This window comes from Uloborus diversus, chromosome 7, assembly GCF_026930045.1.
Source record: "Uloborus diversus isolate 005 chromosome 7, Udiv.v.3.1, whole genome shotgun sequence".
Classification (NCBI taxonomy): Eukaryota; Metazoa; Arthropoda; class Arachnida; order Araneae; family Uloboridae; genus Uloborus; species Uloborus diversus.
This window is the reverse complement of record NC_072737.1, coordinates 25859753-26148110: the sequence shown is the minus strand read 5'-3', so window position 1 is coordinate 26148110 and position 288358 is coordinate 25859753. Positions and strand designations below refer to the sequence as shown.

The following is a 288358-nucleotide window of genomic DNA, read 5'->3' as shown; positions in this document are numbered from 1 at the left end:
GTGTTTGTGTGTGTGGAGGCGGGGTATGCGTATGTGTATAGGCATATGTGTTTGTGTTTGTGTGCAGGCATGAATCTGTGGGTAGTTGTGTGTGTGTGTGTGTGTGTAGGATATTGACGCAACCTGGAGACGGCTTTCGCTATAGGAGCAGCATCGTGAGGAGCCGGTCGACGATGATGGTGCGGAGGGTGGCGGTGGGAAAAAAATGATAAGAATTCAAAACAATCAAATGAGAGCAATAAGCAATCGTGATTGCTTATAAAAAAAAAAATTTGAATTTGGACATTTGGAATTCAAATTATGTTTCTCGCAATCACGGGTGTGTGTGTGTATGTAGGCGCGTGTGTGTGTGGAGGGGGGAGGGGCACCTGTGTGTTGTGTGTGTGGTTGGCATGTGTATGTGTGTAGGCATATGTGTTTGTGTCTGTGTGTAGGCATGAATATGTGGGTAGTTGTGTGTTTGTGTGTGTGTGTGTGTGTGTGCGTGCGTGTGTGTGTAACTGTGTATGTATGCGCGTGTATGTAGGACATGGATGCAACCTGGGGATGGCTTTCGCTATAGGAGCAGCATCGGGAGGAGCCGGCCGGTCGATGGTGGTGCTGTAGAGGGAGGCGGGGGAAAATAAAATCATAGGAACATCAAATCAGTCAAGTGAGAACAATAAGCAATTGTGATTGCTCAAAAAAGAGAAATGAACAATTTGAGGTTACTGCTCATTACCTATCCACGGCAATATAGTGCTAAGAATTGTTGGTTGTGCCGTGAAGTAAGATGTTCCAATAAAATGACTCTCGATTCTTCCACTTCAAAAAATTGAGTTTAAAACTGCTTCAGAAGTCTGTAAACTACTGACGTAAGATGTTCCAATAAAGTGTCTCTAGTTTATTACAGTATTCAAAACTGCATTCACTGCCGTTTTAGAGGGCTGTGATTCTCGGATTTAGCCATGACGTAAGAAGTTCTAGTCAAATAGTCTCTCATTTTTTGCAGTGTTGAACATTGCTTGTACTGTACAGCTATTGTAGAGGGCTATGGACTCTAGTTTGCATTTTGACGAAAAATGTTTAAAAAAAAATTTCTTTAATTTATTCCGTTAATAAAATTTGCAATCGTAGCTGTTCTAAACGGTTAAAAACTGTTGACTGTGCTATGTAGATGTTCGAATAATATGACTGCCGTTTCTTCCACTTAAAACAGTTGCGTTCAAAATTGTTCCAGAGTACTTTGAACTGCTGACTGCTCTGATGCAATATGTTTCAGTCAAATGTCACTCATTTATTTCAGCACTAAAAATTGCATTTACCGCTGTTACATAGGGCTATAAATTGTTAGTCGATCTTTGACGTAAGATATCCCAATAAAAGGACTCAAGAAAAAAAATATTGAAGGCTCAAGAAAAAAAAAAAAAAAAAACGTTAGTGAATAGCGAAAAGAAAATACTGCAATTGTATTTTCAAAAACTCTATAAGAATAAAAGTGCATTCATGATTCACAATCCTGACCAACCACAAAAGTTACGTCGCTCGTTTTCGTTCGTTACTTTTAAGAAAAAACTCTTCAGTATCAAGCCAAAATCGGCAACTTTTGCGTTGTTTACGTCAGGGTACAGTCAACCAATTATAGGCGTCTGTATGAGCCATTTTTAATTATGTGATAAATGACAGCTAATCAGTAAGCAATTCACAGCAAGAGTGTGTGCTGATTTATAAGATATGTGAAACAAATGACTCTGCACAAGATCTGCGACAAGGATTTATATCTGTGTTGCAGTCGGTGTGAAACCACCAAGTTGTTCTGGAATTACCTGAAATCCGTTATTAAGTGGTTTTGTAATTGATAGCTATATGCTCAGGTATTGAAGGCAAATAAGTCATATGTTTGAGTTCGTTCTGTCCGCAAAGCATGGAGATCGGTTTCTTGTTTGATGTTTTTGCATTATCACCTAGGTTACTAAAATTTTATGGTTAACATTTGGTTGACTTTAGCTACCTTGGTTTTCATTTGTTATACTAAAATTTAAATACATTACAAATGATAAAATAAAATACATATCGATAATCTTTTTGCAATTCAAGATGTTTTCAGATGTTTTTTTTAATGAATTTATCGTAGAGTTACGGTACTTTCAGTCGTTGTTCATTTGTTTAGGACTACCCTTCTGATAATTAAAGCACGTTGATCAATTTTCTTAAAAGGTATTTTCGTACTTATGTTGACATTATGTAAGCAAAAATGCTCGACTTGACTAAGCAACTCTAGACTTTTTGTTTACGTCGTATGAAAGAAAAAATAATGCTTTTAAATCACTTAGCTAATTACAAATGCATCCTAATTGCTTTTTTACTTGCAATTTGGAAATTTACGAGCAAGTTTCAGCATTTAAACAGAACTATATGTTTTAGAACATTTTAACGAGGTTTGTTCAGTTAGTTCTTTTGTTTCTCATTGAACATGGCTCAACAAGAATTTAAATCTTGTTTAAAAGATTTTTTGCTCCACTAATGTAAGTTAAATCATTACATTTCTTAACACATATATGTGAGTAATGTTTAGACACGAAAAATTGAACACTACATATTTTTACGCAATCAATTTGAGGATTATTACAGCTTTTAGAACACTTTTAGAACACTTAAACATAAATTTGATTAATTTCTTATTTGCAACTTCAATTGCCGTATCACCTGTATTTTGTACGATCAAAAACCATGTTTCCCGCTAAAGTTTATCTTGAAAACACTGAAAATATTACGAACGTAAGTTTAACTTCTAAGGAAAAGAAAACGGAGAGGGAAACGCTGCCCGAGGCAGAAAAGCGTAAGAAACTTTCAGTAAACTAAGCGATATTACTGCTTGGGAATAGGAAGTGCTTTCCACAGATGTTGCTCTTCATAAATATATTATTTTCTAGACATGGTATGTTTTTTATTAGAAAAGAAAAAATCTGATTATTTCTAAAAATTAGGATTTATTCTTTTGTTGTGAATTATATCAAACACCTAATTGTATTCTTAAGTTATGTTTTCTATACTTTAATGGAAATGGACCTCTACTATAGGCAAGCCGAAATGCAGTAGGAGAAAAAAAACTGTACTTTAGAAACGGATATAAATCCGGGGCAGGGGGGGGGGCTGCCCCCGCACTTTTTTCATCATCAAAGATCGCCTAAAGGTTAATATTTTAGTTTCAAAACATTCCAGATGAGATCACCTGAACCCTAACATCAGCTAATATTGCTCAAAATTTCAGTTTTAAAACTTCAATTTAAAAATTTTTCTGGGGAAAATCCCCGTGCGCACTCCCTCCTTCCATTAGTGACCTAAATTTGCGTTATTAATTCTTCAGTATATAAAAAAAAAAAAAGCGTAAAACTGGTTTTTTTTTTTTCGGTCTCAAAAAAAAAAAAAAAAAAAAAAATCCGAAAGCCTTTCTCTGAAGTCTCAAAAGGAAGTTCAAGACTGATGTTATCAGTTCAGAAAAAAAAAACTTTAGAACCCTTTCGTTTATCTTTAAGTAAACAAAAGAGACGGCTGTAATAACGTTTTAAAAGACGTTTGAAAAATGTTTTGAACTTTGCAAAATTTCTGGAAGAGACCCCCGAACCCCTTGATTTAAGTTTTCTGCAGATGGCTTTAATTTGCGTTTTTAAGACACCAGTTTGAGATTTTTTTTTCAGGAATATCCTTCTTTACTCTTACATTACCAAAAATACTCCAAACTTCTTCGTATTATTATTTTTCAAAATTTTTTGTTAGACTTTATTTTGAATAAAATTACAGGGAGCAACCACCAAAACTGCTCTCCGTTCCACCAAACATTGATAGAACTGTACTAAAACGACGTTTTTAAAATTATAATTCCAAAACACTTACGCGAGAGAACAACAGAACACTCCCGACCCTCACTCAACCTCATAGTCACTCAAAATAGCCTTAAAATAGTCTTTAACTGCCAAAACAAATTAGCCCCCGCACTTGTAAGCGCCAGTCGTCTTCTGTTTTCCAGCTCAGTTCATAAATAGTTTAGTCATATTCAATTCTATATTGCTTCAAAAAAATTGATGTTCAATAAATATCAATGAAGCGTTTCTAAGAAACAATTTGAAATTATAATTCACTTTTAAGCTGATCATAAGAATTGTAATCGTATTTTTGAGAAAATTCAAGAAGGTAAAGGATAAAATAAACAAAATACGGAAATGTGTTTCACTTTGAGAATTTTTTTTGACGAAACTATTACAAAACTATAAATAAAACTAGAGGAAAGCTGTTACAAATGTATTGCACTGAAGCAAAAGGGAAAAATATATTATACGGGCTGTAGAAAAAATGAAAAAGCATATGAAGAAAGAGAAAATGTTCTCTCTTGGTCAAATTTGCTTTTTCCTGAACAAATGCGATTTTTCATAGCGCTTTTTTCCGGTTGGATGACTGTCGAAATTCAATAAAATCAATATTAGGTTACGAAGTGTTAGGTCTTTGTATTGTTCCCTGAAACCCATTGTATGGCAGGAATGAAATTTTTTTCGACGTAAGATGTAATGCTACAAAAAAGGTCAGAAAATAATAAGAAAATGGGGCTATTGGAAAAGGTAAATATCAGTGTTCATACTTTGAGGATACTTACTACTAAGCGGCTCGACCTTGAGGTTCGCGGATTTAGACAAAAACCTAGATATAGGTCAGTTCCCATTAGGTATGACCCCAGGTAAAGCGATTTGACTACATAGGCTCTAGTTCGGTTGCAAAGGGGGTTCAAAGTTGCTAATTTGGACCCAGAATTGCAATGGAGTTTCTTTTAGAATTTCCATTTTTACCCCTTTTCTGCTCTTGTATTGCAGTATGAGCCATTTGCATGCACTTACCTTTGAATTAATTACGTTGAATACTAATTTTTAATAAGTGGTTCTCAAATTGGACACTACTTTTAATTTCAATAACTTGAATGCCAAAGTAACATAGCTACAGGATATTTATCGTTTGCAAATGAAACTAATCATTTTCGTTTTATATTAGTTCTTTGGTAGTAAAAAATATTTATCGTTTGGTAATGAAAGTGTTTACTTCAACTGGATATTTGTGGTCTATTTATCGAGAAAAGCTCTAATTTATTGCAAATGGCACATTAAAAAAAAAAAAAAAAAATCGTTTCGACTTTTCAAGTAACTTAAATAATGGCCATAAATACGCAGGTGTTCTTTCTTTCACTCATACTAACAAAAGATGCCAAATGCGTTGGGACATCGAACATAGTGTCGAAGTCGGCCCTAAAATTCCAACAGAAACGCCATTGCATTTCTAGGACCGAACTACCAGCTTTGAAGTCTCCTTGCAGCCAAACTAGAGCCTATGCAGTCAAACCACTTTACCTGGGCTCATATCTAGTAGGAATGGATCTCTATCTAGAATTTCGTCCAAATCCGTGACCCTCAAGTTCGTGTCGTTTGGTCGTTAGTTATAAAAGTGTATTATTTCCTTTTAAGGATAATCTGTGAATCAAATGCAAACTTTTCAAGTTTAAACCTGAATAATTTTTATTTTCGCAAATCTTAGCATGTTAAATTTCCCGCCTATTATGAAAAAATTCCAAACTGGCTACGTGTGCCTGTGCGAAAGAAACAGAGAGAGAGAAAAAAGACTGAAATGTTTTGTCAACGGTCTAGACAAGAGCAATTTCTCGTCTGGAAAAAAAAAAAAAAATTCCGTTGTGATCATCCCTTCTAGGGGGGGGGGGGGCGGTGGTCTAAAAACCTTTATGTAAGTTCCTGAGCATTAAAGCATCTATGTTCCGAATCCGAAGTGAATTTATTTGTATGTATTAACAGTTCATTATTGTTGATATACTATGTTAAGAAATATGTTACTGATACGTCAATCATTTGGGTCTTTCTCTCATTTGCTCACTCTTCATTTGCTTATATTTGTTCCTAGTGTCTAGCGAAAAAATATTTCCTCATGATTTCTTACTTTTAATCTCTTTTTGTGAAGAAAAATAATTTTCTAAGTAAGTAAACATTAATTTAAACACAACATAGCAATTGTCATAGGTCAAGTCCAAAAACAAAGATGTTTTTTGTCAGTTACCAGGTCTTGGTTTCTACATCCAATTTGCAAGTTTTGCACTATGTCTTAATACATTGAAATAAATGGGAAATATATATTCCAAATCACCATTTATTTTTAGTTATTCTTACTTAAAATGACTGATTTTTTTTAATCATCCGCATTAAAATGTGATACATTAAATATTAGTTTCAAAAAGTTTTGACAGATATCGAAACTATTGCTACTTAAGTTACTTTCTGACAAAAAAAAGGAAACGAAAATTTTAAATTTATCTCGACTTATGCAAAATACTTGTTTCACCGTTTTGTGTTTAAAATAATCTTCAGTTAATTTATTATATTTTTCAAACGATGATCAGTTGAAAAAAAAAAAAGGAAAACAATAAACAACTTTAAGTTGAATTTGTTAATTAAGCACTTGATAACTTTTAATAACTTTCATTATCAATATTCTTTTTTTGATTTCGTAGAAATGTGTCAAAATATTTACTTCGCAAAAAAACATTCTTGCAGTTTTCAGAGACCATTTGCGTAATAAATGCAGATTACTCTCTGACACTACTACTTAAATTAAGGAGATCATTATTTTTGAAAGTACTAATGAACGTGTTAATTAAGGCAATGCGAAAAACGACATTTCTAACCCAGAGTTCTTTATCTTTCTATGACATCCACGGATTACAAATGGTACTTAATTATGCTTAGAGCTTGTATTTAACGTCAAATAAAAGAAAAGAGATGGTTCATCTGATTTTATCTTGTTTTTAGAGCACTTATATGATGATATTATGTAGAAAGAAATTTAGAAAAAAATTACGGTGCAAAATCTAATGTTTAACAAGTTAAAACACTAAAACTAGCTAGAGGGGTAGATTAGTGCCAGTTGGACCACTTTTTCACTTGTAATTAAAAAATGTTCGAAAGTTATGATTCTTTAAATAAAATTGTGGTATAACATTTTTACAACAAACGTAAACTTTTCAATTGTTTGAAAAACCACTGGTATTTCGGATTTTATTATAATTGGTTTAATGTGTTATACTGAACCCTATGTATACGTAAATCCGTTTCAACTTAAGAAAATTTGAAGCGTGGAATATTATTCGGAGGCATGAATTAGAGAACCTTCTTTCAAAATCAAAGTTTCAGAAACTGAATAATGCTAAAAATATTTTTATTCTTACCGCATGCATTATACATTTGCTTCGTATACATTTCCGGAAATCACTTTCGAGTTGCAAAAACAACTTTTCTTCTTCTTAGAAACATACTTCTTTTCCCTTCTTTCGAACAACCGAAAAAAATGGCCTAAAAGGTCTTAAAATGTTGTTTCTGTTTCATTTTTCTTATTGGAAAAGAAAAAGAAATGTATATTTCTGCGAATTTTCTTTTGTGATACAAATCAGTTTTAGAGTTTCGAATGAATGTATATTTTCAAGTTTATAAATTTATTCGTCTCAAGAAAGGAAGCTTTTGGAATTCAAATTATCGAAAATGAACCTAGACATATGTAACGTAAACAAAAGACTGAATATAATATGCGTCATGTTCAAATTGTTGTTACCCCTCCCCCTCGAAGTAAAACAATCTGATTGCACCGCTTTGCCTTTGAAGACAAAAGAGCAATAAAGATGCTTCAAGTAAGTGGTTAGAAAACGTAGTTTCATTTCAGTTTTTCATACAATAGCTTGTCTTTGCTTTATTGCAACAAAGCACTGTATAGATCAGTTAAAATATCTGGCGGACATAGGGATTGTATACTTAATAACCAATAATAGTGCTCACAATTATAAGTGCCAGATGCATTGATTGTTCCACTTATCTATTATTATTATTATTATTATTATTATTTGTGTGTGCTTACATTCGTTCCGAGCTTTATGTGTTGGTTTATCTATTGTTATTACCTTCTTCTACATATAATATGCAGAAACGAGCTGATGTGTGTATCACATGACTTCCTTTTACGCCAATTTAATGATAAAAGCGCCTTGAAGTAAGCAAGAAAACATAAAATATTTTCACCCCTGGTTTGTTGTGTGCCGAAGCAAAAATAAAAACGTTTTACACAGATTTATTTCCCCATTATTGACAATTTTAAATGTGATTCAGTGGTTAACTCTTGAAATATCACCAACATTGGACAAACAGAAACCAGACTTAAAAATTAAAAAAAAAAAAAAAAAAAAACGCCGAATTTTTCACCAAGTCGGTGACAAAATTTTGGGGACCAAAAGCTTGCGATATACTAACAAGTGTATGACAAATTATACCACCACTTGAGTTAGCATTGAAATTAACAATGATTTTCCCCAAAAAAGGTGTAAAAGACCCCCTCAGGAACATTCGAGTGCAACCAAAGGGAAAATGCACAACTAGACTCCACTAGGAGTCTACGTACCAAATTTCACCTTTCTAGGACATACCATTTGTGAATTATGAGAGATAAATACGTACATGCACACATACATATACGCACATACGGACGTCACGAGAAAACTCGTTGTAATTAACTCGGGGATCGTCAAAATGAATATTTCGGGTGTCTGTACGTCACTAGGCATATTATACGTGTTGTCGGGTCGAAAAAAATCTCAACATTCATTCGGGGGTGAGCAAAATGGAAATTAAGGCCGATTTTTGAGTGAAAATTTTTTCGCGAATACAATACTTCTTTTTTTTTGTAAAAGAAAGTAGTAAGTGAATTTTTGTAAAAAGTAATGGATTCGTGACAATTTTGGAATTTCTACGGTATTTGCCCCCTTTTTGAGGAGTGCTGAACTAAGTTTGAGAATCTTTGGAAAATGTCGATTTCTGCATCTGTGTATGTATGTACGTTACCAGATTTTCGCTCCCGCTCTTGTGCAAAACATGTTGCAAAAAATTGAACGTGTGAATTGGTACAAATTAAATTTTATTACCAATTCTTCAAAGGTGAAGTGATCAACCGACCATCTTCTTTGTTATGAGCGACAGCTAGAGCTCAGGGAGTAACGAACGGATTTAAACAAAAATTGGTCCAAAAGACTCAGAGGGAACAGAAGGCGCCATTTTCTCCAAGGGAGGGGAGGGGGGAGGGTTCAATCACACATTGAGTCCCTTTAAGTGCGACTAATATACAAAGTGTGAGATAACAATAAACGAAATGTAGTAAAGTATTTCCTTCCTTTTTTAAAATTCTTCTCCTAACGCCAAAAAACTTTTATCTAATTTTGCTATTATATTAATTTTTTAATGAAACTAAGCATTTACTATAAAAATTTTATTCTTGTTGCTTGCTATTTCAAGCACGCTCTTTTTTTGTATGTTTGCTTAAGATAGTAAAATGTATTTTAAAATTTTGTTTCAAATTGTAATTATATTTAGATAGTTATTTTCTCTTAACATAAAAGTCTGAGTTTTTAAGCCAGTCACGCCGCGGCGGCTTACAAAAATAGCTGATATGTGCTTGCCGACGATCAAATATTTATTTGAAAAGGAAAAATATTAGCGGCAGAGAGTTTCCGCCAGAAAAATTTAGCTGGTTGTAAATTAGGACTTACACATTGCGAGCTAAGTCCTTTACTCATTTATTACTCATTAAATAGATTTGACATGCATCTATACATCTTGGTTTTAATTACCTACAGTTGTTCACAGCATTACTTCCACATAACACAAAATCATCACGCTTCAACTTATCTTTGTTTCAAATCACTGCAACATTAGTTCCGTATGGCACAAATTTGTCACAAATGATCCGCAATAGATACTTTTAACTTTGCGGCGTAATTCATTTCAAATTTTTTCAATTTCCTTTTCTTTAACAATCAGGTAGAATTTTTTAAAAATGTTGAATAATAAAAATGTACTATTAGTTTTTAAGTCATATCAAAAGTAAAATAGCATATAGTTTTCCGTGTAATTTTGCATTGATGCGTAACTCAAAAAAGCATTTAAAAAGCTCAAAAATACTTTATATTTATTACTCTATTATCCGAAAAAATTTAGGAATTAAGATCTGTGTGATTTTACTTTCACCACGTATGTGTCACCTTGAATTGGTGCCGTTGGTAAATTTTAAACAAAAAAAAAAAAAAAACAGTAAAACGAATAATTCAAGTGGTATATGGGTGAGTCTCCAAAATCCTAACAATATCCCAGGAGTCTAATACAAACATTGTTTGACCTAGGTTTTTTTTAAATACTTATAAATAACTATTCCGATGTTAATCCATTCTTATTAAAACAATAACATTTATTTTTTTTCTAGAAATATTTTTGAATAACCAGAAAGTGACTCTTTTGACATGTCCCTATTCGTTTCTCAAAGATAATTATATATATATTTTTTTAAATTTTACATCAGCATTCCACAAATTTATATTGTAGCACTAAATTACGCATACTGCGCGCAATTTAGTACCACAATACGCATACTCATACACCGTAAAATGACATTCTTGAAATAAACGTAATTATGTATTTAAATAATCAAGGCACATCATTTTAAAGTTTGTCCCTCGGTTTCATGTCATTCTCCTCTCTTAGGAATGAGTTCAATTATTGCAGATTAAAAAAAGGAATGTTTGATTTTCTGTGCTACAACAATGTTTATTATCACCATTTTGTTAAACTCCTTGAGTATTAGGTTAATATAAGTTGTTTGCTGTTCTTACTAAAACTTTGAAGTTCAAAAATGGGTGTGTAACATTTTCGCTGTCATTCTCCTGGACAAAATTTCCGTGTTAAATAAAAGAAAAATAATAATTCTACTCACAGTGTGTTGTTGAATTAAGGGGTCGGCTTACGCACAACAGGCAAATTACAAGGAAAATGGTATTCTCCTGTCCCAAAAAATGTCATACTCCTGGCGCAAAAAAAAAAGTCTCCCAGCATTATTTTTAGCGCAATACATTTAGTAAAATAGAATTTATTTCCAAAACTTTATTTAGAAAACAAGATTATGATTTTAAAAAAAAGCTGAATTTGGCAAATGATAAATAAAAGATGGAGCAGTAGAGAAATTCTATTTATTTAATCTTTTTTTCTTTTCTTTTTTCGTGCTCAGACGAATCTTTCAAAAAGAAATTTCTTGCTTATTCATTTTTTTTTCAAAATTTTAACTTTGCTTGAATAGGTAAATGAAGTTGCTTTAAATTTCTGACTTAAATAAATTAAAGCTGTATTTTTTCTAGAATTAGGTAAATACTTTTCTGAAATGGAGAATTGGAAATAACAAAAACTAGAACTTAATGGGAAAATTGTTATTTATTTGCTGTTTTAGAATTTTAGGCAGTTGAAAAAACAAAAAAAATGTTAAAGTAACTGTTCATATTATTCGGAGTGTAAGATATTCAGAGCTAATAATATGGAAAAACGTATATAAAAGGAGCGGGACTAGAAGAAAGGTTCGTTATTAGGGAGTGTCCGTTAAGATAAGTTTTACGTAGATTGAGTTTTGTCATGCAATAATTTACTTTTTGGTTTGGGTTACAGTTATTTCTCTATTATAACTTATTTTTGATAACCTGCAATGAAACTTACTGCTTGTTACTCTCCTTTCCCGAACCCTCATTACGGGTAGGACAGCACCTACCGTATTGATCTTCCACTTTGGATTTGCTCTGAAAATATTGTAATTAGTCACTCCTATATTTTTTTTCCGTTCTTATTTATCCATCATTTCATATCGTCAAAACTTCCTTCACATGTGCATGTAAATATGTAAATACACAAGTGGCCCTGAAACGATTCTTTTTTATATATATTTCTTCCACCTCCCTCACACCCATAATTATGTGTTCCATCGATGACTTAATCCGCTAGAGATAAGACGGGCTCGGGCTCTAGGACCGAAAATAGGTTGAGGCGGACTGGAACTCAAGCTAAGGTATCCAATCGTCAATCGTCAAACAAATTCAAAGCAAATAAACATTTTCCTACTGTGAGAAAATGAAAGGAACATTTAAATCAGTTCAATCAATAAGAAAATCAGAAAAAAAAAAAAACAGAAAGTAAATTAACGTATGTTTATAATATGTTTTTTTGTGATTACTATTGCAATATGTCATACAGTAATGCATTTGAAGTGGAGCATTTTGTAAAAATTTAGAAATTTCTGCTAATGAAGAACATTTGACTTAACATTTTTCATTAACAGAGAGATCATGTCAGACTGTAGAAGGCTCGGTTTTTGATACAAGAAAGTTTCCTTCGGGTCCGGGACGGGCTCGGATTCTGGTCTGTGACAATATCACTCGAGCTCGTGCGGGCTCACTTACAAATTTTCGGGCTCGGGCGGGCTCGGGCTCTCAAAAATGAGCCCAAACTCATGTCTTATCAATCCCCTCACATTCGGCAAAAGAGCTTAAGCTCTCCACCGAATTAACATCCTGATCCTTATCCGTATTCAATTACGGCACGCCCAGGTAAGCTAAACAGCGAATAAGTCACTGGTTAGCTGCAGCTTGCTTTGCAAGGCAATAATTGCAGGCAAAGTTCATGCTTGGTTCTTATTTGCAATTCGTCATTAGCATTGGCAAAGATTGCATTGATGTTACTAGAGTTGAGTTTTCTTAGTAATTAAGGAAGGTTCTAATCAATGACGTGATACGTACCTAATTTCCTTCGCAGGTTTTGGACTTATTTTAACAGGGAATATTTTCAAATTCTTCTGAAAGATTCCGAGATAATTTAATTAAGGTTACTAGTTTTTAGCGGAAAATGTTACTGGGTTATGCAAGACATGTTACTGGCTATTTTCCGGGAACGTTTCTGAATTGTTTTTACAGTTACCCGTTAGGAGTATGTGTCGAGTTTTTTAGGCATTAGATTACGCCTAAGCATTTAAATCCTGTACCTCAGAGTCAGAGGAACGTACGTCACATTATGATAATTTTACAGTATAAAGTAAAAACATTTTTCTGGCCCATGCAAAGGATGGGGCGCACGCTTTTTAAACTCTGGTATAAAATTGAAAACGATTTTTTAAGGAAACAAGTTAACATGGCTCGATTTGGAATAAGCTTCTGCATACAATGCAGTAATAAACGGAAAATCGCAATTTTTGGACTTACGTCAGTCTGACTCTGAGGTACAGATAACCCTTCAGAAACATCTGTCGAATATTGTATTGCCATGGGCAGGTAAAGAGCAGAAAATGTATTTTTATTTTTTGGATTTGTGTCATCTATTGTACGTTAGCTTTATTGAATAAATTTGCTTATTTGGTTTCCGCTGAAAAAAAAGAGCAAAAAAAAACCCCGTCGAATTCCAACATTTCTCTATTGTTAGTTTAGAATCCAAAACGCTTTTTGTCAAATATTTCGAATCCTTTTTTCTGCAGATACTGCCGTTTACCTGCTCATTGCAGTATATTTATCACTAGCCATTTAAATATGAATTATTAACCCATTAGAAATGTGTGTCGAGCTTTGTAGGCATCCGTTTTATGCCTATAGGCATTTAAATCTGAATTATTAACGTTGTTGTTGTCGTTGTCGGGAGCCAGCTAGGAGCAGCAATTTGGGGCAGGCCATATTAACCTTAACCCATTAGAAACATATGTCATGTTTTTCCGGCATCTGTTTTATAGCTAGGCTTTTAAACCCCGACTACTGTGGGTTAAAATACGTCGGTTCAAGGCAGTTATAAGACTTAAAACTTGAAAATGGCTATTGCTATATTTATCATGTTACAATACGAGGGGGACCCAAAAGAAACCGGACTAATGGTGCGCTGCCAATCCTAGATGTACTAGAGTGTTCTCCAGTTAGATGGCTCAATTAGATACCTTCACAAACCAGCTGTGCAAGTGACGTCAGTGTAGTTGATAACGTCTGATCGTAGTGTTGGTTTTCTCAGGTGTTATTTCTTTCCCCCTGCGAACTCATTATTGCACATTTAAAAGATCAAAGTGTAAGCTTTAAATTTTGCTTCCCGCTTGAAAAGTCAGCAACGGAATAGCTTAACAAATGCTTCAACAAGCTTTCAAGAACGATGCTAAGAGCTGTATACAAGTTTTCGAGTGGTTTGGGCGCTTTAAACAGCGCATGAGAGGTAGCATGAGTGCTAAAGGTCATGCTCGTTCTGAGCGCCCTTCAACGTCTCGAAATGATGAAAACGTTGAAAAAATCCGCCAAAAAATCATTGGAAGTCATCGTTTTACGAATGACGAAATTTCAGAAGAAACAGAAGTGAGTTGGAGCTCGCGCAGGCGATGGGGAAAATTAAGGCCCCTATATATACGAGCCGGCGCATCAGCTTAAGATCAGCCTTTTTGGATCGGAGCTCGTGTTTGAGTGGTTGTCTTTTCTGGCGAGTATTTGCGTTTAGTGATTGTTCACTGCGAGCGATTATTAGTGGCACGTGAATTTTTTATTAAATAAAGTATTATTTTCGGCAAATTTGGCGAAATGCGAAACATTACTGTGGTAACCCAACCAGCGCAACAATGAAAAATCCGATCCAAAAAGGCTAAACTTAAGCTGATGCGTCGGCCTGTCTATACAGCGGCTCTAGGGAAAATGGTTCCTTCACCATAACGCTCGCGCACACTCAGCCTTCACTATTAAGCGCTACTTGGCCTCTCAGGGGTGGCTAGTCGTTTTTCACCCCTCGTATTCGCCAAACCTAGCCCCCTGTGACTTTATTCTGTTTCCGAAGATGAAAAAAAAACATTAAAAATAAGCTTTTTGATGATGTAGAGTCTGTAAAAACTACTTCGCAACGGGTGCTGGACATGGTCAAAGTTAAAGAGTTCCAGGTAAGCTTCTAATAGTGGAAAAAATAATTAAAAGGTGTATTGCATCTAAATTGAATGCAATACACCTGTTATGATCTTATAGCCCTAGATGATCGAATGGTGAATACTTTGAAGGAGACAAAAGAAATTTTGTGAATAAACTGATTTATAGATATTTTAGAACAATCTCGATTCCGAGTCACAACTGACTACAACTCTATTTATGTCGAGGACTGCCTACTAAGTGCCTTACCTCCATTATTTTTTATACCGATAGATGGCAACACAATCACCGGATCGAACAGTTAATGATAATTTTAGAACTAGACGAGGAGCTAATAGCTACCTGGTGCTACCAGAGGTATCGTTTCACTTGGAGGACATTGAGACCACGAGCATATTTAACGTCACCCAGTCCCCTTTAATGACGACGATGGATCTTCGACCATCGAGATTCGAACTCAGGACCCTCCGGCCCCGAATCCGACACTCTACCGATCGGGCTACCACGGCCCTATTTAGGAACAAAAAATAAAAAAAAACGATTATTTTTGGGTCCCCCCTCGTACACTAAATATGGAAAAAGAAGGAACGCATGAAATCGAACTGCAGTGTTAAGAGATGTACCGGCTCAAGTCTTATACTGATGATGAAAATTCGAAAGAAAAAAAAAAAAAAAACTGCTACAGATTTTAAAAATATTTATTTTTATTTTGATCCTAATCTGAAAAAGTTCTTTTTACATCTTTTGTATTCACTTACGTGTGCACTTTTCGTGGTTCAGCGAACATTTAGACTCGTTTTCTATTCTGCGCCAGTCACTATCGCAGCCACAATGTACCTTCGAGGCAGGCGAAGGGTTCGGTCATACGAATCCCCATATGGATATAAATTGCCATATTATCATTCACAATATGTTTTAAAACCAGAGGTTGTAGGAGTTGACCTTCAAATCTCCCAAGTTGCGCCGAAGGGTATTTTTTCCTTTCATAGATGCCATTGTTGGTTTTTGGCGTAACGCCACCTACATAACTTAAGCTAATATTTTACCATTGGAGAAAAAACTTGACAAAATGGGGATAAAGAGAAAAAAATAACTATGTAATCAAAAGTTTTTTTTTTGAGCAATCACGATTGCTTATTGTTCTCACTTGACTATTTTTGACGTTCCTTTGATTTTTCCCACCTCCACCCTCCGCACCATCACCGTCGACGGGCTCCTCACGATGCTGCACCTCTAGCGAAAGCCGTCTCCAGGTTGCATCCATGTCCTACACACACGCGCATACATACACGACTACACGCACGCACACACACATACACACACATACACATACAAACACATACACACATACAAACACATACACACGCATACACACAGACACCCACACATACACACACAAAAACATACACACACACATACACACAACTACCCACACATTCATGCCTGCACACAGACACAAACACATATGCCTACACACACATACACATACCCCCCCCCCCCACAGACACGAACACACATGCCTACACACACATACACATAACCCGTACACACATACACATAACCCGTGCACACATACACATAACCCGTACACACATACACATAACCCGTACACACAAACACATACCCCCACACACAAATACACACGCCTACATACACACACTCGTGATTGCGAGAAACATAATTTGAATTTAAGATGTCAAAATTCAAATTAATTTTAAATTAAAGTCTCTATAAGGGTACTAGATTTTATAAACACACTGTAAATCGATACTTTACCCATCTCATGCTAAAAAGTTTCTCCAAAGAATAGTTCAGAGAGAAAGTGTAATTAGTTCTGACATAAACTTCAAAAGAGAAGTCTAGACTAATAATCTATTGTGTCATATTTTTTTCATGAAATAAAATAACTTGGGATGGCCTTAAGTATCTGTTTTATATAAAAGATATGTGTCACACATATTTTCAAATCTTGTTTCGTAGGCAAATGATTTGAGCAATAAAATACATATCTGACGTAAATGTTTCTAAAACTTTATATTTTATAACTTTTCTATTGAGAACGTGTGTAACATAACTGTATGTTTAACCCAATAAATAAAGTTTTGAAATTAAGATATTGCCAGTGTAGTTAAAATAAAAGTAGAAATAGAAGCAAAAAGGGAAAAAAGACTTTTTATTTGGGGGCTGCAACCATCCAGTTGGTGAGTTACTTTTATTCTTTTTAATGCACTTGTGTATTTTATTGTTAGATAAAATTTATAAGATCGCCTTTTCACTGATGTACAACCAAGGTTTAAATTTTCAGGGTCAAAATGAAGTAAGAAAAACAACGTTTAAAAAAAAAAAAAAAGCAGAACTTTGGCTGTTACAGCAGACACGTGTTTCGGCGTTACAGGGAACGCCTTTTTCAATGCAAAAAGTAATGAGCTTATACATAAAAAGACATCCGACCCAGAAACTCATTATTTTTTGCATTGAAAAAGGCGTTCCCTGTAATGCCGAAACACGTGTCTGCTGTAACTGGCAAATTTGTGCTTTTTACTTCCTTTTACAAAAAAGAAAGTATTGTATTCGCGAAAAAATTTTCACTCAAAAATCGGCCTTAATTTCCATTTTGCTAGCCCACAATTGAATATTGATTCTTTTTTTACTTCCTTTTACAAAAAAGGAAGTATTGTATTCGCGAAAAAATTTTCACTCAAAAATCGCCCTTAATTTCCATTTTGCTCACCCCCAAATGAATGTTGATTTTTTTTTCGATTCGACCACATGCGGAAAAGTGCCTAAGAATGTATAGACACGCGAAATATCCATTTTGACCATCACCGAGGTAATTACAACGACTTTTCTCGTGACGTCTGTATGTATGTGTGTATGTGCGTATGTATCTCGCATAACTCAAAAATGGTATGTCCTAGAAAGTTCAAATTTGGTACATAGACTCGTAGTGGGGTCTAGTTGTGCACCTCCCCTTTTGGTTGCTTTCGGATGTTCCTAAGGGGGTCTTTTGCACCTTTTTGGGGGGAAATCATTGTTAATATCAATGCAAACTTAAGTGGTGTTATAATTTGGTAAACACTTGGTGAAGTATCGCCAAGCTTTTGGTCGCCAAGTTTTTTCGCCAACTTGGCGACGATTTTTTTTTTCTTCTAAGAGCGAACATCCGGATCTGATTAGCTATTTGGCCTATAAAACTCTCCTTAGGGCCCTCTAGTTTCTGGGGCCCTCGAAAATATTAGACTATGTAGAGAATTATACCAAAATATGACTTCGTTTTTTTTTACTTCCTTTTACAAAAAAGGAAGTATTGTATTCGCGACAAAATTTTTACTCAAAAATCGACCTTAATTTCCATTTTACTCACTCTTGAATGAATATTGAGATTTTAGTTAAAACGAGTTTTCTCGTGACGTCTGTATGTACGTTAGTATGTATGTGCGTATTTATGTCGCATAACTCAAGAACGGTATGTCCTAGAAAGTTGAAATTTGGTACGGAGACTCCTAGTGGAGTCTAGTTGTGCACCTCACTTTTTGGTTGCATTCGGGTGTTTCTAAAGGGATCTTTTGACCCTTTTGGGGGGGGGGGGGAATCATTGCTAATTTCGGTGTAAACTCATGCGGTGTTATAATTTGGTGGACATTTGGCGATATATCGCCTGTCTTCTTCGCCAAAAAACTTGGCGATTTCTTTTTTAATTTTTCTATTTGGCCACTGTTGGTGAAAGAGAGGGTAAACAATTGAATCACATTAAAATTGCCAGTAATGGGGAAATGACATTAAATTGGAGTAAAAGGAAGTCATGTGATTCACACATCAGCTCGTTCAACCCGACAAGACGTGGATACATGCCTAAGAACGTATAGACACCTGAAGAATCCATTTTGACGATCCCCCGAGCTATTTTCTCATTTTTTGTGTCAAATCAATCTGAAATTCATTTCAGGCCATGTCGTGATTGATATTGTCTAAAAGATTACAAAGTGACAACATAGTTTGAACATACATTCGCACATTAAGGGGTATTCTAGTCTAGAAATTAAAAAAAAAAAGTAGATTTTTTTTTTCTCTTTGTATTTTCAAAGTTCAGACCTTTAAAAAAAAAAGCCTCTAAGAGGATTAATGGAAATTCGAATTATATTCCGAGTTATAGTTAATTTTGTTAAGATAATGAAAAAGCCAGCAAACGAGATCAACAGCGTGACAAACGCTCCAAGGTACGAGCTTCCGAAGCTTCAAAAAAAAGGCAGAACTGCTGCTCTTATGGCTGAAAGATCTGCCAAAAAAGTAGCTTTTGAGGTAAAGTGAGAAACAATGTATAAGGCAGGGATGACTGTTGAAACAAATATAGGTATAACCCCCCATACCCTTAAACCACTCTGACTTCCCGAAATGAGACTGCAAACTTTAAACGCGTTTTCTGAGCAATCACGATAGCTTATTGCTTTCATTTGACTGTTTTTGGCGTTCTATCATTTTACTTTCCCAGCGCCACCCTCCGCACCATCACCGTCGACCGGCTCCTCACGATGCTGCTCCTATAGCGAAAGCCGTCTCCAGGTTGCACCCATTTCCTACACTCACACGCATACATACACATATCTGCACACACATACATACACACATCTGCACACACATACATACACACACCTGCACACACATACATACACACACCTGCACATACATGCACACACCTGCACATACATACATACACACACCTGCACACACACACCTGCACATACATACACACACCTGCACACACATACATACACACATACACCTACACAAACACACACACATACACACAACTACCCACACATTCATGCCTGCACACAGACACAAACACATATGCCTACACACACATATACAACCCAACCCCCACACACACATTCATACACACAACTACCCACACACTTATGCCAGCACACTGACACAAACACCCATGCCTACACACACATACACATACCCCCTACACACAAACACACATACTCCCAAGTTTAAAAAAGGAGCCAAAAATGACCTTTTTTTTCAAGAAGACGCCATTTTGTTCAAAAATTTTTTTTCGCGAATTGGCTACGTCTAGACAATTTACATCCTTGTTTAAAAAGAATCAACTTTAGTTTCATGTTTCAGATTACCAGGAGGATTGGAATCTTGTCAACCACTTCATTTTCCCCCACTTTGCCGGGCTCTACTGATTTCAATTTTGAATTTTCCCTCCACTATTATACATTTTTATACTTCTCAGGTATCAATGAAAAAAATGATGAAAAATTGATAGAAAAAAAAATTTTGAAAAAAAAAAAAAAATAGAACCGACTTCAAATTTGCTCTAAAAAGTGAAAAATAATTTTATTCTTTAAACACCATCGATAATGCTTTTAAACATAATTTTTGAAGTTGGCACAAAAACAAAACGTAAAATACAGTGCAACCATGCTTCGTTCATATTTTTTTTTCAGAAAAGCATCCAAAGTTACGAACGAAACATTTATATCGTTATTCAAATATGCTGTCATCAATGCATACTTTATGTGATAGTAAAGAAACTGGGCCTGGTTAAATGTATAGTTGTAGTTGAGTTATGGCTGTGAATGATTTTGACTATCGTTTTTGCGCCAACTTCAAAAATTATGTTTAAAAGCATTATCGATGGTGTTTAAAGAAAAATTATTTTTCACTTTTTAGAGCAAATTTGAAGTCGGTTCTATTTTTTTTTCAAATTTTTTTTATTTCATTCTTTTTAGTGTAAATGTAGGTATTTCAGAAATAGTAAGAAGTTACCATCACGAAACTTTACCTTATTTTTTTCATAAAAATGCTCCATACTAAAAAAAATATATATATATATATAAACACGCGTTTTAAGCTATTGGCACTAAAAACTTATCTTTGTTCCTCTTTGGAATTAATGTGTAGTTAATTTAATTATAACCATTTAAGTATTACGTTTTTCCTAACTAATTTACATTTCACAGCATTTAAGTTGCTCATGATGCAAGTCTGTATTTTCTTACTTAGCCCCCCATCATTTGTTATTGGCATAGATGATAACGAAAAAAAATACTACTGTAGTTGAGGCAAACCTAATGGCAGCATTGTGAAAGCTAAGCAGATCCTAATCACTGCATCACCTCGTTTCCAGGTTAAGTTTACTCTCACTATAGCACTGAAGAAGGGAAGATTTCGATAATTCACGTATTGTTAATATTTACGCCAAAAATGAGACGACAGCGCCAGATTCCCGATTATTATCGAAATATCCCCCTGAAGAAACTTGATGCTTGCTTCAGAAAAGCCTTCATTCAAAATTATCATCACAATTACTATTAATGTTACTGTCGTATGGCACCAAACTTTCATAACAATGGGTTTTAAATTTAATCATTTAATAGGGAAATTGCATGAAATTTATGTTTTTTTGCCCATAACTTTTTTTCTAAAGGACAAATATGGTCAAACAAAGTAATAGGACCTAAGTTGAGCCATCCCCTATCCATTAAAAAAATAATCATCAAAATCGGTTCACTAGGTGAGACGATGTGAGTGGACAAAAAAAAAAAAAAAAAGCATACATACGGTATGAACTGATAACCGCCTCCTTTTTGAAGTCGGTTAAAAATGGTTACAGTTTTTTTTATTACTCCCGCAAAATCGCCTCAAAATCGAAGCTCTAGACTAGAATACTCCCTTATCACTAGTTATTTAATTGTTATATCCAAAAAAACTTTAACAGTGAAACATTTATGATTTTAAGCGCAAGTGAAAATCAAGTTTTACTGAATGAAAAAAGAGGGAGGGTGCAGAAATAGATTGAAGGAAACGGGAAAGGAAAAAAAAAGAAAAGAAATTAAAAAAATATATTAATTTGAATTTTTGGCATCTTGAATTCAAATTATGTTTTTCGCACTCATGAGCGTGTGCATGCGCGTGTGTGTTTGTGTAGGCGCATGTGTGTGGGTGTGTGTGAGTGTATGTATGCATGTGAGGGAGTGATTGTTGTGTACGCGCGTGTGCGTGTAGGCGTTCGAGTGTGTGTGTGTGTGTGTAGGCGTTCGTGTGTGGGAGTATGTAGGCAAGTGTGTTTGTGTATGTGTGTATGCAGGAGTGTGTGTGTGTGTAGGCGTTCGTGTGTGTGTATGTAGGCATGTGTGTTTGTGTCTGTGTGCAGGCATGAGTGTGTGTATGTGTAGGAGTGTGTGTATGTAGGAGTGTGTGTGTATGTGTAGGTGTGTGCGTGTGTAGGTGTGTGTATGTATGGGTGTGTGTGTAGGATATGGTTGCAACCTGGACACTGTTTTCGCAAGAGGAGCAGCATCGTGAGGATCCGGTCGACGGTGGTGCTGCAGAGGGTGCTGGCGGGGAAAATAAAATCAGCGTAACATCAAAAACTGTCAAATGAGAACAATAAGCAATCGTGATTGCTCAATAAAGGAAAAACCAAATAAATTGACCTAAGCGAGTTTTAAGTAAAAATAAATTTATTCTCTAAAAAGAAATAAAGCTAGTTTTAAATTTCACTCAGATTAACAGTAGCCATTAAAGTTATAAAGCACTTTATTTTTCATTCTCAAATGCAGTCTTTTATCATCAATATACGAATAAATAGGATTTTATAATGTAAATTGTCAGAATACTATTTAGTCATACTTTAGTACGCGATCGAAAAACATTATTGTTGCATATTTAAGTGTAGTAAAAATACATACCCAAAGTAAACATTCAAACATATTTCCTACATGACTCAAGGCAAGCACAGAGTAAAATGAAAGCAAAGATGTCAAGAAATGTAAATTAAGCTAGAGAAATATTTTCTGAACATATGTATTTTAGAAAATACAAAATCGTATTTAAAGAGCTTTACTTCTATTTCTGACTTCAGCTTGTACTTTTTGGATTAAATTTGTTTCAGTATACTATTTCATTTTTACTTAAGATTATTTTAGATACAAAATCAGTACTTTTGTTCAGCAAAGCAGGAAGTTTGGAAAGTAAAAAGGACCTGTAAGTGACAGGTTACATAAACTGACTAGTTGAAGACAATGCATATAAATTAAATTTAAAATGCAAAAGCTTTCACTATCTTATATCTAGCTGGATGAAATTGATTTTGTACCGTGCATTGCAAATGAAGGGAAAATGATTTTTTTTGTTAAAAGTCTACATCTATTTAAAATTTTACAGAGTGTGGTAACGTATAACTTGCTGAATTTAAAGACAATTAAAACCTTTTTTATAAATCAAAACGGTTTATTTATTCTTAAAAAAATATTTCATATACATATCTAAAGTTTTCTTTCATTTAGTTTAAAAAAAAAAATTAGGTAGGTGATGCCATGTACTGCACATACATGCCAAATTTTGCCTCCCTCCCCCCTCCCACTTTTTGACGAATTTGACTAAGAGGACATTTGGTTCCACAACAATATTGAGAACAATTCACACTTCAAGAAATTTTAAGGCGGCCTTAAGGGAACACTTTCCGAAGCACCTTTGCTCAATAAGGAGAAACTTGGTGTGCTTTGTCCGCTCTCCCGATTTGGCACCTTGCGATTTTTTGTGAGGTTTTTCAGTTCACAGCAATTGTGACACCAGTTCAAGCACCCAACAAGATCTGAAGTTCAACATCTAGGAGAGAAAATGCCAAAACACAAATTGTTCTTATAATTTGTAGAATATAAAGTTTTGTGTAGTAACTACAAATTTTGGGCGTGAACTTATTTGGACTTAAACTTATTTTTTTGCAATAAGTTATACTAATCAGGTTCCATTTCCTATTGTACTACGTGTCTTAACCACACATGGTAGGGGAGCATGATCACTTGTCAGTTTTCAAAGGGAGACATAAATGCTGAAAGGTTGAGAACCACTGTAAAGGAAGAAAATTACGCATCTTGGTCAGTTTTGTTTGTATCTGAAACCACCATGTCTTCTAGTTCCTTCATTTCTGAAAATGGTTGCAGCATTTCTTGGTAATATTTATTTATGTATTTGCTGTTGGCAACAGCAGATAAAACATTTACTTTGCATTGATAGCAAAGCCTACCGTGGACTGATTTTCCAATTAAATAATGGAGAACTTCATATTAGTATTTTATTATCATTATTTTACTTTTAATCATTTCTTGTTTACCCAATTATAAACTCTACAGGCAATTAAAACATAATCTTAGTAACAACTTCTTTATCAATGTAATGCATTGTTTGCAGTTTAATATCTTAAATAAATTTCTTAAACCTCATTTTACTAATATACTACTATCAACAAGAGATATTCAAACAGATCGAAGTACATTATGGGTATCTGCTAAGGTGCAATTTATTGTTTTTTTTAACTGCAACAAGGCTAATTAGAAAGATTTTACTATGCGAAGGAACGTTAGACTACTTCAGCAGTAAAAAGATTCCAACTGTTTTTAGTACTTAGTCGCTGAATAAAAAATTTACCGAGTAGGTACATATGAATTGCAACTTTTGAAAAGGATTCGTCTCGAGGTTTTTTCAAAATTTAATTTTCCATTTTTTTAACGCATTGCTTGTAGTTCCATTGTTTTGAGCGAGAAGGAGAAAAATGAATACATTTTGTATAGTTTACAAAGCAAGGAGCGAGATACCGTGCCTGTTTATAATACCTTAAATTTAAACTGAATATATTTTTATTGTTAATTAATGGTTTGATACATTTATTTGGTGAATTATTTTACAATTTTATAGCGATTTGGTTTTATTTAGTTGGTGGAATATTTCAATCCAACATTTTGCTTTATTATGGGTATCTTTTAAGGTTCAATTTATTGTTTTTTTAACTGCAACAAGGCTAATTAGAAAGATTGTATTATGTAAGGGAACGTTAGACTACTTCCGGGGTAAAAAGATTCCAACTATTTTTAGTATTTAGCCGCTGAATAAAAACTTAACCGAGTAGGTACATATGAATTGCAACTTTTGAAAAGGATTCGTCTCGAGGTTTTTTCAAAATTTAATTTTCCATTTTTTTAACGCATTGCTTGTAGTTCCATTGTTTTGAGCGAGAAGGAGAAAAATGAATACATTTTGTATAGTTTACAAAGCAAGGAGCGAGATACCGTGCCTGTTTATAATACCTTAAATTTAGACTTAATATATTTTTATTGTTAATTAATGGTTTGATACATTTATTTGGTGAATTATTTTACAATTTTATAGCGATGTGGTTTTATTTAGTTGGTGGAATATTTCAATCCAACATTTTGCTACTTATACTGATTTTCTTTTTTTGCTTTTTGTTATATATAAAGCAAAATACATAATACTAAAAATACATGAAAGTTGGTTCACTTTTTTCCAGTAAAAAATAATTTCCATCACAGTTGAAATTTTAATAAAATGGTTTGGATTTCCCCTCCGCAGTTCCTAACCTTTAATTTATTTTTCAACTTTAAAATTATACACAAAATTGTTTCATATAAAAAAAGGCAGACAGAAAAAAAGAAACTTTTTAATTTTTTTGTTTAAGATTTTGTTGATTAAACATACTTTTGTTCAATACTAAATTCTTTTTTTTTTAACTTCAAACATATGTTAACTTTATTTTTCTTCTCAAACTTACTCTCTCTTACTTACTTTTTAAAGTAAAATTAAGAAACAAATTTTCATTTAGCTCTGTGATGTACTTTCTGTCGAAGAGATTTATTATAACTGCCTAAACGTGCACAAAACTTTTACTTAAACAAACTTATTAAGTTGTTTTGACTCATGCTATAGCCAGGTTAAAGGTAATCATTTTCAACATTATGTTTATCCACTGTTGCAAAAATAGTTCACCATGTTCTACAAGATAAAATTCATTTCGTTGCGTGTCTGGTATTATCTGCTCGAGCAATTTAATTGAATTTGTGAATTACAGGAAGCAAACAAAGGTTAAATATAGCAAACTTGATTACAGATAATATCTCGTTGAATGGTAAAATGTCACTCATTCATGACAGAATACGTAAATAGGATGAAATGCATGTATTTTCAGATGAAGGGTTGTCACTCAAATATTTTGTTGGGTTTAAAATTTGCGTGCTGAGTTCATTTTTAAGTCATAGCATTTTTATTGAAGCAGATTCTGTATGTGTAAAAAGATAATCACTTTCCGTTATGTATTATATTTGTAGTGTTGTTTATTGTTCAGTGTTTTTACCATTATACTCGCAGGTACTTGATAGGCTGTCTTCAACTTTCCTACTTTTCGTCGACACGAAATCCCCCCCCCCCGTTTTTCAGTACTTTATGATATATTTAAGACGAGAGGAAACCTTAAATGCCAGCGAAAAGTAGGGTAAGCTCTTGATATAAATACAACGATCGTTTTTAATGCTGCTTGGCGTTATTTCCCGTTCATGAATTGATAAAAACATAAAAAACAAAAATAAATTTAAAAAAAAAAGAGAGGGGGGGGGATACACATGCTTGTTTAGATTGCCTTAAATTTAGGCTTAATACAGTTTTTATTCATAATTAATGAATTGATACATTTATTAGGCGGATAATTTTATAATTTAAAACAGATGTGATTTATTTAGTTGGCGAAATATTTCAATCCAACTTTTTGTTACTTGCTGATTTTCTTTCTTTTTTTAAAAATATTTTTGGCGGATTATTTTAAATTTTTCATGTCGTAGTTTAATTATTATTTTTTTCTTGATAGAACTTTTAGTTGTACTTAATGGCTTCTCGTGTAAAAAAACCAACTGAAAAGGAAACGAATGAATGGTATCACCAAAATTTGTTTGTATGCTACTGTAAAATAGCATGGCGGCAATAAAATAAAATGAAAAATAGTCGCTAAGATTGCAAATGTTTCAAATTAATGAGAGAAAATTATCCTAGTGTATACAAAAGAGTGTTCGGTTAAATTAAAAAAAAAAAAAACTGACTTTTTATCCTCCTTTAAAAAAAAATAAAAATGTCTCCCATTTAGATTTTTTAACATTAGTTATCATAGGCTCTTAATCATTACAATAATTTTTCCTATCATTTGATAAGTTAAACATATAATTTATGTAAAACGACCCCCAAGGAAGTATTGACAAAAACTATGAAAGTAATTTTTATTAGACATTATGTTTTAGAAAATTATCCCTACCGAACTTTTTGGTGACACAAAGTGTGACATTTAAAATGAGTATTTCAGTACGGCAGATTACGATTGTAAAAAAAAATAAAATTCTGAGCAAATCTTGGACGAAGATACGGTTATTCTAAAATTTTTAGCTTGAATTGCCAAAAAATAATTAAGAAAATGTTTTACAGAATAATTTATTTTTACTTGATTTAAAGTTATAAATAATAGAGTTACATTAAATGTTTTGGGAAAAATTATAAAATGTTATTCTTTTTAACTATTGCTAAATTGAGGTTCAATACTGGTTTTCGCAAGAAAGTCTTTGATTCAAACCAAGAGCAAAAAATTGTCAAAATGAAAAAATAATAATGATAAAAACATCAAAACCCAATTTTTGAAAAGCTGGAGCATTAAAATTGACAGTTTTTTTTTTTAAATCTAGTATTTGATTATGGTAAATTATAATTGGTTGGTAGTAACGGTGGATAGTTTTTTACTTCCCCTTAGTATGGTGATGTTGTTGCTAATGACACTTGGAAGACTTTAGCTTATTTCGCCTGGCGAAGAAGGAATCAATGCAGAAGGTATTGACGCCTCAAAATGTTAGGCACCCATTTGGAGAGGAATTCGACTTTGTCTCGATAGATGGCAGCACGATCAGTACAATATTCGCTTAGTTCTGAACGGAAGGTGGAACTTTGCACACATGATAGCTGTAAAGACCGACCGAAGGACTTTCGTTAAACGAATTTAATGAGCACTTACTCAGAGGATTTGACTACAAACCAGGAATATTTTGCTTCCAAACGACGGCGCTTTATTCACTACTCAACACCCAGCCTTCTGCTAGGTATTTAAAAAGTGTTATACATGAATCAAACGACATTTGTCTTATAAACTACAGCAGAATTAAGGTTTTGAAATTGAGTTTGATTGGGCAAATAATAGCTTCTAAAAATCCCTTTTAACGGTAATTAATGTGTTGCGAGTTAAAATACTCTGAGTATTATTGTTTGATTCAAGACTCTAAGGAAAATAACCTTCCACAATATCGTGTATTTCAAATAATAGACTAGCACCAAGACAGAGAAAAGATTCTTTTAGCTCAAATTTCAAAAGAAAATGGAGGAACAAAAGGAAAGAACCCGGCTGCAAATGTATTTTAAGATCTTTTGAGCAGGAGGAAATCCTTGTTATCCGAGAAATGTACTTCCGATTTCAATATGTAAGTGGACGAAATTTTTTTGACATAACGTGTTTGGAGGACAAATGTAGAACCTATTTTATTACCCTGCTGGCCTGTTTTATTTTTCACGTTCTTTTTATATACTTTTACCTTAATCTTTCAATGCCTCGTAAAGAAAATTCGTTTTATTTTATTTATTTATTTTTTATTTTTTATTATTTTTTTTGCGTATATAGATTGAAACATTTTCAGAATGGGATTTACAATCCATAGTTTTACAAATCTCTGTTCATTCTATTTTTAATGAAAAAAGAATGGGGGGGGGGGACCAAAAGCTAATTTTATAAGAAGGGAATGAGCTGAAAATTACCATTGACACCAGAGAATATTTTATAGCTAAATAACAACTTTTTTTTACCCACACATGTCGTCGTGTTTAAAACTTGGATAGCATTGAAAGGACATCTGTTTTTGAAGCAAGTTTTCACAAAAAATCACCTATTTACGATACACGATGTTATTGTAATTACCCACTTCTATTTTTGTGGAAACTGCGGCTGGTTGTGACATTTTTTTTAATCAAATTGTTCCATTTTTTGTTGATTGATTGATTTGCGTAAGCATTGGTTTGTTTAAAAAAAAACAATTCCGATTTTTAATTAAACAATAATATTTGGTACCAACATGTTAAAAAATGCGTACACAAATGATCTCTGGTAAAAGAGCTGTGTAACTTTTAGCTCCACTCTAATGGTTGTTTGTTACAAGACCGGAGCAAACTGTGACAATAAAAAACAAACTGTGTAAAACACTTTTTATTAGCAAAAATCACATCCTTAAACATTTTCTAATGCAGATGCAAAGCAAGGTATTTAAATCTTTACATTTTTATAAGACAATATTATGCCTAATTAAAACAAAATTTTTTTAACTTTTAACCTAAACCAAAACTAAGATCTTTAACCAAACATAGACTTAAGTGACCTCTTTCTATTGTTCTTGTTCATTGCAAAAAATTAAAATACTTAATTTCTAAACTTGAAGATGATTATAGAATTTTAATTTCTTACCAAAAGCCTCATAAAAATTCATAAAGCATTAGTTATGCCTTATCAATGAAACATCAAATGTGCTTAATTCTTGGACCGAAAAAATTTGAGTATAAAACAAAACTAAACACGCCACTAAGCCAATTAATTTATAATAATTTGAGGCGTTCGGAAGATACATTTGCTTTAGCACATCGCCACAAAACAGCATGCAAAATCTCCCTGATATCCCCCTCCCCTCTGTAAACAGTTCACAACGTATCGACCAAAAAAATTATCATTTTCTACGCTTTCTCCATCTAAGTTATGTAGCACCTTCCTCTTTAACCCCGTATTCTTAGCTGGTTTACTTCCCATACTTTTATTTTCTAGTTTTGTGACATTTCTTGGCTCACTTTCTTTTCTTGCCTAGTGACCTTTCCTTCAATAGTTGCATCTTCCTCCCCCTAATTGCATTTTACTGTTTCTTACATTGTTCCTTGTTCCTATGAAACCAAAAAAACGTATCATCTTCTAAGCTTTCTCCACCTGAATCATGTAACACCTTCCTCTTTGACCCCGTATTCTTGGCTGGTTTACCTCCCTTACTTTTATTTTCAAGTTTTGTGATATTTCTTGGCTCACTTTCTCTTCTTGCTTAGCGATCTTTCCTTCAATAGTTGCATCTCCCTCCCCCTAATTGCATTTTACTGTTTCTTACAGTGTTCCTTGTTCCCGTGAAACCAAAAAAACCAGGGTTGGCCGGATTGGACCCAATTGGGTTGGACCCAATAGGTTTTTTTGAAAAAACCCAGTTGAAAAAACCCATTATTTAGCCCACTTTTGGGTTTTTTAAAATTTTCTGAGAAGTTTTTTAAAAAATTGATTAATTTAAATACTTTTACAATTTAAACTTATTTTTTATTTGTTCTTTACCACAGACAATGGACATAAAAAATGAATTTTAAACTTTAATAGTATTTCTTAACTCTTGACGGCATTAAAAAAATACTTCAAAGATTTTAAATAAATGTATTGAACTTTTTTCTTTGACTGGTCAATAAATAACTCGAATTATCTTGACTAAGTCCTGTCACGTCCTGTTTTCTCAATATTTGTAGATTGTACAGAGGAAACTACTCAGCTAAAACGCTTTCATGTGAATTATTTTCTGTAAACCAACACGTCACAAATCTCAAATAAACAAGGTGTATTTTTTTAAAAATTAACAGGTTTCTCAAACGGTCAGACAGAAAACAGAATAGGATGTACAGTATTTTCATTATCTAATGGAAAAGTTTAATATTTCTTACTCTCTACACAAAAATAGAAAAACAGGTAACATAAAGTTCAAAGAAATGTCTTGATTAAGCTGGAATTCAGTAAAAAGAGATTTAAACTACTTGAGGTTCTACAGTAGTTTTGCATAACAAAATGAAATACAATAAAGTAAAATGCAAAAAAAAAAAAAAATGTAATAATTAAAAACGAACAATAGATTTTATTACTCGAGAAGTAACTTTGCCTTAACTGTTGGTAATCATTTAAACTAAAAAATCTGAAACTTCACCATTCTTGGGTTTTGTCGTCTTTTATACTTTTCTTCAGAAACCGCTGAATTTTAACTAGTTTTCCAGCTTTTTTTACCCCAAGACAATTTTTGCACTTTGTCCATATACTTACGCTACAATATGCTACAAGTACCCCACATTTTCCCTAAAAAAAGACAAAAAAACCCACATGTCTTTTAAAAAACCCAGCTTTAGTTGGGTTTTTTTGGGTTTTATTTAAAAAAAAACCCAAAAAACAGTGGGTCCATGGGCTTTTTTAAAAAAACCCGGGTTTTTGCCAACCCTGAAAAAAAGTATCATCTTCTAAGCTTTCTCCACCTAAATCATGTAACACCTTCCTCTTTGACCCCGTATTCTTAGCTGGTTTACCTCCCTTACTTTTATTTTCTAGTTTTGTGATATTTCTTGGCTCACTTTCTCTTCTTGCCCAGTGACCTTTCCTTCAATAGTTGCATCTCCCTCCCCCTAATTGCATTTTACTGTTTCTTACATTGTTTCTTGTTCCTATGAAACCAAAAAAACGTATCATCTTTTAAGCTTTCTCCACCTAAATCATGTAATACTTTCCTCTTTGACCCCGTATTCTTATCTGGTTTACCTCCCTTACTTTTATTTTCTAGTTTTGTGATATTTCTTGGCTCACTTTCTTTTCTTGCCTAGTGACCTTTCCTTCAATAGTTGCATCTTCCTCCCCCTAATTGCATTTTACTGTTTCTTACATTGTTTCTTGTTCCTATGAAACCAAAAAAACGTATCTTCTAAGCTTTCGCCACCTAAATCATGTAACACCTTCCTCTTTGACCCCGTATTCTTAGCTGGTTTACCTCCCTTACTTTTATTTTCTAGTTTTGTGACATTTCATGGCTCATTTTCTCTTCTTACTTAGTGACCTTTCCTTCAATAGTTGCATCTCCCTCCCCCTAATTGCATTTTAATGTTTCTTACATTGTTCCTTGCTCCTGTGAAACCAAAAAAGAGTATCATCTCCTAAGCTTTCTCCACCTAAATCATGTAACACCTTCCTCTTTAACCCCGTATTCTTAGTTGGTTTACTTCCCTAACTTTTATTTTCTAGTTTTGTGACATTTCATGGCTCATTTTCTCTTCTTACTTAGTGACCTTTCCTTCAATAGTTGCATCTCCCTCCCCCTAATTGCATTTTACTGTTTCTTACATTGTTCCTTGTTCCAGTGCAATAAAAAAATCGTAACATCTTCTAAGCTTTTCCCACCTGAGTCATGTAACACCTTCCTCTTTAACCCCTAGTTCTTAGCTGGTTTACTTCCTTTACTTTTATTTTCTAGTTTAGTGACATTTCTTGGATCATTTTCTCTTCTTACTTAATGACCTTTCCTTCAATAGTTGCCTCTCCCTGCCCCTAATTGCATTTTACTGTTTCTTACATTGTTTCTTGTTCCAGTGCCAATACAGTTTTCTCTGAATTGCGAGATAAAATTCCTAATTTGCGAGTTTTACACGTGATCTTGTTCTACTCGTAGCAGCTTTTGGGTAAGGCCAAATAGTATGCAAACAATTTGCAGGATAAAGTCTGTTCTGAGCTGCCGTTCTGAAGCCTAATGGTGTTTGCGTATTTTTCAGTTCTGATGCTTTTTATGGGACCATTCCATGTGACAGAACGGGGCATTTGGAGTAGTTTTGTCACCAGATTTTTGTTTCATAAATACAAATAATGCAAGCTAGAAATTTTATTTTTGATACCAACATAACGATTTGTCATAAAATCTAGGTAGAACATCAAATGTTAATCAATTTGAAGAAAATAACTGAACGACATGTAATAAAATGACAGTGACGGAACGGGACACATACGAGTCCCATTCCGAAAATCATTTTATTGAAACGGAAAAGAAATAATTTTGTTGCATATTCTTCAATCATTGTTTTTAAAAACGATAACTGTTAATGCTGTACCTAATTCTTATGATAAATCCTTATTGTTGCTATCAAAAATAAAATTTCTAGCTTGTTTTATTTTTATTTTTAAAACAAAATGGACTGACAGAACTACTCCAAATGTCCCGTTTTATCACATTGAAGGGCCCTATAGTGCTACAGTAATCCCATTGCTTCCTTCCCATACTCAGAAAATTATAACTTTATAAAATAAAATAGCTTCTGTGTTAACGTTGAATATGTGTTTTTTCAAAATGTTTTCGATTTCGAGTACCATTAATGCTGCGATTAAGAGTGAAAATCATTTTGGAGAAGCGCGAAATATGGAACGGGGAATATTTTCAAGCAAAATACGCATCACGTTTCTTTTTCTTCAGAAAAGGCAGATTCGAGAAGTGAACGTAATGCTGAAAAGTGCACTGTGTGTGTTCGTTGGGGCAAGTTCATCTTCAAATGATGAGAAGGTGAGCTGTAGTTTTGTTTTTGAAAATGTCTCAAATTGACTTATGTAGACTCGCTTGTAATCCGAAAAAAAAAATGTTTGTTTGAAGTGAATGTGGTTGATATATGAAACACAAAAATTTGTTTTCCAACGTTATCTCAACAGTACTCCATAATTAGAGCTATCCCGTGTAAACAAGTCTTTTTCGGATATATTTTAATACCAAAACTCATAGCTATTTTTTTTCAAGCTTTTAAACTAATATGAATATAATACCAGCAGGGTTTGCAGATATATATATATATATATATATATATATATATATATATATATATATATATATATATATATATATATATATATATATATATATATATCAGTCGAGATATATCATGATGTATATCACGATATATATCCGATATTTAATTTGAAAACATCATGATATTTTGATATTTTCGATATTTATTTTTTCAACTACGTTGTTTTCAATATAAAATTATATTTATCATAGTAATATTGTTCATTCATTATTAAAAATGTACTCCGTTTTAATGATGTATAATACATCATTAATATAACAAAGTAACATAATATTCCTTTTTCACTTGTATTTTTTATATTCATAAAATTATTAGTAATGCAACAATTCAATTCATATTAAATGTGCCTAATTAATTGTTAAACATCGCTCAGAAAAATGAAAATGTCTAATGACTGAGCACTGACTAATGAAAATTATCTATTTCTGAGTCATATAACTAAAAGTATCCAGCAGAAAAAAAAAAAAAATGAGTGAAACAGCTAATGCTAAATGAACTCCATTAAAATAGATAGAAATGGAAAATGAATTTTTAGATAAAATTAAAAATTCTATTATTATTTATAAGTCTACGTATTGAGTTATGATATAACAAAATAAAGAGTGATTTGAGGATGCATTTACTATTTTGAAGACTTAAGTTTGTGCAGACTGAAAATATCGGATAGATTAGATATCAAAATATCCGATATATATCAAAATATCGGATATTTTCGAAAATATCATATTTTCGAACCCTGAATACCAGCGTACTGAATATTTTAATATTCGCTCAACTTTTTTTTATATTTTTTCCTTCATGCCCGTTGTAGGTGACAAAAACAAAAGGTATTCCATATTCGATGTTTTACCCTGCATTCATTGTGGATTTGATTTTCTCTTCAAAATTGTACTTAAAAAAAAATCATTTATATGTTTTTCTTCAAATTGCAAGCAACCTTAATTATGTACACGAAATGTTGATTTTGATGTTACTGTATTTTGTCAAAATTTTAATCAAGTCAGCTGCAGTTCCGGGTTTTGTAGTTGGATGGCGTTGGAAAGTCACTTCACATCTCCCACCAAAACCGAGAAGGTCTTGTTACAATTCGGGGGAAAAGTGGAGGAGTTGTCTTCAGTTGTCATTGTGGATTAGATTTTTGCTTGAGCCAATGACTAGTACAGTATAAGTTAAGAGTTAAGCTCAGAGAGACCAGGCCCGATTGGAGCAATTCAGCAAGAAGAATTACGCGGAAGGTAGAGTCATTTTTCTTGTCCTTAGAAATGTCACTTATAGCTCAAACACCAAAATAGATAGTTCAAGGTGTTGTAGGGAAAGAAACAACCGAGAACACTGAACAAACGTGCACGTTAAGAAACATTCTTTTTTTGACTTTCAGGGTTTTCCAGTTTTTTTTTTTTCACTTACCAGTAAAAGCGTGGTTTTATTTTCAAAGCCAAAGTGTAAATGCATGCATATATCTACAATAGTTTGCTCGGCAAGTATTTTTGTTTAGTGATTTCGGTTGAAAGTAATTCTGGATAAATTGTTTACCAGCACTGCGTTGACATTGACGTAAATCGAAGAGAAGGCTTCTTCTTAGGAATATAAATTTGAAGTAAATTTAATAAATTATTGTTTTTTTTTTTAACAATCGATACTTTAAAACTTTTATGATCACTTGTGATTTGTAAAATGGACATTTTCTGGCAAGAAAGAAACAAATTGTAACAGTAGTAAGTTTATAAGTGAGTATTGAAACTTTTCACATGGAATCAAAAAAAAAAAAAAAAAAAGAAAGAAAATTGTGATGCATACTGAAAATGGTTTTATGTTTTTCCTCTCCCAAATCTTCATATCAAATTGGAGGATATGAATTAAATCTAAACAATTTTTTTTATGTTAGTGATTTTCTTAAGGCTCTTATTCTGACTACCAACAACACCCTTAAAGTATTTTTCTAATGCTTAATTAGTTATTATTTAAACAATTGATTCCAACTACAATAAAAAATGGCGGCTAAAAATATTGTTTAATCCAACGCTGGAAAACTATTTTCCAAATATAAGACATAAGAATGCGAGAAAAGTGATAAACTAACAAAGATCTAGCAGTGAACCTGAAGGAGGTGCAGAAAAAGGACATATTAGAAGACTTGAAATTTAATTTTTAATATTTTGAATTTAAAATAAATTGCAAAATACAACAGAATACAACAACATTTTATCGATTATGATTCTTACTAACGGTTAAAAAAGAGAAAAAAATATTTCTCAAGGAAGCGTTATTGCATTTCTAGAGTCAAAATAACAAGTTTTGGCTTTCTGGAGAAAAAAAGAAAAGTCGTTCAGTACTGAACTTCAGTAAAGAACTTCATTCATTGTAGAAACTTTTCTGGCAACCACACACGACCAGTGGTTCGTATAGTAACCCTAGACAAAAGAAACCCAAATATTTTGATATAACTATGATCTTTAAAAATAGATCATTAGTTCTTCAACGACTCGTTATCAGAATGATATGTTTGTGTCCCATTCGATGATTACATGTTGCATGCATGTTATTTGTTCCCTTCAATGTCGAAACAATTTTCAACAATAGAAGTAGTAATTTCGAAGTTTATAAACGCTATGCGACTCAGTGTAATTTAATTACCACACACATACAAAAGCACCAAATTACATGAATTACAATGTTCCTTTTCATAAAAATCAATTCTGAGACAAGAAATGTGTCTTGCCAGTACCGCCCACCGAACTGGAGGTAAAAACCTTTATAATAGTGGTTTTCAATGGAAAGGTACTGATTACAAAAGGTACCAATTATTGATTCGTTCTAGGAAATTACATATAACACATACTCTCAACGACTGGTCTTATGGACCCTCAATGTTCCGTGAACAAATTAGGTCAATTCACGAATAGACTCTCACTAAAAAAAGTTCTCTTTTCATAGTTCTTTGTAGGATACATTTTTATGGTGTAGTATTTTATACGATTAATAATATTTTATACTCCTTGTTAATGTTAGTTTTGTGATAATTTTATGTAATTTTTTTACGATTTTTGTTAAAGAAATACTAATGTATAAAAATTATAAGAATGACTTATCTCTTAATGTTTAATTATTATTGAAAGTAAATCAGTACAAAAAAAGATGCACGCAATAAAAATATTGATTGCTTTATTGCCTTCTAAAATGATTGTTTTAGAACAATTACGAATTTCTCATCGTTCTCACTAGACCAGAGCCCTATCCTTTTTTTTCTCTTGCGAATACATTTCTTCTTGCGCTTTGGCTGAAATAAATTTTGCGACAAAGGAAACCCAAACGCTCAATAATCAGTGTAAAAAATCCTTAATTAATGCTGGATGAGAAATTAATCGTCAATTTAGTATGTGTTTTCCAAGTTGCGATAATTCCCCCCAAACGTTGTTTTAAAATGCAAAAAAAAAAAAAAAAAAAAAAAAAAAAAAAAACGGCCGAAAAGTAAATTTGGTCGTATAGAAGAAATTCATTTATATAACTTGGATTAAGAATATCCATCATTTGCCATCGATCATTTTTGCGTACATTATTTTTACTTCCTTTTACAAAATAAAATAATAGTTTAAAAAACTAAAAAAGCACTCTTTCGTAGCAAAATGAACTAAAAAGGGAAAAATAATCTTTGGATGATAGTAGTTGACCAATCACTTAATTTTAATGTAATACAAAAAAGCATGGGGTGCTGTCTATTTACATTTTTGCTTGCACAACAAGTGGAAGAAATTCAAGACAGCTGATAAGAAGCTCCCCACGCTTTTTTATATTAAATTAAAATTAAGTGATTGGTCAACTACTATCATCCAAAGATTATTTTCCCCTTTTTAGTTCATTTTGCTACGAAAGCGTGCTTTTTTAGTTTTTTAAACTATTATTTTATTTTTCTGTTTTTTAGTCTTATGTTGGAGAATTATCAAAGTTTTTTTTTTGTGTGCGGTATATGAAAATCTGAATCAGATTGGGACTTAATTGACGAAATTATTTATGAAACGAGTGCGAGGTAATATCTTAAAGTTAAGACAAGGGCACCCCGATGGGAAGCTACTGTAAGTCATCGATGTATGTTTGCGGAAATCATATTTATATTACTTTGAAAATTAGAGATGCATTTGAATAAAAGTTTTGTTCAACAATGGTCTGATCAGCAATGAATTACCAATTGAAAGCTCACCTAAATTTTGGCATGAAATTACTTAAAAACAATTATATTTCATGTTCTAATTACCTTGGAACATTGGAACAAATTTTGTCTGATGCAGAAAAATTAAAGGTTTTTGTAGATATTTTTAAATAATTTTTGCGAGCATTTTTTAATGTATTTTTTTAAATTTTTCCTTTTTCTCATTGTTGGATTTATGCCAAAATATTGATTAAAATTGGAGGAAACTAACAATTAAAAGAGTTAATTAATTTGATTATAGAATATTGCATTGTCATCGGGTCTGATGTAGCGTGCCAAATTTCAAAAGAATCCGATCACGGGAAGTGGGCGAAATTTGAGCTGCAAGATTCCGTTACAAGATACATACATACATACATACAGGTGAAGCTAATAAAAGCGTGTTAAAAAAAGGAAGTATTGCATCCGCGAAAAAAATTTCACTCAAAAATCGGCCTTAATTTCCATTTTACTCACCCCCGAATGACTGAGTTTTTTTTTCAACCCGACCACACGTAGATATATGCCTAGGAACGTTCAGACACCGAAAATATCCATTTTGACGACCCCCGAGTTAATTACAACGAGTTTTCTTGTGACGTCTGTCTGTAGGTATGTATGTGTGTATGTATGTCGCATAACTCGAGAACGAAATGAACTAGAAAGTTGAAATTTGGTACGTGGACTCCTAGTGGGGTCTAGTTGTGCACCTTTCTTTTTGGTTGCATTCGGATGTTCCAAAGGGGGTCTTTTGCCCCTTTTTGGGGGGAAATCATTTTTAATTTCGATGTAAACTCAAGTGGTGTTATAATTTGGCGATCTATCGCCAGTCTTTTGATCGCCAAGTTTTGCAGCCAACTTGGCAACAAATTTGGCGATTTTAATTTTTTTTCAGATTTGGTTTCAATTTGGCTATTGTTATTGATATTTAGAGAGTAAACTATTGAATCCCATTTAAACTGCTAATAATGAGAAAATGACATTAAATTGGAGTAAAAGGAAGTCATGTGATGCACACATCAGCTCATTTTTTCAAATAGATCAAAACTACTAATAAACTTTAACAACAAACGATACTACAAAAAAAAGTTGCCATTAAAAAGTTTTTACGAATGTAAGTTTCTTTATTCTTTTGTGAAGTAAAAACTGACCCTTCAATGGTTTACAAAATATTTTTAGTGCGTTGTAAACATGTTTGGCATTTAATGTATAAAACGACATATCAACCCTCATATTTGAAAAAATCCATGAGGAGAAAAGCATAATAATAAAGCTAATTATATAAGAACAGCCGTGTTTCGAAGTTTGAAAATTAGGAAAAGATGGATCCTTGGCTTCCTATAAAAACATTGTGATTGAACTCTGGGGTGATTAAAAAAACAATAGTATTGTTATGAATTTGGAAAAGCAGTTTTTAAGATAAAGTTAAACTTTAAGCTACAACTTCTTAAAATTTAATCATTTGAAGATAATTATAAATATGAAAATCTTACTCAAAGGTGATAAATTGGTTTTACTAAACTTTTGAGAAAAAAAAAAAAAAAAAACTGAACTATAGAAAACAACGTTGTACAAAAACAAGACAGAAAGAAGAACAATTGCCAAAATACACTTTTTCAAGTAATAATTATTTTTTAAACAAAGAATGCCGTCTTACTACACGAAGAAGTAAGAAAGTCAGCTTTAAATTTTAAACCCTTTTTTTCGTATAAAAGTATCTGTTACGATTTTCTTTTGTCATATCACAAATGTATTTTAGTTGTCACTTAATGTTATGGTTTTTAAAACAAATCAGGTTTTTTATTTTAAAATATAAAGTAAATGTTTATAAAACAGAAGAACACTTAACTTTTGTGCCGTGTCATTTGTACTTAAGCATGACAAAATTCGAATCTTCTTTTTAAATTTTGTTGTATTTATAATTAAATGTCCATAACATGCTTTTCAAAAATATTTTTCGAAGCACTACCAAAGCACACTAATTATTAAAGTAACTGATAAAGTGTACTGGAACCTGGAATACTACTTAAATATATCGAGAAAGACAAAATATTTGAAATTATTCAATGGCTATGATTGAGGTCAAACCTCACCTGGTAGCTTTGTGAAGCTGCACAGAATCTAATCACAGCATTACCTAGCTGCCAGGATAGATTTGCTCCTATATAGGTAATTTATTTTAAGAACAATTATTAGCTCAATAAGTCATCAAAATGATCTATTTCGAATAGGCTTTCAAGTAGTATGATTTAGGAAACTGGTTACTTAATTCTTACGACTTGCTCTCTACATCGACCAGCCTGAAAAATGACAAGGAGTAATGAATGAACGAAATAAAAGATAGTAGTTGATCCGAAGTTTAGTGTCACATGACATGACACCCAAGGTCCTCCGCGCCTACCGCTTTCACGGTTCATCAGTTTAGTGTCACAGTAAGAAAAGGTAGCAACCTCTGTCATAAGAGGATTATGAGCTTATTGAGTATTAATGGAACATTGGTATGCTGAGGGCTATGGAATCGGAGGGAAAGAGACATACTTCAGAAATTTCCTAGCCTCAGAAACTCCAAAATCAGTCCTAATCTGCCTCTGCAAACACTGCAAGTTGCGTACTTTATGTGACTCCCGCTTCTGGATTTTTTAATCTTTGACTCCCGACTCCAGCTATTTTACCCCAAAATCAGTCCGACTCAGACTCCGAAATCCTGATTATTCACACGGTAAAGCCTAAGTAGCTTTTAATTTTACCAGGAAACCATACAAATAATGTAAAAATGAAATTTTTAAAATTAAATATCTGTTCAGCAGAATCAAGCATTTTGTTTTACGCATACATTATTTGCATTCGTTCCCCCGTTATGAAAGCATACAGTTTTACAGTCAAGCGAAAATTTAAGAAAGAAAAGTCGCCAAAATTGGAGACTTTTTCCAAATAACTCCCGAGTTTAAGTACTTATATTTCGATAACGGGGAGATGCGGCCAAATGATTGATGTGTCAAAAAAAAAAAAAAAAAAAATTTTGAGATTTGGAATTCAAATGTTTTTCGCAATCACGTGTGTGTGTGTGCAGGCATGTGTGTGTGGGTATGCCTGTGTGTGTTTGTGTCTGTGTGCAGGCATGCGGGTGTGTGTGGCTGTGTGCAGGCATGCGGGTGCGTGTGTCTGTGTGCAGGCATGCGGGTGCGTGTGTCTGTGTGCAGGCATGCGGGTGTGTGTGTCTGTGTGCATGCATGCGGATGTGTGTCTGTGTGCAGGCATGCGGGTGTGTGTGTTTGTGTCTGTGTGCAGACATGTGTGTGTGTGTATGCCTGTGTGTGTTTACGTCTGTGTGCAGGCATATGTATGGGTATACCTGTGTGTGTTTACGTCTGTGTGCAGGCATGCGGGTGTGTGTGTTTGTGTCTGTGTGCAGGCATGTGTGTGTGGGTATGCCTGTGTGTGTTTACGTCTGTGTGCAGGCATGCGGGTGTGTGTTTGTGTCTGTGTGCAGGTATGTGTGTGTATGTATGTATGTGTGTGTGTATAGGTGTGTATGTATGTGTGTGTGTGTAGGTAATTGACGCAACCTGGAGACGGTTTTCGCTAGAGGAGCAGCATCGTGAAGCCGGTCGACGGTGGTGCTGCAGCGGGTGGCGGGGGGGGGGGGATAAAATCATAGGAATTCAAAACAGTCAAATGAGAACAATAAGCATTGAGATTGCTCAAAAAAAAAGTTTGACTATGTTTTTTCAATTGCTGTTCTTTTAAACATTATCATTATTACTCTATAGTATGAATTCCTGGCTAAAACTAACTTAAAAGTTAGTGCAGAAAGATGAAACTGCAATTGCATCCAATATTTTACATACACATACTAAGTTTTAATCACGGTGTGCTTACTGCAGGCTGATTAAACATTCTTTTTTTCGATTAAAGCCCTCACAACAGTTCAGAATCCATGATCGACCCATCAAATATGCCTACAATCGCGTTATTGGTACAGACTAAAACCATTGTTTCCGTTATAATTCAAGCTGACATCATATCCTGTCGTCCCGGTGCAGTTAAGGAGTCCATATGAGATAAAATTAAGGATACTAGCGGCGTTTTGAACTCGTCGTTAATTCTATATTTTCAACTAAGAGTTATCTATCAAAGAACAAAGTAAAATACAACAAAATTTAGTTAACAATTGCTTAATGCAACTTTTTTAAATATTTCTACTTTATGTTTGCCTCGAATAAGGATTTAGCAAAAAACAAACTTACTACCTTATTACAATAAGACAAAAACTACATAAAATACTTGCAATGCCAATGTACTTAAATCATAACAAAAGGCGCATGCGCAGTGACGTGAATTTCCTGCACTTCTCTTTACGTGCTAAAATAATCTCTAAATTTTAGCTTGTGAAATTCAAATTTCAACGTTTTATATAAAACAGACGCCTTTCGATTTGGAAAAGGCAAAGTTATGGCAACTTATTTTATATTTTCTACTTTCTTGCTTATTATTATATTTTAATCTTTTTATGCGATTTTAGTTTTTCATTTTTGAGTTTTTATTTTTTATTCATTTGCTATATTACAGTATTCTTGATTTTCCTTGGAAATAGTTTGAAGTCTTCAAACTACTTTAAAACAAAACCACCAGAATGCAAGACGTTTAAAGTAAAGAAAAATCAACCGATGGTTGCGAATTCTAAAGAATCTTTGATTTGTGCTTCAATAGAGGGATTTTTTTCCCCATCAACAACGAACTTTATCCTCAAAAGAGAACAGCTTGAAATCATTGAAAGATCTTTTCAGTCAGTTCTTTATAAGAAAGATGAGACTGCAAAAGATAGAACTGGAAGCAGGTGATTTTTTTTTCTTTTTTCTTTCAATTTTCAACTTTTATTTGCACAGATTTAAAGAAAAGTGCATAGATTATTAAAATGTAAAGTGTTCATTTTTTGATTGAAGCAGAATATGTTTCTTTCCGAGTTATTAATTTTATATCTTATTTGAAATTTAAAATACTTTTTCTATTACATCATATGGTATGTAACTTGCATTTAACTTCCATTTCTTTTTATATGACGTATGTAAAACAATATTTCCCGAAAAAAGAAAATGTATTTAAAACGAAGAAACAATTTACCTCAGGTTATAATAATAATTATTATTATTACTAATTTAGTTTTTCTTGTTATGTACAGTCGAACCCGCTTATTGGAATATCGGTTAAAAGAATATATCGCTTAATGTAATAAATTTTCAGTGTAACCAAACCAACGTAGTTTGTTATTTTGATCCCGAATAGTAGAATATCCCTCCTATCGGAATATTGTTTACGGAGAATTGGCTATTCTATAAAGTTGGCTCGACTGTACTAAAATTGAAGAGAGGTAAGGTTGTAAAGTAAGGCCATTTAAGGTTCTTGGCCTAATATCTCTCTCACTTACGATTCACTTACTGCCTGACGAAGCAGCAAACTGTGTAGATACAGAATTAGTTTATAACATTTCTTTTGAGCATCAGCACATAATGGAAGAAAACTTGTTCCTGAAAACAATACATCTCAATTCTATAATATAGTCTATTCTATATAATATAATCTGTCTATTCTAGAATATCCACTTCCCTATTTATTGTATGGGTCGAGTTCCGGAACGGAAGGATAAGTACACATCTTTATCTTTGCTAATAATAAAGCTGAAAGTCTCTCTGTCTGGATGTCCGGAGGATGTCTGGATGTATGTAGGATTTCTATGACGCGCATAGCGTCTAGACCGTTCTGCCGAATATCATGAAATTTGGCACTAAGTTAGTTTGTAGCATGGGGGTGTGCACATTGGAGCGATTTTTCAAAAATTCGACGTGGTTCTTTTTCTATTCCAATTTTAAGAACAAAATTATCATAAGATGGACGAGTAAATTACGAAATTATCATAACGTGGAACCGTATTATGGGCCCAAGCCAATTGGCGATATACGAAATTATCATAACGTGGAACTGTAACATGGGTACAAGCCAATTGGCGAGAAAATTCACCAAACATTATTTGTAATTATACAAGCGAACCGAAAGACCTTTTAATTTTTCTATTACGAGCAAAGCCGTGCGGATACCACTAGTTCGTTAATAAAGGTAATTATTATTGCACACCATTGATTACACTATACAATAATAAAATAAACAATAATTACAGTGTCTTAGTACAGATAAAGGGAAAGGGCTCTGAAATATGTTATTGCCATATCCATTACTCGAGCAGTCTACCTCTTAATGGATTATGGGTGTTACCAACAGCAACTTCAAAATGATTTCAATTCGTGACTGACTTTCGCTCATGGAAATAGGTGGCACTTCATAGAAAAGTTAAAAGGGCATCTTCTGTTGCTTTTATGATTTAAACCAATACTGTTAGGGGCTGTCAACATATGATTTCACGATTTAAGGAGGGGTAGGAGAAACCGAGGAAACAATTTTTGCTAACATTTTTTGTTGTTTATTAATTTATTTTTAAGGAAAATAAAACTAATTTTACATGAGCTGTTAGAATGGTCCTTTGTAGTATAAAATATATTACCATTTAATTTTTGGAATAAAATAAATGAAGGATATTTTTATTTTTTTTCATAGCCTTAACAAATCGTCATCTTGCCCCAGTACTGGGGCAAGATGACAACGCTTAAAAAGGTTGAACATATTTTATCTTTTAAATCTATACATATAATAAAATAAGATGTTTGTGTGCGTGTGTGTGGCGCGCATCCCGGGAAAACGGTAAGGCCTAGAAAGATGAAATTTGGTATACAGGTGCAGTTTTTGCCGAGGATGTGCACCTCAGGCTTCGATTTTTGATATTTTAATTAGAAAAAAAGTTATTTAATGTTTTCTGTGTTTTTTTTTCACATTTTAGTACTTTTTACCTCACAAACCCAGAACCAATCGCACCATACAAATATTTTTTTTACTATAGTGTAGAAAATTTAATTTTAAATATGATGAATGAAAAAATTTTGAAGATTGAGCAATATTTATATTTTTTGTGAATTTTTGAAAAAACCTTTAATTTGCGTTTTTTCCAGGGTTTTATTTTTTTCTAATATCATCCTGCGAGAAGAATCAAAGCCTCATTTCTAACTTTCAAGCTGGTAATAGTAAAAACATTTCGCCCTCTTCAGAAAAAAAAAGTTCTTAAAACTATGGAATAGTTTTTTTTTACAATTTTTTAAATGCTGAACACATCATGTCTTTTCACGCATCGGTCGAAAAAAGCGTTCTTCAATCTTTTATACTTGTGACGTCACTACTTGGATTTCGATTCGATATTTATATTTACGATGGAATCTTAATCGCAAGCTATGTCAATCTTTTTTTTTTTTTACTGTGTAGCTTTCTTCTACATTTTATTACATGATGACCACGTGTTTTTCCGGCAGCGCTTGCTTTTTTTCTTTCTTTTTTTTTTGTTTTATTTAGGGATTGCATTTATTTCTTTTTGTATTCCCCCCCCCCAAGCTGGACCTTTTGCTGCATCTATATTACGTTACATTTCATGGTTGTGCGAATTTATTTCAATAAAAACAGCGATATTTTTTATGTTTGTCAAACACTACTTTTTGCACACTACGGGGAATTTGAGATTTTTTTTTCTTTTGCTTTACTTAAATTAAAAAATCTGTTTTTTGAAAGATCTTTGTTTTTATTAGGAAATGGGCGGGAAGGTTAAAATAAATAGCGATGGATAACAAAATTTAGAGATAGATCGTAAAGTTAAATAGCCGCCGAAGGCGGCAATCTTGGCGTAAAAATGTGAATGGCACAAAAAAAAAGAGATGGATTGATTGATACTGCTGCCAAATTTATTTAAACGGCCGCCGAAGGCGGCAAACTTGAAGAAAAAGGTGAATGACAAGTTCACAAAACAGCCGCCGTAGGTAGCTGCTTGCACAGAAAGGCGAATTGCGTAAGAAGGCGAACCAGCTGGTCGCCGCAGGCGGCTAGTATATCATAATTTAACAAATACTAACTGTGTTTTTACATCTTACAAAGTATCAAATTATGTGTAATACATTGTAACGTAATGTTGAAGTGTTTAGTTGTGCAGTTAACAATAGTTACAAATAAAAATGTCATTTTCATAATTGGAACATTTCTCATGCCACTACTCTTGGCATTGCAGCATTTGATCCATTTTTCTCTTGGAGAGTTACAATATTCATCTTTACAAGCAAAACTCGTTAAGAGAAGTCTTGTCATTTTGCCACGTGTTTCAGGTCGCCATCTTGCCCCGGACTGTCTGTTTGATAGGATTCGCCTTCCTTGCCATAAAGGAAGGCGATTAATTAACTTTTATACATGGTAGTAGGCAGTATAGTATTAACTAAGTTACTCATAAATACTAAAGTGAAACGATCTATCATGCCTGTATCTGTAGCAGAGTTTTTTTACACATGCATAAAAGTTATAACGTGGAATCGGTAAACAATCAGAGCTTCAGAACTAACAAAAAAAAAAAAGGCTACTTCAGCTTCTTTATATTACTGCTGAACGACCAGCCGATAGGAAAGCCAGTAGTATGCAGTTGGTCCTGCGTCCTAGTGGAAAACGGAAAAATTAAGACATTCGTCATCTTGCCTCGGTCTCCCCTACATGAAGTTATGACAGTTTGGGACAAGGGGAGGGCGGGATCAACAAGAAGTGTGACATTACGCATTTTTTAGAATAATATGTTTAGGAAGAATAGCGTGAAGTGTGAAAAAAAGGGGGAGAGAGCAAAGTGATGCTTGTCACTTCGAAATAGTTTAAGGGAAAGAAGTTTTTTTGCTCCCTCGAGCCTCCGCCCCTACATTTTTTTGCACCCTGAAACTTGTTTGATTCTGTTGGTTTTTTTTTGGGGGGGGGGGGAAAGGGAGGGGGGACATGGGTTTTTCACGCCCTTGAGCGTTTTTTTTTTCTTTTTTTTGCGCCTTTAACTTAAAACCTTTGTTTTCTTTCTTTTTTTTATTGCATCCTCTAACACGAGCAACTTTGTTCTTTTCCCGCTCTAATTTGAGTGCCTTAAGTTTTTCTTTTGCGCCTTCGAGCCTTTGCGCCTTCGGTTTTTTTTTTTTTCGCCTTCGAACTTAGACACCCTTGTTTTTTTTTTTTCTTCTTAAAACCTCTGTACCTTTTGGTTTTATTGCGCCCTCAAACCTGAGTGCCTTTGGTTTCTCTTTTTTTTTTTTTTTTTTGGTCTCCAACCTTCGCTTTTATCTCTCTCTCTTTCTTTTGTTTTTAAATATTTAAAGCTATATCACTTTCTCGGGTCTGCTTAAACCACCAACCTTTCGCTTAACAGCCAAATGCGCTAACCGATTACGACACTAATGCTTCGCTGTATTTGAATTCTGAACGTCTGAATTCCAACGTCTGATAAGAAGAATAGCTTCCAAAAGCAAAGCTCTTCAGAGAAAACTTAATCCGATGTAAATCTTGTTCTAAACCGCGGATATTCTTTGAAGAAACTTTATAAAAAAATAGTTTTTGATGCAAAGTAAGCATAAAATAGGATGTTTTTACAAAATCTTTTGCGAGCATTGCTTTTAACGTAAAACACGTACAGTTTTTTGATTTCCTACCTTTTTGGAGAAATGTGAAAAAGTATAACTTTTTATTGATAGTTATAAATTACTAAAGTGTTATTTCTAGCTATTTATTTCTATTGAACATTGAGTGGCAATGCTCTGTGGTAATATAAATTTTCAATACTAGATGAATTTATAAGATAAATGTAATATGTTAAGTAACAAATCGCTAACTTTCAAAAAGTGGTGACAATAGACGTGAAAAAATGTCAATATACAGCTTACAAAAATGTTTTTCTTTTTATACTTTAATACAATAAATCTAAAAGCAAAAGGTATACATTCTTAAAAGAAAATAAATCAAGAGCTACGACGGAAAATATTTGGATCAATTGGTTTTTGAAAGTTTTTTTTCAGTTAACATATTTTGTTGAGAAACTTGATTACAGTAATATATTTCAATCTTTTTTCTGAAGGAAACCCTTTTACTGACTCAAGGGTTAGTTATGTTTGTTTTAGATTTGATTAATTTTATCTCTTTCATGTGGTTAATTTTTCAAGCTGAAGTATCAATTATGCATTCTGTAATTAACTCACTGACGTTGAAAGCGTGTTAGTTTTCACTGTCAGTTTTTTTGCAACATTAAACGAGAATTTTTTTTCATTAATAACGATAACTTAACAGATAAGAAAGGCGATCTTGTTGTTCTAGATTGTTCCACTGCCAAAAACAGTATCAAAACTCATTCACAAAATGATGACATTGGATGATACTACATTTCTAATATCAAAGGTCATGAAATTAGGATATCTTAATTTATTATAGGATAGTCATGTTAATCAAAGCGCATTGTTTAGGATAACGAATAATTTATGAAACGTATGAAAGAAGTACTAGAAAGGCTGCAGGGAAAATGGATATTGGTGAACGAATGAATATTTTGGTTTAATTGATACACAATGCAGTAATCAAACTTTGTTTTAAGGATTCTATTTTTTTGCCGAACTTAAATAGGATTTAATTTTTTTACATGCATTTGCACAATTTCTGTGAAATTCAAATTAATGTCTTACTAGGATGAAGAATCAAACTACCACAAAATAGGTTCCACATAAACTACAAGTATTGCAGACCAACTGCTGTAACATGACCTAACAGATGGGCACTGTGAATTTAAAATAAAAACTTTCCGTTCTTAGAAGCCCGTAGAATTTCTAGCGTGTGGGGGCCAAAGAAAGGAAAAAAAAAACTTCCCATGGAAATTTTTTCTTTTTTCTGTGTTATTACTAGTATAATTTATCATAAATAATTGCATGCGTAGCTAAAAAAATATCTTTTTTTTTTAAACAGTGAACTAATAGTACTCCGCTGAGTATGATATTTTATGCAGACAGAGATGAAGACGATAAGGGTGAGTTGGATTACTTCATTATTCAACTTTAATGATACCTATATTAAATTGAAAATTATGTGTAATAAACCGATGTTTCACTTAGTGGGAAATGATGCTTAAAATATCTTGTAGATACTTTGTTGTCAAGTGGAATTGGGCACGACCTTACATAGAAAAATTACTATAATAGTTTTAAAATAAACTATGCTATTTTTTAAAAGAAATTGTCTAATTTATGTACTCATTTTGCTGAAATTATAAAGTTAATATGTCCGAAAAACTATCAAAACAGTTTATATGTATTGTGGATTTCATGTTTATGAGATATTATTTGTTGCACTTGACCATAGTAATCAGTCTAAGATCCTGAGCCCTTTCTTACAGTTTCTTCAGCATCTAACATTTTGTTTTTATCGTGAATCAATTCCTCCTCCAATTGTGGAATCATTAAATTTTCTGCAGGTTAGCTTTTGTGTGAAGATATCCATACTAAAGACTACATAGCTAAAATATTATATTTATTTTTCACAAAACGTATTTTTGATTAGTGACAAGAGTTAAGTCTTTAGCCTCTGCACGGGTTTTATCTCTTTTCTTGAACAGCAGAAGTGAAAATCGTGTAATGCCGTGCATGTGACCAATTTATGCCGTATAACGCGTAGTCAAGAACTATATCAAACTATAATTTTTAACAATATTTATTTTAATATTGCCTTGAATTTAAAATCCTTAAAATATCAAAATAATATTAGCAAAAAGCATAGATTATGAGTAAGATCCGCCTGTAAAGTCATATCTCCTCTGTTTTAAGTCACCGATCAAGTATTTACCAAGTAAGCAAAGAGAAGCCTAGAATCTAATTTTCTTCGAATCTAATGTTACAGCATAGGTTCATCAAAGTGTAAAATCGTACTTGGTACATAGTACATATTGTATTTTGGGTAAAAAGTTGAAGGGAAGTTTTTCAAAAGGTACCTAATCTTTTCCTTTAACTTAAACCGGATTAAACTGTATGATTGCTTCACAATTATGAACACTTTGATTAAAAGTGGATTGAAATATTTTTTTTTTTTGCAATGCAATCATATCTTTCGCGCTAATGACACATGACGTCAATTTTAAATGTGAGGAGTCAAAAATTTGTATATGCCTGCTCTATAAAAATGAATTTTCCTTTGCTTTTAACTGTGTATGAATTTTAACAAGTAATGTTTCATTTACAAAAAGAGGTAAGTAAAAATCTCATACATTGGATACTTTCTTGAGAATTTTTTGAAACCAATTATCTAAGATTTTAAAAGAAAAAAAGAAGCTATTTGATAAATAATCTGAAACTTTTCTTTTGCTTCACTGAAAATTTGAATGTTAACATTCTATAGTTTTTGAATTTTTTACATATTTCGTAAGTTTTGAAGTATTTTTGGTTCAAGCATAAATGAGAAAAAATCTTTCCTTAAGATGATTTTTTTTTCAAAAAGGCTAGCTTGAAATTGGGAGAGAATCCTTGAACAAAATGCATTCTTATCCCAAACTGAAGTTGGGAAAATACGTCGAAAAGCATTTTCGGATGAATATATATTTTAATATTTTTGCTAAAGAAAGGAAATCTTATGCAGCATGGAAATTTCAGGTATTACGTAAGGTTTTTTTGATCAACCGTATCTAAGAGTATATTTTAATACAGGTCAATTTAACATTGCGTTTGTGATATTTTCATTAAAAAATAAGCATGATGAAAAAATTTGGAAAAAAGAACATTTTTTAAAACATAAAATTTAAAAATGCATACTACAGCAGACTAATTACGTTTTATTAAGCTTTACTATTGCGGAATATAGCAAAACAATTAAATTAGCATTGGGAAATATAAACATATAATGATTGTGTAGCAGAAGTCAAAATAATTATTTTTCTACGCATTATTTATTTTGCTGATTTTAATCCGAATATAATTATGTCCTTTCGATATTTCATTAAACTTTTCTGAAATTATTTTAAGAATACAACAATTTGTCTCATTATAGAAATGTATGCATATTGCCAACTTTTGGTTTGTTTTCGAGAAAATCATTAAGCAGGATGTTGTATTTTTTACTGCAATTGCCATCGGCAGTATAACTCAAAAACGTATGGCCGACAGCATTTTTTTGAATAAATTCAATATTCGATTTACTTTACGTAAATATGAGAATATTTTTAAATTTTAAAAACAAAAACAAAAAAATGTTAAAAGATATGTTTTAAACAAATAATAATGATAATAATAATACGTAATAAAAATATGGGTGCGACAAAACTAACACGGGAGTATTGTTAAGGCTACAAAGAACAATACCACACCATTATTACACTGCCAGGTTAAGTGTGTTCCAACTATACGTACTAAAAAATGCTAAGTTACTGATAGCACATTATTTAAATACGAAAACAAGTGATTAATGCCATTATTATAAATTAACAAACCTCCGATTAAAAATCGGGATTTTAAAAAACTAAATACAGAAACCAGTCCTGTCTAAAAGAAGAGAAATTATTGATGCAGAACAAGTGAAAGATGTACATACCCTCAAGTTTTAATAATCATTATAAAGACGAGGATGTCTTTTCGGATTATCTTAATATTACGGCATTAATGAAAAGCGATATGAGAAATATAAATATCGTACAGTGTTACTAATCTTAAAAACAAGATTATGGATTATCATAATAATTACGGCACTAATATAAAACGATATGTAATAATGTGAATACCTTGTATTACTAATCTTAAAAAACAAATTGTATAATATCCTAACAATTATGGCATTGATGTAAAACGGTATGGTGCAAGTGTGAATACCTTGTAGTGTTACTAATCTTCAAAGACAAGATTGTGGATTGTCCTATCATTGTGGCATTAATGTAAAACGATATGGAACATAATGGTATTAACATTATTTTTATGTATCAGAACATTTTTCCTGACCTGTGCCAGTCTATCAACATCACGGCATCAGTGGTTGAGAAAACCTTATATCTATCACACAGGGCAACAGTCATTTTGGTGCACGGGTCTTTGGAGCTGATTTCGTACGAATTTGATTCACTGAGTTCAAATATCACATCAGTTTTTGCATAGGAGCTCAAATTTCCCAGATATTAAACTTGAAATGTACGTGACATAGGTTTAAGTTACACCCATAGATCAAATAAAAAACTAAGCATGGAATTTTTATTCCTATTGTATGATACAAATAAACCAGAGCTCAATTACCAAACAGACCAATTACGCTGTTGGCCATGGATCCCTGATTTTTAAGGGCCCCAAAAAGAATAAAATTGTAATAGTAAATTATTTAAGAAAATGAAAAAAATCAAAGTATTCTTCTTGATTTGTTTACATTGTTTTAGATGTACAAGTGTATAATGCTCTGCCCAAACAACAAGTATTTTGAATGAGTGGTTCGACACATCTATATCCCTGAAACCACCACCCCTGATTCTCCATTAATGTTTATGTTTTTTTAGGTTTGACTGCAGAGGTCCCCCCAAAAATGTTTGATTAGGGTTACCCTACATAATAATCGAACCCTGAAAATACTATGTACAAAGATCCAACTCGTCACACATCACACGAAGCAAATATATGCAAAGCAAGAATTTACAAGTTGACCTTAGTTCGTTAAGGCATTGTTACTTAACTTGCCAGATATTTACTTCATGTAGTGAATTTTCCTGAGCGTAACTGAACTGCAGAATGACAATAGGACAAATATGCTAGAAGTAAACCTTGTTTTAGAAGCGTATATTAGCTTTAGAAGTGTGCAAAATGGAGTTAAAACTGCATATTTTGTATAAAACAGCCGTACTTATCTGAAAAGGTAGAGCTGCTAGAGAAAAACTAATTTAATATTTCGATTCAGAGCCCCAAACATATCTAAAATCAGTTTGCAAGCTCTGGGCACCAAAGAAAAAATATTTTTTTGTTCCTCTGTGTTATACAGTGAAACCTTTATAAGTTGACCACTGGCGGTGCACTACTTTAGCGGTCAACTTAAACTGGTGGTCAACTAACAGAGGTTGATTTAAATGATAAGGGCTAATTCCGTGCCTGAAAAAAGCGGTCAACTTAGACTGGTGATCAACTTACAAGGGTGGTCAACATCACAGTTTTTACTGCATTAGGATGTGCAGATAAATATAGATATATAAGTGAAGAAGAGGAAAAAAAGTTTTCGTGCTGTTTTCAAACATTTTGCAGGTTAAACCTATATTAACTAATTGAAAATATTTTATTAGCATATTTTCAATATCATGATTGACATAAAATGTAATTATTTTGAAAAGTTGGCTTCAAAATTAAAAAAAAAAAAACGATAATTTTATTTAAAACTGATGTGTGAAAAGGACTACATTAAATGAAAAAAAAGAGGTAACGAAAGGTCTGAACTAAAGTAATGGAAATGTAAGCAATTTAAGAATTATGGGATATTGTTTGGAATATTTTAAAGACTCACAAGACGTGCAAACAAATGCTTGGCATTTACTTCGTGTACGTTTTTTCTACCTGCTTGAAAAAAATGTTAACGTGAGAGAGATCGTTCACCTAGCAGTAACAAAAGAGATTGCGCGGGGTGACTGAGTTACCCCAATTAGTTTCATCTAAAATTTTCTATAAATCATAATTTTCTATCTTTTCATAATCTGCAAGTTTACATTCGCTCGCCAGTATTCAGAACACAAATCAATATAAATTGCAAAAAAAGAGCTAGAGAACGCAGAACTACTCTGCTTAGAAAGAGAAATTTCGAAGCAATAACAGTCGCGTGGGGAGAGTGAGTTACATCATTAAACACACTAGAATTACGGCGATCTTTTATACCTAGAAATACGGTGGGGGTCATTTTGACCCCCGAGGAGAAATCTGCATAGTTTCCTACATAATGTTAAATATTTTTAAAAATTTGTTTAAAATAAACATACAGTGAAGTGCCGTTCATACGTTTCTCTTTTATACGTTTTTATCAATTATACGTTTTTTAAATTGGTAACTGCAGATTCTAATACATATTAACCTATACCTATTATACGTTTTTTCATTTGTGCGCTTTTTTCATATAGTCCCTTCAAAAACGTATAAACGGTGTTTCAGTGCAGTTATCATAAATGCAGTTTATTACAGACAGAATACAGTTAAGAATACAGAGATTTTCAGGGTACATAATAAAATATTTTTTAAAAAGTTTAAAATGCTTTTCAAAAAACCAGCGCTGTTTCAGTTGCATTTCAGAAGCTAGCGGCTAATGATTCCTTTTATGTACAAAAACATTATAAATGCTTCAGGTTCTTAAAATGATATGTTCTAAGAGACATTTTTGAGTTTATGCTCTGTTTCAGCATCAGTAAATGTATTTGCAGTTCTTTTTTTTTTCTCAAAAGGGTCAAAATGACACCTACCCAGAATTTTAGTTGTAACACTTAAGTTTGGGTTTAAAAGAATTACAATTTTCATGAAAACTTTTTTTATTACCCAGCAAGATTATTTAGGAAAAGTCAAGGAAGTATTAAGCTTTTTACGAAAATACAGAGGAGTAGTTAGCAAAAAAAAGTTTGATTGGGGTCAAAATGACTCCTCCCGTAATTCTAGTGTTAGCACGCGAGTTTCAAGAAGTGATTGCTTCACTCGCAGAAAGAAAAGAAACGTAAAAATAACACTTCACCTACCAAGGACACTGTTAGATAGGAGGATACTGAAAGGGTGATTGACTACAGATAAATATTTTTCCTGCGACAGGAGTTTGGATAAGAATGGGGGTGAATGTGACCCCCCCCCACCCCGCGCGATCTCTCTCGGGTTAAATATATATTTCAAAACAAATTACGATGCAGCAATTAATGTTGAAATTGTTTTGCTAACAGAACTGAAAGAAATATGGTTCATTGAATAATCAAATATAAGAAAAATTAAAATAAATTCAACGTGTGAAAGTAAATAAAATGCAATGAATGAAACACAATAGTAAACCTTTCAGTAGTATAACTGAACAAATGGAGTTTTGTATTTTTTTCTAACAAAGTGTCTTACAAAGTGTTATCTTACATATAATTTTCAACGAAATTATAGAAACAGAGCAAGGCATCGTTCAAAAAACGGAAGCAAGGGGGGTAATTTAGGCTTAAAAAAATACGAAGATTAGGCTTTAAATTCTGCATTTAAAAGTTTTATTTTATGACTCAGTTTTGTTTTATGACTCAAATCGTTGTTAGTCTTTCTCTGAATGAATGCGGTAAAACGGCTGTTTAATCATTTAACTTGATGAAATTCGGCGCTTACGAAGTTTTCAAATTGGTTTCATTCTAAATAATGACTTTTTGACAGTGTTAAAAATACCGCGTTCCTCAATCAAGTCTGTCACTTAACTCTTTAGCAGCATAATTATTGATTTTACATTATGTGCTACACTCTTGTACCGATAAATCAATATTGAAAAGCAATTTCTGGTCTCAGCGAAACCTTCCAATAAGTTAGATTAAGAATTTTACAGCAAAAAGAAAGTTTCATTTCTAAACTTAAGTTCGGTGAAGTTTTGCATCTAATTTCGCCTGGGAAACTGATAACAATCTTTTGCTTGCATAAACATCCTTAGGACTAAAAAGCATTTCAGTTGCATTATTGAATATTAGTTCACCGATTTGCGTGGTTCACTCATGTTTTAAATTAAATAAAATGCAATTCAATACTTTTTCTTTTTTTAAAAATAAAGACTCAGTGGATCATGTGAAAACATCCTGAGAAAGTTAATACAATCTTGCAAATATTAGTGTAGTTTGATGCTTGTATAGTTGCAGTTTGACTGTGTAGTATATTAAAATGGCGGAATCAAGATCTTTGTAGCATTCAAAATACTGCTAAGTTAGCTTTGCTTTAACTGTAGGTATAGTCCGACCGCTAACAAATAACCCTTATCAATCATTTGAGAAAACGAGTCCACTGCTTAAAGTAAGAAGAAGATGAAGAAAGGATTACTTCCGAGTCCATATTTCCGAGTATAGCGGTTTTAGTAGATATGTGTTTTTATTTCTGATTAGCTCATCTTTGGTATATTTTTGTAATCATATATGCGTTTCCAGTTCAATCGCAGAGAAATACATGTCTCACAATTTTCTCCCACATTAAAAATATTCCACTTAATTTGAATTTATGTTATTCATAAAATTTAAAATAAAGCTAAATAATTTTATGGTTTACATTGTTATTTATGGTGCAGTTTCTTTTTCAAGTTTATTTTATCGACTGAATAAATTTACCGAAATTTGCCTTTGTCAATTTAATCGTCTCAGTCATTGTCTAATCGAAGTATGTAAAATCAAATGAAGCATTTCAATACTAGAAAGCAGAAAAAATTAATGAAATAAAAACGTTTTAAAGTACTATGTTTTTAAAATGAACTAATAATCATAAAATAATTTTTCTAAGCTTCATGTAGATTCAAAGCCCTATACAATTTCAGAATTTCTTGCAGATTTTCTGGAAATTTTGTGATTGTGTGCTTTTAGTAGCTATCAAAACACTCTTAAGCTTTAAAAGGAAAACATTGAGCGCATGTGCAAAATACAAGTGTAAATAAAACGTTATCAATGATAAAACTTACACCTTAGTTTATACTGTATGCAGATCGATAAAACTGTAAGTTAATGTACAAATACATCAATTGTTTGTTGCATGCTTCGTATCTTTTTCCTTTTAAAGCTCACAAGTATTTTGATAGCTATTAACCAGGAAGAACGCGCGCTTCCCGGCTGAACTTTAGGACGCGCATGGGTCATTGAATGACCCCAGATCAAAATTCAGTCGTACGCTAATAAAAACATCATTTATTGACTTGTTTACTGTTAAAACCATAACGTATTATAATTTTCAACATGAGTATTGAGTTTAGACTTAAGTACGACTTATAAATGAGCTTTACATCGCACTTACAATGAAAGCATTTCTACATTTGTTCTTTAAATCAAGTTCAGACACACAGCGAATAAAAACGCTTTATGTGAGTTTTAGGAACTTTCTAACAACTATAATGCTGTTATTGGTATTTTCGGATGCAAGAACTTGTAGAGTTAATGTTAAAAATGTTTGACTTTTTATAAAAACTAAAAGATAGAAAAATCCGTTAGATTCAAGGCAATCTCGTCTCACTTAACTCCACTCTACATCATATTTTGCAATTAAAAAATCACAGTTATTCGCTTTACTGAAAGTATTTCCATTCTTTTTAAAATCTGTATCATATTCGCTAAAATTTTCATTATCAAAGAGTTTCTATCTTTTAAAAAAATTTTTAGCTCCATATTCTTCATTGATGAAACAATTATTTGATTCAATTTCAGCAAAAAGTGTTTAGAAAAGACCTATTTCTTTTTCGTATGGTATTGGCATTACTATTTACATGAAATAACTTCAGTATTGAAGGTATATAAACAGGATAACCGTATTGACCATTCGAAATAGTTGGTCCGTGAAACAAACGGCAGGACGCGTGGTGTCATTTTACGACTCCAGTAAGTGACTAAACGTGTTTTAGTGGAGTACAAATGCACAAAATGCATTCAAATTGCTACCAAAAGGTAGATGGCGGGACCAAACTCAGCTACTGAGAAAAAAAATGGCGGCTAGTTTTGTAGCAATTACTATTTGCAGGAGGCTTGGGTCCACCCGGATTAAAAACTCAGTATCACAAACTTTTCAAACAATCTGTAAGAAACCCTGAAATAGTATAGGGCTTTGAATCTATATGAAGCTTAGAGAAATTAGTTTATGATATTTAGTTCATTTTGAAAGCATGGTCCTTTAAAACTTTTTTTTTCATTATTTATATCCCTTTGTTTCAGTTCCCTTCCGGCGCCAACGTGCGAAGACAATCATAGTTTCAAAAATACGAGCCAGTAGATGTAAAGGCAAACAAAAATGCCCAAAAAAGTTTTTTCTCGGATTGATCGATTCGTATATAGTTTCATAAAGAAACGTAAAATTGCAATAAATGTTTGTTTACTTTGAAAAAATCTTTTTATTAGCTCGCACTAAAAAAACAAGACAAATGTCTTTTTATGAAATATTGTTTTGTTGAAACAAAGTTAGTTTCACAGCATGTCAAAACAGTAGCAATCTGTCGTAATATTTTTCAACTCTTTTCCTGCATCCGTTATCGACCAACAATAAATCAAACTAGAAGGGTCACAACAAAACATGTCTTTGTTGAAGATAGAATGTTTTACAGTTTCTGGAAAGAAGAAGTAATGTTAAAAAAAATTTACACGAAGTTAATGCAGCAGAAATGTTCTCTTGAGATGGTTTGTTTTCAAGCATTTGCGTATATAAATGGGGATTTGAAAAAGTTTCTGCAACTGTTATGCAAAAAACTATTTTTAGTAACTGAAACTTTAGGAAATAAGTTGTTTTATCATTACTGGTATGTTTTTGAAGAAATCATTAACTGGTAATGATAAGAAACACAATGAAACTGGCTCTTAAAAAGTTCTATACTTAGCTCTTGTGTTAAATTAAAACAAACATTGAATTATTTTCAATAAAATTTAATTTTCTTCACAAAAATAATGGCTTGCAATAAATAGTTCATGATAATTAATTCAAAACACAACTGTTAACGGTTTTTTGAAAGAGTTGAAGCATTACGTTTTATATTTATCTGCAATTGCATTATAAAATTTTCTACAATTGCAAAAAATAATTGTTCATTTTTATTAAAACATGTTTCTGAATCAACAGAAATGTTCTGTCAAATAAAAATGCCATTGCATCTGAATTTTCATAAAAGCTTGAAAAATATTATATTGCTACAGTTGCAGATTTCTATGACTTATATTAAACCTAATGCCAGCTTCTGACTTTAGCTATTCGAATCAAAAAGAAGAAAAAGAACTCACCAGCAAATGCAAAATTTTTCCCAACAGTAAAATATTGTTATTTTGATAATTCTTTAGAGCCAATAACTAAATTGATTTTTTTGTTGCTTATCATCTAATTTATTACGAAATTGGAATAAAAGTTCTTTTTTTTTGCTACATTCAAAGCCCATACACGTATAAAAGAAGGAACTAAGAAAGAAACATTTTTGCGAAGCAATTAAAAAACAGAATTCCAAACTTCTGAAACCATTATCAAAGAATAGTTAAGTTAAGAATTCTTCACCAAAGCCTTATGCCATAGAAAAGATAATGCTTTAAACTTTTGAGTAAACACGTTTTTCTTCCGTCTAAAATTACAGAACTTCTGAAAAACACTTAAAGATAGTGGTTCTATTTTCTAGAAACTTATTTTAAAATGGCTTCGAAAAAAAAAAAAATACTGAGTCATTATAAAATGAAATTCCACTCTAATAGTTATTTTTAGGATTGTTTCTTCATTTACCGCATAACTTTTTGTGTGCGTGTATTTTTTTTTTTTTATACGTCTACGGAAACTTTCCAAAAAAATGGCAATTTTCAACCAAGAAGCCATACATAACTTTTTTACTCCCATTTTCTAGCCATTATTTGTCATCCGTCAAGAAATCTGGATTTGCCTGTTTTGCTAAAAAGAAAGGCAGCTAAATATTTTATGATTGATATTTATTTTCTTAACTAAGTTCTACATATATTACGCTGCGCGGTGGATCTGCGTGTGCTCAAGTTTCGTAATCATCATTATCATTGGCTCAACAACCCATTGTGGGTTCTGGCTTTTTCCATAAGTTTCTTCCAGTTGGGTCTTTTTTTTTTTTTTTTTTTTTTGCCTGACTTCTCCCAGTGTTTGAATTTGATGGTTTTGAGTCAAGTTCCAAACAATCCAGCCGTCTAACCTTTGGTCTTCCTCTCGGACGTTTGCCAGTTGGTCTTGCATTTAGAGTCTTTAGTGGCATGAACTCAGGAGACATGCAGATAACATGTCCTGCCCACCTCGTTCTTTGCAATTTTATGTATTTTGTTGCGTCCATATCTTGTTAGCATCTGTACAGTTTAAAGTTATACTTTTTTCCCTATTCCATTTATATCTCATAGAGTTATTCTTTCAAAAATTGACAAAATAGATCTGTTGGTTCATTGTCCAATGCCAATGTCTCTTACCCATAAGTCAAAATTGATCTAATGATGGTTTTATAAAGCAAAGTTCTTTTGTTTCATCCTAGTAAGTTTAGATTTAAAGACATTGTTTTGTACTTGCTCGGTTTGCAGCTTAAGTTTCACCAAAGTATTTTGCTCTGCAAATTTTTGTCTTTTAGTTTAAGTAATTTGCATCACGGTAGCGTCTTTTTTTTTTGGGGGGGGGGATTAAATATTTCGAAATTTATGACCTTACGATTTTTTTTGCGTCATGCTTTTGCGACTAATGCAAATGACACCTATACTGCAATCGAACGATACCACTTCTGCCACTTTATTCCATACATCACTCATAAAGCGTCCGCTCCTTTTCCTTTTGAGAATCATGTAACAAGCATTTTCCACTTATGATAATACAAAAATTGCACATAAAAAATGTGTGTAAAGTTACGTTATACGGATACTGGAGTGTGTAGTATCACTGTTTATAAAACTCAAATCGTTGGAGGAACCTCGCACTATGGTTTGCGTTAAGTCCCGAAAATTAAAGTGCATGCGGCGCAGAGCTGGTAAACTCTAATTAGCGAAGCGGAAACCGGCCTTTGTGGCGGAACGATAAAAACTCTTGCATTGCGACCTGTTTGTAAGACTCGCGTTGATTGTTCGGCCTGCACTCAGATGTCTTGGGTGTTATTTCTACTCTTAGTTCAAAAAACTATCTTGTTTGTACATTAAAATAAATAAATAATTGGTATATATTGGTCGGTGAAAAATTATGAACTTGATAAATATTATTGAATAAACGAATAATTAAAAGCAAAAGATGATTTTTGATTTGATGATTTTTTTACTGTTACAGCGAAATTTTAAGCCTTGTAAACTACTACTTTACTTTCTAGTTTCAATTTAAAACATACAGAATTTTTTTTTTTGATCATTTAATGTATCTGGATAATTTAAACCATTAAATATTTAACTTGAAATATTGGTCTACTTGCAATTAAAAATGAGTACCCATTCAAGAAAGGAAGATGAAAGCTTACTTTTTGTTATTGTGTATCCTTTCAAGCAAATGCTCTGTAAGCATAAAGAAAATTCTGGTGCAACCTTACGCAGTAATGAGTGAGGCGTTACACTAAAGTTACACCACCATAGTGTAACCTTTCACAAGCGATGTGTAACTTTGCACCATTTATACCATTTAAGTTACTTCAGAGAAGTGGAGGCAGCTATGCTGCCACCGATTTTATGGAGTAAGGTTACACTTTTTTTTCGCAATGTAATAAAATCAATGAATGTTTTTACTTCGTTTTATACTGACAAAGTTTTGTATGTTTTCTTAAAATTCTAGCCTAAATTTTTATTGTAATCACTACTGAATGAATTCGATCTGCTTTTCTGGAAGGTCTATACGTTTATCTATATCAGAGGGTCCTAAACCTTTTGGTGTGATTGATCCTTTGCCGATTTTTTCTGTTTTTGTAGACCGCCATTCGTTTGGGTAGTCCTGAATTAGTTAGGCAGTAAATATTAAGATTTCAGTGTCTCAAAGCTAAGTGAAACAGATGTTGTTCAATTTCCTCGAAGGTATTCTAAATTCATCATTTAAAAACAATGCATGATAACGTCACGGGACAAATTGGAACAAATAAAGGAAATTCGTACCTAATTTGGGGTCCCACACACAGTGTGGAAGCCTAGAAGCAGGTTTTTGAAATGCTCGTTTAATATTGAATGTTTAAGCAACAATATCAATTATATTTTTGATAGATGGCCACGAGACACAGTTTGATAATGATTTATTGGGAATGGACTAATTAAATAGAAAAAAAAAAACCGTAAAATTTCGTTCCCTTTTATTGATTAAACTGGCACAGAATGTAAATTGTTAATATTACTGCATTGAGCTGTAAGAATTTGATGCTTTGACAGCACATTTTCCATATTTGCTTTCAATTTGTCAGGCTTAAAGAGTCGATTAACCTCAGAAATTTTTCTTTTAAGCTTGAAATGAATGAATAAGTTTTCGAGTATTTTGTAAACGCTTATATTGCAATTAATAATGCGCTTTCAAACAGTAAAAACATCCTCCAATTTCTCGTCGGCACTATTGCTTAAAATTCTGGATGGTTCATCAAATACTTCAAAAACAATCTAATCTAAAAACCTTTATCGACCTCGTCTCAGTTTGGTTTCTCTTCTGAAGTATCCTGAAGTAAGCTTTTTCCGACAACGCTTATTCCAAGTAAATCCAGCTGTTAGGTAAGAGAAATAGGATTCAGATTTCCCTTTAGATAATAGATTTTTTTGTGTTGTTCAAAGCTAACCAAACATTGCTTTTATATATATATATATATATATATATATATATATATATATATATATATATATATATATATATATATATATATATAAATAAAGAAAAAAGGGATCCCCGTTACTTTGCTTGAATTTCATTATAACGAAAGTTCCGTTACAACGAACAAAATTTGCGGTTCCTTTGAAGTTGGTTATAACGGGATTCAACTGTATTGTTATTTGTCTGTTTTTAAACATTAAGTCTTCTTTTATACTTTTTTAAAGAACTTGAGCATTTGACTGAAAAATAAATGCATTGGAATCCCGTTACAAAGAACTTCAAGGGATCACAAATTTTGTTCGTTGTAACGAAATGTTGTTGCAATGGAGTTTAAGCAATGCGATGAGAATTAAGTCCTGATTCAAACTTTATTTCGTTGATACATATAGAGTCAATTCATGATAAATCGAAGTTCAAGAACTCAAATATTACTATAACTCGAAGTTTTTATCAAGTCTTGATCTTTTTTTTCTTTAGTTCCATGCTTATTATTCTCAATATCTCGAAGGTAACTTCCTTTAACTCGAAAATTTTTCAAAGATGACGCGAAATTTATTGCGGAAGAACAAGAAAAAAAAAAAAAGAAAAAAAGAGAATCAAGTGACTATGAGAGAAAAATTAATTCACGTCCACTTGCAATTCCTGCACAATAGATCTCAAAAGGAAGAAGAGCACCTGCTGAGTCAATATGCGATAAAGGAGTTACACGTGCGGAAATGAGTTAGCTTGTTTTCTTTTGCTGTACTGTACTATTTACAGCTTGACATGTCGCTGGGCTACGAATTTGCTTTTAAGCTGTCAAGTCAGCTAGCTGAATGTACCTTTATTCAAAGGCCGACATGAGTTAAGTTGCGTTCCCCTTCATTCTTATATCATCTCTTTTAGATCAATTGCTGATAAAAGTTCCTGAGGGCAGAGTGAGTTTACTTTACTATTAAAGGTGTCTAAGCAAATTCTATGTCAATGATATTAAAAAAAAATAGTGAAACTAAGCGGTAGAATTCATGATTTCGAATTTGAAACGAATCAAGATGTGCACCTTTCCTGATGAAGGAGCAGCTCTATTCAAGTGGTCCCACCAGTATCGAAATCAAAACTATGCTTTTGATTTTTCTCTCAATATTTTTGATTAAACTGTGCATATTTTTCTTAAACTTTTACGTTCTGTAATTTTTTCTGTTATATGTTCATACTAATTAAAATATTTGATGGTTTTTAATATTAAAATGCCGGAACTCGCTGCAAGTCGAAATTCCGATAAGCCGAATTTTTCCGTCGATCCCTTAAGATTCGAGTTATCAAGAATTGACTGTATTTCATTGTATTGGTATTCGTTGTAACGGGTTTTCACTGTGTTGTAACGAAACATTAAACCATTTCGGCGCTTTCCTAAGAAACTTAAACGGATAAGTTGGCTGAAAAATAAATACAGTGGAAGTCCGTTACAACGAACTTCAAAGAACCGCAAATTTTATTCGTTGTAACGTTAATTTTGTTGTAATAGAATTCAAGCAATGCAAAGGAAACTAAATCGGATCTCAGTTTATTTCGTTGAAACTGAGTTTTCGTTGTATTGGTATTCGTTGTAATGGGTTTTCACTGTGTTTTAACGATACATTAAGCTGTTTTTATGCTTTTCTAATGAACTTAAATGGATAAGTTGGATGAAAAATAAATACAGTGGAATATCCCTTACAATTAACTTCAAGGGACCGCAAATTTAGTTCAAGGTAACGGAAATTTTGTTCTAAATTTAAGCAATGTATGGGGAATTAAATCGGGACTCAAGGTTTATTTTGTTGAAACGGATATATCGTTGTATTGGTATTCTTTGCGACTGGATTTCACTGTGTTTTAACGATATATTAAGCTATTTTTGTGCTTTTTTTAAGAAACCTAACGGATAAGTTGGTTAAAAAATAAATACAGTAGAATACCCGTCACAACGAACTTCAACGGACCACAAATTTGGTTGCTGTAACGGATGTTTTTTTGTAATAGATTTCAGGGAATTAAATCGGGACTGAAAATTTCTTTCGTTGAAATGTTGTCTGTATTTTTCTGCGTTTTTAGAGAAATAAATTCAAGTTTTTATCCTGAGAGCTGAAAGAAACAAACGAAGAAAAAATATTTTTTTGAGTGTGAAGAATAAAAGCACTTCGTTTTATTTCTTTCAACTGAACTAATGGTGTGTACTTTGATGACAAGTACATGTCTTGTTTTCACGAATATTTTTTTGTTTCTTCTCCTCACCGAAGCTTCACGTCATTTATCAAACGAAAACATCTATATCGAAATCCTGTGTGAGAAAAATAAAAAAATTGACAGTAGCTTGGCTAGGGAAATGGCGCGAAGGTTATGTGAAATGATGCACTGAATATGTCATAAATAAGCAATTTATCACGTGGGAGCAGGAACATTGGGAGAAATATTTATCAAGAAGAATGCATTGTTCTTGGATTATTTGAAGAAATAACATGCAAAGTTATTGCATCTGTATTTTTTTATAAATATGTAGAGTTATGATTTTGGTAAATCAAAATATATTGTTTCTCACATCCATTCTGACATATTTCATTTATATTACTCACGCAGAAGTGTTTTTTCTGCGTATGAAGTCAAAAAACTGAATTAACGGATTTGGAAGCATTATTTCCCTTTATGTTTTTACTTCCTTTTACAAAAAAGGAAGTATTGTATTCGCGAAAAAATTTTCACTCAAAATTCGTACTTAATTTCCATTTTGCTAACCCCCGTATGAATGTTGAGTTTTTTTTTTCAACCCGACCACACGCGGAAAAGTGCCTAAGAACGTATAGACACCCAAAGTATCCATTTTGACATTCCCCGAGTTAACTACAACGACTTTTCTCGTGACATCTGTCTGTCTGTATGTATGTATGTATGTCGCATAGCTCAAGAACGGTATGTCCTTGAAAGTTGAAATTTGGTACGCACACTCCTAGTGGGGTCTAATTGTGCACCTCCGTTTTTGGTTGCATTCGGATGTTCCAAAGGGGGTGTTTCACCTTTTGGGGGAAATCATTGTTAATTTTGATGCAAACTCAAGTGGTGTTATAATTTGGCGGACACTTGGCGATATATCGCCAGTCTTTTGGTCGCCAAGTTTTGTCGCCAACTTGGCGACAAGTTTGACTATTTTTTATTTATTTATTTATTTATTTTAATCTGGTTTCAAATTGGCCACTGTTAGTGATATTTAGAGTTAACTATTGAATCACATTAAATTTTCCAATAATGGGGAAATGACATTAAATTGGTGTAAAAGAAAGTCATGTGATGCACACATCAGTTCGTTTTTACAAAGATCAAGATGGGGAAAGTTTTCTGGTTACTTGTCATGAGTAAAAGAAAATATATCAGTCGCCATTCGTTTTTACTAGTTGCCACTTTTTGTTTGTAAAAACCGAAAAAAAAAAGAGCAACAAACTTGCTTTTCAGTTGTTACTGAAACGTAAAATTTTCAGTTTGAATAATGGTTAATGCAACTAATTAATCGTATTCCACAATTTCACTATGTCGCGACCCTAACGGTGGGTGCCACTTGACTTAGTCTTTAGACGTGCGTATCCACTGGTGGGTCAACTGCTATGAAAAATTGCATTGCTGCTGAAAGTGTGTATGTACTGGAGGCACTTTATATCGTAATTGGGGCAACATGTGCAATGTATCTAAGCAGTAGTAACATGTTTGTTGACATGATTGCTAATTTTAAGATAAGCTGCGCGAAGATAAAAAACAATAAACAACAAACTTAATGTAAGACTTAATATAAATACTAAAACGTATGGGGAAAAAATATTGAGGTTTTAAAAATGCGTAAAAACAATATTAAAAAAAAATATCGTCATTTGAAGTGAAGTGAAGCAATAAATCCTATGTTGTCGCTAAAGTGCTAGAGTTAACTGATAGCACTGTTAGATTTGGAGTAAGTGATGATTTTAAGGAGAAGGATGCTAACAGCTTTCGTTTCCACAATCGCCAAGTGAGAGTGAACTCCTAAATTGATCTTTACTACTAATATATCTATAAATACCTCATGTTCTGAGTATGAGATACTATTTTTTCTAACTTTTTACTTCCTTTTACAAAAAAGGAAGTATTGTATTCGCGAAAAAAAAATCACTCAAAAATCGACGTTTCTTTCCATTTCGCTCACCAACGAATGAATGTTGAGGTTTTTTTCGACCCGACCACAGGTGCATATATACCTAAGAACGTATAGAGGCCCAAAACATCTATTTTGACGATTCCCGAGTTAATTACAACGAGTTTTCCTGTGACGTCTGTATCTACGTATGCATGTGTGTACGTGAGAATGTATGTCGCAACTCAAGACCGATATGTCCTAGGAAGTTGAAATTTGATACATAGACTAATTGTGGGGTCTAGTTTCGCACCTTTCCTATTGGTTTCATTCGAGTGTTTCTAAAGCGAACTTTTGCACTTTTTTTCTTGGGGGGGGGGGGGGTCATTGCGAATTTTAATGCAAGCTCAAGTGGTGTTATAATTTGGCGGACACTTGGCGATACATCGCTAGTCATTTGGTCACCAATTTTGTCGTCAACTTGGCGACAAATTTGGCGATTTTTTTATATTTTAAAATCTGGTTTCAATTTGGCCACTGTTGGTGATATTTAGAGAGTTAACAATTGAATCACATTAAAATTGCCAATAATGGAGAAATAACAATAAATTGGTGTAAAAGGAAGTCATGTGATGCACACATCAGTTGGTTTTTTTCAAGCAATAACATCGCTATTATGCATTAATGACTGAAAAAAAAAATCTATTTTTTTTCCTGAATACTCCAACCGGCTCGGTTGCATTTGGTACAGCGCAAAACATATTTCATTTATTATTATTTCTTCTGAACCAACAAAATCTAAAAATTGCTTTTCTTTGACTTTACAATATAAAGTTTGTCCAGACCTAAAGGAGCCTCCTCCATCGTGTGTCAACAACCGTTTTTAAACACCAGCAAAACTCTTCCTCACTCGGCTTAGGCTGCAGATTATTTCAAAGAGACTTCTTCAATATTTTAATTGTCTTTCTGAGGAAACACGCATCTTTATTGTGATAAAATAAATCTTGATTAATATGAAAAAAATATCAAATTCAGTTTAAATTTTTAGGCGTTATGTGTCTGTAAATTAAAAGTATTAATGACATTTTTATTAGGTTCATTTAGGTTCCATTAGTTATAGAGAAAGGAGAACTTTTAAAGTTAAGATGTTCAGAGAGAAATTTCTTTATTTGGTTCATTACAAATATTTTGTGTTCCAAACTATTTTATTACTAAAACTACAGCAAAAAAGGCTTTTAAATTTATGTAAGGCAGATTAGAGTGAGAAACCGTGTTGTACAAGATGCCGTGTCGCGTGGTTTACCCACAATCATATGAACTTACCGGTCAGTTGGAGTGAAGGCACGAGCACATTAAGCATAGAAAAATAGTTTTTGTTGATTAATCATTTTTAAGTGGTTAAAAAACATTTTGTCATCCAGATTGCTCTGGTAGGTGTCTGAAATGATGTAACGACAGGATCGGATACCGTGAAAGGGTCGTTTGGGTCATGAGTCCCGCACCCCTTTTAACTGTTGACGCCATTATGCATTGCATTCAAACAATTTATAAATAAAATATGAACGATAGCAGTCATATTTTTAGTTCATTTTAAAAAAATTAGGCATTTGAAATACTACAATTTTTCATTGTTTATTACATTATTTGTAAGTTGTTGTTTTGCTCTATTAGACGCATCACACCTGGTCGATTTGGTGCCTTTTATTGACATCCAAGTAGTTTTAGAAATTTTTGGTCCCGAACACCATAGGTTCGTTCGTTGGAGAGGAGGGGGTGGCTTCCTCAGCGTGGCCCTCCTAATATGGTAGTTTGTGTCCCCTTGCATAAGAACACACTTCAATTAGACAAAATAGCCGTGGTTTTGATAGAAAATAAATAACGATGTATTTCTTCAAAGTGAGTTTGAAATGCAGGCTTTCTATTAGTCACGTGGTAGAGCCCACCTGTCTCTGCTGCGTGGTAGTAGGCCGACCATCATCCTGTCAATGCTTTGGAAGTGGATGACGGACATTTTTTTTGGGAGGGGGGTGGTGGTAAGTAGCCGTAACTTTCGGAGACGCCTTAGAGAAGGAAAAGATCCCTTTTCAACCAAAGTTCGAAACAAACTTTCACCATAGCCATCTCACAGGAAAGGAAAATCAAACAAAATGCTCAAGAGCTGACATTCTTATAGATGTATGAAAAGAAAGGTCTTAGAAAAGAAGCAAACGAAGAAGAAAAAAAAAGACGCTAAGCAAAATGAAAAGCAGACAAACCCCAAATCAGCAAAACCAACTACTACTACTACAACTAAAGAAGAAATTGTTCAAACGCCTTAAACCTGAAAAGTTGAATCTTCGGCAGAAGAAGAAATGAACGTGATATTCCAGATCAAGAGCAGGCGGTGAGGCAAACGTAAATGAAAACTAATGTTTTGAGTGCCTAGAAGAATGGAATAAAACATCGAGAAAATGTAATTGGATAAAATGCACTGTTTGCAACAGTTAGCTCTCTGAGTAGTGTTCTTCATTTGGAAAAAAAAAAGTAGTATGCCGAGGGGGATAAAGTTTACTTAAAAAAGGGGGGGACGCTTTAAAATCATTAAAAAGCAATGTAATTTGAATGTACGGAAGAGGGAGTGTTCACATTTGAACTTTTTTTTCCCTTTCTTTATTTTTCCGAAAAAAAATTATCCATTTCTCAGAATAAAGATGTCTCGAGGATTGAATAATCTTTTCTTTGTGCCATGGAATTTTTTCAGCTTTTTAAAAAATATATATTTCTTTACTGTAGCGAGTTTTAAAAATATATTTTCAATTGTTCACATATGCCCCTATATGAGGAATATGTGAACATTAAAGACAATTATGTTGGGTGTGTGAAATTATGTTGTGTGCCCCTGTAGGGGGTTTTATGTGAATAAACTGAAGAACATATGAACACGATTGAAAAATGCAGGACAAGCATCATATTTAAACGAAAAACTTGTTAATATGAAACATATGCGCATAGACCAATTTTAAAGAAGGGTTTGTAACCTATATTGTGTCAGATTATTTTACAAAAAGCGTGTCATTACGAACATATTTTTTTCGGACTATTTTACTCTGATCACTGAAATTTTAGAGTTTCGTTGCATGTTCTGATCATTAGATAGACAAGAAAATAACTTATAATATGAATTTTGTTGTGTGAAGATTATTTATATATATTAAGCATAAGCTTCATACAGAAAGCGATGATGAATTTTAAAATTAATTTCAATTTTTAGTTAAATGGAAAGATTTCGTCTTTTTTTTTTTTTTGTAAGTGTTACATCATGCTTAACTCTTGGTCAACTATTAAGTTACAAATAAATATTAAAAAATAAAATAACAATAAAAAGAAATAAATATTTTATAATAATAATAATAATGATAGTAACTAACAATAAATTTGCAAACTGACTATGGAAAAATAATAATTATAACTTTTTAACTTTTATACCTCCTATAATAGGAGGTATAAAAGTTAAAAAGTTTTATAACTTTTTTACTTTTAAAAAGTTAAAACTAAACTTTAACGTTAACCTTAAAAGTTAACAACTTAAGTGTAAAGTTGTTAACTTTTACACTTAAAAGTTATAAAGTGTAATATAATAATTACACTTTATAACTTTTTACTCCTAATATTACAATAGTATTAATATTAGGAGAGGACATGGGAACAGTTCACATGTACTCCTATATGTTGTGTTTACAAATGCCCCATCGTCTACTAACCCACATGCAAAAATAAAAAATTCTTAATTAAATAAGTAAAAAAAAAAGAATTAATCCGTCATTTGTACTGTTCATCTGCAAATTTGTAATTTTGTCACTTACATCCCTTTCCTTCTCACTGCTTCATATATTGTTAATAAAATACATGATTTAAAAAAAAACTGGTATTTATGAAAAGTAAATTTAAAATCTACGGATTCTTCCCAAACCTACCCTATTAAAATATGTAAACTGCCAGAATGGAAATGTATATGAAGCAAATATACTACCATGTAATTACTATTAACATCCTTAATTATTTATATTACTATTTAACTATAAATATAGTTTGTTAATGTAAGGGGGAAAATCGTGTTTTGTTGCAGAGTTTAATGGTTTCATTTCATATTTTGAAGTTATTCCTTTTGGTACATAATGAACACATAGTTCGTTTTGCGATCTAAATTTTTAGAAAAGTGATGATAAAATACTTTACTCAAACTCAGTTGTATTTTTGTACACATTGTTATTCGAAGCAGCATCAGTATTATGCTGGAAGGATACAAGCTTGATCTTTTATGCTGTTCAAAAAATTAAAACCTTAAGAAAAAAAGTTTTTGGTTTGTGAACAAAATTTCAACTGTAATTTAAAATTTAGAGTGATGTTTAAATTATTATAGAAAATCCTCGCACTTAAATTACATTTTCTAGTACACCCATTTAAGTAACAAAATTACATTATGTTCTCTTTTCTTCTAATCAAATCGTTGTCTATGACATTTTAACGTGTAGAAATTTATTTTTTAAACTGATTTAGTTTATGTAGTCTTATTTTTACTTTGCATTTAAGGTATCAGAACTTCAAAATTTTCATTTGGCGAAACTTTTATTAGTTTCTTAAATTTCTTAGAATCTGAAAAACATTTTGAAAATTTTGATTAAAAAAATAATATTGAAGTCCATCAACGCTGAAACAGGTTTATTAAAAGATATATGATTATTTTTTGAAATTCGTTGCAAAATACAGAAGTATAAGAGCTTTAACGTCATTTCTTAAAATATCCTAGCCAAATGTTTTGTACATTTTAACCGAACATTGTTTAGAGTTTATTTATTAAACAATTTGTTTCAAGTCGCTTATGCTCTTCTTAATAAAGAAAAATATTTCGATGGAAATTCCCAAAATTTTGAGGTAATAAAACGAAAATAAAATGCGTTCCATGTTTTAACATTAGATGTCAGTCTTCACTAGTTTTTAATTTTACAAAAATAACATTTTTTTATTTTAAATTTTTAATCGTTTCCTTGCTAAGTTCTAGTTGATAATGAAAAAAATTGTGTGTGTGTGTGAGAAATAACATCGGGGAAAAGTTTTTATGTTCTTCAAATTAACTATCTATGACATTGAAATTGCGAAATATTTTTACATAGAAGTACGAGCAATTTTAATAATTTAATCATCTAGAAGTAAAGGGGTGTGAATGCCGAAAAAGGACGGAAGGGGGGGGGGAGGCAGGATTTTCTCCAGAACTGTGTTACGTTTTATTCGCAACTTGTATTTTTTCATTTGCGTCCCTTTGCTTCTTCGCTGTCACAATAATTTATTTATTTATTTTTTTATTTCAACGTTTTTTGGAATTTTTAATCTCCCAACATCAGCACATGCTGTGTGCACAAAATAGTATTAACTAAGCCATGAAGCTAAAGTGTTTAAGATTTAAGCCCCATTATTACAAATACTTATAACAGAGCTACAATGTGAAAAACTAAGACATGAGCAAAAATGACTCTTTGGTGCTAGTTCAAACGCCATACAAAAACGCAAAACAAAAAAGAAATAACGACTTCTTATCCTTGAGGTTGGATTTTAAATAGGATGTTCAATGAAGAGGGAAAATATTTCATTAATTGTATTTAATGATAATTTCAAAGTGGTGCTCAAACTTAATGTTTGATAGTTGTTTATCGGTTTCATCACATCGAAATTATTGAAAAACGATGCTCTAAAAAATAAAAACAATGTTTGAAAAAAGTCGTTTTTATACTATTTTTACAAACACACTGCATTATATTGTGAAGTATGTTCGCTTTAAGTCTTGATCTTATTAGTTTGAATGATTTCATACCAACTGCTGCGTTTTTCATTATTGGCCTTTGGACGCAACAATTATTTTAAAGATTAAAAAAAAAAAAAAAAAGACTTACATAAAGGTGCAACATTTTTTTTTTAAGTGTTACATGTGTCATTTTGATTCCATATCGTCGGTAGTGCTGAAATGAACATTATAATGAAAACTAGGTTTTGGCGGGACTACAAAATACTTGATTTATTAAAACATTTTTATTCAAAATATTGCATTTAAAAACTTAATCCACCACTATAGGCGATTACTTGCTCAAGGTCTTTTTGAGAATTCTTTTCGAATTCCCCCCTCTTCTATAGTATCTTACATTTAATATTAATCAATTTATCATCTTCTTAAATGTGTATATTTATTTGAGTTATTTAACGTAGTTATCGACTGCACTGGTTCTTTTTTTTTTTTTTTTTTTTTTTTTGTAATGACAAACACTGAAGAAATTTGATAGAATAGACGAAACATTTTGTTTGGATATGAATGTTGTTATTCTCATCCGTTGTCAGCGATTAATATTGCTTTATATTTTAAAGTCAATAATTGTTCCTATTTTTTTTTCTAATTTATTCAAAAATTTTCTCAACAAATATATTTGCAAAAGCTGATTAATGCTACTCGATTATACGGGGAAATTATTCGATTAAGCGGGGATCTTTAACATTGCGTCTATGGGGAAATATTAGATTCCGGGAGGTTTTATTCATATAAGCAGGGTATTCGTTTATCCGTTACCTGGGGCTGACAGTACCTTGAAATTCACGGATAGCTTGGTGTGGTTTTCTTCTGTTTGTATTTCATTTACGAACTAGCATTAGTCTAGCACTGTCTAGAATGTTATTAATGCTTCGCTAGTTAGTGTCAAGAAAATAAAAATGGGGTCACGTTACAAACGTCTAATATTGTCAAAAAAATAACAATTTTAACGAAGAAAAATCATTAGTTGAGGTTTAACTGTGATTTTATTTCCTGATTAAAAAGAATTTTCATAAAATCCTTATTAAGTCTGATCACCGTTCCTAAATTTTCTCACTAGAGAGAACAAGAACTAAAAGAATTCAGCAGTAACTACTAACATAATGGTTAAAATAAGGATTTAAGCCCTAAAGCTACAGGTTTAAAATAACAAAAGTTTCTATCGACCCGATTTAGAATGTAATTACATAAAAGTAACAAGAAGTTCCGTCCAGAACTAAACTAGCCTTCTTTCCCGAATACCAATATCGACTTTCTAGTATCTGATCGATATTTTAAAGATTAGTTAAAATCGCAAATTATTTCAAACGTAACTTTTTTACATTTTAACCTGATTTATAGAAATAAAATATGCCTTGCTTCTCTGAAGAAATATATGCGTAAAAAATAAATTAATGAACAAATAAAGTACTGTCCACCTTTAGCAAGTTGAGCTCCGCTGCCCGAACGATTCAACGATTTCATTAGTTGTAATAGGGGTAAGGAGAGGCGGCTTAAGAACTTGCGGACTTAGTTGGCAGCGTATTGCCCATTTAGTGAACAACATTACTATTCTGGTAAGAAACAGCAAGCGGAACTGCATTTTCTCGCCAATAAAAGGGTTGCAATTGCAGCCCAACTTTGTGCCTAACAATTCCTCTTCTTACTGATTGTTCTCCCATGAAAGAAATGGACACGTTCAAGGTTATAGCCAAACTTTTCGGAGGTGGACAGTAGTTGCACCTTTTCAACAAAGCAGCTAATATATTTTTTCCATCAAAAAATAAATAAATAAATAAAAAAATAAATAAAAATAAAATAAATAAAATAAAATAATAATAACATCTTTGCAGTTGTAAAATCTACAGACATTTGTGTTCACGAATGTTAACTCTTTTCCACGTCACCTCTGAGGTAAGAGTTCCGATGCGTTTTTGTTGAGGGGGAACGCCAGGAGCCCTAATTCCCCATCAAGACAGTGTTCATCTTAAACATATTTCTATTGCTTTGAGAAGTTAAGTCCTGTCTTAAAAGTTTTGTTTATGACGCAATCTATCGTAATATTTCGTTAAGGATATCTGATGATAAGATGAGATCTAATAATTATGTGAAGGGAAAATTATGGATCAATTCGACACATTTTATGACTGTTCAGATATAAATTCCTTTATAAACGTAATATATTTTCACTGATTTTGTAGTATCTATTTGTAGGTATCAAATCATATTATCAGTTTTTTGAAAACAAATTTGTTAAGCGAAAATTTGCTGATGTTCTGAGAAAATCTTGTACTTCATATTGCTTCCAATATTTTCAAATTTATCAATCTTCCTTCAGACCCTCCGTTAGAGATAACCCATAACTTCATTCAGTTTTTCCATAAGTTCCAGCAGTAACAGAATATCTTTAGGGTTTTGGAAGGAATGAATACATTTGCTTCACTTCGAAGGATCTTATATAGTTCAGATTTTTCTCAAATCACAACATTTCCAAATTTATTAAAATCATCCAATCAGCTGTTCTGTTTTAGTACTTTAGTCCATTTTTTCTTCTTTCTTCTCACGTTTTGCTCCTGAATTTAACAGTAATATGACTTACGTCAAAATAAAATGTTTCAGGGTTATGGAAGGTGTTACTGCATTGACTTCATTTCGTCAGACCTTATGTTTTTCAGAATAGTTTCAAATAAAATAGTTTTTTATCAAATGCTCTGTTTGAGTGCAGCAGTCAATCGGTTTTTTTCTTCCTCCACGTTTTGTTCATGAAATCAGCAACTCTATGACTTATTTCAAAATAATCTGCAACGTCCTTTAGTTTTATCACACATTCTATTAAATACAGTACGCACTTTAGAGTTTTTGAAGTTACAACTTCATTTGCTAGCACCCTATATTAATCAGTATAGTGTCAAATCACAGTATTTTCTATTTAACAAAATTTTCCTCCAGATACTGTTTTAAGTACTACAATCCATTTTTTTTCTTTTTTTTCATGTTTTTTTTTATATAGTCAGTAGTTTAATGAGTATTTTGAAAGTAATCCGTTACTTCATTGATATCACAACTTCAATCAACCACATGTTATACTTATTAGTTTTAAAGGTATGCCTGCATTTGCTTCACTTGGAGAAAATACAAACTCCTCTGACGATTTTTTTTTGTTTTTATAAAACCTTTATTCACTGTGTCACGCTACAGGTTATCAAAGTCGGGAATGTCATCTCTTTTTCAAAAGTCTTAGGCGAGTTAAGGAACACGGAACATCAGAACAGTTCTGCAGAGAACGAATACTTCTCGAAGAATCTGCCAAATCCAAATGTGGCAGTCAGAAGCAAAGAGATGTAAGTGGCAAAATTAAAAATTTGGAAATAACCAGTACACATGGTAGGTGAGCATCTCCTCTGTCTTGGGCAAGAGATGGTACTAGTAGATATGGTGAGTGCTGCTATGCAGCATGATTTAGAAAAAAAAATCAATGAAAGCCTAGCAAGGATGTTATCTTTGAACGCGTTCTACTCGAAATTTGAAAATGTCCACTTACTGTCCAATCACGGATGGCATGGAATTTTCAAACGTCCAGATAAGACGAATCTATGTGAATAAGCGGGAAAAGTTAAAATTTGATGCGCGTATTCCGCTCATTTGAATGAGACTCTGCTTCTGCAAAAGCTGACATCGGTAAAAAATAATAGATTCGTCCATATCCGGCTTAAAAACGGATATTTGTCTTTCCATACAATCCGTGGTCAGACAGTACATCCCTTTGCTTCTTACTGCTTCATATTGTTTTTAGAAGGTAATAATACACTTTTATAACTAAGTAGCCTCAAAGTATGAATACTGATATTTACCTCTCCCAATAGCCTCATTTTCTTATTATTTTTCTGACCTTTTCTGTAGCATTACATCTTACGTCGTAAAAAATTTCATTTCTGCCATAAAATGGTTTGCAGAGAACAATACAAAGACCTAGCACTTCGTAACCTAATATTGATTTTATTGAATTTCGACAGTCATCCAACCGGAAAAAAGCGCTATGAAAAATCGTATTTGTTCAGGAAAAAGTAGATTTGACCAAGAGAGAACATTTTCTCTTTCTTCATATGCTTTTTCATCTTTTCTATAGCAAGAATAATATATTTCTTCCCTTCAGCGTCAGTGCAATATATTTGTAATAGCTTTCCTCTAGTTTTGTTTACAGTTTCGTCGAAAAAAATTCTCAAAGTGAAACATATTTCCGTATTTTGTTTATATTATCATTGACCTTATTGAATATTCTCCAAAATACGATTACAGCTCTTATGATCAGCCTAAAAGTGAATTATAATTTCGTATTGTTTCTTAGAAACGCTTCATTGATATTTATTGAACATCAATGTGTTGTCTGTTGGGTGATGCAGCGTGGCCAATCATGATGAGGTAGAGTTTCTATTGATATTGATGAAGGTCGCTAGTGATGACAATAGTATTTTCAATGACTCTATTTGTTGATATTGTTCGCAGATCTCTATTTTTTTAGAAAGATTTCTTAAGAATGGACGAAAGGCATTGAATTAGGCCTTATATTGTTTTTGGAAGTTCCACCACGGGGGCCGGCCATGGTCGTAGGGGAAAATTAGTCGTTTTGGTTTTAACTGGCTGGGTTTTAGTTTACCTGCAGGTTATTTTCCTCTACTTTGTATTATGAAGGTGTCCCAATAAAGTTAAACAAAGAAAGATTCCATTTTCGCAGAAATACCCGAAGAGACACAAACGTGTTACGAAAAATAAATTAGTAGACAAAAAAAAAAAAAAAAAGCAGAGGTTTTCCAAATGTTTGTTCGTATTTTTCTGAAATCAAGCATAATATACCTAAGGCCGCATGATTTTTCATCATCTTATTTTACTCATCATTCTTATTAATTATCAATTAAGCTATCATACTTATTTTCAGGCAAAAAACCAGTATATTTATTTAGTGCGCGGAAGCAAAATGTTTTTAAAACGATTTTACAAATTTCGTAGTTTTAGTTTCGTCTTTCGTATTTAATGCCCCTACAATAATATTTGTCCGAATTTATTTAAAATTTCGTATTAATTTTTGTAATAAATTACATGAACCGTATTTTAATATAACTAACTTGAATTTATTTGGTCAGATGAAAATATTTATAACCAATTATTTTACTTTTCTTCTGACGTAGCAAGCATTTAATTATTTTGATTTATAATCAGTTTACCATGTAAATTTAATATAAAACCTGAATATCCAAATTATAATTAATTAAAATTATTCATTCGTAAAGAGAAAAAAGTCTTATAAAGGCATAATTTACAAATCTTCTTCATTGTATTTTATAATGAAAGGACATTTCTGCTTAACACTCTTTTCAAGATTGAGCAGCGGACTAACGTCATTGTATGTAAAACCATTCGATACTGTTACATTAAAATTTTTTTATTAAAAATTAAATACATTTTTAATAGTACAGTAAAACCTGTGAAGTTGACCACCCTTGTAAGTTGACCACCTCTCTCAGTTGACCGCTTTTCTTAGGCACAGAATTAGCCCTTATCGTATACATCAACCTCTGTAAATTGACCACCTGTTTAAGTTGACCACTAAAGTAGGGCACCTCATGTGATGAACTTACACAGGTTTCAATGTAACTATTTTCACCCACTTCTTAAGTTTTAAGTTTTTGAATTCATTTCTTAATCATATTGATTTTGGGTTTCATAGCTGGAATTTTTACGTAGTCGCCAAATTTGGACAATTATTCTTTTATTATGACAATATTTGAAAGGTCAAAATTTCATTTGGCAATGATGGAAAGTACTAAGCGGAAATCTCTGTTATAAACTTCTTCCCACTGTTTTTTTTTTTTTTTTTAAACATTTCCTGACTCTTAATTTCTATCAAAATTTGATCGTTATTAAGAACAAAATCTAGAAATTTGTAACTGTATTATGTTGTATCTAATACAAAGAGTTTTAAAAAAATGGATTTACTTATAATAATTGTTTTTTTTTAATTGGAAATATCGATGTTTTTGCGAGAACGAGTTTGAATTCCTGCTTACTAGATTCGCATCGACTCAAAAGTGACGAATGCTTAAAACGTTTGCCTTGTTGGGAGCAAGGGTATTGTTGCAATGGATAATTTCTGATTTCAATATTTTGTTTTTGCTGATTTCTTGAGCAACAAATCATGCAAATAATGTTTTGCTTTGTTGAATTTCAACAATATATTTAATGGACACGACTGACGGGATGTCAGTATTGTGTAAAGATACGAAAAAGTTGCAATTTTCGGTAGATTGAAACAAATTGGAAAATTTAGAGAATAGAGCGTTAACTGAAGGAAGTAATGAAATTTGAGGGCAAAAATCGACGCATTCCTTTTTCACGTTGGTAGAAAACTTTATAACAAAGCATATAATTTCTTAGAAATTATATTTGTCTTGTAAAAACAGTTATTTTTACAGTAAAAAGCAGTAGTGCAGCCAGATATACCTTCTGGAGGGATATTTTAAATCAAAAACCTCTTCTGGAGGTGTTTTTTGCTCAAAAACACCTACTGGAGGGTTTTTTTCGATCAGAAATACCTTATGGAGGTTTTTTTTTAAATCAAAAATTCTTTCTGAAGGAGTTTTTTTTTTGTCAAAAACTTTCTGAAGAGTGAGAAAATAAAATCTTTCATAACACTTTCATATGCATAAACTGTTGTATTAGACTTTGCATTTATGTTAAAACCAATGACTCTTGGGTGTGTTTTCACCCAGAACCCCCATCCCCTTCACTGCGCCACTGGTAAGAAGTGTTGTACAGAATACTCCGAAAGTGGTTGTATCTCCCCTTTTTTGGCATTATGTCAGCTTCACTTGAACATTGGTTATACATAGTTTCAGTAGAACTTCAATTATGCGAATCAATTGGGACCGGACTTCATTAGGATAATCAAATATTTGAACAATTTGATATTTCCCAAAAAGTGGTACATTTCAATTCATGCATGTTGAAAATATGCATGTTGAAAATAGGAGAAAAAATCTATTTTCAAAGAAAAAGTGCCTGAATTTAAAATACACTGCTCAAAGCATTTAAAGGATATCTAAGTCTTGGATAAAGGCTATTAAGTCTAAATTTGCACCTGGAGATTTTTTTACGTGATCGATACATTATTGACAGACGTAGTAAACTATGTGAAACAAAAATTATGCTTGTTTAGCAGAAAAAAAACAACTTTTTATTTAACCTTTGGGTACAAAAGGAAAAAAGCGCACTTTGTGCTTCTGAGAAAAATTAATACAACAAGAAGCTCCGTCAAGAATTAAACGAGCCTACTTTCCCGTATACCAGTATCGACTTTCTAGTATCTGATCAATATTCTCTTAAATTAGCTAAAATCGCAAATTATTTCAACGTAACTTTTTAACATTTTAACCTGATTTCTAGAAGTAAAATATGCCTTCCTCCTCTGAAGAATTACCTGATTAAAATAAATACATTATCTCAAAAAAAAGTTTGTTTTTCCCCTGTTGCCAAAACTTGTTTTCAAAAAATAAGTAAACGTACTTTTAAAATAAATTTAAAAAAACAACAAAATGACAGCTTAACAAAAATAATTTTCATTATAAAAAAAATCGTTTGCGCGTATCTTTATGTAGAAACATAAAGATCTCCGAATTTATCTGCTAAACACTTTAAAACTTTAGCGTGAAAATAAATCTTACAGACAATAATTATTTCAAAGTAGAAACCATGGCTGCAGAGTCGGAGTCGATCTCATTTTCGGGTAAAAGAGTCAGATTCGAGAGTCGAAGGTTTTTAAATCAAAGACTCGGAGTCGGAATCGGTCATTTTCCCTTAAAGTCCGCCACTCTGCCATTGTTAGTGGAGTCGGTGTCGGATTTTATTTATTTATTTTTTTTGATAAAGAAGTCGGAGTCGGATACTTTAAATTGCCAAAAGTAGAAGTCAGTAATTTCCCCTCCTAATCTACATTTTTGTCAAAGCTACAGAGTCAAAGTTGGAGTCGGAGTCGGACTGATTTTCGGGTGTAGGAGTCGGATTCGGAGTCGACTGCCTTAAAATTATAAGAGTCGGAGTCGGGAGTTCTTTATCAAGAACTATTTCAAACAAAATTTGTTTGAACTAAATTCGTCTTAAGTTCGGAATCTATATTGACTTTTAGTTTCGTCGTAGGTGCTAATGCAAAAGGTTTGAACTATACAAAATTAAATGGAAAATTGTTCAAATCAAAAAGTTATTTTCTATACATGCTCTTCTTCAAAAACTTTTTCCTACGGAGTTTTTTTGAAGCAAATTCGCCACTAAGTTCAGAATTTATATTTGCTTTGAATTTAACCCTAGCGGGTAATGTTAAGTTTTTTTAACTGTTCAAAATCGAACGAAAAGTTGTTCAAATCAAAAAGTGAAATTTTGGTGTTCTCGTTGACATCTTTTGAACAAAAATAAATAAATCTTAATATATAAAAATCTTTTGTGCGGACGTTTGTCACCATAAGGCTTTTAAACGGCTAGACCGATTTTGATCAAATTTTTTGTGTGTAATTAAGTTGTGGCAAGCATGGTTTCGAAACGCGATGGATCGGATCGGAAATGTTTTTGTTAATTAATCAATTAATTTAAACATTGGATGGTTATATCTCCCAAATGATTAATATTTCTTTAAACCTATTCTTGAGCGAGAACTTAAATAAAATTTAGCCCGTTGCCAAAGGACAATAAAAATGCCAGCTATGCTTTTTGTAATGAAATTTCCTACTGTGATATGTCAATTGAGAATAGATAAAACGTAGACAAAGAGAGAGTGAAGACTTCATTTCTTGAAAGCAACGATTTTAGGTCCAGTGATACATTTTAAAGTAAAGTACTGGAAGGTTCACACAAAACGTTTGTTCTGTCGTCGTAGTTGGACCATGTGACCGGATCGGTGCTTTGGGTTTTCCTAACCAAATGGTCAGAAAGTACCGTACCTAGAAACATTTGTTTCTCGGCTCAAATCCATCTGAGTTTTGGAACCAATGGCAAGAATACTTTAAGGATTATCAAACTAATCAGTACATTATTAAAGGAAAAGATGATGGAATTTAAAGACGAAACACATTTTATTTTTGTCAACTGGGTAGTTCTGTACACAAAATATCAGTACAGTGGAAGATCTTCATCTTTGGTGGAAGGAACAAATTAGGCAATATAAGAAGTATTAAAAGTTTTCGTTCAAAAGATCGGACTGCAACTCGGTAGGAGTTGGCTTCGCAAACTGACCGGCTGGATTACAGTAACGTGGTTGCTTTGAGACTGGCCATAAACAATAGAGCTGCGTGATTATTTGTTTACATTTTAAAGCTACTGTTAATGTAATTTATTGTATTTTTTGTTTATTTGGCGAAATATTTCAAATTGCAAAGAATTGCTTTTAGTTTTTAAAGAGTTTTTAGTCATTTCAGTTGAAGAATGTGTTTATTTTACGTCGGGAGGGGGGCTTCGCTAATTTAGAGAACTGTTTTTACCTTTATCATTTTTTTTAAACGACATCCTTTCGATTGTTTTGTTCGATCTTTTTCATATGGCGGACGTTGCAGCGGGATTTCCCGTTTGTTCTAGATGGGTAGTTAAATTTTTAAACTTAATATCTGAGGACGCTTTTTATCCTTTGAGTATGGCTGAAGGAACAAACCATCAAGTGCGGGTAAAAAATAGTTAATAAAACAACTGCTCTTTGGGCATTAGATAAATCAAGTTGTAATAAACTTACGCATTCTGACACCAAGCAGCTTAAAACATTTTCTTTTTACTTAATTCTTTCAATAAAACGGTTCAAACACTTGATAGTTTATTGAATTTTTTTTAATTTACAAAGTCTGAACAGAACAACGTCTGTCGGGTCCTCTAGTAATTAAATAAATGTTGGAATCGGAGTTTTCCCTCACTTTTCCTTTTTTTTGGGGGGGGGGGCACCGATCGACAGACCGACGGACATTTCCCCCCATTTGAATACACTACTTTCCAATTTTTAATTTTTAAATATTTATTTAATTATCTTATTTATTTTTGACTTTGTTTTCTGTTTTTGTTTTTCGCAATATTTTTAAGATGCATTAAGCCTTCGTTTATGCTTTTGTCTTCTTTTACTGACTTTTACAGGGAAAGTGGGCTGAATATCATTTGCGACAAATAACTACAACGTTGCAAAAGAGAAAAAAATAAAAGAAAACGCAGACGATAGTAGTTAATTATTGCCCGAGAGAGAGAAAAAAAAAGTAATTTATGTTTGAATTTAAATTTCTACGATGGAAATTTAGCTGTTGCATAAAATTAAATTTAACTGCTAAAATATGTGGTATAAATTTGCTACTTTTATAGTTTTTGATTAACATTTCCACAAATTAAAGCTTTGTGCAGAGGTACATCCTAACAAAATGACTTCCTAAATTGTTTAACTAATTTCTTTGTAGAAGTCTTAGCTCAAGACCCCCAGCTATTCAGAAAAGATATCCAGTTGCAAGTTACAAAGAAAGTGTTTGTTATCCGCTGTTAGTTAAATTATTATTATTCAACGTTTTAAAGCATAAAAAGGTGGAATGAATCCGCATAATCGTGTTTTAGGGCTAATTAGAACTCTTATATCAGTGCCAAAAGTTGTGAGCTTGTTATGTAAATATTCCGAAAACAATTGGGTGTTTTAAAGCATAAATAGGTGGAATGAATCCGTATAATCGTGTTTTAGGGCTTATCGGAACTCCTATATCAGTGCCAAAAGTTGTGAGCTTGGGATGTAAATGTTTCGAAAACAATTGGCTGTCTCACCCAGAATTCCTGTCTTTAAGCATCACCTTTATGACTCACATTTTGAAATCGAAAAACCACAAATACTTAGGGTACCAATCTTTTTATTCTAAGTATTTAAAAAGTATGCTAATGTGTCGCAAGCGAATCACGCACTATTTTAAATGAACTATTACAATTAAAAAAAAAATCACCGTAAGAAATCTACAAAATGCTCGTTTGAACCAAAATGACAAACCTTTTTTTTACATCTCTTTCATTAAATAATTGTTTATGGGAAAAAGACAAAAAAAAAAAACGCTTATTTTCTATCAGAATACACTGTTTTTATTACGGTTTACCATCATGAGAGGAAGTTCCGTTCTAAACTAGCAAGGAATGCAATAACGAACTCATAAAGTCTCCATTTTACTAACCATTTTAGTAAAAAGGATCATCTTTGTAAAGCGGAATATTTTATCTAATGTTTTGGGGAGAATTTAATATGAAGCATTTGTCACATTCTTTGCTTGCTGTTACGATGTTTTGTAATAAAAGGAATTTGCATTAATGTCGTTCTTTTGAGCCATTTAAGTTGAAATTGATGTTAACAATAATATAAATTTAAAAGTTCACCGCTTAATGATGTATGAGTACTTTGAGGCCGTTCAAAAATGATTTCGTTTTTAGAGAAGGGAAGGGGCGCGTAAAATTGGGACTTCTGGGACAAGGGGGAGGGGGGTAAAAGGAAGTGAAACATCACACTTTTTTAATAGCAATATGTTACTGAAAATTATCGAGACATGTGACAATGGGAGAGTATAGATGAAGTAAAGTGGGATACTTTGGGAAAAAAGGAGTAGGGAGTTGAAAATGTCGAAAAAAAAAATGTATTATCATTTATGAACAGTCCCTTAAGAAATTTAATACGATATTTCAGTAATTGCTTTAATATCTTGCCGTTTCAAAAATAAATTTAGTAGAAATAAATTTTTATTCCTTTTTCTTTGACTTATCAACAACATGTTATACAGTGGTGATAAAAAAAAAAAATTGCATCACCCGCGCCGCAAACAGAGGAATATCATCCCGACTGCATTCAACACACAGTCAAATGTCACGTATCCCAGATGATTTGGGAATGTATTTCTGATCAAGGAGTTGGTGGGCTTCACTTTGTGCAAGGAACAGCAAACGCTCTGGTGTATATTGACATTTTGGAGGCGAATTGTTTCCTACTATTCGGGATCACTTTACTTCAGTTCCAACGTTATTTTCCAGGATGATTCTGCTCCGTGCCATAGGGCAAACCTGGTAAGTAACAATTTGAAAACCTTTATTCTTCCATTAGACTTAAATTGACATGGGGTTAAGTAATTTTTTTCTCTAAACTCACACGCAGGTTCAGAAATGGAAAAATGAGCATGGGGTCAGCAGTTTGCCTTGGCCCGGAAACAGTACCGATCTACGTAAACAAATACTGGATTCCTGCTGTTAAATGTTTATTTCATAAGTTTTGCGGAATTTCACATACATTCATCTTTAATCGGTTGTTTAATACTTCTCACATAATCCCATTGTTGTGAAAACGCGAGGGTGATGCAGTTTTTTTACCAGCACTGTATTTGAAACGTTAACTTGAAATTGTTATATTATGTTTAACTATACACAATTGCATTTCTGAACATATTTCTTAAAAATGGATGCTATTATCCATTTAAAGGTTAAAAGCCCTTGTTTGTAAGTGCTAAAATTTTCTGAATTTAGCAAAAATTGAATAACTCTAACTGATTGAGATACCGCACTTAAACCTGCTTGTATGCTCATTGTTTGAATAATATTACTTGTTTCTGGATGTTTACGTGAAAGAATGAAAGCGTCCCTAGAGTACCCTTATGCGGTGAAAATTAACCCTTATGGCACTTTATCGCTTAAAGAGCAAACCAATTCAGAGGTAAAAATTGCATTCAAAAGGAATCTCTAGACAAAGAAATCTAGAAAATCCCCCCCCCCCCCAACCTCCATTAAATGAGTACTTTTCTTTTGGAGAAGATGGTCTTTGTGCCCCTAAAATATGTTTCCGTGAAAATATGAAAGCGTCCATAAGTCAAAGTTAACTCTTATGGCATTTTAATACTTAAAAAGCAAACCAGTTCAGAGGTACAAATTGTATTAAAAAGGAATCTCCGGATAAAGATATCTAGAAAAGTTGTCCCCCCCCCCCCCGATCCCCGTTGGCTGACTACTTTTCTTTTGGAAAAGATGGTCTTTGTGCCCGTAAAATACGTTTGTGTAATTTTCAGAACCGTTTTATGCTTCCATTGTTAAATTTTATTTTTAGTTTATCAGCACAAGCACACACAAACTCTATTATTTTTAAATAATCGCTTTTAGCAGCCAAAACCCAAGGTTAAGATAGATGTTTAAACTTTGTGGATTAAGTTAAGCCTTATTGTTTAATAGAAGTTTTTGAAGTTTCTTCAGCTTTTAAAACGCTAAATTTAAGGAAGCCAGGAAAGGCAAATTACGTGATCCGTAATATTAAGCACAAAAATTATGCATCATTTACCAGCAAGTTGATAAAAGCTTTCTATTTCCAACGTCCAAGTCCTTTGTTGGATGGATAAGAATATTAATTTTTGAAAGAACTTTCAGGTATTCACGTAGGCAGTTAAGCCGAGTTCTTCCAAGAATGCTAAAAGGCTCTTCTGCCATTACTTACGCTATATAGTTTTTTTTACGTTCGTCAAACATACTCCACATCATGTATTTTCAAGTTTGAGATAAGCAATGTTTTGTGCATTCATTTACATACAGCACCGACCATTATTTTAGCTTCAACAAAACAATCAGCTGGTTGGAAGATACAGAAAAGAATTTCTATCAGTCATAAAGCTGATCTCGTGACTTCCGAAATATATGTGTCCTTTCCGCTTGCAATAAAAGAACATAAATTGCGATAAACGAAATCATATCACTGCTGGATATGTTTCCTACCAACGTCAATTCCAGTTTCGGAACGATAAGGGAATGATTTATTATGACGCTGGATGCCTTTCAGGTCAAATGAGGAAAAGAAGCATTTCGTATTTATAATTGATAATTTTCTTACGCGGAGTACTTTGCAAAGAAAAGTGCATGTTGAGTTCACTAAGAACTAATTATTCTTAATTTCGGTATTTAGTATCAATAACATCTTGATTTATTTTCAGACGTTTAAAAAGATATTTAAAAAAAAAAAAAAGATAGAAGAAAGAAAGATTGTTACTGGCTGACTGAAGCTATGCTTTTATTGTTTAAAATAATATGAAAATGTTGAATTTAAATGTATTAAATGAAATGTAATTCAACCTGTTGTTTCAATATATCATCAACATTATAAGCCTATAATCTTCACTAATAATAAAGCTCAAAGTCTCTCTGTCTGGATGTCTGGATCTCTGTGACGCGCATAGCGCCTAGACTGTTCGGCCGATTTTCACGAAATTTGACACAGAATTAGTTTGTAGCATGGGGGTGTGCACCTCGAAGCGATTTTTCGAAAATTCGATTTTGTTCTTTTTCTATTCCAATTTTAAGAACATTTTACCAAGCAAATTATACTAACATGGACAAGTCAATTACCATAACGTAGACGAGCAAATTACCATAACATGGGCAAGCAAATTAACATAGCATATTGGCCAGAAATTCAGCATCCATTATTTGTAAATAGACAGGCAAACCAATTCCTCTTCTAATTTTCTACTACGTTTGTTTGAGGTGAAAGTCAAAACTTCTAGCTGGTTCCTTTGATGGATGCTGCTTTTTCAGTGATATTTGTGTGGAAGGAGGGAGAGAGAGTTGAAAAGGCACACAGATGAGAGCCCAATGTGATGGATTAATTTTAGTAATTTTGCAATCGAGCCAATGGGCCCCTATTTTTTACCCGGCAAATTATCATAACGTGGAATAGTAAATTACGAAATTATTATAACGTGGAACCGTAACATGGGCGAGAAAATAAACATTGCCAATTGGCAAGAATCATCCATTATCTGTAAATATACAGGCGAACCAAATGACCTTTTAATTTTCTACTACGGGCAAATAAACCGCGCGGGTTCCACTAGTATTAAATAAAAGCATTGTTTTGTCCGCTAATCCTGCGATCGTCGTGTCTTTAAAATCAAAAACATTTCACTCTCCGTAGTGGGCTTGAATCACCAACAATTCTGTTAACAGACGATAATTCTAGCAGATTGCGCTAGAGAGGTTTTGCTCTAGATGCATTTCTAAACTAGTTAATGTAAACAAAGCTCTGCTCATGCGCTTTGAAGGTAGCAGATGTACCACTTTTTATGTTTTTTTTTTTCCAGTTTATTCCTCCCGTAAACGTGCGATAAAAAACTTAGCTCCAAAATAAATAAATAAATAAAAAAAACCCGCTGTGGCCACTTCTTTTCAAAAAGATTATATTTTCGTTTCAATAACTCCAGGATTTTTCTTTCTTTTTAAATTTAGCAGCATTATTTGATAACTTCGTAAAACAATAATTTAGATTAGATGGTTTTAATTGCAACCTTTTTTAAAAATTTACTTTTCAAATTTCAATTACATCCTTTTGGTGTGTGTCTCGATATAATAATTTCAATACACATTCTTAAACACTGAATGTAGATAAAAAATGCATGAAAAGAGTAATTTATATGTTTTAAAAATTCTTAGTCTGAATGTCTGCATAATATTTTGAAATATTTAAATGTCTGCATAATGCTGGAAAACTTATTCTGCTAATACTGGAGTGCATCTCAGGTAATGACAAAACATAAATAAAAACAGGTTTTTATTGTAAAGCTTTATTCAATATCATACCAACAAGTAACGTTTAACGATGATATATTTTTTTGAATTTACCAAACAAAATTTACAGATCTCTTTCTTTAAATAATAACATTATTGAAAAAAAAATAGAACTACATTTAGTTTGACTTCAAAAATTAATACTGTCCTTGTAAAAATTTTCTTGTACATAAATAAAATATTTATATTCATCAGCTTGAAATAAGCTTAAATTACAGAAATGTCAAAAAAAAAGAAAGACAGAGTTTTCTTGTGGAAATACTTAAACATTGTTGACATTAGTTGTAAAATAAAATATTCATTTTGCTACTAAGGATTTATCAAAATGTAAGGCTATTACTGTCCAACCACGGATTGCATGGAATTTTCAAACGTCCAGATAGACGAATGTACGTGCATAAGGGGGAAAGTAAAAGTTTGCACGTATTCCGCTTATTTGAATGAGACTCTACTTCTGCAAAAGTTGACATAGGTAAAAAATAATAGATTCATCCATTTCCGACTGTAAAACGGATGTTTGTCTTTCCATACAATCCGTGGTCAGACAGTAGTTCAATTTTTTTGGTTTAGATTTTGCGAAGTCTATCAACCAGTGTAAAATACATTTATCCAACATTCCCGCTTCATTATTGTTATAGGTATAACTTTTCAGTATTAATTTTTATCTTTCTGCTGTCCGCAGTTTTTGTTATTTTGAGAAATACTATATTCAAATGTGTCATACATTATTTCCTTTAACGAAAGATTTATAAAATTATGAAATGTTTATTTCATAAATAGAACTTTACTAAATGCCAGGCTCCCTACATTAACTTAATCTTAGACATGAATAGTCTAAATGCCTTTTAATATGTAAACATTCCTAAAGAATCGTCAGGAATCACGCAGGTGCCTTTTGAATCCCTTTAAGGGGGTCCGGGACACATTTTGAAATTTTTTGCACTGATTCACCATTTATTTAATAAACAAAATCATAACATAAATGTGAAAAAAAGATATTTAAATTTAATTAGTTTTTTTTAAACAATGGGGTTGCTTTAAATTGCTATAACTCAAAATATTCTTGATCAATTTTGAATTTTTTAAAATAAATTACGCACAAATATCTAAGCTTTAATTTTTATTCGGCGATTTTAAAAATATTGATTCAATAAAAAATATTTGAAGAAAATTTTCAAAAAATTCGAAGATACTTAAAAAAAAAAAAAAATCATAATTTTTGCAGTAAACGGTTTTTTTTTAATTCGCCGAATAAAAATTAAACTGTTTGAAAAAGATATGCTCCAAGTTTCATTACTTTATCTTTATCGGTTCCTGGCTTATAAGAGTTGGAATGCAAAAAAGCGGGAAAAATTGCATCATGGAGAAAAACGCGTTTAAAGTTTTAAAAATAAGTACACATTAGTTAGGTGCATGCAACAAAAATAATTATATCTTTCATTCTATTTAAGATAGAAACAAGATTCAAACGTCCTTTTAAGCAGAAAAACCGGGGTAATTTTTCACATGATAAAAAACATTGCGAAATTTGACGATTTTTGTGTCCCGAACCCCTTTAAATTAATAAAATAATATCACGAGATTTTACTATTTATATTTAATTCACATTTGAAAGAAAGGTTGAGATTTTTTTTAAATTTAAAGATGCTTGTGTTTTGCATTGTTTTCTAGCTAAAACGCAGTACATCCCTTTAAGGATTTTTTTTCGTTTTAATTATTTCATTTTTGTGCCAACTGCACACTATTTAATGCTCAGGTGATTTTCAAATTTAACAACTTTTAGGATAACAAATATTCAATTAGTGTGAAGCAAGTTATTGGTAACCACGAGTTTTTTTTTTGCTTTGGACTGAGATTCTAGAAACTTACAAAAATGCATGTAATTGGGACATGATTTATTGCACAGTACCTTTGGTTTATACAACACCATAACAAAAGTGAGACTATTTGAGTAGAAATTAAAGGTATTAAAGTATTTTCGAAAATTTATTAGTAAAGCCTCTAATAAAAATTACTCTTATTGACAAAAAGAAAAGAAAAAAAAAAACACACACACACATCAGATAATGAACATTAGTGTGTATAATAATGCAAATTTAGCAGATATAATCAAGATATAAAAAACAAAGTATTATAAATATTCTCCTTTGTTGAATAATGTTACGTTACGCTATAGGGAAGAGCAAAGTATAACCTATTTCAGACATCAAGGGATATTTTCCCCTTCATTTTAGCAGGAGGTATTTCACTGAATTATCAGTCAGCTATCGGCTAACTAAAAAAAGATGTACACTGCGAAACTAGAAAAATGGCAGGAAAAAAATCTGAATATTACTCAAGCATGAAAAAAAAAAGTCGGAATGAAAAAAGGATTTTACTTGTTCGGTTATACACACATTTATAAACAGTAGTATTCATAAGAGAAAATATAATGAACGCCGGTTAATTGAATCAGTTGTTAATTAAATCAACCGCTTTTAAAGAATTAAATTGCCAAAGACGGAACAAAATCCAACTTTTTTGAATTAACCGCGTTATTGAATCAGCCATTTTACGAAATCAAAACTGCTCAGAACAAACGGGATTCATAGAAGTGGCGGCCACTGAACAAGTTTTTTTTTTTTTAAAGCGCTTTATACTGTTTAACAACATTTACTAAATTTGAAGAGGATTACAACAAGGGGAATTTCCTAATCATTCCATAAGAAAACTACGATTACTTAATATGATCTTCAATATTTACTTACATGTTCGTTAAGCATTGTATTTTATGAGTCGTGTTAGTTTGAGAAATCGGTGAAGTACAAAATGTAAGAGAGAGACTAATTGGACAGAATTTAAAGGAACAAATAAATGAGCGATTAACAATGAAATAAATAGCAAAATATCAAGTGAAAAAAAAAAACGTGCTCTGCTCAAAAACATTATGAACACACCCAGATATATATATTCAGTAAAACCTCGATTTTATGTGCTTCGAATCTACGCTTTCTCCGCATTTTATGTCCCCCCCCCCCAGGTCCCAGTTGTTTTATTACTAATGTTGTTAATTCGACCCGGATTCTAAGTTAGTTTTTTTTACGGAATTTCAAAAGCATTTTACTTTTTCCATAAAAATTTAAAAAAATAAAAAATCTTTTAATTAGCAATATTTTTGCTTCTGTGCTTTTCAAAAGCTAATCTGTTTTTGTCAGCTAATCTATAAAAAACAGAAAACGCATGTCACAGACACCTGTCTTTTGAAACTGGTTTTTTTTTCCGCATTGTTTGAGGACACATGTTTGGTTATTTTAAAATATTTTGCTTTGCTCAGGAAGTTGCAAAAATGCAAAAAGGTTTTCGTCTCACACTCACCTTTGGAAATAATGAAAGGGAAAAATGTAGATGTTTATTTTTTTTAATTTCATTTACCCGTATTTTGCGTTTTCTCCTGTTTTCTTTTTTTTTCAGCCCAGTCCCTTGAAAATGTTGAAGTGGGGTGTTACTGAATATGGGTATAGAACCTCGTATCAAAAAATGTCGTTTTTTTCTTTAATGAGCTGCACAATTTGATCATCTTCTATTTTAAAACAGAAATGCAATGGGTTCAAGTTCTCTTAAAATCATGCACGCTTTAAAATAAGGAAAAGTAGGGGATACATGTATTAATAGTGAACGAAAATCAAATAAACCAAAAATTATGGTTTAATTCCTAGACTACGGGAATCATCCACTTAGCGTAGTCACTGATGTAGTTGTACTTAGTAGGTGCTGTTAAGTTACTAATGATCTATAGGAATTCAATGAATATATTTGATTGGTTGGTTGATTAAATTTTAATGGCGCAAGAGCCCTTGAGGGCTATAGTGCGCCAAACGATTCTTTATTTTATACTTTTTCTTCCATTCAAGTTCGTAAAGGAAATGATAAAGGTAAATGTATTTTTAAGTTAAAGGCATAGAACTTCAAGTGGTTTAAAATATACAGTCGTTAAAATCATGTAAACATTTATAAAAAATAGAACTAAAACTTGACAAAAAACTTTGAAAAATACGAAAACGACAAAGTCACATAATGACAATATAAACACTAAATTAAAAGGGAGAAACCAATCTCCCGGAGGAAGGAGGGATATATTAGATTTGTAGTTTAACATTTATTTCAATTAAAAAAAAATAAGTTTTCAGGTCAATTTTCTAAAGGAAATTTTCGGTTCAACATATTAATACTAGTGTTTCTATAAACGCTAGAAAAACTACCCTATCTTATTAAAAAGAAGAATCCTTGGCAATTTCTTATGCATTTGTTCTACCACTTCTAATCGAGATTTGTTTTTCTAGAAACAATGGGCTATAACACAATAAGTGGAGACTCAAGTTGAAACATTTTGCAACAACTTATCTCTTGAAAATTATTCACGGCAGTGCACTTTCTTTACACGTCCTGCCTCATTTCTGTTTAAACCTTTCTTTCTAGCATTTTTTTTAGGTTTCTGTAGAAAATAATTAAACTAGTTTTATTTAAATAAACATGAGATGAAAAATAATAAATAATAATACCACAAATTCGTGAAGTTTTCTTTTACAAAATTTTACTTTCAAAAACGTTTTATCTGTTTACATTTTTCCAAACTTTAAGTAAGTTTGGTAGTAGGAGGTAATACGTGTTTGATGACGGGGCTATTCATATTTTAAAATGTCTGATTCCACAAAGCAATAAATTTGGAAATCTGAAGAAGAAAACGAGTTTGTTTTTGTCAATAATTGCGAATTACCGTTTAATTTTCTATAGCTACTTGTTAGAAGTTTACTTATAAGATATATTAATATAAATTCACATATTACTTTTAATTAAAGTATTTTTGGAGTTACATAAGGTATAATATTTAAAAATGAAGTCAATCTCGTTGATTTGTGGTTTGTGAAAGATTCATAAGCGTAATGCATTGAACCTGAATCAAGATCCTCGTTTTGCCGACCCTGTACTCAACTCCTTACTGGTATTTTGGAACTGAAAATTATATAGCGCACTTTAATTATAATTGAATAAGACAGCTAAAATGGAAATGGACCTAAGTTATAATTTTTAAATTGTCTATTGTCAAATTTTGGTCACAAAGCTATGACTTATCATAATTTGTGTAACAAACAATTGCTATTCATTATCGAAAGTGTTTTTAACTAACAATTAATTTAAATATGTTATCACATTTCGTAAAAGCATAATAAGGTTTGTATGCTTTGAATTAATTTTGATTTTTAACAGAACGTATACAGTAAACTTTAAAGTATATCTAATGAGGAGAGGTAATTTTAAGCACAAAACATCTATTAATACCAAAAAATACATACACATAATATTATAGAGATATCCATCATTATATGATATGCATAGTGGATCAACTTTTATATTTTTTAATTATATATTAACAATACAACATCAACAAAAATAACCTTTATTGGCACTGAAAACATTGCAACATTTTAGAGGCAACAATAACATTAATTTATGTGTACATCATATTATATTGAGCACATTTCTGAACATTTGAAAAACGATCAACAATAAGGAAGTAGGTAAAGAGTTTAGTGTATTAACATTGACATAAAAAATACAGTACTGAATTTGATATGGATTTATCATCTAAAAAAATATAAATAAAATTTTGTTTCCTCATAAAATAATACTTTATAAACACGACAGCATTATTTAAGAAGTTTTAAGGTTTTGCCTGTTAATAACAACAAATAACAATTTCATCTATTAGACTCCCCCATTTCTACAATTCATTTCTCCTAGGGCTGTATCTAACATGTATGTTTAGAGGAGATGTTCATAAATTTTGGTGAAAAAAAACAATTTAAGTTTTATTCAAAATGCTACTGGATTTTTCTTAAAATATCTAGATTTGTCGCATTCGATAATCATAATTAATAAAATTACATCAGTTAAAAAAAAACAATCTTAGAAAGTCTTTTAGCAAAAATAATAAAATTTAAAATATTTTTGCGATTAAGATCTGTATTAGCTTTAGTGTAGAAGTAAAGTTCGGGGGGGGGGGGGTAACCTGTCATGTACTCGCGAAGAAACATAACTAAACTTCAATTCAGTAGTTTCCAGGATAAATCCTGAAATTCTGGAAAATTAGAAATCGATAAAATTAAAGTTTTTTCGACTAGAAGGTTTATTTTCGGGGTATGCTAGGCCTATCGGGACAGTTATGTCTGTGGAGAAAACGAAAAAATAAGTTTAACTGGTACAATTTTAAGCGTTTTATCAAAAATTTACAATACATTTATTCTTTTAGAAATAATCAGTTTGTGAGCTATTTACTCTCCGATGTAAAAAATCGTTAAATTAATAACAAAATCAAGTTCTATTGTCACAATGATTTGCAGGTTAATTCTCTTAAGGAAGAATAATAAGGTAAGTAGCTGTACTTTCACTGATTCATTTATTGCTACAGCCCGAACTTTACCCATGTTTTCCAATTATATAGTAAAGTATTAAATGTCTTATAACAGGCAGCGCACATAGTTTCACATTTAAAAAAACATTGGTAAATTTTGATTTTGTTTAAATGCTATTAATACAATTCAGGCAGTGAGAAGCCAAGGGATGCAAGTGCCAAAATTAAAAATTAGCAGATAACCAGTAAGAATGGTAGGTGAATCTCTGCTCTGTCTTGGGGCAAGAGGTAGTACTAGTATTTGCACTTATTTTTGCACAACTCTTTTTGCACTTATGGTGCACAATTTAGTTTGCACTTACTGTGCACAATTCATTTTGCCCTTTTTGTACAAACATTTTCTAGCTGGGTTGCCTTGGTAAGGGCTGCTATACAGCATGATTTAGAAAAACTTTTCAATGAAAATATACCTAGGACCTTAACTTAAAACGCATTTTACTCAAAACTTGAAAGCGTCCTCTTACATCCCTTTGCTTCTCATCTCACTGCCTCAATTGGAAGCTTTAGATAACCATTGTAGAATATATGTAGCTACAGTTTAGACAACTCACAATGTGGCAATGCGTTTACTTGCAATCCTCGCATTTTCCTATTGATGATTGGCAACTAGCCTTTAACTGTAACATAACGTGTTTAAAAAAAAAACGCTTTATGACATGCAACGTATTTTTGATGGTGTTCTTAAAATTACACAATTAAAATACTTTTGTAATGCGTTTTAAATTTGGCAGCTGATGGGGATCAGCTCAGTAATACTTCAATTGACAGCAGTAGGAAAGTTATAATGATATGATACTTAAACCACTGTTTACGCTAGTTCTTTCGCTGAAACAATTACCATCCATTATCATAACAACAAACCTTAGTACATAGTTATTTATTTTAGTATATGCATTATTTTTTGACGCTTCCATAGGTTAACCGTAGTGAAAAGTCTTAATGTTATTTTATTCCCATATTCGTGTCATTTTATTTTTCGCTAATTGCCTTCCTAGATCACATGTCCTCATGAATAAGACAGCTTGATATCTTACAAAATTACCACAGAGATTGTATAACTTGTTCTATACAATAAAAAAAAATAATGCCACAGGAATGGTAAACATTCTTATTTCTTCAATTTTGTAAATAGCCTTACAGTTAATGTATAACTATTCAACTACATTCCATTTAACAACTCTTTTTTAGATGATATTATTGAGGTTGTCGTACATTTTTGTTATTATTATATTTGTATGATATAAAAGAAAAACGGGCTAGCGAAGGAACATGCATGAAGATGGCACTGTTATTGCACTTTCGATGAAAACTATAATTCTGGATCTGTCTGATTAGAATACACTCGTCCGTTTCGAAGAGATTTAGAACGCTCTAAATCATCTTTTTTTTTTAACTAAGCTACCTCCACGTTTCTTTACATAGTAAATAGAAAAAATATTCTGTTCAAACGCATAAAGTACGCGCAGAAAAATAACAGAAAGAAAAAAACACCGGTATTTTACAAGATTTAAATAACACAAAGTGAGCGATTCAAGAAATGCCTCCTCAGCACGTTAATCCAACTTAGATCAAATGTAACAATTCCTTCTTTTCCTACCGTGTTCTTGTGAAGAAATGAATTGTATATTTTATCAATTATCTTCTGTACGAAAATCTGTTATGCATCGCGGGTATTGTTGCTCTTCACACAAGTTATTTCTAAGATTTCTTCCAAATTTCATTGATGAATAATCAGCTAACCGCAACAAAATTACCAAATATTTTGTTTCAAATTATAACTCACAAAAATGTGACCGTTTACTTTAGTAATAAATACGAGTTAATATAAAATTCTATCAAATGTTTTTGAATGGTTGCTATTCTCATATTGTAGCACATGGTATGAATTATTTTGCTTGTTTTTCAAATCGCCAGTAATGTACCCTGCTTTTCAGCTATCAGAATCGTTGTAAATATAAATAAAGCTTATGTCGAAATTCATTAAAAATAGGAAGTTTAGATGTGTAACTTTTTATAATAGTACATTAAAAAAATGTACAACTGTGATGGCACTTTCATACCCAGATTTATGTATAGGTTATAATTTTCTGTGTTTATGACCACATGTTGATAAGTAATTGTAAATAAAGTAAATGTGTAATACATATGCAAAACATGAAGTTATTACAGTAAATGCATTATATCATATATTTAAATTAAAGGCGATTATTTTGTTCATAATTCGTTATTTATTAACGTTTTAGTTAAAGGTTGTTTCCACTAGCTAATATAACATCACACATATGCACATTAAAGACAGGATTATATAAAATACAATCATCTGCTTAAAGTCCTAGTTTTTTGAACTCAAATTGAACTGAAATTGAAGATATTGAGCGTTATTACAATTATACTTGCGGGATGAGCAGAATAAAACTTCACACATTTAAACATCACAGATTACGGAATATTTGAGCATTAGAGAGGAATGCTTGGTTGTTTAAAGATTAAAATAAGTTCCTATTATTCCCATAAAATAAATTAAATCTTGACTAAGAGTAACTGAACAAAAGTCTATAATTTGTTTTTTCGCAAAAACTTCAAAAAGCACCAATATACTTATATAGGTAATATTTCTTCACCAATTTGTTAATCAAAACTGACTGTCATTTTTAACTGAGAAAATAATTTACAATCGTTTTTCAGCTTCTGTAAGAATTGATTTTTTTTTTCAAGAAACAAAACACAAACACTCAGATGCAGTAAGTTCTTTCAGTACCACCAACAAATGCTTTATGACATGTTTGAAAAACTTGATTGATGTAAATAAGTACCTAAAAAAACTTGGCAATTAGAAAAGTCTTTAGAGTATCACAGAATCATTCATAATGTACGAACTTAGCTTCATACTGCAGTTACTTCCTTTTCGCTTTCGCTGACGCCATAACGAGTGTTCTATGCATCGTGGTAATTTTCACATATTCTGTGATACTTCGTGCGATGAGTTTTAAAGTATCACAGAATCAATCAAAATGTATACACGCAGATTCATACTGCACTTTCCTCCTTTTCCGTTTCTCTGACAGTATGAAGAGTGTTCTTCGCATGTGGCCTCGACTCCACATCAGGATGGTCAACGTTGTTGCAGAAAGTGTTCGTGAACCACTCTTTTAAAGACATCTTAGGCATGTCTAACTCATCAGCGGACCAAGATTTTTTCCACGATTGTTTCTTAAGATTCAAATTTCGGAAGTTCTCAACTTGTTTCTTTTCGATATTTATCAACGGTTTGGTCAAATCGTCGAAAATCGTTGTAACCGAGTTCATATCAACATCTTTCACGTTCGATCTACTACGTTCTATGTGTGGCGCAATGTCTTTTGTCTTGTCGTTATTTGATCCATCGTATGCAGCGTTCACCCCCCACTCGTTTCCGTCCCAGGGCTCTGCTTGGAAAGTGTCTCTGGTTTGAATTATAGTCTGTGAAGCACGTTTTGAAATACGTGGACTGTCTTGAGCCATTCGAAGGAACATTCCTCTTGAAGGAATGGAACCGTTTGGAAGACCTGTGGTATCGTCTACAGAACGATGTGGTTGTGTGATAGGATTCCGCCGTGGAAATTCTGTTTTGGGGCTTCTTCTCCTGTTCTCTGTCTCCCGGAGATTGAAGAGTGGTGGAGGAAGAATGATAGTTTTTAAAATGTGCCGTTTTTTCTCAGATATAATGTCATGACCTATTAACCAGTACGTCTTCATTTCACCTTTACCCTTAAATAGAAGAAAATCATTTTAGTTTTTCTGGTTATGCAACTGTTGTCTAAATACAAAGCAGAAATTCAAGAAGCTATTGATACATTGACATAAATGAAAAAAAAAAAAAAAAAAAAAAGCAGCTAAAACCGAAATTGCAGAATGTTTATGTTTGGAAGGTTTCTGATCATTTTTTTCTTTTAATTATTAAACACAAATTTTTCTAATTTATAATTTCAAGAAAACTATTATTGCTAAAACTAATAAAGGCAACAAAAATACAAACAAATCATTTTTTTACAAAAAAAAAATAAATAAAAAAAAATAGCATTAAACCTTAAGACTGCAACAAGAAGAATTGTAGTTTTATTTTATAGATATTTTCAACTACTTTAATTCAGGTAGTTCATCGGCTTTTACTTTGAAAAAAACGTAATGGGGTAAAAATTACCTTGCAGTTTAACGTTCTGGGCGAAAATATTACTACTACTACTACTTTTTTGTATGACTAGAATTGATTTAATGCCAGCATAAATTATGCATCTTCGTATACTGCGGATTTTAACTTGTTACATGTTCTTTTTCCCCCGTTAAAGTATTTTTTTCAAAAAATATATAATAATAATAATAATAACAATAATAATAAATAAATAAAATAATTATATCAAATATCTGTTGCAGGACTCATTTACCTCCATGATTTATAAAAAATATCATTTAGAAAGAAATTCTTAAGAATTTAATTACAAAAAGCTTATAAGCATTACTACTAATAAAAATAAAGGGCAAAAAAATTGCTTCCACTTAAAAAATAAATAAATAAACGGCTCAAACTTTTCGACTTTGTTGGCTTGTTAACCACAAATTATAATAATAGTTTTTGTGTTTTGTGTATGACTACTTCATTTGTGTTGTATCAAACAGTGGATAAACATTAGTTAAAAATAAACTTTATCGTTATTTGGTTTTATCGCAAACAGCGTTGAATTCTTGAAATTGCTGATTGATAAGTTTAGTAATCACTGACCATTCAACATTTCTTCCGCATACTTTTAGCGTGTTTTTTTTTTTTTTGTCATAATGTTTGATAACATTTGCTGCAATAAAATTCAAGTTAAGTAAAAATGAAGAATGAGTAAATAAAAATAACTTCCAGTTCCCCCTTAAACTAATGCTATTCAGTTTGCTCAAAGCTTGACAATAGCATTTACGTATTAGAATTAGTTATGTCTTGTTGAAATCAAATATGCTCACCTTGAAACATCTGCTGGATAACTTTTACGGGGGATGCAAATGGGGTCAGAGACCGAGCAATGTAGATTTAAGTAACTTATCGTCAGTGCTTTAATTTTTATGTTCAATTTGGTTGGTGAATAAGTTTTGTTTGGAAGGTTACTTTTAAGGGAACATAAGCTGGTTTTTATGGTTTTAGTATTAAAAATTGCTTCGTTTTAGTTTTAATTTTAAGTGTTATATTAAGTAAGGCAATGAGAAGCAAAGGTATGTATGTGAATCTTCTCAAGTTTTGAGTAAAGCGCGTTTAAAAATAAGGTCTTAGATAGTTTTTCATTAAAAAATGTTTCTAAATCATGCTGTATTATAGCACCTACCAGATTTATTAGTAGGGAAATGTGTGGTAAATGGAAATGATGAAATATTTACTCTGCTTTTAGCGCCATATATCTGGTAATATTTTAAGTAGCAATTGTAATCTATTCCAGTCAGAAGAAAAAATACCACCGAAGTTTAAAGTACATGATATGCAGGCAATTTTCAAAAATTAATACTCATATTGTAATATTTTGTTGCAAGCCAAAAATTTGTTTTGTTATTATCCAATGATAAAGTACTTCTTAGTAACATTTTAAACATTAAATGAGATATTCTAATAATCTGAAATATTTATTTAGTTAATATTAAACTTGTTTGTATTTAAATATTTTCTACAATCAGTCAAGTACATATGGGGAAAAGTGGATGAGGTCAAGTGAAAGAGTTTATTTTGTTTACTCGCTCTATCATTTATTAAAACACTTACGTATTCATTTATTAATTCATTCATTTAAATTTCTCCATTTAGATTTTCACTTTTTTTTTTGTTCATTCACTCACTTATTTTCTTCATTCACTCTTTTACTTTTTAATTTAGGTTTCTTCATACAGTAATTAATTTTTCTAATTTAGTTTTCAGTTTATTGTTTCAGTATCTTTTCATTTATTCATTAAACTTTTTATTTACTGATTCATTAGATCAAAAATTTTCGATTGAATAAAAAATATTTCATTAGAAAATTTTTTTAATTTTCACTTTTCCCCATGGAAAAAAAGTGGGAATTTTCCACTTTTTTTTGAAGGTGCAAATTCACTGGCAAAAATATAAAAAAAATCCGTTTCAATGCAAGTTTTATTATAAAATTAAATGCTTTATCTTCATGTACAGTAATTTTCAAAACAAATTTCCATTTTTTCACATTGAAAGAAACTCAGTCATGTTAAATATTTTACTTTGCTCCACATTACCCTACTATCTCTTGCACTAAAGCAGAGGAGAGGTTTACCAACCATTTGTACTGGTTATGTACAGATTTTTAATTTTGTTACACCCCTTTGCTTCTCACTGACTCAAATGTATAGTGGAATCCCATTTCATTGCAAAATATGTTTCATTAAATTCAAACATAAAAAAAGTTGCTTGCAATTAAAAAACGAGCTGATGTGTGCATCACATGACTTCCTTTTACACCAATTTAATGCTATTTCCCTATTATTGCAATTTTAATGGGATTCTCTCTCTAACTCTTTAAATATCACTAGCAATGGCCACATTGAAAGCAAATTTAAAAAAAAAAAAAAAAAATCGCCAAATTTTTCGCCATGTTGGCGACAAAACTTGGCAACCAAAAGACTGGCGATATATCGCCAAGTGACCGCCAAATTATAACACCACTTGAGTTTGCATCGAAATTAACAATGATTTCCCCCCAAAAAGGTGCAAAAGACCCCTTTAGAAACACCCGAATGCAACCAAAATAGGAGGTGCACAACTAGACCCCACTACGAGTCTATGTACCAAATTTCAACTTTCTAGGACATACCATTTTTGAGTTATGCGAGATACATACGCACATACGCACATACACACATACGCACATACATACAGACGTCACGAGAAAAGTCGTTGTAATTACCTCGGTGATGGTCAAAATGGATATTTCGCGTGTCTATACATTCTTAGGCACTTTTCCGCATGTGGTCGAATCGAAAAAAAAACTCAACATTCATTTGGGGGTGAGCAAAATGGAAATTAAGGGCGATTTTTGAGTGAAAATTTTTTCGCGAATACAATACTTCCTTTTTTGTAAAAGGAAGTAAAAAACGATATCGTCTAGCGGAAAAAAATGCCATAATAAGTTTTGTTCATGATGATTCAGATAAGCATTAAGGCAGAAGGCAAAAAATCCAAATGGACTTTAATTAATCACAAAATATTCTTAAATTTGCTATTAAATCATGAATATCATTTACTTTGTATCTACTTGAAGAGTTAATAGCAAAAGAAAAAAAAAAAAAGTCTCAGTTCATTAATAAAAATACTGGTCGCTATTAAAACAAAGATATCTTTATGAAAAAAGAAATCGTTCATGGTTGAATTAAAACAAGATAAGCATGAAAATTAACTTAACTTTAAATTCAAAACTTATTAAAGCGTGAGCTGTGCAATTTATATTTATATTTCTTCTTATTTTTTTTCACTTCTGTTGATTAATGCATTGCTTTATTTTCCTTGGTTAAATTATATATTTTAAAATAGCTAAAACAAGAATTTAAATCATGGTTGCATTTGCAACTGAAATTTAATTGCATTACTGAAGAAAATATATAAAGTGCAGTTTCGGCTGAAAACCTTTTACTTTTTTAAATCAATACAATAATTTAATAAGAAGAGAGATCCAAATAAGGTTTTGTAAATCAATAAGAGTAACCACCTATTTTCTGGGAAGCATTGCGAAAATTCGCTAGAACGTGATTTTTTACAAAAAGATTATCAACAAGAAGTTTATTATTAATACGCAAAAGTGTAGCAAAAGTTGTTGCTGACGAATCTTGTCGAAATTCCCTGCTCTAATTTTGCAGTAAATTTTGTATCATCATGGCTTATTGTAACTTACCTAGAGATGTAAAATAATATTGAAATTTTCAAGCGGTGGAAAATAAACTAGCTTTTTTCCATGGGGTTTCTGGAAAAATTTGAAAAAATAGAAAACTTGATTTTTCACCAATTAAAAGTGAAGTTCAGAAGTCATTTTTTATAACAAAACTTCAAAGGATCAAAATATTTTTAAATATATGCAGATTATTTCTTAGAAATATGCTTAAAGCATGTGCTATTACAAAAAGCTTTTCTTTTCTAACTACCAGTATAAATTTCTAAGTTCAAAGCACCAAAACTATTAAAAATAGTCCCATCACCATTCCACTGTTATGTTTCCATTGCGTGTATTTTTATAAATTGCTAAATCAGTTTCTGACAAATTTTTGTGTTGTCTTTCATTTTTTCGTTAAATAAAATTATGATATTTTAATGTGTAAACATTTAAATTTCATTTTAGTTAACTAATGTTAATGTTAAAATCCGTAATACGTATAGATCTACACTTTTAGTGAGAATTTAGGACATAATAGTTTGTTGCACATGGAAATTAAATTATCTTACAGCTTGTATTATCAAAATGAGTGTTTTCATACAGGATAATGACACAAAAAAATTGAAAGAAAAAAAATGAAATGTCAATATAATAAATTTTGGAATACATTATTTACTGCAGGAAATTTTTTAGTTTTTAAATTTTTCCTGAGCAGATAAAATTCCCCCCTCCCCACTTCCCCCCAAAAAAGTTTTATTTCCCCCGACCGCTCCCATTTTTTTTTAATAACCTAAAAGTTTACAAGCAAAAGTTGTTGTTTGTTCTAGATGACTTAATTGACAAATTGAAAAAAAAAATTGTCTTGTACTGTCTTTTTTCCTATGCTTTGATAACACCAGAAGAGCAAATTGCAATACAAAAGGCCATAATTAGTAATATAAGGACTTCGTTTTTTTTTTAAGCACCGAAGGATCGGATGGAGGATATGGTTTTTTTTTTGAGGCATATGCTGAACATATATGAACGAACAGTGCGCATGGTTTTTCAATTTATCAAATGTCGTTGAACGTATTTGTAAGATAGCCTTATTGACCTTATTGGGGTCAACCGTGTTCCCGTTATACCCGTATTTCTAAATATATCCCATTTGCAATTTTCTGTTCAACATCTGACAAACATAATACAAACATAAATTATCACATAGAATGATAGTTTTATTAATTTTTCTGAATTATTTCATCAATTTAAGAACATTTGAGTCAATTGAATCACAAACGATCAAGATAATATTCCCTGAACCTTAGGTTCTCCTTTAATTGGCGTACTTACCTTATACAAATCCGGAAACTATGAAAACAAATTTGTTTTATATTCTATGATAAATTTAAGAGGTAAAGATGTGCATATTTCACTTATAACTATGAAAATCAATTACAGGTTCGTGTATACTAACACCATTGGTTTTCTTTTGTCATTAAAAAAGGAACTAATTTTTAAGAAAATGCAAAAGACTAAACGTTTTTCAAAGAAAAAAAAAAAATTCCCCTCTCCTCTATTTTTTATAAGATATGATCCCGTATAGAATCGAAAAAACAATAATAATAAAAATAACAATAACAATAATAGAAAGAGAAAAAAACTTTGATAAATATATTTTAGTAGGTTAGTTCATCAACTAACCTTCATTTTAACCAATCCTCGTGGTTGTACTTCATAACCTCCAACTCGTTCCAGCACTTTCCAACATTGCTCGCTGATATGAATTTTCAAAGCTGTAACACGAAAAAAGAATTACATGCATACAATATATTTTCTTTACTCATAAAATACATAAAGCTCAAAGTCTCTTTGTCTGGATATCGGAGTTTCTGTCTGGATGTCTGTGACGCTCACAGCGCCTAAACCTTTCTGCCGATTTTTATTATATTCGACACAAAATTAATTTGTAGCATGGAAATGTGCACCTCCAAGCTATTTTTCGAAAATTCGATTTTTTTCTTTTTATATTTTAATTTTAAGAACATCTTACCGAAATAATTATCACTACGTGGACGAGTAAATTACCAAATCGTTATAACGTGGAAGCGAGCAAAAAGCCATAGCAAATTGGCGAGAAATTCATCATCCACTATTCGTAAATATACAGGCGAACCAAATGACCTTTTAATTTTCTACTACGGGCAAAGCCGTGCTGGAACCACAGGTTTTAAATAAACTGAAAAGTTATGGAAGTTCAAGAAAACGAAATATAGTTTTTTGAGACGAAAATGAGTAGAGAAGACTTTTAAAATGCAAAATTGCATGCGGTGCCCGAAAAGCAAATATTATCCACTTCATAACTGCATTTAAATATACTATCTATAAATAATGGTTACAACTGCGAGGTTAAATTTTTTAAAAAAAGAACGTAACTATATTTTGTGAAAATAACCCAAATGTGAAATTTTGAAGCATGAAGATGTGTGACCTATAGCGAATTAACTTAAAATATGACGGAGATGCCAAATGGAAAGTAATGCCCGATCAAGCCATCAAAAAGAAGAAAAAAAATGTAAAATTAAGGCCGAAAATGTTTGCTTAACAGAAACAATTAAGCCCACAACACACGATTACTTCTCTACGTAGTATAAAATGAAGTCTCCAAAAAGCGTCTGTGTGTTTGAACTCGCAAAACTCGAGAACTATCCGGTCGATTTCGCTGAAATTTTCACAATTTGTTTCTTTAAGTCCTGAGAAGGCTTGCAGACAAGTTCGAAAACAATTCGATGAATAGTTCTTTTATTATTCCAATTTAGGCCCAATTTTCACATAAATTCCCGAATATGGGGGTGAAAAATTACTCGCAATTAGTAATATTATATATCGTTGGAAAGGGAAGAATTTTCCGCGTTCTATGCAATTTGTCCCAACGCTCTAATTTAATTGCGGCGGGAGTTATTTACGTTTTTATTTTGAATTTGCTTTGGCTTAGCTGAAATTTAGGTACTACTTTCTTCATTAAATTTATCAATAAAAAGTGAAGGAATTGTCCTACAGTTTTCTTTTTGACACCAGTGAAAAGAGCTATCTTTTTTACTCCAGATCTAACTCGACCTATGGTCGGAAATTTAACCCTCTATCTCCATTAGTAAAAAAGTTACAAGCAAATTAAATGAAGTTCAAAAATCTGTTCTCTATTCAAGTTTTTAACCATTTTATTTTGCGTTTCCACGGTAACGCTTTTTGAATCCATTATTTCCATCTTTCTCATTTTCAATTCTGAAACTTATTTTAGTTCGTGTTTCTATGGTTACGCTTTTTAAATCCATCTTTCTCATTTTATTTTAATTTCTCAAAAGTATTTTAATATCTGTCGTCATTGCTTGGAGGGGAAATTTTGCATGATGATTTTTTTTCTTTTATTTATGCCTGATTGTTGAATATACGTCACTTGACACAATTTTTGTTTTCAAAATAGACCGAGCAAAGCCGGGCAACGCAGCTAGTTTGAAGATAAAACATTAAACATCATTATATATATATATATATATATATATATATATATATATATAATTTCAAAAATAAAAACCAAAGTACACAATGTAATTTCAAAACGAAAAGTATTCCACTTCGTTAAAGGTATTTTCATTATGCAAAAATACAAGTAATATGCATTGAGCTTAGAAATTATACGGTGTTGTATGAATAATTAAGAGGATGGGAAAGCATTTATGCCGAAGTTTTTTTGGGTAATCACAATACGTATTGTTCTCACTTGACGGTTTTGATGTTCCTGTGTGATTTTATTTCCTCCCGCCTCCCTCTACAGCACCACCGTCAACCGCCCCTCCCGATGCTGCTCTTCTAGCAAAAACCGTCTCCAGGTTGCGTCCATGTCCTACACGCACACGAACACACCTACACACACCCATCCACACACTCATGCCTGCACACAGTCACAAACACACACTCATACATACACGCACAGATACACACACATACCCACACACTCATGCATGCACACAGACACACACGCCTGCACACACACACTCGTGATTGCGAAATACGTAATTTGAATTCAAAATGCCAAAATTCAAATTATTATTTTTTAATCGAGATTTGTTTAGCTCAACAATTACACATTTTAAAACTACCTATTTCAAAGATGTCGTTTCATCCTTCAACAGGAAAGCAAATAATATAAATTCCACCCTTAAAGAACCGCAATTTTTCTCATTTACATAGTATCGATTGTTGTAGTTGAAACTTTGCAGATGCAAATTCTATGCCTGAGGAAGACACCCTACATTAAATGCTGTAGCTCTCAGATTATATTTTACGACACACAACGTCATTATTTTAGATTGTGTTTTACAAAAGTTCGCGTGCAGATCGTTGAGGCATGGCTCCATAACTCCCTTCGACGAATCCATCCAACATATCACCCTACATTTCATTTTAAGTTCCCACAGAACTAATCGTTCTTAGTTTTTGCCCTGCTCTTTTGTTACTAGTACAGTGAAACCCCGGTTTTACGTTTTCTGCCGAACCGGTGATAAAAAACGTAGCAAGGAGGAAAACTGAAAATCGAGGGTGGGTGTGAAATTATCACATATTGTTTAAATGTGTATTTTAACCAATGAGTTAAAGGACAAAATGTGTAATATTTCTTTGTTTTTGTTTTCATATACAATTTATTTTTAGTGAATTCCATACAAACATTTTTTGTAAATTTTTTCTTGGTTGACGTTTGCAAATATAAATTTTTTTTAACTTTTTTTTATACTTTGAATCCCAAGATAAGCCTTGGGAACATCATCCATTATTTTTCTTCGTATTTATCGCTATCATTAGAAGCGTGGATTAAATCTGATATTAAAGAAATCGCGACGTGATGAAATAATACATGCGTTATTAGCTTCTGGAAGATTTTCTAGAGGAATAGTTTTAGCAGCTGGGTCTTCCGTTGTTGGGAGCGAAGATGGAACTTACCCAGGACCCCGCTTACAGACAGAACATAAAAGATTTTCAGGGCGGTTTTTAAGAGCTATAAACTAAATTATCTTTAAAAAAATAATAAAAAAATAAAAAATAAATAAATTTAAAAAATAGTATGAGTATTGCAGATGAAAATTAATTTTAATTTGTTTATAGAAAAACTTACTAAACGTACTTTCTGAGAAAGGGTAACGAAAAATTAGAAATATTTTAAAATTATCAGTAAATTCTTTTTCAGGTACCAACAGAAAATGACGTCGGAAGAGGGTTAACGCATGAAACGGTTAAAGTAAATCGGGGTTTCACTGTATTTAACCACCGTTATTTTATTTCCTTTTCTAATTTTTTTTTAAATTAAAATTATTGACTTTCCGGGATAATTTCCACTCAGGTAAAATCTTAAAAGAAACGAGAACGCATAACTATCTTTTACGCCAATTTAAAGTTATTTCCCCATTATTGGCAATTTTAATCTGATTTAATAGTTCTAAATATCACTAACATTGGCCAAATTGAAAACAGATTTAAAAAAAATCGCCAAATTTGTTGCCTAGTTGGCGACAAAACTTGGTGACCAAAAGACTGGCGATATATCGCCAAGTGTCCGCCAAATTTAACATCAATTGAATTTGCATCGAAATGAACAGTGATCCCCCTCCCTAAAAAAGGTGCAAAAGACCCCTTTAGAAACACCCGAATGCAACCAAAAAGGGAGGTGCATAACTAGACCCTATTAGGAATCTACGTACCAAATTTCAATTTTCTAGAACATACCGTTCATGAGTTTTGCGACATACATACACACATACGCACGTCACGAGAAAACTCGTTGCAATTAACTCGGGAATCGTCAAAATGGATATTTCAGGCGTCTGTACGTTCTTCGGTGTATATGCACGTGTGGTCGGGTCAAAAAAAAAAAAAAAAAAAAAAAACACAACATTCATTTGGAGGTGAGCAAAATCGAAATAAGGTCGATTTTTGAGTGAAATTTTTTCGCGAATACAATACTTTCTTTTTTGTAAGAGGAAGTAAAAAACAAGTTTGGCTTTTAGTATCATCGTTTTCAGGTTACCTCATAATTAATCCAGAAAACCTGCTTAGAATAACAAAGATACTTACGCTCGCCATTTGATTCCATTCTAGAAGCTGTATTAACAGTATCTCCAAAAAGGCAATACCTTGGCATTGTCAAACCGACGACACCAGCGACGACAGGTCCTATAGGAACGATAAAAATGAGAAAAATTTTCGCAGCAATGTTTTCCAAATTACCTACTATCGTGAAATATACTAATTTAATTTTTTCAGTAAAACTAATGAACGTAACGTTGTTGAACTAGAAATGAACAGTAAGGTAGGTAAGCTCCTAAAAATGGAATTATTTACTTCTTTTTGTTGCAAAATGACGCTAGCTTTTTGAAAATAATCTATTTACTGGGTGTGTAACTGAATTTAATTACTTCGCATCCATTATATATGAGTGATTCTACTTTTAAGAACAAGTGACCGTAGTTTCCAAGCAAGGAGCTCTTTTAACTTTCTTATACTCAAATTGTAAATATTTTTGAGCAATAGACGCATTTTAGAAGCTTGGGCAACCCATTTGCAATAATGAGATTTTTTTTCTTATATATCTTTAGTTTATTTCCAGATTTTTAAATTTTTGCTTTTGACTTTTATACATTCGAATACAAAGATCAATTATGGATCATAATATGAAGTATCTACTTTTAAAAAAAATTATTGTATTAAAAACATTATGATTTATATGTATTGGGATCAGGCTTGACTGTGCACAAACCTTACAATTACCCTTCAAGTATAAAAATGTTTTTTATAAAGTTGTTGCAAGGTTGATCGTGCACAACCCTTACGATACAGTGCAACTTCGTTTATCTGGACAAACTGAAACCAAACGCAATCCGGATGATCGAAAATCCGGACAATCTGAATGGTATGGATAATGAGGAAAGCAAACTCTTAAGCAAGCAGCCTCCGACGTTTATTACGATTTAAAAAAAAAAAAAAAAAAAACAGACACACACATACAAATTTTATAACAAAACGACATTGAACTGTTTACAAGACATTAAAAAAGTTCAAAACAAAACCCCAAGAATTGGCCCACAGTCTTCTGATTCAAACTCTGACTTTATCATTAAGGATTTATTAAAAAAACAAAATCGAAAATTTTAACAGCATTTCTGCAAGAAATTTAATTAAAAAGATACATTTAATAAAAGTGTTACATTTTTTTTTCTTTGCTTAGTAGCGTCCTTGTAAGTGTAAACTTACACGAAATTATTAGTAATCGTAAACTTAACTGTAAGGAACAAGAGTAGTCGAAACTTGAATGTATATTTTTATAACTGTAAGTTTTCAAGTTTTGACAGTTTACCCTCTTGAATTTATTATATAGTTACAATGATTAAAGAAAAATATCTCTACTTGAAAAAAGGAAATGGTGCTGGTCACATTCATATTATACACTACAGTATACTCAACCCTTTAGTACATATCAGTGGTACATATTTCATCCATTTTTTTTTAAATATGATTTTAGTATTTTAGTAAAGTTTCTAACGAGGACCTAATATTTCTAGAATGTAAAACAGAAAAATTAGTACGATTATACTATATCAAGTTTTTTCATTATTCTTAGACTTACATACTATTATTCAATCTTAAATGTCTGATGTTTAAAAAAAAATGATCGAAGCTCTTTGACTTTCAAATCTTTCTCGCCTCATAGGTAAAATGGTATAAAAACTTGAAGTTTAATTACAGTAGGATCTATATTTAGAAAATTATTGGTCAACGTTGGGCTTTAAAAGAAAAAAAGAACAAATAACTTACTGTTATATAGTAAAAAACAGAGAAATATTGTAAAAAGAACCGAACGAAAACCGAACTATCAAAGTTATAAAATTCTAGTCATAAAATAACCAGAATGTCTCAAGTGTAGTAAACTTAAAAAAATAAAAATAAAAAAAAACACCTCACTGCATTTGCGAGTTCAAAAAAGATAAATAAATCTGTATTTTCCGTCAGATTGATACGGCTATTTATATTTTTATGATTGATTTAAAAGAATCTTCTGGGACAATTTTATTTGTTATTGGCAACAACAGAGTTTCATTTTTTTCTCAGCACTAAATTAGATATGTTGATGAACGGCAACACGTGGCATTTAGGGTTAATCATTTTCTTCGTGGGAACACTTTTAGAATACATAACATAAATTCACATAAATCTTTTCACCTAGTCCCGACTTACTGCTTCTGCGGTTTGATTTAGACAACCCAAAATTATCCTTCGATCGTAATTATGAAAATGTAATAATATCTTTATTTCAAATTTATCGACCGTCGTTAGTTTAGTGGTTCCCACTTAAAGAAAATCCTTTTTTTCCTCACCAGTCAATGAGCTAAAAGCAGCTAGTGGGAAATAAGTTTTACCTCTAGATCAGATAAGTTTCGCACATGGTATTTTGTAATAAAGCAGCTCCAACCAAAGAATCACAGATACACAGTAGAGTAATTGTTCGCAATTAATACAATCGCATTCTTTTGCAAAGACGGCGTTTAGTAAATTATAGCTTTCTGTGATGACTTAATTGCAGGCCAATAATTACCCTTCCAGCAATTTTGTTTTCGCTGAAATATCTGCTTACGACGCAGTAATAAGAATTCATTGACAGTTATATTAAAACTGCCTTATGGGAAGGTCTCGAGCTGGTTTTTGAACTGAGCCTTGACCATTCTATTTTCAGGTGTTTTTGCATCAGTAAAAAAGAAACAGAACTAAATATAGGTTTCCTTAATCGCGATGACTATTTTTTGATGAATTTTCATCGTTTCAGTTGTTTTGTTGCTTTCAGCTTGAATATTGAAAAAAAAAAAAAAAGCAATACATTACTGTGTGCAAGAATCCTAAAATACAGACATTTACGTTCATTCTATTTGCTTCTTTCGTTTGACTTTTAAATTAATTTAATATCTAGAATTTGAAGGTTGAGAGATCTCACGTAGTGATGACGTTACATCTTTACGGAATTTATGGACCTAGGAAAGAAATTTAAAAGATATCGCCAAGTTCACGACTGATTTGTCGCCAAGTTTTGCGAGGAAAACGTCAAATGTTGCCTAGTTTTCAAATTTTCGTCATAACTGTGTCACGCAACACCCAGCAGTCGATCAGAAGCGACCTTTAGCCAGTCATAGCTAAGGTACTGTCTGTTTACGTTAACTGAGACCTTCCGCCAAATTGCGCATGCGTCAGGCCTACTCTGACGTTTTCAAAAAAAGGAGTGAAACCCCGATGTAAAAGTGCAAAATGATGCACTTAGCAGTTCTCCCAAATTAGCGTCGAAAAAGACAGAGATAGTAAGTGCGAGCGGAAAGTTCCCATCCACAACTTCTCGCCCTTTTAAAAATGGAACCTATCCCAAGTGCTATTCTTTGCTTTCGAGAATGGACAGTATATACAGTCAGATTTTGATAGTGTAGATTAACTTTTTAGTGACTATTATTTGTCTTTTGTTTTTGACAACTATAAAAGAGCTTATCCCATCCAGGACAGAGTAAGTACAAAAAAAAAAAAAAAATAGCTAATAAAAAAAGTGACTGGTTAGTCTGACTGCACTTCAATCAGCGTTTCATACCTGAATGAATCCCGATTCGCAACTTCAGAGTCTGTGAAGGTTTGTGACGTATCTTGAATGTTTTCACTGCTTCCAATAAGTCCAGAGCCATGCTGGAAATTTCTGCTGCGTGCTGTTCGCCATTTCGTATGGGAAGACCACTCACTACCATGTAAGCATCTCCAATGGTCTCCACTTTATACACGTCATAGTTGCCAATGATTGAATCAAATACTGTGTACAGATCATTGAGAAATGTAACAACCTATAAATAAAAATTAAATCGACTGGTCACAAAGATTATCTAAAAGATTTATAATTTACAATTACAAGAAATAAAACGATTTTACATTTAAAATTTGCAGCTAACATATTATATGTGTTTTGCATAACTTTTGTTTTAGCGCGCATAGTTAAATATCATTGTACCCAGTGGTTAAAAGTAGCGCACTACAAGTAGCGACGATACTGTTTAAGTAGCTACGTTTCTTAGTAGTTTGTAGTGTAGCGCACTATGTTTTTAAAAAAATACTGCAGTGAGTAGTTCGATAAAAAATAGTTTGTAGCGATTTCTAAAAACTACTTTTAATTAAACTTTAGGAAAAAAAACGAGCTGATGTGTGCATCACATGACTTCCTTTTACACCAGTTTAACGATAATAGTGCCTTGGAGTAAGCAAAGAAACACTTTAAAAGTTTATTCCCCAAATTTGTTGCGAAATGGAGCAAAAAAAAAAAAAAAAAAAAAAATTATACAGATTAATTTTCCTAACATTAGACATTTTATTGTGATTCAATGGTTAACTCTCTAAATATTGCCAGTAAAGGCCAAAATAAAACTAGATTTAAAAAACGCCAAATTTGTCGCCAGGTAGGCAAAAAAGCTTGGCGACTAAAACTTGGCGATGTATCGCCAAGTGTTTGCCAAATTATAACACCGCTTGAGTTTGCATTAAAATTAACACTGATCCCCCCCCCCCCCCCCCCCCAAGAAGGTGAAAAAGACTCGCTTTGGAACATCCAAATGTAACCAAAAAACCAAAAGGGGAGATGCACAAGTAGAGCCCGCTAGGAGTCTACATACCTAATTTCAACTTTCTAGGACTGTTTTTGAGAGATACATACGCACATACATACGTATTTACGAATAACACGAGAAAACTCGTAGTAATTCGCTCGGGGATAGTCATAATGGAGATTTCGGTTGTCTATACGTTCTTAGGCATATAATTACGTGTGGTCGGGTTAAAAAAAACGAGTTGATGTGCGCATCACATGACTTTTACGCCAATTTAATGATAATAGCGCCTTGGAGTAAGCAAGGAAACACTAAATATTTTTACCCCTAGTTTCTTGCGAACCGAAAAAAAAAAAAAAAAAAAACGTTTTACACAGATTTATTTTCCCATTGTTGGCAATTTTAATGTTTCCGGGGTTAACTCTTTAAATATCATCAACATTGGCCAAATTGAAACCAGATTATAAAATTTAAAAAAAAAGAAAACGCCAAATTTTTCGCCAAGAGTGTGACAAAACTTGGCGACCAAAAGCTCGGCGATATATCGCCAAGTGTTTGACAAATTATAACATCACTTGAGTTACCATTGAAATTAACAATGATTTCCCCCGCAAATTGTGTAAAAGACCACCTTAGGAACATCCGAGTGCAACCAAAATGAAAGATGCACAACTAAGCCCCACTGGGAGTCTACGTACCAAATTTCAACTTCCTTGGACATACTGTTTTTGAGTTATGCGACATACATACGCAAATACGCACATACATACGTACGTCACGAGAAAATTCGTTGTAATTAACTTGGAGATCGTCAAAATGGATATTTCGGGTGTCTTTACGTTCCTAGGCATATATCCACGTGTGGCCGGGTCGAAAAAAAAACCTCAACATTCATTCGCTGGTGAGAAAAATGGAAATTAAGGCCGATTTTTGCGTGAAAATTTTTTTTGATTACAATACTTCCTTTCTTTGTAAAAGGAAGTAAAAACTCAATATTCATTCGGGTGCGAGCAAAATGGAAATTAAAATTGATTTTTTGGGTGAATTTATTTTCGCGAATTCAATACTTCCTTTACTTCGTAAAAGGAAGTAAAAAATAATTAAGGTTCAAACGAATTTGACTGGCCCAAATTTTACACATGTACATTAGCAGATGAAATGAGAAATAAAACTTATCAAAATTTGAGGTGACCTCAGGCACATATCATTTTGACGCCATACGTTGTATCTGTTTGATGCCAGTAGTTTGTTTGGCATCGTGATTTTCATGTTTCGCCAATATTTGTATTGACTAGAGCTTGACTTAAGGCTGTTGTCCCAAGAGATTGGCGCCAAGGGAAAATCAATCTACTCCCGTAATCAAAATCAACAGCAAATAGCCTCCCGATCTTTGTTGCATACGACGTGATTTTCAGTCTAGAATGGATTGAGATAATATTGTAGAAAAATTTTGCGTTTTTATAATTTAAATTAATTTTAAATGAAAATCTCGCTTGGCGACGGTTTCAGAATAGCAACCATACACGCACTAAAAACTGAGCAACTTAGCTTCCTACTACAAATCCTGTAATACTATTGGGAAAAAAAACATTCATCGATGATTCATAAGACTTTGAGGGTCTTAATAATAATTTTTAAAGTTCATTTTAATCAATTTTTATATTTTAAAGTGTGGATGTTTTAAAAACTTGTTCAATCTACGGACATTTAGTTCCAACTTCCTTATGCAGATGTCGCTGAAGTAAGAAATCTGAAAAATACCAGTGTCTGGCACTTTTCCTAATTAACTCTACCATAAATCACTTCAGCTTTCTCCCCTTTTTCCCAACGCGAGCAACTTGCGAGTTCCTCCTTTCTTCATAGTCTGATAACGATGTTTCCCGAGGGCCCAAGGAATCGACACCCCATCGAGAAGGGGTTGAATGCGTTCCTTTTGCTAATTTCAGCTTTTCACTGAGGCATTTCGCAATTTTTGATTTTGTCGGTCTGTATTTTGTTGTTGTGAATGCCATTCTCTAATAAAATGAAAAAAAAAAAAAAAAATAATAATAATAAAAGCGATTTTTTGGCTATTTTGAAACGAAAAACATTTATATATGTTTTTTTATTTTTATTTATGAGATAAATGAAAAATCATAGTGTATTCGACTATGTGTGAGCAAAAATTTTTAATTTACCTAAATCTGTCACGTTTGCTGTAATTGTATAGTTTGGTTTGAAGTTACCGGTTTATTAATGACTGCTTCGGTTTAGTCACTTAATAAAGAGGATTTCTTCTCTGGAAAAAGCAGGCTCCATCAAATATCTGTTGTTCGATCGACACTCAGAATAATTTCTGAAATTTCAACTTTTCATCATAGTTTTTCTAAATATTCTTGACTTAATATCTCAATAAGAAATAGTATATAATTTACACAAACACAAACATCGTATATGGGCCATAAAAGAGAAAAACGAAAGGTGAAAAAATGTGCAGACCAAATCGAAGAAGCTTGCCTGTTTTGAAAGTTTTAGGGTTGTGACTATTTTTCAAGAAAATGAGGAATCTCATTTCAATAATGGTTTGGAAAAGAATTTGATACTGTTAAATTTATTCTTGTCTTCCTTTTCATTTTCTTTTTGATTTCCCCTCATGCAAATTGATCATTAACTTAATTTCATCTAAATATTTAACATTTATGACTCCTTTTTGCTCAGTATTTCCGTAATAATTACCTACACAGCACATAACAGTAAATTTTAGTGGGGGGGGGGGGGCTTTTCATATGTAGTCAAAACTTACAAGAGACTAAATAGTCATCTGCAATAGTACGGAAGGGCTTGGAGGAAGTAATTTATTTCTGCGATCGAGGTATTTTTATCTGAAGTTATTACTTTCAAATTAAATCAATCAAATATAGATTACTTTGTTCCAGGAAGGTTTCACTCAACTGGAATTGATAATTCCTCAAATGGATGGTATACGAGGAACTCTGCAGTTTATGCAGTCAATATGCATCACAGCTCGCAAGATGAATATATACTTATCATACAAAGCGGAAAATGTTTCACTCAACTGGAATTGATAATTAAACAATTCTCGAAATTCATTCTCTTAGAAACGGTTTATTGGATATAAAGTAAATATAAAATCAAAAACATATTTCACTTATTATTGAAATTTTTTTATATGCAATTTGATGACTAATGATACAATGAAAAATGTGGCGGTGACTATAAATAAATATTCATACACGAAATAATAGGCTACATTTTGTTGATGTGCGCCTAAAATCGATTGTACACGAGGAACTCTCCAGTTTATGCAGTCAATATGCATCACAGCTCACAACATGAATATATACATATCATTAAAAAGCGAAAATGTTTCACTCAACTGGAATTGATAGTTAAATAATTCTCGAAATTCATTTTCTTCAATAAAGAAACGGTGCATCCGTTATAAAGTAAATATAAAATCAGAAACATAATTAACTTAATATTGACATTTTTTTACATGCAATTTGACGACTAATGATAATGAATAAAGTTGCGGTGATTATAAATAAACATTCATACTCGAAATAAATTGCTACATTTTCCTGAGGAGCGCCTCAGAGGGATTGTATACGAGGAACTCTGCAGTTTATGCAGTCAATATGCATCACAGCTCACAAGATGAATATATAAATATCATACAAAGCGAAAATGTTTCATTCAACTCGAATTGATAGTTAAATAATTCTCGAAATTCATTTTCTTCAATAAAGAAACGGTGCATCCGTTATAAAGTAAATGAAGATATGAATGATTTCGTGAGTTGAAAATTTTGTGAATATTTATAAGGACATACCGAAAGTTGAAAAACAAAAATATTTCGTGAGGCTTAAATTTTTGTAATAACGACGGGCATGCGGTGAAGATCGCGAAAATTGAGCTTTTACAATATATACGAAATAAAGTAAGTATGAAGAGGATGATATTGAACTGCCCTGGCTGGCTTACAGTAAAAAAGAGCATTACAGTGCTATATAAAAGTATAATAACGGTCATTTTTTATTAACGGAATTATCAAGCTGAAAAATAAAGTAGGTAATAAGCGTTAAATAGAAATGTTTGCTCTCCCTCAATATTTACGTCTCTCAAATATGTACTTAAAGAAATAGATTTTTTCAAGTTTAAGTTAAAATTTTCATCTTATACTCCTATATTATTCTTTCATAGCTCATTTGCAAATGTTGATCTAAAAATCTGTTCGTTAATAAGTTATGAACTCGATGTTTTATTTATATTTATACCTAATTTTTTAAAAGATAAATAGAAAAAAAATCAATTTTTTGACAAAAGCAAAATTTTTCACCAATTGTAGGATACCTTAATGTTTTTTAAGAATTTTAATAAATGTTTTGTGGCACAGGTTAATTCATTGGGGTATAGGGGGGCAACGTTTTATCAACAGAAATTTCGAGTTTTTTTTTTTTTTTTTTAAATTTTCTCGATTTGACCTAGCATGTAGCAGTGCTGGTTTACGTTTTCAGACGCAAGTCGGTTCGAGTTACCGTTGTTAAAATTATATGAAATTTTTATTATAATTGTTTTGACATAAGAGGAAACATATAAGAGGGTATGCGACTTGAAAAATCGACTTTCATTTTTTGTTTCGAAAAGTAGCGAAGTAACTACTACATTTCAAAAGTAGTTTGTAGTCGCTACATTTAAAAAAAGTAGTTGTAGTTAACTACATTTGTAACAAAGTAGTTGTAGTTAGCAACAAAAAAATTTAGTTTTTCCAACCACTAATTGTACCTTTTAAAAAATGTTCTAAGAACTAGTTACCTCCATGGGTGTACTGGAAGCAGACATCTCAGTGAAACCCACTATGTCACTAAAGTAAATTGTGACGGAATCAAATGATTCTGGACTAACAGCTTCACCTCTCATAAGCTGTTCTGCCACAGATCTGATCAAAAAAAGAAAAAGACATTAGTTAAAAAAACATTGTTCTTTATTTTGAGTAAGTTACCGTCCTATAGCCCGGGCAACGCCCCCCCCCCCCCGAAATACATTAAATATACCGCCAGCTCAGTCATTCCAGACGAAGACTGCAATTTCGAGCTTATTAACAATTATCAGCCCGGCATAGGAAGTGACTGAGCCGGAGATGGAAAACCTCATAAGGTAGCCAAGAGTGCCAAACAAACTGGTAGCTAATATAGAATTAGCACTGACCAGACGAGTGACCAAAAGCAATGGTTCGGTTCAACTCGAAGATTGATTTCTTATGCCGAGCTGATGAGTGCTAATAATCACGAAATTGAAGTTTTCCGCTGGAGTGACTGAGCTTGCGGTGTATTTAATGTGTTGCTCTTTATTAATGTTAACTCTATATTATTCTCAGCGCTCTTGAAGATCAACTTGTTACTAAAGTCAGAGAGCATCCAACTGGGTAAGACACATTTATAACTGTACAAGTAAGGATACAATATTCTTTAGTTTAGGAACATATTTATTACGGAAAATATACATTTTATTAGATTAGTTTTTCTTCCAAAACTAAAAGAATTGCAAAGTTTAGTTCTTAGAAAGTACATGATAGTAATGTTTTAATTAAATATAAACTTTTTTTCTTTTAAAATTACAATCAAAACCGCAATATAATTCCCACATATAAAAATACAAAAAAGGGAAAGAAAGCAACGGACACTCGTACAGACACTCTGTTACAGAAAAAGATTTTACTGACATAGGATGGCAAAAAGAGTAAAAATTCAATTTTACGCTTAACAGCAAATATTTTCCATGGAAAAAAAGTATTTTTATGGCCCAGTATGCAGGATTTTATCAATATCCCTATTACATTATAACAAAACTGTATTTTTTTAATTTCAGCATCAACTTTCAGAGTAGAAACAGTAACTTCACTAATTGAAATAATCTTGAATTCCAAACATACTTCGGTAGCATTCGATGTAAAAGAGCTTCAGTCTTCTTTTGCTCCTCAGCCAACAGTGATGTCCTTTCTTCTACAAGTTGCTCTAAATTATTGGCGTATTTTTCCATCATATCCATCATGTTGTCCATGATGTTTGAAGTTCTATAGCGTAAGAAAATCAATTTTAAATATGTATGTATGCATATATGCTTTTATGATTAATATTTGTGAGTGTTAATGTATCGAACCTAGCCCCACTTTTGAACTTTGTTTGTGTTAGGAAAGCTTTGGTCTAGTTAAGAATTAATCCCTAAATGTTTGATAGATTCAGAACCAACCAACAGGAGGGTAAAGGGATAATATAAGCTATTATTATTATTATTATTTGGGAGAATCGTTGTTTAAGAAGAACGCATTTAACAGTGAAAATTTAAATATTTTATCAGGAAGAACTTCGGCTAGAAACGATTGGCTAAATGGTAAAAATATTTCTATCCGTTATGTTACTTGGTAAAAAAAATTCTTTGTACGAATTCGTATTCAGCAATGCAAATATGTAATTTTTATTATAAAGTTTGTTCTTTTGCAAAGGGTAATTAAAAAAGGGATTAGTTATTTCTCATGGGTCCAAATTATGTTGTTTCTAATATGAAATCGTTAATCAAAATTTTATATGATTTTACATGTTTCAATGTACTCCTAGTTTTATTTTTAAGAATATATATATTTAATATGCACCTCCCCTTAAACGATACTCAAATAGCAAAACTACACCACAGACACATGTCGATTCTTTACGCTAAACATAATGACGTCACAACGGATGAAGAGACACGTCTTCTGAAACGCAATGACGTATGTATATAATGACCTTAGCAACACAAAAAATGGCGTGTGTTGTTGGTGGCAGGACATTTGCTAAAATGTCTCGCTATAATAGTTACAATAATGACGTACGTAGTTTTTGTTAGACGCGGCATAACATCAATCTACGTAGGCCCTTCCTTCTCCCAAATTGAGCTGCTAGATAAATACCTTGCATTATGTTTTGAGCAGTTCAAGTTACAGTTGAGAAATGGTATACCCCGAGGATGGCACGTTTCCATCTTATATCGACGAAGCTCACCGCCAAAACTTCGTCATAACCGGTACTAACTGTATTTCCATTGTAAAGACAGAATTAATTTAAAACTTACATTCCATCCTTCATTCGCTTTAACTTGTCTTTTATGTGCCGAAAATCCGGTCTTAATTCCGGGATTTCAGACCAGCATTCTGTCATGGTGTGAAGGACATAGTCTTGAACTTCAGCTTCCTCAAGAGTTGGACGAAATAATCTTCCTGTAATTTTGTCTGGTCCTTCTTTAATTCTAGCAATGATTTCTTAAAAGAAAATAAGCATGGATAAATATATAAATCATACAAGATACATATTCATCTATATAAATTATACATCATAATTCTTTTCATACGACGTTCTCTTCGAGAGTATAGCGCTAATAATCCCTAAGAGACTAGCCGCACGGCTTTAGGTGAACAACCGGGGGTCAGCAAAAGAGAACAATTCACCGAAACAAGACGAGTGATCTTAGATGTTTCCCTTGAGACACGAAGTGTTGTATTTGGTTATTAATAAACTAGTTTCATGACATTTCAGAAGAACCCTTGTCATAAAAAAGAGAAAAAGCTCTCGAATAAAACGAATTATTATTTCATACTTATTTTATTAAACGAAATTTCCATCTGTTTTCTAGATATCAAATCCTGATTATTTGTCGATGAATTTCCAACAACAATTCTAGATACAAATGAAATTGACCGTTTTTTTTTTTGGAGAGTAACGTAGCAGACTTAGTAACCAGAACGTAATTTTGAATTCGAAACATTGAACACAAAGCGAACCACATGGTTGAGCTTCGTGTGACCCAAATGGCTCACAGGCCGTAGATAGAGCTTTTTTTTTCTCAATTGTTTTTAAGCTGCGTAAGGTGCCTTAATTTTTATAGACCTGGGCAATCCCCACGTCTCACGTGCGGATTGATTGCTCAGGCACACATAATTTTAACCCCCAGTTTCCTACCAGGTAAGTGTTTTCACGCTCTCGCGACACAAAATTGCACAAGGAATTTTAATTTTCAGACTGTGCCCGAGCCAAATACAGGGCACTCGGGATGTCAGGCACTCAAGGAACCTCAAACACGCTGCATAATCTTTCTTCTTGAAAACCCACCGCCGACTTTGGTTTAGGAGCTACTATGCCAAATACAGACATACAGCACACGTTAAACGAATGACCCTCATTTTTTTGCATCGGAGTTATAACTAATCAATGGCATATTAAATAAAGAAATTAGCTACAACGTGTGGCGATTGTAAAGTTTTACGGTAACGAACTACATGCTTGTAATGTCTGTAAGACCTCCTCAGTTTTGCAATAAAGTTGAATTTATCTTTAACTGACATTCAGCCCACATTTACTTTTAAATATTTTTTGGAATACTTTTCAATATTCCTGTGAATTACCAATTAAATACATAAGTTTCAAAACATATTTATGGTACTGACGTTAAGAGCTCTTGATTAAATTTAAAAATCTTGTACCAGTTTCGTATATGAACAGCATTGCGTATTGCCGAAAGGATTTTTTGTCCATTTAAGAAAAATACATATTTCGCTAGTATTAACCTTCAGGGGGTAAACCAGATATTCCAAACGGGCCCTTTCGCAGAAGAATTTCATGTAGAATAATCGAGAAGGAGTATATATCACTTTTCTGAGTCCCTTTGGGGTATTCTGATGGATTTCGTAGAATCTCTGGAGCTTTCCAAAGCAGTTCTGAAAGAAAAGAAAAAAAATCAAGCACAAAACATTTAGCAGAAAACATTTTTAAAGGCAATATTTTAGTAAAGTTCACATAAAATAACAACAAGTCGTTTTTTTTTTTTTTTGCATGTATTAGTTCCGTCTAGTGTTCTATTACAATAGATATGAACAAACTACTAAATGGCTAACATAGTTTAGTTATTTTAATTTATACATGTTTTATAATCCTTTTCACTAATACATAAAATGGATTTGGTTTATGAAATGAATTTAAGCTACTTAGATTTTCAAACGAAATAAGTAATCATAATGTACCATATTAAATATGCAACTCCCGAAAAAAAAGTTCATGCGTAAAAACCTTAGAGCAGAATTAGTAAATTTAGGGAGCAAAGTCTAATTCCCCGGCTTAGGAAAAGCTAAGGCAAATATCCTAAGTCGCGTGATTCAACGACGACGAATGGTTGACACGTTTTGTGCGAAACTTGTAAAATAAACATCATTTCTTCCCATACTTGGCTTTAAAATATATCATGTGACTTGGGATCTTTGATTCATGATTAAAAGGCTTCACTTCCTCCATTTTTATCTCTTCTCAATGGAAAAAAAAACTTATGATGGTATCTTCTTGGTAATATTCTTGATGTAGAAGAAAAGGCCGTATTGTTTCGGCTGTTTCAATTGTCATTTTGATTTCTTTTTTAATTTTTACAATCCAATTTGGTTGTCCACACTACGTTTATATTTCACTTACGAGTTGTATAGCTATTCTTTCCGCTTCCCCAATTAATGTTTTACCATACATATAAAGTTTAGAAACTATGCTTTTTACCGTGCATCTTACCGAATGAATACTGCTTAAAAAGTTTTCCAAGATGATTTTTTTACTCAGTTTAAAAAATATTAAGCGTTGCGCAATTTGATTACAGTAAGTGAGCACAACCAATGCCATTTCTAATTTTATTGAAGGTATACCAAAACTTAGTAACAAACTTTAGGAACTACTTTATAAGAAATACATTATACACGAGAAAATCTTTACGCCAGTAAAACATGGGAGCATAAAAATGTATTGAAAGTATCTAACATTAGCTATTTTCTTTCAGTTATTTTACTTTGTATTTCATCTTTAATGTGTCATTTCTGTTATTTGAATATATGAAGTAACGAAAAATACATTAACATGTTTTTGTTTTTTGCCCTTAAATCGCGTCAATTTTTTCCTTTAAAATGAAATGAAAAAATAAAAATGTTTTGTTTATAAAAAATCTTAGTACATATAAATTATAAAAAGTGTTTCCAAAAAATAAAACAAGCAAATGATTTTAAGAAAAAATACAACTTAAGTTAAAAATAATCCTAGCATTTAAAAAGTTTTCCTGCTACGTAGAGTATTTAAAAACTGAAATGCAGAAAGAAATATAGAACATTCATTATCTTACCAAATGAAAGCATTACTTGTTTTACTAAGAATGACGGTATTTGCATTTTTGGAGAGATATTTTGTTTCGGATTTAGCAAGCATTAACAAAAGCTTAAACCTGTATTTTTGTTTAAATTTCAAAAAACATCAACGAAACAATTTATTTTTCTGTTTGTAGTTTTAAGCATTAGTCAAGACTCTTTGTAGAATAAGCAAAAAAGGCGGATGGAGGGAGGAGATTTGATTTTGACATGAAAAAATATAAGTGCTAAACTAAAACGCGAAAATTTTCTAAATCATATTCCCATAAAGATTATATTTTTTAAACAAAAAATTTAAGCAAAGTACATTTTTAAGCATTTTATTATTCTTAGCCTTATTGTCACGGAGTAATCTGAGGCCTGCTTTTGCTTACATCTCAGCAAAAGGACCACTTAAAGACTTAGGGATTTCTTTAAATGATTTGCTTAAACTTAAAGTACTACTTAACGCTGAATAATTAATATTTTAAAATAAATTATTACTTCAGTTAGGATGAAAAATTAGGATGTAATTTCCCCATTATTTACACAAATTACATCCTATACATGGTTTTTAAGAACTGCCTTTTCATTTTTTATTGCAATGCTAAATGATTAGTTTTAACTTAGAAAACGTTTTCTAAATTTAATTTCCCCAATATGAACTTTTAAAAAAATCTTTATTAAGAATTTTTTTGTACATAAATAAAGTACTTTTTAACACTTTTATAGCACGTAACATTCAACATATAGCACCAGAACCACTAAACAACGTTAAAGTATCTATTATCCTTTTAAGCTACGATTTACGTTTTAACAGATTGGCAATAAACCTTTAACAAAATCGTTAACTTTCGAGCCATTTTGGGTTTCGAAAATCAGTTCTAAGTTGTACCGACTTAGTAGAGGACTTACTGAATGTAAATGCCTGTTGATAAAACTGGTTTAACTCTTTTGCCTACAACTCTGTGTGAAAAACGTGGTTATCTTTTTGGGCCATACCCGTAACATTTAAATTTGGTCCATGGATCAGACCCGTCAAATTCGTGCTTCCGTTTCAATACAAGACCATGTGTCTCGTACATAATTGATGGTAAAGTGATTAAAATCTTTATCTTTACTAATAATAAAGCTCAAAGTCTCTGTCTGGATGTGTGGATCTCTGTGACGCGCACAGTGCATAAACCGTTCCGCCGATTTTTATGAAATTTGACGCAAAATTAGTTTGTAGCATAGTGTGGGCACCTCGAAGTGGTTTTTCGAAAATTCGACTTTGTTCTCTTTCTATTCTAATTTTAAGAACATTTTACGGAGCAAATTATCGCAACGTGGACGAGTATTTTACCAAATTATCATTATATGAAACCGTAACAAGGGCGAGCAAATGAACATAGCAAAATTGGCGAGAACTTCATCATCCATTATTTGTAAATATACAGGCGAACCAAATGACCTTTTAATTTTCTACTACGGGCAAAGCCGTGAGGGTACCACTAGTATAAAATAAAGCTAGAGGAGCAAACATGGCTGCAAAGTGAACAACTTTTGTTTCTGCCGAGGTAAAAACAAACAAATCGGGGCCAGCTTGTATATTTTTTACCAATGCGCCACTTTTCTATAACTTTTAAACGAAAGTACAGTAGACTTTCGCTACAACGCGATCCGACTTACGCGAAATGGCAACAACGCGATTTTTAAAAAAGTAAGTAAAAAAGTAAAAAAATTTAGACATAACGGGAATTTCTCGTTCGCAACACGAAATATTTCGGAAGGGAATCGCGGTCTGTAAGTATCGGCTTTGTTATTGACTACTAAATTTTTATTTCGTGAATGGACCTACATCCCTTTAGCATCGCTGAGAGCGGAAGTTCCCACACCGTACTAGTCTGATACATCGCTTATAAATTAACTACTTATCATTTTCCTTTTTTTTTCATTTTAAATGTGAAATTTTTGTTGAAATATAATGAAACCCCCGTAAGAGCGATGTTTCATCATGTGAAGTTCGAAAAAAAAAAAAGAAAGTTTCTGACAACAAAAGAAAAGCTAAAGATAATGTGTTTGAACAACTATAAAATGTGTCGAAGGTAGCACGACAATTAGATATGAGTGAATCGTCCATATATATACTATTAAAAGTCAAGAAAAGGAAACCCGTAAAAGTTCACCAAATAGTATCTAAGAAAAATGCAAAAGATATAAAAATGGAAGCTGCTCTTGTATTGTGAATTTAGGAAAGCAGGAAGAGGGGTGTTGCCATAGATAGAAACGTTATAAAAGTACTAGTGAAGCAACTGTGTTGTGTATTTAAAAATATATAAGCAACGGTTTGATCACGCAGCATAAATCATCATCATCATCACTTTTTTAAGTTACAAATATCATTACTGGATCTTCTGTACAGTAAAAAATATAGAGCATTTATTTTTCCTACTACATACTTTCTTTCCCATTGATCATTGATTTTGTGCATCGTAATAGTATTTATGTTGAATGAAACGGTTTTTTTTAATTTAAAATATGAATGAAAATTCACTTTTTTATGTAAGAAACAGTAATGTATAATTAAGAAATGGTTTTTAACAGTTTGAAGTGGCGTAAGTGTATAAAATAATTGGGTATACTTATAAAAGTTTTTACACATACCATTGTTGTCTACAGCAGAAATTTCGACTTACGCGAGGGGTCTTGGAACGCATCCCTCGCGTAAGTCGGGACTTGACTGTATCCAACTACGTTCATTGCAAGTCTTAGCTATGTACCATTTTAAAAAGTCAAAAAACTAAATGTTAAATCATCTAAAACTTACTGTTGTAACAATCGTAATTAAGAAACATCTCCTCTTCAGCTGTTTTGAAAAGTTCTCGCACACCATAGTCAGTGACTTGCAAAACCCACCTACTGGTGACTACGCAGTTGGATGACTTTAAATTCCCGTGGACTTTCAAATCAGAATCATGAAGAAATATCATTCCCTGAGTAAGAAGGAAAGAACCCCGTTATATATCTACGAGATTTTTTAAATGTTAGGTAAAACACCAGTAGTGGCCACTTCTTCAGTAGTAGCCACTTCAAGGTTTAAAACGCACTAGTAGTAGCCACAGTGAAGTATATTTTTAAACTGTAAGTCTACATTATAAATTGCCCTTCTTGAAACTCAGTGAGCGTTTTTATAGCCCAACGCTTCCTCGATCTAACCAATTTCTAAAAATACAAGGCTTCAATTCGTTCAATTTTTATCCATTTTCTCCCCAAGCCTCAAAATGGATGCAGAAAAGTTCAGTAGCGGCCATCCGACATTCTTCCATCCGAAGTATTTACATCACTTACTTTAAATTCAAATAACTGATGAATAAAATGGATTCAATAGGATAGTTATATTAAGTAACACCAAAAAATCACATTATTATTGTTCCTTTATCTTTTCAAAGTACAAAAGTAAACTTGAAGTGGCCACTACTGAAGTACTGGCCACTAATAGTGTTTTACCTTAAATCACAGGTTTATCCAAATTTTAAATTCAGAAATTGCATACATTTGTTACATATTAAAAGACTACAATCAATGGCTACAAGCAAAATAATCAATGCATTAATAAAAAATATAAATAAAACTGTTCTTTGGGATAGAGTGTTCAAAACAGTCTCATTTGCCTACTTAAAAGAGCTTGAGCAAAACCTTTTGCATGTCAAAACAGCGTACATAAGCACGTTTAGAAGCTTCTTTCAATCATGGAAAGCTTCTTTCATGCTTTTACAAAAGAGCCCTCATAATATAGAGGTTAGTTCTGTACCTCAGAGCCTGAAGGACGTAAGTCACATTATGGTAGTTTTACAAGAGATGAAAAACTTTTTTCTGGCACGTGTAAAGGATGGGCTCACTTTTTAACCCTGGTAAAAAATTGAAAAGAATTTTTTTTTTTTAAAGAATGACGTGCGCATTGCTCGGTGCGAAATAGGCTTTTACAAATAATGCACTAATTAGCAGAAAATCACAATTTTTGAACTTAAGTCTGTCTGGCTCTGAGGTAGAGTTAAGAGTTTAGAAGTTAGTGCTTTGGAAGTTGAAGGTGGACCTTGCATAATTCCTGGTTTAAAAACATTTTATCTCTATTGGTGTGTTAATACACATTAATGTGAGGACTTATGATCGAAAAAAGCTCACAAAATCAAAGGAAATTAAAAAAAAAAATGCCATCAGATCAATATGGCTTGCTTGATCCAACTTCCTCCCTCTAAGAACAAAAATCAGGCTACGCTAATGGTCATATGCATTAAAGATAACATAGGGTCAATTGGGGTAAAAGCAAACATTGGGTAAATACAAGCACGTGTTTCCACGTGCTTGTATTGTCCACGTGTTTCCAAAAAAAAAAAAAAAATGCATAGGCGTTATAAATTTTTGGAAATGACACCAGCATGCATTTTTATCCCCAACAGGTCTACAAATGCGAATAAACTTCTTTCAACTAGCTTTTTTTTCTTGTGGAAGGTTACTAAAAACATTTATTTATGAATTACACTTTCCCACCTACCTTTGATGTACAATTCAGGTGTTTGCATTTACACCATGAAAATGTACTCTGACGTAAATAGAAATAACTAAATTTTTCATTGTTCCTAATTTTTCGAACATTAAATTTGAGGTAAAATACACTTTCATGTAATTTTGCATAAACTTAGCTCATATTTTATGTTTCTTTTATTTTTCTTCGAAAAGGAGTTCAGGTTCCATTTGGAGGATTCAGAGGGTGACATGCTACCACCAACGGGCCACAATTTGAGTATTGTTGACGTAGAACGACTTAAGCTTGTAAACTAATTGTGTTTTGTGGGATTATTTACCTATGTCAGACTCATGAGTGGGCTAAATAGATTGTTTTCATTTACCCCTAATCTTTGAGGTAAAACGAAACCTGATGTCCACTAACAAACAGTCATTAAAATAAAATTTTCACACCCGGATACTCTTTCAGAGTGGTCTTCGATACAATGAACAACGGTTTATGTTTCTTAAAAAAAAAAAAAAAAAGTGTTAAAAACATTTAAATAATTTCCTTTGACCCAAACTGACAATACATATTTAAAAATGAATTTAACTTCGCAATCCTTCTAATTTTGAATATTCAAATCTTCAAAAGCCATTTAGATGTTGTCAGCAAGTTACCAGTCCGACCACCAATCAGATGGAAAGGTCTTAGCTGAACGTTTGCCAATTCAATAAAATCCGTGGGCAGACTGAGTTTTAGAGTGCACAATTTGTGAATTTGAATGTATATTTTCAGAACTTTCAGTTGAGTTTTTTTTAAATCGACATTGTTTCTTCGGTTGGCTGCTTAATATAATGTTGTTTAGAATTGAATGGTAAGCAATTTAAGTTGTGTTAAACTACAAACCATTAACTTTTCCTCAATTCTTCAGTTCATGTTTCGATAGAACTTTTGCCTCTTCCAATGACCATTATATTTTAGTTTTTCTTTTCTTCTTCTTTTTTTTTTTGAGCACTCACGATTGCTTTTTGTCCTCACTTGACTGTTTTTGGCGTTCCTATCATTTTATTTTCCCACCGCCACCCTCTGCAGCACCACCGTCGTGTCGACCGGTCGCCTCACGATGCTGCTCCTCTAGCGAAAGCCATCTCCAGGTTGCGTCCATATCCTACACTTACACACATACATACACGCACTAACACACACACACATATACACCTACACACACACAAACACATACAGACACCTACACATACATGCCTACACACACATGCACATACCCCTACACTTAAAACACATACCCCCCACACACACGTAAACACACACTCCTACATACATACACACACACACACACACACACACACACACACTCGTGATTGCGAAAAACATAATTTGAATTCAAGAGGCCAAAATTCAAATTAATTGTTTTTTCTTTTTTTTTTTTTTTTGTGAAACGTATCTACTCTGTAGAACTTCAAAAAAAAAAAAAAAAAAAGCCATGTTGAACTCAAACAGTAACTGTTTTGACCGTCACCACTCATTCTAGCTCGTCCAAATAATGAAAGCAGGAAAAATAGTTTAACATTATTTGTGTGCACCTTTGTATTATTCTTGAGAGCAAGGGTGTTGGTATGATAAATTTAGAACATTTTCGCTAAAAATATCAAAATAGTAGTACTTTAAAATTGTAAAAATACCTTGATTAAGTCGAAAACTAGTGATGCTATAAACATGTGATCCAACTTGATATCTGGATTTTCTAGAATATCCTGAAAAAATATATTAATTTTGTCAGTCAGGTTAAACACAGATAAGAACGCATTTCTATTCAGTAGAACAGAAGAAATCTCACTAGCAATAGAAGCCATTAATAGCGATGTCATTTTATAATTTAATGAGTAAACATATTCCATATTTGCCACAACACACAAATTATGGCCCTTAAAGTAAACAATAAGAAAAATAATAATTAAAGTAACTTACCTTTAAACTCCCTTTGGCACAATACTCAGTGACTAGAATGATGTAGTAGGGCTGCAGGCAAGCTCCAATGAATGGGTTAATGTTATCATGATGTAGCTCTCGCATCTAAATCATGTAGCTTAAAGTTAAAGTAGCATTTATAATATCGATAATACATATATTTTACTTAAAAGCTTTTTCAAATCGTAAATTAATTAAGATTCTTAATATAACTTTGAACAAAATATCAAATATTTTCTTTCGCTTCAATGCAGTTATCAGAAAATTATAAATATATTTTATCTATTAAAAATATTTAAAAAAAATATGGCAAAAAATCAAATTAGTTTATCGAGTTTTGTAATTTTGTGTTAAATGAGAAGGATGAAAAACGGACATTAGAGTAAGTTAATGAAAAGTGCAGTAGATCCTCGTCTTACGTGGGGGTTACGTTCCACGGAAGTACCGCGTAAATCGAAACCGCGTAAATTGAAACCTAATACTAGTGTTAAATTAGTGGTTTGGCTCCGTAGATAACAAAATACTTCATTCTAGTGATGACTAATTGTATAATAAGTTTAATGTGTACTTATATCGACTTTTATGCACAACATGCATAAAGACAACATAAATTAATTTTGTTTTCTGTTTATGAAGGGAGCTGGCTATAATAGTCTTTTGGCAGTCATTAAGAATTTTTCTCTGTAATTCTTTGCAGAGCATTAACGCATCCATAACCACTTGCGTCATTTCCATGATAGAATCTTCCTTCACTAACAAATCACAAAGATCATTTCTATTGTCAAGTAATGTCTCAAAATTTTCAATGTCAACGTTTTTGGCTGTGCGTCACCGACGTCGGTATCCTCTTTGGTTTTGGCCTCCTTTTTCACTCCTAAAAGCTCTTCTTCCCCCGTGAGTTCTGAACTGTGTGAGTTTAATAACTTTACTTCTCTGGAAAGATCGCATAAAATGTCTCCAGTGGCCCAAGCTCGATTCTTAGCACGCCAAAATGCAGTTGTTTAAGCGTAATCTGCAATCTTTAGGAGTTTGGATTTTGAAAGAGGGGAAAATTTTATCTGTTTGCATTGCCGCATCCGCGTAAATCCGAAACTCATCTGTGTAAAATAAAATAAAGATGTCAAATCTTAAACCGCGTATAATCGAAACCACGTAAAATAAACCCGCGTAAAACGAGGGTCTATTGTAATGAAAAAATTTTGAACTGCACTGTAGGGTACAACCATCAGAAGTTGACATTAGCAATAGTAGTGTGCGCTGCACTAGTAGTTGACGTTTATCAAGAAAAGAAAAACAATAAGAGAAACACTGCATTTGAAGGTTCAACTAAGAATAAGGTGAAAGGTATAGGTGCGAATCAAAACACCATTTTACAATTTTGTAACTTTTGTACAATTTTATATTTGTTTTGCTAATTTACTTTTTATATAAGTGTCAACTACTTCGATAGTGTCAAAAAATGGTGGCTTTATCAGAAAGTATATTATACTATAATATTAAGCGTTTAATAAACCTACTCAAAGATTCATACCTTAAAATATCCTCTTAAAATTAATGGGTATGACTTCAGTAGTAGTGGAAAAAATGAAGTAACTATTTTATGAAACTTCAGTAACGAAAAAGATAAATTAGATATTCCCTTAAGCTAGAAACCACAACTTCGTCGTAAAATTATATCGTAGAGTAGAAGATTTTTAACAAGACACAACCAAAAGCTGTAAAATCGTCACCAACAAAAAATAAAAAAAAAGAGACTTGAAACTATCAGCAGAAGAGAAGGGAACCAAGAATCGATAAATGATTCTAAGTTTATGTGCCATTTAATTTTAGTGTTTGTGTTTATTTTAAAAGTGAGTTTTAACTAAATTGCATCATATGGAATTGAAAGTTAAGTATAGTTTTATGTAGTTTCAAAGTAACCGTTTTTTTTTAATTCAATTTTCTTCTTGTTGAATTTAAGAGCAATTTTTAAATGGGAGAATAATCTATGCTATGTATTCAATATAGTTAACGTCTTCAACTTTTGTGAAACTTTTAGTTTAAGTGAGTATCGTTTTGAGAATATCGAAACATTTTTCTTCTTCTAAAAGCTGATTTGTTTCATTATAAATAGAGATCAAAATTTTTAAGGTACTGAGTATATGGTGTTAACTATATGACTGTTACATAAAAAGTAGTCGAAAACTTTGTACTGCATAGTGAATAAAATATGACAACGTATATAAAGTACAAATTGAGAATGGAAAAAGGTTAAAAAACCAGCAAACAGCTGTTTCGGCACTCTAAAATAAATGAGTGCCGAAACAGCTGTTTGCTGGTTTTTAACCTTTTTCCATTCTCAATTTGTACTTTATATACGTTGTCATATTTTATTCTATATGACTGTTATTCATCTATAGCAATGAAAGACTGGTGACAACATTTAAAATATACTATAAGGATTAATTGATGTGAATTAGCATTAAGAATTTGGAGGGTCATTCATGGTTTTGAGGGCTAAGGTCATTTGAAAAATCATGTTTGTTTTTAAAATGTTTATATTTCTCGATGTCTGCTCAAGCCATCAGTGATCCACAGAAATAATTATTAGAGTAAATTAGACGGATTTTGATAGACCTTTAAAACATGAAACAGCATAGGTTATTCTTGGATTTTAGAGAAATAGTTTTAGAACTGATCATTTTTGGTAAGAGGTCAAAGTTCAAGGTCAATTGATCCATAAGCCACAAGTTAATAACTTGAAGATGCAGCTGCAATTCTATATCATGCGGGCAGTTTTAAATGGAGGTTAAAAACTTATAGAACATATTGGACTTGTTTAGTTACATTCTATTTTGTTTCATACCCACTTTGAGCGTTTTACATATGAAAATAATGACCTACCGCTCTTTATTTAATGTATGTTTGCTTATTTAAAAACTTCACACAAAAACACATTAATTAAATATTTTCGCGTGAGGCTTTAAAGGCCCAATCTTGATAGATGTTTTTTTTTTTCAAATTCTTGAAATATACTACAAATTCTATATTTTTTACGTAATAAAAAAAGAAAGCCAATATTAGTGCTTACGTTTTATCCATAAGTAGAATGAAATTAAAAAAGGTGATCATATTATACGCGTTTGTAACTGTTGTTTATAACTGCATCGCATAAGGCACGTTTAGAAAAGCATTCTAAAACCAGGCTAAAAGCGGGATATTTTGCTCCCACAGAATCTGTTTTCCGTTGCATTCCGTTCATCAGGGAAAAAAATGGGAGAGTGGGTTTAGTAGGGGTACGTATCCGACCAATCAGTTTTTGTATTTCTTCTAATGTATTCTCACAATTTAATAATAGTAATAATACTAATAAACTGTACAAGTAAATTAAGATAATGTGAATACATGGATGACTTACGAAAACCCAAGCACAGGCAAATAGAATAAGTACCGGCATCAATTTTGTTTACTTAACCTTTGCTTTTTTTTTTTTTTTAAAACTTTTTTTTTAACACTCTGATAATACTTGTTTTTATAGCCTCAAAACTGCTATTACTTGAGCTTTCAACTGTATTTTTAAATGCTTTTCTCTGTACTTTTATGTACGTTGTCTTATTTTACATATATCTTAGTATGAAGTTAGGATTGCTTTTACCAAAATTAACTACTGGTTAAAAGAAAACCGGTTAAAAAATAGAATATGTAAGTTTAAATACAACTTTAACGAGCAGATAAAGAAATATCAAGGCATTTAAAATTATAATTTTTTAAAGTTTTAGCAAAATAAAATATTCACTTTGTAATCCATAGAAAAGTATCTTACAATCAGGTAAAGATAATTAAAATATAGAAGAGTTTAAAATGATAATACCGTAAAGCTATAGCAAAATAAAATATACACTTAGTAACTCCTCAAAAATTGTCTTTAAATCAGGTAACAACAATTAACAAATAAAATAACTTAAAATCGTAATTTTTTAAAGGTATAGCAAAGTAAAATATACACTTTGTAATAAATTAAAAGTTTCTTAAAATAAGGTAAAACAATTCAAAATAAAAAGAATTTAAAATTATAAATTCTGAAAGATATAGCGAAATAAAAGATACACTTAGCAACACATAGAAAAATATCTTACAATCAGGAAAAAAATCCAAAATTTAAAAAAATAAAAATATAATGTATTAAATGTATAGTGAAATGCAATAAACACTTAGTAATATTTTAAAAAGTATTTTACAATCAGGTAAAAGCCATTTAAAGTTAAGGAATTAAGAACTATAATATCTTAAAGGTATAGCAAAATAAAAGAAAAATTTAGTAACAAATAGAGTATCTTACAATCAGGTAAAAACAATTCAAAACGAATAGAACTTAAAATTATAATTTCTTAAAGGCATAACAAAATGATATATGCACTTAGTAACAATTCGTAAAGTTTCTTCAAATCAGGTGAAAACGATTTAAAGCTAAAATAAATTAAAATAATAATTCCTTGAGGCATAGCGAAATAAAATAGACAGTAACTAATCGAAAGTGTCTTAAAATGAGAAAAAAACAAACAAACGAAAATGAAAATAACCCAAAATTATAATATTTGAAAGTTATCGCAAAATAAAATATTTGCTGCTAAACTATACACTTTATAACAAATCTAAAAGTACATTACAATCAGAAAAACAATCCAAAATGACAAGAACCAAAAAGTATAATTTCTTAGTAGGAACAGCAAAATAAAATATACACTTTAGCAAAAAATCGAAATGAGGCAAAAACAATTGAAAATTAAACGAAATTAAAATAATAAATTTCTGAAAGGTACAGCGAAAAAAAATGTACACTTAGTAACACATCGAAAACTATTTCACAGTCAGGTAAGTACAATCTAAAATTTGATACTTGTTCCATGCTTCCCGAATCGTGAAGTACTAAACTTACTCAGCGGGGACATTCAAGCGAATGTTTTATTGAACTAAAGAATCATTTCGAAGCCGGGGAAAGAAAAACAACACATTCTTACCGTTTTCATTTCCTTCATCGATTCTCTTGGAATTTCAATGTTTTTTACTCTTGAACTTCAGAATTTTCGTCGCTACTAAGGTTCCTTTGTAGAAGGCCGTTTGGGTAAATGTTTGCCCGGTTAGTTTTGACTCGAGGGATACTTGAGAGTTGATGCTCGTCTACAAATGAAGTACAAATAATTCACATTTAGTGTTTGTTTTGAACAAATTCAATGTATTTTTATTTCGGAAAATTAGTTAAATGTAATGTAAAGTAAACATCCGACTTTGTATTTGCCATTTTGTAATTCTTAGCGCAATTATTTTAACTTCCAAGCACGATTTATTTTTTTTTCACGGCCAGTTAGAACAAAAAAAAAAGTATTCTTTTCTTATCTTCTTTGTTTAATATTAGAGCGGAAAGCAATATTTACCTGTAATAAGAGCTAGGAAACGTTTCTAACCTAACAATAGTATAAAAATGAAAAAAAACAAAGAATGAGTTAAAACCAAAAGAGCATATTCAGTAAATTACCATCCATTAGCCTTTGTTTGGCACTCTTAGCTTACTTAAGAGGTTTTCCATCTCTGGCTCTGTCACTTTCCTATGCCGGGATGATGAGTGCTAATAAGCACGAAACTGTAGTCCTCGGTTGGAAATGACTGAGCTGGCGATGTATTTTAGCTTTAGACCTGACTAATGGCGGTACTTTACTGAATATACCATGCCTTGCCTTCAATCTTCGAGTTGAACCGAACCATTGCTTCGGTCACTCGTCTGGTCTGTGCTAATTCCATATTAGCTACCAGTTTGTTTGGCACTCTTGGCTTCCTTAAGAGGTTTTCAATCTCCGGCTCAGTCACTTTCCTATGCCGGCTGATTAGTGCTAATAAGCACGAAACTGCAGTCCTCGGTTGGAAATGACTGAGCTGGCGATGTATTTCATGTATTTCCAAAAGAGCATTGTTAAAAAATGTTTTTGGACGCATAAGTGTTTTGCCCTCAAGTCCCCATTATCGAAATATAAGGTCTTAAAGTCGGCTAAAATTTAAAGAAAATTTGCCAAATTTATCGAGTTTTAGTGAGTAATGGAAGACATGTTTAGCACGATTTACAGGGGGATGTCGTACCTCGTGCAGACTAAAATCGTTGAAGAAAAATTGGTACGATCCATTTCTCACCAAGTCTTTAATTTTGGCTGACTTTAAGACCTTCTCTCTTGATAACGGGGACACGAGGTCAAATGCTTTTTGGGTCAAAAAGTATTTCAATATGCTCTATTCATTGCTACTTATTTCAGCTAATTTTTCATTATTGCACTATTCGTGCGCTTAACAGGTGGCGGATCAAATATGAACAATGATGTGATGACTTAAATTAAATTAAAATTTAAGCCCGAAGGACAGATTTGTCATCTGCTTGCAGCAAACATATAAGCGTTACAACTAGTTTTTAACATTTGTATAGAGTTCTAGAAGCAGACAACGGACATCTAAATGCCCTGAAATTAACTTCTTAATGATTGTTTCTTGTAATCTTAAATTAAATACATTTAGTATAATAGAATTTAACTATCGTTACATTTAAAAACAACATTTTCTACGGTTAGTCTGCTTAAGGGACCGTCCGCAAATTTTGTCATTCCTTGGGGGGGGGGGAAGCGGGTGCTTCGGGAAGTTGTGACAGTTTGTGACTAGGAAAAGGGAACTAGCAACAAGAAATGTGACTTCATGGATTTTTTTTTTTAATTTCATTAGCATATAATACATAATGGGATATATTACAAAGGGAGGGGAGAGAGTGGTGAAGTGTGACGTTATGTGACAAACGGGGGGGAAGGGGGGGGGGTAAATGGTGAAAACAAGTTTGACATGATTTATGAGTAGATAATAACCATTAATTTTGAGCTATTGAAAATTACATTTGTTTTATTAATTTACTACTGTAAAACATTAGAGGTACAGCACTGATTAAACGATTCAATTTATTTCTTTAAGGCGGTAATCATTAGCGCAATTTCTCCCTTTATATTGCATTCCTCTGGAACAGAAAAATCTGCCCTCGCTTTAATTTCAAGTTATTTTCGATGTAACAGACGAAAAACTAATCCACTAAAGCTGAGTTAGAGCTATTAATAGTAACTGATTAATGAGATCAGATTAGCAGGCAATAAAACTTTCATTCTGTTCCCGTTTTATTAACTAAAACTGTTCAAAGTAAAGTAACCAAATCCTAGGAGCCAAAAAACAACTCCTAAAGCTGTCATCTTTAAACAAAACAAATACATTGAAATCCTGCTACAGCGAACTTCAAAGGATCACAAATTTTGTTCGTTGTAACGGGAACTTTGGTGTAATGGAGATCCAGCAATGTAATTACAATTAAAACGCAATTCTACACTCATTTCGCTGTACTGGCATTTGCTGTAACGCAATTTTATTGTATTTATAGCATTACCAATATTCTAAACTCCGATTCGAACATTTCTTTTTGTTCGAAATATCTCGGCTCACAACATGTGAATTCTCACCTCCGTGATATGTCGCATGTCGCACAACTGGTGTGACTGTTTATGTTGCTTAATAACTTGTTTAATTAAAAGTATATGTTTATTTATTTATTCTTCCTTTCACAAGTGTCTCAAATACTAATTGTTTAAGCATATTTATTTTTTTTAATATTGTGTTTTAGTTCCTTTTAGTAGGACAAGGAGTCATGTTACACAATAAATTCTCACCTAAACACAAAAAGTCATTCCTCCTTAACACGTGGCAGTAATGACATCAAATTTTATTTTCCATGATACAAGTTAGCCCTTTTGTTTATTTTTAGCCATAGTTGAAATTGTGAGATTTTTGTTGAAAAACAAGAAGATAGATTTTGCTTTAAAAACTTAGTGTGATTATTCTGACTTCTCACCGCCGTGAGCTTAAATTTCAGGGATGTAAATTAATGTAAAAAAAAAAGTGAAGATGTTTTCATATGCTTAACATTTGCAAATTGTATCAATGAAGAAAAAAAACTCCTTGAAAAAATGTATCTATTTGGCTTAAATTAATGGAAAATTTCTCTCCTCCGTGACAGACCTTATCAATGTCACTATTTCTGAGGTGAAAATAAATGATGGAGGGAAAATACATCAATAATAGGCATTCTACCAAAATAATGAATTGCTAGTATATCTTCAAATTTACTAAACACTATTTTTTAACATATATTTGAAATTACTGATTAAGCCGGACTTTAATTAGGAGAGCTTAATATTAGATTGCCACCAATCATTATAAGAATTCATTGTTTGCACAATTATCTAAATTATTGCTTTGATATTAAATTGGCCTCGATTTTAAAACATTAAAAGTTTTTTTTATTTTTTTTATTTTCATGAACAAGGCATTTCCTTATTTTTTTTATTTATTAGTAAAATAATTGGAACGTAGCTGACCCATTTTTTTATGGTTACTTCTAGTAGGTAACACTTTCATGTAAGAATTCAAAAAAAAAAAAAAAAAAAAAAAGAAAACAAAAGGTTTCGAAAACCAAAAATATTTGCGTTCAAAAGTTACGTTTTCTGGAGAATGATCCAAATATAAAATGAAGGAACAAATGTCATAATAAAAAACCAATAATGGTAAAAAAAAACATAATTCATCTGTTGAATTGTCTCTAAAGCTGGAATTGATATAATTGCCCAACTTTCCGACAGTTAAAAATACTCTCTGAATTCAGGTAGGTCGGTGGTACTGTTAACAATTCGCGATACCCCACCTACTCTTATTATCAAGAAGTCCTTCATCTTGAAATAATTCGGTCTCTTGCGTGTTATTTTTGGATAAATCCTTTTTTGTGTGTGTGTGTTTCTTTTGTATTCTGTGTACGCATTTTTTTTTAATTTATAGTTAGTTGTAATTTCTTTCCAAGAGACGACACTTTTACAACATTAACATAAATTTCTCTTGAGCAGGAGTGGTTTGTGTTTGCTTTTTATTACCCTTTTGCTCTTTGGTTTGAAATTCATGATAAACTTGACTAAATTTGATCTTGTTAGTTTCTCTTATTCTTTTCGCCTTTTTTTCAAAGTTCTTCAATTATAGTTATGTAAATATCTGAAAATATGTGTTAATTGATAATGCCTCACCTCTATGCAATTTTTCAAGGCATATGCAACTTCTAAATATCATCTTGCCAAATAACGAGACAGGACAACAAACCTATACTGGTGACAACAAACTACCATTTGTTATGGTAACAAGAAAAAGGTTATGTTAAAATTTAGGACAGTTGAGAAAAATAATTAAAAAAGAAATCAAAGAAAAACTGTGATCGTTAGGATGAATTGTTCATATAACAAATTCATTTAAAATTACATTTGAAATTAGCTGTCACAAAAGGAAAGGTGAGTGATGTAGTTAGCCCTTTTGAAGCCAAAATTTTACATCAATAGATTGACTTTGGTTCTGTATCATGGAAAAAGAAATGTACATTTAAAATATAAGTAGATATTTAATAAGTTAAACTGAAAATTCTTTGAAACCATTTATTATTTTCAGCTAATACCGAAAATACCGGTATTTTACCCCAACAGATACCGGTATTTCGAAATTGCAAGATAGTAGAATTATAATTTGCAATTACTAAAATCTTTCTGTGAGTAATTATCGAAATCTTTGTTTATTTCAAGTCAGAAGTCTTTTAGAGTACAATGTTAACTGCATAAAAAATTTTAAAAGGTATTTTAAATGGTTATGGAAATTCGTACCTTACTTAGAGAAGATATTATTCCATCAGAGCCGTAACGTTGTACATCTGGTAGCGATATCTTCCATAGTAATCCTGCAATTTCTTGCTCATATTTCCATTTCCTGCATTAGAAAAAAATAATCAGTAGCGAAAAGCTCTGGACACACTTTTAAAATCAAACGCTCGATTGTATGAAATTTTTATTTTTAATGAAGTAGTATTTATACCAAATGTGTTTTTTTTTAATTATGATTTACTTTATCTGCTTAGTAAATATTTAAAAAACAAAAAATAAGACATTATCCGTAAAGTTTAAAATAAGACATGCTTCCAGTAACTTGATATCTTTATGCGGAGTATTCTAAAAGCAATTGCAAAGCAAACGTTTAGGTGTTAGTCACTTGTTCTTGATCCGAGAAATAATTCAAAATGTAATAAAGAAAAAATCTAAATAAATGGCAATTTAAATTTTATAGCGGAACATGTTATTGCAGCTGGGTGGTACCTTACTTTATTGCAGGCTTGGATCTGCTTAAGGGACTATTGGATCTACGTAACCGCAATTATCGTAATGTGGGATGGCCCATAGCACTAAAGGGGCCCGCGGAGCCCAATCCCGGAGGAGGTATAGGGCTCCGGTGATTTTTTTTTTGCAGTGGAGCCCAAAATTTTGAGATCCGGGCCGGATTTATCTCCATTTTTTTTTAATTTTAATTCGGCTACTTTTTGAAAGGTTCTCGCACACATTTATGGCTTATGTCTCGATAATAGAGAGGCAGGGCAAATAATTTATGCGCCATAAAGCATCTTTTACCATGATATTCCAATTGTTACCAATTTATTCCTTTTTTTTTTCTTTTAACATACTTCATCTACTTCATCTGGCAAGTTCGCGGTTAAAAACCGGCTCCTGCTGTTAGATTTAAAAAATGAAGAACATCCTTATTGTGTCGCATAATTATACGGTACGTTATAAATCCATTGAGAAAGTATTTTACTTTGACTCTCTCGGCTACTTTAATTTATTTGGTACCGTATTTTATGTGCACGGGTGCCACAACTCGTAAGAAAAACTTCTTACGAGGCTTCAAAACTATAAAAAAGTAATAGTTATTCCGCAATACTAACCGCTCAGTGCAAACGTAACTGCACTGTTTATCAATATTGAGCTATTGCAATTAGTTGTTTCTTTGTGGCATATTTTACTTAAATAATATTTCTTACGGTCTTTCGTGAATAGGAAATATTTTTAAAATAATGCCTAACAGTATCACCTGAATTAAATGCATCAAGACATAAAACTTGTTGAAAATCAGTTTCTCATTTCAAACTCAGCTGCAGATACGACTTTTGTGCTTAGTTAGGTAGAATAGTGGTGTGACATGAAAGGATGGTTCCCCAACCACAAGAAGAATGGACTAGGATTTCAAAAAAGATAATCAATACGCAACAAATTTAGAAATAAATTTCAAACAATATGTTTTGTTGCATTATGTAAGTAAGAATAAAGACATTCATAAACCTTAATGAAACAACATGTAAGCAAAACAATTCGTATTATTGTATTCCAAATCATTAACAGCCAACTTTTTGTAAAAAAAAATTCGAAGGAGAAGTAGAACGTGAAGGAGAAAATGGACAAATTTATTTGCATGATGTAACTGGAAGAAAATACGACGAGGGACAATCAGGGACCTGTGTGCAAGTTGAGTGATTATCAACATGTCGGATTTTTGTTAAACCAATTTCTATGACATTTTCGTGAAATATAATGGTATCAACGTGGGTTTATTCTCATGCATTGGAACTGCCACCCACTTGTTCTAAGTTTAAAAACAGTGAAACCTGCGTAAGTTGACCACTTGCGCAGCTGTACTTCAATGGACAACTTACACAGGTTGCAAGCGTATAGAGGTTGATACACTGGTGGACAATTGCTAAGGACGGATAAGAATAGCAGCGTTAGCAACCACAAAATTGAAGGCAAGGAAATATGGAAATTAGCATAAGTTCGGGACACAGTAAGACGTGTTGTGAGTATGCAAATTTTAGACTCACGACGTTGCTGGTCGAGTGATAGCGCTTATAAGTGATATAAAGGATTGGGCACGTGATGACCATTGTTGTTTAAAAGCAAAGCTTGACGTAAAAGAATGAATTGACGAACTTGCATTTTTCGGTATGTCTTCCCAACATTCCTTAGATGATTTTATGGGTGGCCGTGTGGTTGGCAACATCGAAGATGGCCAGAAAAATTTAGATGCTGCCAGGGAAATCGACGTCAACCACAGGGTTGTTTCTAGAGTTTGGAAATCATTTCAAACAAATGGAATGTGTGGCAAATGTCCCGAGGGAGGACATATACGCAATACGACGTCAACAGAAGATTGGTACTTAGTGCAAGCAATGAAAAGAAATTAGCGCAACGCAGCTACTGAGGTAGCAAAACAGTTTCCTACTGCTACTAACAAGCAATTATCAAGAAAAAAAAACTGTAGCCAGACGTTTGAATGCGGTAAGACTATACGCCCGTCAGCTTGTTTTGTACAGCCCATTGTCTACAAGTCAGTGTTTTGCTCGTTTGTAGTGATGTGTTCAGCATCGCATTTGGAGGGAAGTCGACTGGGCTTGTGTACTATTCTCAGATGAAATCAGGTTCAGTCTGTTGTCTAATTGCGGTCGACAACTAAACTGGCATAAGAGTGGTACAGCATACAAACCGGCTAACATAAAAAAAGGACTAGTATCCTGCAAGTTGTGTCAAGCTATGGGTAGGATTATTATCGATGGCCGTACGTCGCTTGTGTGCATCCAAACAAGACTATGGCGGCTAGTGATACATTAATGCTGTTCTACTGCCTCATATTCATGTGTTTTGTGGTGCTGTGGGCAATAAATTCGTTTTCATGGATGGCAACGTTACATTTCATTAACAATTGCCGTCCAGGCGTGTCTAGCTTACTCAAAATATTCAACCCATTGGAGGGCCTGCACGTTCCTTAGATCTAAATCATATTGAAAATGTTTGAGATTATTTGGGAAGCAGTGTTGCTGGTCAACAACACCCTCCAGTAAGCAAGGACACCCTTATCCGTGACTGACAGAAGAATGGGATAAATTACCTCAACAGCAACTGTATAATGTTGTGTAAAGCATCACATGACGTGTGGAAGTTTGCATCGCTCTCCATGGTAGCCATATCCCATATTGACATCTTACGCCGGAATTCCTGGGGGCGGTAATTACATTTATTCACTTTTACAAATTCAGCCCAAAATGACCGTTTTGTCCTTTGAACACTTTTCAACGCCTTCTGGACTGTAGAGCACAATAAATTATCGTCATTGCAATTTTCTAGAGTTCTGGCATTGGTTTATTTCACTTGTCATCGAATTACACTTACGTTTTTACGCGCTACATAGCCCATTGGAATCCGTCCTTAGCAATTGTCCACCAGTGTGTATATGACTTAGAATTATTTTTTTGCCTGACAAATGGGGTCAACTTCGATAAGTGGTCAACTTTACAGGTTTTACTGTGGTAATCAAATTGCGTTTTGAGTTTTTAACTACATACCATAAAATATTCAATTTTAAGAAAAATAGAGCACTAGTCTGATGTTAAAAAACAATTAACATAAAAAATAGATTGAGTCATTGAAGAGCTATATTGCTTTCTCCAGAAATGTCACCTATTGCGGCTTCTTTCCTCTAATGTCTTGAAAAATATTGGTTAAAAAATGTCTTGCTCTTGTACAGAAAATGAAGGGCAGTATTTTTCTACATACAAAACACAAAACGAACAAAAAGTGGAGATGTTCCCTCCTTGCACCAATGTCATCAATTTCAAAGGAAGACTCGGCATACTAAGAGACGCTGACCAGAACATAACGACAGCGTCTTAAGCATTAATCGAGCAATTTTCATGACATGCTAAATAATGTAATCAAAAATATTTTTTTAAATGGTTCTTTTTCTTTCTTTCTTCCTCTTTTTTTTAATTAAAGAGTTGAAAAGTAAGCACTCCCAACTACTCAAAATTATATTTCTTCCCCAACTTTGATAAAATCCGAAAAGGAAACATAATTAGCAGTTGCAACTTGCATGCAATATATTGCAAGATGTAATCGACGATGAAATAAGCAGTCTGGTACTCCATTACTTTCCAGTTAATTATGGTAATTGTTCCAGTTCAACTGTCAAATCGCTTTTTTTTTAAATTATACGCTGGATATTTAAATGAAGTGTGCTTAAGGAATGATTTAAAAAAATCTTTTTAAGACAATTTATTAAAGAGCTAGAAAGTTGTGCTTATTTAGTTCTTTTTGTTCAGCCGACAGTCACGTATCTGCATTGACTTCAAATTGGTTTCGATTTTTTTTTTTTTTTTTTTTTTTTTTTTTTTTTTGCGCCATTCAAGGCACGCAATGCTTCCTTGCAGTTCCCTTCGTTAGTTCGGGTTGAGGTCATCTTCATCGCTCTCCATTTTGCAGACTTTGATCCTCGACATTGCTGAATATTATACAATTAAATTTCATATCGATACATTTAGGGGAAATCTTCAAAGTCCGCTGTTTTGCAAACCCGGTTCCTCCAAATTGCTGAAAATTATGCAATGATATTTTTTTTTGCTAGTTTATGTGGACACATTCTTCCCAGCCCTCTATTTTGTAGTCTTTGTCTCTCGACATTGTTGAAAATTGTACAGTTAAATTTCCTCTCGCTACATTTAGGGGCAATCTTTCTCGCACTCTATTTTGCAACCCTGGTTCCTCCATATTACTGAAAATTATACAATGAAATTTCTGTTTGCTAATTTATCTAGAAATATTCTTCGCCGCACTCCATTATGCAATCTTTGTTTTTCGACATTGTTTAAAATTGTATAATTAAATTTCCTACAGCTACATTTAGGAACTATTTTCCTCGCACTCTATTTTCATACCCTGGTTGCTTCATATTCCTGAAAATTATGGAATGTAATTTTATTTTGCTAGTTCAGCTATGATTATTCTTCCCCGCACTCTATTTTTCCACTATGGAATGTAATTTCCTTTTGCTAGTTCATCTGGGATTATTTTTTCCCGCACTCTATTTTTCCACCTCTGCTCCCCACATGGCTGAAAATTGCACAATTAAATATCATAAGTATCTTCTATTTTTCCACCCTGATTCTTCTGTTTGCTGAAAATTATGCAATGAAATCTGTGACAAACTGATAAGTTATTGGAACTTGAATATATTTTTCTGTTTTTAAGGTAACCATACATTGACACTCTGAGCACACGCAATTATAAAACTTTTAACGAATCAACTTAATGTATTTATTTGCACGTTTCAAATAATAAGAAAACAATAAAGAAAACATTAACTCTTATTGAAATTATAAAACTTTATAAAATAGCGTAAAAAAATAAGCTTAAAAAGTCATAATTGAAATTCATTTTAGCAATAACCCTATCTTTAATGGGCCATTCATTAATTACGTAAGGGTCCCGAGAGGGGGGGGGGTTGAAAAAATTTCTACATATCCTTATTTGGAGGGGGGGGGGGGGTCAAACCCATTCTGATGTAATATTCTCCAAGTCGGTATTTTATATTAGAAATCGCGAGGTCAGGAGGTTTGGCAGGGATCATATTTCATTTGCGTCTGGAACGTGAAAAACGTATTAGTATGAGCTGTTTTTTATTTGTTTTACAAAGAATGAATAGCGTAAAATTTCACAAAAAAATCGCAGTACGTATGGCATGTTTTATTTTTAATTGGTATCGCATCATATACAAAAGAAAAGTCGAAAAACATTCAGTCTAGATTCCAACTTTTTAGAAAATATTTCTTTACCCAAAAAGGTATGAATTTAATAATGTTTTCTGAATCTTAAGTAAGCATAGGGGGGAGGGGGTTTGAAAAATCTTACGTACCCTTACGTGTGGGGGGGGGGGTCAAAAATTGCCCAAACCATCCTTACGTAATTAATGAATGGCTCTTAATGGGAGAAAATGTATAGACATCTGCACGCAAAAAATATTTTATGCTGTAAAAGCATAACATGCAAGCACTTACTTGTACATTATCCAGCAACCAACTGACAAAATGACGAGGGCGACGAAAAGGATACCGGATATGACTTCTCTGACAGGTCCTAAAATAAATATTATGAGCTACAATTTAGTTTTTTAAAACATATTTTACTATAGTGAATAAGCTGCATAAAAAAAAATCAAGGCATTTGCGCAACGTAGCAAGAAAATGAGAGTTAAGTTATTAAGTTTTATCTATACAATAGATCAGCGTTTCTTAAATTGTGTTCCGCGGAACCCAATGGTTCCATGGAGATCCATCAAGGGTTCCACGAAATTCCCACACTTTTATTTTGTTAACTTTCTTTTTAGACACTTTAAAACCCTATTAAAATAATAATTTTTGAAAACTTGAATATTAAATTTTAAAATTTAGTTTGTGTCAAAAAAAAAATTGTTTTCACAATTGAGGCAGTGAGAAGCAAAGGGATACAAGCAAAATTGAAAAAAATGGAGATAACCAGTACACATGGTAGGTGAACATCTCCTCTGTCTTGGGCATGAGATGGTACTAGTAGCTTCGGTAGGTGCTGCTGTACAGCATGATTTAGAAAACAATTTCAATGAAAGCCTACCTAGGATCTGATCCTTAAACGCGTTTTAGTCGAAACTTAAAATAGTCCACTTGCATCCCTTTGCTTCTCACTGCCTCATATGAAGTTTGAACTGAGTTTTTTCTGACCCTGCATTAGTCCGTCAACTTCCAGAGACAACCGTTGGAAAACTATGTGCCTTGAGCTTTCTAATTCAGTTATCTTCCTTGAAATTTACATACGAGATAGTGAGAAGCAAAGGGCTGCAAGTGGCAAAAGGAAAAATTTAGAGGTAACCAGTACAAATGGTAGGTGAACCCGCTCCTCTGTCTTGAAGCAAGAGATAGTACTAGTAGCCCTGGTAGTTGCTGCTATACAGAATGATTTCGAAAAAAAATTCAATAAAAGCCTACCTAGGATCTGGTCTTTAAATGCGCTTAACTGGAAACTTGAAAACGTCCACTTATATTCCCTTTGCTTCTCACTGCCTCAATTGTTTTTGACTTTTTTTCTTTTTTTTTTGGAATTTTTGAAATTACGTTTCAAACGAATAAAATTTATTTAGTTTTTACTTTGACTGCAAATAAAACATTTCAAGAATGTTGTTTCAAACTATACTACTTACGAAAAAACAGGGGTTCCAAGAAAAAATACTCATCTAAAAGGGTTCCACTTATCGACAAAATTAAGAAACGCTGTACTAGGTGAACGATAGGGTCAGTGTATGTGTGTGTATGTTTCTATGTCACCTTATGAAAAGAAAAAAATGCTTATAAGTAAGAACAGTTAGTTAAGTTAGGTCAGGTGTTAAGGACAGTAACATTAACTAGCTTTGGAATCTACTTCACAAAAATTCAAGTTCGTTTTTTTTTTTTTTTTAATTTAAATAGTAAGTGCAAAAAGTGTATACAATTGCGCTTTCTATTCCAAGGAGTTGTAGTATAGCTTTAAATTTTATACCATTTGAAAGTTCTTATAAAACTGCCACAGCTGAAAATTTCTTCTTGGTTCAAGAATCAAAGACTGTTAAAGAATGAAAACGAAAATATAAGTGACTGCAAGACTGCAGAGCTCGGATAATTTCAACAATTGAAAAGAGATAAAATGGAGGGAGTGAAGATTTTCATTCATAAAACCAAGACCCCAAGTCACGTGATAGATTTTAAAGCAAAGCATTAGAAAAAAAAAAGGTTTCATTTTGCTTGTTTACGCAAAACATTCCAACCATTCGTCGTTGATGAGTCACGTGACTTGGGGTCTTTGGGTCAGCTTTTGTTAAGCCTATGATTGCATTTGCTTCCTCCATTTTAATTCCTACTCTAAGATTTAGAAAAAAAAGTTATTTTTTCCTTTAGCAAGCGTAAAAAAATAACCACTTTTACTCTTTCTAGCTTTGTTCTTTTAAAATTTCCGACTGTTTAGTTTTTGGGAATTTGGAATTGGGAATTTTATTGGTCAGAAGATTCAAAAAGAATATTAAAACATTTATTCACACATGTTATTCTACTGGGGAATCATACATTCAGTAGTTGATTTCTCATAGCTGAAATGACGATAATGAATTATTTATACGTATCTCTATATCTCATACCCTCGAAAACAGCTCTAACGATTTGGGATGACCTTTTTTGTTTCGTTGACGTTTGGCTTTTTAAATGTATCTAAAAAATATACTTCAAACCTCAAAAAGAAACCAGATTTTCTTTTTTAATTTTTGAGAGAGGCTCGGTTACCGCGGCGATTGGTAGTAACAGAATAATAACGCGAATTTTTTATTTTTTTTTATTTTTTTGCAATTTTTTAAGGATACATGTTTGACAAGTGTAGTATTAATGTTTCAAACTACGAACAATAACATATTGTTAATATAAAATAAATAATTTTACCTGGTGGATCAACGCAGACACTTCCATCAAAACCGCAAGGAGGTTCATCAAGGGGTGCATCCCAATTAATTTCCACATCCAACAGTGTAAATATCTGTAATTTGAAAGAAAGAAAAGTGAACACTAAATTAATTAAAACAGCTTATTTCTAAAAACTTTAAGTAAAAAAATAAGTAACCTTAAACTATTAGGTATTGAAATCATGAACTTAATGTCTCACAAAAATCCATTAGTATTGTTTCTGTGGTTTTCGCAACACAGTAATTTGTTTCTTTTACGAAGGAGCTTCCCATGGTAAAAACTTTAATTCATTATAAAAAGTTCCCTAAACAATATATATCTAGATACAGAGTGAAACTAGCAACTTGATGCTTGACCTTAGAAGAGCTCATGTAAGTTTGAGTTGAAAGAGGAGAAATTTTAACGAATGGAATCGTTTAAGTCATATCCTATAGGACGTCAAATTATAAGAGTTCGTAGTATAGCTTGTCTCAATATTGCTTGTAAACTGTTTTGCACACTTGCTTGCAAGACGTTTGCACAAAAACAACCTATAGTTTCATTGAAGAAAGTCAAGGAAATATTTTTGTTTGCTTTCACTAGTATTCCAAGATCAACTTGCTAGATTATCTAAATGCCCCCTTTCCATTTTTGTCGTACTTACTGAAGTGGTTAGAAAAATACCTTATATGTCTTTAGCTTAACACTTCTTGATAAATAATTGATAAACAATAGTAAGAATTTTTAACAATAGAGTTTCTAACCTTGAATGGGGCAAAAAAAATCCAAACTAAGTAAGTTTCTCACCAGATCTCTAGATTTTAAAGTATGCCATTTTTACTGCATTATGTAATCTCGTGCAATGCAGTCACAATGAAAATATATACATAAAAGTCAATAAATGAAAAACAATTTTGGGTGTTTGATGTGAACCGGTTAAGTTTACAAAATGAAGCTTGCGGATTCTAATTAGTTACCTTTTGCATTTTTTGACTCACTTTTATTTCCGCTTCAAACTTTCAATATCCTAACTCTGCATTTGGTTATGTAAAGGAAGCAGTCGGAAACTTGGTACAATGATATAAGTAAAAATATTACAACGTGTGTACATGTACAAACAATCTTTTATTTGTACATGTTGTGACGTGCTCCTTTCCACGTGTTCCTAACTGCTGGCCGACCTTGCTAGGTCACCTGTAATTGACATACAGCACCGCCCAATCTGAGCAGTGAATAGGCTGGGACACCGTTAGGTCCATGACGTTGTCGCACCTGTTTAAGGTCAATTAGCATGATTGTGTTTGATACTGTGCCGAGATTACGAGTTCAGTGGGAGGTTATAAACTTTTTGGAGCCTGTGGTCAAGCAAATCAAATCTCTTCCTGACTTAGCTGCGGTTGCAGCGCCAAGAAGTCAACCAATCAAAAAAATTAAAGTGGGCACGGGAACGCCTCTTGTTAGGTTTCTGTGACAAGAAAATTGTTTGATCAAGGGTTACCAACTTATCATCCAATCACATTTAGGGGGTTTTAGGGGTATTATGAATTGAGTTTAGGGGGAAACATTTTTATGAGTTGGCAACCCAAAGGAGACGACGCAAGGACTCCGTAGAGTGGAGTTTGAGAAAAATATCTGCGGTCTCGCGTACCTGGGGTACGGAGCAATTTCTTACAAATTTCGGAACTGTGTTCAAGAGGCACAACTGTTGTCGTGCCTTTTCATCATTTACATACGAACTGTACGTAATTTTTAAAGGCCTCCGTTTGAGGCAATGTATCAGTAAAATTTCACGTATGTTAATTTTGTCAAATGAAAGTCTGTAAATATTGTAAACATAAGAAAATAGCCTAGACTGCAGGAATCAAATTTTAGTCCTTTTAAATTGTATTTTTCTTTGGCAACTTGATTGCAAACATTACGACTACGCTACAATGTTTGCACGTGCTCATACTTTGAGTTATTCTGCATCTGGATTTGAACTTTTTTTTTTTTAAATTTTTAATGTCCATCTAGGACTAACGGTTGCGAAAACAGAACTCTTGCAGGTTAAGCACTGTATAGCAGAAATCTAAACAACAGGTCTTCTTAAATAAGTTGTTCAGTACAAATTTTTCAGACAACTACTTATTTTTCATGTATTTAATACAAATCAACATTGAAACAGCTTTATATAATATTTATAACCTTAAAATTTAGAATTAACTGCTACCGTTATGAGATTTTTTAGTGAATGGTGCTAAACACTACTAAATGATTATGATAATTTAAGTATCAAAGCAATTAATATTAGGATAAATAGATGCAATTAATTTCAGCAAAGTTTGATGTTCGTTAATTAAACATAAAATGAGAACCGCTTATATATATATATATATATATATATATATATATATATAAAATCAGTTTTCTTGATTAATTTTTTCCCTTGGTAATGAAAGGAATTTAAATGCATTTTGAAATGAGATTTGAATTTAATTAAATGTTTCTTCCTTTTAGCATGTAATTTCGAACCTCATCATCTAAATGCTTGGCCGGTTCTAATTGGCTTAATTTTTCGTGATAGATCGCTTTTCGGACTTTTTAATAGCGAATGATTTAATATTCTGTATGCAAAGTTTAAGAGATAATTATGAAGGCTAAATCCTATCAAACTGATTTTGAAGAGGATAAAAAATCTTTTCAAAGTTTGCAAGCTCAGAACGTGGTTTTGTAATCGTTATAGTAATACGTCAATATCAAAAGATGCCCCTCCCTAATTGGTACTCAATCGAAGAGGAGGGACGAAGCATAAATCATTTGAATTGCGTTGTACCATACATGTGCATCAAATATACTTGAAAAAAATAATAATTTCGTGTTTTTACTCAAATTTTAAGCAAAAGATTTACTTAAATTTCTTAATTTGGGGGCAAACATTCCCTTCCAGCTTTTAATTTGTCCTTCCAACCAAAATGTCAAAGCAAAAGTTTTCTGCTTAAAATTAATTTTAATTGGACTTGCTGATGAAAATAAAACTTCAGTAGTTGACCTTTTGATTTTAAGAAGTTGGCTAAGCTTTCTTTTCTTTCTGGCAGCTACTCAGGGTCTTCTTTGCTCATGCTTATGGGGGTAGGGGGAGTTTTGAGTTTTTGAAGGGCGACGGGTCATCTTCTAACTTTTTGGATGCAATTTTCACATCTTCCATTGTTTTTCTTTATCTTTCTTCTGGTATATTTTTGGTGCATTTTGGATCACTAGTGCCAATGTTATTTAGTACTTTTCGTTATCGGTTATCTCAACTCACATTTCCTTTTTATCATTAAACGCAAGAAATTTCTCTCAACATTAATCAGGACCATTCGAATGTGCACTTTACTCCTATTTCTTTTTCATTAAATCCTGTTTTGGGACGATAAAAAATCTTCACACGCTTTTCATATATATACATTTAACAAAATATAATTAAAAAATACTATTTCAAAGAATAAAACATGTTGTGTAACAGTAAACTTAAAATGTAGTTGCGAAGAAACTTCAAAAAGAAAAGCCATCGTGTCGAATTGATAGGCAAATAGATGGAACGAAACACTAAAGACAATTGGTCACATTTCCTGCACAAGCGATGCTTTATTAGTTAATAAATATTTTTGAATATTTTTCATTCAATATTGTTATGTGGGAAATAGGGACAAAGTGTAATAGTTTTTATGGATATTTGTTTTGAAAATTACTGAAAATAAAGAAATAACCGATGTGTTTTAGAACAAAACTTGTACTGAAATATTATTTTTGATCGTTGGCACTAAACTTGTATCTTCAAAAAAAAGAAAAGAAAATTCTCGCTTTTTCTTTCATGGGCAAAGTGAAAAGTAAAATATATTTCTCATGTAATGTTTTCTATTTGATTATTTAATATATGTTTTAATAAAATGAATTAATAAATAAAAGAATGAAATAATAGAGGAAGCAATAAAATAATAAATTAATTACGTGTGAGAAAAAAAATGAGGAAATAAAATAGGGAATGAATAAGAAAAAAATTGAATGAATACCCAAGAAAATAATTAAAAAAAGGTATTCAAGTGAATTTATTAATAAATCAATCCGTCGTAAGTGGTTTAATACATGATCTAATAATTAAACGAAATGAAATATTTCACTATGTCCAATCTATCTTGCCCTTCGTGCACTTGACTAATTACACTAATAAAAATAAGCTGCATATTATATTAATAATTTTTGCACCGTGTATTAGTATTCTTCAGTTGTTCTTTAAATTATTAATAACTAGAAATTTATTATTATATTTATATTTCTAAATCACCAAGCCACGGCAAAATGAAATCCGCAATCTTGAGTGCTAAAAAAAGAGAATGCTCGCTTTCAATAATATACCATGATCTCTTACGTTACCCTTATAGATGTTTAAAAAAAACTAAGTAATTTGCTTTACAAACATTAGCAGAAGTCTTGTGCAATTTGAGTTAAGCAAATTAATTTTACGATCAGGTGCAAAATAAAAACTTACGACCATGAATAACAGTTTAAGGAAAATTTTGAAAGCTGTTGCATTGGATATGACTACTTGCCTTCAACCAATCACAAAGCCAGTAAAACTTTTCATTTTCTGCATTTAATAAAGCGAGATATTTTGCAAGCAACTGCGTGAATGCACCCTTAAGCTAAATAAATGCTCGCGTATAACTGGAGCAACCGATTGATTTGCTGCGCAGTTCCTGAAAGGGTTCCGCCCCTAGTTTGCTTTAAGCCAAGGTTTCTTATTCACCTGCCCAATAATCACGACATAATTCCGAGCAATATGCCCTTGTACGCAAGAAAAAAAAAAAAAAGATATAAAGTAATCTCTGTATCGTTGACGATGGTTTGCCTCTTCCGAAATGATCAGGGTGGTAAATGTTTGTCTGTATTATATAACTTGATAATCTGACGACAATTTTTCTTTCACTTCAACTATTTAGTATATTTTCTTGGAACTTATTTTTTAAACACATATAGCTTTAAATATAACATTAGCACAAAAAAAATGTAATCGTGGTGAGATTTTGATGATCGGCATACTGGTGATATTTCTGATTGGCATCGTAGAATAGAATTAACCTGTGTACGCATGTTAATCTATTAAATAAAACCCAGTTTATTGTTCCTTTATTTTATAAATTTAGAATGTACTTACTTGAGACTTCTTCGAACCTAGCTTTCTTCTGCTATTTTTATCACAAAAAATTAAGAAATTCATGTAAATAGGCTAACCAACTGGTGTTGGTAGGCAGGTTTGCGGAGTCAGGATTCAAATGTTTAAAAATTCCTAGAGTGGGAGTCGGTCATTTTTCCTCCAAGTCCGCGAGTCTGATTTTGCTTGCGGAGTCGGAGTTGGACTGATTTGAGATAAAAGAGTCGGAGTTGAACTGATTTTGGGATAAAAGAGTCCTAGCTAGATTGATTTCGAAATAAAGGAGTCGTAGTTGGACTGATTTTGGGATAGAGGAGTAGTAGGTGGACTGATTTTGGGATACAAGAGTCGTAGTTGGACTGATTTTGGGATAAAAGAGTCTTGGTTAGACTGGTTTTGGGATAAAGGAGTTGTTGTTGGTTTGATTTTGGGATAAAGGAGTTGGAGGTGATGTTAATGGCTTTAAAATTCCCGTTGACGGAGTAGGTCCACTTCCCTTCGACTCCGCAGCCCAGTGCCCAGTTTGTAGGTTGTAATGTTCAACTCTATCTAAATAAAAAATGTATGGGCAATTCTCTGGAAAAGTGCAATTTCTTGTCCCAGACTCATAGCAACCATAGAAAAGTGCTTCCCATTTTATTTTATTTTCATATTATTATTATTTGTTTAGTAACTTCTAAAGTATAGGACAATAGGCACTCAACAGTGCTAAGTGCTACTCATTTATGTAAAGACTTATTTATGAGCAAAAGTCAATGCCCTCCACTGCCCTCAGTCAAAATTTTTGTCTTTAATCGTCTTCTTATACAGAAAAAAAAGTGTCTTGGACCAAGGAAAATGCCCATTATCTTCTTATAAATGATAACCGAGGATCGAGTAACCCGCGTGTTTCAACAATGAAACTCACGCCACAGCATGAGAATTTGATATTATGGTTTGGTAATGTTTAACATGCAGGGAAAGACTTTATCGTGCCAAGACTGAATTCGATTCGGTACTAAACTGTTTTACTGGTAAGACTGTGTCATTTCAGGGGAGTGAAGAAACGAAAAAACGGTTAACTATAAAGCCATCTACTGGAGTTAAGCGATTTTCTACTGTAGTTAGGGTTAAAATTTCAACTATCAAAATATCATCAAACAGGCAATGGCTTCTTTAAAATGTAGAAGCAATTTTCATCCGTCATACCTTCACGGGCGACTTTCAAGTTTCCATTAAGAAAAAGCTTGCTTTTGGGTAAAATGGAACATAGATAATAGATGCATGATTAGAGAATAGATGCGTACGACTTTAATTTTTAACACTTAGAATGTTTGACAAACACAAAGTACAAAATTACTTTAGACTTGATTTCTGAGACGTACTTCTGAGGCGTGAGGGAAATACACTCGTAGTCGCGTTCAAATACCTTTCATCATAGGCAACCACTTTTAAATTTTTGCAACGGTCAACGCTGGGGTTGAACCGAAACGAGCGTATTATGAACCAGAAAAAAAGTTAACTTGCAAGTCGCAACAAACGGCATGCTTTCATCAATTTCTTGTGAAATTATAGCATTCGCTTTGCAAAAGAAAATTCTTATGTATTTTGTTTTTTTTTAATTAAATCATTAGCATAGGTTTGTGATAGAATAATCAAACTTTTTTTTCTAAATAATATGCATTTATGTATTTAATTTGACGGATTAGATTGTTAGAAACTGCGAATATCCATGTCTAATAATCCTTCATTTTGAAGTGTCCTTTTCACCAAGTATCTACTGTGTAAATTAAGATAACATTCTTATTTAATTTAGAGATTACCGTCATGTTTTAGAGCGCTAGTGAGGAAAAGTAGGTAATTAGTTGAAACTTTCTTTCTTTAATGTTTTGGTATGCATGATAAAGAGCACGTACAAAGGCTGTAAAAACTTTCAAAATCTTTCAGGTAAAAAACATTGCTTGTTTTCATTACTTCTTTTTTCCGGTAATTGTTTTTATAGAAGATATTTTTAAAAGATACTATAAAGTACTACGGTTTCTTTCATACTTTGTTCACAGAGTTAGAAAAAGTGAAAATGCCTGCTGTAAATATTCAAAAATAATGTTCTGCTTTAAACTAACCTGATAGCTTTACTTTAAAAAACTATAGTATATTCAGCATTTCAATCTAAACGGCAGTATTATTTTCTTTCTATTTACTTTTAATATTTAATTAAGATTACCGGTACTTTAACAGTTATGAATTGGCAAACCTTTAAACTAAATCTACATTAAACAATTCCTTTCTAATAAAATTTAAAATCTCTGATAATACAAATTATACTAATTCAGAATATTTTACTTGGATCACCGTTGATGAATTCAGAATATTTTACTTGTATCACCGTTGATGAAGAAATGCTTGTAGTGAAATACAAAGAGTTAATAAAAAAGAAAACAGTTTTAGTTTAATGATGATAAAGTATTCCAAGGTCAATGAAGCAAAGCAGGGGGTGGGGGTTAGCTCCCAGATTACTTTTAAGCCTCTATTATCAGTCCTACTATCTCAATATATATCAACGTAAATGATTGTTATTTTTCCACTAGCCACCATAATTTCATCCTTCAGCCATTCATTAAAAGCAATTAATCAAATAAGAAACATAAATAAAATGTAATGATGATTAAGATTGCGAAGGGCAAGGGCATATCATACGAGATTAGGGGTTCGTCCTTCCCCCAGAGCTCTTCGTTTCATGTCATTTTATCAGCCAGAACGTGTTAAAATTCATATTCCAAAAGACTTTTATGAACAAGAATCCCCTCAGGAGACAACCCTCATTCATCAGTTTCAATCACAATCAGTTATGATTGATTTTAAATATGATGCACGGAAAGTGTTAAAATGCATACAAAGTTAAAATTTAAATATTTTCAATAAACAAGCACATACAGATCATTAGCCAGTTATAAAATATTTAGTTGCTTTATTAGCATTTAAAATCCATTATTTAGTTTGTTTTGTTTTTAAATTAGTCTTATATACCTAGCAAAGTAATGCTTGTTTCATCATTTTAAAAAAAGCTGAACTTTGCCTCTTACGGACGATAAATTGTGTCAAGGTTGTCACATCCTTGGCACATCAACTATCGATCTCTATCAAGATCAATAATCATCGCGTTTAAAAATGATGGATTAGAAATAAAATGCATTTATTTCTAAACTGTCGAGTTTAAAGTTTACCAAATTAATTTATGACACATCCCTTACAAATTCTGAACTTCAGCGCCATCATTTTGATTTATAGCTTGAGAATGGATATTATTAACGAAATTTTAATACCTAATTCTATGTTTAGAGTGATACAAATGGAACAAATGGAAGTTTTTACTTTTCAGTCCTTCTTTAAACTTAAAGTAAAAAAATAGATGACAAAAGTGAAAAAAAAGAAACGTGCTGATACTGATGTTTATTTGCCCAATAGAGTATAGAACAAAAAAATTCAAAAGAAAAAAAACGCTTAAAACTAAAAAAATAATAAAAATAAAGTTAAAAAAATATGGCAAAACTGCTAAAAAAGAAACGTGTGCTGATACTGATGTTTGTCTGTCCAAGGTTGTCTACAAAAAAATTAAAAAAAAACCCTCTCAACTTAAAAAAATAAAAAAAAATAAAAAATAATTTAATTTTTAAGAAAAAAAAATAAAAAATATATATCAAAACCTGACTGCGGTCTTTAAATGCGAAAACTTTAATTTTACAGAAATAAATCCATTTTTCTAACTGTAGGCAAAGGCTTAAATACATCAACAAGGAAGGAAATCCTACCACAATTGATTTTCACGCTAAGAAATTATCGGTACTTCCATGGATAAAAATCTCGACTGTCTTACCGGCTCGTTGGATTGTTCGTCGTATTGGAACCTAGCCATGGGTAACATTACATGCGAGAGATTTTTCTCTCCCCTAAATCCTTTTAGTGACAGGTTATGTGGAGCTGGCTGAAGAGCTAGGACTGTGTAGTTTCCTTCGACGTCTCCGTTTTCGTCAATATGCATCCAGGCACCGGTTACACCTACCAAATAGAAGAAGACATGTCAGGGAAATGGAAGAAACGTTTCTACAGAGAAATACATTTCCTGGAGCGAATAAAGGTATGAGTACCTTCGTATTTCTTAGGTGCAATGCATTTTGTTGAAAAAAGAAGTGTAAAAATACGTTGTGGAAATATTTGCAATGCGAAATAAAAATTAGAGAGTGTGGAGTAAATTTGACGATTGCAATCTCAATGAACTTAAAAATATGTTTCTTGGTGTGAATAAGAAATCAGAAAAGCTATTAAGTTTTCAATTTGAAATAGAGAAATGAATGAGCTGTTCAAGTCTTTATTGGGTCTAAGGACCTTTAACTTTCAGAGTTTTCGATTTTCTGGGAAAAAAAATATATGTTATGTATAATTTAATTCTGAACAATTTGATACCTTATTTATTACCATACGAGAAAACTTTTCAAGTTATCCTAAAAATACGTAAACTTTCCCCATAGAGATTTATGTTAACAGCAGCTGTTTAAGCCTCATTTTCTCAGTTGCCGGTTTCTTGTTTTGCGTGCATGATATTTCAGAAAGTTTGTTATATAGTTCCGCAAAACTTTTCATGCATGTTTGTCTGGTTCATTTTTGTGATCTGTACCTAAATTGTAACTAAAAATGAAAGATTTTTGCCGAAATTTTGGAAAATTTTCTTATTAACTTATAAAATTTCAAATAAATAAATAATTAAAAAAAATAAATAAATTTAGGTTCAGATCATAAAAATATACCTGGAAAACATACACTAAAAGTTTTACGGAAATATATAAGAAATTTTCTGAGATATCATGCACGCAAAACGAGAAATTGGCGAAACCGGCAACTGAGAAAAAGAGGATTAAACAACTGCTGTTAACATAAATATCTATGGGGAAAAGTTGCGCATTTTTACGATAACTTAAAAAGTTTTTGTCGTATGGTAATTAATAAGGTATCAAATTGTTCAGAATTAAATTATGCATAACATACATTTTTTCCAGAAAGTCGAGAATTTTGAAGGTTAAAGGTCCTTAGACCCCTTAAGATAAAACGAATTTAAAAATAAGACATATTTTTATATTTAAATTTGAAACACAAAACCATAGTTATAAAATAATGAAGACATTTAACGACACAACTGTACATACAGATTAAAAAATATATTTTTGTAACATCGAACAATAAAAAAAGCTAGTTAGATCTACATCGCGAATTGGGAATAGACTAAACTATTGATTTCTTAAATTAATTTCCTAAAAGTATTACGAAAACAAAGCTATAAAATTATGAATGCTTCTAACAACAGCAATCTCTATGCAGTTTCAAAAAGAAAAAAAAAGAGAGAGAGAGAGTAAAAATAAGAATTGCTGTTCAATTCCCCATTGTAAATTCGGAATTCTACTCTTTTCTCTCAAGAGAAATGGTTGTGGTGTCGAAATGGCTACAATTATATACTGCGAACACGAAGTTTGGTTTTGCTTTAACAAAATCAGAACTATATAATATTAAACATTTTTCACATTAGCAGTCTTTATCGAATCGAAACTAAATTTCTTGAAGCAATTAAAAAAAAAACCTGTTCAGTTTTTTGCCGTTAATTACAGTTGTACCTCCTTTAAGGGACACCTCTATTTAAGGGACATTTTTCCTGGTCAGTCCCTTTGAATTGGGACCTCTATGTATTTGAATCTGAATAAGGGACACTCTATTTAAGGGGCAGTTACAGAGAAAACTTTCAAAAATTGATGCATAAACCCCTACCCAATATTTATTGTCCGTGAAGTTTTATCAATGAAGTTATCGCACAGATGACTAATTTAATTAGTGCCCTTTTGAATTGCAGAGTGTAATTGGAGTCCTTTTCAGAAAACAATACCTGTTGTTGAAATTATTTCTTTTTATTTCCTCCATGGTGATATAATACAGTGATATCCTTGGCGAGTTATTTACATATGAAATTGCAACATAAGTTCTCTCGAAGCATAGATAATTTAGTAAAACATGCAAAACCATTATTGATAAATTCGTAATGTGACTAATAAAGAGTAATTTATGTTGTCGAGGTTTCAGTAATTTGAACTTAAGGTTTGCAGACATAGTTTACCATTACCAAAGGCCTAATCGAGAGCATGACGGCAAACAGCCGACTTGGCTGACCATGCAACTAAAATACGGCGCCTTAAAAGAGAGAGCAACTGAGCTACAGAAGCAACATATATAGTCAGTCAGAGTCATTTGCATGTATTTCAAGACATGCATGTGAATTGCGCATTTCCCGATGTTAGAATGGCGGCCAATCAAATGGAAAAAGAACTTCGTCATTTCATGACGTAAGGCACGCACGTGTCTAAGATCGGGAAATACGTTACATACATTGAAATTAGCATTTGTGACTTTGCAAGATAAAAGAAAATAGGGATTTAATTAAAGCTAAATTTATCAAAATAAACGTGAATTATTCATAATATTATTTGGAATTCCCAACAGTATTAAATTTGCTGGAATTTAAGAAACTTAAATTCAACCGGTAAAAGTTTGACATTAACGTGCACTTATATGATGAATTGTAAAATTCTTGCTAAAACTTACATGCATGTTTTTCTTTCTCAGCAATTTATTAAAGTGGGCTAACAGTCGATGTATTGTCAATGGCCCATGAATAGCTTTGGGTAAAATATTTGAAATGTGAACACTGATTGAAATTTATACTGTACATAATTTTAAACTGCATGAAATCAAACAAGTCCATGTAAGAAATTACTTCAAAATAATTCATATATATTACAAAACTTTACTGTTACCAAATTTTTGATTAAATTTTGAATGTTAAAAAAGTAAATTTTAAAATTAGTAAAATTTTGAATTTTATTCAGCATACATGAATTATTTTCAGCATTTTATTTTAAATCATAATAGTTTATGTTTATTGCAAAATTATTCTGAGTTAATATACTGCCTGCCTATTTCCATATACCTCCGAAGAAGGGACACCTCTATTTAAGGGACAAAATTTCTGGTCCCCTAAGTGTCTCTTTTTGAGAGGTTCTACTGTATTAAAAACTGAAAGAGCTTTTCAGCTTTTTGAGATAACAAGAAAACTGTTTATTAATACCATGTTAAGTGTATGAATAATTCTTCGCTAAAAAGACAAATGGGCGTACCTTAAAAAAAATCGAAAAACGAGTTATGACCACCACAGAAATGTCCAAAGTCGATTTTATAATATGACCAATGGGCGTATCTCTACAATAAATAGTGAAAAAGTTACTGTCCCTCAGTTTGGTTGTGGTTCCAAAGCGATACAGTAAACTGGAAATCTTTCCCGTTTACTGCATCCAGTTTACTTTTCTTGAAAGTGAAATACGCCCATTCGCCTTGTAGCGACGAATTGTATGCAGGATTTCGTTTTAGAACTACCACGAATTTAATTGGCAGCGAAGCAGGGTATCTCATAATTCGCTTTGAACAATCACAAAACGAATAGCACATAAAGACACAACAAAGCAAAGCAAACAAACAGTCTTGATGCCGACAAAAATTATAATTTCATTTGTTCAAGTGGAAGAAATTGACAACGGAAAAATATGAACCGCAATTGCATCGAAGTTTAAACAATCTGCTTTTATATCTCCATGGTTAAAACACGAACAACAACTGTTGGTACTTCAACAGAATTATCGATGCTTCGAAAATATCGACATCGTTTACCCAATTCGGATCGGCATTTTGACGCCCATTTAAAATCATACTCAAGATGGCGTGATGTAATTATCATTATTTCCCACTTAAGATGATAATTTACACATATCCGTGTCAATCGCTACAAGCCGCTTTGCTGAAAATTGGAAAACTTTAATCTTATTGACATCTAACCAGCCCACCAAAGAAACTTACTAAGCATTCATCACATTCATCATCCTGCATCGAGAAAGAGTTTGGAAGAGGGGAGTGGGGTGAAGGAAAAACTTTGCGTCTCAGCTAAATCAATTTTGCACGTCATATATTTTACAGACTTCTATAATTTATGGCTTCGTGCATAGTAAATACATATTTGGCAAAGATGGGTAGGGTGCTTTCAATTATTCACATTACCCTTCAGATGAAATGTAAATTACATATGCTTAATTAAAGGAAATTGGTAATTGCAATTTATATGTTGATTTACTGTTAAAATTTTTGAAAGAAAAAACTAAAATAATAAGGAATAAAAAATGGAGTAATTTTGAGAAGCAATTAAGCCAAATTTGTGAGCTCAGCAGATTTGAACGAAGTATTAGTGAAAGGTCAGGAAAACACTTAAGTTGAGCTTTACAAAATGTAATTAAAAATATTAGATATTATATTAGCGGATTCTTTTTTTATAAACGAGGAACCTACTATACATGGTTTGAGAAACTAAATCATTTTTAAAAACCATATGTCGACGGGGACTGCTAGATGAAAGCTGTTTAAAAAAACAGCAAGGTGTTTTTTTTTTCTTAGTGCACAAAAGGCAGAGCTTCTTTCACTTTTACATTAATTAAGTTCACAAATTAACGGACTATCACGTAAATCAGGGGGAAAGTGGACTGAAGTTAAATTTTCTGAATTAAGTGTCTTCAAATATGCATACAAAAATAATTGAAAAAAACCTTTTCTATTTTTTTTTTCTTTCAATAAAACTTTTCAGTTTTAGAATGTTGCCCGACAGAGAATTTTCAGAAATGCCGGAAATTTCGGATCACAGACAACCCTGACTTATATCTCTGTGAGTAAGCTTTTTTTCCGATTCACTGCAAACGCTTGTTTATTTAATTTTTAATCTTGAAAATAATTTACAATAATCAGAAACTTGAAATGTGTCTTGACCATTCAGTACATAAAATACACGCAATTATATGACAGTTCATGCTATTTTAACTTTCAGGAAGAAAAAAAATAACAATTTTATTACAACTAATCATTTTTACAACAAGTTAAACTAACTGTATCAGGTTTTTTACGTGAAGAAATTCTTTAATTTCGAATTTAACTCAACTGTTGTTCACATTTCAAGTACGACTACATGAGAAAACTAGTTTAATAATGTGGTTTCCACTTTATAGAAAAAATAAAGGTTTAATTCAGACGTACAATAAAGTACAATTTCTATTCGTCCAAAAACGGGGACATGCACCTTTTAAATTTCTGTTGTGAGAAGTTTTGAAAGTTTCACCTCTGTCCGACATTTTATGTAATCCATCCAGAAGACTCAAAAATCTGCAGTGAAGAGTGAAACTAGGATTTATAAAGCTTTCTGCCCAAAACCAGCATGAGTCATTCATGGATTAGCCTCTAGCTCTGCCATGCATAGAACCCAGAATAGTTTGCTTTGCTTCCTGTCCAGAAGAGGTGACGGCTCAATAAAACTTGTTTGTGTCAAAAAAAAGGCCTTACTTGGAGTGAATATATATATATATATATATATATATATATATATATATATATATATATATATATATATATATATATATATATATATATATATATATATATATATATATATATATACTATAAGTTATACGTTTTCTGTTTGAAGCATTTCCATACATAAAAACTATTAGTACATCAGAATGATGATATTTTTTAAGCTATTGGAATTTTACTTAAATTATACATAAAATAAAGTCCAGGAAAAGTTTTGGAGAAGGGTAAAATATGCTGTAGGGTAACGGCACCAGTAACAGACATGCTTAAAACATCGCTCTCAGGTTAAATCAATTTTCTGAACCTTTTAATGCAGTTAGACTTTTTAAACTATTTTTCTCCCATGCAACTACATCTCATCTAACGTTTGGCTTGCTTCTGGATCCACTGAATTAGTTAATTCCGTTTTATTTGCTCAATTTCGAAAAAATGTCTGACCCCCCAGTAACAGACCCCGAAAAATCTGATGATATCCAGTAACAGATAGGATGAGGAAAGGATGGGTAATGAACAGAATTCCTCTTTTCTCTTCAAAATATGCAAAAGTTCTTTATTTTTAGAACTAAAGCCTAATTAAATTCAAATGAATATGAAACACCAACTGACCTCGTGGTGGCTGTTCATAACATTCCACCATTGCCTTATTGATACCAACTGGCTCATGAAATTCACTCTGAGAACATTAGATGGTTGCACCGTATTCCTGGGCCACAGTAACATCAGTTTTACCCGCCTAAAATTCTTGTTAATTAAATCCAAACTTAGGACTGTCTCTTACTGGACCCTTGTCTGTTACTGGTGCCGTTACCCTAAATGCATAATTCCTTAAATATTGTTAAGAGGGCGTAGAAAATACAGCGAATGACCGTCAGATGTAGATTAGCAAAATATACCATTATACGTTCAACAGCCAAGAAACATATTGAGTGGTACATATTTTCCCGAATTTAGTACAATTTACATGTACATTATGCTGTTCCAGATTCGTAGTTCGAGAATACATTTTGTCATGGTTACGTCTTTGTGGTATTTTCGGAGAAAATATAATTTACTTTCACTTTCTCCTCTGTTTTACCTTTGAGTACTTTGTTACAATATTATCATTGTGTAGCCTTCATTGACCAAAATTGTGTTTCTTTCACATATACAGGGTTTGTCCGGAAAGTAATGAGCCTTATTTTATTGTGACGCGACCGTACACCGCCGAGCGGCGCGACCGCTTGGAAGTAAGTGGTGGGGGGAACCCTAAGCTTTCCAGCGAGCCATGCCTCAGTCGCCTCCGAGCTCTGAAACGGTGAGGACGTCATTTTAAGGAGACCCCTGTTTCGCGCCCTTGTCATACTAAAAATGGAAAGAACGATTGAACAACGCTACGCGATAAAATTTTGTGTCAAAGTGAACAAAACTGCCAAGGAAACCTTCGATATGCTTCAGGAGGGTTACGGGGAGGCTTGCATGTTCTATTCGCAGGCAAAAAAGTGGCACAAAGCTTTCAAAGAGGGTCGTGAGGATGTCACCGACGAGGCCCGGTCTGGACGCCCTTCAACCTCGAAAACGGACAACAATGTGAGTTGTGTGCGCGAATTGTTGAACTCAGACCGCCGAATGAGTGTTCGTTTGTTGTCAGACTCGTTGAACTTGCCGAAAATAATTGTCCATGAGATTGTGTCGGAAGAATTGGGCATGCGAAAGATTTGCGCAAAACTTGTGCCCAAAGTTTTGACCGATGCTCAAAAAAACGCATCGCTTGGAAGTCTCCAAGGAGATGAAAAAAATGTGTAGGGACAACCCTATTTTTTTGGACAACGTCATCACTGGAGATGAGTCATGGATATTTGAGTACGACCCAGAAACGAAAAGACAGAGTGCGGAATGGCACACCACGGCGTCGCCTCGCCAGAAAAAAGCTCGAATGAGCAAGTCACGCGTGAAATCAATGCTCATTGTCTTCTTCGATGTTAAAGGAGTAGTGCATCACGAGTTCGTCCCACCTGGCAAGACTTTACGGGTCAGTTCTACAAAGAAGTGCTTCAACGGCTGAATAACCGCGTCACCCGCGTCCGAAAGGAGATCAAAAATTGTTGGAAACTCCATCATGACAATGCACCGTCTCACACCAGCTTTGTTGTGACCTCCTACTTGACCAAAATTCGCGTCGACGCGCTTCCCCAGCCATCCTACAGTCCCGAATTGGCCCCGCCCGACTTTTTTTTGTTTCCCAAACTGAAACGAGAGCTGAAGGGGAAACATTGGGACACCATGGAAACCATCCAGTCTACTACGACGTCACTTCTAAAGAGCTTATCGGTCGAGGACTTCCAGGAAGCCTTCAATTCATGGAAATCGCGCTGGCAAAAGTGTATCGACGCAGAAGGGTCGTACTTTGAAGATTTTTAAGTATTTGTAAGAATCTGATCATTAAAAGTATTTTTTAAAAAATGAGGCTCATTACTTTCCGGACAAACCCTGTAATATACTATCAACTTAATATAATAAAATGTATTATGCAATATTAATCTAATAAAATATTTTTTCAGATAGGCTGAGAAAATTAAACTAAGAGATCTAAAATTGTCAGGGAATAAATGGACTTAAGCGCTGAATCTGAGGTGGAAACGAATTGTCAGACGCTAAAAGACGAGGTATTGCATTTTATGTTACAAATGTTTACAGAGTTTTGTTCCGCTTGCAAAATATCTTGTCTTAAGCACTGCAAATAGAAACAAAATATTGAAGGTAAAATTTAGCTAAAATGAAATTATCCAAACTAATTCTCTAAATGAATCGATTTATTGACAAAGAGCATAAGTCTATTGATTTCGTAGGACTTACGCCTTTTCTGATGTAATCGATTCAAATACATTTCTTGGGAAATCTTCACCTCGTCTCCCTCGTCTTCAGTGCTCAATCTTCGGTAACGAGACATGATATAGTAAGTTTAACCGTTTGTAAAAATTACTAGTTATAATAAAATTGTTGTTTTTTTTTTCTTCCTTGAAATCAAAATTTCATAAAATGTCATATAATTGCGTGTATTTCATGTACTGAATGGTAAAGACTTTTCAAATTACCGACTATTGTAAATTATATTAAAAATTAAACAAATAAGCATGTGTTAGAAGTGAGCCGAAAATTGACTCACTGACACAAATATATGTGCTAGGCCTTGAATTTGTGAGCTTAACTAATTCAAAAGTGGAAGAAGTTTTGCCGTTTGTGAACACAGGAAATTTAAACACCTCCCTGTTTTTTACCAGACGTTGATTTTTTTAAATGATTTAATCTCTCAAGACATGTATAGCAGCTTCTTCGTTCAAAAAAAAAATCCGTTAATAGCCTTCTCTAATCTGTTTTAAATTAAATTTTGTAAAGCTCAACTTCCTTGTTTTCCTGACCTTTTACCAATACCTCGTTCAAATGTGATAAGCTCACGAATTTGGCTTATTTGCATCTCAAAACTACTCCATTTTTTATTTTCCTTTCATTTGTTTTATCTTTCAAAAATTTTAATAGTAAATATTTACTATATAATCCATTACTCATTTAATCACTCTTTAGTAAGGAATGAATAAAGAAAAGGTTAAAAATAGTTTAAAACAAACTTGTTTAAAATACGTTTCTTCATGCATTTACTGTGCTATCCTCCTCACTTCTTAAAAGGGATTCCTCGGCTTAATATTTGATAACGAGAAAAAAAAAATCCTAACTTCAACCACTCGTTAATATAATCAATAATCACTCTTTAATAATAATTGAAAAACAATGGAAAAAATAGGCTAAATTTGAAATATCTGAAATACTCCTCTAAATGAGTTACTTTTTAATTCTCATCATTTCTCCAAATGGACTTCAAAGCTCAATCTTCGATTACCCCCGAGGAAAAAAAATTCAAATTTTAATCAATCGTTAGTATTAATTGAAATAAAAAGTAAAAATAGGCTAAAAATAAATTATATAAAACACTTCTCTACATGCACTTCCTGTTTAATCCTGGTCACTCTTACAAAAGGACTTCAATGCTCAATCTTTTATAACGAAAAAAAAATCCCAACTTTTATCACTCGTTAGTATTCATTGGGAAAAAAGTAAACATATGCTAAAACTAAATTAGTCTAAAACGAACTTCTCTAAAATACTTCTCTACGCGCTTTTCCTGTGTAATCCTCGTCACTTTTCTAAATGGACCAATGCTCAATCTTCGATAACGAGATAAAAATCCTAACTTTAATCACTCGTTAGTATTCATTGAAAAAAAAAGGTTAAATGGGCTAAAACTAAATAATCTAAAACACTTCTCTACGTGCATTTCATGTGTGATCCTCGTCACTTCTCCAAATGGATTTTATGCTCAATCTTCGATAACGAGAAAAAAAATATGTAGTCACATGTCCTAAATGTAGTCACGCGTTAGTATAATCACTCGTAAGTTAAATTTGAAAAAAAAAAAAAAAATAATAATATCGAGAACACCTTCAAATGATTTATTTTTTCAATGCTCATCTACTTACATTTTATGTGCAATTCTCGTCACTTTTCCAAGCGGACTTCAATGCTCAACCTTCGAAAACGAGAAAACTATTCCCGAATTTCATTACTTGTTACTATAACGGCTCGTTAGTAATAATTGAAAAAATATTAAGTATTCGTGGAAGTAGTCTTAGATGAAATTATCTACAATACTCCTCTGAATACATTTCCTGTACAATTCTGGCCACTTTCCCAAATAGACTTCAATGCGGAACCTTCGAAAACGAGAAAACTATTCCCAAATTTCATCACTTGTTAGTATAAAGACTCGTTAGTAATAATTGAAAAAATATTAAGTATTGATAGAAATAGTCTCAAATTAAATTATCTATAGTACTCCTCTGAATACATTTACTGTGCGATTCTCGTCACTTTTCCAAATGGACTTCAATGCTCAACCTCCGAAAACGAGAAAACAATTCCCAAATTTCATCACTTGTTAGTATAGCCACTCGTTAGTAATAATTGAAAAAATATTAAATATGTGTGGAAATAGTCTGAAATGAAATTATCTATAATATTCCTCCGAATACATTTCCTGTGTAATTCTCGTCACTTTTCCAAATTGACTTCAATGCTCAACCTTTGAAAACGAGAAAACAATTCCCAAATTTCATCACTTGTTAGTATAGCCACTCGTTAGTAATAATTGAAAAAATATTAAATATGTGTGGAAATAGTCTGAAATGAAATTATCTATAATATTCCTCCGAATACATTTCCTGTGTAATTCTCGTCACTTTTCCAAATTGACTTCAATGCTCAACCTTTGAAAACGAGAAAACAATTCACTAATTTCATCACTTGTTAGTATAGCTACTCATTCGTAATAATTGAAAAAAAAATTAAATATGTGTGGAAATAGTCTGAAATGAAATTATCTATAATACGCCTCTGGATACATTTCCTGTGCAATTCTCGTCACTTTTCCAAATTGATTTCAATGCTCAACCTTCGAAAACGAGAAAACTATTCCCAAATTTCATTACTTGTTATTATAACGACTCGTTAGTAATAATTGAAAAAATATTAAGTATTGGTGGAAATAGTCTTAGATGAAATTATCTATAATACTCCTCTGAATACATTTCCTGTGCAATTCTCGTCACTTTTCCAAATTGACTTCAATGCTCAACCTTCGAAAACGATAAAACTATTTCCAAATTTCATTACTTGTTAGTATAATGACTCGTTAGTAATAATTGAGAAAATACTAAGTATTGGTGGAAATAATTTTAAATTATCTATAATACTACTCTGAATTCATTTCCTGTGCAGTTTTCGTCACTATTCCAAATGGACTTCAATACTCAGTCTTCGATAATGATAAAACTATTCACTATTTAATCACTCGTTAGTGCAATCATTAAATCATCTTTTTAAAAAAGCAATTCTTCATTTACTCAAGTAACAGGAGAATGTAATTGGAGTTCTGTCGTATCATTAATCATACAGATGGATGGTTTAATGAATTTCGCTTTGAGATAGCTATTTAGATACAATCTCCAGTCAATAGATTTGAACTTTTAGTGAGTAATTTTCAATCACTATCTGAGTTCAATCAGTACCATTAACTTCATCGAAACGTAAAACGAACGAATACGTTTTAATTCAAACCAACAATTTATAAAAGATCAATGATGAATGTTAAAATACTATACGGCACGATTGAAGGATTTTTCTGAAATTTTACTGAAAAGGCTTGCAAAATATTAGTAAAATCAAGCAAGTCACCAACTGTAAAACAAATAATTACATTTTAAATTCGACTTAGAAGACAGTGGCGGAACGATACACAGTTGCATTTATGTTGAGAAAAAAATATTAAAAAATATTTCTAGTTTCTCATGTAGATATAGCAGTAGAAGACTGAAACTTAAGGAGTTGTTTCACCATTCATTGCAAAAATAACATTTTCAAGCTTTCATAATTTTAAGCATTCTTGTTTTTAATGCTTCCATATTTCCCGATAAAAAGAAAAGAATCTAGCTGTTACAACATGCTTCTGTTTTTAAAAAGTCCTTCAATGTTCTTGGTTAAGAATTTCCTTTCGAATACCAAGCAGTTCGATATTTTAGGGGGACGTAAAAATAGTATTTAATTAATTTATTTTCTAGAGTACAAATCATTGAACAAAATACATTTGTTATATACCTATTACTTCAAATAAAAACAAAGCATTTTCAATAGTACAGATGTTCCATTGCGCCAACTTATGGTTTTTTACAGGAAACGAGCTGATGTGTGCATCACATGACTTCCTTTTACTTCCAATTTAATGTCATTTTCACATTATTGGCAGTTTTAATGTCATTCAATAGTTTACTTTCTAAATATCACCAACAGTGGCCAAATTGAAACCAGATTAAAAAAAACTCGCCACATTTGTCGCCAACTTGGCTACCAAACGACTGGCGATATAACGCCAAGTGTCCGCCACATTGAGTTTACATCGAAATCAACAATGATTTCCCCCCAAAAAAGAGCAAAAGACCCCCCTCAGAAACACCCGAATGCAATCAAAAGGGGAGTTGCACAACTAGACCAGACTAGGAGTCTTCGTACTAAATTTCAACTTTCGAGGACATTCCGTTCTTGAGTTATGCGACACATATACGCACATACATGCGTACAATAGACGTCACGAGAAAACTCGTTGTAATTAACTCAGGAATCGTCAAAATGGATATTTCGCATGTCTATACGTTCTTAGGCACTTATCCACGTGTGGTCGAGTCAAAAAAAAAAAAAAAAAACCTCAACATTCATTCGGGGGTGAGCAAAATGCAAATTAAGGTCGATTTTTGAGTGAAATTTTTTTCGTGAATACAACGAATGCGGGACAAAATGAGCCCTCCCGTAGCTCTAGTGTAAAAATGAATCACTGAAAATTCTAGTAACCTATTTCCCGCGTCCAACAAATCATAAAATTTATTTTTCCTTTAAGCAGATTTTCTTGTCTTGTTGGTTTAAAGCGGCATTTGAACACTTCAAAATTACATCATGTGGTATCATAAATTATATTACTGAAATAACTGTCAGGTTTATTTAATGCGTTTAAAAGAAAATGAACAAAGATTTGTGAATGTAATTTATTTCATGTTATATTCACTGTTCCCTTTTATTGCCCATTGACAAATAACCATCCGTTTCTGAACTTTTTTACCTATCTCGTTATAATATGGAAATTTTATAGCCAAGAGACTCCAATCTAAGATCATCAATTTCTTTACCCTTTAAATTATTAATGTGATGGATGAATATTTTTCCATTTAAAACTAAAAGATATTTTATTACCTTCACTACAGTTTTAGGCTCTGGGAATGATGTTCCTTATTAGATGTAGAACCAACTCTTTGAATATCTGAACGTTTTTAAATTATCCTTACACTTTTGAATCGTTATTACTTCTTTTTACCAAAAAGGAAGTATTGTATTCGTGAAAAAAAAATTCACTCGAAAATCGGCCTTCATTTCCATTCTGCTCGCCCTCGAATGAATATTGAGTTTTTTTTCAACCCAATCGCACGTGGATATACGCCTAAGAACGTATAGGCAACCGAAATATCCATTTGGACGATGCCCGAATTAATTACAACGAGTTTTCTCGTGACGTCTGTATGTACGTATGTATGTGCGTATGTATGTCCCATAACTCAAGAACGGTATGTCCAAGAAAGTTGAAATTTGGTACGTAGACTCCCTTGTGGAATCTAATTGTGCACCTATCTTTTTGGTTGCATTCGGATGCTCCAAAGGGCGTCTTTTACACCTTTTTGGGGGGGAAATCATTGTCAATTTCAATGCAAACCCAAGTGGTGTTATAATTCGGCAAACACTTGGCGATATATCGCCAAGCTAGTCGCCAACTTGGCGACAAATTTGGAGGTTTTTTTTTTTTGTAAAACTGGTTTTAATTTGGCCATTCTTGGCGATACTTAGAAAGTTAACCATTGAATTACATCAAAATGTTCAATATTGGGAAAATTAATCTGTATAAAACGTTTTTTTTTTTTTTTTTGCTTTGGTTCGCAACAAACATGGGGTGAAAATATTTGAAGTGTTTCCTTGCTTACACCAAGTCCAAAGCACTATTATCATTAAAGTAGCGTAAAAGGAAGTCATGTGATGCACACTTCAGCTCGTTTTTTTTTTTTTTTTTTTTTTTTTTCACTTTTTTGAACGAACAAAAATACTCCAACGTAAATTTCAAAGAACCTGTAAAAGGAAATATATATATACGATATTGAAACCCTCTATTTTATTAATCCGTGACCTGTGATATTATTTTAAATTTCAAACTTCTTGTGAAATGGCAGTTATAAATTTTAAATTCCGTAAATACATTTTTAAACAACGTATGAAACTCAAAGGCCACGCAGTCAAAGCATTGTCATTTATTAAACACCTAAAAGAAATACTTAATGCATTAGCTAAAAATAGTAAAGTATAATCTGGACTAAAGTATACGTGATATTGCTATTCCTCACAGGGTTCAATTCTTTTTTACTTAAACAAGTGGCGTCGCTTCTGTGGGAAGGAGTGAGGAGGGAATCCTTACTTTTTTGACCTCACGACGATCCCGCACATATGCATCTAGGGCAAGTTGCACGGGAAGACTTAATGTAGTTCAGGAAGATTTAATGTATTGGGTGATCAGAAGAAGAGCCCACATTCGAAAAATTACTAACACAAGGAATAATGCATGAAGATATGAAAAAATTGATGCACATGGCTGAAACGACATAATGTTTTATTGCACTCACGAAAATAAAAAAGAAGTATCATTTGATGGTTTAGTCTGGTAAGCATTGGTGCTAAAAAATTTGAACTGATCAAAAAAGGATCATTAGCAAAACCAAATACTTAATCGAAAAAAAAGAGCAGATTTTCCTCTACAGTTCCGTTTGCCACAAATTATTCGATGCAAATATAATTTTGATTCCTTTTTTATGTAAGCATTAAATTTACTTTCAGGTGCTAATGCTGTGTTTTTTAACTGTTCAAAATTCAACCGAAAAAAAAAAAAGAGCAGCGCTATGGAAGGGAGATGTCCCCTTTTTGATCTTTCGAGCGAAAAGAAACCATACATTAAAATTATATCACTTCATCAAAGCTATTAGTGGAGATAGAATTATATAGAGAAAACAACAGACACAAAAAAAATCCACTTACCCTTTTTTAAATTATTTGGTGAATCTTAATAAATCTCTAATTTTCTCTTAGTAAATATCTGAATGGGGTTGTTTCTTTCAGTCAAAAGTAGTTCTTTTAGTCACGGAAATTGATAGAATAAGCCAAAAAAAAAAAAAAAATAATAATAATAACATGGACCCAGAAAATACTTTCATTTTCCCAACAGTTATTTTTTAATTAAATTTTTAACTCTCCGATTTTTCAAACAAGGCGTAGTCTTGATGACGTCACAAATGATGGACTTCGGCGCATTTTTCTACCAAGTTTCCCCGTTATGATAATCAAGAAGCGAATTAAATAATTGCGCTCTACGCTTGCTATCAACCCTATCGTTGCAAATTCGCGTGAGTAAAGATGCGAATTACATATTTTGGATCGTGAATGGCAACACTGAATCGCATTTCATCATTTGTGATGTCGTCGGGAGAAGCGTAAACAATGAGAGCGCACCGATTGAAGTTACTTTTTTAAAAATATTAAACTTAAACAAATTATTTTAAAAATAGTCAGATCCTATGCTTTTAAGCCTGCTCTTTCAGAAAAAAATACTTTTAAAATTTTGAAAACGACCGCATTTGAAGTTTACTTTCAAGCTGGACGTTCATATGTGAACAGAAATACTATTACAAAATCCATCACACATACTTGAATGCCTCACAATTCCTTATAATGATTCACTTTTATTAAACGCTTTTCTAAATTTATATGGGGTTTGCAGCCGCACTTTAGGTACATTAAAAGAAACTGTCATTTCATTAGCTTAATGCTTTATCGTTGTGTCAACTAAGTGAAGTGCCATATGCCGCGGAATTTAGAGCAGAGTTCAATAGTAGTGGTATTTCTCTTGGAAAATAGTATTGCATATTTGTTTTTCAATCACACAGCTTAACTTCTTCCAAGGAGAATTAGCTATCGCTTTTGCAATGAGTTTCATTTTACTGCTACATAAAGCTGATGAAGGGCGTTAAAAATTTTAAATAATTGAAAAAATTTTTGAGACATTTGGACTCCAGATTCACAAAAAAATCTTTTCATTGATTGGATGAAATCTTGAATGACCTAAATGCGAATTCCCATAAATGGGAATCAGTTAAAAAAAAAAAAAAAAAAAAAAAAGAAATAAATAAATTATGAAAAATTACTTAAAGCATGTTGGAGTCAAAGTTCGGCGAGAACTACTGTTTTAGTTCATTATTAAGATGAGGCAAAGTAAGGTTCTTTAATTTGGAATTAACGTTTTTGTTACTACTTGAAGTTCTCAATTTAGAACCAAGTCCTTACAAAGAAAAAAATAAGTGCGATTAAGTCAACCCAAACTTTCTTCCTTTATATTCACAAAGAATTTAAGCATCCGTGCAACAATTGGGTTTTTACTCCAAATGAAATCTCATATTTTTAAAAAAAGTTCCAGCAAACTGGAATCAGGTCACACCACAAAGCAATAAGCACTGAATCAAGAGTTGGAATATAAAACACGGTTATTTTTACAAACTAAGTATATAATTTCGGAGAGGAAAACATGCCAAAGCCGACTTTTAGTACTTTTACTAAACAAGATGCGTTACATTATGCAAAATTCGAATCGAATTTTATTAGTTTTTGTTTTACTGCACGATCGAAAGAACATATATTTTTCTAATACTTCCAATCGCATAATACATTAAAATAAATGTCAGCAATAGGAAGAAAATGAAATTTTCGTGTGGCGTCTGATAAGAGGAAAAATTGGCAATAAAACCAGCTATAAAGATTACTCGTAAAAGGAAGGAAGCATCAGATAAAATCATTGTGCGGAAGAGTTTGAGAAAATAACCTTTTAAACTGTGTAGATCGAAAAGCAACAAACTCTTTTCGAACGTCAAAAATTTTATTGTTATCGTAAAACAGGAAAAGCATTAGAAACTAAAGAAATAGTGGTTCTTGTTCTTTGTAGCTTTCAACACCTCTGATACGAAATATAAATTTCACCTCCGTATATCTTTAGATTATCATCTTTGCCTGTATTATGCTGTTATGATACAAATGTTGTTCCGTTACCTGTACAGTATTGCCAACGGTTTTTGAAAAAGAAAAAAAAATAGATAACTGATATTACAACCTTGTGTAGTATTTTGAACCTTCTACATTTTTTTTAATTGAAATAAGGTGAAGTTCTTTTTTTTTTTTTTTTTTGGTACTTTCTTTTCAGTTAAGGCTGTTTCTATGGGTTTTAAACCATTCACAATATATATATTTTTTAAGCATGCATTGCTGTTTTTATCATAGTTTTACCTTGATATTCGGACCTTTTGTTGTATTGTACCTCTTACAGTTTCTTTTGAAGTGAAAGAGGGTGAAGTGGGGTAAATGAGTACCATTTTGTGCAAAATTCAGCTTTGTTTTTAGAGGCTATCCATATTTTAAAATAAGTACTTCCTTGCATTAAAATTTAAAGCTGTTTCCATATATTTTAAATCATTCACTAGAAATTAAAAAATTTTTGCATTATGGTTTTATCAAAGTTCCTCTTTGATATTATGACCTTGTGTATTATTGAACCATCTAAAGTTTCTTTAGAAAAGAAATATGGTGAGGTGGGGTAAAAGCGTAATAGTTTCAGCAAAATTCAACTTTGTTTCGAGATTCTCCCCATTTCCTGAAATAAGTACTTTATTTCTTTATCATTTAAGGCTTTTCTATAGATTTTAAACCACTCACTAGAAATTATAAAATGGATGCATCCTAGTTTTATCAAAGTTTTACCTTGTTATTATGACTTTATGACCTTGTGTAATATTCTACAGTTTCCTTTGAAAATGAAATAAGGTAAAAATGAGGTAAATGCTCTGGGGTAATAACCCCAGTCTTAAGGGGCAAATGTGTGCCGTGGTAAGAATTTCTATGAAATCTTTTTTTCCCGCTGTTTGAGGAAATATGTTTGAAAGAGTATTCAATGCAGATAAAATTTGAATCAAGAACCAAAAGGAAAATATTCATAAAGGTATTTGGAAAATAAAGACAAATGAGGCAGTGAGCAGCAAAGGGATGTAAGTGGACATTTTCAAACTTTGAGTAAAACGCGGATTACGTCCTAGGTAGGCTTTCATTGATTTTTTTTTTCTGAATCATGCGGTACTGGTTATCTCAATTTTTTATTTTTGCCACTTGCATCCCTTTGCTTCTCACTACCTCATATGTAACTTTTAAGCAAGATAATTGAATTAAAAAGCTCAAGGCTTATAGTTTTCCAATGGTTGTCTTTGGAAGATTGGTTAGTAATTCCTCACTATCCATTTTGTCGATATCGTTACACGGGGGGGGGGGGGGGGGTAAAAAAATGTGTTTTGCCATGTTTCTTTGCATATTGAACTACACGAGATTGACAGTCAAGTTACGTTACTTCTACAGTATGAACTATGAACCTTTTCTCTAGTACCCATACATACAGTATGAGATCTAGTGCCCATAATCTACTGTACAAAGTCATGTTTGATAATAGAAAAAAAACCTCGTGGACTCTGTATAAGCATAAGATGGGATACCCTGTATTTATATTTAGTACTAGTGGTACCCGCACGGTTTTGTCCGTAGTAAAAAACTAAAAGGACATTTGGTTCACCTGTATGCTTACAAATAATGGATGATGAATTTCTCGCCAATTTGCTATATTAAATGGCTCACCTATGTTACTGTTTTAGGTTATGATAATTCCGTAATTTACTATTCCACGTTGTGATAATTTGCTCGGTAAAATTTTCTTAAAATTGGAATAGAAAGAGAACAAAATATAATTTTCGAAATATCGCTTCGAGGTGCACACCCCCGAGCTGCAAACTAACTTTCTGCCAAATTTCATGAAAATTGGCCGAACGGTCTAGGCGCTATGCGCGTCACAGACATCCCGACCGACAGAGATCCAGGTAGACTTTCAGTTTTATTATTAGTAAAGATTAATAAAGAGTACCCCTAATGACATGCACATTGGAACCAAGGATAACTTACAAAGGTTTACTGTGAGAGTAAATACCATTATTAAAAAATGTAACTTACTTCTGTAAATGCCACGGGAAATAACTTTCTGAATGATATATGATCCATTCTTTGGGTCAACATTTTCTTCTAGTGTGGCTGCTAGAGCTTCTGCATATAAGATGACTGAATCGTACAAGTAGGCAGCAAATTCAGTGATGTGCTAAAAGAAGAAATATTTGTTTCATGCATTGTTCGACTTCCATTTCTGAAGTAAGAAAATATTTCATGAGTCCAGAATGTAACAAATAAAATCCAAAATACTCTGATTTTAATACTGGACAGGCTTGTTTGGGAAATTCATACAATTCGAATGAAATGAATTATTCGGCTGTTATTAGAATTGTTGGGATCGTTGTTCTTAAAGTTTAAAATTCGTATTTTACCACTTTTACTGTAACTTATCTTATTCTTATTACTTTAAATTTTATTATTCTTGATTGCAGTACTAATTGTATTATTATTGTGATCGCTATTTTATTACCTACTAGTGGTACCCGCACGGCTTTGCCCGTAATAGAAAAATTAAAAGGTATTTTGGTTCGCCTGTATATTTACAAATAATGTATGGTGAATTTTCTCGCCAATTGGCTTGTACCCATGTTACGGTTCCACGTTATGATAATTTCGTATCTCGCCAATTGACTTGTGCCCAGGTTCCACGTTATGATAATTTCGTAATTTACTCGTCCATGCTATGATATTTGTGTTCTAAAAATTGGAATGGAAAAAGAACATAATTGAATTTTCGAAAAATCGGTTTAAGGTGCACACCCCCATGCTACAAACTAACTTTGGGCCAAATTTCAAAAAAATCGGCTAAACGGTCTATGCGCTATGCGCGTAGAGATCCAGACATCCTCCGGACAGAGAGACTTTCAGCTTTATTATTAGTAAAGATGTTGTTATTATTACTATTACATTTATCATTACTGTTACTATTAGGATCATTTTTACTATGCATGCTAGAATATTACCCGTCAAGGTAAAACAGGTGAAAATTGTTTCTACATTTGAACGAACTAATCGCCTGTTTGGTGATAGTTTGATGGTTGAACTTGGAGTTGCTCTAACTTGGAATTTCTTTTTAACTTCAGGTCAGAAATCGGGTCTTTATTTTAGTTCCTTGTCAATGATAACTTCTTATCTCTATTAGAATCATCTAAAGTGGATCTCTAATCCTCTTAAGTAGACGAAAAAACAGCTTTATTTCTGTTTGGTCATTGGTATGCCTTAAGTATTCAAGAACCTACAGACTGGAATGTCTGTATCGGCTCCATCAGTTAGCGAATTAACGGAACGGATTTTGAGAGTTGTATTTTATTTTTCCTTATTTTTCAGCTATTATTAATTTGAATTATTCATTAGTTATACTTCAAATAAATTAACCTTTATTTAGTGGTAAAGAGAGAAATCTTTATATCCCTCAAGACATATGTAATCAGGCACATTCTTTGTAACTAAGAAGCAATTACCATAATTAATTTCAAAATTATATTTTTTTTCTACTAAACAAAACTATTTTAATGAATTATATATTTACAACATACGAAGGAATTTAAGTCAGAAATCAATTTGCAGACAAAATATTTTCTAAATTAGCATGTTGTTAAAGCCACGCCTACTAAAATGGAAGGATGTCGTGTCAGGTGAGCGGATGTTGGCAAGAGATATCAAGCTTGGGGCGCTAGCCACCTAGTTATATCTGATTTTTTTCTTTACCTTGGAAAAAGAAACAAATTTCACTGAGAGACAAAAAAATACTTTGAAAAATCTTCTGGCGTTATTCTTACTGATTCTCATGTAAAAAGATTCCCTGAATCCAATTATGACTTCCAAAATAGCTAATTTTTGAGTTATGACGTTTTTTGAAAGGAGTGAGTGAAAAGAAAAATATAACGAAGAAAGCATCGATACCAAACAGTTAAAATAATAAAAACAGAAGGACTACCAAGCAGTTTTTAATTGGCCTTGTTGCGACACTTAAATAATCTTATATCTATTTGGTAACTTCTTTTTGTATGGAAAAAGTGGTGCCTTTCATCATGGAAACACGTGTTTGCAATTATTTGCAAGATTTGTTATACCACCGTATATTTGCGATGTATATTTTTAACATAAAAGTATATCTTTTGTTCATTCGAGGAAAATACTGAGTAAAGAGTAGAAATCATGCTAGCATGCAAAATAAATAAAATGGAACCAGTAAAAGTACTCAAAGATATTTCCATTTTCTCATAATTTGTCAACAGCAAATATGTTTATTTTTTTTATTTATTTACTTATTTATTTTTTTGTACAAATCTAGAAAACTTAACGATGATGAGGGAAGTAGACTGCAATGTGGGTGTGGCAGTAGGATGGAGTAGTTGATTTTATCATTTTGGGAGCTATTAATCAGCATTACCCTTAGTTCTCATCAATCACTATCCAGGTAAACATTGATTTTGATTTTCCTCACTTTTAATTACAATGCACACACAATAAAGAAACGTTACAAGAAAAATTAACTTACTTACTTATAGGCTTCCTTTCTTACAACAAATATAACAAACACTAGCCGTTTTATGCAATTGTTTCTGCCAGCGATAAAGCTAAGTTAACGTATATCTAGAAAACTACAGTCATGCTCCGTTAACTGACTTAGTTGCGAAATTTTTGACCAATCCAGTCTCGTGTTCATTGTGCGACGAAAAAAGGCAGTTTCATTGGTTAAGTCTTAGTTTCTAATTGGCGGTTTTTGCAATACGATTGACGATGCTGGATAAGTATTGGCTTAATTGATGAAATCGAAAGCATTTTCGCGTCAAGGCATTTTACAATTATATGCTTTCCCAATTTGTAAAACTAATAACTTGGCTTCTTTTATCTACAAGTAGTAACATTTATGTGTAATTTAATGTACCTTAAATCCTTCGCTTGTTTTATATTAGAGTCTCTCTCTCAGGGACGGATACAGGGTAGCATTTGGTGCGGGGTGGGGGGTCATGTTAAAGGATGACACCCAGTGGTGTTCCCGTAGGTCTCTCTCTCAGGGACGCGGATACAGGGTAGCATTTGGTGCGGGGTGGGGGGTCATGTTAAAGGATGACACCCAGTGGTGTTCCCGTAGGGGCTCCATATACGCCGTGTACTCTCATATTCTTTTGGACACATAGCGAACCTCAAGCTTCAAAAAAATTTCATATTATATATGATCGCACACACATATTAAGCGTAATGGATTACTGATAGTATATACTTTCAGAAAAATTGGAGGGAACATCATTTGATGACACCCCCACACCCCACCTATGAACGAAGCTACGGTTTTGGGTACGAAACATTACTGAAACTGCTTGGATATCAATAAAAAACACCACAACGGCTAGGAATAAAGACCTATACCAGGTTTTTCACGTTATTTATAAATTTCGTAAGCAATGAAAAAAAGTGGTGTTTACAAATATTTACTATCAAAAATGATTAATGAATTGAAAAAAATATTGAAATTATTTGCATTTTACTCATACAATGTTTGATTGACATAATGTGATGGTTTAGAGGGAGGTTGGTTTTGGGGTCATGACCCCCCCCCCCCCCCATGCTCCTTCCTTTCTATCTGCCCCGATCTCTTTCTTTAGTTATTTATTTATTTTCTGGCTTCCATACCAGTAACAATCAGAATAATTGAGGAGATAGATGCCTTTTTTTTTCAAAAAAAAAAAAAAAAAAGTATTGAGTGTTGAAAAACCACAAAGAAAGTAAAAAATAAGATATTCACATGCATTGATTTACAAAACTGTTTAAACGTCAGGGAAAAAAAAGAAAAAAACAATTTTTTTTTTTTGAAAAACTCGAATTGTTGTTTGAGATAAAAAGTTGAAAATTTGGCCCTTTTTTTACTTCCTTTTACAAAAAAGGAAGTATTGTATTCGCGAAAAAATTTTCACTCAAAAATCGCCGTTAATTTCCATTTTGCTCACCCCCAAATGAATGTTGAGTTTTTTTTTCGATTCGACCACATGCGGAAAAGTGCCTAAGAATGTATAGACACGCGAAATATCCATTTTGACCATCACCGAGGTAATTACAACGACTTTTCTCGTGACGTCTGTATGTATGTGCGTATGTGCGTATGTATCTCGCATAACTCAAAAATGGTATGTCCTAGAAAGTTGAAATTTGGTACATAGACTCGTAGTGGGGTCTAGTTGTGCACCTCCCCTTTTGGTTGCTTTCGGATGTTCCTAAGGGGGTCTTTTGCACCTTTTTGGGGGGAAATCATTGTTAATTTCGATGTAAACTCAAGTGGCGTTATAATTTGTCGGACACTTGGCGATATATCGCCAGTCTTTTGGTCGCCAAGTTTTGTCGCCAACTTGGCGACAAATTTGGCGGAGTTTTTTTTTTTTTTGGTTTCAATTTGGCCATTGTTGGTGATATTTAGAGAATAAATATTGAATCACATTAAAATAGCGAATAATGGGGAAATGACATTAAATTGGAGTAAAAGGAAGTCATGTGATGCACACATCAGCTCGTTTTTCTTCAACATCAAAACGATTTGCCAAGTGCGAGTCGAAAAAGCCGCAAGGGCAGATTTCCCATATATACCCTGTTATTGCCTTTGTTTATTAAAAACAAAATAACAACGTTAAATTGCAGATTACAATTTCTGGGTAACAATGGGGTTTGACCGCGGTTTTCAATGCGAAATAAGTGAGCTTGTGGATGAAAACACATCCGACAAAAGCAAAGAGGCAGATAAGCAAGAAGTTAAAAAGTAAAAATAGCGGATAAAACGAGCACCAATGAGAGAATTATAAACCAATACATAATCAAAGGAAATGCAAACAATGAGCAAGAGTTTCCTCACAGGTACGAAACAAGCAAAATAATGAAATTAGCAAGGAGTTAAGAAAGGAGTTAAAAAGTAAAAATAGCTGATAAACCGAGCCCCAATGAGAAAATTATAAACCAATACATAATCAAAAGAAATGCGAACGATGAACAAGAGTTTCCTCACAGGCACGAAACAAGCAAAATAATGAAAGTTGATTGGAGGAAGATTAAGCCTTATAACTGAAACAAAAGTCAATTTTAACAACCGTTAACCGCAAAAAAGAAAAGCTGAATGAAAGAAAAACACTGGGAAATGAAACAAAACGTTTATTGGAGGTTTTTTTTTTTTTTTAAAGCTTTGTAGCTTAATCTTCCTCCAATCGATTTCTTTCTTTTGTTTTTTTCGTACCTGTGAGAAAACTCTTGCTCATTGTTTGCATTTCCTATTGGTTATGCTTTGGTTAAAAATTTTCTCATTGGTGTTTGGTTAATCTGCACTTTTAAACTCCTTTCCTGCCTCTTTGCTTTTCCGGATGCTTTTTCATCCATAAGCTCACTTATTTTGCATTGAAAAAGGAGTTGATTGTTACCCAGAAACACGCGTCTATACAATTATCTGCAATTTGTGCAGTTTAATGCTGTTATCTCTTTTTTAATACAGAAATTTAACGAATAAATGTCACTCAAATCAGAAAATGCAAAGCATATTTTAGAAATATAAGATTTTAAAGTTCAATCTTGGTTGTGTAAAATCGAGTTTTCTGTCTTCTCTGTTCTTTAATTTTGTGCATAAATAGGTGATTTGAAAGAAAATAAAGAAAACAACTTTATCTTCAAATTAAATTGCAGTAAAAGAATTACATTTTAAAAACTAAAATTTCATTAGTGTGGTGGGTTTGAAAAAAAAGAGCCCCCCCCCCCCCCCCCCCGATGAGTTTCAGGTGCATTTGCTCACTGGCAAAAAAAAAAAAAAAAGAATCTAACGTCATTTAAAATGATTTTTTTCAGCCTCCTTGACCAATGGGAACACTCTTTTCTTGGATTAACTGGCAATTTGGGCAATTTAATGATGTGATTTTATTTTTTTACTTTTCTTGCACAAACGTATTGATTCAAATTTAAATTTGTTTACATTATACTTGAAGTTTAATTGTGTTGCAACATCACGTGTTCGTGTGTTGGTCATTTTGTATACACATAAACATGTGTAAATCCGCAGTTAAAGTTTCTGCGGTATCTTGACCACCGTTTTCTTTTTTAACCCGAACTTCTAATTTTTGGAAGGAAATCCGGTCCCAATATCTTGGACTAACACAGGTTCTACATTTACTGACTCGTTATGTGAGTTTTTAAACGCATTACATTTCTAGCAAAAAATTTAAAACTTTGTTTACCGTGTAATCCCCGTGAAGAATTGGACTTCAGAAGTGAAACTGTAATTCGAGTAGTGACGTAGTTGTTTTTAAACTGTGACCAAAAGAAATAACAATCATGAAGTTTTAACTAGGCAAACACACCAGTAACGGCCAGTACTTCAGTAGTGGCCACTTCTAGATATATATTTGAAAAAAAAAAAAAGATTCCACAGGGCCCTAACCCGACTTTTGTTTCGGAGGGGGTTTTACTAAACACATTTTTTGAAACATTGATATGGACTATCAAATTTGGTTTCATGTGTATTCTATTAATTTTTGTTTCAATAGATTATCTAAATGTAGGGAGGGGATGTTCTTACAAAACGCCATATTGTTACACAATAAATGAATTTCTCAATAACTACCATAAACACACAATGAGTTTGTACAATTTTTCAGTCATACTAATTTTATTTCACAATTTTTTTCCATTAGGAAACCTGGAATCCTATTATTTCAAATGCATACTTTGAAGTCGCTACTACTGAAGCACTATTTAGCACTGGCACCTACTAGTTTACCTTACTTTCACTTTTTAATTGCTGGAAAAAACAATGAAAAATAATCGTTATTATAAAGTTAGTTTTTTTAATACATTTACGAATTAATTTCAAGGCATAACTAAAGCAAGCCTATATTTGTTAATTTTGGGCACTTTAAAATTATTAAACAATGCAGGTTTTCGAAGAAGCATTTGATTAAAGACAAGGCATTGGTTTAAAAGCCTAATCCACATTTTTCAAGTTCAACCGTGAAATTAGTTAGTTAAATTTTGTATGTATAAAAATAACTTTATAATATTTTTTTCTATGTTTTTGGCAACAATTAAAAAGCAGATTTCGAGTATTGTGTAGTATTCTCTTTGCTTATAATCTATTTTCTTCATTAAAATATACAATTTCATTGTGAGCAAGCCTAAGTCGGACGCTGAAAGAACAAGAGCGTGCGACGAGAGAAATCGTGTCAGCGAAATGACAGGTCCGAATGTAAAAAAATAAAAAAATAAAATAAAATAAAGAAAAAAGTTTCCCTTCTATTACGTGTCTTCAAGACGCGCATTTTTTTTTTTTAAATGGCTTAAATGATTTTACAAAACTAAACAACAGTAAAGGTATTTTTTATAAAATGATGCACATTAAGATTTATCAAATTACAATTATTAATAAATATAAAACTTATATTAAGACTTGCATCAGATCTTCTGACGTACAAAATTATACGAGTTTTCTTTCTTTATTCAACCTCTCGACGAGCCCCCGATATGAATTCAAAAGCACGTAGAGTATATGTAATCATTCCATGTCGTGCAAAAGATTATGGATTAAAGTTAAATTAAAAAAAAAATTAAACTAAATCTATCTATCCGTATCTAAACGTTGTGTGAGGAATGGAAATAGATTATGTGTGCGTTAGCTGTTAGAAATTATAGGAGATTCAGTGGCAAAGTGACAGCGCTTAGATAACTCATCGATTTTAAGATGAACTACTTGAAAATTTGTTTTGAAATTTAAAAAAGATCAAGGTATTTGAAAAAAAAAAAAAAACTTGCGTTAAAATATTCTTTTAAATTTTTGGCCGTTAGTTTCTACCTTTAAAAAGTTTGAAAATTTTACGTTTTTTTTCATGGGGCAAAGTGAAAAATAACATTTTCTAGGGAAGTATTTTTTAATTTGATTATTTTTTAACTAAATGAATGAATAAATAAACGAAAGAATAAATGATAAAATAATAAAGGAACAAATTAATTAATTTAGTTAGAAATATATAAAAAATAAATAAATGCGTGAATAAAATAATAAATGAATAAGAAAATGGAATGAGTAAACAAGTGAATTAATAAATGAAGGAATATAAGTAATTTTTTTAATTAATACATAAGTGATTTAATAAATGAGTAAAAAAAATAAATATTTCACTAAGCCTCCCATGCACTTGAAAATTTCTATCAAACATTTAAATCAAAACATGCCCAGTTTTAACTAAATAAGTACTTTACTGGGCATCAGTAGATCTCAATTAATGAATAAAATATCAATTGCAAAAATATAATAATTTTATAATAACAAACATTTATTTTTTATAAACCACAATACAAAATATTACACTATATGTGAGTAAAACTATATGTTACACTATATGTCTCAAAAGTATAATCGCCTGGATAATTTTAAAAATCTGATATATGGTCGAAATTTCCCACTGTATCACAACTGTCCACAATATAATTGAAAATTATCAACAACGTATTACTGTCACTCAACTATCCACAATCAATTACCTGCATGAGGGAAAGGGAATATAATTTTTGTAGAAAAAAATCAAAACAGTAAAAAGAAAAAAAATCACTATCCTGCTTTGGGATAGCTACATGATGCAATTTGTCAACTATCACTTAGCGGTAGGGGAAGGAGAAATCTTTGTTTTTTTGTGAAAAGAACGCAGAAAATTTCTCCGCAACCTGTTTTGAGATAACTATCTGATGCAATTTCTCACCTATTTGCAATCACTCGCCGGTATCTGGTGTGAAACGATCCTGACGTTCTTGAAAAATACGCTGAAAAAATTTCACTAACCTGCTCTGGGACAGCTACGTTATGCAATTTCAACTCTTCAAAATCTTGACTGATGCAGGTGGTAAATAAACAATTCTACTAGAGTTGGTGATGACTACATGAGTCGAACGCTGAGGAATTCCCAAAGAACCAGATGCACTTTCAACTTCTTTAAAGTGTTTATAGTCCAGAGGTTAAATATATCCTTTTCACAAAAGAGGTGTGGTTTCTGCTTCTATTCTGAGACACAGCGAATGAGATGACTCTTTTTAAGAGATCTGCCAGCGGCAAGGGCAAACAGTGATTCAGTTCAATAACAAAAGTTTATTGCGCTTGCTGGTCTCGTGAGGCATAACCCTTTAGTCAAAAACCTCATTTATTACTTTCACCTGTGTATAATTTATAGAAGAGAGCTTTGGATTCGTTGAAAGATGGGAATATCGATAATTGACATAAACGTTTTGAGCTGTGCTGAATCCATTTTGACTTTTTTGTTTTTCAATTACTTCTATTAGTTCACTCTCTCTCTCTCTCTACCTTATTCAAATCTTGCAACTTAATTTTCACCCACTTCCTGAGGTCGGATTCTTTTGAAATTGCTATTGGGCTTGAGGTCGCATGCGTAATGTAATATTCAAATTAATTAATTAGCTATTCACCATTAGTTTTAATCAACATTTTTGTATAAATCCTGCAAACATTTAAATTAAACATTTATAAAAAACCTGTGATTTTTCTTCATCAGATAAAATTTGTTCTAATGTTCCAAGGTAATTAGAGAGTGACACAAATTGCTTTTAACTAATTTCATCCTAAAATGCAGGTAAGCTTTCAACTGGAAATTCATTAATGATGGCTATCTCTGCTGAACCATGCTTTTTTTTTAATAGTTTACCCCACTTTTCGCCGACACTTGAAATCCCCTTCCCCCTTAAATGTATCAAAAGGTGTGGTTGAAACTCCAAAACAGTGGAGAAGGAAATTTCTCTTCGCGTCGGCGAAAAGGGGATACCATTAAAAGGTATCTCCAATTTTTAAAGATATATATATATATATATATATATATATATATATATATCAATATTTTTTAGAAGCTTTAAACCTTCTTTAATGCTTTTCTCCCCCCCCCTCCTCTTCCAATTTTATGCTTTTGCTGAAAAGTAGGTCAAAAAAGAGTTTAAAGGTGAATTTATTCTTAAATAATATGTTTTTTACTCCATTAACTATATTTTTAAAAGTTAAATTTAAGACTGTTTGGTATTACGGTATTTTTTCTCTCAACAGCTAAAAGTTAAAAATAAAATATAAAACAAATAAATCAAAGCAAAAATTTAAAAATGTGCAATAGTTTTAGTTTATTTTTTTAAAAGCATACAACAAAAAATGTTTCAATCAGAGAATGGTACTCTCCGATAGAAACAGTTCCGCTGTAACTCTTATATTTTTATAGGGGATGTCCAAAAACGATGGCATGCTTTGTGGGGGGCGGGATGTATGTTGAATTGTGACACTTTGTGACATGGAGGAGGGTGGAGGTAGCAAGAGTGACATTACTTATTTGAATAAGAATATATGCTTATTAAAAATAGCGTGACATGGGGAAACAAATGGGAGGGAGGTGCAAAGGGAAAGTATGTCCCTTTGTGACAAAGGGGGAAGGGACTCAAAAATATTGAAAAAAACAATATAGCATCATTCATGGATAGCCCCAGCTGGAATCGAAGAATGAAGCGGCAGATAAAATGTAGCATAAGGTGTTGTGACACGATTTGCCGTTTTTTTTTTCTACTTCACATCTCTTCTTTAGAGCGATCGTAAGTAACAGTAGTAAGTCAAAACTTTCTTTTTCTTGGCTGGAGGGGATGTTTAAGTTGTTTCAGTTGAGTTTGTAATGACTTCCAATTAAGTTAATAGCTTTTTGAAGTTGATATTTTAATCATATAAGAACGAAGCAGTATGCCTAACTGTACCGAATTCTTGAAATGGCTGCGACCGTAGATTACATACAACAGATTAGAAACTTTGATACCAGCTTGAGTAAGATTCTGTTTTTGTGTAGTATTTAAGGCAAATTACTTTATTGATCGGGAAAAGTTGGTACGAAATGTTATTACAACTAAAACCCTGTAATCTGCTCTGTGTATTCAGGGCTTTAATTACAACTAGTGTCGGAGAAATTAACTCAAATGTGGACAATTGAATGGTTGTCTGGAACATCGTCGGATTTATTATTTTTTTCCTTCAGAATATGTTTTTCGGTGAAAGGATCCTGGTTAATTCGCTAAAAAACAAATTTGGTTTATCTTTACCTTTCGGAGGAAATTTTTTATTACAGTGAAGCAACATTTGATGTATCACTTTCTTGGCAGCTTTTTGAATTTAATTGCGCACTCAGAAAAAAACTCTTCTTTAAAATTTGTTGGCTGTAACACCAGACCATTCAGTTGTTTAAAATTTATATATTTCTACCTATTGATTTTCTGAGTAGACCGTGGAAAGTCTTTTGTGTGCAATATTTAAAATGAAGCGTGTGGCTGCAAAAGAAGACATTTCCAACAAAAAAATTTCTTAGGAAAAAATCAACTATCTGCAGAGTTACGAAAAGATGAGTAAGAATAACTTTTCATGTTTTACTGAAACCATTTAGGGGACCATTTTGAACACTTACTATCTCGCGTTGTTGACCATCCTGAGCATTGCATAAAAAAACGCATTTTTGAGAAAATTTGACGTATGTACTTTGTTTAAAATATTCGATTTTGATAACTTATTTAAAAAAAAACTCATTTGATGCATAACCACTTTAATTGTTTATTTTTAAATTAATACAAATCCATCAAATTGTCAAAGTAAAGTTTTAAAGAGATTTCTATCTTTCCCCATTGTTTTTTTCTACCTCGATTGGTTCATTTTGATTGTGTACATAATCCATTTACTACAGCGGCTTCGCTTAGTGCTCTTTCATGTTTACTCTAAAGACAAAATACAACTTTTTATTGTGCACGGATGATTTTAATATGCTTTGAATAAGATTTTCGTAAGTATCGATATGGTTTATTAGAAAGTGCTTGCATTTATATCCATCAACTTCGTTTCTTCATCAACCTTTCATGAATTAATTAAACTGATGTTTGTTAATAAGCTTGGATTCATTTTATAGCATACAAAGTAGATTCATTGTTGAATTGAAAAAAAGACTTGCTTTATCTACTTGATTCAAACAGTAATATTGTAATTTAGGGACTTCTCGGCACAAGGAAGAATGATAGATAACTGTCTAATACATGAGGATTTAATCATTTATTTTTCAGAACATATTTATTCTTAAACTTTAGTATCGCACAGTGAAGGGTTTGGTTTGACTTAATAACACCATAACAATGAAAAGTTTTTTCAGAAATAACTCCCCTGCTCTGGAGTGACAGTGGAAGATAGAAAAGTGAAGCAAGGGGTATGTTGGCTGAGAGGACAGTAATATTTCCTATACCGGTTCCTAAAAACAGGTAAAACATTAACATTACACGGCGTTATAGTCACAATTGTCTTTTAAATAGTTACCTCTTAACAGGGGAAGTGCAGTCTCACAGACCGCTCAAAAGTTTATCCCACCACCCCTATTTTATTTTCAGTCCGATTGAATAGTTTTTCCCAATAGCTTTTGTTTTGTGACCTTGAATACCCCCCTTACTTATCAGCATCTTTTGGCCAGTGCATCTGGTTTAAATTTTATTGCTTTCTTTAGAAGCGGTCTCTGAGACCGCACCTCCCCTTCAGTGTTAGAACTTTTGGCTGTAGTAGACATGGCTCTTAACGTTAGAACCGCGGATATAGGTTCATTTATCTTATCCGCGTTATGTGGAAGAAATGAAAAATATTCTAGACGAGGTTGAGAATTGTTTAAAACGATTGACTGACTTAAAACGAAATAAATTGTTTGAAACGTTTACAAAAGTTACGCAATGATGGTCTAAGGACACTAAAGGCTTAATTATTCTTGGAAATACGACGTGAAATACCAATAGTTAAAGGGCTGTCAAAATTTTCTCGTAATGTGAGATAATCAATTTTCTGGTATTAAAATGTCCTGTATATATTAAACAACTAAAATAAAATCATTAATTGATAATAGATTTATTTTCATTACGAATAAGAAATTATTTACTGCAGCATATGATTTATCTCGAAAAATCTTTAGGCACTTGTTAAATTTCCTCAGAAAATGTATATTTCAGGTTAAAATTCAAAAATATTTTTTTGCTGTGCAAACAAAAGTACAAAGAATATTTAAGGGAATTTACAGGAATTTATCTTATTTACACGATTTTAGAAAAAAAAATTGAAGTAGAGCGGTCTCTGAGACCTCACGTCCACTGGTATGTCCTAATTTTTCACCTCCCCTGTTACGGGTTAACTGAAATGGGCATGATCAGCAGCAAAAACCTCGTAAGGATCCCATTTGTAACATCTGATGGTAACTCAACAGAGATGTACAGAACCAGACCCCATAGAAACCTTAAATACTAAATTTTGACTTTCAATGGTCCACCATTTTTGAGTTATGAAATATACATGTACAGAGTGACCTGACAAGAAGTAACTTGAACCCACATAATGCATAATAATTTTAATGCCAATGAAAACATTACGACCAAACTTTAAAATAAGTATGAATACATTATTTCATTCAATATAATTACAAATATTCAAAGTGGCTACCTTTAGCCTTAACAAATAGCTTTAAACGAGTTACAAAATTTTCAGCAATGAGCCGAAACTTACTGATATTTTATCCCATTCCTTACATAAGGATTTCTTAAGGGATGCCAAAGTTGAATGAAATTTAACACACACCCCTGTCTCCAAAACCTTCTTACATTAAACGGCATCAACGAATCCAATCTGTAATGGTTTGTGGTAGAATATGTGCTAGTCCGAAAATATCCCTTGTTTTTGTTGATCAGGGGATAAAATTAATCAAGAAATATAGCGCAATCTCATTTTGTAAGATGTTCCTTGGTCGCATAAGTTCTTTGGAAACAAAAGATGGACCTTCCAATAGGATTTCGTATCTGCACACAGAGCTAAGGCACTGTGTCCAGATTGGTACAACACACATACCGGACTTAATTTGACCTAAGAATGGCCAACGTATTCTCCAGATTGGAAACCAATGGATTATTCTGTATGGTACATCTTGGAGAAAAGGGTGTTTCCTAATTATCATAAAATTTCGCATCAGTAAGAAATGCTTACGCAAAGAATGACAGAAAATATCAGTAAGTAAGTTATGACCCATAGCTTCAAATTTTGTGACACGTTTAAAGGTCTGTACTAAGGCTAAAGGTAGCCACTTTGAAACTTTGTAAAAATATTAGACCAAATAGTGTATTTATATCCACTATAATATTAAAATCTGTTCGCGTCCGTCTGTCTGAAGATCGATCTTCTCGAGAACCACTGCTAATCGGGAGTCAAACGAGATACCGATCAATTCGAATTTTTCCAAAGAAAACAATAGGACCAATTTCATAATTGTACGACTTTAATTAGCGGAGATATTAATTAAAACGTTAATTAACATAACGCTATTCAGGAATTTTTATTTCTTTCCTGTTGCCATTTTGCATATGGGTGAGCAAATAAAATTCTAATAATTGTGTCAAAAGAGATTTTTTTGGCTGCTGTCCAAATCTTAAAACAACGTTTCCATCTAGAATTTCATTTTCAATTAGTTTAAAATTGGTTGCTCTATTCGGACATTTATCGTCTGTCCTTTCTTATTTTTTCACATTCAACGTTCTTAACTCTTTTCAGCATATGAAAAATGTTTCTTTAGTCATGTTTATTGATTGAAGTGTAAGTTTATCATTCACCGGCCTCATATTTGGGTACATTTAGGATGTGCGACTAATTATGTTTATTTTGTTGGACTTTTTTCCGTCACATGGGTGAGTTTTCGAATTGTAATAAATCTCTTTTTCCTTCCTGTTTCGATTTTTGCAATACAGTTTGTATCGTTAAAAGAACACGTTAAATTAAGATTGTTTGGATTTCTTTAAGTGAAACAGAGTTGAACAAAAAATATTGTTTTTAAGGATTTTAACTAAAGCTTAATTAGAATTTGATGGCTTGATATTAAATTAATGCTTATTGGTATTTAATAAGTCTTGGTGCTTTAGTTTCACGTAATCAACAAAAAAAGTGTGTGTCATTTTATGTAAAAAGCTGATTGTAATTGTACATAAATATTTCAGATATATTCTATCAGATTTAATTCAGTTTAAAGTGAGCACATATTATAGTTGAGAATGCATATATTTTCATCTTTTGTGCTAATTGAAAATACTCATAACTTGTATTATTGATAAATATGATTAACGTTAAAGAGGTTTTTGCCAAAAATATGCTCTACTGGTGTTTTGCAAACCTTGCATTACGCGTAATTATTTACTCCTTAGCCCTTTAGAAACTGATGTCAGAATAATACAAAAACATCAATTGAACAGCTCTTTCATTTTTTAAGTAGCCCGTGCAACGCCGGGCACGCAGGCTAGTTTATTAATAAGTTTGGTCGCAATTTTTTTCATTGCCATTAAAATTAGAATGTATCACGCGTGTCCAAGTTATTTCTTGTCATCTTGTACACATTCGCACGTAAGTACACACAGACATTATTGGAAACTCTGATAATTATCTCAGTTATGGTCAAAATGGATATGTCAAGTGTCCATACACTCGTAGATACTTTTATACACATTTACGCATGAGCCGAAAAAAATACTCATTATACGTTCGTGGCGATTAAAATCGACATTGACCGAAATTTAAGGGAACTTCTTTTCGGGAGTACAATATTTCCTGTATTTCGTATAAGGACGTAAACGTCCAAATTTTTTGTTTTTACAAATTTACAACACCTATGAAAATTTTAAAAAATAATAATAGGCTTTTTTTATCTAATAAAATAACCTTAGTATTCATTTTGTTGAAAAAAAGTTTTAAAATATTGCATTTTACTTAAAACGAGAATAACATTAAATTTCACCAGTAATTTCAATTTCTTTCTAATACTCGCAAAATCAAAAATTTGCTACTTGCTCAAAATATAAATTTATCGTCGATCCATTATCGCGTAAAATAAAATTTTTTACTACACAAATGAGCAATATATTGAGATACAATTAACCCAAAATATAACCATCCACCTTGTTGAAGTAGCAAAAAATTTAGGTCTAACTGGCTTGCACAGCCTTATCATTCTTTCCTCCCCTTAAATACACTAAAGTTTGTGAAATGTGCGTGCTTTAACTTTAAAATTCTTACTTAACTTAATACATCAAAAAAAAAAAAAAAAGAGAGAGAGAAAATTTTGACCTCGCCATTTTCAATTTTCATAAAGAACATATACGCCAAGGTAAGAAATCCTGCCAATCTTCAGATTTTTATTTTGAAAATTGTTCAAATTGTATAGGCCTGTATAAAATCTCAAAGAAAGAAAAGTGCGTTCTTGCAAACGTTTAACTTCTCCCTCCTAATTATAGTAGGATAAAAACTTTAAAACCATTGTAAAGCTAAAGAATAGAGCTTTCTATTGATATATTTTATGACTTTCTTACGTCAATTCAAGGTCATAAAAACAGAAAAAACTTCCTATTTGACCCAAAACTGGTTAAATTACGTGTTTTGACCGGCGCAGTGGGTCCCTGGGGTAAGGAGGAAAGGAGAGGGGTTCGTTAACTGTTTTTTGAAGTCAAATATTTTTGACCGCAATTTTAAATTGAATGACTTTAAATAGTTTGGTATGTGACGTAACATGTTAGATATTTCAGATATACCTTAAAAGTGGACATCAAATGAAATGCTTTGGTTAAGAAATAATCATATTCATCCCTACCTTGGCAAATGGAAGAGTGTTGGGAAAAGCAAAAGGTTCTTTCATGTTGTAGTCTCGCACTTTGTTCTCGAATTCGGTGTATGCCTTATCATGGGGTGGACTTGGTACTATGACTAGCAGTGAACGAGCTGCTTTCATTGCCATGTCGACTAGATGTTGGCGCATGTCCGCACCTGAAAACATAAAAGAAATTCAAATTATTACATATTTCCATAAGGTACCGTCAATGGAGTCGTTTCAACATTTTAAAAGTATTTTTTTCTGAAAGAGCATGTTTAAAAATTTAGGATCTGACCATTTTAAAAATAATTTGTTTAATTTTAATATTAAAAAAAAAATATTTAACTCGGTGCGCTTTCATTGTTTACGCTTCTGCCGATGACATCACAAATGATGAAATGCCATTCTGTGTTGCCATTCGCAGAGCAAAATATTTAGTCCGCATCTTTACTCGCGAATATTGGCAACAATATGGTTGATAGCAAGCGTAGAGAGCAATATTTCATTCGCTTCTTGATTATCATAACGTGGAAACGTGGTGGAAGGATGCGGCAAAGTGCATTATTTGTGACGTCATCAAGACCACGCCCTGTTTAAAAAATCGGACATTTAAAAAAATGAATTAAAAAAAAACTGTTGGAAAAATGAAAGTATTTTCTGTGTCCTTGTTATTTTTTCTGCTATTCTATCAATTTCAGTAACTAAATGTAGTACTTTTGACTGAAGGAAACAACCCCATTATGTGTAGAATTCCAAATTAATCACAAATATTTCTCTCAGTGCATTAAAGGGCACAGTGGAACCTCGTCCCTCCGGCTCTCGTTTATCCAGAACTGCTGATTATCCAGATCAAATTATAGCATTGAAAAATACATTCACATTTGTTTTAAATTAAGCAAGAATGTAACTGCAAAAAAACCATGTCAGTAATTGTGAATCGCAAGGAAACGGTGAATGAAAGAAAAAAAAACCATTAAATGAAACAAACCGAAAGGCAAAATTTCGGAAAAAGAAAAATGAAGTTAAATGAACAGAAAGGGGGAAATGTCAACAACATTAGAAAAGAAGTTAAAAGTAAACAAAGTAAGATAGATAAAAATTAATGGAAAAAATGAAAATATGCAAAATAGATAAAACTGAATGAGAAAAGGACAAATTATAAATATGAATGCCAGACATTAGAAAAATACGGAGCAGCTTTAACATTATTAACTAAATTAGAACTACTGCTGAAGATATGGGAAGATTCTCAAAAGTCAAGATCTGATGAATTGGGGCATTTTTGGATAATTTGATAAGAGCTAAAATCGGAAGTGTGATTCGAATTCTATCACTGTTGGGCAATACTAGACTTGCTTAATTGTTCTTATTTGCACATAATTTTGATGCTCTTTGAAGAAAAATTTATAGCACGCAGAATCTGTCCAATATAGTCAAGATTGCAACTGCGATCAATTTAATAAATTCTACAACAGGGATTAGGATCTTTAAGAGAAGAGAATGAAAGTATATTTATAGGAGAGAACACCACCTGTAATTGGAATTTTTGTTCTTTACCGGGATTTTTAAAAGTGGATCTTAATTAAAGTTGTGGCAATTGATAGAGACTACCTGCCAACTTTGATTTATTCCATCTATAAAATCTTTCTAATAAATCCCCAACTTACATTTTTTTTCAAAAAGAATATGATTGATTCGTCTTTTTTTTCCATCTGTGCAACAGTAGCAACCTTCTATTGAAGAAAAAATATATCGTTCATATTTTTCAAAATTTGGTCTTTGTTTTCAATGCTTTCATAATTAGCAGAATGCATTTTTTATAAATACATTTTCCTAAAATTGATATTTTGATTGATTTAAGGATACGTTAGTAACAACCAGTAGTGTAGTTTTTAGCAAACTGCGGTCCATATAACCTAGTTAAAAGTTAAAAACTCACAGATAAAAGGAAAAAAAAACTAGGAAATTTTCTCAGCTGCCAGAGAACGGTAGTGGCTATTTTATTAGCTACTTTTTAAAAATAGTAGTCCCCCCCCCCCCGAAAAAAAGCTAAACAGTATTAAATGAAAAATACTTGAAACTAATAATCTTTAACACATGAGCTAATGTAAATATCATTCTTTTTCTTTTTTTAATTTCTTACAGAAGTTGCAATGTTTTTTCGGTCAAAAACAACTTACTAACAACAAAACCCTGATGAGATAAATATCAAAACAAAGTAAATGTTAGTTTTTTAAAATAAATTTTCTTTGTCAATGCTAGACTTAATAAGCAGCCTTTCGAACTGAAACACCTAGCTCAATTCTTCCTTTCATGAGCTATTTTTAGGTATGATGCTCGTCCAAACAAAAGGGCTGCTTTTTTTCCCTTCATGTATTCAAAAATGTTTCACGGGAAACATATTTTCTGATGAAAGATTTGTTGAATTTTTTGGCAAATTTCAATTTTTCAAACGTGCCGTAATTCAGGGATTTTGATTTTTTCTAAATTATCGATAAAGAATTTGTACGAATATAATTGAAAAATGCCGCAGGGATTTTAAGTGTGTAATTGTTGTAGCAAAAAAATATTAGGTATGACTAAATAACGCAAATGTTGTCGGCATTAAAGCTATTTACAAAAAACATTTATGATATAGACAAAGTTATGGTTTAAAATTTTGTTGCAGAAAGTACTTCGTTTAAAATTACAAAATGTGAATTTGCTGTTTTCACAAGCATTTGAAATCCCCCTCCCCCTGTAATATATCAAAAGGAAAGGTTGAAGCTAAAACACAGTAGTAGGGAGGAAAATTCGCGTCTGCGAAAAATAGGGGACACCAAAAACCATTCTGGTAGATTAACTTTTCATTCAAAAAAACCCGATGTCCTTCTTCTCAAATTTTTCATGACGGTTTTGACATAATAGAGTAACTAACATGTACTGAATATTCGAAGGTGCACATAAAATACATTTTATAAACGGTTAAAAAAAAATGCTGGTGCTCAAAACTTAATGGCAGTGCTCTTCAAGAAAAAAGAAACTTCAAAACAGTTTTACGATTTTAAAATAATGAAGTAAAGTATATTAAAGGCCTGCAATTTCAGTAAATTCAATGTCCGAAATTTTGCTGTTCCACTATGAAATTTCCTTGGTGAAGTCTCCACTAAATTACACATAGTGAAAAAGCTGTAAAACCGCAAAGTACATAATAAGCATGAGCTAATCAAAAGAAGTAATTGGTTGTCAAAATACATCCACCATGTTATTGTGAAAGTCCTGATTTGTCAGGGAAGCATATTTCAACCTTCAGAATCCGTGATTTATTATTTGTTTCCCAGTCATAAATAATTGAAGTGATTAGCCAAGTGATTAGCCAAGTCTAACCTCAAATGCGAACCCTTTTCTATAAAAGCAATTTCCTCTGTAACAACCAACAATAATCAGAAAAGTTATGATTCTTTCTAAAGACATTTAAGTGTTTAAGTTGGAAAAGTCTAAAATATAGGCAGATTTACGGAATTTAGGTCAGGAAAAAAAATTCCCATAATAATATTTTATTTTCACGTCCCTTGCGTAAACATCCTCAAAACCTTTCGTGAAATAAAAGCATCTTGGCACGATCGAACAGGGATGTAATTAGGTCATTTTCCAACAGGGGCCAAGAAGTACCTCAGGCGTTCCTCCCTCCAACCAATAAAAGTAACTGCTGCTCGAGAAACCTCATCTAGATCAGATTTCAATATCTTTCCCGCCTCCTATTCAACGGGGATGATAAATGTCTTGTTTTGAAAGTATATCTTAATTTACAGAAGTTTTAATTTTTTACAATGAAGATACTTCTGAAACATCTCACAGTCGTAAAACATTAATGTATGAAAAGCTTACTGAGCACATTCTTTTACTCTTATCAAAATTATTTCAATTGCAAAAATATTTTTATGAGGATAGCGAAATTTATATGTGATAAACCAAAATGAATATATTACTGCTTTGAAACAGGATATTTAATTTTGATCGAGAGTCTAATACTACTAGGAAATGTTTTAAAAGGCATTAAATTTAAGTTTACATTTAAATTCGTTTGCATAGTTATTAAAATCGGAAGCGCATCCTAATATTCATATAATTGTAAATTGCAATTGTAATTAAAAAAATTAATTCATTTATTTAAATGCGTCACATTGCAGTAAACTCGCAAATATCCACGAAATAGGGTGGCATAGTAACTGCGGGTAGGCTAATTATGCGAACAATCCGCAGGATAATAATAATATGATACAAGTGCATGCAAAGGCTTAAATACATTCACAGCATCCCCAAACATTTAAACTATATTAACAAGAAGTTCTGTCTAGAACTAAATGAGCCTACTTTTCCGTATACCAATATCGATTTTCTAGTATCTGATCAGTATTTTCAAAATTAGCTAAAATCGTAAATTATTTCAAACACATTTTTTAAATATTTTAAGCTGATTTCGAGGAATAAAGTATGCCTCGCTCATCTAAAGAAGTAGATACGTAAAAAATAAATAAAAGAACAAATAAAATAGCAGCACCTTTTAAACAAAGCAGCTAAATACATTTTTTCCATCAGAAAAACAATCTTCAACCGCTTTCAAAAAGGAAAAAAAAATAATAAAATTAAAATCTCATTAAAATAATCATATCAAAAAAAAAAATCGTTTGTTTTTCCCCTATTGCCAAAAAATTTTTTAAGAATGAATTAATGTACTTTCAAAAATAAATAAAAACAATAAAATGTCAACTTAAAGAAATAATTTTCATTGTCGAAAAAAAAAATCTTCTGCGCATATCTTTATGTAAAAACATAAAGGACTCCGCCAAAAACTGAATACATAAACTAAAACTTTAACTTGAAAATAAAATCAAAAGATATTTAAAACAACTATTTCACAGTAAAAACCATGGCTGTGGAGTCACAGTCGTAGTCCATCTGATTTTGGGACAAAAGAGTTAGATTTGAGAGCCGAAAGTTTTAATTCAAAGACTCGCAGTTGAAATCGGTCATTTCCCCCAAAAGTTCGCAAGTCTGCCAATATTTGCATAGGCGGAGTAGGACTTATAATTTGATACAGGAGTCGGAGTCAGAGTTTAACATCCAAGAGTCAGAGTCAGACATTTTTCCTCCGTGCATAAATGTTTGCCAAAGCTGCGAAGTCAGATTCAAAGACGGGAAATCGGAGTGCAAGTATTTTTCGGGCACAGGAGTCGGAGTCAGGAGCTCTAAAATTATCGGAATCGGAGTCGGAAGTAGGGCGTCAAGAGCTATTTCCAACAAAGTTTGTTTGAAGTAAATCCGTGTGGAATTGTGGAAATGAGATGTCTTCGCCGAGATCTTTCTAACAAAAAAAATTTGTTCGAATCGGACTATTCATTCAAAAGTTATTAGGGGGGGGGGGACAGACAGACAGACCGACCGACAGACAGATCGACAGACATTTTCACCCATCTCGATACCCTACTTTCCAATTTTTAATTTTTCAAAATTTATCTAACTATTTTATTTATTTTTGACTTTTTTTGTTTTTCAGGATTTTTTTAAGATGCATTAAACCTTCTTTCATGCTTTTTCCTTCTTTCTCTGACTTTTACTGGGAAAGTAGGCTAAAAAGTTTATAGTGTAAATAAAAAAAATAATGTAAAAAGGTTATTTAACAGAGTTTTAGATAGGTAAAAACGTTTTGGATGTCGGGCTAATCTTTTTTATTATTTCTTACCCGCTTTCATATGAAGGAAAATATATACCCAAGGATCCAAAATCGACTAACAGAAAATATCTAACTTTTTTCCCCTCAACTTATACGCTTAGTCAAAAACTGCGCGCTAGCCTGGTTTAGCAAAATTCTACGGTTTACAAAAATCATGTATTTCTTAAACAAATAGAGATAGATATTCAAAACACTCGAAAACTGCTGACATCTTTGGATGTTTTTCTGGTCAGGGTATCTGAGTTTGTAGTTTTATTGGTGTAAAAAAATTTTGAGCGCTTTTGAAAACAAGGTGAAAAAGTTAGAAAAATAAGAGTTTTTGAAAATTGTTATATCATGAAGAGTAAGAGATTCATCTGCGATGTTTTATGTATGATATTTCAATATACAAAGATGTTCTTAAAAAATATTAATAAAATTATGTATAAGGGTCATTCTCTAGAAAACGTAACTTTTGAACGCAAATATTTTTTACTTTCGAAACCTTTTGTTTTCTTTTTTTTCCATTCTTACATGAAAGTGTTACCTACTAGAAGTAACCATAAATAATGGTCCACCTAAGTTCCAATTATTTAACCTATAAATAAAAAAAATAAAAAATGCCTTGTGTGTTCACGGAAATAAAAAAAAAGAAAAAACTTTTAATATTTAAAAATCGAGGCCAATTTAATGTCAAAGTAGTAATTTTGTTAATTGTGCAGACTATCAGCTGGTTTAATGATTAGTGGGAATATAATATAAGGCTCTCTTAATTAAAGTACGGCTTAGTTAGTAATTTCAAATCTATGTAAAAAAAATAGTATTTAGTGAATTTGAGTATATACTGACAATTTATAATTTTAGTACAAGGCCTATTATTGATGTATTTCCCGTCCACCAGTTACTTTCACCTCAGAAATAATGACATTGATAAGGTCAGTCACGGAGGTGAGATTCACGGAGGTGAGGATTTTTCCATTAATATAGGCTTAATAGATACATTTTTCATGGAAATTTTTTTTTCGTTGCTACAATCTGCACATATTAAGTACATAAAAACATGTTCAATTCTTTTTTTACACTAATTTACATCCCTGAAATTCAAGTTCACGGATGTGAGAAGTCAGAATAACCGCACTTTTTTAAAGCAAATTCTATCTTCTTGCTTTCTGACAAAAATCTCACAGCATCAACTATGGCTGAAAATAAACAAGGGGACTCCCTTGTATCATGGAAAATAAAATTTGAAGTCATTACTGCCACGTGTTACTAAGGAATGGCATTTTGTGTCAAGGTAACGGAGGTGAGAATTTATTGTGTGACATGACTTCTTGTCCTTCTAAAACGAACTAAAATACAATTTAATTAAACAAGTTATTAAGCAACATAAACAGTCACACAAGCTATATGACATGCAATGGAGGTGAGAATTCACACATGTTGTGAACCACAATACATTAAAATAAAAATTATTATTAAAAAATTGTTGGCTGTTTTAAATATACATTTTTTTTTTGATGAAATTGAAAATCATTGTTAAATGAATTGTTCCTTAAAGTTTATGCCATTTTTTCTCCAAAAAACAAATGGCACTGATTAGCGAAGTCTAAAAAAAATTCAAAAATAAGATCCTTTTCAAACAAAACAACGTAATGTCTGATAAAATCAAAACTATCAAGTAAATCTTTGATGCTGCGTAAAGTCACTTAAGGATTTAAGTTGGAACAGTCAAAAATGTAGACAAACTCAACGTCATTTAAGACAAGAAAATAATCCCATGATTAATGTTTCCTTCTAGCGTTCCTTGAGTAAAAAAAGCAAAACCATTCATGAAATAACCGAATCTAGTCACGCTCAAACTACAAATCGAATCAATTGAAAACTCACCACTGGTGAGGATACTCGAATTTTGTGGTTCCAACTACTTTTCATGATGAATTACTATTTCACATAATTTACTTACAAGAATACTTTACGTCAATCGACAAATTTTTCTTCGGAAAACTTCACATTCCAATATATCTTAGCCTTATCCGATTAGAGACGGTTTTCAGCATGGTAGATAGCTGCAATTATAGTCTCCCCCCCCCCGGAGGATGATAAAAAACTACCTCTAAAGTCATCTATCTCCTGACAAAAAAAAAAGAGAAATCTATTGTGTGACTCGCTTGTTACCCCATCCAGAGAATACAGCTGTCACACCAGACACCCCTCTCTTATGTGACAGATCATTCCTCACCCGGTTATGGCTCAGCTGTCACATTAAAACCTAAATCATTGAAATGGTTAAAACTCTTTCAGAGGAGGAGTGCATTTGGAATATCAATGCTCCACTCTTTCTTCTAGTCATGCTGTCAAAACTTAAGTTCTGATTAAATTTAAAATTAAGTTATGATAAAATTTAATTTTTTTAAATTGTTTTTTTAATTTTTGAAGGCTTTTTTTCATAATCTTAGTTTGTATTTAAAAGTGTAAAATAAAATAAGTATGTGATTTCTCTATTGCAAAGCTCAAAAATTGCAGGTAATCTTGATATTGTTAAATTTAAATCAATTCTTAAACATCCCCAAATTTAAAACCATTTCGAACATGTCCCTTTACTGTACTGTACGGCATGACCTCGAGAATCATAGATCTAGACCAAAATTTGATTTTGGTCGAATCTTACTCCATATTAGTCCAGGGAACGTAGTTTGAGTGCATAGGCCCTAGTTCAGCTTAAACTGTAGTCCAAAGTTGTTAATTTGGCTCCAGGAATGCAATGGTATATCCTTTGGAATTGACCATTTTTACTTTACTTACTATGGCATTGCACCCTGTTTCCAACTGAATGCATTCACAATATCGAATAAACACCCCCCCCCCCTTTCCTTGCATAAATTACAACAAAAAGAAGTGTATCTAAAAAAAAGAGGATACGCGGCATAACGGAAGAAGAAGAAATTGGGGCTTTTGACTAAGAGCTGTATTATTTCACAAAAAACAGAATATTTTAACCCCAAGTGGCAGCTCCCTCAAGAAAAGGCAGCTAGATTCATTTAGCAGAACGATTTAATTCATGCCAGTTGGGACGCAATGGTATTTACACTTGCTTCTGCACTTTTCTGGCACGTGGAGTTATTCGTATACCTTGATTTTGTTTAACTGTTTAAGAAAAATACACTAATAACCAGACGGACACACAATAAGGATTACGGATCTGGAAAAAAGTTTGGATATGGCTCAAGTCACACTGGGACATGAGTTTAGGTAAAGTGGTTTGATCGCATAGCAGTTGGACCATCACTGCAATTGGAAAGAAGCATATAGGACTAAAAATTATGAAGATAGAGGTGTTTCTGAATAAAACAGGACTCGCGGTTTTACGGAAGAAGAGGAAATTGATGCTCTTGAGTTAGAGCTCTATTATTTCACGAAAATAAGAAAATTTTTACCCCAAGTGACAGATCCCTCAAGAAAAGGCAGCTGGGTTTATTTAGCAGGACGATTTAATTCATGCCGGTTGGGACGTGATGGTATTTAAACTTGCTTCTATGCTGTTCTGGCAGGCGGGGTTTTAGTATGCCTGTCTTTGTTTAAGAGTTAAGGGAAAATATACTGATGACCAGACGGAAACACAAAAAGGGTCACGGACCTGGACAAAAGTTTGGGTATGGCTCAATTCACATTGGAATATGAGTTTAGGTAAAGTGGTTTAACACCATAGCAATTGGACTATCGCTGCAATCGGAAGTAAGCACCTAGGACTAAGAATTACGAAAACAGAGGTGTTTCTGAATAAAACAGGACACACGGTTTAACGGTAGAAGAGGAAATTGGTGCTCTGTCTTGACTAAGAGCTTTATTATATCACGAAAATAAGAATATTTTAACCCCAAGTGACAGCTCCCTCAAGAAAAAGCAGATTTATTTAGCAGGACGATTTTGTTCATGCAGGTTGAGACGCAATTCTATACTTTTCCGTACTTCTGTATTTTTCTGGCACGCACAGTTGTTCGTATACCTGACTTAGTTTAAGTGTTTAAGAAAAATATGCTGAAGACCACACGAAAACACAAAACGGGTCACGGATCTGGACAAAAGTGTGGATATGGCTCAATTCAAACTGGGATATGAGTTCAGGTAAAGTGGTTTGAGAGCATAGCAATTGGACCATCGCTGCAATTGGAAAAAAGCATCTAATACTAAGAATTACGAAGACAGAGGTGTTTCTGAATAAAACAGGACATGCGGTTTTACGGAAAAAGAGGAAATTGGTGCTCTTGAGTAAAAGCTCTATTGTTTCACGAAAATAAGAATATTTTTACTCCAAGTGACAGCTCCCCCAGGAAAAGTAAGCTAGATTTATTTATCAAGACGATTTAATTCAAGCCATTTGAAGCGCTCTCCCAACACATATGCATTCATTTTCATTTTATTCTAGATACTTACTTCCAATTGCAGCAATTGGGAAAAATAAAAGCAAATTTATGATGTTAAAAGTTTGATACGATAGAGAAACGTATAATATAATACAAAGAAAATTTATCGTCGCCTCAAAACAATAGTAAGACATCTAATCCCAGAAATAAAACTAAGATATCCTACTGTTGCTCTAAGGCGAAGATATACTGATCCCTACTAGGGTGGTTCAAAAAAACTTTTTTTCAGCTAGAGTTCAGGACACTGCCTAATTTTTTTTTAGACTTACTAATAGTACTATGCTGTAAAAGTTTTAGCTTCTTACTCAACTTTTAAGACGGTGCTCAATGACCCTTCAATTTAAAATTAGCCGTAGCATAGAAAATGCCAGAAATTTAGAAACATTCAATTTTCCCAGCTGCAGGGCCGCGCCGTCCCTATGTGCAAGGTCGTTCAATACACGACGGCGCCAGAGTCAAAAAGGCGCCGATTTCTACCGATCAAAAATGCCTCAATTGGAAGAAAAAAAAATCTCCGATCAAAAAATAAAACTGAACTTTTCAGTACATATAAAGGTGGCGAAGAAATTTTACTGCTCATTGAAACAAGTCATCCGTCTCGCTGTCTATGTCTAAAAAGAAACATTATTGCCTTGTTGTGTCTAAACATGCTTTTCTAAAGCGCAGTCTTTTACAATGAAAACACGTGATGCTAATTAGTGCATACATTCGCATTTTTCTTCGTAATGTGGAGCCGTGAATAATACTATTTCAGTATGTCTATAGCACACAAGGTCGAGCATACGAGGCACAAGAACTTTGCTATTCCCCAATTAGGTTCTTGTGCTCAATGGCGTAGCCAAAATTTCATTTCGGAGGGATTCCGATAAAAAACTATCTAATACCAATCCTAACCCTCAAATCCGATTTTGCTAAAAAAAAAATCCTTTAAAAAGCTAATATTTTTGATTTTCTACACGTTTTTCAAATGCTCTTAGACCATGCTTTGGCTTTGAAGTTGCTTCTTATCAGGAGGAATAAATGTCTTTAGTCGTAACGTCATCTTTTTGTGAAATCATTGCATTTTTTTATGAAAAAAGGAGGAAAAAGTGTAGGTTTTCAAATTCGATTGAACCTTGCATTATATAAGAAGCAGAGGAAATGTATAGAATTTTACGCACTCAAATTCGATTTTTTATATATATATTTTTTTACTTATGTAGAAAAACTGCATGTAAAAAATAGATATTTTCTATTTTTGAAGTTTCTTACTCACTTCGGGGAGGGTCCCGACTCCCTGGATCCACCCTTGGTTACGCCACTGCTTGTGGCGAATATGTTGTATTATAATTTGCATAATACGTATTTTTGTGATTTTTAACTATTGTTCGAGGTAATTCGACAGCTTCATGATATCATACCTAAAAATATGGTTGGCACAATTGCATATTATTTACTCGTGCGTAACATTTATTTTTGTAGACAATAACTTAAAACATTTTAATTCCGTAAAGTAACGACTTGAGCATAATTTCTGGATTCTCTACCCTTCCCCCCTTATCTTCAACTATTTGTGCATTAAAAAAAGAGCTTTGGACAATGTATTTATTTGTTTTAGATATTAAATTTAATTTCTTTTTATTGATTCTGTACTTTATAGAATAAACTTATTTTACAAGTGAAATTTTAAATTTCAGTTTTTAAAGTGGAATATCCTCAATTTATGAATATAATCAGTACCCTGTTGTCATGTTTTGACAGGCATAAAAGTTTGATTAATTATTCATCAATTAGAGATTAGGAGATATTTTCTTTTTCTGAAACTCATTAGCATATCAGATGAACTACTGAACCTGAAATAACTTCGAGATATGAAGCAAAAATGTGCACTGTATTCCAAAATGTAATAGTTACACATTGTTTTTTAAATAAATTATGCTTCGAACCATTTTTTTTCACATTATATTTGACTACAAAACCTCACTCCAAGTGTTAACTAGATTTTTCCGGACTGCCACTGCATAAAAGCGCTCAAAAGAAATTTGCACGACTCAAGCTTGGCGCGGGCCTGCCCAGCTGTTTCTTTTTCTTTTTTTGTTGTAAATAATCATTTTATGGCTATGTATATGCATAATACTCGTATATATTATATGTAGCGTTCTTTTTGCATTTCAATGTATTTTTTTAACCCCCCTCACCATACTGATGAAGTTGGGGGGGAGGGGATTGAGCACCCTCTTTCAGTTGAAATAGGAAACTAAAAATCTTCCAGTATATTGCTATCCACAAGTCTAAAAATATTGAGGGGTGTCCTGGTATCTAGGAAAAACTTTTTTTTACATGTATTTTTGAACCACCCTAGTCCTTAGATTCATATTTAGGGAACTCGACAGAAAAAAAAAGAACAATACGAACACAAAAAATGACATTGGTATAAATTTGGTCAAGTATTCTACTAACAGCATGAGCGAATATACTTACGCCAAAAGTATTTAAAGGAACTGTTTTCGGCATAGGCTTCCAGATCAATATAAATAATCACATATTCACCAGTATCAAGTCCTTTTTTCATCTGAAGCATCGTCATTAGCTGAATCAGGTCTGCAGTTCTCCCAAAAAACACATAAACTGCAAAAACATACTAAAATGTACAAATGCAGAAGTACGAAAAAAGCATGGAAACAGGATACAGATAAGCAAATATACAAAATTTGGAAATAAGATACAGCCGAAAGAAAATAGGAAACAAGCATTATTTTGGATTGAAAGAGTTTCGTACTTTATAAGATAATATAAAGAGAATGTATGTATAAGAAAATAAAGTAACTTCAGGGGGGGGGGGATTCTGGGCATTGTGAAATTGGCTAACATGTTTGCTCTTTCCCTATAAAGTTTTATAAAAACGTTCTCTGAAGTAAATGTAGTACAAATAAACAGCCATTAAGCAGAAGGTTTATATTTCCTTCCTTTTTATATTACACAGGAGTTTTGTATTTCGATGCATATGTTTATTACGCGTATGTTTGATTTGTTTCCTGTAATTACAGTTCATAGATTGGATGTTGCAGGGTTTTTTATGCAGGGTTGAGGAGTCGGAGAGGAAATTAGCGACTTTGCCTCCGAATCTGAGATTTGGAGCTTTAGAACCTTCGAATTCCCCAACTCCGACATCTTTACCCCAAAATTAGCTGGACTCCAACGAAAAAAATGTCAAAATCGTTGACTCCCGATGACTCCTGTGTCCCAAAATCATTCCGACTCCGACTCCACTGCCATAATTTTATGTACATTGACAGCAAAAAAAAGAAAGAAAAAAAATCCTTCATTAGGCTCAATTAACTACCTGGAAAAGACCAATAAGTACGGGTGATATTAAACATATAATGCATTGAACCGCTCTGAGTATAGGACGATTCTAATAGCAGGAGAATTTGTAAGTACCTGAAGTTCGGTTTTTTTCCCAAGGGATCTTCCTGGAGTGGTGTCATGCTTTGAAAAAAAAGAGGTTCGTGAATTTGTGAGTTTTTGAGAAGCGAGAAGGAGGAGATAACAATAAGTTTGCGTTCGACGAGCTCAACTGGTAGCTACCGGTTAACCGATCACATGACAGCAAATGATCACGTGCATCAATCAACAGCTTAAAATGGTAACCAGTGCGGTAACCGGTAGATGATAGAACGCTGCGGTTAGTAACCAGTTACTCACCGCTTGACTGATTAGGTTCGTCAAACGCAACCTTTGTGTGATATCACTCACATTGGATATAAGAAAAACATTTAAAAGCTATTAATAAGAAACATTTATGTAATGTTTCATGTTTTAAATCTTAGCGTTTCTTCTGTTTCTGAAAGAGAAAAAAGCTATTTGCCTCTGGTGATTTTCCTTTTTATGTTCATTGATTTGTTTTTCGAAACATTAATTATCTATGCGGATTAAGGATTAAACAAACTTCAAGTTAAAGTTTAAAATTTGCAGAGCTTAAAGTCAATTTGTTTATAATTATTTTGTGTTCATAAAATCAAAATAAAATTTATACACAAACTTGTTTCAAATTAAAAAATAAGAAAAAAAGGTCAGCTGCTATTTCATATTAATATTTAAACAGTATTGTATATGTTATGCTTTTGTGGTAAAACTTAATAAGTTGAGTTTGTAAAATAAAACGAGCATTATCTGCTGATATCTATTTTAATTGTCTCGTGGATTATTCACGAAAACAAATATTTACGGCAATCTTGCCAGTAAATTCCGTAAATACCCAGAAGTTATTCACGGCTGTAAAGCACGTTTTCTCCTGATTAATAAAGCTGGTCAACAAGGTTTCTGTTCCTCATTACGTAAGTGGTGACTTATATATTTTAGGGGTCGCTGAAAAAGAAAAGGACAGTAAAAATGTCCCATTACCCACAGATTTTTAAAAAATCCAAAATCTTTAAAATCTCCATTAAATGACATTTGTTCAATACATGTACAATATTTTTGTCATTTACCTTTTTATAAACAATTACAAAGCTTAAAACTAGTATAAAACACACAAAATATATATTGTTTAAAAAGCTGTAGAAGAATGGAAGAGATTTTTGATGAAAAAAATAATGATACATGTAAAACAAATTCCTAAATTTGATTGTTTTATGTAGCTGTAAATGCCTTAACTTCGGATGCTTTACTATTGGAACTAACACAAACTTAAATAAGATATAACATTCTAATAAGATTTCAACAGCAAGCCCGAGCATATTAATAATACACCGTCCATGATATTTCGCTCTAAAGCTCGCATACCACAGCTCCCATACTTTCTGGGACGAAAAATTCAGTGACATTGAACATCCTAATTTTTTGAAATTTTTTAACTTGTCTTTAATTAATTTTTCATAACTACGACTTTTATTATTTCGTAAGAACTGTGTCACAACATTTTTAAAATCAATCCATGCTGGGTTTTTTTTTTTTTTTTTTCAAAATCACTTAAACTAGCTTCAAAATTTTGATCCCTCATAAGCTTTCTTATCTGTGGTTCAATGAAAATACCCTCCTTAATCTATACATATAATAAAATAAGATGTTTGTGAGTGTGTGTGTGTGGCGCGCTTTCCGGGAAAACGGTAAGGCCTAGAAAGATGAAATTTGGTATACAGATACAGTTTCTGCCGAAGAAGTGCACTTTGGGCTTTGATTTTTGATATTTTAATTAGAAAAAAAGTTATTTAATGTTTTATGTATTTTTTTGCACTTTTTCGTACTTTTTACCTCACAGACCCCGAACCAATCGCACCTCACAAATATTTTTGTACTAAAGTGTTGGAAATTCAATTTTAAATATGATGAATGAAAAAATTTTGAAAATAGATCATTTTTTGTATTTTTTATGAATTTTTGAAAAAACCTTCAATTTGCATTTTTTCCTGGGTTTTACATTTTTCTAATATCATCCTGCGAGAAGTATCAAAGCCTCATTTCTAATGCCTCCTCTACACTCTTGGACGAGACCACGAGACAAGACGAGATCGAGAATGTGGATGGAGGTCTTCCCTTGGCTCGTGGCGCCTCGCCTCGTAATTGTCTCGTCTCGTAGTGTCTCCGTTTTCTAGCGGTAAACTACACACGAGTCAAAGGAATATCCCGCGCCATGATGGCGCCGCCATCTGTTCGCGCGCGGAATATTCTCCGTTTTTGTTTTTAGCAAGCATAGCTTATTTCTTCGTTCTTCGCTACTCGTTATGGCTGGTAATATTGTACGGGCAAGTTGATTATTATTTTCTGCTTTTTATTTAATTTTATAATTAACTATGAAATTAACTATGAAATGTTGTTTCATTTTAGTACATTTCTATGAAATATTTAAGGTTGCAAAACTCTAAAAATATTAAGAATTCTTAATCAGGCTTTATAATTATTTGTAAACTTAATTCTCAGATTTTATCTTAATTTCGCCTGTACTTTTAATAATTCACCTGCACTTGAAACAGCATTATTAAAATGAGTTAATTCAGTTCAACTGCTTGAAAAAAAAAAAATGTTTTTGACAGTACTTTTGACAGAAGCATTTCGAAGGGTTTTTTTTTTTTTTTGCCGCACAGTGTAATTCAATGCTATGAAAATCATGAGTACAGATCTTTATATTTTATTTTTATAACTAAATTGTATAATATTGTGGCCATTTTTGGTTGTAATCTTAATTTTTAAATTCACATTTGTTGTCATAAAACAGTTTCATAAAAATAGCGGATAAACATATTTGTCAACCACCATCTCTTCTTCCTCGACTTCTTTTTTGCCTTCTTGGTGTTGTAAATGTGTAGGTAGTTGTATGTAAAAAGAATACAGGCACCTCGCAAAATCTGCATCTACTTCGTGGTCCATTTTGTAAACAAACAAGCGGATTGACAGTTGAAACGCGCGCGAATGCTCGTGACATCACCGGCTTCTGCGTGCGCAAACACCTCGCCCGAGAGTGTGAACGGCTCTCTCGTTCAACGCTTCCCTCGCCATGACGTCACAGATCTCTCGGCAAAAAAAACCTCTCGTGCTTTTCAGGGAGAGTGTGGAGCAGGCATAAAATTTAAGTTGGTAACAGTAAAAATTTCTCCCTCTTCAGAAGAAAAAAGTTCTTAAAAATACGCAATATTTTTTTTTTTTTTTTTTTTTTACAATTTTTTTAATGCGAACACATTATATCTTTCTACGCATCGGTCGAAAAAAGCATTCTTCAATCTTCTATGCCTCTGACGTCACTACTTGGATTTCGATTCGATATTTACGACGGAATCTTAATCGCAAGCAATGTTTATCTTTTTTTTTACTATATAGCTTACTTCTACATTTTATGACGTGATGACCACGTGTTTTTCCGGCAGCGCTTGCTTTTTTTCTTTCCTTTTTTTTTTCTTGTTTAATTTAGGGAATGCATTTATTTCATTTTCCATCTCCCATCCCCCCCCCCAAGCTGGACGTTTTGCTGTTTCGATATTACGTTACATTTCATAGTTGTGCGCATTTAATTCAATGAAAACAGCGAGATTTTTTTTTCTTTGTCACTTACTTTACTTTGTTACTTTTTGCACACTACGGGGAGTTTTGGAGATAATTTTTTTTTTTTTGTTCCACTTAAATAAAATAAGCGGTTTTTTGAGTGATCTTTGTTTTTATTAGGAAATGAGCGGGGAGGTTAAAATAAATAGAGATGTAAAAGACAATTTAGAGATTGATCGTAATGGTAGATAGTCGCCGAAGGCGGCAATCTTGGCGTAAAAATGTGAATGGCACAAAAAATATAGAGATGGATTGATTAATACTGCAGCCAAATTTGTTTAAACAGCCGCCGAAGGCGGCAAACTTGAAGTAAAAAGGTAAATGACAAGTTAGCTAAACAGCCGCCGTAGGTGGCTGCTTGCATAGAAAGGTGAATGGCGTAAGAAGGCGAACCAGCTGGTCGCCGCAGGCGGCCAGTTGTTGCATAAATGAGTTATGGGAACTGTTCCTACAAATATTGAAATCCACACCCTTTTTATCCATTGATTTGACGAAATTCTTTATCAATCCTAACTTTATGTGTAAAGGTGGGGGAATATTTTTTTAACCGTAGAGAAGTCGCGCTTCGGTCGATTCCCCGTTCGTTGTCAGATATTTCGCTCTATCCCACCATCCCTTATTCCAAAAATGGGACCCATCTGTGTAGCTGAAGGTCAGATTCTCCCCAGCCCACACACTTAGTTCTGAAAATTTTCTTCGGTATTTCAAGGTAGCATAGTTTTTGGAAATGTATGTTGGTCATTTGGACCAATAGCGCGCCATCCTAGTCAGGTGTCATTTTCTCCCCGGCACTTCCTTTCTTCTGCTTTCGTCTCACGGATCGCTACGGCGGGTAAAAGACCGAAACGAGAGCTCTAGCGTAACAAAATGAAACGCGACTTCTCTAGGGTTAAATCGATTAGAGGAACGTTTTGCATGTTTTTTTTTTTTCACCTGCAATATATTGTTCGCACTCTGGCCATTTCTTTTTCGATATAATGTTCATGTATTGCCCTGCTGTTTCAGTCAACAGAAAATAGCAGTATATTGTTTAATTAAGTTGCAGACCAATGAGAACGGTAATTACTTTAAAAAAAAACTACCCATATGCTCCAATCATGATGTGAATAGTCAACTTCATGAATCAATATATATTTTTTCGTAGGATTCTATCATTAGGCAAGAATAAGCCATGGGAACCGAAGGCAGAGCATTTCCACGCGCCGAAAGACAACTTCAACTTCCGTGCTCTTGCGTGAAACCGAAATGATACGGAGTCCCTAGCCCCATCTGCTCAAAATGGCATATATAAAACTTATCAAAGTGAATTCGGTTTTTACTCTCTTGTTACATGTTCTATCGCTGTAGTGAGTAAAAAAAATATGTGTCAATGGATCAAATGCATGTAAAATAAAAATATTGTAAACTTTTAACTGTTATAAGATAGCTTGTATAATCCAAAACTTATAAATGAAATTTTTTTAAGTTGGAGGGTGATAGAAAATTTTTGCTCTTTTTCAGCACCTTGAAATCTTTAAGAAACACCCAAAAATCCATTGAGGAACAGAAAATTTGTTAAAATTTGTTTTTCAGTGTAATCACTAACAATATTGGTTGATATCCAAATAAAAATCCGAGTTATATAGAGAAATGAGGAATCGTATCACAAAAATTTGGTGGCCATTTTGAATACGCCATCAACGCCGCTACAGGGTCAGAAAGGTTTGTGTGTGTCCCGACTTTTTGTATTCGTACATCTGTACTATCTAAATTCAAAAGGGCTCATTGATTTCCGGATGTTAAACCTTTTTCAGCTACCTGACCCCACTATAACATTATGTTGGAAGTCCCAGGACTAAATTTTTAAAGTGTGGTCTTGAAGTTTACAGAAAACCGACAACATAAATAAATAAATAAATAAAATATACATAAAATTCACATTACCTCTAGTAGATTTGTAGGTTTCTTCAACCACTTTAGCAAATGCGTCGTTGCAGCATGGCTTACCATCTTCGCAACATACATGAATATTTGCATAATAGATTATGCCTTTGTGATTGATGGTGAAGTTGGGGTAATGAGACGCTTGCTGTTCCAGGCTCTTCGCTATTGTCATGTAAGGGTTGCTTTGTTCTGATACGATGGAGAACTTCCTCCAACGGTAATACCTCAATAAGCCAAGTATGGATCGGACGACCTGTAAAAGAGCATTTTGTAAATAAAAAATAATGTGATTAAAGTTAATGCCCCATAAGCAAAACTAGCAAGTAAGAGCCAAAAGAATCGTTATGGCATCTACACTGCATTTGCAGAAAAGATAGACTGAAAGTAAACAAAGTGTGCCAGAAGGTTTGTCGCTTTGCCACTTTCAGGGATTTTCTCTCGAATTAAGAAAAAATAACCAATAGTATTTCACATTCGCCGTCCGTTTGGCATCAATTTGTTCTTGGCTTAGCAAAGGCTCCTATATGTCCGAGCCGGCGCATCAGCTTAAGATCAGGCTTTTTGGATCGGAGCGCGTGCTCGAGCGGTTGTCTTTTCTGGCGAGTAATCGCGTTTGGTGATTGTTCACTGTGAGCGATTACTAGCGGCACGTGAATTGTTTATTAAATAAAGTATTATTTTCAGCAAATTTGGCGAAACCCGAAACTTTGCTGTGGTAACTCAAGCATCGCAACAATGAAAAATCTGATCCAAAATAGCTAAACTTAGCTGATGCGTCGGCCTATCTATACAGCGGCTCTAGGCTTATCCAAATACATGTGACGTCACAAAATAGTGCATTTCTTTGTTTTAATCTATAGTTGGGGCAAACCTAACCTGCCAGCATTGCGGATCATACGCAGATCCTAAACACAGCATGACGACACTGCCAGGTTAGGTTTTCCCAACTATAGTCTCTCTCCCTCATAAAGGCAGAGTAGAGACTGAATTTTATTCCTTTTCTAGGGTCATCTAATTGAAACTGCGGTTTACAGAGCTGGAGACAGTAAGACTATTATGGATCCTAAGAATACCTTCATGCTGGCAGCTAAATTGGATTTCAGCACGTATAGGATTTCACATATATAGTGAAGTACCGAGACTGGAGCATTTACGTTATGCTTATTACTCAGCTTTTGGAGAGTGGTAATAAGCTTGCCTAAGTGTGGAGTCAATTTATATCCTTAGAAATGGATTGATATCAGTTTTATTTTCTATAAAAGGCTATTTCGACATTATATGCTGTTTTATTATATGTTCACGTGTCAGAAGTTAAAATAATTATTCCATCATGTGAGATTCTGTTATTTTTACGAGAAAACGGTTCTATATTTCTGATGCTTGCTGTAATTTATGTTTGTAACAGTTTTTTTTCCTTCTTGCATCAATTAAGACTGACTTATGTGAAAATATTATAAACGCACTTCCCGAATAAACCAAAATGTTCAGTAAGTTACCGCCCTATTGCCAGGGCTAAGGCAGAAATACACCGCCAGCTCAGTGAATTCCAGCCGAGGACTGCGGTTTCCTGCTTATTAGCACTCATCAGCCCGGCATAAGAGTGACTGAGCCGGAGGTGGAGAACCTCTTAAGGAAGCTAAGAGTGCCAAACAAACTGGTAGCTAATACAGAATTAGCACTGACCAGACGAGTAACCGAAGCAATGGTTCGGTTCAACTCGAAGATTGAAGGCAAGGCATGCATATGTATTAGCTACCAGTTTGTTTGGCACTCTTAGCTTCCTTAAGAGGTTCTCCACCTCCGGCTCAGTCACACTTATGCCGGGCTGATGAGTGCTAATAAGCACGAAACTGCAGTCCTTGGCTGGAATAGACTGAGCTGACGATGTATTTCATGTAAACCAAACTATATTTGAAATTAATATTATTAACAAGGGGTTTTTCTCTTATGTTTCTGGCAGTTTCATGCGTGAGAGACTGGCATCTTAAACTTCAAGGGATTACAATTCGTCATTTTGGCTTTGCACATTATTGTTACCATTCCCCCTTCCGCACACAATTCAAAGATAGAACATTAATGACTGAACTAATACCAATAAATGATTTGTAAGTATCGAAATTTGTGTTTTAGTCATTTGCCATCTACCACAAATTGAAAAACATATTGTATATTTTAGCTTTGTTGTAGAATGATGTTTCTCTTATTCAATCTTCCAATTTATTTCAGTGATACAAATTTACAAGTGATTGCGAAACGTCCTGCAAACAAGGAAGGAGAATTTCTAAAAAAGAAAAAAAGAAAGGAAATTATTTTGAAAAAATATCTGGTGTGTGTGCTCTTAGGTTCTTGAACTTGTGTCAAATTTATGTGTTTTGTATTTGTCCCTTCTCTGGATTCTTTGAAGCTTTCGCATACTTTTACTCGTTCATATCCGAGTTTTTGAAGCATAAGTTAATTCAGACAAAATGCATAGATTAAAAATAAAATAGTTGAAATTAATTATGACAAAAGTTTCCTTTCAAGCAAACTGGATGGCCACTTTAAAATAAAACGTGATTTTTGTTGAATACATTCCATGCAAGCAAAACACTGTTGCTAATTTTTCCCTCTGCGTTCTTTGCAATGACTTGTCCCAATTAAGTACCGATTCACACCAATTCTAATTTATGCATGTAAATAATGAACTTCGCTTTAGAAAAAAAAACATAGTATTTTAATTCATTGAGGTTTATTCTTATCCAACAAGTTTTCGTTCCTTATTTAACTCTGGAATACATTTCTTTCAGTTAATTAAATAAGGGGCTAAGCATTAAATAGATTTAGGAAATCTCCATCAGTTTTTCTGCTCTGATTTTTTCAATTTAGTTTCTTGAACATTTCTTCAAGGTACTACATTGAACAGTTTAGGCGAAATTGTATCGCATTGCCTTACGTCTTTTCTGAATTTAACTGCTTTACCAGTTTTGTGGAGTTTCGATTCAGAGGATGCTTTTTTATAAATATTTCCAACTAGGCGGACGTATCCTGATTCAATACTGGAATACTTTGATGTGTTTATAACTGCTCAAGATGAAACTGCTCAAATGCATTTTCAAAAATCACAACGGCCAAATTAAGAGAGAATTCCTATTAATTACTTTGTTCGAAGCTTTATTTAATTAATAAATATAGTCGATAGTTATAAAATCATTTATTAAACTTACTAATTCTTTTGGATGTCCAACATTTATTTGTTTCTCTACGTGATTTCTCAGAGCTTTCATCAGTATTTTATGCAGAATTGATAGCAATGCTGTTTGGATAGTAGTTTCAAAGGGGAGCGCAGTTATGTGTGGGGGCAATCCCCTCAGAACTCGTGGTTTTAACACCTTTCCATTCCTAATAGGCTGTTTATAAATGTAATAATGAAAGAACTCGCACCAGAAGACAAGTTTTTGCTGCCCTAGTGCGGTCTTACATGTTTTTTTGTCCCCCTTCTTTACAAGTATGATTATTTTTCCAGGTCTTAGGAACGTAACATACTAATATATACTTATTAAATACCTCCAGAAAAGCTTCAATAGATTATTAAAAATAATCTGTTTGTCTAATTCATTTCATCTCCCCTCTTAAAATAAAATTGTTTGAGAAACTTATAGAAAAATGAAACGAAACGCCTTTATTTTTTCGATGGAATAGAGCCTTGAGGTAACCATCATCACTAACGATCCTAATTTGTGGAAAATATCAATTTTGATAAATACATACCCAGCATATTAGCACGCATACTTTGAGTAATGAAGACCTATATAATGATAGAAAATTATGCAGTAATTACTAAATGTTCTTTGCGCGATGTCCGTAGGTATTTATTAATTGATATTAATGATATTCATATGAATTAATTTATTCATATGAATGAAAGTGACTCTTGGTGTTACCCTTGGCCGTTAAATCATGCACTACATAATGCTTTACAAGAACTGATGTTAAATTTAAAATTAAAAATAAAACGACCCTGACTGCCATATCTCATATTAAAATTATCCACACAAGATTGAAAATTAATGAAATTTAAATACATTTAACTTTTTTCTAGGGAACATGGTAAACATTATAAAAGACAGATTTAATAACACAGATAAACATGCAAAAACTGGTAAAATAAGACAGTTGCAAAACAGGCACCAAGAGAGAATATTGAAAAGCTTTCCCCATGTAATGAAATTAATAGCACGTATTTTATTAGTTAATATGTAGAAATTAGCATCCGATAAAAATGGCATATCATTCAGCTTTCTATCTTTATCGGCCAACAGTGAAATAATTACCAATGGTGTAAATGAAGGCTTGGGATTGAATTTGGAATTTGCCGAAAACAATTATAATTCGAGTTCAGTATAACTAAAGTTTCAAAAGAATTCTACTAAAAGCAGAGGAATTCGTTCTTTCGATTGGTATAAATAGTTTTAGCATACGAGTATGCTTTCAATAACACATTTGCAATGAAAAACATTTTCGTGGTGTTAATTGAGTATCTTCATCAAATAAAATTAAAATCATCCAAAGATGAGACCCAACGAATAATACTCTCAATTAAGTCGTCTCTCTAACATAAAAATAATTATCAAAATCGGTTCAGCCGTTTGGGATCTACGGTGTCACAGACACATACACATCAAGCTTATGAGCCCCTTTCTTTTTGCGTATGAAGTAAAACTATAGCCCCTTATAAAGACCTTTAATTAGTAAGTTTACCTATTAATAAACAATGGGGTTGTTTCCTTCAGTCAAAAGTAGTCAGACTTTTAGTCACTGAAATTGATAGAATAAGCAAAATAATAATAATAATAATAAAATAAAATAACATGGACCCATAAAGTTCTTTCATTTTCCCAACAATTATTTTTTAATTATTTTTTTAAACTGTCCGATTTTTCATACAAGGGGCGGTATTGATGACGTCACAAATGATGCTTTTTAACGCATCTTTGAACCGTGTTTCCACGTTATGATAAATTGGAAGCGAATTAAAATTGCGCTCTACGCTTGCTATCAAACATATTGTTGCCAATACACGTGAATAAAGATGCGAATTAAATATTTGGCACTGTGAATGGCAACACGGAATGGCATTTCATCATTTGTGATGTCATCGGCAAGAAATGTAAACAATGAAAGCGCACCGATTTAAGTATCATTAAAAAATATTAAACTTAAGCAAATTGTTCAAAAAATGGTTAGATCCTATGTGTTTAGGCATGTTCTTTCAGAAAAGAAATACTTTTAAAATTTTGGAAACAACCCCATTACATCATTATTAAGCATCCCTAGATACGAGATGTTTTTATATTTGCTGATTGTTATTTAAAATCTGTAAGTCAGAGAAGTAGTACGTCAGAGGAAAAAAAAATACATCTATAAAACATATGTTAAAAAATAAATGACAGGCACATTACTCAAGCTCGAGGATAATTAAAGTTATAGATTTTCATCAGCTTACATACGCATATCTGTGCATATTTTAAATGCATTCATATGGCATTTTGCAGAAACGTATAGCTTTCCCATAAAAGATGTACACCTCCGGACGACTAGACCGTAATTTGAACTCAAGAATTCAAAACTTGAATTATTTTTTTTTCCGATTTTATTTTGATTTTCAATGTCATTTTTATAAAAGAAAAGAGAACAACTCTTTATTCTCAACAACATTTTAAAAATGAATTTCAATGTAAGTTTGTTTCCAGTGATAAAATCGTATCGCGGAATGCAAACAAAACGTAAGCAATTTTTAAATCCTTTTCTGCAAAATATAGAGCATTAGATATTTTCTAATTTGAAACGGAGGTAACAAATATTAGTATTAAACAATCGTATGGCAAGCCTTTTGATATCTGAGAAAAACTAACCCTAAAAAACTCATAATAAGCGGAAATTAAAAAAAAAAAAACTTTTTTTCTGCCCAGATGTTTCTTTACGAGACTGCACTAAAATTAATAGATTTTGCTAGTTACTATTGATGCACTCAAGCAACCTCATCTGTAGCTTCGATTACTATTCTGTATGCAATCAGTACAAGCAAAGAAAATTCGAAAATTTTAAACAAAATACCCTTTTCTAAAATTAATCATAAAATAAAATCTTGGTCACAGCCTTAATGTGTCTGTATTACAAAATAATGAAATGTCTCAATCTAAAAAGAAAAAATAGGTGCTTTTATAATGTGTCTTGAATTTCCCCTTGGGCCCACTTTTAACTACCTGGCCCTATAACTTAAAAAAAAGAGGATAATTGTCTGATTTTTTGATTGTTTGCTTCACATCCCATTCCTGTACGCATTTATGATTACAATTAAGCAAATTTTTCCAAAAATTTGCAACAGTTCGTAAAATTTCAAATTTCATCAAATCTTGCATGGAAAAATGTGTTTCTAAATACATTTTGCCCACTTTTGCCATGGAATTGACATGCGGCCAATTAGGACGAGTCAATCTGATTGAGGGGAAACATGAGAGATTTGAAGCACGTGTTTCGTTCTATCAATGTGCTGCTACTTAATTCAGAAATTAACGCACGTTTGTCATCCCTTCAAAGTAATAGATTAGTCCATTTCCGCTTGCAAACCGGATGTTCACTTTTTCATTTCATCAATGGTCAGACGTTATAGAGGTTTTTCTTTCTTACTTTCTTTTTTGCGTGTGTGGGCTTTCTTTACCTCCAATCATGCAACAACTGAGTTACAGACATTTTACACTACGGAACTAACATTTTTACACTAATTAGTACCACATACATCATAATGTTTTTTTTTTGTAAAACAAGTACTTTATTTCTTCGGTATCCATTCGATTTGCATAATGACTTCATTATTACACAATTTCGTTACTAGAGTAATTTTAATAATCATCAATACCTATCTGTAACAGTAATAGTAAAAGAAAGCTAAGATGCGTTTGACCAAGATCAAAAGTAATTAAATGCCTACACACTTACATTAATATAACATTACAACTTCCATTAATACTACATCATTATGGATATTTCCCGCAACAAAATTATTATTAAAATAATAAATAGCAACTACACTCCTTTCGGGGAAACTTTTAATGCACTTTGGGGATTAATCTAAAAAAAACCTGATAGTTTGAAAACTTTTACCTGTTATTATCTTAAGTATTGAATCTAGCTGTGTTATAAAATTCGACTTTATGGTGAAAGCAAAGACGTTATTGAACTAGTTAAGAATGTTTCTCCTACTATCAAAAAAGTCAAGGGTTTTATTTCGATATATTTCAATTATAATAATTGGAAATACTTATTCATAAGATTTTTTCATTCTCTCGAAGAAAAGAGTCAGATAAAAAATTAGAATCTTAGGCGACGAAAAGTTTTTCTGAGATGACCAAACATTTTATTACTTTGAGTTTGTAAGAAAATTCAATGTGATCTGGCTCACCGATTCAATATTTTGCAAAGAAAAACTCATTAAATTTAAAAAACAAATCATATTTATACATAAATATAGAAAATAAAAGAAGGACATTTATAACACTAATGGGCTATTTCAGTTATTTAGACAAATGTAGAGTCCGTAACATAACACTTTTCTTTTCATAACTATTCAATTTACTGTTAATTAGCATATTATTTTAATTTGTGTTTGTCTGATGGAAGAACAAACTCAACATAAAACAGTGTGCTAATCGAACAGTAAATGGCTAAAAAAGTCATGATACAATTGTCCAAAATACCGTGAAATGACATTAATACAAAACGATTTGATGGTGTGCATCACATGACTTCCTTTTACTCCAATTTAATGTCATTTTCTCATTATTGGCAGTTTTAATGTGATTCAACAGTTTACTCTCTAAATATCAACAACAGTGGCCAAATTGAAACCAGATTTAAAAAAATATTTTTTTTTTAAATCACCAAATTTGTCACCATGTTGGCGACAAAACTTGGTGACCAAAAGACTGGCGATACACAGCCAAGTGTCCGCCAAATTATAACACCACTTGCGTTTACATCGAAATTAACAATGATTTCCCCCCAAAAAGGGGAAACACACCCCTTTTGGAGCATCCGAATCCAACCAAAAAGAGAGGTGCACAACTAGACCCCACTAGGAGTCAAAGTACCAAAATTCAACTTTCTAGGACAGTCCGTTCTTGAGTTATGCGACATACATACATACGCACATACGTACATACAGACGTCACGAGAAAACTCGTTGTAATTAACTCGGGGATCGTCAAAATGGATATTTCCGATGTCTGTACGTTCCTAGGCATATATCCACGTGTGGTCGGGTTGAAAAATAAACTCAACATTCATTCGAGGTCGAAATTAAATGGAAATTAAGGCCGATTTTTGAGTGATTTTTTTTTTTTTTTTTTGCGAATACAATACTTCCTTTTTTGTAAAAGGAAGTAAAAAGAAGCCTTCCGTTTAGTGTTCAAATCAATTTTCAGTTTAGAATTCCTTTAAAAGATATAGGTACACTATAAATGTGTACAATGTTTAGGTGTCATTCTGTTTGCGTGTAAATCGGAAACTTTCTGATCTGAACTAAATTCCCGATTACTAAACTATTCAATTATTTTTATATCAGAGTACTCATGCGTTGGACATTAAAAATACGTTGTTCAGAAGAAAAGTTGAAAATACTTATGTGGGAAAATTTTTACAAGTGTCGATATTACTTTACTTAGGAAATTTTACTTTACTAGAAACTTTTAAGGCAGCAGAGATAGTGGAAATACGCATAAGAGGTTTCTAAACGTTTCTACATTACGGCACCCTTTGAAAACTTAGACGGCGCCCAAGTCTTTGCATTTTAATATCATGAACATTTCGTGGCAAACCTCCTATCTTTCTATTGCACCCCAGAGTGACACTTTGGAAACTGTTGTGATAAATTAAAAATTACATTCCTAATGGATTTTTTTTCTCTCGTTTTGAAAGAGCTACGCGCCAACCCTTTTCTTTGTATGTAACTAAGCCACTTTTGTTCTGGATATTGTTCTACTTTAATAAAGCCTTTAAGGATTGAATTTCAGAGTATGTTTCTTCCAAAATGGGAAACTGGATCAAATGCTTCCTTCCCCCTATTTTCGTTCGATTAAACCTGCAACACCTCCGAACTGATTTTTTGGTCAATCAATTTCTTACCAGACATGGTAATTTTAAGTATTTCTTGCGTAGATTCAGTATTTTTATTAGTAATGTGTGTGATTGGAGCCAAGACAAGGATAACCCAGGACACCTGTTGTTTAATTGTAACCGTTTAAGAGCTGTTTTTTTTTCTGGTCTCCTGTTCCATCTGCTCTAGTTCAGAGCGTTGAGACTTTTAATATTTTAAAACGTTTTATTTGTTCAATTGTTTAACTTGAATTATTTGTGTGTTTTTCTTTTTTTACCCTCAAATTTTTATTTGATTGTTCGTCTGCTGTGTTTAATTAATTTTGTGTTATTTGTGTTACTGGGCGTTTTACCTTCTGACCCTATGTGATACTATGTGGTGCATAGGGAATTTCTTTTTGTGTCTAATTAAAAAAAAAAAAAAATGTAGTCGACCTTGCAATCTGGCACCTGGGATTAGTCGAACTCAAGCAATACAATATTTTCTCCAACACATTTTAGGTGCAAAATCTTCAGAGTACAGTTGCTTTTGTGCAGAAAAAGTGGTCAGTATCTCTTCACTATCAAACCCACGTCGCCTGAGCAAAAGGCAGCCATTTCATTGCTTAAGACATGATATAATGTAGTACTTCCAACAATGGCACAAGAGGCGGTAAGCAACAACCTAGAATACTTGGTTTTAAACCGTAATACAAAATCTTGTGTGGTGTTTCGTAAATTTTAAGATCCCCTCCCCCAATTCTCGAAACTTAATTCTAGTTTCACTGTGCTTGTACTAATTTTGCTTTTTATACTGTACTAGCTGTACCCGACGCGTGTTGCTTCGCCAACAAAAAAATACATCATTATACTGATTTTCATGACAATCGGTTGAACGGGGCAGAAGTTGCTGCTCTGCAGTGCCACCTGGTGGCGAGTGGCTTCAATGAGCATATTATGCACCTTCTACGTGGAAAAATACATATATATAGCAATTTTCATAATAATCGGTCCAGGTATCAAGTGAAGCCGTGACTATACTCTAATTCTGTACTCACGCAGTTTGCAAGATCAATCAATCGCTAAAAATATCAAATAGAAAAAGTTTTAAATCCCCCCGTTGCATGAAAAGCCATAAAACAGTAAAGAAAGAATTTATTTGTTCAAACTCAAGAAAAATGGCAACAGCTAACTTCTTATAAATGAGATCTTTCACGCGAATTAATTTCTGCAGCCGATAATTTTATTCGTATTTATCCGATGGATTATGACTTAAATTGGAATAAAAAAGGAACTATCGATCGGATTTTTTTCGAACTAGTCTATAAACATTCCCAGTACCAAAAATAACAAACGGTGAAAGTTTCATCCAAATCTGCCGGGTAGTTTTTGAGTTCATGGATGACATACAGACAAACATTCATTTTTATATATATACTGTATTTAATGAAAGAGGACTTCAAAATCATAATAATGTGGGCCTACGCAAGAAACAGTATTTTGTCAGAAATTAATTCGCTTGTAGGCCATTCCATGACAAGGAACGGGACATTTGGAGTAGTTTTGTCAGTATATTTTGTTTCATAAATACTAATAAAACATGCAAGAAATTTTATTTTTTATAGCAACAGTAAGAATTTGTCATAAGGAGTAGGTAGAACATTAAAAAATATTGCTTTTAAATAAAATTATAAAAGAATATGCAATAATACACACGTGACGGAACTGGAGTCGTACGTGTCCCATTCCGTCACAGTCATTTTATTGCATGTCGTTCATTTATTTTCTTCAAACGGACTTAAAACAAATCTTTACTGTTCCAATCAAAAATAAAATTTCTAGCTTGTATTATTTGCATGACCGAAACAAAATCTAGTGACAAAACTGCTCCAACTTGTCTTCCTTTGGCTAAATTTAAAAGTTTTCATTCAACAGACAGTCTAGTAAACGAAGGTCAAAACCAGGGTGAAAAAAACAAACAAAAAAAAAAAGAAAAGAAAAGAAAAAACACGTAGTTTTGCAAATTGGTACACACGTAGAGGAAGGACTTCTGATGAACATACTAAAAGTCCTCGGTGGTAGGATAGGAGTTTGCAGTGTCGCCTAGGATTTTTTTTTTCTTTTTCGGTGTCTTTTTTCAGTTTTCGTCTTATATCTCAAAACCCCTATTTACTTGCGAACAAATTTGTTATTCGGTGAATTGAAGAGCGTAAAATTATCTTCAAAAATATTTTTTTTATTGTAGCTATAATAGTTTCCGAGACATTAAATTCCAAAATATGTGATTTTTTGAAAAATTAATCATTTTTCGCTCTTTTCTATTTTCGGAGCATTTTCAGTGATTGATTTGATTTGATTCTTCTCTCTTTTCAGTCTTAAGTAGTGAAGATCATTATGGTGATATGATTTCTTGAACCTGAAGAGCAGGTGAGGATACTTTAAGTCACCGGTGATATGGAAGGAGCTCGCACGACCATCTTGAAATTAAAGTGCGTGTTTTCAGTTTTTGTCTTATGTCTCAAAAACTATTTACTTGCAAACAAAATTGTTGTGTGGTGAATTAAAGAACGTAAATTTATCTTTAAAAAGCTTTTTTTGTACTTTCATTGTATCTATAATAATTGACGAGAAATTAAATTTTAAAGTTAGTGAATTTTCGGAAAAATGAAATTTTTTTTCGCTCATTTCTATTTTTGGAGCCCCTTGTGGATTTGTTTGATGTGATTCTTTCCTCTTTTCGGTCTGAAGTAGTGCAGGTTATTAAGAGGATTTTATTTCTTGAAATCAGAAGGCATGAACAATCACATCAAACAAATCCTCGAAGGGCTCCAAAAATAGAAAAAAGCGAAAAAATGGTCAATTTTCCGAAAATTCACTAACTTTGAAATTTAATTTCTCGTCAACTATTACAGATACAAAAAAAAATCTTTTTAAAGATAATTTTGCATTCTTAAATTCATCAAACAACAATTTTGTTTGCAAGTAAATAGTTTTTGAGATGTAAAACAAAAACTGAAAACACGCACTTTAATTTCAAGATGGTCGTCCGAGCTCCTTCCCTACCACCGTGAACTTAAAGTACCCTCACCTGCTTTCCAGTTTCAAGAAATCAAATCACTATTATGACCTTCACTACCTGAGACTGAAAAGAGAAAAGAATCACATCAAATCAGTCATTGAGGAGGATCCAAAAATAGAAAAGAGTGAAAAAATAGTCAGTTTTAAAAAAATAACAAACTTTGGAATTTAATGTCTCGGAAACTATTATAGCTACAATAAAAAACAAAAATGGCTTTTTAAAGATAATTTTACGCTCTTTAGTTCACCAAATAACAAATTTTTTCGCAAGTAAATAGGTTTTGAAATATAAGATGAAAACAGAAAAAAGGCACACATATATATATATATATATATATATAAATCCTAGGTGGAGCTGCGAGCTCCTCCTCTGCCACCGCGAACTTTTAGTATGTTCATCAGGAGTCATTCCTGTACATGTGTGCCACTTTGCAAAACTACATGTTTTTTTTTTGTTTTGTTTTTTTAAACCGTTCACTGACTAGACTAAATTGAGACTGCATAGAGTTAAACACAATGTTTCCAGTAAGAGGATCCTTTTTAAATAACATATTTTACAGATTAGGACATACTTTCGTTTCTTTTATTCTTACCGCAACGAAATGGAATTTCACACGAATGAATTATCATTTCTCATGAATGATTTAAGCTTGCATTCATGTTCGAGTTGTTTGCAAAAAGCGCACAAAAAAAATCTTAATTACCTTTTTTAAAAGATAGTTCGCTTTTCATACATCACCAAGAACTATTGCTAAAAAAATTACTTACGATTCCTTTCATGCTTTTGCGACTGCATAATGCAGAATGATCCCATTTATTCAAAAATTATACACAGAAATAGAAGATGGAATTTTTTTTCCATTTACATAAAAACGATCTTCCTAATGCATTCTGGAAAGGGTATTTTCCGTGTAACATAATCATTCATTATAACAAGTCAACTGCTATTATTATTAATATTAGAAAAAAAATAGGTACCGTTGTGTGATCGCATTAGATTTACCGTAAACGACGCAACTCTCAGACAATGATTGATTTTTTAATTGCACGTTCCTTTCTTAATGTCATCACGTGATCATTAGATAAAGATAACAAACCAAATGTGAAGCGTGTGGTTAGCTCACCAATTTATTTTTCGAATGAATGTCTAAATGGTATAGGAAAGTCTTTTAGACGGAGTAAGTTTCAAAGTATATTAGGCACGTTGACATTACTTTGGAACGACCGCAGAAGATCTCAAAGAGAGATAAACGGGTACTGCGCAAGACGAATTTAAGATGCGTCAGGAGGCGTTATTTTAAGCACCTTGGAACAAAATAAGTTTCTGATTAAATTGATGATAAAAATTAACTCTAAATTTATTACTCTATTTAACAAGACTTAAAATTATATGTTGTTAACCTGACCTTAATTTATTATATTACGTATTACGCAGTTGAAAATAAGTTTATCTTGTCTCTAAGTTTTATATTTAGATCGATAATTGAGATGAAATGTTAAAGGTATAACTTTTTTTGTGTCTGTCTGTTTCTTCAGCTAATACTTGTGAGAGAGAGAGAGAGAAAGTCAACAAGAAGCTAAAGCAGCTCCTTGTTGCAGCAGGCTTCCCTTTCAGACGGAATTTTGAAATACTTAACCAAAAATATTTTTATTGGCTAGACAGTGTACTATGGTAAAGAGTTTTTTCTAGACAACATTTCATGTTTATAGGTGAGAAATTAAAAGAGTTATGACACGTCCAATAATCCGGACATATGTTATTAAAATACATATTTCAGATAATAAAACGATGAAACATCAAACAAACTTCTTTGTAAAATATTCTCTAAACAATAATAAAACATAATATAAGCATTTAAAATGATTAATATAAGATTATATATTTTTTAAAAAATCAGAAAAAAAACTCTCGCTTTTGTGACGAGAATCCGTGGTTATAAAAATGAGCCAGTCCCATTCTCTCAACCTCTATTTTTTTATGTTGTCAATCCCAAAATGAAAAATTCTTGTAGGAATAATAATAAGCAAACTGTAAAGAGTCAACTACAAAAAAATCGAGTAATTTATTCAATTAATAAATGATTAGCAGCTGTTTAAAGTTCATGTCCGGTATACCGGACGCCACGTCTGGAAAATGTTAATAGGGTTTACAAATTTTCTCTTTCAAGTTGTGGGACAGAGAAAATACTTCATACTTTAAGGCAAAATTATTTTAACATACAGGGTGAGTCAAAATGAATATAGCGATTACAATCTGCAACAACTATTAAATGAAGAAAAAAAAAAGATCGGTATGATTTTCACAGAATGTAGACGGAACTTCAAAATTTATTTACGTTAAGCACCCAGCACAATTGAAGAACAGAAAGTACGCATTTGTAATGCGCTTGCATCGGTTACTGAACGAACATGCTTCAGAATGTACGGCGGGAAATGGTCTACCACTTAGACGTTTTTGTAGTAAGTTACCGCCCTAAAGCCAGAGCTCAGGCAGAAATACTTAACATACACCGCCAGCTCAGTTATTCCATCCGAGGACTGCAGTTTCGTGCTTTTTAGCACTCATCAGCCCGGAATAGGAATCATATGAGCTGGAGGCGAAAAACCTCTTAAGGGAGCCAAGAGAGCCAAACAAACTGGTAGCTAATGCAGAAATAGCAAACCAGATGAGCGACCGCAGCAATGGTGCAGTTCAAGTCAAAGATTGATGGCAAAGCATGGTATATTGTAGTAAGTTACCGCCCTAATGCCAGGACTAAGGCTATCCAAGGACTGCTCGGATGGAATAACTGAGGGCAGCTCGGAGCAGTCCTCGGATGGAATAACAGAGCTGGCGGTGTATTGTAAGCACTTCGATGTTGTCCATGTAACCAAAGGAAGTCACATAGAAAATCTCCGAGTTATGTATACAATAATTTTTAAGTTCGGTCTACATTCTGTAAAAATTTTACAGATGAATTATTTTTCATTAAATTGTTATAGCCGTTTGTAATCACTATATTCATTTTGACTTACCGTGTATAATCACAAGAAACAAACTTCTTCCATCTTTTTTGTTGGAATTTCTCACAGGGTTTGAAATTAACAGTGGTCTTCTATTCCAGGAAAACATCCATTGGACCAGCTGAATATAAATTTTACTGGCCCTTGACACCGGTAAAGTTCCATTTCTGTTCTCCTTTTAAAAACTGTAACCATCATATGTATATTTTTAATCTATTGAAAAAGGCTGTACCTTTATTTTGAATTCTTAGAATTTCTTTAAAGGAAAAAAAATTCCTACAACCTCATAACACATTGTTTTTTGTTCATTAAAAACTGATTATTTGTCTCATTACTTTATTTTGTATTACTTATTTTTGTTCTTGTTCTTTAATTTCTCATCATTATTTAAAAATATGACGCAAGATTATACCGCTAAATACATAAAAACACTTAAAGAGTTCCATGGCCAGCATCCAAATCAGAGTTCATTCCTACAATGTAGTCGCACTAAATGCGAATAATATCGGAGTAAATCATTTCGTTTCTTTGGTCCCCCTAACCCGAGAATCAACTTCACAAACCTCAATGACTTTTTAACATTTCAACACGGCTCTAGCTGTAGGATTCAGGAAGATACGAGGGTGTGTTTTTAGTTTCGCGGAAGGGCGAGAATGGGAATAAGTGGTGGGAATATTTTTTAGTCGTCAGGCGATTTGTGACTTTTCATTAGTATCAATACCAAATTTTATCTTAACTGCATCATTAGACTTTGAACAATCGCCAATTAAGCAACTTAATCGGGAAGAAAACTGAAATCATGAAGACGTCTGTAGAGCGGATAAAGATCTAATGTATTGGCGCGGATTGTAAACGGGGTTGGAACTCGTGTTCATCCTTATGAACCTGAGCCTAAGCAAGACTGCATACAGTGGCACAAAAAAGGGATAGCACCGCCCAAGAAGTTTAAGATGACACAATCAGCTGGAAACCACATGGCGACGATCTTTTGGGATTCAAGAGTATTATTAATCGATTATAAACATGAAGTTGTCTGAATAACGGGAGAATATTATACTTCAATATAAGAACAGCTTAAAGAAGCAATTAAAGAGAAAAAGAAGACGAAATATTGACGAAATTTGTGTTGGTCCTGCATGACAATGCTCCAGTTCACAAGAGTCGTCTTTCGTTGGCTGCCCTGCACAAAGTAGGCTTTGATATTAAGAATCATTCACCCAATAGTCCAGACCTGGTCCCGAGTAAATACTACCTGTTCCTCAAAATGAAAAAAAAAACTTGTGGGAAGAAATTTACAAGCGATGAAGAAGTCAAATAAGCAATTTCAGCGTATTGTTTGGTGAAAGATTCAATATTTTTTATGCAGGTGAAAACCAATTTATTGATAGATCTGAGAAGTGTTTTTGAGTTGCTAGTGAATAGATGGAACAAAGAAAAATAACATTGAATTTTAATTTACTATCCTTGTCCTCCATTCTTCTAACTTAACAACGACCCCTCGTACGTCTCGGAACGCCGCGCCGCCGCAAACAGACTTCTTGAGCTATGAGGGAAAGACGAACATCCACAATTCGATTCGATTTTGGTTATTTTCAGTTCAATTTGCACAGGTCTTGATATTTTCATAACGTTTTGCACGGGTACGAGTCCATTATTTCTGCTGGAATACATCACACTAAACTCAAAAAAATATCGTCGTTATTGAATGGATTTTAAAATAATGTGTAAGCATATGCGGCTATAATCGATATAGTTTGATTGTATCGAAATATCTAGCCACAGCCATATTATAGGGTACAAATTCAAATATATAAATGCAACTCATTATTTTCTCGAGCGCTGGAGTGACAGAAACAAACTTTTCGCAAACAATAATGGTGTAAAAATACCAAGACGATGTACAGTAAATTATAATTGAGGGGGAGACCATGGTAAAAAAGATCCATTCAAGTTTTATTTTTACGGATCAAATAAGCTATTAAATCAACCAAAAAATACTTTGAAAATGTTACTTAAGCACATTCAAAATAAGTGCTTTATAAATTGAACAATATCTTTTTCAAAAATAATTTCGAACAAAAGAACTTTCTGCTGTTAAAAAAGGTCCGTTTAAACGAGGTAAAAAAAGGATACGATCAAATAAATAAAAACCGAAATCTTTAAAGTTTAATATATCTTGCATTTATGTATCCTGCTATAATTTGCAGATTTTTCCAAGAAAAAAAGGGGATTGCAAAATAGATTACATTTCTCTTCTTTTTCCGATAAAATTTGTTCAAAACTTATATTCGAAACAAACAAAAGTTTTTTTTTTTTTTCGACAAAGTCTGTTCGAAGTAAATCCACCGATTAAGTCATGATTTATTAGGATCGCATGTCACAGCGGAGCTTAAAATATAAGAATTTTTTAAAATCCTCTCATGTGTCACACGGTGAAATCTGTAGAAAATATCATTTCCGTGTGTCATATTTTGGTTTGTTTTTCATTGTTTCATTTTATTTACGGGTGCCTACCTGGGGGGGGGGGAGGGATCATGGCGTAAACCATTACAATTTTTAGGGGGGTTGTTTCGAGGGGTATTTTTCTCTTTTAAGGGGAGGGGCTCCTGCTCTTGGGGGTTTGCGATATTTAGAGGGGTACGTCTTCGCTCCTAAAGGGGCAGGCAAACTATATTTGACTATTTGTCAAACTATTTCATTGCAGTTCAATTTATTTCTGTTTCTGTTCAATTTAAACATATATTAAAAAAGTTAGCGGGTACAAGAAAAGTGGAAGCGTTTTCAAATCCTGATTGAAAAGGCGGTTTTGCTACGAACCCGCTTCATTTTAAAGTTATTTTTCATTCACCCGAAATCTATTAGAGTTTGATCATGTTTGGACGAGGTCAGAATTCACTCGAAATCTCTTAGTGTTTGATCATGTATGGACGAGGTGAGCATTCACTCGAAATCTATTAATGTTCGATCATGTATGGACGAGGTGAGCATTCACTCGAAATCTATTCGAGTTTGATCATGTTTGGACGAGTTGATCATTCACTCGAAATCTATTAGTGTTTGATCATGTTTGGACGAGGTCAGCATTATTTCGAAATCTATTGGTGTTTGATCATGTTTGGACGAGGTGAGCATTCACTCGAAATCTATTCACGTTTGTTCGTGTCTGGAAGAGGATATTCTGCTACTAGCACTCGTTGCGAGTAGACGTGTCCTACGAACGCTCCACCCGTGAGCAAATCCAAGTTACACTACAAACGCGATGTTTCGCCTTGTGCCATCATAGAAGCTGGGAAAGAAGTGGATAAGTCGTATTTCAGGGACAACATGAAAAGGAGTGTTTTATCTTTACCAATAATAAAGCTGAAAGTCTCTCTGTCTGGATCTCTCTCTGTCAGGATCTCTGTGACGCGCATAGCGCCAAGACTGTTTCCGCCGATTTTCATGAAATTTGGCACAAAATTAGTTTGTAGCATGGGGATGTGCACCTGGAAGCAATTTTTCAAAAATTCGATTTTGTTCCTTTCTATTCCAATTTTAAGAACATTTTCCCGAGCAAAATTATCATAAGATGGACGAGTAAACTACCAAGTTATCATAACGTGGAACTGTAACATGGGCAAGCCAATTGGCGAGACATTAATCATACATTATTTGTAAATATACAAGCAAACCAAAATAATTTTTAATTTTCTTCTACGGGCAAAGCCGTGTTACTAATAATAAAGCTCAAAGTCTCGGTGTCTGGATGTCGGGATCTCTGCCTGGATGTCTGGATCGGTGTGACGCGCACAACGCCTAAACCGTTCGGCCGATTTTCATGAAATTTTGCACTAAATTAGTTTGTAGCATGAGGGTGTTCACTTTGAAGCGATTTTTCAAAAATTCGATTTTGTTCTTTATCTATTCCGATCTGAAGAACATTTTACCCGGCAAAATAATTATACTGATGAAGGAAGCAAATAAATGGAAAAAAAAAAAAAAAAAACTTAAATCATGCTTTTCTGCAGATTTCAATTTGAAGAAATTCATCGTATGCATCAAATGAAAGTAAATTCATTGTGTGTCTAAAATTCTAAAATCTAAAAACTATACGCAAACGATTTTTTTTTTTTTGATAAGAATAAATTTTGAATGATAGTATTTTGTTTTCATTTTAAAAGTTAGACTTTTTAAAAATGAATGAAAAATAATTGAATTTCACTTTAACATTCCGAAATGAAATACTCTAATAGACAGCTTTTATTCAACAAACTTGAAGCGACGGACTGAAACAATTGCATTGGATAACGAGTGCAGATAAACATTTTCCCATTAAAATGGAAAAAAAAGAAAAAAAAACGTGGACAAAGCAGAAATTACAGCGTGTGATTTATTAATGTTTTTAATTTCATTATTTATGTAGACAGCGCTAGTAATCGAAGAAATATAATTTATTTTGAATACAAATAATTGACCAATAAGATGCAAACAGTGGTTTTCTAATGTTTCTTCTTCTTCTTTTTCTTTCTTTTTTTGTGGTACGCCCTTATAAAAGTAAATCCTGTGGGGGAAAAAAAAAGAAAGAAAGAAAGAAAAACGATCTACGGCATACAAAGCTTTCACCACTCGACCATTGAGGCCTCTTTTACCCTACATGAACCCAATTTTTTTCACAAGCTTAATTACTAGTTTTTTGCTCGAGCCACTCATTACCTGATCTCAGATCATCGCCCCCCTCCCTCCCCCTTTATTCCTCTTAAAAGAAGAAACAAACTTTCTTCGACTTCAAAAGTCCAGCTAACTTTTTTCTACCTCTCTTTTTGCGATGTTTGTACTAATTTATGCTTTGAAACATTCCATAACGATGTAGGCAAAAAACCTGTTTTTTACTAATGAGAAAAATGTTACAATAAAAAATTGAAAAATCATTGCCATTTTGCTTTTAAGAATGGTAAAAAAATGCATAAAAAATAAGATTTGCCACCCCTAAGAATTTCGCAGTAGATAAATAAGGCAGAGCAAGCAGTTGACGATTCTGTTCTATTAGGTATCCGGCACTGTGAATACATATGAAACCATAAATATTCTGCTCAGTGAAGAAACCTCCTAGTTATAGATCCTGAAAAGGAATCTCTGACTTGCATATTGATGAAAAAACACCTTATCAGAGCAATGTCTCTTCTATTAGGGTTACTAAGGGGACGTTAATGGTATGGATAAGTTCACGCAGCTTTAACCTGTAGTAGTGTGGGCAAAATGAAATGGTAAAATAATTACTCTGCTTTGCCACCTCTGTAGTAATACTTTAATCATGTAGAAACACATGTAGTCTATTCCAGTGAGTATATCTATAAGATTAAAGCATACGATGATGCTAGCAATTTTCAAAAGTTGCTCCTCATATTGTAATATTTAGCTGCAAATCATTTTTTTTAATTGTAAAATGATAAAGTTCTTGTTTCTTATATTTTGAATATTAGTTGAGACCTACCAATATTTCGGTGCAGTAAATTCTATAATTTAAAAACTACACGCAAACGGTTTAATTTTTGATAGGAAAATTTTTTAGACGAAGGTATTTTTTTTCACTTTAAATTTAGAACATAAAATAACAGTGGCAGATAAACGTATCTCCAGTAAAATGAAAAAAAAAAAAAAAAAAAAAAAAAAAAAACGAAAGAAAACTTGGATAAAGCAGAAATTTCAGCATACGATTTACTAATATGTTTTATTTCATTTTTGCCATATTCATATCATCATATTTATGTAGGCAGTACTAGTAATCGAAAAAAATCATAATTTTTTTTTGAATGCCAATAATTTACTAATGAGATGCAAACAATGGTTTTCCAGGGTTTTCTTTTTTTGTTTGTTACGCCCTCTTAGGAATCAATCTTGCGTAAAAAAAAAAGAACCTCCGGTATAGAAAACAATTGATTTCACCACTCGACCATTGAAGCCCCTTTCACACTACGTAAACTCTTTTTTTTTTTTTTTTTTTCAGCAGCTCAATTACTCGTTTTTCCCCCTCCAGCTACTGATTAGCTGACCTCAAATCTTAACCCCCTCCCTCCCTATTCCTCGTAAAAGAAGTAACAAACTTTCGTCGACTTCTAGTCCAACTAACGTTCACTTCGTACCCGTTTTTTTTTCCTTTTCTTAATTTACTCTCTCTTTTTGCAATGTCGCTTCAACTAATTTATTGCTCTGAAACATTTCATAATGATGTACGTAAAAAAACTTTTTTTACCAGTGAGAAAAATGTTACGATTAGAAAAAGAAAACAAAAAAACATCGCTATTTTGCTTTTAAAAATTGTAAAAAACTGCATAAAAAGTAAGATTTGCCACCCCGAAGAATTTTGCAGTAGATAAATAAGGCAGAGCAGGCAGCTGACGATTCTGTCCTATTATATATCCGGCACTGCGAATACTTATGAAACTATATTCTGTTTAGTGAAGAAACCTCCTGGTTATACATCTTGAAAAGGAAGCTCTGACTTGCATGCTGATGAGAAAACACCTTATCAGAGTAGTGTCTCTTTCTATTAGGGTTACTAAGGGGACGTTAATGGTATGGATGAGTTCACACTTAGCTTTGACCTGTAGTAGTATGGGTAAAATGAAATGGCGGCGCAAAGTGAAAGGGTAAAATGATTATTCTGCTTTGTCACCTCTGTTGTAATATTTTAACCATGTAGAAACACATGTAGTCTATTCCAGTGAGTATATCTCTAAGATTCAAGCATACGATGATGCTAGCAACTTTCAAAAGTTGCTCCTCATGTTCTAATATTTTGCTGCAAATCTTTTTTTTTTTTTAAAGTATGAAATAACTAGCAAAAATACCTTGAGTTGCCAAGGTCAGTAATAATTGCGAGAAACGATCTCTACCTTCTTTCGTTTTCTGTTTTAACAGAAAGAACTCTAAACACACCGCTTTGACATAATTAAAAATCGAGTTTCTTCCTCACCCATAAAAGTAAAATAGCAAAAAGTATAGAGAACGAACGAGTATTCATTTAAAAACGAAAGCACGAATTTAAGCATATATTAATCTGAAGAATTTTCAAAATCTGAACTCACAAAACCAAATATCATTAAAAAAAACCGTGTGCTTTATTTAATTAAACAGTACACACACACAAAAAGAAAAATTAAAAGCTCTCTACTATAACTCTACTTTTGCACACTTAGGGAAACCCCTAAGTGTGCAAAAGTAGAGTTTCAAATGTATAAATGACTTTAAACTTATGTTTGCTCCGGAGAAACCTTAATTCAAAATTTTCATTATGATTACTTTTAATATTGCTGTTGTTGGCAACGAATTTTTGTAACAATGGGTTTTATATTTGATCATTTAATGGGGAAAGTACATGAAATTTACTGTTTTTGATCATAACTTTTTTAAACTAAATTTTTTAGGAACAAAGTATAGCCTAAGTTGCTCCCTGATAATGTAGCTATCTATGGGGAAAATATGGTTAAAATCCGTCCAGTAGTTTTAAAGTTTATCCCCACAGAAGTAGCCATTTATGTATATGGATAAAGTTCTTGCTTCTTATACGTTTAAACATTAGTTGAGACCTACCAATATTCGGTGCCGTATTGATCCCCCCCCCTTAATATTAAAATTTTTATTTTAATTGTACAATTAGTCAAGTGCGTACGGGGCAAAACGGATGGGGCAAAGTGTAATAGTTTATTTTGTTTATTAAATCAGTCATCTATTAAAATACTTAATGGTTCATTTACTTGTTTAATAGTTCACATTCCTTCATTTAATAATCCACTTATTCACTCATTCACTACATTTATTATTTATTCGGTATTTTATTCATTCATTTATTGATTATCATATGTTCTTCAATTAATTTATTTATCTATTCGTTTACTGTTTCATCGTCTATTTATTTATTCATTCATTCATTTATTTACTCATTTATATGGTCAAAAATATCTTTACAATATAATATAATAATATATAAATATATTTTTTTATGGTGCAAATTAACGGTCAAAAAATAAAAAATAATGTATAACTGTGAACTTAAAAAAAAAAAAAAACATTGTTTTTTAGGTTTCTCAACTAAAATTCCAATTTGTTTATTTTGAAAAAAAGTTAAGCAACTATTTACTTTGCCTCACATTCCTCTACTAAGACGCGATCAGTTGGAGTTTTTATAGACAAAATTATTCCCAATTCAAATGAAAATGAATTCATAGTATGTGTAAAATTCCATAATCTAAAAACTTTGCGTAAACAAAATGAAAAATTATCATATAAGCTTTGTGCTACAATATGATTAAGGTGAAAAAACAACGTAAATAAAGCACAAATATTGGACAAAATGCAGCATATAGCTATTTTAAGGCTACAATGGAGCCTCTTCATCAGTGCAAAAAGCTCACCAACACAACCAGAAGTTGCGAGAGAACTTCTGGTCAGTTCGGTACTTAAAGCGACGGACTGAAACGATTGCATATGATAACGATGGCAGATAAACATTTTCCCAGCAAAAAAAAAAAAAAAAAAATGACAAAGCAGAAATTGCAGCGTGTGATTTATTGTTTTTAATTTCATTATTTATGTAGACAACGCTAGTAATCGGAAAAATACTATCATTTATTTTGAATGCAAATAATTGACTAATAAGATGCAAACAGTGGTTTTCTACTGTTTTTTCTTCTTCTTTTTCTAAGAACTAAGAACTAAGATTGGTTTCTAAGAACTAAGAATAATGCAGCGAATATAAAGTCTAGATCCTCTAATTACTTACGGATGTCAATTTTCTTTTACAAAAGTTAAATGAATGAATTGAAGGGCTTGGGGGAAGAATGTGATACGCCAAATGATGTAAATCTTTCTGTAGGCTAATTTCCAACTTGTAAAATTAATTTGTAGAATTTTTCTAAAGCATTATTTATTATATATTCGGCAATACTAAAAATCAGGATATGTTTTACTTCAAAGAACGAAATTTATTGTCATATTTATTTCAATTCTTGTTATGAGAAACAAAAATTTTGATCGAAAAGTCACTCCTAGTGGCTGGTCATATTTTTATCCCCAGCCCTTCAATTGTAACAATAAAAATGATATTTTAATGAAACTGATTATGATTTTTACTTGTTACTTTTTCCCTATCCCTGGAAATAAAAACAAATAATATATAAGATTTCAGAAATTTCTTCAATTTTTTAATGAAAAAACCTTTATTTGTAAAACTTGAATGTTTTTTCCTGTAGCTGGTATCAGCTTTCTTCTTCTTTCCTTAAACTTTTGAAAATTAGCATTTAGATGAGGAATGATAAAAATCCTATTTTTATATTCACTAAAAGCTTAGAAAAAAGCATTGAAGAAGGCTTAGTGACTCTGAGGGAAAAAAATCAGGAAAAATACTTTGATAAATATTAAAATAAATAAATAAAAATAAATTGAAAAAAAAAAAAAAAAAAAAACAGATCCTCCTATGCATGCGGTTAATTGAAAGCGACATTGAATCAATGTTTCAATATCAAACAGTGACGATTTTTTGGCACTGAAGATGTACCTTTAATATCAATAACAGTAAGGTTTTTTTTTTTTTTTTTTTTCAAAAAAAGGGGGAGAATAAAACAACAGTAAAGTGTAGTATTTAAATATTTACATAATTTCTACTTGAGATAAACCACGTGTAAATGCTTATTTTTATTCCTTGATTGTGAAACGTTTCCTTACTTATGTCCCATGAAGTCTTTTCGCTAAAGCAGCCATTGAAAAAAACTTTTATCTTTCGTCTACATCAATATTTAATTCTCCGGTTAATATTCACTGTACTGAATTCGCACGGGTGTAAAGAAGGTATTTTTTATACATTAGGAAATGAGAAGCAAAGGGATGTAAGTGAAAATTTTCAAACTTTTCAGCAAAACGCGCCTGAAGTTCCGGTTCTAAGTAGGCTTTTATTGAAAAATTTTCTAAATCATGCTGTATAGCAGCATCTACCGAGGATCCTAGTACTATCTCTTGCACCAAAACGGAGGAGAAGTTCACCTACGGAGAGTGTACTAGTTTAGTTATCTCCAAATTTTTAATTTTGGCACTTACACACTTTTTGCTTCTCATTGCTTCCTATAAGGCAGTGAGAGGCAAAGGGATATAAGTGGACATTTTCAAGTTTTGCGTAAATCGTGTTTAAAGATAAGGTTCTATGTTGGCTTTCACTGAAACTTTTTTCTAAATCATGCTGTAGAGCAACACCTACCAGAGCTATTAGTGCTATTTCTTGCCCCAAGATAGAGGAGAGGTTCACCTATCATTTGTACTGGTTGTCTCCAAGATTTTAATTTTGTCACTTACATTACTTTGCTTATCACTGCTTCAAATGATGCTTTTCCATTTTATAATAAACAAACAGTACCCGCGCTGCAAAGTCTGCACTAAAAATTTAAAGCAAATCCGGTGAATTAAAAGAAAAACAAATTACATCAAAATTACATTTGCAGTTGCTTTCAAATGTAAAGAACTTCATAATTCATCGCCAAATTCGCCACGCGACTTTCTCATTAAAAAGAAAATCAATTAACATACGCACAATGAATCTATACATATAAAAATGGAGTTTGGTGAATTTGTTCCCTAAGATTTCAGAATTTACCCGGCAGATTTGGCTGAAACTTTCACCGTTTGTTCAGTTTGGTATTGGGAAGGTTTATAGACCAGTTCGAAAAAAATCCGATTGATAGTTCCTTTTTTATTCTAATTTGTCCAAATTTTCGCACAAATGCCCCAATATGGGGGTAGAAAAAAACGGGCACATATTAAAATTATGTGTCTATCGAAAGCGCTAATTTTTCTGCTGAAGATAGCATCTGTTCGAAGTTTCTAAGTGGTATAAAAAACGAGTAATGAGCTTTTTTGTTCCCTGTTCGAAGGCTTTCATCAATCCAATTCATTATTTAGTGTATCATCTCAACTCCCAGTCGATAGCTAGAATTGTTGTATTGTTGAATATTTTTGTGTTTCGTCTGACTTTTTGAGGCTTTTCTCAAGTCAAATCTTAAAGTAACGTTTTTCCACAAGATTGGCTAAAAATAAATAGATTTGGCTGATCATTTTCCATTTAAATGGAACTTAAATGTAATTAATGGTTTTTTTATTATTATTTATGCCGATTGGACACTTACTCACTATCCGATCAATCAGCAGAAATATCGCGAAAATTTTTGCAGAAAGCTTTAGTAGCTGATGCATTTGGTAGTTTTTCCAACTGTCGCTGTTTTTGAAGCCAAAGGCTACGTAATAATGTTTCTCAGCTTACACCATGAAACAAAATATCGCCAATCGAAGAATCCTTTTTAAAAACTTTTTTTACTGTGTAAAATAATCCAGCAACTAAATAAGGCAAATCCATAAAGAGCAAAATAACTTCCATAAATTTTTATTTTTGCACAATTTCAAACAATCGCCAAATTTTACTACTTATTTTGGAAACATTTCGGTTGAAACCGTAGAGCGCCATTTTATTTTGACCAAAAGTATCTCTGCATCTGGCGACAATATTTGTATAATAAAAATTAGTAAGAGGGGGGGGGAGTATTATCGAAGGTGTCCCAAAATGATTCTCGCAAATTTGGTAACATTTTAAACCGCACCAAGTGCCCACAATAATTGAAATTTCCCAAAAAAACTAAAGCAAGTGTAAGGGGAACACGGGCGGCTACATTTTTTAAAACAGTTCGTACATCAATAGCCATACAGAGAAGGTTTTAGATGTAAAAAAAGTACTAACAGATTTTTAAACATGTAAATTTTAATTTCATATTTCGGAAATTCTTCAAATTTGTATACGCTTAAACGTCGTGCTTTCGTTTCTAAATGAATACTATTTTGTTCTTTATACTTATTGCTATTTTAGTTTTATGAGTAAGGAAGAAGCTCGGTTTTTAATCACGTCAAAAAGGTTTGTTTTAAATTCTTTCGCTTAAAACAGAAAACAAGGGCAAGTAACGATTGTTTCTCATAACTATTACAGACCCGGGCAACGCCGGGTATTTTTGCTAGTTTAAAATAAAGTAATAAGAGTAAAATATTCATAAGCAACAAAGGCAACTTCCTCCAAAATGTTTAAAAAGAAAGCAATTGAAAAATTGTCTGAAAAATGGACCTAGTGTTATAGTTGAAAATTGTCTGGAAAGTGGACCTAGTGTTATAGCAATTTCACGAAAGAGAAGCCTTGTGAAAATTGGCTCAATTAGAATCGCCAATATCTCCTGTTCTAGGTGATTGAGAAAAATTTAACAAACATCATCTTGTTTGAGAAGGAAAACCCTTTCCAACGATATATAATGTTTGGGGGTGGGGGGATTTTTTACCCCTAATTAGCCGAAATTTAGCTTAATTTTTAATTAGAAAAAATTAATTCGAAATTTAGAATTTCGGCTTCGAGGTTCACGGGTCCGGGATACGTTCGAATTTTTGGCCAAGTTTCAGGGCTGTAGGTGCTATGGAGTCTTCTGACCATCGTCTACAAACAAAAAAACACCGTCACCTTTATATATATAGAACACATTTTACGTAAGCACCAATGACATATTTACCTTCCTTAGACAATGATTACTTCTACTTCACTAGAGATAATATTTCATCTTTGAAGTGTTTTTTTTTTTCTTTTAAACAGTTTCATTATGGGCTTAATCAAGACTGGAGCCAACTATATTGACTACTAAAACAACCTTAGCACTAAAAAAATAATATTTTGAGCAATTTCTACTTTTTGCACGTTTAAAAGACATGGCGCTCATTAGTCGACGATGGTAATAAAAACTAGAAATACAGCTCCAGAATAGGAAGTTTCTCACGATATTTAGGCTAAGAAATACCTTTTTCTTCTATTTTCATAACAAAAAAAAAAAAAAATGATCAGAAATCACATTTATTATATCTTGCGCGTTGACTGTTTGAAGTTATGTTAACTTTTAAAAAAAGTAGAAACCGGAGATTTTAGCAAATATACCAAGTTTTATTTGACAAGAATACAAACTCAGTTGTATAAATAACTATCTAGAATTCAAGAAACGTATTCGCTTGCGTAACTAAACTCGAGCTTGTCAAGCATTAAGCATTGACAGCTCTTTTACCTGTAGCCGAAAAATGCTTTAAAATTCTTGACAAAAGGTTTTTAGATTGATGCTGACATTAAGAACTGATTAATGGCTTAAGCGACAGGTGGAAAATCATGATAATAAAATCCTGATAAATAGCATGGAGGGATGCAGGCTGCTTTTACTTTATTTACTTCGTTTTCCATGGGAAATATGTAAAATACTGTTTCTTTTTTTTTTGCTGTTAATTAGCGGTATTTCATAGCTAGTTCCTTTTTTTCTCCCTTCAAAATGGCGCCATTTTTGGCTAATATGTATAGAAGTTAGTAAAAAAACAGTGAGTAATGGCGCCTGATATGAATATATATTTTTAAATCAAGCAGTTATATTTTAATGCTTACGATTAAGCCCGCTAATGTGGTGTTTGCGGCTGCGAAATTCAAGGTATGACTTAATTTAGTGATCCAATGCTTTCGGAATATTAATATCGGTTTCCGGATCTAAAAAAGACAATGTGTTTCTTTATATTAGCTAGACAATGGTCAACTGTTTTGAATTTACCTTTCCTTTTACCCTTACAAAACCGATGGGCCAGTTTGATCACAACAGGTATTCGCCTACTTTTTTACTTAAAGCACTTCATACCTTCTTTTATGTATACAGGGGAAACATAATTTACATAGGACATGTATGGGCACCTTCATTACAATGAAAGTGAATAGGGGAGTTTTGACCCAATATCGACATTTGATCACATACGGCAGCAAAACATTTAGTTCATTTTGCATTTCATTCAGCCTTGTAAACATCTGGAAAAGCACATTTATATTTTGTTCGAAACGAAGAAAAAAAATGGAGAACTAAAAAAGCAAATACAAATTTAGAAAGAATTGAATGTTAAAATCAGTGGTTGGAAAAACTACATTTTTTTTGTAGCGAACTACAACTACAACTACTTTAGCACAAATGTATTTAACTACTACAACTACTTTTTTCAAAATGTAGCAACTACAAACTACTTTTGAAATGTAGTCGCTACTTCGCTACTTTTTAAAAAATAAATAAATAAATAACTTACACATACACACCGTTTGAGATTGAATGAAAAAATTTAAAAATTGTTCAGATTGATATATTGGCTCATTTGAACAGGGAATATTGCTATAAATTATTTGTTCTTTCTTTCCTTTACTGAAACGATTCGTCAATCCAAACATTTTTCACCATTTGCACGAATATTTCCTGCAAGAACGGATTTAAAAGTGGAAGGAATTCAACCTTCAAATTTTTAATCCTTTCCTTACAGTAAATAGTATTTCATTCAAGAAGTGCAACTCGGCTACTTGAAATTTAGATAAATCTAGTCATAATTTGATTTAAATTTTACATAGACTAGACATACAGATACATAAAATTGATTTAGATGATGAAATGCATCTTTTAAACAAAAGAGAAAAACTTAAATTTTCATTATATGAGTTAATTTTAAAGGAACTTATATTTCATAGGAATTGCTTGCTTTTGAGCTTCAAGCTAGGGTTCCGAACCTGGACACCATCTCTTTTCTACGCCCCTGATAAAATGAAATAGAAGCATTTTTCTATTTTACCAAACAACCTCAAAAACTCACAACATTTAATAATTGACTTTTAATTTGTTAATATATCAACACTCAATCAGTAAAAAAGACAAAATAAAGAAATAGGAAAAATATCCCAAACGGTACTACTAATTATCCAAAACATGAAACATGACTAAAAATAGGTACTTACTTTACTTCAATGTGCAATTTTTAACAACAGTGCACTCGGTCTACAACGCAATTCGACTAACGCGAAATGTCTATAGAGCAAGTTTTACTCGAGAAACGAATTTTGGAGCTGACGCGAATTCCTCACCCGCTACACGAAAATTTTCAGAGCGGAAGCGCAGGGCTTATATCACCTTCTTTCTTGGGCACTAAATATTAGTTCGACTGCATGTGCAACTGGCATTGATACCGAAAGCTTTTTGCTTAACGGGCAAAGTTTGCATACAACGGAAAAAAATTGTTTGTTTCTTTCTAAGCCATGCTCTATTCAAGGCGAATATTGGGGAAATGTGAAAGTTTCTATGCCAAACTAATGGCGTCAAACAGATACAACATATGGCGTCAAAATTATATGTCAGAGGTCAGCTCGTACGAATCTGATTGGTGCAAGTTTTACTCGCGTAAGACTTGCACCAGTCAGATTCGTTTGAAAATGCGTTTTTTTTTTTTTTTTTTTGAAACTTTATTCAAAACTAGTTTCCAGAAATCGCTACAAACTACTTTTTTTTGTAGCGAGCTACTCGCTACTCTACTTTTTTTTTTTTTTTAAAGTAGTGCGCTACACTACAAGCTACTAAAAAATGTAGCTACTACAGTAGCGTCGCTACTTGTAGTGCGCTACTTCCAACTACTGGTTAAAATAATCATGAAAAGTATGTAAAAAACTCTTTGTGATAAAGTTTTAAATGGGAATTAGCTCTTTTTTGCTATCAGTAGTCAGGTGTAATGTAATGTTATGCCTATTAAATATTTTAAAAGTTAGTTTTCAGACTAGAACTATTTTATAGGAACGATAACTTATATATTATATAAACTAGGTGTGATGCAGTAAAACCAATCGCTTTAATTTGTTTATTTGCCGTTTAATTTCACTTTTTGATTTTTATATTATTCTGATAAGCAACTGAAAGATATTACGATATTACACCTACTCATTCATAATAATGTTAAAGTGTTTTCATTGTGAAAAAATGCGCCGGAACTTATTGTTATTTTTTGCGTTAGAGATAACTTTGAAATGTGATCATTTGACGTTATTAATATTATACGTTCTAGCGTTATTAATATTATTATTGATTTATTTTTAATAGTTTACAAGTATTAGTTATAAAATAGTAAGTACAGGCTAGGTCAAATCTCCGTTTCTGACTTCTCAGCATCCTGCTGACGAAGTCGAGCACGGGAGCTCGTGACTCAGCATCCCGCAGACGTCACCAACAATGAAACACACGCGATAGCTTGCGAAGCGACATTCACTTAAAATCCAGTTATTTTATTTATGATACCCGCACTAGTGATACCCGCACGGCTTTGCCCGTAATAGAAAAATCAAAAGGTCTTTTGGTTCGCCTGTATATTTACAAATAATGTATGGTGAATTTTCTCGCCAGTTGGCTTGTACCAATCTTACGGTTCCACGTTATGATAATTTCGTATCTCGCCAATCGGCTTGTGCCCATGTTACGGTTCCACGTTATGATAATTTCGTAATTTACTCGTCCATCTTATGATATTTTTTTTCTTAAAATTGAAATAGAAAAAGAACCACATCGAATTTTCGAAAAATCGCTTCGAGGTGCACACCCCCATGCTACATACTAACTTTGTGCCAAATTTCATGAAAATCGGCCGAACGGTTTAGGCGCTATGTGCGTCACAGACATCCTACAGACATCCAGACATCCAGACATCCTCCGGACAGAGAGACTTTCAGCTTTATTATTAGTAAAGAAGATAAAGACTAGCAAAAATACTCGGCGTTGCCTGGGTCAGTAATAATTGTGTGAAACAATTGCTACTTTCTTTTGTTTTCTGTTTTAACTGAAAGAACTCAAAACACACCGGTTTGACGTGATTAAAAATCGAGCTTCTTCCCTACCCATAAAAGTAAAATAGCAATAAGTATAAAAAACGAACGAGTATTCATTTAGAAGTGAAAGCGCAAAGTGAGGCATATAAGAATTTGAAGAATTTCCAAAATATGAACTAACAAAAACAAAGATCATTTAAAAAAAAACCGTGCGCTTTGTTTAATTAAATATTACGCATAGAAGACTAATAATAAGAGTAGACCGAGCTAAGACAACCCTTTTGCTGCTCACAAACCAAACCATGTGACTGGTGTGTATCCTAGCAACAGCGGGTGTTGATCGTAGCAGACGACGGACCTCTTCCATACCTAAAGAAATCATGAGTGCAAAGCGCTAAGTTTATTTTCTTATTCATAACACCTAAAGAAAAATGGTTCACTATTGCTGCGCATTTCTTTGCAAAGAAAAACATGTAAAAAGATGAGCTGTAACACTTCAAAAGTATGCAGTACTATTAGCATTACATTTTATTTCATTTCTTGTAATTTTTCTTTCTCGAGCCGTGTTTCGCTATGAAGTTTTTTACTATTTCTATTAAGTTATATGAGTGAAACACATAGGAATACATTTTATACGCTATTTGGCTTAGCTTCTGGAAGTATTTTTATCCTCAGAGAAATGAAATACATTTTGAAAAGGTTTTTAAGTGTTATACAAGTTAGTCTTAATATTCGCGACAATTTTTTCCCGCCAATTTGAAAGATTCCCTTAGTAACTGAAAACAGTTTTGTATATTAGTTTTCTCTTTTATATACACGTACTGTCTTTAAGTAATTCGTATTTCTATGTTGAAATTTTAAAATTTCCGGGACTGTCAAATTTGATCCCTATTAATTTGTGGTAACATTCGTTTAATAATGCTTTGATGTTATATAGTCAGTTTGAAGTACCAAACTTGTTTTGAAAAGACAACTTATTTCTATCATATTGATTTAAGAATGTAAAGTGGCAAAATAATTCAATGTTTATTTTACCACAGTGGCGGATTTCTAAATTGGCTACTATCTTGTATAGCTTACGCCGGACAACTTACGTAGATAGCAAATTTGTGAAATTCTTCATTCCTTCGGCATTTATTAGAAACGTATTATCCCGTAATTTCTTTCATTACTGAAATAAATGTAGTATGAGCAGAATGTTTCAGCATAATATAGACGACAATTTGTTTCAACTTGTTTGCGGCGAATACTTTTATTTAGCGCATAACATTACACTTAAAATGATCAGTTCCAAATGAAAAAAAAGTTAATGAAAACTGTTATCTAAAGCAATTACTAATGTGAAAATAATTCATACGTAAAAGAGTTCAATCACTGCACTGGGGAAAGAAAAAAAAAAGAAAGAAACTAATGAATACCGATTCCGTCTTAAAATACTCGAGTGCCAAACTATGGATAATGCCGCCATCTAGCAACCGTGCTGCGAAAGTTTTCGCCAAGACTCCACATCAGTTACATGATGTGCTTTCTGAACCTATTTTCTTCATCAGCAAGAGTGAGAAAGCTTAGTCTACTCTTATTATTAGTCTATGGGGTACACACACACAAAAAGAAAAAAAAAGTTTTCTACTATGTTTCCCTAAGTGTGCAAAAAGTAGAGTTTCCAAATGTTTCAATGACTTTCAACTCATGTTTGCTCGGAGAAGCTTGATTCAAAATTTCCATTATGAGTACTTTTAATATTGCTGTTTTAAGGCAACGAATTTTCGTAACAATTAGATTTATATTTAATCATTTAATGGGGAAATTACATGACATTTACTGTCTTTTTAATGCGGTTTTTAAACTAAGTTTTTTAGAAATAAATTATAGCCTAAGTTGCTTCCTGAAGATGTAGCTTCTATGGTGAAAAATTGTTAAAATCGGTCCAGTAGTTTTGAAGATTACCCCATACATACATACATACAGAAGTAGCCATTTATGTATAAAGATTAGGTAATATTTTTTTGGCAGCGTTTCAGAACACCACCTTCTACATAGAAAGCCCAATCACTGATTTCGTCACGTGACCAAAAAAAGGCTGACTCAGAAGACATTTCCCAAAGAAAATTGCTTTAATATATGTTTCTTAACATACTAATGCTATTATTTTGAGAACAGTAGTTCACCAAACATTAACATTGATCAAAGAAGGAATCAAAAGTTTATTTTCAAGTTAACGCTCTTTTTTTTTTTTTTTTTTTAATTGAGCAAACATGCAAGAAAGAACGTAGGGAATAACAAGATTACAGTAACCAAAATTTTCAATACTTTGTATCATATCCGCATGAATTTTAAAGACTCTTATTTGGTTCGAAAAATGTCTTAATTATCAATATAATAACGAAGTAAACATAAATGATAAAATTAAATTTTAACATCATCATAGACTCATATTTAGACAAGAACGACATACTTTAAATTTTCCCCATCCGCTATCTTAGAAACATTCACGTACTTAGTAACGCAATCACTATCACAATAAGTATTCTAAAAAATGTATAATTGAATGTGAAATGCGTTCTGCATAAATATGAAAATAAGCATGGGGATTCTGCAAACTATGCGTCACTATCTGCAACATAAAGTAATCAAATGAATATTTTGCGAAACAGAAAGCAATATTGAAAAAAATGTCAGTTGTGAGTGAAATATTTTCTTCTCGTTTATGTTCCTTGGCGACTTAAGTTTCATTTCTCTCAATCAATTAAAACAAATTTTTAGCTTTATTCTTATAAATTTTCATGAAGCTAGTAACTGCATTCTATTAAAATTATTGAAATGATGACAAAAAATTTAGTGATCAGAATTTCTTTTTTGCAAAAAGAAAAAAGCAAATCTGAAATGTTAAGGTTCTGTAAATATTTCTTTCATTGCAAAAATGCAATTTGCGAGATAGAACGAGCCATTGATGACTTGAAAAAGAAAACAAAATTTCTTACCTGTTTTTATGTTGTAAATTATATCCATTATAGATTATTGAAGTTCTAAGATTTTCATTTCTTTTTTATTCTTCATTACAGTGTAATAGTTCAAAAATGATTTTATATTTGCATAATTAATTTAACTATAAAAAGGAGTGTTACTAAATCCAGAGTGGAACTCTACGGCATTAGCGAAAAAAAAAAAAAAAATGGATTAGAAATCGAAACTTAATTTGAAATTGGCGCTCGCGTTGGCTAGTGTCGAGAGCGCTAAAGAGCCAAATAAGGATTTTTGAGTCAGCCGGTTTCTAGTACGTCATTGCTCATTTAAGGTAACCACTGAAGAGGCCTTTTTACAGGTAGTGATGTTCAGAAGCAGAGAAGTGATTGATTTGATAGGGGAAAACTAGATCTAATAAGTAACTGCTTTGCTGGTCAGATATTGAGTAAAAAAAACTTCGCGGTCCGTTTTAAGTTCAAGCCATTATTGCGATGATGATTTTAAGTTTTATCTCAATCAATGTCAAACATTTCTCTCTCATATGTAACTATTTTAACACGCCAAAATATGCTGGAAATCTTTACAATAAAAAAAACACAATTTGCACCCGTCATACCATAACGGGCAATTTTCTAATCAAAAATAAGTCAGGAAAAAATTATTCTATGAAATTGAGATAGATGTATAACATTACTAAATCATAACTAATGCAATCTTGTATTGTTATTAAAAATTTGTCATAGCAAATGGTCAGCAGCTGAAGAATAAGAATAAATAGTATAAAAGCTTTGAAGCATATATGTCTTACCCCTTTGTCTGATGGATTAGTTCTTGCAAACGTTCTGTAAAAATTCTTATCCGACACCCGGGAATCTGCACATTTCTGAAAAAAAAGATGGATCAATTAATAACGAAATTGCCCTTGCGATGAAAATTTTTGAGACAAATTATTATGGATGTCAATACAAAGAGAAATTAATAGAGGGAATAAAGGAGAATGACTACGAAAACTCAGTCCTGGATTGATTAATTGATAGAACATGTTTTGTTTTATTAAGTGTTATGAGAAGAAAATAATAAGACAGCCAGCTTTATCATAGTTTTAAGCTTATAATTTCATTCCAGGCCCATCTACAAAGTGAAAAACAAAATTATGATTTACTGTATTAATTAATGCTATGATTTCCGATTTAGAGGCAATATGCTATATGGTATTCATCCTGAATGCTATGGAATTTCTGATGTCTAGTAAAGAGGCAACTAGAAGATGCATTATTGTTTTACCAAACATTCTTCATGCTCAACTGTAACTGACTTCTCCCTCCGAGAGATGGAGTCACCAGTCATCTCCACTTCCAAAATTTTTAAATATGAGGTTGAAGAGGAAGTATTTTCCTTTTTTCGCCTCCTACTCTGCTCCTCTGAAACTGCTGAACAAGTTAACTACTACATAGTCACTTATAACTGACACTGGGCTTTCCGTTCAGGCAGCATCAGCCATCCGTGACTGACATTAAACTTTACGTTCAGCTTACTAGTTCCATCGCTGATAGAGATTATATGAGAAAACTATATTCTTCATAATTTCGAATTATGTCCTTAATGTACTTAAATATTACTTTTCTAAAGTGTTAAAAAATTCTGCTGAAACAGTCTAGGCAAAATAAAAAAGATTAACTTTGCAAAAGCTTGTTTCGCAAGCCCAATATTTTCTAATACGCAGATAATGTGTTAACGGCAACAGTAGAACTTCCGGGTCCACATACTAAAGGCACGCGTTACCCGCATATAGCTAACAGTCAGTTCATGGCCTTGGGCACGTAACCCACTATCTTCCAAGCACAAGTCAGTTGTTACAACCACTCGACCACTGTCAGGTTTACAGGTTTGGATGCTACTTTATATATCACATATCACATAACTGTGTAAAACATTTTTCCGTGAATTTTCTTATCCTCTTTCGAGCTCCCGCGGTCCTGGTAATTGTGACATATGTAATATGGCAAGTCCTTTACTACAGCCCCTTCTCCTAATTAATTTACAAGTTCACTTTTAAGCCTAAGTTAAGCAAATAACGTCGTGAGTAAAAAATCTGGCTGTTACCTAAAGCACTAAACGGATTTGTCCGTGTCTAGCAAGCGTGAAAGTACCTGTAAATTTGCACGTGCCCGTGTCTCGACACGCGTCATCTTATGTCTCGCGTTTTACTTTGTATCTGTCGCCCGTTTTTGATCCAATCTGGTAGAAATATACAGAAAAGATTTTTTTGTGAAAAGCAAGTGGTGAATTTTTGTGGTTAGCTATACGTTAGTTACGAATTCATTGTACTGATGAGGCAGTTGTTTGGTGTGGAAAAGTTAATATGTTCTTTCAATTGCGTTAAATATCATAAAAATAAATACTTAATCATAAATTAATTTTCTTCTTCTTCTTCTTATTATTTTTTTTAACTTGTTTAGAAATAAATAGCCGAAATTGGGCAACTCTGTCGGTTTTGAAAGTTTAATTTTATCAGAAAGTCTCAACGGTAAAAGTGCTGTTTTTTTAGGGTAATGAGAGCATGTAATAAAACCTTTTACACTTTATATGTATAGCATTTTGCATAACTTCACCCCCTCCCTCTAGTAACACACATCCCCCTACACGCACGCGCACTCATATACGACTAAAATTTCAATAGGAAACATATACTATGTCTAGACACTTATTTCCTGTGAAAAAAAAAAAAAAAACCTTCGAAATTATTTTCCCCAGTTTTTTTTTAGATAAAAACCAGTGCTTTAATGTTTTAATTGCGATAAAATGCTTCTTACTTTAAAGTATAACGTATTAAAATTCTAAAAATTAATTATTAATGTTTCATGTTATATTCCATTGGAAACAAGAGCTTAGTAAGAAAATCCTCTTAAAAGCTTTTTTACGTAGCCAAAAAATTTTAAAACAAACTTTAAAAACTGATGTTCAAAAACTTTTTTTATGGAATGAATTTGACCTTTAAAAGTAATGGGTTTGCAATTCCTAGGTCCGAAGGGACTACATAAAATGACTGAAATAATTGATACAATACAGAATAAACATTTTCAGCGAAATGTAAGCGAAGCCAAGTCTGCATACAGATTTGAAACATGGAAGAGAATTTATCACCTAAGGCAACGTGTGGTCTTTGATACATCTTTCAAAATAAATCTTTAAACTAAGTAATCGGTGTTGAAACATCTGTTTTGAATAAATATCTTCCCTTAACGTATTCTTTTCAGAAATTTCCCCATTTATTAGATTAAAAGCAAATTTTACACAAAAATTATTTAGCAAACTGTCATGTAGAATTTAAAATGTGTTATTCAAGAAGTAAAATATTTTTTTAAATGTTTACTTAGTTACGCAAAAGCAACTTAAGGCTAGATGATGAACACCTCTTTCTTTATAATTAACTAGTGGTGCCCCCACGGCTTTGCCCGTAGTAGAAAATTAAAAGGTCTTTTGGTTCGCCTGTACATTTACATGGTGAATGTATGTGACATAATGTATGGTGAATTTTACGCCAATTGGCTTGCCCATGTTACGATTCCACGTTGATATAACTTGGTAATTTACTCGTCCATCTTATAATAATTTTGCTAGGGAAAATGTTCTTAAAATTGGAATAGAAAAAGAAGAAAATCGAATTTTTGAAAAATCGCTCCGAGGTACACACTCTCATGCTACAAACTTTGTGCCAAAATTCATGAAAATCGGCCGAACAACCTAGGCACTATGCGCGTCACAGAAATCTAGACAGATATACAGACATATCCAGACAGTGAGACTTTCAGCTTTATTATTGGTAAAGATTAGTTATAAGTGTTTGGTTATTCTTACTTCCTTGCTGGAAGTAAAAAAGAATTGATATTTCAGTATTGATTTTGACAAATTTCTTCGTGAGGTCAGCCTGTCAGGGGCTACCAAACTTAAATATTTGGAAGGGGGGAAATTTTCAATTTGCCAAATGAAACTCCAAATTTTTCCTAATGGTGGTCATTTTACCAAATGGAACTCCAAATTTTGCCGAATGATAAAAAATATATGCCGAATGGAACTCCAAATTTTACCTTATGGTGATAATTTTACGAATGGAACTCCACATTTTACCTGATAGTGGTAATTTTCCCAAATTGAACTCCAAATTTCGCCGAATGATGATGAATTTGTTTACTCTGAATGAAATTGCCTCATAAGGAAATTTTCGAAAGGTCACAGTGACCTTCCATCAAACTATTATGTGTGTACCTATCTCGAATAATTAAAAAAAGTTTCTAGAGGTTGAAAAATAATGCGTGTGAGCAAAGCATTGTTATAACAGTGCCTTTCTATTTAACCCAATAATTTTTGACCGAAAACAGGACCGACCAATTTACTCTACTCTTTACTGAAATCCAGTTAGACTCAAAAGTGTTAGCTGTAGCGTTGTTTCCCATTTAAAGTAACTTGATTAATAAGTTAATCTTTAAGTCAGAGATGATAAACCATTTTTTGTGCAATCGTATGTTTCAACAGGGCTTTACTTTGTTATTTTATCAAAGTTAATATTTCATCCTTTTTCGTTTCAAGATATTTTAAATTATCGCATGATTAAACTTTATGCCAAGATATTACTAGAATAAGATTTTGTGACCTTTGGCGAGTACTGGTGTCCAGGGGCGTTGCACAGAAATTTCGGGACCCGTCACAAATTACTTTTCCAGGGTCCCTTCCATATTGTTTATCGCTATAATTCAAGCCCTAGTTTGAAAAATATCGGGCCCTCTTCAGGCTCGGACCCGAGCCAACAGGTGTCCCTTCTCACCCCCCCCCCCCTGTGCACGCCCTTACGGCGTCGAATATTTCTTTATCTTTTTATTACTTTATATTAAACTGTTAAAGAATTTTTTTTTATATCCCGGATGAAAATAGTTTTCAGATTTCAACAAAAAAAAGATGTTTTTTTTATTATTAAATAATTTTTGTTAGACAACTCTTAATGGTGTTTTTAATGCTATCGGGTGATTAAATGCAATCCAAAATAACCTGTTCGTACAAAAGTTAACTTAAAATTTTATTTCGATTGTATAGTACTCCGTTTTTTAAAGGTACAAAATACAGAATACAGCATCCATCTGATTCAATGTCAATCTGTTTTTATCACTCGTGTACGATTAATCCTTTTTATCATATCGTGTGCTTTAAGTGTTTTCAAATAGCAATTTAAAGTACATTTCATTTTTATTTGTATACGAAAGAAAATTTGCGTAGGTAAATAATGAATTCTGAATAATTAATACTAAAATATAATTTAGCTGTATAAAATATTTTCCAGCATTTTATAATATGAGACTGGATCACCATGTAACACTCTACACATCGTGTCAGCTTTGTTTTTTCCCTAAGTTTTAAAGTAACTCTTAGCACTTGAAAACTGACGTATATGGAAGGATACTCTAATTTTGAGATACATTTTAATTATGTTGATAACGCAGGTAGAATTATTATTTTATTTTTTTCTCCGCAAACGAGTCTAGTAAATTTAATGTAAATTTTTTTAAAGTTCTGTGGCTGAAATTTAATGAAAATATTTTGAAATAAAATGTATGATGTACTTGTATTATGAATCTTAAATCTTTTTCTACGAAACTGGTGCATAGTGTACTTAGCGGATCTTTTTAGATAAATCATTGAGTGTAAAATCGTACCATTTTTCTGCTCCTTTTAGACGTCTTGACCGTAATTTTCAATTGTTAGGGAGAGATGCTTAGCCAACTTCTTAGTAAACATATTTGGACATTTTGTTTTTAGTAAATGTACATAACCATGTTTATTTATTTATTTGTATAATTATTTTTCTATGACTTCAAGTGGTCAGTCCTTACCATAGAAGATTATTATACGTTATTTAGAACACTTTCTGAAATGTATGAAAACATTCATCTTTTACAGAACAAACAACTTTATGTTTATATTAAATCAACTATTGCACTTTTAACTGATTTTCAATTGTCTCAAGATCTGCCACCAGATGGTAGACCTTGTCACAAAATTTAAGTTTAAATGCAAAGGGTGTTCCAGAATGCCGCGTATAAACTTGGAGGGGAGGTATAGAGAACATGGTAGCAAGCAACAATTATACCGTAATATATTACCGGAAACGCAGTGATGACGAATCACATGCACACGAAGCCAGAAACAGACGGATGCGAATTAGGTTACTAATTTATCGCACAAAAAACGCTTCCACACAACATTTCAACTACTAAGGAAAGTTTAAAGTCCTTCTTAAAGTTTGCTGCCTACACAGCTGTATTACATGCGTATCAATGACGACGAAGCAGCGGTCGTAATGTCGAGCTATTTTCACAAGATTTCATCGATTGCTGCGCTGACGTCGCGACGCGTGTATTATAGCTGTAGGTCGCAAACTTAGCAACAGATTTAAACCTTTCTTAAAAACTGAAATTAAGCACAGTAAAACCTGTGAAGTTGACCAACCTTTAAAGTTGACCACCTGTCTAAGTTGACCACTATTTTCAGGCACAGAGATATATCTGTATCATGTAATTCAACCTCTATAAGTTAACCACCTGTTTAAGTTGCCCACTAAAGTAGTGCACCGCAAGTGGTCAACTTACACAGGTTTCACTGTATGATGTAGTCTTTGTGCAATAAGTTTGTAACTTATTTTACATCCGTTTCCTGGCTTCATATGCATGTCAGCACTGCGTTTCCGGTCATACATTATTCCAATATAATTCTTGCTTGCCACCATGTTCTCTACACGTTTCCTTCAAGTTTGTACGCGGTATTCTGGGACACCCTGTTTATATATTTTTTAAGCTTTTATATGACAAATATAAGATTAAAGCATATCATATAATTAAAAACTGAGCGTACGTATCTATGTATGTACCTATGTACGTATCTATGTCCAAGTTTCTTCTCCCAAATGACAGTGAATTGACCATCGAAGGGATTCATCGATGGATTCATATTCTTCTCGTCTTTATGTTTGGCTATTTAACATAATCCCCCGACTATAATTAGCGGAGATACAAATTAAAAACTAAATATTATTATGACACTTAGATTTCCACATAAAATCCCTATTTTTCGAAATCATTCCCCCATTCAAATTAATATATTCAAGGCTTCATCTCAACTTTCCACGACAATGCTTTTATTAAAATTTATAGCGTGAAGAAAATCATTGAGACGAAAGATCTGCTGCCATTTTTTGTCTCAAATATGAGCAAATAAAATTCTGGGTTTTGTTTTAAAAGCTTTTCCTGTAATCGGGGGATTTAAAATGTTTACTTTTTGGGTATTTTTCCGAAATCTGCCCCAAAATATTACTGATTTTTTTCTGTTCAAGTCGGATTGTTGAACACACGTCATTTGACATAACTTTTATTTTCGAGGTAGACCGTGCAAAGCCGGTTGACGTAGCTAGTTGAATATTATTGGTGAAGGATAAAAGAACGCCGGGTAAAACTTCAACAATAATTGCTCAGTTTTAAAATAAATAGAAAAAAAAAGAAGAAAACAGTGTTTCAAGGTAAGCCACTCTCCCCTACTCATTGATAGGAATTTAGTTCACGAAAGAAATAGAACATTTCCTTCAAATTTCTAAAACAGGAAATGCTGCAGTTTCCTTAAAAAATATTAGGATGTCGTAAAACATATAATTCGTAAAGCGGATTAGCAAAACAGTAACACATATTTGTTCTAATTTGTCGAAACTTGTGTTTGAGAAGTCAGCAAATTACACATTAAGCTTATCTCACACTGTAGATCATTAACAGCTTTTACTTAACTATTTGATATAAATGTGCATAACGAAACACTGAAAAAATAAGTTAACTAATGTACAAAATCACTAATTAGTAAAGTAGTTAACTCCTGATTTTATTGAAAAGCTACTAATCGAATAGAGCCAAGCATTCGGGGAATATAAATGATTAAAGTCCGTCCAATTTCAGTCTGGTCTGCTGCCTAATCTCATTACCTACTCTTTTCTACCGAATGCGTGTCTTTAGAAGAAGCGACTTTTGTCCAATCACTAATTTAATTATTCCGTCCCAAATTGTACTAGTACACTTTCTTTTTCTGCAAAACAATAATCCAACTGCGGAAGTTTAGTACTTTAGTTAAAAGTATCAGACAGATTATTCACATTTCTCATCAATATTTGAAAGAAAATGAACTGATATCCATAACACTGGTCAGCAAAAAAAAAAAAATATATATATATATATAGGGTTACCTTTATCATGAACGAAAATTGTCAATTCCAACCCGTTTGTATGTAAAGTACTAATATTGAAAAAAATCACCATATCAGAATATTAATTCCTAGTTAAACATTTTAAACATTATATTCGTCTTTGTCACATCGAAATGAATAGAAATTAATTATTTTTACTCTGATAGATTTGAGTACAGACCAGTGTAATCCGCTATACAGAAAAAAAAAAGATTATTGCAAGAATTCGTCTGCTACTGCAAAAAAAGATAAAGTTCATTTTGTGATTGACAGATAGTGAATCACTAATTTTCTTTTCGTTCTTCAACGCAAGCATTCTGCCATGAACGAAATTGCATATCAAGGCACAAATAGATATGTTATACTGAGAAAAAGGTGCAAAAATAAATAAATAAATAAAAATCTGCGAAAAAAATAAAATAAAATAAAAAAAATTTCCCCAACTTTAAAACAAAATTTAAAACATATTTCTGTCAAGTTAATTTTTTTCTCATTTAAAATCTTGTATTTATAATACACCGATAAGTATTATGCAAGTGCATAGGTAAAATTATGACTAAACACAGGCATAATTTTTCATTGTAATTAACTCAAATTTGATCCAAGGTCAAGGATCTTTATTTGTATATCATGCACGCCAAGTGTTTTCTTTCGTTGACATGCACCCCTTCGTTGACAACACCCGATTGAACTCCAGGGGATTTCTTAGACTACTTTTTAAATCCCTGTTTTAAACCACCTGACTGTTTTTGCCAAGCAGATGTCAGTCCTTTGCTTACGCCCCACTTCCAAAGCAGGAACATAAATAACACTAAAAAAAATTCTCTAGATCATTGAAAATGACACCCATATTTCTGAGTTCAAAAATTTTCTCTGAAAACCGAACTCAACATATGGTATATTTTAGCGAATGAGCATGCGAAAGCGAACAAGTTACGGTTCGAAATGAAAAGTTACAGGTTAAGTGTAGCGAACCATGAACTGATATTTGTCTTCTCTAAAATTTATTTTATTACTTTATAATTTATTTCATTTGAGATTGCCATAAACATCTTTGATGAAAGTACTTAGTTTTTAATTTATGGTTTGCCGCTTGAAGTTGGAAGACGTTTTATTTTAAGAAAGAAAAAAAAAATCAACGTACATTTTTTGACACTGATTGAAAAGAGACAAAGTTTACTTCTGATATGCTTCCGTAATGTGCTTGTTAGATTGCCATCCTTACATCATTAGAATTTCGCCTACCGTTGGTAACCTCAGATTCTTTTATTTATTCTGTTAACATTAACTGCAAGAGAGAAAAAACGTACAATCATCTGGAGCAGCTAATAAATCAAAGCATGAGAATCTTTGAACTGACGAAGGTGAGTATAAAAGTTCCTCCTATCCAGTCAAAACTGTCACCTATAGCTTTTTTGCATTGTAGTTTACAAAATATCTTTTATTGTGAATGGAGAAAAAAAAGTTATTTGGTATTCATCACAAATAGAACTGAAATTAAAATTGTATAAAACATAGTGGGCTAGAAAAGTGTAACAAAAAATCATGGTATTCAAAATTTTTATTAAATTTTTATTAAATTATAAGATAAGTTAACTGATTTATTTATTTAATTTAAAACCAAGCCAACTGCTACAAAGGAGTAAATCTTTTTCAAAGAACCAAAGGGATGTAAGTGGATATTTTCAAGTTGTGAGTGAAACGCGTTTGAATATAACATCCTAGGCAGTCTTACATTGATTTTGTTCTTCTAAATCATGCTGTACAGCAGCACCTACCAGGGCTACTTAGTATTATACTTAAAATACACCACCAGCTCAGTTATTCCATCCGAGGACTGCAGCTTCGTGCTTTTTAGCACTCATCAGCCCGGAATAGGAATCACATGAGCTGGAGGCAAAAATCCTCTTAAGGGAGCCAAGAGAGTCAAACAAACTGGTAGCTAATGTAGAATTAGAACACCAGATGAGTGACCGCAGCAATGGTGCGGTTCAATTCAAAGATTGATGGCAAGGCATGGTATTTTGTAGTAAGTTAATTCTACATGAGCTACCAGTTTGTTTGGCTCTCTTGGCTCCCTTAAGAGGATTTTCGCCACCAGCTCATGTGATTCCTATTCCGGGCTGATGAGTGCTAAAAAGCACGAAACTGCAGTCCTCGGATGGAATAACTGAGCTGGTGGTGTATTTTAAGTATTTCTGCCTTAGCCCTGCCTTAGGGCGGTAACTTACTACAAAATACTAGTACTATATTTTACCCCAAGACAGAGGAGAATTTCACCTACCATGTGTACTGGTTATCTCCAAATTTTTAATTTTGCCTCATACATCCCTTTGCTTCTCACTGCCTCATATGGCTTAATAAAAACATTCGGGTTTGAGAAATTACCTGGTAACATATAACATTTATAGTGGTTACATATTACTGACGAAAAACTGAAAAATTAGTTTTAATGTTTGACAACATTTTTAATACGTTGGCTTGTATAAAATACACATTAATAATCGTGAATAAGTATTAATTGAGAATGAAGGTTAAAAAAAAAATCCTTACTAGAACAGCATTGCGCACAATATATCTCAAAGCAAATAAATAAAAACGTTTAACCGTAGTCATAAACTTTTATATTATCTTTTTCAGATTCGACTCGAATAGTAAGTAGGGGAACGTGGGACAAAGTGCAATTGTTAAGATGACTGAGTTTTTTCAAAATGAAAAAATTGGAAATTTGTTTTGAAAATTTCAGTACATAAAGAAAGAACATTGTATTTTACATCAAAACTCTTGCGTTGAAACAGTATTTTTTATTTTTGGCAATTAATTTGATTTTTAAAAAAAGGTCAACATTTTTCCATTTCTTTATGGGGCAAAGTTAAAAATGCAATATTTTTCTAATGAAATATTTTCTATTCGATTATAAAACATATTTTTGATCAAAAACATCAATAAATAAAACGTGTAATGAATAAATGAAAAGATAATGAAACAGTTAAGGAAAAATTAAATGAATAAATCATAGACTAATAATAAGAGTAGACCGAGCTATGGCAACCCTTTTGCTGCTCATAAACCAAACCATGTGACTGGTGGATATCCTAGCAACAGCGGGCGTTATTCGTAGCAGACGATCAACGCCAGCGCGAAATAAAATAAATAGAATTGATGGAACACGTAAGAATGATCTTTTATGGAGTCCAATTTGTAAATTTGTTATTCTAAGTTGTAAATATTTTGTTAATATAGTGAGTTTTTCGTTTATATAGTATTGTGCATTTTCTTTAGTCAATTTCAATAACTATCTAAGCAATAAAAGATGCAAGCGACCAAGAGGAATCAGCAAACGGTAAGATTTTTACCTACAGTTTCAATTTAAGATACCGAGTAGTACATTTTTGCGTTAACGCAAAACGTTTACGCCATTTCGTTCACGCCAACGCTGACAGCTCCAAATGAAATAAAAGTTACCGAAAACTGAACAAAAACTATTACTAATGTCAAAATAATGCAAAACTAAAAGAAAAACAGTTCAATCTCTGCACCTGGAAGTTTTTTTTAATGAAAACACATTGTCTTAAAATACATGTCGAGTGCCAAACTATAGATAATGCTGCCATCTAGCAACCATGCTGCCAAAGTCTTCGCCAAGCCCTTCCACTAGTCACATGATACATCTATGAACCAATTTTCTTCATCAGCAAGAATGAGAAAGCTCGGTCTACTCTTATTATTAGGCTATGGAATAAATCAATATATAAAGAAAAATAAATGAGCGAGTAAAAGAATGAGTGAATAAGAAAATAAGTGAATGAATGAATAAATAAGTGAATAAATGAAGGAATGTGAGTGAATTAATTAATAAATGAAAACTAAAGTGATTTACATTAAATGATTGAGTGTGTACATGAAATAAACTATTTCACTTTGCCCTATCCACTTTGCCACGCACGTACTTGACTAATTGTATTTATTTAAAATACAAATAAGCTTAATATTAACTAAATTAATACTGCAATGAATATTAGGAGGTCTAAATTAATTTTTAAAATGTTAATAGCAAAACCGGCGTAGTGATGAAACAGATGAAAATTATCATCATGAAACAATACGATAGTGTTATAAGAGAATTTACATTATTAGTAGCAGTTAAGAGGTCACAGTACTTTTCAAGCATTTTTTTTAAATTTAAATAAATTTTATATTTCTTTGAAACCACAACATGCATACTTATTTCGAAATCAATAATTTATTTTCAAAATTAAAAAATATTGCCGACATTTTTTTAAAATTCAAAAAATTGAAAACATTTCAATTTTTTAAAATCCCTAAGGCTTTTTTATTTTTGCACTAATTTTAAAAAAGTTTTTTGCTAAGCGATCAGTATAATCATCTCTAAAAATCTGTGCATTCATTTGCTTATGAGTTTATTAGAAAATTTTCTGTGATTAATTATGTAAAAAATCAAAGTTTTTTTTTTAAATTTGGTTTTTAAAGGTTTAACAATCTCTAAACATTTGAGTAATTTATAAAATGCGTATCCAATGCACAGTTTTGTCAAATATGTTATCCCAATTGCAAAAAGTATTACTTTACTAGCTGCGTGCCCGGCGATGCACGGGCTACCTAAAAAATAAAGAGATGTCCAGTTGATTTTTTTGTATTACTCTGACATCAGTTTCCAAAGCGTTAAGGAATAAATAAATCCGCGTAATGCAAGATTTGCAAAACACCAGTAGAGCATATTTTTGGCAAAAATCTCATTAACGTTAATCATATTTATCAATGATACAAGTTATGAGTATTTTCAATTTGCACAAACGATGAAAATATATGCATTATGCAACTATAATCAATGTAACTATAATCTGTGCTAAACTGAATTACACCTGATAGACTATATCTGAAATATTTATGTACAGTTACAATCAGCTTTTTACATAGAATGATACATACTGTTTCGTTGAATACGTGAAACTAAAGCACCAAGACTTAATAAATACCAATAAGCATTAATTTAATACCAAAAAAGTCATCAGATTCCAATTAAGCTTTAGTTAAAATCCTTAAAAACAACTTTTTTTGTTCAACTCTGTTTCACTTAAAAAATCCAAACAATCTTGATTTAACGTGTTCTTTTAACGGTACAAAGTATATTTCAAAAGTAAAAACAGGAAGGAAAAAGAGAGTTATTACAATTCGAAAACTCACCCATGTGACGGAAAAAAGTCCAGCAAAATAAACATAATTAGTCGCACATCCTAAATTTACCAAAATATGAGGCCGGTCAATGATAAACTTACACTACAATAAATAAACATAATTAAAGAAACAACTTTCATATGCTGAAAAGAGTTAAGAACGTTGGCTGTAAAAAATAGGACAGACGATAAAATAAAGGCTACGTCCGAATAGGAGCAACCAATTTTAAACTAATTTAAAATAAAATTCTAAATGGAGACGTTGTTTTAAGATTTGGACAGCAGCCGAAAAAATCTCTTTTAAAACAATTATTAGAATTTTATTTGCTCACCCAGATTCAAAATGGCAACAGGAAAGAAATAAATATTCCTGAATGACGTAATGTTAATTAACGTTTTAATTAATATCTCCGCTAATTAAAGTCGTACGATTACGAGATTGTTCCTATTGTTTTCTTTGGAAAATTTTGAATTGATCGGTATCTCGTTCGACTCTCGATTCGCAGCGGTTCTCGAGAAGATAGATCTTCAGACAGACAGACAGACAGACGCGAACAGATTTTAATATTATAGTGGATAGCTCTATCTTTAATAGAAAAAATATATAGGGATTCTAATGACATGAAAACACAAAAAAAACCATCATCGAGAAAAAGCAATTCAAAGTTTTTCTTTTGCATAAGAACACATAGCGAGCATGGTTTAAAAACACTCATAACTTTTTAAATATTTGAACTAAATCAATAAAACTTTTCCCCTGTGTTCAGAATAGTTTTTAGTTTTGAAATAAGCAATAAAAAATTTTTTTGGTCGTTTCATCATTTTTGAGATACTGTAACCCTTTAAAAATAATATTAAAAGAGGTTTCTGAATGTACACATTATTTGCCCTCGTGTCACCGTTTTCGCAATCTGAGGGTTTAAAACCTGTCTCTAGTAACTCTTACATGTTTTCTAGTAAAGTACAGACTGAAAAAGCGACACGCATGCCAATAAAGTAAGATGAGAAAAGCAACAGGCGATTGTGATCAGGATGATAGTTTAATTAATTCTATGTTTGAGGCATAAAAACACACTTTTATTTTTAATTTTCATTTTAAAATCTTGTTTTTTATTACACTGGGTGGTCTGGGGCACTCATTTCCGTCACCAGCTGATTAATATTTGCCTAATTCTGAGTTAATAAGTTAAATAACATATTTTGTAAAACACGAAATCTAAATTGTCTAAACACACTATTTTGCAATAGAAAATTATTCCCAACACTTTTCTTCATGCTATCTGCTTCAAGAAAAAAGTTAAAAAGTGTATTTTTTAAAGTGATTTTTATCACGAAAATGGATAATAAATTTGGCTTTTCCTCGAAATTTTCCAGTTTTCTTTTTTTTAATCTGCGAAAGCTATTTTTTCCCTGAAATCTGATTGAAGCAGAAAACATCTGCTGTGCTTTACAGCTTATAATTGTGTTAAAAACATTATTCATGAGCTTATAGATTTAAAAGTAGAATCTCAAGAAAAATAAACATTTCGAAAGTAAACATCATTTTAGTATCGTTTTAAACTTAAAAAATGAAGAAGAATTTTTAGACAAAGTAGAAAAATATGTGTCATTACTTCGGTCGATATTAACAGTTTTGATTGCGTACATATTTTTTTAACTCTAATGCATAAAAAATGTGTGTCCTTATTCTTAGGTGAGTCATTCTACAAAAAGTGTTAACTTTTCTGTCACACGCCATTTACAGTAAAAACCTTAATTAACAATTCATTTAGCAACGATTTTTAATTTCATAAAAAATATATCTATTCAAACCTTCCAACAATTTTTTAATAACAATTTTTGTTTTAGTACATTTTTGGTTTACAACATGCGAATTCTTACCTCCGTGGCATGTGACACACCTTGTGTGACTGTTTATGTTGTTTAATAACTTTATTAAAAATATATACTTATTTATTGATTATTCGTTTCACAAGTATCTTAAATACTAATTGTTTAAGTATATTTAAGTTTTTAATATTGTGTTTAATTCGTTTTAGTAGCAGGAGGAGTCATGTCATGCAATAAATTCTCACATCCGTTACCTAAACACGAAATGCTATTCCTCATTAACACGTAGAATTAATGACATCAATTTTTTTTTTTACAATAAACAAGCGAGCCCCCTTGTTTATATTCAGCCATAGTTGTGAGATTTTTGTCGAAAAACAAAAAGATGGATTTTCCTACAAAAACTTAGTAGGGTTATTCTGACTTCTCACCTCCGTTAACTTGAATTTCAGGAATGTAAATTAATATAAAAAAAAGAAGTGAATATGTTTTCATATGCTTAACATGTGCAGATTGTAAAAAAGAAGAAAAAATTCAATGGCCTATATTTATGTAAAATGCCACACCTCCGTGATAGGTCTTATCAATGTCATTACTTCTGAGGTGAAAATAAATGATGGAGGAGAAATACATCATTAATATGCATTCTACAAAAATTATAAATTGCCAGTATATCCTCAAATTTACTAAATACTATTTTTTCACATACATTTGAAATTATTAATTAAGACATACTTTAATTAAGAGAGCTTGATGTTATATTCCCACTAATCATTAAAATAGCTGAATGTTTGCACAAATAACAAAATTACTACTTTGATATTAAATTGGTCTCGATTTTTAAATATTAAAAGTTTTTTCTTTTTTTTATTTTTATGAACAAGGAATTTTTTATTTTTTTTTTAAATTCATGAGTAAAATAATTGGAACTTAGCTGGGTCATTGTTTATGGTTACTTCTAGCATGTAACACTTTCACGTAAAAATGAAAAAAAAGGGAAAAAAAAAATGTTTCGATATTGAAAAATATTTCCGTTCAAAAGTTACGTTTTCTAGAGAATGACTCAGGTGTGAAATACAGTTATACTAGTTAGCAGGGGCGCATTGTGGGGAATTGGGGCAATAACTAAAGAAACCATGCATTTTGAGCCATATTTCCTTTTATAAAGTGATTTACGTTCATTCCAACACAGGCTTTAACAAAAACTAATCGTAAATGGCGAAATTCTGGATGTATAAGTAGTATGAAGAACTGAGCTCGTTTGGGTTACTCGAAAAAGCCTCGAGTTTGAAAAATTGAGAAAAAATTGTTGCTGAATCCGGTTCAAAAATTCACAAAATCGACTTTGTCTCTAAAGACAAATTAAAAACATTACGATAATCAATTTTCATTCGTATAAAACATCACCCAAATAGCGAAGGAAAACTTTTTCTGCGCATGCGTTTTGTTTCAGCAATTTGACGTTTAAAAGAAACACACCTTTTAGAACTTGTGCATGTGTTTTTTACACGAGATGGTTACACTATGAATTTTTGAAAAGTTTAATGGTGGTGATTTCTGCGACCCTGTAGAGAAAACGTTAGGGTACGGCGGTAACACATTGTCAGATATGGAAAACACTACAGATTCAATTACTTTATCGGAACATACAGGGTGTTCCATTTTAACCCGCAAGACCTTTTTTTTCGCAACCGTCAGTCCTAGATGTATACTTCCAATTACGGAAATGTTCAAAATCAGATGCAGAGTTTAAGATATTGAAAGTTTGAAGTGAAAATAAAAATGAGTCAAAAAATACAAAATTTAACTTTATACGAACCCTAGGTCCCCTAACTTATATTTAGAAAAATAATCTCCATCGAAAAATATTACGAACCCAAAAAATTGACATTTGTGCGATCAAAACTCAAGGAGATATTCCATTTCAAAGTTTTAAGGGACCATGCAGGAGATGAGATTGTAACTTATCGTCCTTTTAGAAGAATGACCGGTTGTCGAAGTAAAATTACACAAAATTTAACTTTTTATACGATCCCCATGTCCCCTAACATGTCCCCGCCCCCATTTAGGGAAATAATCTCCATTGAGAAACAATTCCAACCCAAAAAGTTTAAAATTAGTACGACCAATATTCAGCGAGATATGAAACGCAGAGTTTTGTGACTTACATCACTTTCCACTCGCCATCAATAAAGCCCTTCGGGGGAAAACATAGCAGCTAACATGTGTTTAAAATTATAGGTGTGCATAGAGTCTGGTTTTTAGCCTACATTCCCAGTAAAAGTCAGAAAAAGAAGAAAAAAGCATGAAAGAAGGCTTAATGCATCTTAAAAATATCGCGAAAAACAAAAAAAAAAACGTCAAAAATAAATAAAACAAATAAATATTGAAAAATTAAAAATTGGAATTTAGGGTATTGAGATGGGGGAAAATGTCTGTCGGTCTGTCTGTCTGTCTGTCTGTCCCCCATAATAACTTTTGAATGAATAGTCCGATTCGAAAAAACATTTTTTTGTTCGAAAGATCTCGCCGAGGACACCTCATTCCCATATTTCACCTTTTGATTTGAACTATTTTTTGTTCAATTTTTAACAGTTCAAAAAAACTCAACATTAGCGCCTACGGGGAAATTCAAGGCAATTCCGAACTGTGAGGCGAATTTGCTTCAAACAAACTTTGTAGAAAAAAGGTTTTGATGAAAAACTTGTATATAAAATATCTTTTTGATTTGAACAATTTTCCGTTCAATTTTGAACAGTTCAAATCCCTTAACATTAGCGCCTACGGGGGAAACTACGTCAATGTAGATTCCGTACTTGAATGCGGATTTACTTCTAACAAATTTTGTTGGAAATAGCTCTTGACGCCAAACTCCAGACTTCGACTCCGAGAATTTAGGGGCACTTGACTCCGACTCCTGTGCCCGACAATTAATCAGACTCCGACTCCCTAACTTCGACTCTGTCTTCGTAGCTTTGGCAAAAATTTATACACGGAGGATAAATGACTGACTCCGATTCTTAGATATTCGACTCCGACTCCTTCACCCCGAAATGAGATTGACTGCGACTGCGCAGCTATGGTTTTGACTGTGAAATAATTATTGTTGATTTGACTTGTTTTTATTTTTACGCTTAAGTTTTAATTTAGGTATTCAGTTTTCGGCGAATAAACTCGAAGTTATTTATGTTTCTACATAAAGATATGCGCAGACGATTTTTTTTTTTTTGACAATGAAAATTATTCGCAACTCCAACGAACTATAGGGGGCACTGAAGTCACTGTCTAATGGCGGACTTGAAAACTAAAACAAACGCACATGGTAACGAAGAAAATGCTAAAAGTGTTGTGATTTTTGTTCGTACGTATCATTTTTTCGCTTTATTCTTTTTAAATTAATTCTCAAAGTCTTGTGGATATTCTGGCCCACGTAGAAAGAAATTAGAATTCAAGAAGCATTACTAAACGTCAAAGATTAATGCAAACTACGTAGTCCGTAGTTCTAAGCAGCTATTTCCACGATGTTGAATTCGATATTTATCAATTCTTGATAAAACTAAATAATAATTGTGGCCTGACAAGAATAACAATTAATGCTAGAAAATTCAATATGACATTACAAATTGTTATCGAAAGAAGATGATACTTTTTTGCCTTGCTTGGCTAGCGCTTGTTGTTTTCCATTTGTAGCCGAGTTATTTCTCTCGAATTCCCGAATCGGTTCATTTAAAAATTTTCTGTTTCGATTTTTCTAATTTCTGAACTACGATTTAATTGTGTCATGTTATGCAAATCATCAACAAAATTCTCACGGATATATGGTGGTAGTTTTCTTTTCAGTTGATTGACCATTATTTCCTTTCACTTATCGAATTCTGTAATCTTACTACCATTTTATTCCACTCATGATAAAAATTAAAAATGGTTTAACTAAAAACGCGAAATCTCGCCAAGGCTACTTTGCTCGCACAATACCAAAACTATAACCCTAAACAAATTTCGCGAAAACTTTCAGCTGAGAATAAAATGAATAAAGTAAATTCTTTCTCGGTTTTCATTTTGTTTAACGATAATATATTCAAGAAAATATTTTGCATACTGTCCATTCCAACTAAATGCTGCTGTAAAATATGGTAAGTTTAATTAATTCAAGATTAAAAAAACTCCCATATTCTTACAAATTCATACAAAACAATAAAATTTTTTCCTTGTATAACGTTATCCAAGTTTGTTAATCCAGAATTTTCGCTTTCACCTATTATTAAGGAAATAATGAAAACTAACATTATTTTGAGGAGCTCGAGAATACTACTAAGGGACGAATTAATTTCTGTAGCTGAAAGCAAACTAAGACACATCGATTGCGTTAATAAATACTCAGAACAAACTGCCTGTGTTTACGTCAACAGACACACATGGAACGCAACGTGGCAAAGTTTTAGTTTCATTTGCAGTTTTGTAAATCACCGCAAGGTAGCGTATTCGAGTGCTGGAGTTCCGAATTTCTTTAAGTTGACATTTTATTGTTTTTATTTATTTTAGTAAGTGCATTAATTCATTTAAAAATTGTTTTTGGCAACAGGGAAAAGAAACGATTTTTTTTTTTTTTGATATGATGTATTTATTTTAATGAGCTTATTATTTTTTCAATTTGAAAGCTGTTAAAGATTTTTTTAATGAAAAAAGTGCTTTAGCTGCTTTGTTTAAAAGTTGCTGCTATTTTATTTTTTCGTTTTTTTTTTTTTTTTTTTTTTTTTTTGATGAGTGAGAAATATTTTATTTCTAGAAATCAGCTTAAAGTATTTAAAAAATATATTTTAAAACATTTGCGATTTTAGCTATTTTTGAGAATATTGATCAGGTACTAGAAAGTAGTATGGGTATACGGGAAAGTAGGTTCGTCTAGTTCTAGACAGAACTTCTTGTTCAAATTGTTCGAGGTTTTCTCGTGTGTTTTTGCGTAAAACGGCATAACATTTGCATTTATTTTTTAATAGCAAGGAAAAATATAAATGCCTTGTTTTTCTCACTTTGACGACCTGTCATTCTTCGGAAAGTTGTAATCTCATCTTTTGTTGTTAAGTCCCTTAAAACTAGAATATTTTCCTGAGTTTTGGTCACACAAATGTCACGTTTTTTGTGTTAGTAATATCTTTCAATGGAGATTAATCCCGTAAATATAAGTTAGGGGACCTGGGGCCGGTGTAAAAAGTTAAATTTTGTATTTTTTGACTAATTTTAATTTTTGCTTCAAACTTTCAAAATTTTAACTCTGCATCTGATTTTGAACATTTTTGCAATTGGAAGTATACATCTAGGAGTAACGGGTGCGAAAATAAAGGTCTTGCAGGTTAAAACGGAACACCCTTTATAAACTTGTAAAAGATTGGTGACGTTTCTAGCATTTCAAAAATCAAACGAAGTATATGATATTCTACGAGAAAAAATGAAAAGCTCGGGTTATTTTACATCAACTACTATTAAAATAACCAACAATGAAAGGAGGTTTTTATTTAAACAGAAGTAATTTGTAACTGGTAAGTGCCCGGAAGTTAAATTTTTGCGAGGGTGGAAACCTTCAACTTTGCCAAATTGAACTAAAAGTTTTGTCGGATGATGATAATTTTGCTGAATCGTTAGACGAAATTCGCCGAATGATGATAATTCTGCCAAATCGTTTGACAAAATCGCCGAATGATGATGATTTTGCTGAATGGAATACCAAATTTCGTTGAATAGTAATTTGCCAAATCATTAGAGAAAATTTTGTCAAATAAGGAATCTTTTGGGAAGTCCCAGGGCGCCCCTGCTCGTAAGCAAAAAAAAAAAATGTTCAGCGAAAGCAAGTGGTGTGTTATTAAAAATTGCAAACCACAAAAACAACATATCAGGTTTCAGAAAGTATTAAATAAATTTTGTTTTTGGCAAAAAATAAACTTGACTAAAAATTTTGCCAAACAGACTGCAAAAGAAAGAATACATTGAAAAAGCATTAAAATCTGCTTACTGAAAACTCTTCACAGTTTTATTTGCAGACAGAGAAAATAAGTATAAAAAAGCAGAAAATAAGTTAAATAACAGTACTTTTGAGTGGAATGAATATCCGAGAAGCAAAAATGTCTAATTAAGGAAAACCCTGAAGCTATTTGGATCACAGGAAGATAATTATAGGAATAGATGACAGAAGAAATTGATCTCCTGTGTTGAGCGATTGCAAGTTATTAATAATTGCTTAAGGAGCATAAGGGAATTGGAAATCTAAATGATAAGAGCAATTCAATATCAACTGATAAAGATCGCAAAAACTGCATCATATAGAAACATACGAGAACCTCAATTTATTCGTTGAAAATGAGAAAAAAAACTCATATGAGGCAGGGAGAGGCAAAGTGATGTAAGTGCCATAACTAAAATTTTAGAGATAACTAATACTAATAATAGGGAAACTTTTCTTCTGTTTTGGAGATAAACATAGTACTAGTAGCCCTGGTAGGTCCTGAAACACCGCATTATTAATAAAAAAATATTCAAGGAAATCCCACTTTCGAACGCATTTTACTAAAAAATTTTAAAAGTTTACTTACATCCCTTTGCTTCTTGCTGCTTCATATGTTCGTGTTTGTAATAATATTGGGTTAGCACGTGACCTTGAGAAAAATAAATAGGGAAATAATTGAAGCAACGCCCCCCCCCCCCCTCCACCATTTCCTAAATAGTATGCCTATGTATAAATCAAATGATGTTTTCAGCCTTCATCGATTAGTCTTTCACAAATTTTTTATGGTTTGCTAAATTGAAAGCACAAAATAATCGTATTTATTCGAAGTTTCTCTATGCAAGATACCTTGTTCTCATTTAATTTTTCAGTTTTGAGTTATCGTTTCATTTCATTTTAACTACTACATGTCTACAGATAGGAAAATAATTACGTTTACTTTGACATTCCTAAAACACTTTTTCTTGATTCTGCGATATGTATGTACAGAGCTGCCAACCTTTGAAAATCCAAAATCGTAGCTGCATTTTGCGGCGGGGGGGGGGGGGGGGGGGGAGGGGGAGGAGGGCGCACAGAGGGGCGAAAACGTCAAAAAGCGCTTATAAGTGTTATTTTTTTTTCTATATCCAACCAATTAAAGGTTAATAAACTTGCACAGGTCTACCTCTTAGGCAATCAGAACCTGAATTTTAGATCTCTTCGTTCACTACAAAGCTGAAGGGAGCCTTTAGAAAGTGAAAAAAAAACATGAGTGCGTGAATTTACAAAAATTGCTTTTAAGCAGTCTATAATTGATTTTTCCTGTTAAAGGAGGGTATATTTAATTTATTTCGTAACCAGCGATAGTAATAGGACGAAAAAAATGAGCAATCAAATTCTCAAACCGAAAATCGGTTTGATTAGCACTGAAACCTTTTTCATTCAAGGTTATTTTTTTCAAAACGCTCTACAAAAAATGCCCTCTTATGTCCTCTTAGAAATTATTATTAATTAGTCATAAATGTTCCGTCGAAAGACCCTGAAAAGGAATTAGCTGCGTAAACCCGCGAGCTTTGGACCCTGAGACCAAACAAATCGCGAAAACTCCATTATAACATTTCTGTGTGAACAAACAAGCGAGATAGGTTCAAAAACCTTTTAAAGCGCTTTTTGGCGTTTTCGCCCCACTGTGGGGCGTGGCCGCTGTTTCAGAATCAAACAGTGATGAATTGTCAACAGTAAAATGAACAAAATAATGATACTCAATGAATTTCAAATATGATACCGAAAATATTATTACGGAATAAAATATTGTGTACTGAACGTTTTAAGATGATAAATTCTTGGTTATTTGCTATACCTTTCACACGGTCGGCATGTCTTCTTGTAGTAACATGCGTGCGCAATCAACACGACCACTATGTTCAACTGAAAAATCGCTATTTCAAATAGTACATATTATATAACCCGTCTTTAAAGATGAAATAAGGAATGGTCCCAAGTGCGTTTATATTCTTCACGATATTTTTGGCAGTTTTTCCACTTTTTTCCAAATAACCCATAAACTGTTTGAAAACTAAAACGGCAGCACATGTATGGAAGTTTAATTTTCTGAACTTACCGGTTTAGTTTTCATGCAGTTTTTTTTTTTTTTTTTTTGCACAATCACGATTGCTTATTGTTCTCACTTGACTGTTTTTGATGTCTTTTGATTTTTCCCACCGCCACCCTCCGCACCATCACCGTCGACGGGCTCCTCACGATGCTGCTCCTATAGCGAAAGCCGTCTCCAGGTTGCGTCCATATCCTACACACACGCGCATACATACACAATTACACACACACACAAACTCACACATACACACAACTACCCATTCATTCATACCTGCAAACAAACACATATGCCTACATGCACATACCAAGGAAGTTACACAAACACTCATACACATACCTACCCACACACTCATGCCTGCACACTGACACAAACACACATGCCTACACACACAAGCACATACCCCTACACGCAAACACACATACCCCCCACACACAAACACACACGCCTACATGCACACACATATGTGATTGCGAAAAACATAATTTGAATTCAAGATGACAAAATTCAATTTTATTTATTTATTTATTTTTTTGCGTTTTTGGGATTATAAACTTTATAAAAACTCAGAAAATCGTAGTTTTTGGACTCGCTCGCTTTCGTAGCGCCGTAGTTTAAAGCTGTAATTCGTAGAAACAACGATTTCTTTCGTTGCAGTTGGCAGCTCTGTGTATTTACTACTGTGTGCGTATGCGTCGAGTGTAATGATTGTAAACTAGATCGAATCTTTGTCGAATTTCATAACTTTTCATTAGATGAAAACTTCGTTATTATTTCAAAACAATTTAATAAAGTTATTTTTTAGTTTCTATTTTTTTTCAAAGTTTCCTAATTAGGCACTTTGTAAATAATGGAACTGTAAATAATGTAATTATAAATGATAATTTAATCTTTCAAAAATGCCCCATCTACAACTTGACTAGTTCCTTCTTTCAAGTAAGTCCGACAGCGTGATGTATGAAATCTATCATTCTTTCTTTTTTTGAAGCTATACTCCTTAGGGAAGATCGTGCAACTAGAATGAATTGAAAAAAAACAAAAACATTTTACCTGTTACCTATGACATCGTTAAACAAATCATTTGTAGTGATATATCCTTGCACAATCTGTTAGCGCATTCATGTTTTCAAGCTCTACTAGGAGAGTGATGTGTTTTTTAGTTTTCGTATTTCTTGAACTTTTAAATTCTCTCCTAGGGGTCCGATCTGCGTGAATATTTACACATATGATGCATCTAATGTTTTCTTTAAACCTGTACAAAAATATTTTACGATTATGCGTTTGTTAAAATTTTAAATTTCCGCATTTTTTTTTTTTTAAGTAGTCACCTGACTGGCGGGCATATGTTATGATTTTATTGAACAACATATGCTTTAATGTTGCAAGCATATTAAAGAAACAAATTGAATTACATTTCAGTTAAATTCATCAGTATACATTATCAACTTCAGCGTCATAAGCTTATAATATTTCATACATGCACAGCTTCTGTAGATCAGTCCCTCGCCTACCTTTTTTTTTTCTATTTTTGGACAATCACGTACACAGATGTGACACCCTGTCTATCGTGGTTGCTAACAAGGTGGATATAGAATGTCAATCAAATTTTGTAAAAGTAGGGGAATAAGTGTCTATTCAGCAGCAAGAAAAAAAAAAGCTAGGTAAATGAAAGCTCGCCGAACGGATATTACTGCGCCAGATGATGTTCGTGTTTGATTGGAATTCTTCCCGTTTGATCAAATCATGTTCCTCTCATAGAATCCATTGTTAAACAGAATATTTTGGAAGTTGTTAACAGTATCTTTATCCAGAGTTTTTATACAATGGATATCTGATGGGAAAATAATATTAAGCTATAATTTTTCCATTTGGGACAATGGCCGTTGAAGAGAAAGTGGTAAATCTTATTGAAGTATTTAGCGTTAAGAAAAATATATATCAAGCGTAAAAGGATAAAAAGATATTGTTAATTTATTGCTAATGATAATTATGTGATAGTTTCTATTGTTCTGACTAAAAGTATGCTTACTCAAGAAAAACTGAAAATAAATAAATACTTTCTAATACGGTACAATATTGCAATATTGCAATTCTACAGCAGCAAAATTGATTTCGGTGCACCTCCGTCCCTCACAATCAACATAAAAAGTTTTTTTTTTCTCCTTGAGGTTTAAATTTTTTGCTCAACTCAATATAGCATACTTGACTAGTGATAATCTACGCATATAAAAACTTTAAAGTAACATTTTATTTTATATCATGAAAGCAAAACCTACAACATTTTCTTATTTGATTAGAATGTGATGTATATGTTTAGTGATATTTTAAAAAAACTTATCATTTTGAACGCTATGTCTTTAACTTTTGAATTGAAACTTTTTAAGAGTTTGAAATTCTGATCAGCAACCCGTTTGTGTGATGGAAGTGACGTAGTTGTTTCTTAATTGTTGCCAAACAGAATGAAAAAAGTTAGTAATTATAATGTTATAATACTTCTGTTTTTAATTTCTTTCCAAAAACATAGAAAAATAACAGAAATTTATAAAGCTAGTTTCAAAATAAATTTAACAATTTAATTTCAGGACTGAACATAAAGCAAGCATTTGTTTGTAGATTTTGGCCATTTTAAACGTTTCAAAAATGTCTGGTTTTCGAAGATTTTTTTGATTCGAGACGAGTCATTATCTTAAAAGAGTAATCCACATCGCTTATGTTTAGCATTAAAATTAGTTTGTTGACTTTTTTTTAGAAAATTAACTTTATAACTACTATTATTTTTCGTTACTTTTGGCACCAATTAAAAAACGTTGTTTAGAATCTTTTTTCTCCATCAAAATGTACAATGTTTATGTAAATATGCCTAAGTCAACTGCAGAAAAAACAAAAGCGTGACGTGACAGAAATCGTGTAAGTGATGTGACAGTTCAGAAAGGGTTAAAGTTTCCTTTCTACGACTTTACGACACACATATTTTAAAAAATTCATTTCATCTAAAACTCTTATTTTTTAGGTTCATTTGTATCAAAAGTTTTCCGGATACGGAAAAGTAATATCGCTAAAGAAACTTTAAAGAGAATTTTCAGTAAGTACAAATTTGCAATCAATAAAACAAATTTTTGCATATGAATTTGGAATCTAATTCTTCCTGGAAGTTTGTACCACGAATGTGCCAAAAATAAATTTTAATTTAGTTTTGCGAGTTGTTTAACTTTCTGCATTTATTCGTAATATAGTTGCTTCAGAGCAACGTTGATGCACCACAGCCAAAAAAAAAGCAGTGAGATATTCTATTTTTTGCATTAAGGCGACGATATATTGAAATGCCAGTTAGTCGATCTGTTGACATTTCTCTCCCCCCACCCTTTGATAGTTCTTAATTAAAAATTTCTTGAAGAATTTTTCATTTGTTTCAGTTGTTAGATTAAAACAAATATCAACAAAGTATAGCTTATTTACAGGGTGTTCCATTTTAACCTGCAAGACCTTTATTTTAGCAACCGTTAGTCCTTAGATGTATACTTTCAATGGCAAAAATGTTCAAAATCAGATGCAGAGTTAAGATATTGAAAGTTTAAAGCAAAAATAAAAAACAGTCAAAAAATACAAAATTCAACTTTTTATACGGACCCCAAGTCCCTTAACTGATATTTAGAGAAATAATCTCCATTAAAAACTATTACTGACACAAAAAAACTTGACATTTGTGCTGGCAAAACTCAAGGAAATATTCCATTTTAAAGTTTTAAGGGACCATTGGAACTTACCGCCCTTTCCAAAGAATGACAGGTCGTCAAAGTAAGAAAAACAAGGCCTTTTTATTTTTCATTGCTTTTTAAAATGAATAGCAAATATTATGCCGTGATACATAAAGACACACTACAAAACCTCGAACAATTTGAAAAACCACACTCGATGCACACATATCATTGTTAACTGCTATATTCCCCCTCCCCCAAAACGTGTTATTGACGGAGAGTGAAAAGTGGTGTAAGTCATAAAACGCTGCGTTTCGTATCTCGGTGAATATTGGTCGTACTAATTTCAAACTTTCTGTGTTGGAATTATTTTTCAATGGAGATTATTTCCCTAAATACAAGTTAGGGGACCTGAGGTTTGTATAAAATATTAAGATTTGTATTTTTTGCTTATTGAGCAATCACGATTGCTTATTGTTCTCATTTGACCGTTTTTGATGTTCCGCGCCTTTTTCAGCTTGAACCAGAAGATTCTGCAGCACCACCGCCCACCGTCCTCTGCAGGCGGCGCGGCGCGGCTGCTCCGGTCCTGAGCTATCCGCTTCTCCTGGTCGGAGGCGTCCATGTCCTACACACACGCACGCTCACACACTCACACACATACACACACACGCCTACGTGCATACACACAGGTCTACGCATACACACAAGCCTACACACTTACACACACAACTATGCACACGTAACCGCCCAGGAGGAGAGGCAGGTTTGGGGGGGGGGGGAGAGACAGGAGCTGTTTCTAGAAACAATAACTCCAATGAGTAGGGTCCTGTCTCAGTTCGTAATTGCGAAAAACATAATTTAAATTCAAAATTTAGAATTCAAATTAATTTTTTTTTTATTTTTACTTTAATATCTTAACTCTATATCTAATTTTGAACACTTTTGCAATTGGAAGCATACATCTAGGACTTATGGTTGCGAAAATAAAGGTCTTGGAGGTTAAAACGAAACACCCTGTATATGTCAAGGACGTTAGAAGACAAAGTCAACATGTCGCATAAAGAGCAAAATGTGTAATATTTCCCGAGTTTTTAATTTCTATTTGTATCATTGAAATGAAATTAATCGGATAATCCGTTGTAGTGTTAATATACTGTGATATTTTAAAGAAAGAAATATATATCTCAGCAAGGTAAAGTTGGCAAAGATCGTATTTTTTAATATTCCTCTTGCACACTTTATTAATAATACATTTGTTTTATTCTTGTAACTAATATTTTTGTTATTTTTCATTTCTTAGCTAAACAGAATATGCCAAATGAAAAGATTACCTGCTTTCTTCTTTCTTAGAAGTGAAGTAAAAATTTTATTCAGGTATTTTTGTAAGAGGTGCTAAGAACGGAATCATGCGCAGTGTTTTAAATGTTGCTTGAAATATTTTTAGTAAATGATTTAGAGCCACCTCTGTAGTTGAAAAACAATTTTTGGGAGAACGCACATTTTTAAGTGCTAGATGTCATTGTTGGCAAATATGTTAGGCCAAAATATATCAGTTTAAACCAGCATTAATTCACAAAGCCAGATGTTATCTCAATTATTATTATTCGTTGTTTAAAGCCAGTTTATAGTAATTTGCATTGCTTTAAAAATATTAAACCAAATATCAGGGAACAGAGTGCCACCGAACCCTCTCCCCCCACCCCAGCTACAGTCCTGTTAGAGCAATGTGTCATCCTAACTTCGCCCAAAAAATCCTATAAAATAATTGTAAATATCTTTTTACCAAAATAAAGTAAACATGATGAACTGACAGTAAATAAAAACAAACTCTGAATTAAGATTTACAAATAGTAATTAGCTAATGGAATAAAATTATGTTTAATAAAACGAATAGCCTATAGTAATTTTGAAATTTTTAACGTTAATATTTTATTACAATGGCTGTTTAGGTAAAAAGCAAATGCTTTTGAAAAAAAAAACTCCAAAAACTTACCCTATTGAAACTAAATGTTAGAATTTCAAACGCAAAAAATAGTAAAACATTTTTTCGAATGCATCCTTGACAAACCGCTATGAAACTTTTAAAGAAATCGAGGTACGACTTTTGTTTTCAACTATGGTCGAGCTTATAGATTAATAGCAAAAAACCAAAGATTTCGGTATTTCAGTATTCAAGAAAATCAAGGTTTTACGCAAAAGTAGTTTTAAGTGATTTAGTCTCTAAAATTACAATGCGCGCAAACAAATCATGCTATTATATTTACTGGTTAGTTTTTCTTGCCTTAATTAATAATACATACTTAAAGTTTGAAAAATTTTAGTCTAAATTATCGAATTTTAATGATTTGTTACTATTGATTATACAGTTTTTACGTCATCACGCACCAGTAATGAAAACTAACTCTGCGAGTTCTGAGGCAAGAATAAGCATTAAATTTTAGATTTGAATCATTTTTCTTGTCGGGGTGCGACATTTAAACATTACATAGTGTTTTATTGGAAAAGTCCAGTCGTTCTTAGAAGTAAAACACCCAATCTCACTAGTTTCTGTAAAAACACCTTCATTCAGTAACAGAAGAATCAGAACAGTAATCAGAAGATATCAGTAATTTCGGGAGCTGAAAAGTTCGTGAATTTTATATGAACAGGAATGAAAGTTAAAAAATAAACCATGAAAATATGTTTCGCCGCCTTAAATTTTCGCGATTGTGACGGACTCACGAAAATTAAAGCCTCGCGAAAATAATTACTTTCACTGTAAGTGTTAGCAGTCATGAAATGTACTCAACTTTAATACCCCAAGCTGTTAAAAAAAAAAAAAAAAAAAAAATACAAGAACTTTAACACATAAATTCAAGAAGTCTAATAAATATATAAGCTTAACACATACGCATAAGTTTACCACATGTAGCTCGTATCTAAGTTTAAAACGTATATTCGAGCAAAAATTGACACAAACACACAGAGGGCAAATTAACGCGCAATCTCGTCTTTTAAACAGTTAAAATCAAGAAAAATGTACAAGAGAAAATAAAGCAACGGTGTATAACATGTACCGATGCGAGTACTTACGGAAGAAGTTGAGGGTACTGTTGCAATTTGAGCTGGGATTTAGAATTTAAAAAGCAAGACGAATCACATTTGTAAAAGTCCCACTGAAATTATGATTATCTGCTGTCTGTTGTCAATAAAATGCCTTCATTTCGTGAAAGTTAAACGGGAATCCTGTTGAACAAAAGGCACAAGAGTCACAGATGCTAAGGTTTGAAATGTTAGACCGTATTGAAAAGTGGGCGTTACAAACATCTAAACAAAGTGTATCAAACCGCGCGGTGATTTAAAACGATGATAAGCGTTGGGTGAGTGTGTGCTTATGTCCTGTTAAGAAAACTTGAAACAATCTGAAAAATTCTTATTTTGTAAATGTGAGAAAGTAATGTATGAAGAATAGCTTCAGTGGACCAAATTGTTGTGCAAAATGAGCAATTGTTTGGAGCTAACGGATCTTTGTTTTAGAGTCTACGAATTGAATAGGATTCGAATCTATTAAACTGCATTCGAGAAAGTTTCATGGTAGATTTAAAATGCTGCAAGTCGCGCTTTCAGGTAAGAGAACTTGTGCTCTTTTTTTGTTATTCATTACTGATTTTATTGTATCGAAATGGATATCTTGTTGAGCGAAAAAGTGATTAAATGCATCGTTAACAATGAAAATAGTATTAATAATAAGTAAAACCAGTTGAATTTGAAAATGCTTGTTGAAAAACATTTGAGAAATAGTTTAGGTTTGCAATGAAAAGACATGAATAAATATCCGGAAGAATAGTTCAGCAAAGTTGCTGTTACGCCTTTTCGTAAATGTTGTTACTCTTAGCATATTCGACCCCACCCCCTCTTATCACAAAAGTGTCGCTCTTCACTCTATACCCTTCCCCTATGGCGTGGCATTACGTAAACATTTTATTATAAACATATTTTTATTTCAGATAAGACTGTTGCGTTACATTTGTAGATACCCTTTCCCTTCCCCTTCTCCTTAATTTTCCTAACTTCATGAATCCCCCCCCCCCTCAAATCATGACATCATTTGCGGAGCACTAATTAAGCAAAAAAAATCTTAGTTTTTCGTCATAAGAACGAATTAAGACGCATTAAATTTTCATGACTTGAAAAATCTAATTAAAAAGAAAAAGAGAAAAAACGAGTGAAAGCGTTCGTCTTTTAAAACTAAATCTCCCTTTCTTCACCAAAAATTTTCAGAGCTGGCGGTTGTTTGGAGATTTATTCTTCGCTTTGTTAAAAGCAGGATTAATCCGGTCTTATTTGCAAAAAAAAAAAAAACTTGCATTCAAAACTCTGGCTTTGTCATCAAACTCTTAAGAAGCATTTAATAAATATTCTTGTGTAATGCCAATTAAAAACTGGCTTCCAATCTTGTTAAGTAACCATTTTTTAACGAGAAAGATATCAAATAATTCCTAATTAAGGCGTTTCACGTCTGATTCTAATACAAAGTAAAACCCTTGCATTTATGTTAAAATAGTAGGTATCGCTAATGAGCATGAATAATAAATCTTAAAATTAAGAAAAAAGGTATAAAAGTTTTTTGATACCGATATTAGCATATGAATTTGCTGTACAAATTCGATTCTTCGAATAAACTGTGGTGGAAAACATAATTGAAACACGAAATGAATTCTTAAAATTCTCGCACATTATTTCATTTTTGAAGATTTATGTAATTATGTTTTAAAGATTTATGTACTTAATAATTCCGCAGCAGTGCAAAAACAACAAAATGAAAAAAAAATATGATTACAGTGACCGCTAGCTGGTGTAAAATACTGTTGTTCAAGTTAAGATTGTTGCAAATCTAATTATTTTCCTAATTTACATAAATGTTTGTCACTTAAACAACTGTATATGTGTGATCGTTTTCAGCTTGCAAAAAGACATAAATTACAAAGACATGTTTTTACTGCCTTTCAAATGCTAATCATTGTGCTAAATCATGCAACATAACTTGACATATTTCACAAGGTAAAGGAAAACGACCCTGAGGAATCACATGCACTTGTTGCGGTATCCGAAGGAGGGATGGCAAGTAGAGATTTATACCCTTCTTTCATCACTGGAACTCCTCTGGTGTTATGAAAAACTTTGATTTCAAAAACAGTAAAAGGGAATGTGATGGTAGTTCAGCTAATGAGATTAATGCGTCAGGTTTAAATCATAAAGTCACACCTCTGTCTACAGTGACACTTTATATTGCCGATGCGTTGGGAAACTTTATACAGTGTCATGTTTTTCTAGATGTTGAATCATAATCTAATAATTTATCGTTTGAGCTTGCTAATTTATTCGACACAAAAGACAAAAAGATAAATGTCTCTGCTTCATCTTTTTATGGCGATGAATTATTAATAAAATCTAAATTGACAGCAACAACTTTATATCATGTAGATTACGCATTAATTTAAGATTTTTCAAGGTTTTTTTAGTATAACCTTGGGCCAGGAATAAGTAAGGGAATGAAGAGCAAAGTAAATAATTGAGATTCCTTTTACAAATTGAGAAAATTGGAATTTTGTTTAGAAAACTACACTATATATGCACAGAAATAACAGTATAATTTATTATAAAACTTGCATTGAAATTTTATTTTTCATTTGAGCAGTATATCCCCCCCTCAAGAAAAGGTAAAAATTTCAGTTGGCCCCACACTGTTAAAAATTCAGGAAGATTTTCTGGTAATTGTTTCTGTAAAATGGCAGACTTACAGCATCGTTGATTTTTATGGTGATTTACACCGGAGAAATAAGCGATCCCAGCGCCATTGGTTGCTGCGACCTACCGAGGAAACCGTAAAATTTTATAGTAACATTTGATTTTTACGGTAATAGTTACTGGCAACATATGGATGCCAATAACAATTACCATAAATTTTCCAGAAAATTTTTAACAGTGCATGTATGGGGCAAAGTAAGAAGTGAACTATTTTTCTACTGAAAACATACTTGATTTTAAAACTATTCTTCGTTCAAAGAATGAACGAAGAAACGAATGAATGAATAACTGAATAAATAGTGAAACAATTAACGAATAAATATAAGTTATTTAATCTATGAAGAAACGAGCTGATGTGTGCATCACATGACTTCCTTTTACACCGATTTAATGTTATTTCCCTCTTATTGCAATTTTAATGTGATTCTCTCTCTAACTCTCTAAATATCACCAACAATGGCCACATTGAAACCAAATTAAATTTTTAAAAAATCGCCAAATTTGTCGCCAAGCTGGTGACAAAACTTGGCTACCAAATTACTGGCGATATACCGCCAAGTGTCCACCAAATTAAAACACCACTTGAGTTTGCATGGAAATTAACAATGAATTTCACACCAAAATGTGCAAAAGATCCCTTAGAAACACCCGAATGCAATCAAAAAAAAAAAAAAGAGGTGCACAACTAGACTCTACTAGGAGTCTACGGACCAAATTTCAACTTTCTAGGACATACCGTTCTTGAGTTATGCGACATACACACACACACATACGCACATACATACGTACATACAGACGTCACGAGAAAACTCGTTGTAATTAACTCGGGGACACTTCAAATGGATATTTCGGGCGTCTATACGTTCTTGGGTACCTATGTACGTGTGGTCGGATCGAAAAAAAAACTCAACATTCATTTGGGGGTGAGCAAAATGAAAATTAAGGCCAATTTTTGAGTGAAAATTTTTTCGCGAATACAATACTTCCGTTTTGGAAAAGGAAGTAAAATGAGCGAATAAAGAAAGGAATAAATAAGATACCACACGGTGCGGCTAATTAATAATGAAACTTTTTAGGAAACTTGGAAGTCGTACTCTCAGAGACTTTGCAAGGGCATTATATATAAAAATAAAATTTTGAAAAAATCCATGATAGTTTATCTATTTATTCGTTTGCACATTTTGGCCAAATAAATGAATTTCGTAGGGCCTAGAAGCGTGGTGTAAGCGTGAAGATAAGAGTTTCCAAGATTTCAAAATATAAATACTGTACCTTGCAATTGGAATGCTTTTATTAGAAAGCAAACAGTCTCACATTAACAACAAATGCATAACTGTTATTAATTTTGAAAGAAAAAAAATTGAGCTATTTTTGGAAACTAATTAAATCACTGAAATTATTAATTTTCCAGCATATACACGGAAAAGGATAGCAACAAAAACCCAGGAAGAATCTAATACCGGCAACGTGAGCGCGTACTGGAAGAAACAAATAATAGAACTGGAAAAGCATTAAGCAAATGAAAATAAGGATTCATATTCACAATAAGAAGTTCTTCATTCACTTCATATGTATTTAATCAAAGGAAAGAGGTTCTTAATGGTTTAAGTTCAAAAAATTAAAATGATTATGAAACTTGGCTTGGACACAGTCTCCCAGTGTTTAACGCCAAGGTTGAAGGAGGAGTTAGTGTTGCGTTTAAAACTGATTCTTTTACAGACTGACAGACAGTGATTGAGGAGATTTAAACTAGTTCAGAAAAACAGATTAAAAATTATTCACTTCATATGTATTTAATCTAAAGAAAGACTTTTTTACGAATGAAGTTAAAAAATTAAAAATAATTTTGAAACTGCGTTTGAACACTGTCTCCCAGTGTTTAACACCTGGATTGAAAGAGCAAAAAGTTGAGCGTTTAAAACCGAGTGCTAACTTTACAGACTGACATGCAGTGATTGAGGGAATTGAAACTAGTCAAGAAAAATCGATTAAATCTTCATTCACTTCATGTGTATTTAATCTAAAGAAAGGCGTTTTTAATGGATGAAGTTAAAAAATTTAAAATAATTTTGAAATTGCGTTTTAACACTGAATCCCAGTGTTTAACACCTGGATTGAAGGAGCAGTTAGTGCAGCGTTTAAAACCGAGTGCTTAATTTACAGACTAACTGGCATTTATTAAGGAGATTTGAATTACTAGTCAAGAAAATAAATTGAATAATCATTCACTTCATATGATTTAAACCAAGGAAAGATGTTCTTAGTGGATGAAGTTAATGGACACCGTCTTCTCCATTGTTTAACACTTGGATTGAAGAAGCAATTAGTGCTTCGTTTAAAACCGAGCGTTTAATTTACAGACTGATAGGCAGTGATTTAGGGGATTAAAACAAAACAAGAAAATTATATTGAAGCAATCATGAGGAAGCAGGGAAACATCTAACAAAAGATGGTCGACACAGACACCTAGAGTTGTGAATCTGAAATTCAGACCTTTCAAAATGAATTGGTTTAATAGAGAGCTAGAGTTCAAAAATGTCGCATTCATATTTTACAATGTTTTTTTCCACTTCTGTATTTTGAAAATGAGGATGTTTCCTTCAGTTAAAAGTACTACTTTTAGTAATTGAAAGAACGAGCAAAAAATTTCGCAACAGTTACTTTTTTTTCATTATTTTTTTTCATGTTCAATTTCGGAAATAAGGCGTGGCCTATATGACGTCGCAAGTGATGTTCAAACATTTAGCGCGCTAAAGTACATTATTGAGAGGGGGAGAGGGTTGCCATTAAACAGTAATATAAATGGAAACCATAATGAGAATTTTGAATGAAGGCTTTTCCGAAGCAAACAAGAAAATAATTACTATTATTGCGCTATAATATTTTTATCTTTATCTAATGCCAAAAGATTGCGCTCTGCGCTAATGGTATCAGGGAATGGCATTTTATCACTTGTGATATCATGAGCAGAAGTGTAAAAAAATAAATTTTAATCTGCGAACCGATTAAAATAGTTTCTTAAAAACATTAAACTTTGTCAAATTATTTCAAAATGGTTAAATCTTATGTTTTTAAGAAGAAAAAACATTTTTAAAATTTCAGAAACAACTTAAGTGTTGAATAATTTCGTCACAGAATTGACAAAAGAAAATTTAAATAGATATATTAAGAAAGTAACATGCAAATTCCAGTGCGGTAAATCGTATATATTTAAGCGGGTTAAAATTAGAAATAGTTCATCTCATTTCTTTTGAAAGAAAGAAACATATTTCAGGCTAAGAAATAAATGCACAAAGCACACAGTATTTACAAGAGTCATATATATTCCTAAACGAATAAATAACTGATTTAAATACTATATATTTCAATTTTAATTTCAAATGTCTGCTTAAATTATTCACCGAGCAAAGGAATGCAACAGTAAATTAATTTCAGAAATCACATTAATTTCTAAGGTTTAATAAAGAGGATTGAAGCATATTAGTGTTCTTAATATACCTCAAACATACAAATTAACATGCGATAATTGAGCCTAAATGTCCACTTAACAGCTCTAAGTACTGTGATAACATGTTGGACACGTAATAAATGTTTGACTTAAAATCCTATTTTTCAATTTTTTTTTTCAATATCAATGTCTATTATTCATGGAGCTACATGACTCAACATTGTAAATAATTTGAAGAAAAAAAAAAGTATTTTCTGAGCTTCTAATAAAAGGTTTGAACATGTTAGTGTCCTAAACACGTCTCAAATATGCAAATTAATGTGAGATAATTAAGCCTAAACACCCATTAAGTAGCACTAAATACATACTAATATCATGTATTACAAGCGTAAATAGGGTCTGTAAATTCGAAATAACGCTTCATTATAAATGTTATAATTACAGTTTCCAATAATTGGAAATTAATAAGAACTTGGTTCTCTTTCTACACAACAGCAGCAGCAAAATAGAGATCACATATAGCATTGAGAAATTGCTGCTACTTTCTTTCTTCGTGTAATAAATATCCGAATTATAATCATCCAAAATATTTTAACTATAGCTAGCAGCTTCGTATCTAAATACCTTTCTTAATTACTTCAATTAATCTAATTTGTAGTTTGCTAATGAGTACCGAACTGAGGTTCCCGACGTAAAGTATCAGCTTTCAGTCTTAATAATGTCAATTTAGGTGTCAACAGCAAATGTATAACTAATGATGCATCTGCTTTGTTATGCATTAATTACGACTATTAAGGAGGAATTCTAAAAAGGATAATTTTTAGATTTTTTATAAACTGATTTCCATGTTTTTTAAAAGAATGAAATGCGAAACATATCAAGGATGAAAGCATTATTTTTATTCTTTTTAAGTGAGACGGAGACCACTCGTACAATTAAGTTGTTCACTGCGTACATCGGTACTTCATCTTTTTTTAACACGCTTTTACTAGCTTCACTTGTATGTTTGTGAGTCTCCTTTGGACTAAAAGCTAGTTGCTTATTACTGTTAGCACATTCCACCACTTTATGAGCATTCGTGAACGAGCGGTATAAAGCCTTGGTTTACTAGAAGCGAATCGCCGATCTTCGACGTCGTTCCTCGCCGTGACGCTGAAATCAAAGTCAAGTGGATTCCTGCGTGGCCATTCACGACGTCGATTTAGCTCGGGCGCGCATGCGCAGAAGAATCATGTTTTCGCCTCGGCGTGGAGCGACGCCGACGATCGGCGTGTTTACTTCTTGAAACCAAGGCTTAAGGCGTGGGTCTTCGCTGACGTCCTCCTCCGGAAATCATGGGGCGTGCGTTCTATTCCCGTCTACACCGAAATTAAATTTATAATCTTGCAACTCAATTTTCGCCCACTTTTTGTGATCGGATTCTTTTAAATTTAGAATGCAACCTCAGACCCGATGACAAAGCAATATTCTGTAATCAAATTAATTTATTAACAATAAGTGTTTGGTTTATTCTAATTAACACGTTTTATTAGCTTAACTTGAATGTTTGTGGATATGTTTGTGGGTCCAACTTTCCTTTTTACAAATAGCCAGTGGCTTATTAGAATTACAACGTACAAATCAGAGCTGCCGAGTGTAACAATGTTTGCACATGAATTTACCAGAAAGCATTCAAAATGTATGATGCAAATAATGCAATAGAATACTAAGATACATTCCATTATAAAAATAATAGTTTAAAAAACTAAAAAAAAACACGCCTTTGTAGCAAACTGAGCTAAAAGTAAAAAATAAAATAATAGTTTTAAAAACTAAAAAAACACGCTTTAGTAGCAAAATGAACTAAAAAGTAAAAAATAATCTTTGGATGAAGAGTATATAAAGTAATTGACCAAACACCTAATTCTACTGTAACAGAAAAAAAAGTATGGGGGAGCTGCCTATTTACATTTTTTCATGGATAACAAGTGGAAGAAATTTAAGACAACTGATAAAAAGCCCCCCACGCTTTTTTTCTATTGCAGTAAAATTGTTTGGTCAAGTGCTTTATATACTTGTCATCCAAAGATTATTTTTAACTTTTTAGTTCATTTTGCTACTAAAGCGTGTTTTTTTAGTTTTTTAAACTATTATTTTCCCAGTAAAAGTTTGCTTAGTGTGTTATTGTACTTCTATTTAATTTTCAAAACGATACTCTAGCTCGCAAAAAATGTTGCTTGGACGGATGTTTAAATGCGTTAAAAATAAATTCTTAGCCTGGTTAAAAAATAGTCAGTCGTAGGGATGGATACAGACTTGTAGTTTCGAGTTTTGGGCACACAAATTTCCGAAACTTTTTGAGTAACAATAAAAACCACTAAACCGCTTAGGAATCATTTGCTTTGCAGGTCATAAACTTTATTAATTAGTTTCAGAAGCAATGAAAAGAAATTGAATTTTAAATATTTACTTGAATAAATACTTAACGAGTTAAAAAGATTACGGCAAACACTTAAATATCATTCATAAAATATTTGAGCACATTGAATAGTAATATATTTTCATGATATTCCACATCCATCAATCTTGTATTCAATTATTTCTTTATGATCACAGGTAACAATGATGGACGGATAATATATTCGACTTTTTTTAGGGGGGGGGGCTGATCCTCATGACCCTCCCCCTGTACCCGCCCTTGGTACACCGTTTACGTTAAGTTACAGCCAAGTCAGAAAGAAGAATAAATAAATTATTTTAATAAAAAGAGTGCAACTTTAACATAGCAAAATAAATCTTCTAACTGTTTAAGATGTTTCTGATAATTCACAGCATCATACGACCAATTATACTATTTAAAATACTAGGGAGCTCTTCCTCCTGCTCGTTTCGCTCACTAACCTGCGATGGCTCAACGCAGCTTGCGGCGGGTAACAATGGGGTCGTTTCCAAAATTTTAAAAGTCTTTTTTTCTTCTGAAAGAGTATGCTAAAAAACATAGGATCTGAACATTTTATAAATAATTTGTTTAAGTTTAATACTTAAAAAAAATACTTAAATCAGTGCGCTTTCATTGTTTACGCTTCTGTCCGATGACATCACAAATGATGAAATGCCATTCAGTGTTGCCCTTCACAAAGCAAAATATTTAATTCGAATCTTTACTCACGTGTATAGGCAACGATATGGTTGATAGCAAGCGTAGAGTGCAATTTTAATTCGCTTTTTGATTATCATAACGTGAAAACGCGATAGAAAGATGCGCCAAAGTGCATCATTTTTGACGTCATCAAGATCACGCCCTGCTTGAAAAATCGGACATTTAAAAAAATTATTTAAAAAATAACTGTTGGGGAAAAATGAAAATATTTTCTGGGTCCACGTTTTTTTTTTTTTTTGTTTTTTCTCATTCTATCAATTTCAGAGACAAAAAGTACTACTTTTGGCTGAAGAAAACAACCCCATTGTTGATTTAAATGATTTTCCCCTGGGTTTCAAGCCAATTATCCCCGGTCTCTTAATTATTAGAGGGGTGAGACAGGGCACTTTGGCTTCCCCTGCATATCCTGTATCCAACGATACCAGTATTAAGCCGGTAGAAATCGGCAGACCGAAGGAGACAGGGTTACAGACAGACGCGCACATGGTTTCATGGAATGTTACAGTGAAGGATGAGTACTTTCAACACTCTCAATAACAGATTCGAAACTTTAATTTTCGAAAAATGTTAAGTTTTCGAAGTATTGGTTAGTAAAATTACCTGTGCATAATATTGCATTAGTTATTTATTATTTATTTATTTTTTTGTGGAAAGCAACTTGTTTTATAACCTTACCAGCTGAGGCCTTCTAGTTTTGAATACAAAATCATTTGAATTAGAGCAAAGTTAATCCACATGGCTTAAAGTTCCCCAAAATGACTGTATTCAAAAGTACAGGAAGACAGGGTTAAAGCTTTTCTTCTGTTTGCATTATTTTAATTATAAAGCAGGTCAATGTTATTTTATTTATTTTTTTAAATAAAGTACACACACGTTGGCTGTTAATAAGCAATTAGTTGAACTAAAATGAATAAATGAAGAAATAATGCTGAAAAAAAGAATCGAAAGAAATTAAACAAAAATTCAAGATAAAATAAAATATGGTTATAGTTATTTTCATAAAATAGAGAAACAAATTTGATGGAAGAGGGGTGGCGGGGGGACTATGTGCGGGCTAAAAAAAGAAAAATCCGGAAACTCAATTTAAGAAAGTAACGTTCTGTGAATACGAATACCGTCAAGTTTACAAAGGCAATTTTCTCTGCCCTGGAGGTTTTTCAGCAAGTTTTCACGGTAATTGAACAAAGAGAGAGTATTTTATCTGCTGGTACTAAAAAATTCCTATTTTGTTTCCACTCAAAGAAGATTAAATCTCATAAATTGAGCACAACGGAATAAAATTTTACCTTTATTATTGTTCATCATTCTGTAAGTTTTTTGTTTTTATTTTCGCACGCAATCTATGTACAGAAAATTAAATTTCTTAATTATTTGTGTTCAAGTACTGAATCGAACTAATCTTCCGCTGTGTGCATCCAACGTACCGAGTAAAAAGAGCTTTTTGTTTCTTTATAAAACAAAAATGACAGCTTTGGAATTGAATAGAAAAAAAAATGCAAAATGTTCACAATGATTTGTTCACGTGTAACATTTTTTTTATTTAACACAAATCATTTAAATAATTTAAAGCAAAGGATTTAATTAATGATGAGCACGAATCGTTTAGAACACTAGCACATTGTTTCTACTTTATGCGTAGAGTGGATTTCGAGTTCGTCATTGTTCTGAAAATCCAGACTAAGAGTTCGAAATGAATAATAATTAATTTCGTCAACCAATTTAAGTTTTTTAAAAATAAGGAAAAAAAAAGAAATAATTTACATTTTTATCGTTTCTTGTAAAAGTGGTCTATCTTCAACTTTTGAAAATGCGTACTTGGTAATGGTATCGCATTTAGTTATATCTTTCATTATAAAAATTGAAGCCAATATCTTTAAAAGATAAATATCTAATGGTTAATAATAGCTTAATACGTGTTTTTTTTCTTTCTTTTTTTTAAATTTTTAACTTTAAAAGGTCAAATGATGCACTCTCTGTTGTCCTATAATATCAGTTATCTGCATTTTGTTTCACAAAATAAGTCAGCTTGGTCACTAAATGCAAACATTATTATATATTCCACTAGCAGTACCCGCACGATGATGCCGGTGCTAATATTGTGAAGGATGTCCCCTTGAATAAATACAAATCTAACCCCCTACTCCTTCCTTCTGATTTAAAATGTTAATTTTCTAAAAATAAAATGCGTATTTTCAGAAAAAAACCTATAAAAAATGCCTTTGTAATTTCAAAATCCTAATCCGTTTAGGAGAACGGCTTGTTCTTCAAGGATTAGGTTCCCCTTGTTTCAGACTAAACTAACATATCCTCTCGGCGACCCTGTACATACGTTAATCTTTTTAAATTTAACACATATACACACACACGTTTTTTTACTATGTGGTTTAAAAATAGAAAAATTGTGGATCAAAGCTCCACTGAATGACTGTAATATATTCCCAATTACAGGTTTTCAGCAGTAGTTACATGTTACGCTGCGGTAATTAGAAAAGAAGGTTACGATATTATTCGGTTTACGAAAAAGCATTGCGAGTAGTTATGAAACACACGTATACGAAGTAGTTATAAAATACTCAGGTTGATCAAACTCTGGTTATACAACTCCACCGCTCTAATTACAAAACCGATCACGTAGTCAATGAAGCTAGCGGAGAAAAAATATTTGGTGAAAGGCACGGAACCGAGGTTTTAATTTGGAAGCAGT

The 288358-nt window shown here is 32.5% G+C and overlaps 1 protein-coding gene across 1 annotated transcript; it reads right to left on the bottom strand.

The window, feature by feature from the left end:
- Window positions 1-96901: 96901 nt before the first annotated feature.
- Window positions 96902-247548, bottom strand: LOC129226340 (receptor-type guanylate cyclase Gyc76C-like). The gene is given in 23 exon segments (XM_054860942.1): window positions 96902-97621; window positions 103429-103520; window positions 107848-107946; window positions 111392-111635; window positions 117204-117327; window positions 118321-118461; window positions 119496-119682; window positions 120985-121134; window positions 125375-125540; window positions 128752-128823; window positions 129038-129142; window positions 134035-134079; window positions 134081-134194; window positions 138775-138877; window positions 144819-144897; window positions 147255-147348; window positions 156278-156459; window positions 175651-175792; window positions 192315-192487; window positions 204888-205034; window positions 211365-211617; window positions 247010-247084; window positions 247486-247548. Coding segments are annotated over 23 exon segments (3570 nt in total).
- Window positions 247549-288358: the final 40810 nt, after the last annotated feature.